This window comes from Magnolia sinica, chromosome 12 (assembly GCF_029962835.1).
Source record: "Magnolia sinica isolate HGM2019 chromosome 12, MsV1, whole genome shotgun sequence".
Lineage (NCBI taxonomy): Eukaryota > Viridiplantae > Streptophyta > Magnoliopsida > Magnoliales > Magnoliaceae > Magnolia > Magnolia sinica.
The window spans coordinates 71,177,125-71,465,482 of record NC_080584.1 but is presented as its reverse complement, the minus strand read 5'-3'; the positions used below and the strand labels follow the sequence as shown (position 1 = coordinate 71,465,482).

Below are 288,358 nucleotides of genomic sequence, written 5' to 3'. Positions count from 1 at the left end.
CCGAAACTTCTGTGACCCCTAAAAAGGTTTCAATGGTAGACATTCAATCCCCCACCTCTTTTTTACAGTGTGGTCTAATCGATCTTTAGATCTGTCTTATTTTTTGGCTCAAGCCTTTAGATGAGCTCGCCAAATGGATGGTCAGTTTGGATATAATACATACCTCATGTTGAGACTCACAGAACTTGCCGACATCAATACAGCAGCTATAGAGCTGGTGTGTGGAACACCAGCTAATCCGCTTCCTAAAAGGGGTTGTGTGGTACACTAGCTAATCCGTTTCCACATCAGTGAACCTTATCACTTCAACACTTCAATAAAATGTGCCATGACAGCGACTGATACGAAAGGTGCCCTGAGAACCGTTGATTGGATTGGCATCTCCTCGATAAAAAATCAACACATTCTAGTCAGTAGGTGGGAGCTTACGTAACCAATCTGATCCGTCCGTTAGGTCCGGTCCCATCTTATTCCTCTACTGAGAAAAATTCACAACGGACTATTCTAAACATTCATGACATGGTCTATCTTCTATTTACAATCTTCTACGTCCATTTTCAATATGCCACTAACTGGAAAGTTTGAATTCATTTGATCAAAGTTAAATTTTCAAGGCAGATCTTTTTTATATATTCTTTATTTATTTATTTATTTATTTTAAACACACAATTACACCCACACATATTAGATAGGTGCTTGAACCCGTGATCGTCTACCACTGAGCCATGCATGATGGACGGTCCAAATTGGATCATTTGATCAGCATGCTAGCCTATTGGATCCGGCAAGATAATAAATGGCCTGGATCTGAAATTGCACCAACTAAATTAGGTAATGGTTCGTCTCTAGAATCTCTCAAAAAGTTAGGAAATGATCAGTAGGTCATGACCTACCTTATTATGATTGATATCCAGGAGCAACACCACAGATCATGCCCAAGGAACTATCAAACAAAAATTAAAATTAATAAAAAATAATAATAATTTGTGAACACATGGCACAAATGCATCAATGTTCGTATTTGTTTCGGATGGGCCATTGTAAGAAGACTACAATGTAGCTCTAGCATACAAATAGTTGGAAAAAGATGAAGATTAAGGGGCCGTTTGGATACCACCAAATACGTAAATTTTCAACTCATGATATATATATATATGTGTGTGTGTGTGTGTGTGTGTGTGTGTGAGTCGTGTCTCCTTGTCAGCCGTCCGATAACATATTTGAAAATATACTGGGAAGATATTTGTGTTGTAACATAGGCAGGAAGTGGAAAAGCAGGGAAACCGGCTATAAGAAATTGAAATTTGTTAATTAAGTACCCCACTCAAAGCAGGGAAACCAGCTATAAGAAATTGAAATTTGTTAATTAAGTACCCCACTCATAGTAGGTGTTACCTTATCATGTGGGGGATCACTTTAATGAATTTTTTATATATCCATGATGATCATCCATTTTTTAAGCTCACTTTAGAAAGTTATACTAAAACTTAAGCACATCCAAATCTCTTATGTACCACACCACAGGAAAAGGTGACGAATGACTGTTAAACTTTTTTTAGGCCATTAAAGTATGGGATCAATCTGATATTTGTATTTTCCCTTCATCTAGGTCTGGTTGACCTTTATCAATAGGTGGATGGTAAATAAACATTATGGATATGCTTTCGGTGGGTCATGGTAAGCTTTTAAAGGTGAGTGTTCAATCGCCACTTTTCCTTTGGTGTGTTCTACCTAACATTTAGATCTATTTAAATTTTGGTACAACATTTTAAAATAGACTAAAAAAAAGATGGACAGTATGGATATACAACATATAATCAAGGTGAGCCCCATGGTAAGGGTAACATGTGTAATCCGGTAACACGTAATAGGTGCCTACTGCCCGTGAGGATTGCGTGGTGTGCACGAGACATTAGTGGTGCTTGGATGTTATCAAGTTTTGTAGACCCACACTACAAGAAAGTAGGCCTTTGGCCTCAATTTTTTAGCCTCGGTTGAAAAAATAGAGGCTAAATGTGTTTTTTTAGCTTTGGTTGCTAAGGAACTGAGGCTAAAAGTTCATTTTTCGCCTCAGTTGCTAGGGTACTGAGGCTAAAAGTCTACTTTTTAGCCTCAGTTGCATAGTAACCAAGGCGAAAAGTCTACTTTTTAGCCACAGTTATACAGGAACCGAGGCGAAAGGTCTACTTTTTAACCTTAGTTCCATAAGAACCAAGGCGAAAGGTCTACTTTTTAGCCTCAGTTGCATAGGAACCGAGGCCAAAAGTCTTCTTTTTAGCCTTAGTTGCATAGGAACCGAGGGGAAAGGTCTACTTTTTAGCCTCAGTTACATAAGAACCAAGGCGAAATGTCTACTTTTTAGCCTCAGTTGTATAAGAACTGAGGCCAAAAGTCTACTTTTTAGCCTCAGTTGTATAGGAACCGAGGCGAAAGGTTTACTCTCTAGCCTCTGTTGCATAGGAACCGAGGCCAAAAGTCTACCTTTTAGCCTCAGTTGCATAGGAATCGAGGCAAAAGGTCTACTTTCCAGCCTCAGTTGCATAAGAACTAAGACGAAAGATCTACTTTTTAGCCTCAGTTGCATAGGAACAGAGGCGAAAGGTCTATTTTTTAGCCTCAGTTGCTAAAGAGCCGAGGCAAAAAATTTACTTTTTAACCTCAGCTGCATAGGAACCGAGGCGAAAGGTCTACTTTCTAGCCTCAGTTGCATAGGAACCAAGGCGAAAGGTCTACTTTCTAGCCTCAATTGCATAAGAACCGAGGCCAAAAGTCTACTTTTTAGCCTCATTTGCATAAGAACCGAGGCGAAAGGTCTACTTTTTAGCCTAGGTTACATGGAAACTGAGGCAAAAAGTCTACTTTTTAGCTTCAGTTGAATAGGAACCGAGGCTAAAAGCCTGCATTTTAACCCCAATGGAAAAACCTCTAAAATCACATGCTCGGTCTAAAGAAGTTTTAATAGTGGGTCTACTTATGGTGTGGCCCACCCATTTTTTGTTCCGACTTGATTTTTAAGTTACAAAATGAGCCCACCTTATGAGTAGACGTAGTACTTACATCCCCATGGGCCCCCACAAACTTTAAACTTATTTTCCAGATGTTATAAATAGGATCCGGCCACGGAAGAGAGGCCATATGGAGTACAAGGGAAATGGACGGTAGGCGTCACTCTCCCCACTGTTTTCTGTGGTGGGGTCCACTCGAGGTTTGGATCTGACTCAATCTTTGGTTCATGCTCTAAAATGATCTCTCCAAATGGATGGACGGTGTGGATATAATACGTACATCATGGTGGGGCCCACAGAAGTTGGTGACATCGCTACTCGACCTGTCAGTAGCTAATCCGTGGCTACCCCACCCTGTATATTTGAAATCCCCAATTTCATTTCCCAGCTTTGATCGAATTCAACAGCTCTCTCTCTCACTTCGTGAAACTCCATCTCTGCTAGCTTTTCTCACTCGACCTCAATTCATCCCCACCGAATCGTCACTCTTCCTAAGATCTTTACCTTCCGTTCGGAACATCTCTCTCGATCGAGGTAAGTATCGTTAAAATCGGTGATCCGACGCTCCGAATCGAGGATATGGAGAAATCAGAGGCCGAATTGCGGATCTGTGTCGAGAAGCTGCGGCAGAACGTTGAGGAGCGGGATGAGATGATCCGGTTCATGTCGAGGAAGGCGGATGATGAGGAGGATGTGAAGGAAGCAGAGATCCGTGGGCACGGATCGAAGAGCAAGGCCACGTTTGGCAGGAATGTGGAAGAAGGCAGCGATTTAGGGGAGTATTGCATGGATTTTTCGAGGATTGGGAGAATTAGGGTTTCGCAGGGGTTGGATCCGGTCCCTGAGGCTTGTTTCATGTAGAGGATTATGGGAGGGATTTCTTACCATCAGCTTCTGTTACTTGGATGGAACGGTCGAGTGAATGGCAGCAGGTTTGTGCTTCTTTTTCTTTCTCTTTCTCAGTTTCAGGAGCGTGTATAACACACACGCGTGCGCGCGCACACACACACACACACACACACAGTGAAAAGATGAATTGGTAGGCTCCTATCTTCTATACATTCCACCACTTGAGCATGATCCTCCATGCGTGTGCTACTCATGCTCAGTGCTATATTCCTGGAAATTGCCCCTTCATCACCCAATGGGGATGGGTGTGAGATCTGTGCTCAAGAACCAGTAGAACATAACATGTTGAGGGGAGATAGAGAAAATATATATCAATTCAATATGTGAGATGGTTCCCTGACCTCAATAAAACATTTTACTGATGACCAGCTTATAGTTTGTTCTGGAAGCATTATTTGACATTTACATTTTGATATTCACTATTATGGAATTTTAATTTCTTATATTTGTTGCTGTTTCTAAAGCTTTTTGTTAAAAAAGTAATCTGATGGACCTGGTTCAGAACATTATTCTGATCTATGATACTTGGATCCTTCAAAAAACAGTAAGATTTAAAAGTAATTTCTTTATAGGTCACAACAAGAGGTTTGTTTTGGGCTTTGTACTGCTCGGACATTTTCTTTATAGGTCACAAACTATTCATAATAGTTTTTTTTTTTTTTTTTTTGGCATCACTCTGTTGTGAAATTAAGCTTTTATCTTCCCTACCTAGGAAATGGAAGGCCGCACTTCAATCTATAAGTCCATTAATCTTGCTAGGATTTGGTCGGCTCATTTTTACAGCAGGTTATATTATCAGGTAGGGAGCTTTTTCTTGGTCAGCTTGGTTCTTTTACATCTTTGTAGATATCATGGTGGTCACCTATTTAGATAGATAAGAAACCAAATATAAGTTCAATGTCTGTCTTGCGGATTGGCCAATGTACTATATCATGTGTAAGAGTGGACCTTGTAAGCATGTGATCAAGGATATCATTTTACATGAATGGAGATTTATCAAAGAGGAGATGCAAATGTTTCTTTAGGAAAGCAGCTCAATATTATGTCTTTCAGTTAAGTATAAGAAAATCTTCTACCTGAAGGATGATCTTTTTGTTAGGAGTTTTAAAACATAGTGGGATGGAAGTTTTTAAAAATTCATATTTAAATTTAATTAACCTAAGATCACTATTTAGTTTTAAAACATAGTGGGATGGAAGTTTTGGATGGTGGGTGTTCAATTAGCACTGATTTCATATGGTGTGGTCCACTTGAGCTTTTGATATGGTCCACCCTGTTTGATGACTTTTTTCTTTTTTCTTTTTTAAATTCTTCTTGTTGTGTTCTATTTTTGAAATTTTAGATCTTAACGGTTCTGCTACTGAGCATTGTCTGGAGACTTCATTTTTTGAAGATTGGTTGAGGAGATTCTTTGATCTTTTTATCTTTTGAAAAGTCTGCGAGTTTTTCATTCACTTGGCCTAGTCAAACTTGGAAAATTGAAAGACTGTTTCTGGTTGAGTGCAAGAGTTTGAGACTTTGCCTGGACATGGCCTCATACTGCCAGACACATCTGACTTGGGTTATGAATGGATTTAAAACATACTAAATGTCATCTTGAATTTTCTATAAAATTTCGTTAAACCAACAATGTTCTCAGTTGACTTGAATAGCTAGCTTAATCGGGCATTTGTCAAGTATTATAAGTAGTGAGACTGGGTGCGTCAGGGTGCTGTACATGTCCCATTGCACCAGGACCATATAACCCTTTTAATTTTAAAAGGAACACCATATTTGCACTTTACCTATTCTGTAAGCGTGATGGCTTAATGTACTTCAACACTCTTTAATCAGATCAACCCTACGTTTCTCGTAGAAGTTTGTCAGGTCATAAACCTGAATGATTTGGTTGACCGCTGCCTGTGAACTTGTTTCTACACACTCAATTCATCTTCACATTGGAAGGTTCTTATTATCTTAAAAATTGATGCTGAACCTCCTTTCTTCTCATTACATATAGGTTTGGCAAACTTTACCTGACTAGGCTTTTAAAAATCATCGAGTTATAGAACTAATACATCTAGCTGTTTATGAAGGATAACTCCAAGACTCCCCAAATTGCTTATTGCAAGGTTTTTTTTTCCCCCTAGTTGTCTGTGCTAAACTGATGGTTATTTACGAGAAACTTCATAAGTAGATCAAATTCATAAACCTAGATCACCCTGCATCTCCATGGTTTCTGTGCAATCTGAATTTATGTCCAGTTCTTTGAATGTTTGTACTGATACAAAATATGTTTCTGTGCATCTCCATGGCTTTTGAGAGATTATTAATTGTGGTATTTTCCTATGCACCCAATATGTGCTGTACACTATAGGGTTTATCTTAGTAAAAGTTAAAACAGTTTATAAGGTAGCCTGAAACTTTCACTCTTGAAAACAGAGTGAAATGCTTATGTCTAATAAGAACTCCTTGTAAGATAATGAAGTGTTCTTGTGCTTCAAGTTTTGCTTGATATGCAGGGCATTTTACGTGGATTTTGTATCACGAGCATGCATTAGTGGTTTCAGCTGCATAGTTTGTGGGCTCATATGTGTTGGAAAATTACAGAACACAAGCAAGTTTGAGTATTCTAGTAACAAAAAATAATATAATAAAACTATGAAGGTATAAAAAATGGTGTGTGCAGACAATAAGCTGTTTCAGCAATCTGAAATGTAAGTCTGTTGGGCTTGGTCTGTTACAGTTTTCAATTTCCCTTTGTTGGTATGGTTGGTAGGATTGAGTCCATGATATTTTGACCCTTGAATAGATGCCAATGCAAACCTTCGTGGGTATTGTAGCTTTGAACCCATGACCTCAATGTTGGTAGTCCAAACAGTAGGAGCACAATGCTTGACCCAATTACCTTCAATATATTACAGCAACTGCATTTGGATGCTTCCATTATTTTCTTATTGGGCTCATGTATCCGTGAAGTGAATTGGCAGGCTGCTCTTGAGGATGCCCATGTTCTGGTTGGTGATGACATCAACTGGGTTTTTAGGCCTTGCCATCAGCTTCACTTCAATGTGGTTTCTTCATCAGACGGGTGCTACTACATACAGGTAAACTAAAGGCCCCAAGTCATTTCATACTACTAGACACATAAAACCGATGTCATGGCTGTAAAGTTAGTCCATATAAAGCTAACTTAACTCTAAACTGAATCCAAACTAATGTTTATTTTCTTTTAGAAAAGGAAAATTACTGCTTCGAGCATCATAATAACTTAACATGACTGCTTAGGCTTCCAGCTTCCTACGCGACATCTCATCTTTACAATGCAGACCCTAAATCATGGGGTTATGATATGTATGGGCCACAATATGTATGGCAGTCACCTGAGCTGGAGGGTTATGAATTTACTTTCTTCATTTTATCTATGGCAAGTGTTACATGTATATATGTTCATCGCATTCGACACATGTAAAAAGGTTATCTAATGATCCTATACTATATATAACTCTAGTAGTTGGAACATTGGGAATTCCAGGTTGGTTCTGTCAGAATTTCTGCCAGTGATGAGTTGTGGGTGGCCTGCTACATCCTTGAGGTATCTGTTAAACTAGAATTTACTTTAATACTAATTACTTTCTTGGTGAATGGCTTGAATCACATGTTTTTGTTTTTATTTTTTATTGAATGGCAGGGAGGGTAGATCACTCTCGTAAGGTCTATATGCTTTCTTTGATCCTTTCTTTATTGGGTTACTGATTTCTGAGCTACTTCATTTACTTACTAGTTGAAATTTCTAGTTTGAATTTAGGCAGTTTGCCCCCACCTTCTCATTTTGCTTCATGGCCTCTCTTCATATATATTGTCATTGAGATATCTAGTTTGAATTTTTTTCAAGCTCCAAAAACCAACTCAACTCTGTCCGAATCCAGTTTCAAGCCGAGGCGAGTCGAGGGAGCTGACCGAGCTAACTCGACTCGTGTACAACTCATGTTCTACTTGCAAGGTAAGTGTGGGGCTAGGAAACCTCCAACCTATGGAGAAAATTTTTAGTTTTACTTTCAATGGTCTTTATTTGTTTGTCCTTTTTATATGATTATTTTCTATATGGACTATATATGTGTTCCTTTCTGAGGAAGTTACTGTTATTTTCATTGTTCACAGATAACTCATTGAAGCGCCAAGACGTTTGGATTTTGTGGTCAATCCATGGTTTCATGGCCATATAAAATGAGAATGGTACGTAATTATCCATCCAAGCTCAAAATTAATTAATTCGCGTTAGTATGATTTATTTCTGATTCTATGTGGAAGTTCCTGACGACAACTTTGTGCTTTTCGGCTTTTCCCTGGCTTTTGCTTTCTTTTTTATTTAACCATTTGTTTGTAGTTGTCAATCAAAAGATTAGGAACTTCCAGTGTATAAGCTTACTCAACCCACACTGAGATCCATCAAATTAATAGTCTGGATGACCACATACACTGCTTGTATGGAACTAACCCAAGACGGTTTTCACACCCCAATGCATCACGGCCCATTACTTTTGTTCTATTTCTGAGTTGTTTTAGCATATATGGTAGCACATCATTTTTGGATTTTAGTTTGTTTATATGTGTGTGTGTGTGTGCGCGCGCGTGTTCTTGGATTCATAGAATCCCCTCAAATGGAGTTCAAAATAGCAACATATTAAGGTATGTCCCTTTCTTAGTTTTTGTTATGTCATAGTTTAAGTATATGAACTGTAATTTGTAATGAATTCCTGCCTGTTGCGTTTTCTCTTTGATAAGAGTGAAGAAGAAGAGTGTGGATTTCACTTTCCGTTCTTTTCTTTATACTTTTAAGTTGTGTTTAATATTGCTCAAGTCAGTAGGGTATAACCCATGTATTGAGGATTTCATGTTTCCATGCTCGGGCTGCCAAGGCTGGTCATGATGTGAGCTTTTGTGTTATTTGGATGGCAAAGAACCATCAATTCCACAAAACAATTGTTAACATTTTTTGTACTTGTTGTTGTTCTTGTTGTTATTGGGGAATGTTGATGAATAGTTATGATTGCTTTTTCATTTTTGATGGTTAAATTCTCCATCACATACCATTAATATCATAATGTTAAGTCAGGAAAATGGCTAGAAATTCTTTTTTTTTTTTTTTTTTTTTTTTGTCTTTGCTGAAATTTTGTCTGACATGTTTTTAATTGTTGTGTTTCAAATGGTTGCAGGGGAAAGGAAGTGCGTTTTGTGCTGGTGGTGATGTTTTAAATATGGCCCATTTCGTAATCACCAGTAGATGTCTCTTTTCTAGCCTGCGACAAATCCTTTAATGATAAGATATAATACATTGCAATAGATTTTTTTTGGTGATATTAAGTCATTTACCGAACGTTTTATGAAACTCAGTTTTGGATCTTTGTTTGATGATTTTTACTCAATTGTCATGGACTACTTTCATTTTTTGGAGAATTGGACATTGTTAATGACAATTGTAATGCTTGGTTTTTTAATTAATCAAATCATGGGAGCTAATGATTCAGGATGTTTGTCAGGCAGGTACACAGTGAAAGAAACACGGCTAAATCTATCTTTAGTCTCAGTTTTGCCTCAATTACCTAAACTGAGACTACAACTCCCGTGGTTAAAGGCTTTAGCCTCGGTTGCTGAGAACGGAGGTTAAAATAGATTTAGCTTCAATTGGAGGCAACTAAGGCTAAAATTTGGATTTAGTCTCAATTGGAAATAATAGAGGCTAAAATTTTGATTTAGCCTCATTTTGAGAAAACTGAAGCTAAAAAGGTTCTTTTAGCCTCACTTGAAGAACCGAGGCTATAAAAGTCATTTTAGACTTGGTTGCTAAAACTAAGGTTAAAGCCTTTAGCCACAGGGGTTTCAACCTCTGTTTGGATAACTGAGGCAAAACGGAAGCTAAAGGCTTTAGCCTCAGTTTTTAACCGTTTTAGCCACTGTTTTGAACCAAGGCTAAAGCCCTCTTTTCTTGTAGTGCCACTATGATGCATGTGTTATATTCATACCATTCATCCATTTCACAAGATCATTTTATCGCATAAGTGAAAACTTTGAGGCAAATTGAAATTTAAGTGAACCAACACCAAAGAAAGGGTTGGAACAATGATGCCCACCTTTAAACCTTCAAAGAGACCAGCAAATAATGTTTATTTGCTATCTAACTTGTTCCTAAGGTCACAAAGACTTGGATGAAGGGACAAAACAAATATGAACTTGATCCAAAACTTATGTGGCTCTCAAGAAGTCCTCAATATTAAGCGTTCAATCCTTTGCTTTCTATGTTGTGGTTCGCTTGAGCCCTATTTCCCCCTCATTATTGGGCTTATGCCCTAAAATGATCTCGCAAAATGAATGTACCGTGTGGATATAACACTTATCATAGTGAGGCACACGTAACTTACATTAGGCAATTCGTTTTTTATGCCCACGATCTTGTCTTGTCGTCTATATTGCCTACGGATGAATTTCTAACTATAGTAAGTTAAGCTGGTCCACCGTGATATTTGTGAGAAATACACTCCATCCAACCTTTTTGTCAGGTCATGTTAAGCCATGGGCTCAAATATAATCTGATCTAAAACTCGTGGGATGTGTGACAAGAAAAGTAGGTAGGGAAATGCTTACCGTTGAAACTATTCTAGTGTCCACCGTGATTCTTATATGCCATCCATACCATTCACAAGTTCATTCCTAACGGGATGAATTGAAAATGCAAAAATATCAACCTCATCCAAAACTTCTGTAGCCCTGCGAAATGTCGAGCAATGGAGGTTCAATCCTCACTTATTCTGTCATGCGGTCAATTTGATTTCCATTAATTAGACAACTAAGAATATTGGGTCAGTGTTATTTTTGTATATGATAAATTAAAAATGAGACCCACAATTTGGTTGGTCTAGATAAATGTAAATCAGTGTAACATATGCAAAGAGGAAGACTGAACATTGAAAATCTACATGGTGGGGAACTAACATTGAAAGTTTACAGGAGTTTACAGTACATGTGCGAACGGCAACCTCACTGGAGTTCTTCAAGTGGGACCCACGTATTATTTATGTAAAATCCACCCCAACTATCAGGTGAATCACCTCAACTTAAGCCCCCCGCCTAAAAATCAACTTCATATGTGATTCAGATGGACTACACGGTTGGAAAGTGTATATGACCATGCTTACACTCTAAACTGTTTCAATGCCTGTAGCCCACCTGAATCGTAGATGGACATGAGTTTTGGAACCACGCATAAGATTTATGTGGAATCTAATGATTGGAGTAAATTTCATATAATTATTATGGTGGGCCCGTAAAAATCAAGCGTGGATGTTTATGCCAACATTTTTCTGTTTGTGTGACCCATTTGAATCAAAACACATCCTGATCATTTGGAAAAGGGCCTAACATGGGATTATGCATATAATGGTTAGATTAGATCTCATACACAACTTCAAGAAATTATAATAAAAAATTATACATCCCATAATTTTTGTAGCTTCTTCTTGGAAGCCGATTGCACAATGTGAGAGACACTTCACCAACTTCGGTTGTGTTTTGTTACCAAGTTCCATTAATCCACAATTGTACTATATACATTGTCCATCCATTTGGCAAGATTAATTTCCAGCATGAATCCAAAAATTAGACAGATCCAAAACTCAAGTGGACCACACCATGTAGAATAGTGGGAGAATCACTACGCCAAAATCACTGATTTGCGATGGACCAAATCCGTCGTAAAACCAAATAAACGATGAACTTCGTCTGTCGCTGGGTCGGTTTTTTTTCAATGGATAAAATCTGTTGTTTAATTTGCAACGGATAAGGTCCGTCGTCTAATAGCGACGGATAAAATCCGTCGTAAAAAATAAAAATTCTTCGGCAACATTCAAGAAATTAGTCATCACTAAAAACATTAGCGACGGATAAGGTCCGTCGCTGATATGAGTAATTGACGGACCTCGAATCCACGTAATGTTCAGAAATTAGCGACGGATTCAGTCCGTCGCTAAAATATCTGTAACTAAAAAAAAATATCGATAAATTATTATTATTATTATTTTAATCTTGCACCTAATAGTCATTCAAAAAATAATTTACACTATTGTTTGATAAGAATTCTATTCACAAATTTGATAACAACTCAATTCAATAAAAAAGGAAATGACCCAAGTGGCCCATTCCAAAAATTGACTTTTAACCCTCCTAACCAAACACTTCCCCGTCTAAACTAGGACCAATACAAAAGAAATTATCCAAAACTTCAACTATTGGCTATGCCTTGCCTTGAATTGGCTACTTAGTATCTTCTCTTGTTCAACCTTCTTTTAAGCCCTTCCTGCATATATTACTAACAACCAGATTCGATCCAAGAAAAGCCTAGTTTAGTCAACCTTTCATATATCACAAATAACCCGCTCAAATCCATGAAAAGTGAATAGTTTAATCAACTGAAACCAATTAACAAAATAAAATATTAGAATTTGGGTCCTTAGGTATTGCCCTTGCTTGTCCTAAGCGCGGCACAGGCCAGAGCTCTGAAGGGACCATCACCGTGTATAGGCTTATCCACACCATCCATCCATTTTTCCATATCATGTTAAGATATAAGCCCAAAAGGGGCAAGTTCAAGGCCCAAGCAGGTACATTGTTGAAACTTTCCTAATGCCCATCGATGTTTATTTGCCATCCAACCTCTTTATAAGGTTTTTGTAAATGAAAGAAAAACAAAAATATCACCATTGAAACTTTTATAAGGCCCATCGTAATGTTTATTTTCCATCCAACTTATTCATAAGGTCATGTGGACCTAAATGAAATAAAACAAAAATATCAATTTATTTCTAAACCTCTTTAACATCATGTTCTTACTCATGCCTTAGTGGTAGACTCACCGGAGTTTCAACACGAGTACCCATTATGGTGAAATCTCACACTCGTGTGAGTTCAGGGTACACACTACTGTGGTTTGAGTGTATGGGTACATGTGAGGTATGTGCAAGGAAAAGAAAAAGAAGAAAAAAAAAAAAAACCTATTTGACATCCAAGAGAATGGAATATGTAGACATGACATAGGTTTTGAATCCTTGGTTGATGTGCTTTGTAAATCTTAGTACTGCCCCAAAAAAGAAAAAGGAAATAAGAAACTACAATGCTATTGAACCTTCAAACCTCTAATTTAATGGACATAGGCAAATGTTCATCAGTATTTAGAGGTTTGAATTAATTCGAGTGGAAATCAGTTTGAAATCTAGTGAACCTCTAATTTGTGTTGGAATGCATTTGAATATCTGATTTTTAAATTATTATTATTTTTTTCAATGGCAAATTTTGTTAATAACATATTTGAATGAATTTGAAACAAGGTACTCAAGAGCTGTTTATCTTTTTCAATTACACTGCAAATACTTATAAATGGACCATCTTTGTTTCTTACCATTGTTTGCTTGATGTAAGAATTTTTGCCTCCAAAACTATGTGAATCCTTCCCCCTAAAATAGAGAATTCATGGATTTCTATACCGATAAAAATTGTAGAGCCCACAGTAATGAATATGTCATATCCATGCCATCCATTTTGTACCGCCAGCTCATTTCAGTGCATAAGAAGAGAGAGAGAGAGAGAGAGAGAGAGAGAGAGAGAGATCTAAAGCTCAAGTGGATCACACCAAATGAAATAATGGTTCTAACAGACTTCAACAGTTGAAAGCCAAAACCTAAGGCCCACATGATGTTTATTTGTCATATAATCTGTTCATAAGGTCATACTAACATGGATATAAAGAGAAAATAGGACCCAACCAAACAACTTTCATAACTCTCTTTCTAAGAGGTACTTTTTAGAGAGATTTTCTTAATCTATATAAAGAGAATGATTACAATCCTCACAACTATATACAATATCTTTTGCCATTTTAAAATTTAGATTACAATAATGCTAGATTACGTGAGATGGAGAGATTATCAGTTGAAGAATCTTGGCCATCTTACCATGTGAAGAGTCCTTATATATTGAAGACTCTTTACCACCAATTTTAGTACGTGAAGTGCTCTTATATTTGGAGGTTGTTATGGAAGAGTCCTCATGTGTTGGTATTCTTTACTTAGTTGAAGAGTCTTGGCATATGTGATCCTATCTCTATAGGATAAAGGTCAAACACAAATATTTGCTTGATTCAAAAGTTTTGTGGCCTCCAAAAGTCTATTTACTATGGTGTAGATTACTGAAGTTTTAAGTTTACCTCAGTTTTAGAGCTAATGTCCTAAGATGAGCTTGCAAACGAATGTAAGGTTAGACTATGACATATACATCATGGTGGGCCCATAGCGCCTTTGTTTTCAATGTTAGCTTTGGGATTTGTGTTGTATCATTAGGTATGAGAATTAATTACTAAAAAACTAATATCATAGCTAATGACTTTTCTGAAAATGGTGGCGACTTATCTTTTTTCTCGTGGCACATATCACACCTTAGATTAAGCTCTAAGTTTATAAAAGCTTTGTAATGAATCCATCTTAGGCCCTTAATTAGGTGTGGATTGTAAACTTCATTTGAAAATTTTTCGCCAGAAATCTCCTACTTCACGAGGAATGTTTATGTTTAAAAGCCTTGTAAGTAGGATCATTGCGTTGTTCTAGATCCAGGCACAACATGGAGTGACACACTGATGGACGGGGTAGATTTCATTCAGATGAAGTTGTCCAACATCAGTGGATAATCACAACCTTTAGTTTATATAAGCATGCAGGATGGGATAGCGTGAGCGGGATCGTCGTTTCAAATCTCCCTGGGTTACGGTGACTCAAAAAAACCCTAGGTCGCGCCCCTCTTTCTTCTCAGTTTTCGTCGCCAACCTCACTTTTGACACTACCACAGAGGATGTTTTCCGTATATTCAGCCGCTTTGGGAAACTGGTGGATGTTTTCATCCCCTGGAACAAATCCCTAAACCGATCCAGAGGTTTTGCCTTCATCAGATTTCGCTACGAACAGGAAGCGCATAATGCAATAAATTGCTTGCACAATCGACACATTGACGGTAGAGTGGTTACTGTCGCCTGGGTGAAGAGCACTGCAGGCAACCTGTCCCATGTGGAGTAGCAACTCGATTCCAGGGAAATAGAACAACTCCAACATCGCCCTCCCCCCCAATCAACCCATATAAACCCTTCAATCCGAACCGATCGGCCACCTCAAGAACGACATCCTCTACGATTCGAACTTTCAGGTCCTTCAGGCCCCACACAGGTAAGATCCTTCTCCCAAGCAGTCCAAAGCAACCATCCTCCGCCGAAATCATCACATTCTCGCTCCTCAGAACAGCAATCCCTACTGAGCTATAACATCAGAGCGGATGATCGGCTCGTGAGTCAGATCAAGCAATCGATGTCATATGCCCTTTCAGCAACAGTGGCAGACGGAAGAACCTCGATTCTTCACCTTATAGATGTATTTCGAAAATCGGCCATTGGCGACTTGCAAGTGGATTTCACAAGGCTCTCCTCTAAACAGTTCCTTTTAAAATTCCAATCACGTCACGATTTGAAAATGTTCGCCTTCGATCACGATCTGCACTTTCAGATGCAGACTCTAAAAGTCAGGCAGTGGGCTCCGGAAGTAGCTGGTCTTCTCCAAGGTACCTGGATCTAATTGATTGGAATCCCCCCGCATGCTTGGCACCCAACTATGATCTTTAACCTCGCCAAGACCTATGGTGAGCTCCTGGAAATTTACCCCATGACTATCCATGGCATTTTCCAAAGTTTTGCCAGAATTAGAATAAAACTCTCCAATCAACACAACATCCATCTCTCTAGGCAACTGATCGTGGAAGGGGCCAGTTACCCTATTTTTGGATTCCTGGAGGACCAAAGACTCTCAACCTACCATTTTCTTCCCTCTCCTAGTAAGCCTTCCCATCCCACTTCCACTAAAGACTGGGTTCTCCAAACCTTTCATCCCCAACATTAGCAAAAAAAAAAATCCCCTTCACCTGCTTGTCAAAATGCCCAGCCTACGTCATCCCCATTAGAGCCTCTAGCCGTTCGATCACTACAGCTATCTCCAATTGCCAACCCAGTTCGAGACCCCCTTTCCTCCCCAACTCATCCTACTGGTGCTCAATCCCATAGACCTCATCCAGTATCAACATCCCAGCCCGTCCAATTCATCTGCTCAGCCTGCAGAATCAGCACTTCTTCTCCCAGTCCGGACCTAGTCCCCCAGCAAAATCCACCCCTGGCTATAGTAGAAGCTTCTGCTACAACTTATCAGGAAGTTTATGACCATAATGGAATAAACCTTCCCCCACCCTCAGCCCCTGCTCCTACAGATATTCATACCATGCCTCATATCAAGCCACTGCCGCAGTTAGACTTGCTACAAGCTAGGAGCAATTCCACCCAGGACAGGATGGTTTCCCCCTCACCCAATCACCCTCTAAAGTCAGGTGCCACCACTCAATCATCCGTTGATAGTCCCCACCATCCTTCAGCTAGAACGGAAGGGGCTTCTCCCCTGTATCTTCATCAAAAAGCGTCAAGTGGACTGTTTGATTCTCCAACTAATGAATTGGGAACTACATTGCAAGAGCTCAGAAGATGGTGAAAGGAAATCAGTGTGAGGATGACTGATGATATGGGCGAAATCTCAGTCGATTTATTCCCTTATTTCTACCAATAGACTCCTATAGACCCCTCCCAGCCTACAGATTCAGGTGATGCTAATCAGACTCGACTGCAACAAGTTCCAAAACACTCTCACAAGAAGCTCCCTTTAACAGCACAGTATAAAATCAGTAAATCCTCAGCTAGGAAAACAACAAATAGGTGTTCCATCATAGTAAGGTACAACAGGCTCCGAAAGCTCAAGAGACGGGCAGTGAACACAGGTTGTGTAACTGATGGATAACGCCATAATTTGGAATGCAATGCGGGCGGGGTTGGGAATGCTCCCACGACTCGTGCGCTCAAGAAGCTAGTGAAAAGGTTCAATCCTCGACTAGTTGCAATTATCGAACTGATGCTCGAGGATGACAGGAGAGCGGCAACGGGTCTGAAGATTGGGTTCCATTCCTCTCTCTAACTCTGATTTAGGAGGAAAAATCTGGATTTTCTATGAGAACCAGCTGAATATTTCTGTCATTTCCGTCTCCAACCAAATGATTACTTTGGAAGCGACCATTCCACCACTTTCCCATCTGATTACTCTCTCAGTAGTATATGGCCAATGCTATAAAATTTAGTGTAGAAGCCTGTGGAATGACCTTTGCTCCCTCAGTTCTAGCATTCAAGGTCTGTGGGCCATTGCTGGAGATTTTAATGCAGTGATGCATAGAGAGGAAAGAAGGGGTATCCGGCCCCCTGATAGCTCGTCCATGTCCAAATTTTCTGATGCAATCAACTCTGCTGGCCTCCTGGACGCGGCTTATAATGGAAACCATTTCGCATGGTGCAATAATAGAGATGGAAATGCCCGGGTTTGGGCCAGACTTGACAGAGTCCTCTTGAATAGCGCGTGGGCCTCCTCATTTCCCAGTTTCCGGGTAGATCACCTGCCCAGAAACAGGTCAGATCACACTCCTTTGCGGCTGTATCTTTCTTCCCAATTGCAGTCCAAGCCAAAACCTTTCCGATTCCTTAGAATGTGGACTCTCCATGAATTGTTCCAGTCGGCGATTTCGAAGGCTTGGGCAAGCGACTGTGCTGCAGAACCCTTCACCAATATTTATCTCAAGCTGAAAAAGACGAAGCAACTGCTAAGATTCTGGAACAAAGAATAGTTTGGGAACATTTTCCAACAAAGTAAAAAGGCAGAAGAGGATTTGGATATCCTTGACAGTAGGATGCAGGATGTCATATCTGAAGATCTCACCAACCAAAGTCTGGATCTAAAACAAAAGCTCAAGAGATTGGAATTAATGGAAGAGATTTTTTGAAAGCAAAAAGCTAGGAACTCTTAGCTAGATTCCATGCGTCAACGATTGAAAAGATAAGAAGATCTACCATTCAAGCTATCACTTTGGAGGATGGATCTACAATATCCAACTTAGATGATATCAAATCGGTGGCGGTGGAATTTTTTCAAGGCCTTTTTCAAGAGGAGGAAGTATCCTTCTCGATTGACTTTGTCCAAAACCTCCCGCGGCGGCTTCAACAACAAGATAATGAATCCTTCCAAAGCCCTCCCACAAAGGAGGTCTTATTCGCTCTCAAGTTGATCCACATTGATGGAGCTGCAGGACCGGACGGTTTCTTTGCTGCGTTTTTCAATAGTTGATGGGGTATTATTGGCGACGATGTTCATAAGGCCGCGCTTGCAATGTTTTCTGGGGAGCCTATCCCTCGAGCCTTCAAATCCATAGTGATTTGCTTGATCCCTAAATCCTCCTTAGTATCAAAGTTCTCAGATTTCAGGCCAATTAGCCTCTGTAACGTAATGTATAAGATTCTTGCAAAAGTCCTGGCTAACCATCTTACCTGTATTTTAGCAAGACTGATTTCTCAGGAACAAGGTGCATTTGTCCAAGGGAGGTACATCGCCAAAAACATCACTTTTGCCCAAGAAGCTATGCGAGAATTAAACAGGAAAACCAGGGGAGGCAATCTTATCCTCAAGATCGACCTCGAAAAGGCGTATGACAGGGTGAATTGGTCTTACCTGAATTAGTCCTTGCGGAAATTTGGTTTCAACGAAAAGAGTGTGCAGCTCCTGGAAGCCAGTTGGGCGAATAATTGGTTTTCCATTCTCATCAACGGTGAGGCTTCTGGATTCTTCAAATCCTCTAGAGGTCTCCGGCAGGGAGATCCCCTCTCCCCGGTGCTTTTCATAATCGCCATGGAAGCATTCTCAGTCAATCTAAAGTCCATATTCGAAGAAGGCCGCTGCATCCCATTCAAATTCCCTCAAGGCAGCTCCTCCTTTTCTCATCTTCTGTATGCGGATGACATGTTGGTATTTCTTAATGCAAGTAAATCTTCGCTTTCCTTGATGAGGGACTACTTGCGTTTCTTCCAAGCTGCCATAGGGCAAAAAATCAATTCCAGCAAGAGTGTTTTTATTGGACCTACGAAATGGACCGTGACGAAAATCAGATCCACGGAGGCAGTGCTAGCTTTCGGCCAAGCGAGTGGTACTTTGAGATATTTGGGAGCTCCCCTGATTAGAGGAAGAATTAAATCCTCTGATTTCCAACCTCTTCAGGATAAGATCAGCAACAAAATCTCTGGTTGGGCAACCAGGCGCATCACTCTGGCGGGTCGAGCGACTCTGATCCGCCATGTTCTTGGTAGCTACCCAATCCATATCATGGCATCTATGCACGTTCCAACATAGGTGATTCAAAATATAAACAGAAAGTTTGCTGATTTTTTTTGGGGATGGGCCGAAGGCAAAAAGAAACTCCACTGGATAGCATGGAAGAAAGTGACCAAGCCTAAAGTGGAGGGAGGTCTAGGAATGCGAAATCTGAAAGAGGTGCTACATGCCCTACGTATGAAGCTTGCGTGGAATGTGAAGTATGGTACAAACAGAGGACCATGGGTGAATCTGATGTAGTCCAAACATTCCAGAGATATTCAAGATGTGTCCATATTGACCGTGCAACCCAATTCTTCCCCAATGTGGCGCAAAATCAGGTGTTTCCTTTGTTCAATTCATGATAATACTCATTGGACAGTGGGTCACGGAGAAGCAAACACCTGGACAGCTAATTGGACTGGTTTGGGGCTGCTGCAACATCACGTTTCAGGCCAAATTCCTCAAGAACTGCAACAGTTGTAGCTAAAAAATAAGCTTGGGAAGTCAGGTCCGCTTCTACCATCCAGGATTTTTGAGTTTCTGCCTCAAGAAATCATTGATGTAATCTTCTCCAAGGGATTCGCCATCACTGAAGATCCGGCGGAATGTGTTTGGCTGCATGACCCATCATGGAAATTCACTCTTAAATCTGCTTGGAAGTTTATTAGGGGAGCTCAACCACACGTATCATGGGGAGATTGGATTTGGTTAGACAATATTCCTCCCAAAGTATCCACATTCATCTGGCATTTGCTACATCTTGCCATCCCTATGGATAGTCGAATTCAAGCTAAAGGAATTGCCCTGCCCTCTAAATGTCGCTGCTGTCTTCAGGACAATGATTCCGTTCCAGACTCGGAATCAATCACTCACCTATTTCTTACGGGATAGCAAGCGGTCCAAATCTGGGCCCATTTCGAGCGTATTTGTGGCGTCTCTTCGATCCCTCATGTCTCTGTGCTCGGGAAAATCAGTCAGTGGCGAAACGCGTCAGTGACAGGTGCTGCCTCTCAGAAGATCAGATCTTCTCTCCCTCTGTAGATTCTCTGGGAACTGTGGAAAGCTAGAAATGAAGCTTCCTTTGGTCAAAAGGTAATGGATGCTCGAAGGTCCATGTATCGGATAAATTGGTGGGCCACCCAGATTATTCAAAACTTCCAGGAACAGGTTTCAGCTACATATTCTAATAGGGTCATCCCTTCCTTCCCTGCGTCCAGGCAAAATAGGTCTACTTTTGTTCTGGTTAAATGGAATCACCCCACTCCAGGATGGGTGAAACTAAACGTAGATGGGTCTGCACAGGGAAACCCGGGACTTTCGAGGAGGAGGAATTTGTACAAAAGACGATGGCTCCTTTGTCTTCGCTTTCTCCGCAAGTTACGGGTTTGGGATAAACAACACTGCAGAATTACGTGCAATCCATGATGGTCTAGAGTTATGCCTTCTTAAAGGAATCAACAGGATAATTGTAGAATCGGATTCAAAGCCAGTAATTGCCATTCTTGTAGGTGAATCAAGATGTCCGTGGAACTGGAAACCTTGGGTAGATAGGATCAACAACTTGCGGTTATCTGGCACTTTCACTTTCCTTCACATTCTCCGCAAAGGGAACGGTCCAGCAGACGGCTTGGCGAAAGTGGGGAGCGAGACTTAGGCGAAAATCTGTCATGATCACTTTGCCTCCCTCCCTAGACAAGCAAAGGGCCTGGTGTTTCTCGACAAGGTAGGCCTTGGTTCAATTCGCACCGCCGATTAGCTCTCCAGATCCCGTGTCCAATGGTTTCCGTTTAGGTACTTTGTTGTACAAAGGAGGTATAAGATAGGTGGCCCGCCCTCTTTTGGCTGTAGGGCCACTCGAAGATGTACATTGTTCCCTCACTTCCTTTTGGTTTAATGAAGTTCTCCTTTAAAAAATAAAAAAAATAAAAATAAAAATAAAAATAAAAGCCTTGTAAGGAACTAGAAACAATGACAATTTTAAACAATATAGAAATGCCAAAAAGATTACTAAGAAAGTAGCAAGTGATGCTAAACTTAAGGCTTATGACGATCTTTACAATAGATTGAGTACAAGAGAAGGTGAGAAAGATATTTTCAAACTTGCAAAAAAATGTGAGAGAGGAAGGTTGGGGACCTAAACCATACTTGATGCATTTAGAGTGATAACCAAGGATACTAGTAAAGGACAATGAGATCAATGAACGATGGAGAAGCTATTTTAAGAACCTTGTTAAATGGTAACCACTCTGATAGCATAAGTATCGATCCCTAGTGGGGGTGGCTAACAGTGAAGTGTGAACTGACGGTGGGGTGTACTAACAAGCTAACAAAAAAAAAAGTACAGATGGAATAATATACTCAAAGACATTAGAGACCAATGATACTTCTATAAGATAAGGACATCTAAAGTAAAAGAAGCTTTGCGAAAAAGAAAATGAACATAATTCAAAATACAACTCATTTCTAAATGTAGAATCAAAGCAAAAGAACTGATAACCTGAGTTGTTTTCCTGCAACCAGTCTCACTAGATAACAGCACCACCTATTCTCCATACATAAATAGATAAACAAAAATTAGAGCATGACATTGAATAACATTGAATCCTCCTTTCACCAGTAGTAACAAAAAGAAAATGCTCAATACAAGTGTAACAGGTTTATCCTCCTTTCTTTTTATTAAGCATGGTGATGGGGATATTCTTTTCTAACATATGGGTGTAATCTATTTAGTCCCATACATTTTTTTCATATAAATTTTTTATTTTTTCTAAAAACATAAATTTTAGAAAGAAAATATGAAAATGGTTCCCATAGACAATTGATGTGTGGGGTCCACTACAACGCTTTGTGAATTAAGCTTAACCTACAACACGATGTGCGGATCTACTCTAATGTGTGCATGTCATCCAATCCATCTAGGATGAATGGACATGCCAAGAGATCAGGCCATTCCAAAACTCAAATGAGCTTAACCAAGTGGTTTTAGGCATGTAAATCGATTGTTGCAATAGAATTTCAACCATTTTCTTAAATCTCTGAAAATAAGTAATCAGACTTGTGCAGTAATAGATCCAAGTAAAGCAAGAATAGTCGGTGGCCCACCTGAGTTATTGTACACATAAATATACTTATTAGATTAGAGAAGTTCATTAGATAATGTTCCAATAATATCATCATTTGGCATATTTCTTTCGATATCGTTGTGAGATTTTCAAAATCTCAACAATATCTCTCCTTGACTAAAAGTAACCAATTATAGCTTTAAACTAAAATTCAACCCTTAAAATAATTGAATTTTGGGATTGTTTGATTGTAAATACTATATAAAAGCTCATTATTAATTTTTAACCTTGTTTGAAATTTGATGAATGTTTTTGCCTTGAAAATTGGCATGAAAGGGATGACTTAAATTTGTAGGCCCCACTATGATATTTGTGACATATCCATTTCGTCCATCTGTTTTACAGAAGCATTTTAGGGCATGATCCCAAAATTAAGGCAAATCCAAAGCTCAAGTGGCCCGTACCATAGGAAATAGTAGCCTAAAATGTCTATAGTGGAAAGCTATTTCTTTTACCAGGCTCATATTAACGTTTGTTTGTCATTCAACTTATTCATAAGCTCATACATACATAGATAAAGGGAAAACACAAATATCAGCTTGATCCAAAACTTTTGAAGGCCTAAGAAGGTTTTAAAGACAAGCATTGGATTTCAACTATTTCTAACTGTGTAATCAACTTGAGCTTTGGATCTATCTCATGTTGGACTCATGCCATAGAATCATATGGCATAATGGATGGATACCGTTTGTACATTCCGGTGGGCTCTATATTTATTTTGCACCCCTCCATAGTCTTAACTTTCAAAAAGCTAGTTGTCAAAGGTATGCATGGGAATTGCCATGGTAATTACATAGGTAAATAATTATTACCTATTTTAAAAGTATTTACAAAGGAAATAAAAATCAAACATTTATTTGTAAAATCTTTCAAAATCAATGAAACATGGTTAACTACATAGATATAATAGAGCTTTTCGATAGTTTTCCAACAATATCTAACATACATGGTTTAATAAATAGCTGCAAGGTCATCATCATTGAAGCGACTTAAAGCAGGCATTAGGCAGTTTTTATCCCTAAGCCCATAATTATTTCTTTCGATCCGGGCCTTCCATAAGGTTGTCATTGCCCTATCCTACACTATCTTTGCTATAATAGCCGCTAGTGTTATGACCAGACCATGGCCAATTCTATTATAGTAATTCTTTTTTCTAGTAAGTACATCAATGGTAGAAGGATAATTTTTTTTTTCTTCTAAAAATCCTTTCACCTGTATGGACTATTTGTTAGGTCCACTATTTCTAGGATCCCTGAAAAAATCGCACCTGCAAGGTGATCCAAACCTTCCAGTCGGTTGCATACAAAATGGATGGTCGGATCACACATACAAGATAGGTTTGCTCACAGATGTTTAAGGCCATTCTTTTGCTGTAATGTTTCAACTGTTGTGAAAGAACAGTGAACTAACTTAATGGAAGGTACATATACATACAGGTGATGTAAATGGCAACAAAACCCAAGCTCAGAATTCCACAAATACTAAGATCTCTGACAAAACCAACAAAACCCATCACCCAAACACATGATCCAGAGGTACCCAAACATGAGTTTTTTTATTTGCACCCACTATTTTGATATACACATACACAAAGTGCATGCCTACATTGCAATGCCAATGAGTCCCCAAAGGGGGTGTATCTTCAAACCAAAAGGTGTAAATATCAATTCCCAAACAAAGAACAGAAAACCCACATCTGACAAAAAGTGAATGACAACATTGCCACATAGAGGGTGTATCTATCAAAACCAAGGGTGTGTAAATATCATTTCCAAAACCAAGTACACATAAACCCATATCTGACAAAACAAAGTGCATGGCAACATTACAATGACAATGAGTTCAAAAAGGGGGTGTATCTATCAAAACCAAGGGGCTGAAAATATCAATTCCCAAACAATTACACATAAACCCAACACCCTAAAAAACAGGGGGTTTCCAATCATGGGGGTTCTGAATCTAGGGGGTTTCCAATCATGGCGCTGGGAGAGAGAGATTGAGAGATGAATGAAGAGGAAAAAAAGAAAAAGAAGATGAATGAACGATCTAGCATTTTGATCGAAATGCATGCAAGAGATTTGGTAAGGATAGTAAGGAGAAGAAAAGGAAGAGATGGATTAGAGAAATCTGTTGTAATACAATTCGAGGGAGGGATGAAATAGGAAAGTAGAATATACCTCAGTGGAGGTGAAACGGAACGTAGGGCCTTCTGTTTAAAGGTGATGGTCGATGGACGATGACGCTCCAATGGCTCAGGGAGGATTTCTCGATGGAACATGAGGGAAAAGTGGAAGACATGGAAAAGAGGAGCGGGCGTAGGATGGTTTTCCTGTTGAAAATAAGATAAAATTTTCACATCCATATATTGTGAGTTTACCACAATTTATAACACAAGCTCTATTAATGGTCGTACATGCATGGGACTATTTTATACATGGTTAAGATTTTTTACATAATAAAATTATAAATATTTAATATTTTCATCTAGACTGATTATTTGGATGGTTTGGATAACTCTGTATCTCAGCCACTATTGTTATGGACGAGTCACCACAACTTTACATAAAATACAAGACTTACAATGCAAAACTTGGATTCAAAATGGTAAGTTGACGTTTGGACCTGGCATCGCTCTATGAGCCCCACCATGATAGAATTGTTTCATCCACGCCATCCATCCATTTCAAGACATCATTTTGTATAAGGTCCCGAAAAACTAGATTGAAATAAATCTTGGGTGGACCACACAATCAGAGAACATTATTGGTTGGACGTACATGGGTCCAATGGAGCTTTGGATTTAAATCTTGGGTGGACCACACAATCTTTGGATTTAACTCGTTCTTTGGATATTGCCTTAAAATGATCTTTCCAAATGGATGGAAAGTGTTGATACAAAACGTACATCATGGTGGGGCTTACGGAGTTTGCTGATGTCACTTCAGTAGCTAGGCTCCGGACGCGGATTTCCTGCAAAAGTCTTTCGCAGGAACTTCCTGCGTAAGAATGTTGGGTGGGGCCCACCGAGATATTTTGGAGAAATACAATCCGTTCATCCATTTTAGGAGATCATTTTAGGACACGTGACCAAAAAATTAGGTGGATCCAAAACTCAAGTGAGCCACAAGAGAGGAAACAATGGGGATTCGGTGAGCACCATTGAAACATTCTTATGGACATGAAAGTTTCGTATCAGGATATTTTTTCGGTTCGTTCACTTTATCCTATTGAGAGTGACCTTATAAACGGTTTGGATGGCCCATAGACATCATAATGGAGCCCAGGAAGGTTTCAACAGTACAAATTTATTTCCCCAATTTTTCCTCTTATGTGACTCAATTGAGTTGTGGATCCACTCATTCAGACGTCGTACAATGAGCTATAAAAACATATGGACGGGGTGGATTGATCAAAAATATCACGGTGGGCCCCACCCAGCATCCTTGCGCAGGAACTTGCTGCGAATACCTTTCGCAGGAAATCCGCGCCCCTAGTCTCCCTAGCACCAGCCCCTTGGCTGGTGGTCGGTGCTCTGTGGGCCCCACCATAATGTATGTATTTCATCCATTATGTTCATTCATTTTTAAATATCATTTTAGGAATTTATTCCAAAAATGAGAGGTATATAAATCTCAGGTGGACCACACCACATGAAAATAACAGTGATTGGATATTCATCATTAAAATCCTCCTAAGGCCCACTGTACTGTTTATTTGACATCCAATCTGTTTATTAGGTCATGTAGGCCTAAATGAAGGGGAAAAACAAAAATCACCTGGATCCAAAACTTTCATGGCCCCCGAAACGTTTTTAATGGTTGACGCTCATTAAACACTGTTTCCTGTAATATGGTCCATTTCAGATTGGTATATACCTCATTTTTGGTCTCATGTTGTAAGATGATCTTTAAAAATAGATGGACGGCATGGATGAAACACATACATCGTGGTGGGGCCCACAGAGCACCGACCACCAGCCATGGGCGGCTGCCAAGGGGAGTAGCTAATCAATTCCCCTTATTTGTAGCGTGGTCCATTTAATCTTTGGATATGATTCATTTTTTGGATAATTCTTTAAAATGATCTCGAAAAATGTATGAACGATATGGATTGATTCCAAATTTTCAGTAAATCCAAAACTCAAGTGGACCATGCCACATGGAACAGTGGGAATAATGATTTCCACGTTGATACCTTCTTTGGGCCCACAGTAATGTTTTTTTGCCATCCAACCTGTTCATAATATCAAAAATATATGAATGAAGATAAAACACAAACATCAGCTTGATCCAAAACTTTTATGGCCTCTAAGAATTTTTCAATGGTAGAGGTTCAATCACACTATTTCCTGTGGTTTGGTCCACTTGAGCTTTGGATATGCTTCCTTTTTGTTCTTTAGACCTCGGAGTGGATAAAATAAATAAATAACGACGGACCCCACAGAGTTTACTCTGGTAAGGGTAATCAGTAACTCACCTACATATAGTAGAGAGGGGTTTCCTTGAAACATTCATAATCATATATTGGGCCTGCCTAAATGTGATTCACATATCCAACCCACTCATTATGTGTGTCCCACTTGGATGAGGGGTCCGATCAAGTTTCAGTTGCATCCAAAACTCATGTGGGCCCCACCAAGTGCTTTTATATTTTTTAGGATGTCTTCACATGGTTTTAGATGGTATGGCCCACCTGAGTTTTGTATACGGATGATTTTTGAGATATCTCATAACCTAAAGGGGACACATCAAGTGCATGGTGTTGATGTTCGACACACATCATGATGGGGCCCACAAAACTTACTAACATCAATTTTTAGGTTCTCACGATGTTACTAAGTTGGGTCATAATTTTGACTAGAATATTTGGCTCAATTTACATGTTTGGTCCATTCACTCTATTGATCAATACCCACAATTTGACTAGTTACTCGCCTCGATCAAGCTACACATGAGGAAGATATTGGGCATACAAGATTGATCAACAATTTGAGTGAAATTTGATTTTAATGTTTAAAGGTTCAATTAGTGGATGTACCTAATAATTTATTAACAAATATTTTTTATTTCACAGATAAATTTCAATTTCTATATAAAAATAACATTTTTTTTCAAAATGTATATTTTTTTACTCTTAATTTTTCTTTGAAAACTTTTAACAAAATATCATTTTTATTATAAAATATTTCAAAAAAATTAAAATATAAATTCTGAATTTTTATTTTCAAAATCTCAAAAAATTTCCTAAATTTTATTTTTTATTTTCCCAAAAATTCTAAAATACCTATTTTTTTTCTTTAAAAGCATCATTTGTTTTCAACTTTTCAATTTTCTTTTTTAAAATTATATATATATATATATATATATATATATATATATATATATATATATATATATATATATATATATATATATATATATATTCAAAATCTCATTGTTTTTATAAAATATTATGGTGGGGCCCACATTGTGAAAATTTTCACATTTAAAATTTTTTTTATTTTCTTTTTCAAGATATTAATTTTTTCTCAAAATCAAATGCTTTTTTTTTCAAATTTATCAACTTTATTTAAAATTCTTTTTCCCACAAAATAGATTTTTATTAAATCACTATTTTTATTATTTCAAAATCTAATTTATTTTCTCAAACATTGTTAAATTTTTTAAACTTCTCAATATTCTTTTTCATGTGATATTACAAATCATTTAAATATTAATTTTAAATTAAAAAATAAAAATAAAAATTTCACTCATTTGATATAAAAACAAAATAAATTTTCTTTTTGCATTCAATCAATTGTTAAAAAATAATCTTAGTACAAATATGTACAATTAAACCACTGAAATTCTATTAAAAAACAATTATTAGACTAAAAAAAAACTTAATTTTCCACCATGTTCCTATAAAAATGAAAAAAATTAATGTTAAAAGGCAAAAGTACTTTACGACGGACATGATCCGTCGCAAAAGTCCTTTTACGACGGACCATGATCTGTCGCAAAAGCAACTGAAAAGCGCGTCATTTGGTGTTTTGGGCGAGAATTTACGACCGTCACAAAATCAAATTTTGCGACAGATTTTGTCTGTCGCCTACTAATGACGGACCAAAATCCGTCGTAAATCAGATTTTGGTCTGTTGCTAAATTTAGCGACGTTTAGACTACGGATTTTCGACAAACACGGGCTTAGCGATGGACCTTTTCCATTAGTGACAGATTAGATCCGTCGTTAAACTAAGAGATTTCGTCCGTCGCAAAAATACATTGCAAATTGCCGATCTTGGCATAGTGAATGACATGCCTAGATGAAACCTTCCTAAGGCATACCATGATTTTTGTTCACAATCCAACCTATTCATAAGGTCACACAAACCTGGATGAATGGAGAAAACAAATATCATCTTGATCCAAAACTTTTACGCCACTAAGAAGTTTTCAATGCTTGGCAATCAATTTCCATTGCTTTCTATTGTTGAGCTTTGGATCTGCTTCGTTTTTGGGCTCGTAACCTAGGAACTTAGATGCTAGCAAAAGTAAAGAGGATGGTAGAGTCGTACACAACTCTTTCCAATTGGTTACAGCCGGTTTTGCCGGTTTAGCAACTTGATTACAATGGGCATTTACATCGTATATTTTCAAAATGTTATGCGACAGCTGACGAGGAGACACGACTTAACCTCACAATAGCCTTGCATATGCTCGACTAGGGGTGCACATGGGTCGGTTTGGTCCGATTCTGGGGTGAAACTAGAACCGTACCGTTCCTGACGATTCTACAGTTTTTAGAACCGGAACCGGACCATTAGCACCCTAGAATCGAATCGGAACTGGACCGTGAAAAACGGTTCGGTTCCGGATCGGTTCCATGGTTCTAGGCCACCTTTTATCTAGGGTTTTGAAAAGGGGGCACTCAGAAGAATCAGAGATTGGAAAGAACGAGATCAGCTGATTTCTCATTTATTTTCTGGAAATTCAATAAGATAAAATCTCAAAGCCTAAGCAAGCTCTTACATTGTTGCGGCGTCTTCTATCCACAAAAAACCCCCCTACGAAGATAAATTGGGAGAAGCTCATGAAAATGGCCGGTGCCGTTTGCACTGGTGGAAAGGGAAGCAGTGAAGAAGAATAAGGTTGTTCACAAGACCACAACAATAGATGACAAAAGGCTTCAGAGCACCCTGGAGAGAATAGGGGTGAATGCAATCCCAGCCATTGAGGTAGTCAATATCTTCAAGGATGATGTTGTCATTCAATTTCAGAACCCAAAAGTGTAAGCCTCAATCGCTGCCAATACAAGGGTGGTTAACGGTTCTCCTCAGACGAAAAAGCTTCAAGATCTACCACCTGGGATCATCAATCAATTAGGGCCTGACAACTTGGATAATCTGAGGAAGCTTGCAGAGCAGTTCCAGAAGCAGGCACCAGGTGTCGTCCCCACAGAGCCAGATGACGATGATGATGTGCCAGAGCTTGTACTTGGAGAGACATTTGAAGCAGCCGCAGATGATGGCAAAGCTTCTTAAGAGTTTTCAAGGGAGTTTTTATTCTTCATTTTTACCTACCTTGTTAAGTTTTTATTACTGCTCTCGAAATACTGAAGACAAAAAGTAGGTATTTTGGTGTTGTTAGAAACCATGGTAGAGTTTCTACGGTTCGGTTCAACGGTTTGGATCGGTTCTACAGGGCCCTGAACTGGAACCGATCCGTAATCAACAATTTTAGGAATTTTGGAACCGGAACCGGACCATTAGCATCCTATAACCAAACCAAACCAGACCGATCCAACAATTTCGGTCTGGTTACACGGATCCAACGGTTCGATGTGCACCCCTACGCTCGACCGTATAGTACCATTTCCCATATATATATATAATGGTACTAGCCTTAATATAAGGTCGAGACGTGTCTTATAATCCATCGTTCCAGCTTTAGAAAAGGCAAAATGGATAATTCTGTTATTAGGTTCCGTGAGCTCCACCAAGATGCGTATGCTGTATCTGTACCATTTATTCGTTTGGAATAATCATTTTACAACACCAGCCCAAAACCTCAAGTAGATCCACAGCTTAAATGAACCACACCATAGAAAGTAGTGGGGACGCCGAGGCCCATCATGATGTGTTTTTTTTTTCCATCCAACCTGTTAATAATGTCACACATATCTATACAAAGGGGTATAATAAATATTTTCTGGGCCCCAAAAAAATCTCAATGATAAGCATTCAATCCCCACTGCTTTCTATGTTGTGGTTCACTTTAGATTTGAATCTATCTAAATTTAGGGTTAATGTCTAAAATTATCTTGCCAAATGAATGGTCGGTGTAGATTTAACATTTACATCATGGTATGGCCCACAAAACTTGGTAACGGTGACACACTACCAAGGTCGGTGATTGTGGCATACAACCATTCCACTTCCGACGTGGGCGAAGCGGATTACCTCCCCCAAAACAGTATGGTCGTTACAGTGAGGCTCAACTTGATCTTTTTATTCTATATCCATGCCGTCCATCCATTTTGGAAGATCATTTTAGGACATGAGCCCAAAAATGATGAAGATCTAAAGCTCAAGTGGGCCATACTATCGAAAACAATGGTGATCGAATGCTTTACTATTAAAAACTTCCTAGGCCCAAAATAATGTTTACATAATGCTTTTTTTTTTTTTTTCCATCCAACCCGTTGATAAGGTCATTTAAACTTGGATGAAGCGAGAAAAACAAATATCAGCTTGATCAAAACTTATGTGAGCCATTAATTATCAATCACTACAGTTTCCTATGCTATGGTATACCTGAGAATTGGATCTATTTTAGTTTCCGATTCATACCCTAAAATGATATATAAAAATAGATGGGTAGTGTGGATATATAATACATACACCAGGAGAATGTTCCAGGGGTGGTTGTTCAATCCCCAATGTTTTCTCTTGCGTAGCCCATTTGAGTCTTAAATCTGGCTCCTTTTTTTTTTTTTTTTTTTTGTTTTGTAGTATGTCCTAAAATGATCTCGTGAAATAGATGAATGGAATGAATTTATCATAAACATCACACTGAACCTCACCTGGGCTCCCAGTGCAAAATAATAATAATAATAAAATAAAAAATAAAAAAAATCCGGGATAGTACCATTTCTCTCTCTCTCTCTCTCTCTCTCTCTGTGTGTGTGTGCGCGCGCGCGCGTGTGTATAGAAAAGGATCTATGAGGTCGAGCTTGTGGGCCCCATCATGATGCATGTCGAACATCAACACCGTGCATTTGATGGGTACCCTTTAAATTATGGGATATCCCAAAAATCAACCGTATATGGAACTTAGGTGGGCCATACCATCTAAAACCATGTGAAGACATGCCTAAAACATATAAAGGCACTTGGTGGGGCCCACCTGAAATTTGGATGCATCTGAAACTTGGTCTGGCCCCTCATCCAAGTGGGACACACATAATGGATGGGCTGGATTTGTGAACCACATCTCGGTGGGCCCAACATATGATTATGAATGTTTTAATGGAGGGAAACCCCTCTCTACTTTTGTATGTGGTGTGGCCCACACAAGCAATGAATTGACTTGATTTTTAAGCCATAGGCGCACTGTGGAATGGTGCATCTGACTGATGGGGTAGATGTTCGACACGCATCATGATGGGCCCACACAACTCGACGAAGAAAATACCAAAAAACATAGGCCTTACCGGTAACGCTCAATCTGAGGCTGCACAACGTGGTGGTAGGGAATGAGGGAGAGAGAGGTGGAGGCAGTTGTGGCTGGGGGTACCGATTGAGGGAGAGAAGGAGAGAGAGAAAGACGTGGGGGCGAACATGTCTAGTGGTAGGGATTGAGGGAGAGAGAGAGGGTTGCATGGGGTGTGCCTGCTCGTAGGGATTGAGGGGGGGAGAGAAAGATGGTTGCACGGCTAGGGATTCAAAGGGATAAAAAAACCCTTATTCACATGGCCATGTACATGTTCGGCCTCAACATAACCGGAACGACCGATCTCTCCCCTTCAAATCTCGTCTAGAACATCTCTGTTGCTTTCAAATTTGCTGCATCCGAACTTCTGCTGTGGTGTAGGATCGAGGACCCAACTCTGTTATATAGTAGTTGACGTGAAGAGAGTTTGAAACCCATCACAACTCTCTTCACCTAGCTCCACACTTTCACAATCCCAGTACTACTCAAACTGCTGTCTGCGTAAAACAGCCATAGCATTCCAGCCCTAATACGCATACCTGCGTCGATAGATTGCGCAGTGGATCACACTGAAACAGGGCCCATTAGTTTACCCAATCACACAGTCCAACCGATAGGACAATCTAGACCGTTGATCAATAAGGCCCACCTTAGAGTGTTCTAACAATCACGACTTCCAATATTGTAATGAATGGATTAGGTCATGATTTTCCACCCACCAAGGAAGTGAAAATACACAAGTCACCCCACTTACAACTTCAACCTCATATCAAACATGATCTTAGTGATTTCTCTTTAAAAGTAGTAAAAGTGACTGAAATTAGAGTATGATTTTTCAATTTAATGGTGTCTTCCAAACCTATTTCACCTGTTATAAGATCACTACAACAATCCATGCATGGTTTTTGAATTTGACTTGTATGTCTAGCCAAGTCAGGTAAACTCAAAGACTCTCAACTCTCAACGATTCTGCCCCAAGTCTTCCCGAGTTGTATTGAGTCAACCGAGTTTTCAGGCTCACTAGATGAGTCTTGTTGAGTGGGAAGGATGTTTGCAGTCCCCCTCTCTCTAATCTAACCCTACCTCGCTCGCCCAGGCCAGCTCGCACAACAAGAGAATGAAGGAGCTAATCTACTTGTTTGTGCACGCGAGGACAGCTCGGCTAGGGGGTGCTAGAGGAGCAACGATATTCACTGACTTGACGAATTCTTCTTACAAAGTCAAGCTGCATGTTCGAGTTTTCGAAAGACTCGGCTCCAAAGTTCACCGAGTCCAGTTGAATCGGCTGGAGATATAACCAAGTCGATTTGACTCATTTGGGTTTTGAGTCGGGTTGAATCGGCCGAGTTTTGAGTTGACTCACCGAGTTTTAGAATAATGATGAGATGAGTAAGAAAGAATGCGAGGGTGGACGAACCTGGGTCTCTGACAGTGGCGTTGACGGCGTACCCTTTCTCTAACAAGCTTTTAACGAGCATGGACCCCACATATCCAGTGGCTCCAGTTACGCATGCCATCTTCCTTTCCATCCTAGCCGTTGCCATTTCTATCCTTCCTCTAACGAAGATGAGAGCCGTCACCATACACCGACGCTCCTGGTCTGCCCTTGGATTAAGTATATATCGTTATTGTAGATTATTATGCTAGTTCACCACCATTTAAAATTGATGGTGAATTTTCAGTCGTAGATAGAAATTTTTTTATTATTTATTTATTTATTTATTTTTAACAAAAATCCACACCGTTCAAATCGTTTCTGTCCTTGGAATTCTGGACTACTAACTAGCCATCCATCCATCCATTTATAGATGGTTGGTTTACATGATCAATGTTGATTTTAAAGTTGTGCTCCTTTTACAAAATGGCCCACAATTTGGATGGTCTGGATAACAGTAGATGAGAGTTGGATGTGCGGAAGAGGCGTCACCAGTATTTTCAAAATGGTGGGGAACCATTATAGCTGTCTTGCACCATTTTTAATTAGTGGTTTGCAGTGCGCACGTGTACCATTTCCACGTACACCGCAACTCTACCATAGGAGCGAATTAGATGCGGTCCCGGCCTCAGCAACACGGTGCGGCCCTGACCGCGGGGCCCACCTTGATGTATGTATTGTTTATCCATGCCGTCCATCTGTTTTTCCAAATCTCAAGTAGACTACGCAATTGGAAAAAGTGGTGATTGAACATTCACCCATTAAAAATTTCCTCGTGGCCATCGTAACGCCCGCCGTATTGTTTATTTGCCATCCTACCTGGTGAGAACTGAGAAGGTCAAAAAGATATATATATATATATATATATATATATATATATATATATATGGAAAAGGTTCTATGTGATTGAGCTCATGGGAACTTCCCATGAGTTCAAGCTGTGTGGGCCCCATCATGATGAGTGTCGAACATCTACCCCATCAGTCAAATGCACCATTCCATGGTGGGCCTAGGGCTTAAAAATCAAGTTAATCCGTGGCTTGTGTGGGCCACACCACATACAAAAGTTGAGCGGGGTTACCCTCCGTTAAAACATTATATTTATTTTTTGGGCCCACCGAGATGTGGTTCACAAATCCAGCCCATCCATTATGTATGTCCCACTTGAATGAGGGGTCAGACCAAGTTTCAGATGCATCCAAATTTCATGTGGGCCCCACCAAGTGCTTTTATATGCTTTAGGCATGTCTTCACATGATTTTAGATGGTATGGCCCACCGGAGTTCCAGCTAATTTTTGGGATATCCCATAATTTAAAGGAGACCCATCAAATGCACGGTGTTGATGTTCGATATACATCATGATGGGGCCCACACAACTCAACCTCGTGAGGAGTTCCCATGAGCTCGACCGTATAGAACCTTTTCCCCGCGCGCGCGCACACACACACGTATATATATATATATATATAAAAGGTCCTTTTGACCTTCTCACCAAGTAGGATGGCAAGTAAACAATACGGCCTGTATTACAATGGCCATTAGAAAGTTTTTAATGGTGACTTGCATGCACCTTTTCACACGTGTCATGGGAGTCTAATCCGAACGGGCCATGTTATGTGAAATCCAATGAAATTTTAGGGAAAAAATTTTCTGCCTTAATCTAAAATTCTATTTGGCCATAGAAAAGAGAAATGAAAAGCAAGGAAGGAAACTATTTTCATCTTCCATGACCCACCAGAGTTTTGGATCAAATAAAAATTTGGGCCCATAGTATTTCATGAGGTGCTTCTTCAAGTGAACCATTCAGATTTTAGAGTCAAATTAGGTATGATGGGTTATCCAAAACATTTGCACGAGTTCAATGTGGACCGGTGTGCAGGGGAGTGCGCGCGACGCGCACACACACGCACACATATATATATAGGGAAACGCTCACCTACACACCAGTTCGCACGGAACTGGTGCGAACTTTTTTGACAACCCATCATACGTGATGTGGATCCAAAATCTGAACCGTTCATGTGAAGCAGCACCTCGTGAAACCCCCCGGGCCCAAGTTTTACTTTGATCTAAAACTTTGATGGGCCATGAAAAATGAAAACAGTTTCCTCCCTTGATTTGCATTTCTCTTTACTATGGCCCACCAAAATTTTAGATTAGAGTGAAAATTTGTCACATGGGGTTTCATGGGATTCTGCATCACATGGACCATTCAAATTAGACACCCATGACACGTGTACAAAGGTGCGCACGTGTGTAGGTGTGCAGGTGAGCATGACTCTCTATGTGTGTGTGTGTGTGTAGTCCCAGTCTCCAGCGCACCGTGTCGCACGGAGCTTAAATTCGAGCTCTTATAAGAGCCATTAGATCCCCGTATACGGCTGGGATGCAGCATTCCTGCACAGGAGAGAGTCTCCGTATACGTGACTCACCCGCCAGTATTTTCGGACGCACGTGAGCTCCTCCTGAAGTGATGTCTCTAAGTTCTGTGGGCCAAACCGTGATGTGTGTTTTGTATCTACACCGTCCATCCATTGGAGAGACCATATTAGGGCATGATCCAAAAAATGAATCAGATCCAGAGCTCGAGAGGACCCCACCACAAAAAACAGAGGGGAGAGTGACGCCCACCGTTAAAAAGTTCTGAGGGCCACGACAGTTTTCGTTCAAGCAAATATTTAACATTTAAGTTTATCTTAGTATGAATGATATTATGAACGGTATGGATGGGATATAAATATTATGGTGGACCCAAGGAAGTTTCAATGGTAAGAATTTACCTACACACTTTTTACTAACGTACGGCATACTTAAGCTCTGGATTTATATCATTTTTTGTCCCATCGTCTAAAATGATCTTTCAAAACCGATGAACGTGGTGGATCTTCCTTAAACATCACGGTGGACCCCACCTAACTTACTATGTCAGGAAGTTCCTTTGAAATCCCTGTCGGTAAGGTTATCTGCTATTATTGGTAACATGGCTAGACTGTCACAACTTCCGAATTTAATTTTCTTGGATTTTTCTTTTTAGGTTTTCTTTAATTCACGCTTCTCTCTTTATGTTTGTTTGATATATGGAATTTCTAGTTTTATCAAGTTGGACTAATTCTGCCTCTCTCTCTCTCTCTCTCTCTCTCTCTCTCTCTCTCTCTCTCTCTCTGTTTAGAAAGTTGCAGGAGGTTCTTCCCCCAGTCCTGGTCTCTCCACTGTGGGACCACCTGTTAAACGGTCTGGATGATGGGTTATTGTGCTCTGTGTTGAACTGAAGTGCAACACACCGGTTAGAATGATCTTCTTCTTTTTTTTTCCATTTCCACAATTGACAATTTGTGTTTTCTCCTCAGTCTGTTTTGTGAAGTTTGTATGTATCTTATATATGCCCATATGCACAACGCACATGGATCGCTAAAAATTATAAGGATTTTTTTTCCCATCTTTATGTGATTTCCTGCTCTGTCGTTCTGAATGTCTTTGTAATTGTATCATTCATTTCTCAATAAGACTTATTTGCACTTCTTCTTCTTCTTCTTCTTCTTCTTCTTTAGTGAGTAGGGATTGCAGGATAAAATAAAATTGGTTGCCATTGATCTGTAAAATAGGCCTGATTGGTACAAAATGAAGGTATACCCTAGAAATAAGATCCTACTTTGTGAACACTTCATGCTTTCTGAATCTTCCTGATATATGTAGCTGTGAAAAAAGTTGAAGGGATTACTGGCTTTTTTATTTTGTTTATTCTGTAAGAATGGTTTGTACATTTCTGGGAATGCAATGGAGGATGTGGGTTTAAGGGTAATTTTTTTTATTTTTTTTTTCTGATGGGTATAGAAAATTTGAATAAATAGGAGAAATTGGGCGGTGAATGACAATCTCATTGGATGGGGAGCATTTTTAGGACAAGTGGTACAAGGGTGAAAGCTTGAAATTGCAAACAAATCAAGCCTATCAGTAACATGAATCCTGTTACTCTATCTCCATAATCATCTTGGTTGAAACCCTAAGAAGTATGAATTTAAACCATTGGATGATCCCAATCTTCCATCATGATTGTACCCTTGATGGTCAAGGGTTGAATGGTCTAAATATCAGTTATAGACATTTGGAACATGTAGCACTCTGTTTGTGACTCGTTGATGGGCTTGATATGCCAGCCAATGGCCCGATTTTTTTCAATGGATCAGCTTACAGGATCATTTGGGCAAATCTGATGATGCTGTGAAAACTGGATGCATCAATTCCCTGCAGCTCCCAACAAAACTTGCACTTCTTGAGTTGATTGTTAGTACCTACCCATTACTAGGATTTGCATGCCCTTCACCTTTTTAGGAACTATTGATGGAAGCCAACATGTGTTCCATGGATTTCCTTTACCTGTTAGATTGGTAGACCATTTCACTCCATTAAAAAAATAATAATAATAAATAAAATGACACTTCCTCATTTGCTTCTTCGTGATTCATATCTTCCCTTGCTTTCAATCGACTTCCTGATTATCTACTTCCTTCCTTTTGTTTCAAGCTTTTGATTTGCGTATGTGGTAGTCAAAAACTTATTAAATGGGCATCCCGAGTTCCTAACTGGGCATATTAATCTGGAAATTGATAATTTATAATTGTTTTGTTATTGTTGACTTTGGACCGTTTAATTTTTTCTTAAATCTGAAATAGAAATATTGATTTTTGTTATGAGTTGTGTTCATTTACTAACTTTTATACAATTTCACGATAAACTATATCAAAACTTTTTTTTTTTGTAAAATAAAAAATACGTTTGATTGTTTGCCTCCAAGTGCAGATGTTCGTAAGTAGTATCCCGTAAATACAGGGTTGATCGCACGGGAAGATGAATTGTGAGAATGAAAAAAAAATCAAATGCAAAACAAACTAAGTAATAAAAACTAAACTGATGATTTGATTTTGAAATTTTTTAATGGATGTAATTCAACTAAATAAAATAACACCTAAGCTTCAAAGTTCCACACATAGGTTAATGTTCCAAAATCATGATAACTTGGATAACACAACTGGGATCTGAGTACTATGGTTAGCCTAATCGGAAAATAAAACAGTTTAAATATTTTAATAAATGATATAAAAGATTAGAAAATAATGGATTTGCACCATTGACATATATTCTCAAGCGCTAGTGATTTTAAGTATTTAATATTTATAGGATAATGAATATCAAAGAAATATAACAGGTTGAGAACCTCTCCTATCTAGGAAATCTGATTGATTTAGGGTAAACCTATCCATCAATGTGGATCTCATATAATGGAAACATATGGATCTCACAAGAGGATAAAAAACAAAACCTAAATAATAGATAACATGCATACACCATTCTTCTCATCATTAAAACAATCAATTATCGTAATCTTAAGGAATTATTAAACCCATGTGCTTCCCTTCTAGCTTGAGCTAGAAGGAACTTAGAAAAACATAATTAAATTGCAGAAATAAAAAGCAACAAGAAAGAAAAAAATGTAAATAGAAAAGATATATAAAAAATAAAAAATAATAAAAAAAAACAACTTATAAAGCTTTAATAAAACTAAAAACTCTTTAAAAACCCTAAATTTTGCTTTGAGATGCCTTTAATGATGCTTAAGAATGCCCTAAGAAGCCCTATTTATAAGTAGAGAACTCCAATTTTCGTACAAAGTTGAAAAACCCTAAAAACCACCTCAAATATACGTATTTTTTGAAAATAGACTTCTCGCTGCATAGTTCATTTAAAACAGACTTCCTACTGCGCAGTTTTCAAAAATAAACTTCACAGCTTCAGAATACACTTTTTCAGGACGATTTCAGGATTCTTCACTTCAAATCTTCGATTCTTTTCATTCCTCACTTGGTTTTCTTCGATCTTTGGCATGTGAATTCTTCAATCTTAGTCTCCTAAGATCCATCCCTTGCCTTGGTGATTTTTGAGCATCAAATTCTTGCTTTTTAGTACCATTTTTCAATGCAAGCTCTTAAATTCACCTTACAACACATACATGAGTAAAATAGAATATTAAGATGATTTATGTTCATAAAACCAAGATATAAATGGAGAAAATTATGCAATATTTGAGTCTCAACAACGTTATAGCCAAAGAGGCCCGGATACTTATAGAAATGCACGAGAATTTAATGGCGCAAGTTGGCACAACTTCTATTCGTCGTTGGATTCCAGAAGTAGAAGAGAGGTTGAAACCAAAAATTGAAAAGACTACTTTCTCTTCAATTAATGTGGCGTTTAACTTCTACAACCATTATGCAAAGAAGGCAGGCTTCAATGTTCGTAGAGGATCAAATAAATACAATAAGAATCAAGAAGAGATCTGGAAGATGTTTGTATGTTCGAAGGAGGGGACAACAGATAACAAGGTACAAATGAGTGTAGTAAAGAGGCGACGGAGTATTATTCAAGAAAGTTGTAAAGCTCGCATGACAATTAAAAAAGAGGGTAGTGGACCAAACTATATAGTGAAAAAGTTTGTTGAGGAGCATAGTCATGAGTTAGCAACTCCTCGAAAGAAACATCTTCTTCGATCACATCGTGAGGTTTGTAATGCGCAGAAGAATTTGAAAAATACATTTACTCAATCAGTCATAGGCATTTCGCAAACTATGAATGTTTTAGCAATTGAATCAGGTAGTTACGAAAATATTGGATGCATTGAACAAGACGTGAGAAATTATGAAAGAGATCAAAAGAAAAGAAACCAATGACTATGATGCTTAACTATTGTATGAACATTTTTCTGAAATGAAGGAATTGGATTCATCGTTCGCATATAATGTGAAGGTTAATGTGGAGGGTAGATTAACACATTGTTTTTGGCTGACCCGATTTCACATAAGGCTTATCATCACTTTGGTGATGTTATAGTATTTGACACCAGGTACAATACAAACCAGTATGAGTTAATATTTACACCCTTTACAGGGGTTAATCACCATGGGAAATCAATTATATTGGGTTGTAGTTTTATCCATAATGAGACCACTGAATCTTTTATCTGGTTGTTTGAGAAATGGTGTGAAGCAATGCCAGGGGACCCACTGAAAGCGATCATAACAGATCAAGATCTAACAATGACAAAAGTCATTGCTATTGTATTTTCAAATGCTTTCCATTGTTATTGTATTTGGCATATTTTGCAGAAGATCCCTGAAAAGTTAGGTCACATAGCTTTCAAAGATGGATTTAAAGTACCTTTTTATAATAGTATATGGAATTCTGAGAAGCCCGAAGATTTCGAAGTAAAATGGAGCAAAGTTATTGAAGAAAATGAGTTGGATCATAATGATTGGCTTGCCTCTTTATTCAACATTCGTCACAAATAGGTACCAGCATATCTAAGACATTTTTTTTTGTGGGTATGTCTAGTAGCCAACGAAGTGAAAGCACGAATACATTTTTTCGTAAATATGTGTTGAACAAGAACTCGTTAATGGATTTCATAATTCATTTTGATTGTGGAGTACCATGATAGAGACACAATGAGTTACTCGCCGATCATGAAACAATTAGTAGTAAGCCGAAGTTGAAAACTTTATTCGCCATGGAGAGAGAGCTTAGAGAAACTTATACTCGGTCTATTTTTTATAAATTTCAAGAAGAGTTGTATGAAAGCACCATTTATACTGCAATTCTTTTACAAAAGATGGAAGGCTTTTCCATTTACAATGTTGGAGTATGTGAAGGAACATCTCTCGAACGGCTAGTTGAATTCAAGATAGAATCTAAACAAGCAAAATGTAGTTCCTTGAAATTTGAATTTGAAGGCATACCATGTAGGCACATATTATGTATACTACGACAATTTCAGATATCCTTATTTTATTCATTCTTTAAAATGATTTACTTGCAGAATAAGATCTCCCACGTGCCAAGAACCATCAATGAATGAAGTTGATATACGTGAAGAACCATCGGATGACGAGGTTGATATGCATGAAGAACCATTGGATGACAAGGTTGATATGCATGAAGAACCATCGGATGATGAGGTTGATATGCATGACGAAACATTAGATGATGAGGTGGAGACTTAGGTCATCACACACCACTATCTTAATAATGTAATCAATAACAATTTTTTAATTTACCCATTTACTTGGTAATTATGTAACTATGACTACAAAAAACCATGCATATGAAACACAAGAGTAGTTGATGATTATTTAAATGAAAGAATAATAGTTATTCATGATGTTGAAGGGTTTTGTCCCAAGCTTTTTAGTCTATTAGCCCCTATAGGTAGTACTTGTCGTAGTTGAAATCTTATTGCAGGAAGATCTATATATAAGCTCGCATTAAAGATCTCCGTGGATTACATATTTGCGTGGTCCTTTCATCAATGCTTTCGTGAGCTTATCATCAGGTTCGATAGCAAATGAATATTAGAGTGGCCCTCAAGAAACTTTTAATGATGGGTATTCAATTACCGCTATTTCTTTCAGTGGTGAGATACACCTAAGATTTGGATTGGCATTTTATTATTATTATTATTTATTTTTATTTTTTTCAAATATGCCTTAAAGCATCCAGTAACCCATCAGTGGGTGTTAACCTCAAAGTATGAGGGTCCCATGGATTAATATGGTGTATACATTGTGTATATCCTCACCTCTCATCCATTTAAAAGTTCATTTTAAGAGGTTTTTTTTTTGTTTTTTTGTTTACACACGCACGCACACCCCACACAGTCACGCTGGTATTTTAAGAGGTTATTTTTTAAACTTAGCATATCCAAATGTTTGGTGGACCACACCATTGGAAAATGTGGTGAATGATCATTACAAGTCTTTTTAAGCTACAAATGTTATTTTTTGAATCAATTGATATTTTTTCCCTTCATCCTACTCTTCTTGACCTGGTCAATGGGTTTGATGGTAAATAAACATTATAGATTTGCTTACTTCCTGTAGTGTGGTCCACCTGACACTTAGATATGCTTAATTTTTTAGATCACTAATTAAAATGGGCTGTAGAAACGAATGGAAGGCATCGATATATGTCTTTTATCTGCACCGTTAATGGGGCAAAATAAAATAAAATTGGATCATACGATCCCTTCGTCTGCACCCATGTGAACAAATCAACATGTGTTGGGTTGGGATTATAGCATCCTACGTTAGAAAAGAACAGGCATCAGATTAGGTGCGGCCACGACCATACTTAAACAAGGTGCAGGCCTGATTGTGGGGCCCACATTAATATGTGAATTGTATATCGACACTATCCAATATGTTTTTCAGCTCATTCTGGGGTTGATCTCAAAGTTGAATCAAATCCAAATATCAAGCTAACCATTCCATAGAAAACAATAGTGATTGAACTCTCACCATTAACAACTTCTAAGTCAACACTGTAATGTTTATTTGTCATCCAAGTCGTTGATACGTTAAAGTGGACCATAAAAAATAAATATTATGTTGATTCAAAGCTTTTTTCACCCACATGAAGTTTTTAATGGCCAATCACCACAAAAATTATCTGGAAAAAAAATGAATTGCGTAAATATATAATACATAATCAATGTGAGTCCTACGGTCAGGATTGCACTGTGTTGTGTGGGGCGGGGCCTCACCTAATCCACTCTGGAGAAGACAGCCTTTCGTGTCATAAAACGCCAGTTCCTCTGTTAGGTGACAGTCTGGTCAAGTTACCAATGAACGCGGATTGCGTCCTACCCCCGCCCAGACGGTAATCCGTCTGAGAAGGGCTCTCTGGGGCCCACTGTGATGTAAGTTTTTTATCCACGCCATTAATCTTTTCTCTCAGATCATTTTAAGGTATGAGATAAAAAATGAAGTAGGTTCACAGCTCCAGTGGACCACACCAAAGAAAGCTGCAATGATATGACACTCACCGTTGAAACATTTCTAAGGGCCACCGTGATGTTTTTTTTTTTACCATACAACCTATTCATAAGGTCACATAGATGTGGATGAAGCAAAAACATAAATATTTGCTTGATCCGAAACTTCTCCAAATCCTAAGAAGTTTTTAATGGTGAACATTTAATCCCCAATTTGTGGTCCATTTAAGCCTTTTGCGTGGCTATTTTTTTATGTCATAGCTTAAAATGATTTGAGAGAAAATCTCAATGGCATAGATAAAATTATTACATCACGGTGGGTCCCAGAGAGCCCTACCCAGATGGATTACCATCCGGGCGGGGGTAGGACGCAATCCGCATCCCGTTACCAATAATAGCAGATGACCTTGCCGACAGGGATTCCAAAGGAACTCCCTGACATGGTAAGTTAGGTGGGGTCCACCGTGATGTTTAGGAAAGATACACCACGTTCACTGGTTTTGAAAGATCATTTTAGACGATGGGCCAAAAAATGATATAAATCCAGAACTTAAGTATGCCGTACGTTAGTAAAAAGTGTGTAGGTAAATTCTTACCATTGAAACTTCCTTGGGTCCACCATAATGTTTATATCCCATCCATACCGTTCATAATGTCATTCCTACTAAGATAAACCTAAATGTTAAATATTTGCTTGAACGAAAACTGTCGTGGCCCTCAGAACTTTTTAACGGTGGGCGTCACTCTCCCCTCTGTTTTTTGTGGTGGGGTCCTCTTGAGCTTTGGATCTGATTCATTTTTTGGATCATGCCCTAATATGGTCTCTCTAAATGGATGGACGATGTAAATACAAAACACACATCATGGTGTGGCCCACAGAACTTGGAGACGTCACTTCAGGAGGAGCTCGCATGCATTCGAAAATACTGACGCGCGAGTCACGTATACGGAGACTCTTTCCTGTGCAGGAATGCTGCATCCCAGCCGTATACGGGGATTTAACGGCTCTTATAAGAGCTCGTATTTAAGCTCCATATTGGGTAGAGTAATATATATATATATATATATATATATATATATATATATATATATATATATATATATATATATATATATATATATATATATATATATATAGGGAAAAGGTACTATGCGCTTGACCTCACGATAAGCTCCCATGAGGTCGAGCTGTGTGGGCTCTACCATGATGCGTGTCGACCATCAACACCGTGCATTTAATGGGTCCCCTTTAAATTATGGGATATCCCAAAAATCAGTCATATACGGAACTCAGGTGGGCCATACCATCTAAAATCATGTAAAGACACCGTTAAAACATATAAAAGCACTTGGTAGGGCCCACCTGAAATTTGCATGCGTCTGAAACTTGGTCTGAACCCTCATCCAAGTGGGACACACATAATGGATGGGCTGGATTTGCAAACCACATCTTAGTGGGCCCAAAAAATGATTATGAATGTTTTAATGGTGCACGGCCCCTCTCCACTTCTGTATGCGGTGTGGCCCACACAAGTCACAAATTGACTTGATTTTTGAGACCTAGGCCCACGATGGAATGGTGCATCTGACTGATGGGGTAGATGTTCGAAACGCATCACGGTGAGGCCCACACAGCTCACAAGACTTCCATGCGAACTGCTACGCATCAAAGCATTCATATATATATATATATATATATATATATAGAGAGAGAGAGAGAGAGAGAGAGAGAGAGAGAGAGAGAGAGAGAAATGGTCCTATGAGGTCGACCTGATGGCAACTTCGCATGAAGTTGAGCTGTGTGGGCCCCACCATGATGTGTGTTGAACATCTACACCGACGCACTTGATGAGTCCCCTTTAGATGATAGGATATCCAAAAATCAGCCATACTAGGAACTTAGGCCATTCCATCTAAATCCACATGAAAATAAGCTAATAATATATATAAAAGCACAAACTGGTGCAAACTTTTTTGAGAACTCATCATAAGTTATGTAACTCTAAAATGCACGTGAAGAAACACCTCATGAAACCACTCGGATCCAATTTTTAATTTGATCCAAAACTTTGGTGGGTTATGAAAATAGTTTCCTCCCTTGATTTGTATTTCTCTTTGATATGGCTCACCAGAATTTTAGATCAGGGTAAAAATTTATCCCCTAAGGTTTCGTACAATTACGCATCAATAGACTGGTCCAGTTAGACACCCATGATACGTTTTCAAAGGTGCGTATATTAGGTCCAAAAGTTGTACGGCCGCAGGAAGTTTTTACTAGTCAATGGAAATGTTTTATTTGGTACGGTCCAACTGAGATTAGGATGTGCCCCATTTTTGGTACCGTACCTTAAAATGATCTGTAAAAACGGATGGACGGCATGGATATACAATATATACATCACTGTGGGCCCCACAGTGCTACACTGATCTGGAAAATGGATGGACGGAATGGATATACAATATATACATCACACTGACCTGGAAAACGGATGGACGGCATGGATATACAATATATACATCATTGTGGGCCCATAGGGCCGCACCAAATGCACTCCCCTTTACCATGCGGTGGTGCGTATCTGTAGGAACTACTCGTGGTCATCCAAACCGTTGATATGGTAGGCCCCATCGGATGATCCTAACCGTCCTAGAACATGGTCATTTCTACATTCTTGCATAGATATAAGTTATTGGTTTGCTAGCCCCATCGGCACACTATCCACACGCAACACATGGACTAACCAGTTATCAGCTGGCCCAGCCCTTCACAAAAATCTGGATCGTCCACTTATCAGCTGGCCCAGCTCTACATGAAATCAACGGATGGTTTTGAAAGAAAAATTTAAACGATCCACATTTGACGTAAAGCGTAGATAACCTTAAAGATGGACCGACCTGATACCGTGGGTAAGACTGCGTGTGGGGCGAGGCGGCTAGATACCACACGTGCCAACATGTCATGTGTGATATCAGGATGGTTCATATCTTGGGCAACACCGTCAAGGTTGCCTGGTGCGCAAGACCAATCAATCTCTCTTCTTATTTTGGGTCTACACGTATCGGTGTACCCCACTTTACATGGACGCGGATTTCCTATAGAGGCCTTTTACAGGAAGCTTTTGCGCAAAGATGCTGGTGGGGCCCACTGCAATGTATCTGAGATATCCATTCTGTCCGTCCATTTTGAGAGATCAATTTAGGAGGTGCGACCAAAAATAAAAAGGACACAAAACTCAAGCGAATCACACGAGGGGTCATATGGACCCCGATGATGGCAAAAAACAAATATCAGCTTGATCTGAAATTTTGGTAGCCCCAGGAAGTTTTTAATGGTGAGAGTCCAATTAACACTGTGCACCGTGTGGCCCACTCGAGATTTTGATCTACCTCAATTTTGAGTTCATACGGTAAATTTATTTTTAAAAATGTATGGACGATGTGAATTTAACACTAACATCTTGGTGGGACCCACCTACCATTCCAACAGAAAAACTTTATAAGAAAGGCTTCCACTACATCCTTTGAAGAATTAGAAAATAGGAAGAAGAGGCGTGCTAGAGACGGAAAGTCGCTCTTTCAAACTCACGCATAAGAGCACCTTCATCTGGACCGTCTACCTTATTCGACAGTTGATAGCAAGGTTCGCACGTAATTACATGTGAACCAGTGCGCAACTGAGCTATATATATATAGTTCTCTGTCGTCGAGCTCATGGGAACTTCCCATGAGATTGAGCTATGTGGGCCCCACTATGATGTGTGTAGAACATCTACCCCATTAGTAAGACGCATCATTCCATGGTGGGCCTCAGGCTTAAAAATCAAGTCAATCAATGACTTTTGTGGGCCACACCATGTACAAAAGCTGAAAGGGTTACCCTCCCATTAAAACATTCATAATCATTTGTTGAGCCGACCAAGGTGTGGTTCACAAACTTTAGATCCAAATTTTAGGTGGGACCCACCAGGCGCTTTTATATGTTTTAGGCATGTCTTCACATGATTTTAGATGGGTATGGCCCACCTGAGTTCCGTATATAGCTGATTTTTGGGATATCCCATCATTTAAAGGGGACCCATAAAATGCATAGTGTTGATGTTTGATATGCATCACGGTGGGGCCCACACAGCTCGACCTCATGGGAAGTTCCCATGAGCTCAACTGCATAAAACCATTCCCCATATATATATATATATATATATATAGAGAGAGAGAGAGAGAGAGAGAGAGAGAGAGAGAGAGAGAGAGAGAGAGAGAGAGAGAGAGAGAGTCATGCTCCCCTGCGCACCTACGCACGTGCGCACCTTTGCACACGTGCCATGGTGTCTAATCTGAACGGTCCATGTGATGCGGAATCCCATAAAACCCCATGTGACAAATTTTCACCCCGATCTAATATTCTGGTGGGCCATAGCAAAGAGAAATGCAAATCTAGGGCGGAAACTGTTTTCATTTTTCATGGCCCATCAAAGTTTTAGATCAAAGTAAAACTTAGGCCCAGGGGGTTTCAAGAGGTGCTGCTTCACATGAACGGTTCAGATTTTGGATCCACATCATGTATGATGGGTTCTCAAAAAAGTTCGTATGTAGTACGTATGAACTAGTTCGCAAATGAGCGTTTCCGTGTGTGTGTGTGTGTGTGTGTGTGTGTGTGTGTGTGTATGAGTCCTGCTCACCTGTGAACCTACCCATGTGCGCACCTTTGCACAGGTGTCATGGGCATCTAATCTGAACGGTCCATGTGATGCGGAATCCCATGAAACTCAAAGGGACAAATTTTCACCCTGATCTAAAATTCTGGTGGGCTATAGCAAAGAAAAATACAAATCGAGGGAGGAAACTATTTTCATTTTCATGGCTAGCAAAGTTTTATATCAAAGTAAAAATTGGCCCCAGGGACTTCGTAAGGTGCTACTTCACATGGACCGTTCAGATTTTGGAGTCACATCATGTATGATGAGTTCTTAAAAATGTTTGCACGAAGTACTATGCAGATATATATATATATATATATATATATATATATATATATATATATATATATATATATATATATATATATATATATATATATATATATATATATTCGAAAACTTGTACGGCCTGCGGGAACTTTTTAATAGTCAATGGAAATTGTTTTCTTTGCTATGGACCAATTGAGATTTGGATGTCCCCCATTTTTGGTATCGCGACTTAAAATGATGTGGAAAAACAGAAGGACGACATGATATACAATATATGCATCATTGTGGCCCCATAGAGCTGCATTGACCTGGAAGATGGATGGATGGAATGGATATAAGGTATATACATCACTGTGGGCCCTATAGGGCTGCACCGTGTTGGGTGAGGCTGGGTCACACCAAATGCACTCCCCTTTACCATGCGGTGCATATCTGTAGGAACAACTCTTGGTCATCAAAACCGTTGATATGGTAGGCCCCATCGGATGATCCTAACCGTCCTAGAACATGGTCATTTCTCCTTTGTTGCATAGATACAATAAGTTCTTGGTTTGCTAGCCCCATCGACACTAAAGGTGTACATGAGTCGAACCGAGTCGAGCTTGGCACGACTTGACTCGACTCAGCCACTAGCTGGCCCCAGCTTGAACTCAGCTCGGCTCGGTCCTCGAGCCTGACTGGTCAGCTTGGCTAGATTCGGTCAGCAGCTCGGGCCAGTTCGAGTCAAGATTAAGCCTGTGCCACAATTTCACAAACACGTAGAGTGCACTTTTAATTTCTTACTATATGTAAAATAGCAGCAACCACTTATAGGTATTTCATTAAACACCTTGTATGCAACATCAAAATCAAGGAAAAAGGGGTAATTGTTTCATATACATACCTTCCTTGCCAGTAGCCAATACTTCGTTGAGTCATTTTATCAAACACTTAGGTGAGCAACATCAATAACAAAGTAACTGAGTCAATAAACTGGTTCGATCTGAGTTGAGTCGTGTCTTCGAGCTCAAAAAATCAGCTCAACCCGGCTCGAACTTAGTTTCGAACCGAGTCGAATCGAGCTTTTTCGAATCAAGTCGAGCGAGCTAACCGAGTTAACTCGGTTTGTGTACAAGCCTAATCGGCACACTATCCACATGCAACACATGTGCCAAGCTGACGAGTATGGGGACATGGAGTAACTAGTTACTAGTTGGCCCAACCCTACACAAAAATCTGGATCGTCCACTTATCAGCTGGCCCAGCCGTAGACATGAAATCAATGGACCATTTTGAAAGAAAAATTTAAACGATCCACATTTAATGTAAAGCGTAGATAACCTTAAAGGTGGACCGACCTGATACTGTGGGTAAGACTGCGTGTGGGGCGAGGAGGCTAGATACCACGCTTGCCAACATGTCATGTGTGTGATATCTGGATGGTTCATATCTTGGGCAACACCGTCAAGGTTGCCTGGTGCGCAAGACCAATCAATCTCTCTTCTTATTTTGGGTGTACTTGTATCGGTGTACCTTTTTACAAGGGAGCGGATTAGGTGAGAGTCAAGACTAGGGAGCCACCGACGTTGGTGGGACTCTGACCGTGGGACTCACAATGATGTATGTGAGTTAAATCTACATCGTCCAACCATTTTGAAAGCAGCATGACCCTGGGAATGAAGCCGATTCAAATCTAGATGTGGGCAACGTGTTAAGTCGGACTGGGTCCAACTCAATTCGGTCAGAAATTTTAAATGCATTGACCTGAAATCGATCTGATTCGGGACCGAGTTCGGGTCCTCTGACTCGATCCGATCGTTGCACTGCTGGCTTGACCCGAACCAACTCCGACTCGGTTAGGAAAACCGAGTCGGATCGGGTTGGGTACGATTCCGATCCAATTTTTGTCTTAATATTTTTTTAATTAAAAAAAATGATATTCACCTTTAAAAATTTCATAGGGCCTACCATAACGTTTATTTTCCATCCAATCTATTAATAAGGTCACAATTACATGGATAAATAGGAAAAACAAATTTCATATTGATCCGAAACTTTTGTGACCCCTAAAAGAGTTTCAATTGTAGACGTTCAACCCCAACTGCTTTTTGCAATGTGGTCCACTTGATCTTTAGATCTGTCTTATTTTTTCGGCTCAAGCCTTAAGACGAGCCCGCCAAATGGATGGATGGTTTGGATATAACACATAACTCATGATGGGACCCACAGAACTTGCTGACATCAATACTCATGTATAGTACAACTGCTCATCTGCTTCACATCAACACCAGTGTGGTGTCAGACCGTCAATGTCAGACCTCAGGGGAAAGAAGTTTATGAGACCCTCCTCAAATACGAAAATCCATGTTCCAAAGCATTTGCTTCGGAATAATTTGAACTAATTGTGCCACAATTGATAATTTATGTTATAGTTAAAAACTTCATAGATTCCACCGAAAGGTACTCAGTTGTCGTCGAACATGCTATTAAGGTCACAAACACTTAGACGAAGAGACTGCAAATATCATCTTCATTCAAAGCCTCCGTGGCCCATGAAAGTTTTTAATCGTCCATCACCATTGTTTCTTATGGTCGATTTGAAATTTGGTACTGTTTCATGTTTTGGATTATGTTCTAAACTGAGCTTTCAATGTGAATGGATGGTCAACCAATGCTGTCTCCTGTACTATGATCAATCTAGATTTTGGAACTGCTTTATGTTTTGTACCATGGCTTCAACTGAACTTTCAATACGGATGGATGGTCAACCCACCGTTCTCCTGTACTATTGTATTTGGAGCTGCTTCATATTTTGTATCATGCCCTCAACTGGGCTTTAACAAGGATGTACTGTCTCCTGTACTATGGTCCATCTGGAATTTGGAACTGCTTTATGTTTTGTATCATGCCCTCAGCTGATACGGATGGATGGCGTGAATGCAGTCACATACATCAAGTGGGCCCCTGACTGTAGGGCCATCCCATCCCACCCATCTATATTGAAAGCTTATTTTACGACATCATCTAAAAAATTAATTAGTTTCAAATTTTAGATGGACCTTTGTATACGAAACAGTAGTGATTGACCATTTAAAAATTCTTTTGGGCTACAAAAGCTTTACGTCATGTTGATATTTGCGTCATCTTTTCATCTATTTGTTTGTGTCCTTTTCAACAGGTTGGATGACAAATAAACATTTCGGTGAAATTCATAAAGGTAGGGATTCAATCACAATTATTTCACACGGGTAAATTTGTCAAATTAATATATTTCAAATATTTCGGATGTTAGTTAATAAACAAGATATTATAGATTCACTATTAGTTTTCCGGCTTCGGATTTCAGATTTAACAAACAGGGCCTAACATACATATTTCATTTGCATGTATCTATAATGCCTAATTCATTTTTTAAGTATGTTATCTGTGGACCCTACTTGATGAATGGCCTAGATCTGGCTACCATGTTGCAACGGTGACGCAGGGATGAACGTGATGAGGATAACTACCCCGAATCCACGGAGCTTCTCTGGACTCCTCACAGAGACTTCTCGAATCCACGAGGAAAAGAAAGGAGAAAATAGAAATAAATTCTAATAAATTCGAAATTGATTAATTGATGAATAAAAACGAGTTTACAACCCTTTAAATAGGGCTACCAAGCAATGGGAAAGAAATTAGAATCAAACTACAACTCAAACTCTTAGAATCCGCGACTTACTATAAATAGTAAACTTACTATTTATAGACGGTCGTGATGTCTACTAGTGCGCAAGGTTTTCGGCCAAAAATAGTAAGTGTCCTATTTGGCTTCACCAAACCGTTCTCCTAATTATTCTAAGCTCTTTTCACGTTGGGGGCAACTCCTAAAGCCCGACGGATGAAGAGTTATAATCAAACTAAAACTTACTATTTATAGTAAAAACGAAATTAAAACAGGGAAACGACCGTCAATCCAGGAGTTTTTCACAATTCCGGGCTGCGTAACCCGGCGTAGCGGGGTTGGTTGGCTTCAATAGCTCGTTCTACCCCAAAATCATATATTTTACGTCAGATAACTCATTCCGGATTGCAAGATACGCCCGATTTAAGGTTCGATGGTCTGGATCACTTCTGTCGTCGACCGGGCCTTTTCTGATCCATCTTGGCCATGTAATTTTCCGCGACCCGCTCTACATCAGTCTCCTCCACTTCAAAAGAACTCGTCCTCGAGTTCTCGTCATGCTCTGGTTCATGATACTCGGTCAGGTCCGCGACATTGAAAGTCTGTGAGATTGTCATGTCATCTGGAAGATCAACAATATAAGTGTTATCATTAATCTTTCGGATGATTGGGACGGGTCCAATCTTCTTATTTTTCAACTTGTTGTACGTCCCGGTCGAAAATCTCTCTTTGCGCAGATGGACCATAACGCGGTCGCCCACCTCGAACACTTTTTGTCGCCAATGCTTGTCAGCTTGTTCCTTGTACTTCTCGTTCGAGGCATGTATCTTGGTCTGCACTTCTGCATGGATACCCATGATCTTGTCTGCCATATGTTCTGCTGCAATGCTCGTGCCTGGGTGCTTGGGCAGAGGGACCAAGTCAAGTGTGTGGCGAGGCACTCGTCCGTAGATAATCTGGAATGGTGATCTCCCTGTCGAGCGGTTCACCATGTTGTTGAATGCAAACTCTGCTTGAGACAAGGCCAAATCCCACTGCTTCGGTTTTTCTCCTGAAATACAGCGAAGGAGGTTTCCCAACGTGCGATTCACAACTTCGGTCTACCCATCAGTTTGTGGGTGGTAAGCACTGCTGAATTGAAGTCGTGTATCGAATCGATTCCATAAAGTCCGCCAAATATGGCTAATGAACTTCGTGTCACGATTGGAAGTAATGGTCTTGGGGACCCCGTGTAGCCGTACGACCTCCCTGAAAAATAAATTCGCCACGTGTGTTGCATCGAGGGTCTTCTTGCATGGGATAAAGTGCGCCATCTTGGAGAAACGATCTACCACCACGAACACCGAATCCATGCCACGTTGTGTTCGTGGGAGACCAAGCACGAAGTCCATTGATAAATCCTCCCAAGGACCGTCAGGAACAGGTAACGGGGTGTAGAGGCCCGTATTCTGAGATTGTCCCTTGGAGGTCTGACAAACATGACAACGTTGTACGGCTTTTCCCACATCGCGTACTAACTGCGGCCAGTGATACCGCTCTTCCACAAGAGCTCGCGTCTTGTCTCGCCCCAGGTGTCCACCAAGGCCACCTCCATGTAGCTCCTGAATAATCTGCTCCCTCAGAGAACTTTGGGGGATGCACAATCGATTCCCTTTGAAGAGAAAATCGTCTTGTATATGAAGGTCACTGGGGTGACCTTCTATCTTGTATATGAAGGGCATACAACTCCTTGAGACAGTCGAAGTCGACTACCTCGTTGCTCATTGTAACTAGTAGTGATGCACGACGGCTAAGTACATCAGCCACCTTGTTCTGTTGCCCTGACTTGTGCTTCAGAACGAACGTGAATTCCTGTAAAAACGCAACCCATCTAGCATGCACACGATTCATGTTAGTCTGACTATTAATAAACTTTAATGCTTGAGGGTCAGTGTACAAAACAAACTCTCTTTGAATCAGATAATGCCGCCAATGTCGCAACGCCTGAACAACTGCGTACAACTCAAGCTCATAAGTCGACCACTTCTTTCGGGCTTCGCTGAGCTTCTCGCTGTAGAAGGCTACCGGCCTGCCTTCCTGTGATAATACTCCTCCAATTCTGACGTATGAAGCGTCACACTCAACCTCAAACAATTTGTCGAAATTAGGAAGCACCAAGACCGGTGTTGTAGACAAACGATGCTTGATCTCATGAAAGCTCTTATCAGCTTTATCGGTCCACTGAAACGGTCCTTTTCTCATGCAATCTGTTATAGGCGCGACTATGGTGCTAAAATTTCTCACAAATCAATGATAGAAAGTCGCCAACCCATGAAAACTCCTCACCTCATGAATGTTTGTCGGGATCGGCCATTCCCTAATAGCTCGCACCTTTTCATCATCCACATGAATGCCTATGGACGTTACAACAAATCCTAAAAACAACAGGCTGTCAGTTAAAAAACTACACTTCTTCAAGTTGAGGTACAACTTGTTAATTTGTAGGACCTTTAGTACCTGCCTGAGATGTTTCCTGTGCTCCGCCTCATCCTAGCTATATATCAATATGTCATCAAAATATACTACCACAAATCGGCCAGTGAATGGTTTTAGAACTTGATTCATTAAACGCATAAAAGTACTTGGTGCGTTCGATAGGCCGAAGGGCATGACCAGCCACTCATATAACCCTTCCTTGGTCTTGAATGCCGTTTTCCACTCATCACCGGGTCAAATACGAATCTGATGGTACCCGCTTCTTAGATCTAGTTTAGAGAACACCTTGGCCCCTTCTAACATATCGAGCATGTCGTCCAACCGTGGTATTGGAAACTGATATTTGATGGTAATTTTGTTGATTGCTCGGCTGTCGACACACATGCGCCAGCTTCCATCTTTTTTTGGCGTTAATAATACTAGTACGGCACATGGGCTCATGCTCTCTCTCAAGAGACCCTTATGGATCAATTCCTCCACTTGCCCCTGAAGTATCTCGCACTCCTTCGGACTCATCCGATAATGAGGGTGATTGGGCAGGCTAGCCCCAGGGACGAGGTCTATGTGATGTTGGATGTCCCTCATGGGGGGCAATCCATCAGGTAAATCCTCAGGCCAGACTTCTTTGAATTCGTTTAGCAATAGTCTTAAACTTGGAGGGATGTTTGAGGGTTCCTCTTCCTCGCCCTTTATTACTACGGCGTATACCTCGCCAGTTTCCTTTGATTTCTCCATGAAATCCCGAATGGTCAAGAGGGAACTCCCCTCCACTTTAGAGGCTTCAGGGTGGTTCTCTGGTGTCATAGGGGCAATGATTATTTTTCGACTATCCTTGACGAATACGTAGACATTATCTCGTCCCCGATGGGTCGCATCACGGTCCGACTGCCAGGGTCGACCGAGTAACATATGACAAGCTTCCATATCGACCACGTCACAAAGTATTTGATCTTTATAATTTTTGCCAATTGAAAACGAGATAGCGCATTGTTCAGTTACCTTGGTCTCATTCACCTTTTTTATCCAGCCAATAGAGTATGAGGAAGGATGTTTCATCGTTGGTAGCCGCAACTTGTCCACCATTACTCTCGAGACGATATTTTCGCTACTACCACTGTCTATGATCACATCACAGACCTTTCCGTTGACGGTGCACCAAGTACGAAATATGTTGTGTCGCTGTGGATGTAATTCCTTTCGTGGGGCATATAATAATCGTCTCACAACTAGAAATTCGCCATGATCCTCGCCCGTCACTTCATCATCACCTGCTATTTCTTCAGTGGTTTGTTCATGTTCATCAAAGTGATGGTCTTCTTCTACGGCCTCATCTTCAGTGCCCCTTTCGTTTATAGTCAAGTGCGCTACGGGACGTTGAGGACAAGTGTTTGATAAGTGGCCTGGTTGGCCATAGCGATAACAATTGTTCGACCTTGGCCAAGTATAAGGACTTGGAATCCTACTCGGACCTGCTGTTGTGGGTGCTGCACGTTGAGGTCTGGATGAGCCACTCCCCATATCACGGTTTGCGGTTGTAGGAAATTGAGGTACTAGATCTTTTCCTCGTGGCAGCACTGGATCCTGCGTGGGACCCATCATGGGGGGTCGATTTGAAGGATATGGACGAGTAGGAGCTCTTGCAAGTTGTGTTTCTGCCCTACCCGCCAATTGAACTGCTTCATCCACGGTCCCAACTGGGTACATCTGAACTCGATCCTGAATTATCGGTCGCAACCCACCTATAAATCGTGCCACCTTCTGTGACTCAGATTCTGACAGATCGTTTCGTGTAGCCAACCGTTGAAACTCTTCAGTGTAATCTGTGACAGTTCGATTTCCTTGTCTGTAATTTTGATATTGGTGGAATAATATCTGCTCATAATCACTGGGGAGAAATCGTGATCGAAGAAGACTCTCATCCGTGGCCATGATGAGATGGGTGCCTTGTTCTGGCGGGCTCGTGAGAGTTGTAATTATTCCCACCATGCAGAAGCACTAGATTTTAATTTAAACGCTACCAATTTTACCCTTTTATGATCTGGCACGTCCATGTAATCAAAATATCTCTCTACTTCGGCTAGCCAATCGAGAAAATCTTCTATACGTAATAAACCGTTAAAACTAGGAAGTTCAGCCTTACCTCGATAGTCTCTTTCAGCACGATCTAGATGATCACCTCCATGGATTGGTCGTCGAGCAAAACCCTCATTAAGGTCCTCGTCACTAGAACTTGAATCATCTGGTGTAGCCCTACGGTTTGCCACTGGTAGTGCTCTACAAAAATCGGGGTTGTGTCGTACAGCAACCATGGGTGGTGGAGCACCGCCTAGGGCTCGGGGTGGAAGTAGCGCATCCGCAAGACGGTCGAGAATTGCCTGCAGCCCTTGCATGGTCAACTGACTCTCCCGGTGGAAAGCTTCCATTCTTTCCGAAAGATAACGAATCCCTGGATCACCGTCCACAGGATTTTGATTCATACCTTCGTTGTTTGCCATCGGCCCGAGGGGAATCCTTGCTCTGATACCAATTGACGCAGGGATGAACGTGATGAGGATAACTACCCCGAATCCACGGAGCTTCTCTGGACTCCTCACAGAGACTTCTCGAATCCACGAGGAAAAGAAAGCAGAAAATAGAAATAAATTCTAATAAATTCGAAATTGATTAATTGATGAATAAAAACGAGCTTACAACCCTTTAAATAGGGCTACCAAGTAATGGGAAAGAAATTAGAATCAAACTACAACTCAAACTCTTAGAATCCGCGACTTACTATAAATAGTAAACTTACTATTTATAGACGGTCGTGATGTCTACTAGTGCGCAAGGTTTTCGGCCAAAAATAGTAAGTGTCCTATTTGGCTTCACCAAACCGTTCTCCTAATTATTCTAAGCTCTTTTCACGTTGGGCGCAACTCCTAAAGCCCGACGGATGAAGAGTTATAATCAAGCTAAAACTTACTATTTATAGTAAAAACGAAATTAAAACAGGGAAACGACCGTCAATCCAGGGGTTTTTCGCAATTCCGGGCTGCGCAACCCGGCATAGCAGGGTTGGTTGGCTTCAGTAGCTCGTTCTACCCCAAAATCATATATTTTACGTCAGATAACTCATTCCGGATTGCAAGATACGCCCGATTTAAGGTTCGATGGTCTGGATCACTTCTGTCGTCGACCGGGCCTTTTCTGATCCATCTTGGCCATGTAATTTTCCGCGACCCGCTCTACATCAAACGGCAAGTGTGTTGTGAGAATTTCAGGGCCTTACGGGGGTGCACATTCATCTTACTAATACAAGTGATTACGGCAGATTATTATACATTCGTTGGTTGGAAGATAGATAACATCTTACTACTACAACTATAGATAATCAAGTGAGAGATATTATTTATACCAGTTTTCAAAGGGTAGATTGCAGGAGCATGGAAGAAGAGACAGCTCTCAATTGGCCAACAATCCAACGGCCCTCAAGTACTCCACCGATTCATCGTACATCTCTTCCATCCTATAGTTGTAGCTAAATCTAGCTTTAATCAGCTTCTCTGAGGAGAAGATCGACTTGAGATTCGCTGGACAATCACCAAAACTGGAATAGATCACACGATTAAAAATCATTTCAGTCGAGGATTCTAGCTCGATCCAAGGATAACGAAGAATCCAAAATGTGGAGAAATGATCACATAAAGGTACTTGCAGGCGATGCAAATTGCAATCCCGACCACCGAAGTTCCTGCGGTGGGAAGCAAGGTGGGGCCCACCTTGATGTTTGTGAAAAATCCAGCTAGTACATCCCTTTATCCACATCATTTTAGGATATTATACCAAAAAAAATGTCCGGTAGATGTTTCAACGGTGGGTATTCAATATCCACTGTTTCCTGCCTAGCGGCATACTTGAATTTTGGATCTGCCTCAGTTTCGGTCTCATGTGTTAAGATGAGGCGGCAAAACTGGTAGACTGCCACAAGCCAATGGCTGATGGTCAGTGCTCTGTGGGCCCCATCATGATGTATGTGTTTCATCCATGCCGTCCATCTATTTTTATAGATCATTTTAGGGTATGAGACCAAAAATGAGGTATATCCTAATATCAAGTGGACCACATTACAGGAAACAGTGTTGAATAAAGGTAGACCATTGAAAACTTTTTGGAGGTATAAATGTTTTGGATCAAGCTGATCTTTGTTTTGTTTTTTTTCCCTTCATCTAGGTCCATATGACCTAATCAAAAGATTGGATGTCAAATAAACAGTACAGTGGGCCTTAGAAGGATTTTAATTGTGGCTATCCACTCACTATCCAAAACTAAGATAGATCAAAATCTCAAGTGGGCCACACAGTATTGATTGAACTCTCACCATTAAAAACTTCCCAGGTCTACAAAAGTTTTGGATCAAGCTGATATTTGTTTTTTTGCTTTCATAAAATCTTCATGAGTCTGTATAACCTAGTCTACAGGTCCGATGTCAAATAAACATTACAATAAAGTTTTGGATCAAGCTGATATTTGTTTTTTTGCTTTCATAAAATCTTCATTTGAGTCTGTATAACCTAGTCTACAAGTTCGATGTCAAATAAACACTACAATGGACCCTAAGAAGTTTTTAATGGTAGATGTTCAATCACTACATTTTTCCCATGGTATGGTCCACCTGAGATTTTGATCTACTTCAGTTTTGGGTTCATACCTTAAAATTATCTGGAAAAATAGATGGACGGCATAGATGAGACACATACATTATATTGGGGTCCACGACCCTTTTCCGTGTGGATTGATGGATGTTTCTAAAAAATAGATTGGAAGAGAAAATGAAAGAAAATTAGAGGGCTTACTCAGTAAGGACATTGTACGATGGATATCGTTTTGAGAGGAATTTTGCAAGTTCCGGTACACACGTATTGGCAGCGCAGCATATGTAACGGCCAGAAGCCGATTCGTTCTCCGCTACAAAGATGTGGGCCCTACATACGTCCTCCACGTGTACAAGGGAGATCGATCCGGACATCAGCGGCAAGCTTTTCAAAAAGTTGATCGCTGATTCATTCCCTACAAAAGCCAGCCATTAACCATGAATGGACGGCTCAGATCTTGTACGTGCATTCGCTTGTGCATGTGGTGGGACATCTAACCGTCCATCAGGTAATCATCCAGGTTGTACGTGCCTTAGTAAAAGAAATGAGATCGGGCCAATCATCTGGTGGGCCAAAGGAGCAGGAAACAAATGGACTTCACACGTGTGCCATCTTCGCACTCGTGGAGACGTGTACAGGCCAGTGAGGCTGGCCTACGCCTATCTGCGTGCGTGGGATTGTCACACATGTGGAGGTTTGCTGATTCCACACGTATGCATAGCCAGCTTCAGCAGGGCACATGTGCAAGATCCAAGACGTTCGTCCAAATACCCACTATATTCGTAATGATCAAATACGTTCCATATGTTCGAAGCTGTGTGGGGGCCACCCTTGATGTGGACGTGGAATCCATACCGTACATCGGGTGCCTCTTCTCATGTTCACTGTACATGCCAGAGATAATTCCGATCTAAAACTCAGATGGGATACGCCAAAGGGACAATGTACAATCATGCTGATTATTTTGTGGTCCACCTTAGTGATATATATATAAAAAAAAATTTTAAAAATTACATGATAAAACTATCAGTGGATCTTGATTTTGATGCTGCCTATTAAGTGTTTGATGAAATACTTGAAGCTGCTGTTGTTGTTTTCCAAACTGTGAAAAATTGAAAGTGCGCTTCATGTGTTTTTGAAAATGCTGGACAGGCTAACATTGGCCTGAGCCGCTGACTGAACTAAGCCGAGCTGGCCAGTCAAGCTTAAATATTAAGCCAAGCCAAGTTTGAGCTACAGTCAGCTAGTGACCGAGCCAAATTGAGCCAAGTTTGACTCCCGTACAGCCCTATATGCATACAACACAATGGACCCCACATTCCATTTGGAAGTTTCTATGTTGGATGTACCCTTGCCAATGTGGCCAGCTGGAGTGGCCCACCTGGATTATGAATCAAGCTGGATTTTAGGATTTAAGCCTAACATGGACGGCTTGATGGCATTCATTTATCAATGTGGCCCCACATAGCTTGGATGCGTTTTAACTACAGTACATTTGAACGTACGTGATTATTTCTGTCCACACATAAGCCACAACCGCACAGCTTGTAATGTTTCTGCCGGTTTCAATGCATGTACGGACATATAACATATTTCATGTCGTAAATCTCACCTGTGAGCAAAGACAGAGCTAAGCTGACACTTCCTGGGACCTCCGGATTTAGGGATGAGCCAGTGATGACACCAGGAATAATGGTGATGAGATCGAGGCTGTTTTCTTTAGCGAATTTCCATGCGGCCTTTTCCGCTAGGGTTTTTGAGACTGCGTATCGCTGCATTGTTTTATTTTTACATGATTTTGTTAACTTATGGAATGTGAATATTTTCACTTTCAAGTATGGTTATTAAAAGACATGGAAAGCCAAAGAAAAGAGCAAGAGAAAGGCATGCTTGAGTATAAGGAAAATCATGTAAATAAGATAGAGAGATGTTTTATCATTGATGTGATTTTTTGTGTTGTTTGGATGAGAGAATGAGAGAGAGAGAGAGAGAGAGAGAGAGAGGAAATGATAGATTCCATCAAACAATCAACTACCTTTCTCATGTCATGGATTTCATAAAATACAAGTGACCATTGTGAAAAGAGTATTAAGATTTTTATTCTCTATCCTAATGAGACCCCTATAAATGGAACCCATGTTTGTATTGGGACTTGGAAAATAATCATTGCACCAAGGATTCCTCCCACCTAAACACTCTAGTAAGGCTACAACTTGGGTTCAAGTCAGCCCAAACCTGATTGAGTCTGGTTGGGCCAGATTACAAAGATCCTTGGGTTGGGTTTGGGTTAGAAAATGCCAATCCAGTTTGAATTTGGAAAGTGTTCAAGTTAAGAAAATATAGGTTGGAGGGGTGGTGTTACCAATAAAAAAGAGGAACTTTCCTTGTTTAAATCTAGCTACCATGGCGGCCACTCTCTGGTCAAAGTAATCATCGACCTGGATAGCTTCAGCGTTGAAACGGATGAGTTATTCTCTTAATAGCTCATCCTACCTTTGCTTGATCATGAGAAGATGAGCTGATGACTTTTTTCTATCTCTCTCACTGATGAACTGTGTAAGGAAGGCTTTACTGAGCTACAAGAAGGAACTAATGGACCTTAGCTTCAGTTGCCTGAACCACTACCGAGTAGCTCCTGATAAGGTCAGGGAGAATGTTCGGCATATTACGAGGCCCGAGGCGTCATGAAGCTCTATCCAAGCTTTGAAGGACTCGAGGTGCTCGGATGGATTGGCGATTCCAGAGTAGGGGGTCATTTATGGCATCCGGAACCTAGGTAGAAGCGGAGATGCCATAATGTCATTGGTGAATGGTGGTTTAGTTTCTCCAAATATGGCCTCTACTGAGGTTGGCACTCGAGCATGGTAGGATTGTCTGATGTTGCTGATCTGCACTCAAATTTTCCTGAGCTCTGCCTCCTAAGAGCCCTTGTTGTTAGCCACTACTTCGGGGGCTTTTCCATAGCTCTTCCTCTCTGGCGCGAGGTGCAAGTCGGAGTCTGCGAGCATGACTGCTCTGAAAGTATGGGAAAGAGCCCAGGCTGGTAGCTCAAGGGTTACTTGTTTCCCTACGAGTTAACCGGTGCTTGAGGTGGTGCAGTGGTAGCACCCTTCTCTGCTCGCGACCGAATAGTGGATTGTCTCTCCAAGAGTTACATGAGTCGATACATGTTTTTATTTATGGCTTCGACTCGGTTCTCCAAGGAGATTAATCGACTGCCCCGGGTGCGGGATCGAGGAGCGGGCGCTGCAGGAGTAGAGTCGGCCTGCTGCTGGTAGGGTTGGGCACCTTACTTGGCTAATAATTTAAGAAGAGCTAGAATGACAACACTAGATGATTCAGGAAGAGCTAGGATGGCTGCATGTAACACCCTGAAATTGGGGGTCGCGCATACGCTCAACTCCCGAGTTTCAGAGTATCACTTACAACCGATTTTCATTAATATGTGTTTAATCCGGTTTAAATGCACAGCTTGAAATTTCCTAGAACATGAAGCACAACCACACAAATCTACTGAAATGAAAGAGATCAAGTATATATAGGTCCAAAAGAATATAAATGAGTCGCACAAGGGGCCGCCCAACAAAATCACAAAAGAATGATATGTCCAAAAGAATAAAGCTGAATCCATAACTCAGCGATCCAAATCCCGCCTGTCAAGCTGATGGAGAGTCGTCCATCAACTGAAAGTAGGACAGCTCGTCCTCCTCGTCTAAGCTCGTGCCGCCAGGCTCCTCATACTCCTCATCACCTGCAACTACGGGAGAGTCTGGTCGGTGTTTTAAAACACCGTCTCAGAGTGGGAGTGAGTGATCAACTCAGTGGGTACTATTAGTCTTAAGTTGTAACAAGCATCAATTAATCTTATTAATGCATATGCATGATAGATGATATGATGCATGCCCTCGCCACAATACTCCCTCAAGCGACTCCATCTAACGATTGCGTATGAACGTCACTCTCTCACCGTGACCTCGACTGCCGAGTCATCAACTTAGGTAGTGCGATGCGATGAAAATGTTAGCTGACTATTTAATTAATTCCATTCATCTAGCAAGTTGGGGAAACTGATACACCTCATGTATCAATGCCCTCAACTAGTTGCGATGCCAAGGCCCCTCAACGTGCGAGGCCAGGGCACCGCGATCATTGATTCCGTTGGGTTCTCCATCTCTGAATTCAAGCACATGGGGAGTACTAAAGAAAGGAATCACTCGTAGTTACTATAAGGAGGCTCGTCATCCCAGCGTAGGCCGACAGCTCGGACACAGTATCCCATTCCACCATGTCCGGCTCATGAGTCGGTGGATCGGCTTTAAATGGTTAGCAATAGGCTACAATGGTTGAAAGGTGTTCAAGGTTCTATACATATGTGAGCAAACAGGGTTAACAGATAAGGTTGGCCAATAAGTAGACTAGACCACACGAGTTCAGGCAAGTACATGACAGACAACATCAGGTGCAAGCAACTCATGTAGTCTAACTACTGTCGCCCATGCACACTCGCCCGAATCCATAGGTTAACCTCAGGATAGTCCTACCAACGGACCCACCTTTGCTCTCCTCATATTCATAACCAACCCAAGGGTTTGGATGGTGATGCATAACATGCCAACTAACAGGGTTATCAACTAGCATAAACATCATCATGTTCTCATACTTCTCAGCATACAATTCAGATTCTCCTAGCAAGCGAAGCTAACAATATCATGAACAAGGTGCATGTGTGTTGTGTGGGTTAGTGAGGAAGTTAAACACTCCTTACATCTCATAGAACCAAAATACACAAGAATCAATAAATCGTACATACTATAAGACAACATCATATGAGAAATCAAGCAAGACATAAGCATGTAATCATCCGTTTGTACCAAACCATGTGAGAGGCAAGAACAACATCATGTGAGAAAATCAAACAAGTCATACAATTCCATGCAATTCCAAACAAACCAAACAATTCCTAGGTTTTCTCTAGATCCTCCAATTGCATCATACAAGCAATCAAAATTATTAGACTCATACTACAATTGGAGCTAGGCCACCTAAGGATAATAGTCTGCACCTTGTGACGTTTCGCCCAACTCATGGCGCTCTTTGGGTTAGAAAATTGAAAAAAATAATTCCTATATCAATTTGGGAGCAATTAAGTAAGATTCATGCAATTTATTTTAGAAAAAAAAACCTAGGTTGGGGAGTAGGTTTTATTTCTTGCCTTCCAATCGTGAATGAGGCGGATTCAGTGGAGGGAAATGATCGACGCTAGGGCTTGATTGGAGGAGACCGATGAAGGGGACCACTAAAGCCTCCCCCACCCTACTCTCTCTTCTTCTCTTCCTCTCTCTCTCTCTCTCTCTCTCTCTCTCTTCATCTTTTTCTCTTTCTCTCTTTCTTTTCTCTAGGAAAAAATCGTATGGGGAGAGGGGGTACCTAAATGAGGCCCTTTTATAATGCCAAATTTGGTATAAATAGCCCAAAGGGCTAGGTTTTTACTATACTAGACCTATGGGAGGGTCTTTCTAAACTCTAGGGCTCATTATGGGATGCACATATTGATATATGCCGTAGGATAGTTAGCCCTAATGATGATCTATGTATGTATATGATCAGCCCACCATTTACATGCGCCGATCGACATATATGATTAGAAGTTTGTTCAACAGTCACCGATAGTCGATCGGGGCCGTGGCTATACGGATATGAGCAGGAAAATATCCTTACTCCATGGGTAAAGTTTGGTCGTAAACTGACGGTCTGAAATCCTTAACTTTGCATAAGAGTGGACGACCCAATTCACTTAAGTTTCAGTTTATTCCTTTAGGGTATTTGCACTTCTCATGCACTCGTTCTTTAGCTCAAGTTGAGAGGTTCTGGATAGCACTTAAGTTCGACTCCCGCGATGGACGTTAAGCCCAGTCAGACGGACATTATTATATAGTTTTGGAACTAGTGGCCCACCAATGAGCGGTCTAGAGCTTGTGTGGGCGATCGAGGCATTTTTGGAATGAATTAGGTATTGATATTTCTCGTGGGTAATGATTAGGGTTTAGATTAACTATGTTTATAGTGTGACCTATTTATACCTAGTGAAAGTGGAGATTTGGTCATGATTACTCTAAACCATCGGTTTTAGGCTAAAAGAGTAAGAGGGTTGATTTGGTCTATTATTCAAGATCTGGGCCTTTCTGACTCAGCCCGGGTTAGATCTTTAATTTAATCATGATTGTCTTGATTAGTTAACGATGGGTCAGTTAGATTTGGGTCCTATGTGAGTAAATCATGGGGTTACACCTGATGTTCAAGTGATCGGACGGATTCGTTGGCTTCCTATGGTTGATTAATCAGGCTGGTGCGGTTCTTTACTGGTACCACCCCTGTATAAACTAATATTGAGTGCTAATGGTCATTTAGTGATATTATAAGTTAATTAATAAAAAAATTCAAGGATTTTTGAAAACCAGGACAGTGAAAATCTAGGATGTTACAATCTACCCCCCTTAAAAATAATTGTCCTCGAAATTACCTAAGGGTAATAAGTAAAGATATTATCATTTCATTTGCTTACGTTTTGTTGTTTTCAGGTTTATAATAAATACACTAGCCTAACTCATTGCGAACTACCCCCCTTAAAAGTTTTCACCTTTGAGGTTTGAAAATAAATGTCAAAATCATCATTATCGTGTTAAGTGTTTGATGATAAAGTTTACCTAAAGGCAGTATATTCTAGTATTTCTAATTGGGCTAATACGGAAAGACAGTTATGGTAGACTTTAATCCGATACGTCGATTGTCCGCCTAACCAGGGTAGACAACTCGTTGTATCCCTTCCTAATCCTGATGGATCCTAGTTTTTTACTCGGTCAAAACAGTGAGTCCTTTGGTAGTCACTCAGGATTGAGAATTGGGTCAAGCTACGAATGCTTCACAAGTGTATGGTATTGTAATTCCATAGTTCGATCTACCTAAATAGGGAATACCTCATATCATTGAAATACTAAAATCTCCTATTTTTGAGGTTGTCATTCGGGTCTTTGTTAAAGGGAGTTCTCGTTTAGTTCATATCCAAATTAGTTATTAATAAATTTTTATCTATGCCTACGATCCAACAATTATCCCAGAAAGGTTTTCAATGGTCTAAGATTGTATTTGTATATTGCGATTTTGATCCTATGGTTATCAGGAGTAGGGTTTGAGAATTGACTAACTGAGTGGACTGAAGTGGAGAAGAGCAGAAAATAAGAGGTTCACAAAAAAAAGGAAAAAAAATGCAGCAGAACTATGCTTAGTAATCTCGTAAATGAGGTCCTATTATATCTCAAATATGCAGCAGAACTCTGCAACAAACTCAGCTGCCCTATGCATCATCCCATTCTTAAAGCAAACATTCACCATCATTGTAAAAGTGAAAAGATCAAACATGATCCCAACTCGAATTATCTGATCATATACATGAATCGCTACACGGGCTTCACGGCACCTAACCAAATTAATGAAGAGACTGTTAGAAGATCTCAAAATAGGCCTCATCCAAACCTCCCCATATTATGGAATATGTAGAGAGCATTCTTTGACATGTCATTTTCCACATATATCTCAAAATGTTTTTAGTGGTGGGAGTTCAGTCCTCACTTGTGGTTCACTTCAACCATCTATTTGTCTGGCTCATACCCTAAAATAATTTGGTAAAAGTGAATGAATAGCATGGATACAATCCATACATGACATTGGCCCCACAGAGCCCTTAGATTTGAGAGAGGTGAGTGGAATAGGGAGGAAATGAGGTGAGATTTGGAAGCCTAAGGGCCTGTTTGGTTAGTGGAATTGAATGGTGTTGAATTATATTAGATGGGATTAACATTATTATTTCACAATGATTGCATGTTTGAAAATACCATGGTATTGCAGCCATCCAATCTTATATTTGGGATAATAAAAAAAATTTGCCACGAAAAACACTGGATTAAGCTAAATCATGTTTGGTGGACCATGGAATTTGTAATCAACAGACCAAATTCACAACGGATGCCGTTTATTTATACACGTATATAATCAGAATGTCACATGTAAATGGTGTATATGGATGGATGGCATGGTTTAATGCATGCCTCAATGTGGGGCCTACATGTTAGTAGATTTCAAAATCCATAGAATTCATGCATGGGATCAAATGCAATTTCATGGAACTAAATGCAATTCCATCCCACCTAATCTCACCATTTCCATCATCTTCAAATGTTGAATGTAATTACACAGACCAAATGCAATTTCATCCCACCTAATCCTATCAAATATCATGTGCTAAACACCCCCTAAGGGCCTATTTGGTCAGTGGAATTAGAACCCCCGATTCAGAACCCCTAGGATTCTCCCAATGTGTTTGGATAGTGGTATTAAGTGGTATCAAATGAGATTGCATTACTAATCCCACTTTGAAATTGGAAATGACATGTTTGGAAGGAGTTTGAGATGAGATTAAAATTAACTTTCTAGGCTTTGGAAAATGAGCCTTGTGTTGGAAAGTGTGAGATGGGATTACCAATCCCATGAATAATGGATTTTTGCTTCCTCTAGTTCAATTCAAGTGCTATTTGAAAGTAAATCCTTGCCACTTTTAGCTGCTAAATTATTATTTTTTTAAATTTTTATAGTGATTCATTACTAATTTAAATTTTATTCTACAAAATTTTATTTTATTTCAAGCTTCATAAAAATTATGAAAATTCCAGAAGTACTAATCATCCAATACCAATGATTTTCTATTTGTTTCTAAAATACCTCTATTTCTTGTAATGTCTTTCATAGTCACTAAATTAGTTTCTAAATTTTTATAGTAAGTTATCAGTAAGTTTACTCACATATTACAAAATTCATCTCATTTTGAGTTATAGAAAAATTATTAAAATTCTAGAAGTGACAGTTGTCTGAAACTAACGATTTTTTGGTATGATTGCAAAATGTCTGTATTTCTTCTTGTACTTTTGGTAACTGAATTATTTTTAAAAATTTTATAATATTTCATCACTAAGTATAAAGTCATCACACAAAATTTCATATCATTTAGAGTTGTAAGTGAATTATTAAAATTCTAGGAGCAACAGTTGTCTGAAATTAATAATTTTTGGATAGTTGGTAAAACATCCTAAGTTTAACTATATTATAATTTTTATTTTATTTTTTTCTTATTTATATATAAAACTAGACTCATCAAGCTTCAATTTAGCTTTTAAATCACCTAAATCGAAGTTGTAACGAAGGAGATGAATTTTTAAAATTGACCTAAATTTGTAGGAAGGGGTCAATGCCTGCTGGAAGGTCGAGCACTGGCGGCGCTCGCTGGGGGTGGTGGCGTCGGCCCTTTGGACGATCAGGCGCTGGTTGCGCCCACTGGGTGTTGTGGCACCAGACCTCTGAACTGTCGATCTTTCGATGCGCGTATCTCGCAAACCAGAATGAGTTATTCGACATGCCATATATGAATTTGGAGTAGGAGAAGCTGCTCTATCTAATTAACATGGTTATTTCATAAGCTTTCGTAAGGTTAATGGTCAAAAGTCCATTTTATGTATATTTTTACTATTTATAGTAAATTTTTATTTTCTTATAGTTCTTTATCCTTGAACTTTAGGATTTGTGTCTAAAATGAAGGTACATAGAAAAATTAGAAGAATAAAGGGGTGGAAGGTGAGGATTTAAAGGAGATAGGTTAAAAGGAGTTTAGACTTAGGGATTAGGTGGACTGGACTACCTAAATTTTCTAGTTGGTCGAATCGGGTCTTATCGTTAAGTTCCCAAGCTCTCGTTCGGAAATGGGCCGAGGCACTATAAGACTCTCGGATCCCCTACTCTAGCGTTACTATTCCCTCTTACTACCGGAACCTAACACCTTGGAAGTCTCACCATTTGTTTAAGACTGGAGGTTCAGGGACTGGGGTGGTTCCTAGCATTTTGTATTTTCTCTTGCATATCCTTTCAAGTCAGCAGACACGTTAGTGAGTTCATGACCCATCGCCCAATTAATTCCAAACTATTGCTCTGATACCAACTTGTAACACTCTAAAAATAAGGGGTCGTGCATACGCTCGACTCCCGAATTTCAGGGCATCACTTACAACCAATTTTCATTAATATGCATTTAATCCGGTTTAAATGCACAGCCTGAAATTTCTTGGAACATGAAGTACAACCACACAAGTCTACTGAAATGAAAGAGATTAAGTATATACAGGTCCAAAGAATATAAATGGGTCGCATAAGGCGCCGCCCAACAAAATTACAAAAGAATGATATGTCCAAAAGAATAAAGCTGAATCTACAACTCAACGATCCAAATCCCCCTGTCAAGCTGATGGAAAGTCGTCCATCAAATGAAAGTAGGACATCTCGTCCTCCTCGTCTAAGCTCGTGCCGCTAGGCTCCTCATACTCCTCGTCTAAGCTCGTGCCGCTAGGCTCCTCATACTCCTCGTCACTTACAACTACGGGAGAGTCTGGTTGGTGTTTTAAAATACTGTCCCAGAGTGGGAGTGAGTGATCAACTCAGTGGGTGCTATTAGTCATAAGTTGTAACAAGCATCAATTATATTATGAACTTAATTAAAGGCAATCATTCATAAGCACCTGACTAATCTTATTAATGCATATGCATGATAGATGATATGATTATGCCCTCGCCACAACACTCACTCAAGTGACTCCGTCTAACGATCGCGTATGAACGCCACTCCCTCATCGCGACCTCGACTGCTGAGTCGCCAACCTAGCTAGTGCGATGCGATGAAAATGTTAACCGAGTTTCTAGTTAAATCCATTCATCCAGCAGGTTGAGAAAACTGATACACCCCACGTATCAATGCCCTCAACTAGTTGCGATGCCAAGGCCCCTCAACGTGTGAGGCTAGGGCACCACGATTATTGATTCCGTCGGGCTGCCCATCTCCGAATTCAAGAACATGGGGAGTGCTAAGGAAAGGAATCGCTTGTGGTTACTACGGGAAGGCTTGTCACCCCAGTGTAGGCAGACAGCTCCTTGGTGGATCGGCTTCAAATGGTTAGCAATGGGCTACAATGGTTGAAGGGTATTCCAGGTTCTATAAATATGTGAGCAAATAGGGTTAACAGACAAGGTTGGTCAGTAAGTAGACTAGACCGAACGAGTTCAGGCAAGTACGTGACGGACGACATCGGATGTGAGCAACTCATGTAGTCTAACTACTGTCACCCATGCGCATTCCCCCAAATCCATGGGTTAGCCTTAAGATAGTCCTACTAACAGAACCATCTTCGCTCTCCTCATATTCTTGACCAACCCAAGGGTTTGGATGGTGATGCATAACATGCCAACTAACAAGGTTATCAACTAGTATGAACATCATCATGTTCTCATACTTCTCAACATACAATTCAGATTCTCCTATCAAACGAAGCTAGTAATATCATGAACAAGGAGCATGTGTGTTGTGTGGGTTAGTGAGGAAGTTAAACACTCCTTACATCTCATAGAACCAAAATACACAAGAATCAATAAATCGTACATGCTATAAGGCAACATCATATGAGAAATCAAGTAAGACATAAACATGTAATCATCCGTTTGTACCAAATCATGTGAGAGGCAAGAACAACATCATATGAGAAAATCAAACAAGACATACAATTCCATGCAATTCCAAACAAGCCAAAAAATTCCTAGGTTTTCTCTAGATCCTCCAAATGTATTATACAAGCAATCAAAATCATTAGACTCATACTACAATTGGTGCTAGGCCACCTGAGGATAATAGTCCGCACCTTGTGACGTTTCGCCCAACTCAAGGCGCTCCTTGGGTTAAAAAATTGGGGAAAATGATTCCTATATCAATTTGGGAGCAATTAGGTAAGATTCATGCAATTTATTTTAGAAAAAAACTACGTTGGGGAGTAGGTTTTGTTTCTTACCTTCCAATCGTGAATGAGGCGGATTTGGCGAAGGGAAATGATCGACACTAAGGCTTGATTGGAGGAGACCAATGAAGGGGAGCACTAAAGCCTCCCCCACCCTACTCTCTCTTTCTCTTTCTCTCTTTCTCTTTTTCTTTTCTCTAGGGCAAAATCGTATGGGGAGAGGGGGTGCCCAAATGAGGCCATTTTATAATGCCAGATTTGGTGTAAATAGCCCCAAAGGCTAGGTTTTTACTATACTAGACCTATGGGAGGGTCTTTCTATGCTCTAGGGCCCACTATGGGGTGTACATATTGATATACACCATGGGATAGTTAGCCTCAATGATGATCTACGTATGTATATGATCGGCCCGCCATTTAGATGCGCCGATCGACAGATATTATTAGAAGTTTGTTCAATGGTGACCGATAGTTGATCGGGGCTGTGGCTATACAGATATGAGAAGGAAAATATCCTTCCTCCACGGATAAAGTTTGGTCATAAACCGACGGTCCGAAATTCTCAAATTTGCATAAGAGTGGACAGCCCAATTCACTTAAGTTTAAGTTCATTCCTTTAGGGTATTTGCACTTCTTATGCACTCGTCCTTTAGTTTAAGTTGAGCGGTTCTGGACAGCACCCAGGTTTGACTCCCGCGATGGACGTCAATCCCAATAAGAAGGACATTATTCTATAGTTTTGGAACTAGTGGCCCACCAACGAGCGGTCTAGAGCTTGTTTGGAAAATCGGGGCATTTCTAGAATGAATTAGGTATTGAGATTTCTCATGGGCAATGATTAGGGTTTGGATTAACTATGTTCATAGTGTGGCCTATTTATAACTAGTGAAAGTGAAGATTTGGTCATGATTACTCTAAACCATAGTTTCATGCTAAAAGAGTAACGGGGTTGATTTAGTCTATTATTCAAGATCCTGGCCTTATCTGACTCGGCTCCAATTAGATCATTAATTTAATAATGATTGTCTTGATTAGTTAGCGATGGGTCGGTTAGATTTGGGTCCTATGTGAGTAAATCATGGGGCTACACCTGATGTTCAAGTGCTCGGGTGGATTTGTTGGCTTCATACGGTTGATTAATCAGACTAGTGCGGCTCTTTACTGGTACCACTCCTGTATAAACTAACATTGAGTGCTAATGGTCATTAAGTGATATTATAAGTTAATGAAAAAAATTTCAAGGATTTTTGGAAATCCATGACAGTGAAAATCCAGGACGTTATACTGCATTAGATGATTCAGGAAGAGCTGAGATGACTGCAACAGATGATTCAGGAAGAGCTAGGATGGCTGCACTAGATGATTCAGGAAGAGCTCAGATGACTACAATAGATGATTCAGGAAAAGCTGGGACGACTGCAGTAATGACAACTCGAGCTTTCTTCTTTCCTTTCACCATTGTGATTTTCTGGTAAAGCAGGAACAACTTTGATGTCGTTTCTCACAGATGGAGCCAAATTGTTGTTGCAAAAATCTGGTCCACCCTTTTTAGACCTTTGAGTACCTGCACAAGAAGAATACAAAGGAAACCCTGGCTAGATCATGAGACCCTCCGATGCCAAAGTCAAGCTAGGAATCTAGGTCTGATTGTATCAATGGGTTTTGGATGAGAGATTTTGTGTTCCTTTCACCATTAAAGATGCTCTTATTTATAATTTGGGATAGGTGGTGGCGTTAAGGAGATCTTCTTATTGTAGAGGGAATTGAGTCCCGAATATGTTGGGATGATCTCACAAGATCCTCGGTGAAGATTTGGAGAGATCTGTATTCCGAGCATGTCGTAATTGTCCCCGATATCTTTGGCGAAGATCTTGGGCTAGTCTTTCGGATAAGACATTATTAATAGGAACCGGGGGTGGCGTGTAGTAAGAGGTCGAGGTAGACCTGACTAGGGGGGTAGTATGCCGACCTCGATTCTTTGGAAAGCCCTGACTCTTCTCTTTGTGCTATGTAAATTATTGACCTATCGACTTGCCCTCATGCTAGGGCAGTGAGGCTGAGCTCATTTTCTTAGTAGAGTTTTGATGAAATATGTTGTAAGGGTCAAGCTCAAGAGTTTGAGGTGGTCTTGGCTAACCTGGATACCCAGATGAGCTTTGGGCCTCTCCTTATCATTGGGTATATGGCCGACCTGCCGACTTGCCTACCTGCCTCCATACGTAGTAGGTGATTGACCTCTCTTTGGCGGAGGAGATATTCCTTAGCCATTGAGGAGCTCATTGGTCATGACCAGCGCTAGCCGACCTCGTGTCCCATAGAGATGTTCGAGCTGACATCTTTTCTTTAGCCAGTCCATTTTTACCCATAACAATTAGCATAAACTAAATCGAATTAAATTGTGGAACCAACTATTGTTGACCCTAAATTCAAATTGGTTGAACAATCGTGACCTCTAATTCGTGGACACTTGTTTTGTTGATCTAGGACCATTGATATTTTTCATTCTTAACTGTAAGATAAATGTCCATCTGACAGTCAGTTAATCAGATAAACTTATCTTTTAGTTCATTATACATCCAAACAAAGACCTATAATTTGGACAGTTTAATTTGAATTACTTGTATGCCACCATGGGCAATTTTTTAAGTGCCTACATATCATCCATGATGCTAACAGAGTATGAAAGTTGTTCTCTTTTCAAAACAGGAATTTTAATTTAGTGAGGAACAGAACAAAAAAAAAAAGAAAAAAGACTTTGCTAAGCACTCACATGTGCAACTCGTCTATACATCACCTATGCCGCCATGGCATGATAGGCCTGAGGTGATTTAATCCATTCATCAGAAAGGAACCAATATATTAATGCGCTAGCCCAAGAATCAGATTGATCCACTGGTTAGGTGGGCCACAATTTGCAAAACATATGCACGCCTCTGAAAAAATGGTTGAAGTTTTCCAACCCATTCACATGTTTCCCATATTGGGCCCACATGCTAAGTGAACCAGCTTTATTTTTGGGAAACATGTAGAAGGTTGGATCAACCTGATGGATGGATTGGATCTCGCAACTATGTGTCGTGCTAGCACGTGTGGCATGTGTTCAAAAGCATATGATCCTTGAAAACCTGAATTTAGGTAATAGACCTAGATCATTTTATAATTTTTGAAAGGACATCAGTAGAGCTGTACATGAGTGGAGTTAGCTCGTTAGCTCGCTCAGATCAACTCAAAAAAGCTTAACTCGACTCCGATCAAAACTGTGTTCGAACCGAGTCGAGCCATTTTTTATGAGCTTGGAACATTTCGAGTCGAGTCCAAGTTGGACCTAGCTTCACTTGGCTCGACTCGGTATTGAACTCGACTCAACTTGACTCAGCTCGGATTGAGTTTTGAGTCATATATATAGCTTTAAAAAAAAATAAAAACCCTTACTTCGCCTGACCCTAACCCGTTCGCCCAACCCTAACCCAGCGGCCAGTGCCCAAATCGTCCGACCCTCCCCATTTCGCCCAAATCGGCCAACAACCCTAACCCATTTGCTGCCTCTCGACCATCCGTTTGCCCAAATCCAAGAATCCCACCCAAATCCATTGTCGTTCTCCACCGCCCGACGAATACTCTCCTTCTAGCATTTGTCCAGACGACCGACATCTAAAAGTGAGTCCTCTCTTCCCCTCTCTCTCCATTTTTCCGATGAGTAGTGTTCGTCCGAGTGGCGGAACCCATCCAACCAGGTGGCTTTGGTACAGTCGAACGTCACTAGCCCGATGGCTATGAGTTGTGGCCCACTGTTTGATTGGTTGTGAGTTTGGTAAATTGTTGTTGTTTGCCTTATCTCCCGGGTATGGTTTGGTGATGGAATTACTTCCAAATCTTCACCACTCTTATCTATTGATAATTAGATCCATGAGAAGTTCAGAGATCTGATAAATCTCTTCTTACTAATTGGATATGATAGGACTCTAATTCCAGTTGTGTCTTTGAATCATTGCAATGTACCTTCCTAATTACTACAAGTGGATCCTTGGCACCTTAGTTCCTACCTTTGAATTCTATAAGTTTTAGATTAATATTTCACCATTATTCCTTAAATTTATTTGATTTAGATTTTGTCTTAGCCTAGTTCTGGTTCTACTTAGTTTCAGATAACATACAAGTTTCAGTCCCTTGGGATTCGACCTCGGTTTCACCGAGTTTATTACTACATTACAACCGTATACTTGGGGTGTGAATAGAGACAAATCATAGAAAATAACATATCCCTCTTAAAATCTCCATTTTCACATTTGGCCCACGTGGTAATTGGATCAACATATATATGTGTGTGTGTGTGTGTGTGTGTGTGTGTGTGGAAAAAGGTACTATGCGGTCGAGCTCATGGGAATTTCCCATGAGGTCGAGCTATGTGGGCTTCACCGTGATGCTTGTCAAACATCTAGCCTATTAGTCAGATGCACCATTCCATGATGGGCCTAGATTTCAAAAATCAAGTCAATCTGTGACTTGTGTTGGCCACACCACATACAGAAGTTGAGAGGGGCTACCCTCCATTAAAAAATTCATAATCATTTGTTGGGCCCACTGAGATGTGGTTTACAAATCCAGCCCATCCATTATGTGTGTCCCACTTGGATGAGGGTTAAGACCAAGTTTCAGACGCATCCAAATTTCAGGTGGGCCCCACCAAGTGTTTTTATATTTTTTAGGCATGTCTTCACATGCTTTTAGATGGTATGGCCCACCTGAGTTCCGTATACGGCTGAATTTTGGGATATCCCATAATTTAAAGGGAACCCATCAAATGCACGGTGTTGATGGTCGCCATGCATCACGGTGGGGCCCACACAGCTCGACCTCATGGGAAGTTCCCATGAGTATGACCGCATAGTACCTTCTCTCTCTCTCTCTCTCTCTCTCTCTCTCTCTCTCTATATATATATATATATATATATATATATATATATATATATATATATATATATATATATATAGAGAGAGAGAGAGAGGCATGCTCAACTACGCACCTACGCACGTGCGCACCTTTGCACACATGTCATGGGTGTCGAATCCGAACGGTCCATAAGATGCGGAATCCCATGAAACCGTAGGGGGGGAATTTTCACCTTGATCTAAGATTCTGATGGGCCATAGCAAAGAGAAATTCAAATCAAGGGAAGAAAATGTTTGCATTTTTCATGGCCCACCGAAGTTTTGGATCAAAGTAAAAATTCGTACCAAGGGGTTTCATGAGGTTCTGATACATGTGGACCATTCAGATTTTCGAGACTCATCAGATATGATGAGTTCTCAAAAAAGTTTATATGTAGTAGGTACGAACTGGTTCGCAGGTGAGCGTTTCCGTCTCTGTGTGTGTGTGTGTGTGTGTGTATAAAGGCCAAGGGCATTTTGGTCATTTTACAATCCATCCAACAGTCACAGGATCCTTTCTAAAATTCAGAATTAGTCGTTGCCTTTCTTTTCCATAAGCTACCTATTGGATGAGACCTGAGCCGGGCTAGGTTCACCACAAAACACTCAGCCCATGTCAACTCAGTCAGCCAGGCCTGGTTTGATGTGCTTTTAATCATAGTGCAAGCCTTCAAATTTTTACTGTTAGACTTAAAACTTGGGCTTGTGGCCAAAAGCTAGTGGCCCAGATCATTTATGACTGTGATATGCACTGAGTCAAACTAAGTCGAGTCGAGCCAACCCAAAACAGAAACCAGCTTACCCAAGACAGCGGCTTCTCAGAAGCCAAATATTCAACATCAGACCAGCTCTCCTCATTGAAGACATGGCCTGTCCTGGTGAGCTTCTTCCGCGCCACAGCAGCCACAGATGATGTGTAGACCACATGCTTTACGGTCTTCGCTTTCACACATGATTTCAGAACGTCCAATGTCCCATTAATAGCTGGCTTGATCATGTCATTCTACAGTCATAAATAACGAGTAAATACAATGCGGACAGAAATGAAACAGTACCATAATGACAAAATTAGTGTTTTCATGAAATATATATATATATATATATATATATATATATATATATAAACAGACGAAGGATAAAAAAATCTCCACTAATGACACTCCTTTCTAAAAGTTAGGCCAGTCTGGTGATTGGGTGGGCTAAGGTTTATGAAATAAATGAAGGATAAAAAATCAATACTAAGTCTCAATAGGTTGTCCAATTGTTTCCAAAATTGTGGCCCATATATCTGATGCATGAACCAGCATGATTTTTTGGTACCAGGTATCCATACATGGGCCGACATGAGGGACGGATTGTGTTCCGCCTATCAAACATTTCATTGGACCTGTTGCCATTAATTCAATCAAATAGGGCACGTGTGTTAATGAGAGCTTGTATTTAAATTTTGTATAAAGTATTATGTCAAGGCATGCCAGAGTATACTTGACTCAAGGGCATGTCAGAGTCTTGCTGTTATTTCGAGTCCTACTCAAAGTTTGATTGAACTGTTGGTATCCCCCTTCTCCTAGTGTCAGATTAATTAGAAACTGGATGCATGATCCAATTATCCTCTCAATCAATAGTTGGGCTCATTTTTTGGCGATTTGTAAAAAGGTAGGGGTTAGCCATTCCCAATTTATTACTATTATTATTATTTTTGGCCTTGCGACAATAGACTTGCGTCTACAAACTTAAAGACTTGTTCTTTAGATAGTACTTTAGCTTAATAAATTTTAAATGAATAATGATAAATTGATAAATAAAAGATAGGCTAATATTGCCGATTTTATCCATACTTGAATGTATGACTCATTATAATCGACAATGTTTCAAATAACCAAAGAAATAAATAAAAAGATAAATACTCAATTCATATTAGAATTGACGATCAAGGCGAGTGTTCCGCATAAAGTGATTGAAAAAGTGTGATCACCTAAATCAAAACTTAAACGATCATGATCCAACAACTTAAGGTCAAGGATTTTAATATACTTCTATGGTACTATAGTAGAAGCTGCCAGGCAGTAGCGATCTATGTTAGAACTAGCTAGGTGACACAGGGATGAACGTGATGAGGTTGATCACCGTCTTCCTCAATGGGATAACTATTTTGAATCCACAGAGCTTCTTTGGACTCCTCACAGAGATTTCTTGAATCCATGAGGAAAAAATAGGAAAGAATAAAAATAAATTCTAATAAATTAAAATTTTCATTAATAGATAAAAAAAATACGAATTTACAACCCTTTAAATAGTGATACCAAACCTTGGAAGAAGTTTCAAAATCAAACTCTTATCAAAAATAATAAAATTCTAAAACTCCAAGAATAAGAAATATATATCAAAATAACTAAAAATAGTTTTTTTTTTTTTTTTTTTTTTTTTTTAGTTTTTGAGTTGAAAATGTATGTTTTTTGACGAAATAGACAGACATGACCCACTTTTGTAGATCAGTTCACCTCGGATGGCCCGTTTTAGTAGAGCTTGATAAGTTATGCGCCCTGTAATGATACCCGGATCAAAAGTTATGGTCAATTTATGATTCACCTTCTTTTGATAGAGGAAGAGGTAGAAGATCCAACGTTGTTCTCCTATTCTCCGAGGAGTTCCGAATCTCCGACCATAGTAGAATCAGGTATGAATCTTTCTAATCTTGTTTTAATGCATGAACATTGGATTACATAATGGTAAAAAATAAATGGCCAAAATTTAAATACATCAATGACCTAGAAAAAAAATCATCGAACATTGGATGTTGGGGACATTCCAATCTAGGAGAGTAGTGGGTTACTCCTCCATCTATAGTCATTACCATGTTATTAATAATTTGAATCATTATAGGCCCACTTGAAAGGCATAGTTCCGTAAACAAAATAATGAACTCATGAAATTCAATTTCAACACTAACATTTACTCCTCTACATGGTCCATCGATATCATTAAGTTGATATAATTCATTAGAAAACTCTTGGAAATGGAAAGGGTGAAGGCAAGGTATTCTAAAATGGTTACATAATGACCATAATGGTTGATACCTAATGATAATGGTGGCAACATATTTATTTTGGAAATTAATTTTCATCACTAATTTACAACCTTATGTTATAACTTTCATCATGAATCCTAATATTCAGGCATATGATTTCTTAAGTAACCATATATAATATGTTCATTTACTACTTTTCTAAAAGTAATATTTATTTAAGAAATTAATTTTCATCACTAATGATCAATTACCTCTGGGTCTTTAGATTCCAAGATCATTGGGGTTGCCACATGGAAGACAAAATCACAACCGTTGATGGCATAATCAAAGCTGCCTTCCTCCATGAGATCTGCCTTGAAAAGTTTTAGATCACCCAAGACTTGAAGATCTAAAAGGTGGGACACTTTTTTGCTATTTGCTGCACCAAAGAATAAAATGCATTCGGTTATTGGTGTAATTGGAAAAAGCCTGTAGAGAGTAGGTGAGAATCCCCACAAGCATTCTAAATGAGATTAGCCCAAATGTCCATGTTGACATGTGCACTGAGATTCCTGCCCGTTATAGTGAGGTATCCATGTGAAGATGCCACCGTCCCAAAAGCCATGTTAGTCAAGTGATACACATGCTACCTAAATTGCATGTTGTTGGTGAAGTCTTTCCTGATCATGCATTTTACCTCAATATTGGGGATGTGATGCCCATTATTTTGTATATGTATGAAGATTGACCTATGAAACAAATGTGCTATAGTACCATAATTTGGTACCATCCATCTAATTTTCCTAATTTAAGTGGAAAATGATTCAACACATGGATTGGACCATCCTAAATTGATCAGCCTCCAAAGTGGGTTTGAAAAAAAGAAAAAAGGCGAAGGTCCACATTCAGTACATAAAAGTAAAGAAAACCAATGGTTATGATTATTGGATAGGTGGTGTCTCTAAACATGGCCCATCCATGATAGGGCCCGCTATATGGATGACCCCGACATATACATCACTCTCTTTGTGTACTTGGGGAGAGATGCATCTACCACATCCCAGTTCTCATGGCTTTACTGCGCCATGGTTGTGAAATGGGAACATCTTGTTGAAAAAATTTGAAGGAAAATAAGAAAAAAGCAAAAAGCAAAACAAAACAAAATTTCCCTTATCTTGTGGCTTTATTGTTGGTTTAGTCTCACATTGGAAAGGACATGGGAAACTAAAGCCTTTCATATTGGACTCTTTGGCTTATTGTTTATATTGAGAACCAAGGGAGAAACCATGCAAGTCAGGTTGAGGTGAGGCAAGGTTTTTTTTGACTTGGTTGGCCATTTTTGTTTTTCTCTGCATGCATATATGGGTAGATAGTTTTCATGCACTATCAAATAATTAATGAGCTAGCATACGTCATCTTGTATCTCTTTATAAAGCCCTTTGTTTCTCATTTTTCATATATAAAATAGACTGATCTCTCTCTCTCTCTCTCTCTCTCTCTCTCTCTCTCTCTCTCATTTGTCTCTAAGTTTTTTTTATCTGTGTTCAAATCATAAAGATTAAGATTGGGTTTGTTAGTTGAGATCATGTGTGCACCTAATCGGAGTAGTTTATCATAGAGGAAAGATGTCATATCCTAGAAGAAGAGTTGTTGAGCCCCAGTTCATCGAGGATTTTCTTTGTAAGAGAATTTGTCTTTAAAACGGCAATTATAATTTTGCCTTGGCTCTTTGGATAACATTCTTATTATTTCTTGTTTGTAATATCTTGACTTTTTAGATAAGAACCAACACATCTAATGGGGCCCATTGGTGGGCTCCACTGCATATTGTAACATCAAAGACCATCCAATCAATTTGGACTAAAATGGCAAAGCAACTTGATATTATCCATCCACTAATTTGATAAAGGCTTAATGCAAAGACATTTTTACACCGGGCTCGAGTGGAATTGCCTATAGGATGCAGGGGCACACTTGGGGTGGGCGGCCCAGGTGAGACGGGTGGCTTGTGTGAGGCAGGCCCCACCTGTGTGAAGCGGGTAGCTCGTTTGAGGTGGTATCTATGTGATTTGGAGCCCACAAGGGGGGTACGGCTGAGATCATAACCCATGAGATGTAGGGCCTAGGATATGAGATAAAGGGATGATTCGTCATACTCTAACAGTTTAAGCTTTTGTAGCAAGTGGTTAATTGTCCTGCATCAGAGCTCCTCTTTTCCCTAGAGGTGTACACGAGTAAAACCGAGTAAAGCTGGGCACAGCTAGACTCGGCTCGACCACCTGTTGACCCCAACTGGAACTTGACTCGGTTCTCGAGCCTGACTGGCTAGCTTGGCTCGGTTCGGTCAGCAGCTCGGGCCAGTTCGAGTTAAGATCGAGCCGATTTCGCCTGTGCAGCATTTTTACAAACACATGGACTGCACTTTCAAAATCTTACCGAATGTAAAATAACAACAATGGTTTTACAGGTATTTCATCAAACAACTTCTAAGAAACATAAAAATCAAGAAAAAAGGGTATTTGTTTCATATACATACCTTACTTGCCAACAACCACATTTCGTTGATTCGTTTCATCAAACATTTGGTAAGCAACATCAATATCAAAGTAACCTAGTCACCGAACTGGTTTGATCGGAGTTTGATTCGAGTTGGGTTCAATTCGAGTTGAGTCGAGCTCGGGCAAGCTCGAACTTGGTTCGAAATTGTTTCAAGCTAAAAAATTCAGCTCGACTCGGCTCAAACTCAATTTCAAACTGAGTCGAATCAAGCTTTTTCAAGTCGAGCCGAGTGAGCTAACCGAGCTAACTCAGTTCATGTACTGCCCTACTTTTCCCTCATCATTTCTCCCTGTCTTTCATTATGTCTATATGTATGTACCAAAATGAGGGAGTGATAATATTATTCTCCCATAGTCCATTTGTTTCCACCATTAGCCGAATCAACTGAATTGCAATTACGGTTTTCAATGAATGGAATGTATTATCATTTACACCCATCAGGGAAGTGAAGATACAGGTCACCTTACTGTTTAGGGTCAGCTTTACTATTCTTCTCTTCGCATGCTTATAGTGACTGAAATGGGTGGAAGCGCATCGTGCGGAGAACCGTACTCCATGGACCTCCTAGGCGTATATGTAGCAGTGAAGAGGAGTGTTTCGGGTCCTCGAGAGCAGGAGTACGTAAATGTATGGAGGGTGGAGAGAAGATCAAAGTTCCATGAGCCCCGTAGTGATGTATTTACTATATCCACCCTATACATCTATTTGGTGTGATCATTTTAGAGCATGAGTTTTAAAAAATGAGTCATATTCAAAGCTTAAGTGGACCACACCAGAAATAATAGTGGGGATAGTGATTCTCACCGTTAAAATATTTGTAGGGCCCACCATTATGTTTATTTTCCATCCAAACTGTTCATAAGGTCACACAGACCTGGATGAAGGGAAGAAACAAATATAAGATAATACAAAACTTCTATAACCCTAGAAAGGTTTTGATGGTAGACGTTCAATCCCCCTGTTTTGTGTGGTTCACTTGATCTTTAGATCTCTCTTTTTTTGGTCAAGCCTTATAAGGATCTCACCAAATAGACGGATGGTTTGGATATAACACATACCTCATGGTGGGGCCCACAGACCTTGGTGACATCAACACACCACCAAGGACGGTGGTGTGTGGTACACCTGGCAATCTGCTTCCCAAATTGGTGTTTGATTTGGACACGGATTAGATATTGACAATACCAGTAGCCAAAATGCTACTGAAGTGACATCACCAAGCTAGGTGGACCCCACCATAGAAAACAGTTGGGACAGTGACATCCAACATTCAAAACTTCTTAGGGGCCACAAAAGTTTCTGATGAAGCTGAGATATATATATATATATATATATATATATATATATATATAGGGAAAAGGTACTATGCCTCGACCCCATGATTAACTCCCCTGAGGTCGAGCTGTGTGGGCCCCACCGTGATGCGTGTCGACCATCAACACCGTGCATTTGATGGATACCCTCTAAATTATGGGATATCCCAAAAATCAGCCGTATACAGAACTCAGGTGGGCTATACCATCTAAAATCATGTGAAACACCGTTAAAACATATAAAAGCACTTGGTGGGGCCCACCTGAGTTTTAAATTCTGCTGAAACTTGGTCTAAACCCTCATGCAAGTGGGACACACATAATGGATGGGCTGGATTTGCAAACCACATTTCTGTGGGCCCAAAAAACTGATTATGAATGTTTTAATGGTGCACGGCCCCTCCCCACTTCTGTATGTGGTGTGGCCCACAAAGTCACGGATTGAATTGATTTTTGAGACCTAGGCCCATGATGGAATGGTGCATTTGAATGATGGGTTAGATGTTCGAAACACATCACGGTGGGGCCCACACAGCTCGACATCATGGGAGAACTGGTGAGGTCAAGCGCATAGTACCTTTTCCCATATATATATATATATATATATATATATATATATATATATATATATATATATATATATATATATATATATATTTTCACTTTATATATCTCTATGTTAACTTATGATTAGATTGGATCTCAAAAATACATTATAGTGGACCTTATAAATGTTTCAACCGTGGGTGTGATTGCTCCCACAGTTTTATGTGGCGGGTCCAATTTAACTTTAGACCTATCTCATTCTGTTTTTTTTTTTGCCACAAAACCATCTCTACAAATGGTTAGATGGTATAGATACAACGCATGCATCATGGTGGGGTCCACATAGCTTAGTGATGCCACTTCACTAGCAATTTAGCTACTGACCATGTCATTATCTAATCCGCGTCCTCAATGATTTACCGCATGCTGGCGAATTAAATCATTGCAGCTAGATATTCACTGCCAAATGTTATGATAGGGGATAGGGTATGATCCAAACATGGCCCTCGAAAAATCAGACGAAATTGATAGCCTAGCCAATTAAATCTCGCTTCCCAATAATGTAATAACGCAATGAAATTTTTATTTTATTTTTACCGAACTGGGAAAGTAAACATACCAGCTACCCCAATTACAAATTCAACCTCATATCTCTTTCAAAATGATTGAAATTGGAATATGATTTTCATTCATAGAGTATGATTTTCCGCACATGGGCATTGAATTATCCCTCTTGAGGTATTCTAGCTATTTGGGTCGGTTTTATCAATTCTATTTAATTAATTATAATTTTTTTTTAATGATTTGAGGTGACACTATTTTTCATGATATACATGATCACCTGCAAACTACATGCATCGGTTAATTTTGAGGAGGGAAATCGAACTCACATTCGTTGAGATCACACCCATGATGCATATCGTTAGCCCAAACACTATGTGGGTTTCATTAATCATAATATCACTAATACTATAGTTGTCAATGCTCTGTTGAGCTCGTGATCCATCGTGCAAAAACCCAAAATTCAACTCAATTCAACTCGGCTTGTTGTCTGGCTCAATTGGGTAAACTCAAAGACTATCAACTCAATTCAATATTTTAATAATTAGATTTAAATTTATACAATTTGTTGAGAAAATTTTAAAATTATAAAAAAATGGTAAAATAAATAATATATAATTGTGGTATTTGATGTGGGTTCATTGCAGTTCTGCCCCAAGTCCTGTAGTGAGTCGACCACGTTTTCAGGCCGACTAGATGAGTCTTGTCGAGTCTCAATATAGTCAAGCTCATGTGCCAGTTTCCAAAAGGCTCTGTGAGATTTGTCAAGCTCATGTGCAAGTTTCCAAAAGACTCGCCTTGAAATCTCACCGAGTCGAGTTGAATCGGCTGGAGACCTTGCCAACTCGATTTGACTCGTCCAAGTTTCGAGTTGACCAACCAAGGTTATTGAGTCAACCGAGTTTCTGGGTGAATGCTCATCAGCGAGTTTGCAAAAGACAGCTCGAAATTACACTGAGTGGAGTTGACTCGTCCGAGTTTCGAGTCGACTCACCGAGTTTCAGAACTATAATGCAAAGAGAAGGAAAGAATGCGAAGGTGGACGAACCTGGGTCTCTGACGGTGGCGTTGACGGCGCACCCTCTCTCTAACAACCGTTTAACGAGCATGGACCCCACATATCCTGTGGCTCCAGTTACACATGTCCTCTTCCTTTCCATCCTAGCCGTTGCCATTTCTGTCCTTCCTCCTACGAAGATGAGAGCCGTCACCATATCTAGACGGCCCACCTTTATGTATTTATTATATACCCATGCTGTCCATCCATTTTTCCATATCATTCTAACCAATGAACCCAAAAATATAGTTATTCTAAATATCAGGTGGACCACATAATGGGAAAAAGTAGTTACTCAACGTTTACCGTTTAAAACTTCCTAATTCATATCTTTTCAAGGTATGTTATCTGTGGGCCCTACCTAATGAATGGCCCACATCTGGCTACCATGTTGAACCGCAAGTGTGTTGTGAGAATTGATGGTAAACCCACACGTTTGTACACATGCATATTACTAATACAAAGTGATAATCAGGTATATGACCTGGTATTATTATATCAACGTTAGCTCTTTTGGAATAGATATTACACCAATTTTAAAAGTGTAGTCTGCAGGAGCATGGAAGAAGAGATAGCTCTCAATTGGCCAACAATCCGACGGCCCTCAAGTACTCCACCGAGTCATCGTACATCTCTTCCATCCCATAGTTGTAGCTAAATCCAGCTTTAATCAGCTTCTCTGAGGAGAAGATCGATTTGCGATTCGCTGGAAAATCCGCAAAACTGGAGTAGATCACACGATTAAAAATCATTTCAGGCAACCAAGGTAACATGGATGATGAAGAATTCAAAATTGAGAGAAATGATCGCATAAAGGTACTTGTAGGCTACGTGTCACATTTGTACCGGATGCAAATTGTACCTCCGAATGATGAAGTTCCTGCACTTGGAAGCTAGGTGGGGCCCACCTTGTGTTTGTGAGAAATATATCCGGTTCATCCGTTTATCCACATCATTTTAGGACATTATAATAAAAATGAGTAGATATGCGAACTCAAATTTGGCCACCTGACAGAAAACAGCAGGGAGGGACATGTACTGTGTGGAAACCATATTTCGTAGGTCCACCGTGACGTTTATATGCCATCCAAACCATTCATAAGGTCATTCCGCTTGCATACACTGAGAAAAGAAAAATATTAGTTTGATCCAAAACTTCTGTGTCCCCATGGATGTTTCAACAGTGGGCGTTAAATCTCCAATCTCCACTGTTTCATGTCCTGTGGCCCACTTGAGTTTTGGATAGCATCATTTTCGGTCTCATGTACTAAGATGAACCAGCAAAACTGATGCACTACCGACTGGTAGGGGTGTACACGAACGGAGCTAGCTCGGTTAGCTCACTCCACTCGACTCAAAAAAGCTCAATTCGCCTTCGTTCAAGGCTGAGTTCGAGCCAAGACAAGTTGATTTTTTAAGCTTGAAAGTGAGTTCGAGCCAACTTCGAGCTAGCCCCAGCTCACCTTGACTCGAATCGAACCCAGCTCGAATCGAACTCGGATCAAACCAATTTGGTGACGCGATTACTTTGATATTGATGTGCTCACCAAGTGTTAAGATATGTATATGAAACAAATACTATTTTTTTTTCTTGATTTTTATGTTACTTAGAAAGCATGTAATAAAATATTTGTAAAATCACTACTACTGTTTTACATACAGTGAGATTTTGAAGGTGTTGTCTATGCATTTGTCAAAATGTTGCACAGGCGAACTCAGCTCGAACTTACTTAAGCTACTAACCAAACCGAGCCAAGCCGAGTTCAACCTAGGGTCAGCTAGCGGCTGAGCCGAGTCAAGCTGGGGTCAGCTCAACTCGGTTTGACTCAATGTACACCCCTACTGACTGGGTGGATTTTTCATGGACACGGATTCCTTGCGAGAGCATTTCATAGGAAGTTCCTGTGCTGGGATCCTATGTGTGGCTCACAAATATGATGTTTATGAAATCCACCCCGTTCATCCATTTTTTCAGATCATTTAAGGATATTAGACCAAAAATCAGGTGGATCCAAAACTCAAGTGGGCCACACAAGAGGAAACAATGGATATTAGTAACCACCGTATAAATATTTGTATGGCTAAAGGAATTTATTATAAGGCTACTAATTTTGTATTTTCACTTCATCCCAGTGGGATTGATCTTATAAACAGTTTGGATGGCATATAAACATCAAGATGGAGCACAGGAAGGTTTCAACGGTGGAGAACTCTTTCTCCAGTTTTCATAAACATCATAGTGGGCCCCACCTAAATTCCCACCATAGGAACTTCCTGCTGTTGTCGTCGCAGGCAATCAAAGTCCATTTGTAGCAAACCCAAATCTTACAAAAGATGGTCCACCTCATTGAAAAATGGTAGGTCTAGCCATGTCGTTGAAATCATTGGACGGCTGATGGCCCATTCGATAGGTGGGTCATATATTGCACGGTGTGGATTGATGGATGTTTCCCAAAACATAGATTGGAAGAGAAAATGAAAGAAAATCAGAGGGCTTACTCAGTGAGGACATTATACTGTGGATATCTTTTTGAGAGGAATTTCGCGAGTTCTCGGACGCACGTATTGACAGCGCAGCATATGTAACGGCCGGCAGCTGATTCGTTCTCCGCTACAAAGATGTGGGCCCTACATACGTCCTCCACGTGTACGAGGGAAATCGATCCCGAGATCAGCTGAAAGCTTTTCAAAGTGTTGACCATGAATTCGTTCCCTACAAATGCCAGCCGTAAACCATGAAAATGCTCCATTACGAACAACGGACGGTCCAGAACTTGTACATGTATTTGCATGTGCGTGTGGTGGGACATCTAACCGTCCATCAGGTGAGAACTAGCTTGTATATGACTGAGTACAAGAAATGAGGTTGGGCCAATCATCTGGTGGGCCAGAGGAGCAGGAAACAAATGGACGGCTGCGTCACTTTTTTAATCCGTTGATTTTTACATTAATGTGGCCCACCAAATGGACTGCATATCCCGGGGACTGATGGATGCCTCGAAGTCAGACGTGTCACTTGTGGAGGGAAACGGATTGGCTACTCCCCCTGCCACCAGCCCCCTGGCTTATGGTCGGTGTTCTGTGGGCCCCACCATGATGTATGTGTTTCATTCAATCCATTCATCCGTTTTTATAGATCATTTTAGGGCTTGATCCCAAAAATTAGAGGGATATAAATCTCAAGTGGACCACACCACAGGAACACAATATTAATTGGATATCCACCATTAAATTCCTCCTATGGCCCACTGTACTGTTTATTTGAAATCTAATACGTTTGATTAGGTCATACAGCCATAGATGATGGGCAAAAAACAAAAATAAGCTTGATCCAAAACTTTCGTGGCACCCAAAACTTTTGATTAGGTCATACAGGCCTAGATTGGGATATACCACATTTTTGGTCTCATACCATAAAATGATCCGGAAAAATAGATGGATAGCATGGACATTAAATCCCCACTTTGTGGTCCACTTAAGCCTTGTACCTTGTTCAGTGTTTATTTTGTACCTTAAAATTATCGGAGAAAGGCAATTAACGGCTTGGATAAAACACTTACATCACAGTGGGCCCCACAGAGCCCTGCCTGGATGGATTACTTTCCGGGCGAGGGTAGGATGCAATCCACATCCAACATGTACAGGCCAGTGGGGCCCACTGTAGAGTGCAGATGTATTGGGAAAGGATTAGCTAGTGGTCGGTGCAATGTGGGCCCCACCATGATGTATGTATTTCATCCATTCCGTCCACCCATTTTAGGGGGTGTTTGGTGCATGGTATTAGGAAGGATCAGGTGGGATGAGATTCAAAAAAATATAATTATTACACATGAGAGGGATTGTCCCCTATTACCATGGGATAAACTTAATTCCATGATAAGTTTATAATACGGTGGTACATTGAATGGATATACCTACCATCATTCGAAATTATTGAGAATAACACGTGTTATGTCTAAACTGCTAATCTGTTTTGTAACCTCATTTTATTGCATGGGCCTAAAAATGAGGCAAATCCAAAACTTATGTGGACCCAAAGAAGTTTTCAACATTAGGTATTCAATCCCTGCTGCTTTCTATGGTGGGTCCACTTGAGCTTTAGATCTACCTGGCTTTTGGCCCATGCTCTAAAATGATCTCGAAAAATGAGTGGACGATGTGGATATAGCCCACACATCATTTGGAACCCACACAACTTGCTAACATTAAATGGAATTGGCACGGAACCAAATGCAATTCCATCTAACTTAATTCCAAGCTTTTCCAAACTTCCCAAACATAGAGTGGAATTGGCACGAGACCAAATGCAATTCCATACCACCTAATCTGATCTGATACCATGCGGCAAACGCCTCCTTATGGTATGAGCCCAAAAATGAGGTTGATCCAAACATCAAGTGGACTGCACAGTGTTGATTGAATGCCCATCATTAAAAACTTCTTAGGGACCGCAAAAGTTTTGGATCAAACTGATATATATTTTTTCCCTTCATCCAAGTCTTTATGACCTAATCAACAGGTTAGATGTCAAATAACCATTACATTAGGTCCTAGGAGGTTTTTAATGGTGGACATTCAATCACTACTGTTTTCCCATAGTGTGGTCTACCTGAGATTTATACCTACCTACTTTTTGGGAAAAAGACTTTAAATTGCCTTTCAAATTGGATGGATGGTGCGGATAAAACACATACATCACGGTGGGTCCACATAGCACCGACGACTAGCCACCTGGCTGATGGCAGCGTCGCTAGCCAAACCGCGTCCAACATATTGGGAATGATCACATACGTGCCATATATTCAAGGCTGTGGGGGGCTACCCTTGATGTGGATGTGGAATCCATACCGTGACTCTGGTGCCTCTTCTCATTTTCACTGTACATTCCATGAATCATCTTGATCTAAAACTCAGATAGGATACACCAAAGGGACAATCTACAATCATGTTGAAAACTTTGTGGCCTACCTTAGTTCTTTAAATGCCTTGATTTCTTTTTATCCCTTCATCCTGTTGGTGCAAACATGATGAGTGGGTTGGATGATATAAATACGAAACGATGGACCCACATTCCATCTGCAGTTTCTATGTTGGGTGCACCCCTGCCTAATGTCTCCAGTTTTTTACTTTGGCGTGGCCCACCTGAGTTATGAATCAAGCTGGATTTTGGGATTTAGACCTAACATGGATGGTTTGATGGCATTCATTAAGCAATGTGGCCCCACAGAGCTTGAATGCGTTGTAACTACAATGCATTTGAACGCATGTGATTATTCATGTCCACAGATAAGCCACACGTGTACATCTTGTATTGTGTCTGTCCATTTAATGGCACGTACGGACACAACACATTTCATGGTGTAGATCATACCTGTGAGCAAAGACAGAGCTACGCTGACGCTTGCTGGGACCTCTGGAGCTAGAGATGGGCCGGTGACGTTACCAGGAAGAACGGTGATGAGATCGATGCTGTTTTCTTTGGAGAATTTCCATGCTGCCCTCTCCGCTAGGGTTTTTGACACTGCATATCCCTGAATTGTTTTATTTTATGCATATGTTGTAATTTTCCCGCATGTGAATAGTTTCATTTTCGAGTCTGGTTATTAAAATATATGAAAGGTCTATAAAAGAGTAAGAGAGAAAAGGCTGTTTTAGGTATTAAAAACTATAAAAATGAAAAAAAATAGAAATGTTTTGATCTCTTATGTTGTTTGGCTGATAAAGAAAAAAAAAAGTAGATTCCATGAAACAATCAACTACCTTTTTTCATGGCATGGATTTCATATATTAAAAAACAAAACCGATGTGACTAATGCCAAAGGAATATTGCCAATAAGGATATAACATGGGTTCAAGTCAACTCGATCGAGTGGGGTTGGGTTGGATTGTTAAAGTCCTTGGGTTGGAAGATGCCAACCTAATTTGAATTCAGGTCCGATTTATGTTGAGCAAACATGGATTAAGTTAGGTTGGGTTAGGAATAATCACATATATCCAAGTTGGGGTCGAGTAAAAAGGACTTAGGGTTGGGTTGTTGGGCACCTCAGGTTGTGGGTTGGATTGAAGATTAGGTTCTCTCGGCACGAGTTGGATTTGGGTTGTACCTCAACCTTCCCAAGTTGTAACCCCACATGTTAAGGGAATTTTGATAATTTGATGGGTAAGCTGAATTACCTTAGTTTAGGTTTGCTTCATTCATGTATGGCCAATATCCCTCATTCATGGGTAAATTGTGTTCAACCGGTCTGGTTTAAGCAATTCATGAAAATCTTAAGAAAAGCAATCGACAAACTCTTTAAGTTAATGAGTTCGGCTAGTGTTTGAGAATTTATCAATTCACTAATAAAAATGGTTTGGGATGGGCCGATGATGATACCAGGAATAATGGTGATGAGATCTATGTTGTTTTCTTTGAAGAATTTCCATGATGCCTTCTCCAATAGGGTTTTTGACACTCCATATCCCTGCATTGTTTTATTTTACATGTATTTTGTAATTTTCCCCAAGGGTTAGTTTCTTTTTCTACCGTGGTTATCAAGGTTATCAAAAGAGGGTTTGGATTGTAAGTTACTTTAAACAAGTTAATTATACATTGATTTCTACTTCTTAAGTTGATAAACAATATTATACTTGTCAACCAAAAAAAAATAATAATAATAAACATCACGTAAGTATTTATCTCTTAAGTTTGTTAATTTGGTCCACTCACATATTCTCTACCGATCATGTGGGGCCAACCTTTGATGTGGATTGTTCATTGTGTGGGCCCCATTTTTGATGCAGGCCACCATGCAGGGCCACCTTGGATGTGAGTCATTCATCATTAGGGGTTGGCCTTTAATGTGCATTGTCCACTATGTAGGGCCTACCTTTGAAGTTGGTAATCCCTCATGTAGGGCCCACCATCATTGTTATTGTCCATCATGTGGGGTTCACCTTTAATATCCATCACCCATCCTGTTGACTGTCCATCATGTGGGCCCAACATCTGATATGGGCCATCCATCATATGGGTCCCGACTTTGATCTGGGCCACTCATTGTTAGGGATGACCTTTGATGTGGTTTGTCCATCAAGTAGGGCCCATCTTGACGTGGATTATCCATTATGTGAAGTCCACCTTTGATGTGGACCGTCCATCATTTGGGCCCCACCTTCATTGTGGATTGTCCATCATGTGGGCCCCACCTTTAATGTGGGTTGTCCATCATGTAGGGCTTGTCTTGGATGTAGACCATTCATCATTAAGGGCCAACCTTAGATGTAGACCATTCATCATTTAGGGTCCACCTCGATGTGGGACATCCATCATGCGGGCCCCACTTCAATGTCCACTACAAAACATGTACAACCACCTTTGATATGAACCATCCATCATGTAGGCCCCACCATTGAAGTGAGTTGTCCAATATACCCTCCCACTTTGGATGTGAGCCAATTTATCATCAGAGGATGACCTTTAATGTGGACCATACATATGTGAGCCCACATTAATATGGGGTCATCCATCATGTGATATGAACTGTACATCGTGTGGGGTCCACCTTCAATGAGGATAATCCATCATATGGTCCTCCTTTAACAAGGATTGTAAGTGAGAGACTTGTTTAAAATGGATGGTAACTTAGAGAGAAAACTATAAAAGTAATAAGTCAAAAATTAGTTGTAAAAGAAATTATTGAAATAAGTAGCTTTTAGCATTAAGTTACTTTTTATGATTATGCTTATCAAACCAACTTAAGTGAAAAAAAAATGGTAATTTAATAACTTAAAATAAGTTAAAAAGTAACTTATTTGGTGGTATCCAAATAGGCCCTAAGAGACATGAAAGGTCTAATGAAGGAAGAGAAAGACTTGTTTGGCTATAAGGAAAATCATGAAAAATGAGGAAAATGTAAATGTTTTTTCATTAATGTGACTTTTTATGTTGTTTTGATTTATTAAAAAAGGAATGATGCCACATAGCGGATCAACTTTTTTTTTTTTTTTTAATAAAACATTTCATTGATCAAGAAAAATGTATAGCTATAATATTTAGGCCTACCCCACAAAAATCCGAGATAGGCCTATCCATTACTACTCCTAGCATTGCACAAAAAGGGGGGCAAAAAAAAAGCCACTAGAAACGACAACCCTATAATTTTTACTGTAAGTTCACCTTGTTTTGTCAAATTTTGGCGTGCCAAACCACTCTAGAATCACCGACTCCTTTTGATAAATGGAAAGTTCACCTTTATTCGAAGTCGTGTATCAAGCTATTGACATCAACATCTAGAGGGTAGTCAACTTCAAGACAGTGTGCATTCCTCAAGAACTCAAGCTCTAGTAATTTACTCAAGTTAAAGTTCATATACTCATACCTCAAGTTGGAACTCAAGTCACAAGGACTCAAGCTAAAGTCACAAGGACAGAAGTTCAAACTCATGTTCGAGTATACAAGGACAAGCTTCATGTACCTCAAGATAAACTATCAATCGAAGCGAACGATGTTTCAATGTTCTATATTCACCTATAAGATATGAATGACCCTATATTGACCATAGGTTAGGTCATATTGATTGCATATTTAATTTGGATCATTATATACTTTTATAGTCTTTTTCTCGACTAATTCTAGCTATTGTTCGACTAGTCGAGGCATTGGCTTGACAAGTCAAGGGATTTTCTCAACCAGTTCAAAAATTGTTGAGGATTTTCGAGAATTTCTAGTAAAGGTTCGACCAGTCGAGGAGGGCTTAACTTGAACTCCAGCAACGTGATTTTTATTCACTCGATCAGTCGAGTGCATTGCTCGACCAGTCGAGCAGGCCACTCGACTAGTCGAGCAAGTTACTCGACCAGTCGAGAAACTATTTTTTTCTAATCACGCCAGAAAATTTGAAAATTGGTTTTTCCACGACCAGTCGAGCCGAATCTTAGACCAGTCGAGAAACCCGTTTTTCAGCCTATAAATTGAGGACATTTCTCAGAGATTTTAATTTATTCCATTCCAAATCAAGCAATCAATCAGAAAGATAAGTCCCCACTATTGTGAAGTTATTGGTAAGTAATTTTATATTCTTTTATAGCTTTTTTATTTGGTTTTATTGATCTCTTTATTCAAATCTATTCTATTAAAAGGGAACTCTTCTTTACCCTTTGAGATCTAAAATCAAATTCAAGCTAGCCCTAGGTTGGTTTAATTTAAAATTCATCTAGACCTAGTACCCTTCCTCTTGTGAGATTGAACATTGAACATCTACATCTACAAAGAATCAGTTCTACTGGACTACATTGAAGAAGAATCTTTAGATAAGTATTATTTCAATTTTCTGTATTTTCGGTTTGTGAGATTCAGCTAAGAAAATCTCATCTTTTGGTTTTTGTTTGAGATCAGGCAGGAAAACCTCAGAGTAGGATTTTTTTAATTGTGTAAGCCCATTTGAAAAACACAATTGTGAAGGTTTTAAGGTGAACCTTGGAAAACCTTATTTTATAGTAAATGCCAGTATCCCATGGGTATGGATATTAGGAGTGGAGTAGTTGTGTAGCTATTTACGAATAGTTGGTGTACACACACAAACCACTATAATTCTTGGAGTTTGGATGATGATGATGGTACATGTGTTGTGGTGAATGTTATAATAACTTAGTTTATTTCCTTTGACTTTTTATTGTTTTGAGTTTTTGATACTTACCAACATTCTAGTAAGATTGTCCTACCATAAGCTTTTGGTTTTTAGTGTTAGGTTATCCTTAGAACCAAGTTTGTATCAACCTCTCAAGACTCGTGCATTTGAGGTTGCTATTTATTTGTGTTATCTTATTATTTATTTGTGCAATTTGCCTTTACTTTTCGCATTTATTTTTTATTTGACAGTCCTATTCAACCCCCCCCCCCCCCCCCCCCTTTCCAGGACTTAAAGCTCTCCCTTTTCAATTGTATTCTGATAATAGCATTCACACCAATTGGATCCAAAGAAATTAGGCCTCTAATGTGGCATGGGAGGTCTGCTTGACTGTACTATATCATGACTGGGTGCCGACCCCTGCCCATCCTTATTAAGGGGACCACAACCGCATTACTTCACAAAGGGTGTGGGATATCTTAAAAAGCATAGATGACCGTTTTTAATAACTATCCCTATTCGATACCAGATGTTCCACGACACAACCCATGTTGTATTCGAGGCAGCCTCTACTGTAACTTTAGAATATGTTTCGATAAGGAAGTTATTCAATCCCATTTCACGAAATATTTGTAAAGCATCCGCCAAACTTGGGCTTCCACAACAGTATTCCCCACCCAATCATAGGATTTGTGGAATGTGAAGATTACCTTTCCTCAATGATCTCTATACTCCTTCCCCTCTGCCATTATCTGCATTCTTTTTTTGTTGATACATCAACGTTAAGGTTAAGCCAATCATTTATTGGTTTCCCCACTCGATGATTTGAAAACATTAAATGGTAGCGCGTCTAGTTTGGAAAATAATTTCGCCCCCTCTAGCATGTCCAACATATCAACTAGTAATGGTATAGAAAATTTTCACTTTACGGTTTTTCATTTATAGCTCCATTGTCGATACACGTGTGCCAACTCCCATCCTTCTTAGGTGTCAATAGAGTTGGTATGACACTTGGATTGATACTTTCTTGCACTAGACCCTTAGAGAATAATTCCTCTAGTTATCCTTGCAAAATATCACACTCTTTTGGGCTCATTCGATAATGAGAGTGATTGGATAAGCTACCCCTGGAATAAGGTCGATATAGTGTTGTTTCTCTCACATGGGAGGCAACCCATCGGGAAGTTCATTGTAGCAGATTGTCTTAAATTCTTGCAACAATGGTTTCAGTTTTTCAAGAATAATTGTGAGCTCTACCCGTTCACCTTCACAACCAATGCATAGACTTTTAAGGTCTCCTTAGACTCCTCCACAAAGTCTCGTATGGCTAGGAGAGAACGCCCATTCACTTTCGAAGTTTCAAATTGCTCATCTGCTATAGGGGCGAGTATGCTTTTTCGACCATCCTTGATGAATATGTACACATTAGCTCGTCCTCTATGAGTGGTATCACGATCTGATTGCCATGGCCGGCGGAGTAATATATGACAAGCCTCCATATTAAATATGTCATATACTACTTAGTGTTGAGTGTCAAATATTGCATATTAAACCCCAGTTATTACTCGATTTTACGAGCATGATACCGTTTAAACGTCTTATTTTAATTGTGTTTGTGTTGAAAGGTGGATTTACGAGCGTGGACTGAAAAGAATGCTAAAGGCATGGATTTAATGCTCAAGAAGCACTAAAGGCGAGGGATGGACTCCAGGGGACCGAGATCGAAGAATCTACACGCTCAGGATTCGAGGAAATCCAATATTTCATGGTAAAGAGGCCTAAAATTCGTCCAGAATGCAAGATTAAAGGGTTCGTACCATCCGTTTGATTCAAAACTTCAGATATAGCCTGAGGGCCATAAATTAACTGTACAAGTCGAATTTCAACCCCCAAATCCCTGTGGAAGTGACCCAATGGACAAATCAATCCATTGATTGTCAAAATGGGGCCCACATGATACCTAGATATGTTTCAAATTAAGTCTCAACCCTTTAAATAAGCTGAAAAAAGAGATGGATGGATTAGATCTCTCATAACCATCACAGTGGACCCTCCTTTGCATGGTGTGTGCATGTGCATAAGTGCACCAGCCGTGCACTGCACTTCCAAAATGGTCAAACTGCTTTTGACCGACGAGTTTCTGTTTTCGTTTCTCCAGCATTCGCACAGGACCTGTGGTTAGGGTGATAAGCGGGCCATCACCTTTGATCACACAGTCAATCCAGACCGTCCATTCGTTCCGCAAGGTCAAAAAGACCATACACAGGAAGTTCTTCCAACCCCATGCTCGCGTACACAAGAAAATACTGTTTAAACGCAGGTTGGACGACAAAATAAAAAATCAAGTGGGCCACGTCAGCAGCAATCTAAAACCGACAATATAAGAATGAGTTTTTAAGACTAAGTGGATGGACGGTGTGGATTTCTCAAACATTAGGGAGTGTGGGTCCCACCAATCATCAGCGCAGCGTCTGTGCGAGCTCTGTTTCGCAGCAGAGCCTGCGGACGATCCTTATGGGCCACTCACAAGATCGTTCAAGACAATCCATTCCGTCCATCTTGATCAGAATGAAAAACTGACCGGACGATGGCCCTTTTTATCATCCATGTTAACAAGGATGAAAATCCATCCGCACTGTAAATCCCACGGATTCTGTTTGCGCGATTCGCATTACGATTGGATCTCAATGCTTGCGGATCGCTGTGGGCCCCTGTCTTCAAGATGATAGAAAATCTGCACCGTCCATCTTGTAGGGATGAAAAATCTGACCAAGACATGGATGATTGCTTGCTGATCAGCAAGGAAAGTGGGCGATTTTCTGCACGCCTTCTTGGTTGCGTAAACAGATTTGCGCAAGGAATCTCGTGGCTGCGTAAACAGACTCCCACTGACTCTGGCTATTCCACCGATAGAAATCTTCTATAAAAGGAAAAGAAAAGGAGAGGGGAAAGGGGGATCTGGAGTGTGGACATGGAGCAGAGAAAGAGAGTTTGTTTCAGAGTATTTTAGAATTTTTATTTATTTTTGTTTTAATTACTGGTTTAGTTATTATGATTTTTGAGAGTTTTAGTCCAATCATGTTAGGCTAAACCTCTTACTTAGGGCTAAGAGGTGAAGCTTCTGGCGTGATGGGTACTACTCTAGGGCTTAGATTCATGTTGAACTTGATATTGATGTTAGTTTAATTTTAAGGAATTGCCTGTAGTTTTTAATGGTTTGTTGTGACTTACATTACAATAGATCTGCAATGACTTTAAGTAATTCCTTTTCACTATTCTGATTATGCAATTAGGTAGCCCTGCTATTCACCATCGTCCCTTAGACATGGTTGAGTGATGAAATCATTCCTAACATCCATACATCTTCTGATTGGTTGTGGATTGGTTTAGTTCTGTTGTTTACTTTGTCTCATTTGCATGGTTTTGTGATGGAATCGACTCTAATTCTCATACCTTCATCTCTTTGAAAACTAGATCAAAGAAAGTTCAGATCGAGCTTTAGTGATACATCTTCCAACTGGATGAAGATGGGACTCGAAGTCCAGTTGAGTTCATGAATCAAGCATAGATCTCCCAGATCTCTACAAGTGGATCCTCTGAATCCCTAATTTCCCACATTTGAATTTTATGAGTTTTATATTACTATTTTACCATTATTCACTTATATTCAGTTAATTTAGGTTTCATTGTTATCTAGTTCTAGTTCTGGTTACTTTCAGATTACGTACAGGTTTCAGTCCTTATGGATTCGACCTCAGTCTTACCGAGTTTATTACTACATCACAACCCTATACTTGGGGTGTGAACACTTAGTCCTTATAATGGACACCAATTGGAAAAAAGATAGTGCATTGTTCAATTACCTTCATCTCACTGACCTTCTTAGTCTAGTCAATTGTCTATAGGGAGGGATGTTTTTCTGTTTTCAGCTGTAACTTCTCCAGCATGACTTTAGAGATGATATTCTCATAGCTCCTGTTGTCTATGATCACATCATAGACTTTTCAATTCACTACATACCTTGTTTGAAAGACGTTATGTCATTGTTGTAGCTCCTATTGTCTATGATCACATCATAGACTTTTTAATTCACTATACACATTGTCTACGATATTCTTGTAGCTCCTATTCACCCTTCACAACCAATGCATAGACTTTTCAGGTCTCTTTGGACTCCTCCACAAATTCTCGTATAGCTAGGAGAGAACACCCCTTCACTTCAGAAGTTTCAAATTGATCATTTGAGTCTATAGAGGCGAGTATGATTTTTTGGCCATCCTTGATGAAAATGTATCCATTAACTTGTCCTCTATGAGTGGTATCACAATCTAATTGCCACGGCCGACGGAATACCTCCATATTAACTATGTCATATACTACTTAGTTCTTATAATGAATACTAATTGGGAAAGAGATAGTGCATTGTTCAATTACCTTCATCTCCCTAACCTTTTTAATCCAGTTAATTGTGTATGTGGAGGGATGTTTTTCTGTTTTCAGCTGCAACTTCTCCAGTATGACTTTGGAGACGATATTATTATAGCTCCTATTGTCTATGATCACGTTATAGACTTTTCAATTCACTATACATCTTATTTGAAAGATGTTATATCATTGTGGGTGTACCTCCTTATTTGGCGTTTACAATAGCCTTATCACTACTAGACATTGTGATCTTGAGGAACCCAACTACTTCGTCCACTTCATCATTCATGGTGTGTTGTACTCCATCAAAATATGGGTCTTCCTCTGTATTTTCAGCGCTTCCATCATTAATAGCTAGGTTAGCCACTTTTCGCTGAGGACACACATTTGATATGTGGCCCAGTTGGCCACATTGGTAACAATGGTCTGGCCTTCGCCGACTGTAAGAGTTCGGAACCTGGTTGGACTGGTAACAGTTTGATGTTCTTAGGGATCTCACTTGCTCACTCCATGACTCTCAGTTTATGGGTGTGGGAGGTTGAAGACACCCCCAACAGGTTCTTTTCCCTTGGTCTATGGTGCTCCTTGTGAAGGACCTACAGTGAAAATCCTATTAGTAGGATAAGCTCATGTATTGGATTGTTTAAGTTGCATCTTTGCTTAGGTGGCTAGTTTGATCACTTCGTTCATCATTCAAATGGGCTACTTCTAAACTTGACCCTAGATCGTAACATGCAAACCACATTAAATCGAGTGACTTGCTGCGATGCAGTCTCAACCAAATCATTTCAAACCACTAAACGGTAGAATTCTTCTGTGAAATCTCTCACCGATTGGCTACTCTATCGACAATCATGGTATTATTGGAACAATACCTGATCATATTCGCTGGGGAGGAATTGCGCGTACATAAGCTATTTCATCTATTACCACGTGTGGATTGGCGCCTTCATCTTTCTCATCCATGTGAGCTGAAGCTGTTCCCACCTTGCCGAAGTTGCGCCCTTTAACTTGTAAGCCATGAGTTTAACTTTATTCTCTTCAGAGATGTCCATGTAGTCAAAGAAGCGCTCAATTTCAATTATCCAATTGAGAAAGTCTTTGATGTGGAGTTGTCCATTGAAGTTAGGAAGATTGACTTTCATCCTGAATTCTCCATCCGTCCAATCTACCCGATCGCTACCTCGTTCGAGGTGTTGAAGGATCATGTTATCGATCTCCTTGTTGTCAGGTCCTACATCCTCAAGTGAGACCCTATAATTCAACGCCGACATCACCCCACGATCAGCACGATTATGAATTCTAGCACTTACTAGAGGCAGATCATTGCCTTAAATAAGGAGTTGCCCTAAGGCCTTTGTTATGCAGTCAAGAGCAACTTGTAGCCCTTATATGACTTGTCGATTCTCCTACTATGTTGCCTCAAAAGCTGCTATTGTTAAAGTATAATTATCTGAAGTATCGTCCATGTGATTGTTGCCCGATCCATGGTTAGAAGCCATCGATCCGAAGGAAAACCTTGATCTGATACCAAACTGATGCAGTGAAGGGCATGATGAGGACGATCAACATTTTCCTCGAGTGCTAATACCTTGAATCCACAAGAAAAATAAAATAGTTTTTTATTTTTATTTTTATTTTTTTAAAAGAATTTTATTGATAGTGTCCTAAAATAAATCAGTTTTCATGCTTAAATAACCCTAAAAAACCATAAGATGTAATTAGAAGAGACCTAAACAAGTAAGGAAACAAAATCTAAATAACACACAAGTTTTTGCCGTCCGATAATGGGACCGTCGATCGGTCAATTGATTGATCGAAATGACCCACAAACATCCATTGACTAAAACTAAAAAATTACATGAGTTTCAATCTATCAACTCGATGGATCAAACTATGCTAACTTTTGTTAAGTTCCCTTTAAGCTATTTCTAGTACTCCATTTGTATTAGGAACGTGCTTGATCACATCCTCCATCAAATACTCTACTACATCACTTAAGCAAAAAGAAAAAGAAAGAAAAAAAAGAGCCAATGGGATTTTAGTCCTTTGCCATCCTTACATTAGGAGGATCCTTTTTGAAATTCAAAATTAATTGCCGTTTTTTATTCTTCTTCTTCTTCTTCTTCTTTATAATTTTAGGTTTTTCAAGAATCTTTTCAATAAAAATCCCTTACAAACATAAAATTGGATGTAAGAGAAAATTGGATGTAAGAGGGGTAAAAGTTTCAAATCAGCCAAGCTAAGGCATGACCAAATCAGAACCATAAGCTATTAGATTGGACTTGGGCTAGGCCAAGTTCACCACGGTCATACTCAGTCCATGTGAAATCAATCAGCCTAGGCATTTTTCTTTTTCTTTTCTTCTTTCTTTCTTTTTATTTTTCTTTTTATTATTTTTTTTAATTTTTAATTTTTAACACATAGCACTCACACCACAATGGGTACTCGAACTCATAACCTGGTGTTGAAACTCTTGTGAGTACCACTATGGCATGAGTAAGGACCCCAGTCCGCCTGGGTTGGCATGGCGTGCTTAATTTCTATCCAAGTGTAAGCTTTCAAATTTTTACCATTGGACCTAAAACTTAGTCCTAACCCCAACCCATAGACCTCAATGCCCAAAACCTAACCCAGCCCATTAACAACCCTGATTTGTAGCGAGTCAAACAGAGTCCGGCCGAGCCAACCCAAAACAAAAACCAGCTTACCCAAATAAATGACTTCTCAGAGGTCAAATACTCAACGTCGGACCAGCTCTCCTCATCAAGGACATGGTCGGTCCCATTGAGATTGTTCGGCAACACAGCAGCCACTGATGATGTGCAGACCACACGCTTCACAGTCTTCACTCTAACACATGATTTCAGAACGTTCAACATCCCATTGATTGCTGGCTTGATCATGTCCTTCTGCAATCATAGATAATGAATAAACACAATGTGGAAGGAAATGTAACAATACCATAATGATAATATTAGAACTTTTGTGATCCCACACGTGTTGATGTGTTACACGAGTTCAAGATCTACACCATCTAACAGGCGACCAACATCCCTTTTTGAAAGTTAGGCGTGTCTTGTCATTGTGTGGGCTAAGGTATATGAAACAAATGGGGGATCGAAAAGCTCGGCCAAGACTCTCTAAGCCGTCCATTTGTTTCCAAAATTGTGGCCCATGTGATGAATGAACCAGCGTGATTTTTTGGACAGGATATCCATACTTGCGGGCCACATCTTGGACAGACCCATCGAACCCCATGAAAATACATGTAAAGCAGAGAAATTATGGATTACTGAGAGGACTGGAGATCACGTTCTAAAAGGACTATCAGGAAAACCTTGTGTGTGCACTATGTGCATGGAGGATTGGTGCACCCATATCTCCCACCATTTAATAAAGAACTCTCACTTGTAGATACACGAATCAATAATATCATATGGTGGGCTCTACTGAAATGGGTGATTCCAAAAGTTATACATGATCAAATGGGCTAAACCCTCGGATTAATGACTAAAAAGTAAATGGCTAAGATTAAAATACAACAATGGCATAGAAAAAGCCAAACATAGGATGTTAAGGATATTCCAATCTGGGAGAGTTGTGGGTCATTCTCCATTGTAATTGTTACCATAATATATGAAGAATTTGAATCATTATGGACCTTTTAAAGAGCATAAGTTTTTATAAAAAAATAATGAACTTGCAAAATTGAATTTCAACAGTAAGATTTACACCTGTACATAGTCAATCAATATCTTGAAGTTGGTTTACATCTATATGCTAGAAAACTCTTGCACATTAAGAAGGTGAAGGCAAGGTATTCCAAAATGGTTACATAACGACATAATGGTTGGTACCTAACGGTAATAGTAATAACCGTTATGTATTACAGAGGCATAATGGCCATTATGGAAAAAATTGCGGCCTCTACGACAGCTTGTCATGCAGCCAAAACATTTTTTTTTTTCAAACCATGTGGTCTCCAACTCATATCATAACTGTAACAACAGTTTTTTTTTTTTCATTATGAAATACCTTGATCGCAGATAAGCAAGAAAGATGCCGCTTCAAATATTCATATACCCCTTCACTCACAACTATACTACAATAAATCATGTTAGTTATTTCCATCATTTTGCAATGACATGGAAAAAATACTCATACTGCTAAGGCATCATCATCATCTAAGACTTGTCACAATTATACCCCTTCCCTTCTACTCTATTAGTGGCCAGACTTTCTGATAGACCACATGCACAATATAATAGTCCAACACATTGCACTTGTGGGAGTTTTATGCTCCCATGGGCAGTCCCCAACTAGGATAAAAGGAGGTGGGTTGCATTGGGTTAATAGACAATATCAACCTTATGCCATAAATTTTATCATGAATCCACGGTTAATATGCAGGTGCATGATTTATTTATTTATTATTATTTTTTTGTAAGTAATCATATGTATAATATATTTATTTACTTTTCTAAAAGTAATATTTATTTACGAAATTAATTTCCATAGCTAATGATTAATTACCTCTTGGTCTTCAGACTCAAAATGCATTGGAGTTGCCACATGGAAGACGAAATCACAACCATTGATGGCATCATCAAAGCTACCTTCCTCCATGAGATCTGCCTTGAAAAGTTTTAGATCACGCAAGACTTGTAGATTTAAGAGGTGGGACACCTTTTTGCTATTTTCTGCACCAAAGAATAAAATGCATTTGGTTATTGGTTTAAAAATGTCAATGGAGAGCAGGTGGGAATCCACGCACACATTCCAATTGGGATATGCCAATAAGTCCATGTTGGCGTGTGTTGGTATTGCTCTTGAGATTTCTGCCGCTCTAGTGAAGATGCCCCCAAAAGCCATGTTAGTCTCCTCATTAGGTGGGACACACGCTAACGAAAATGCATGCCTTCGGTGATTTCTTTTTTGATCATGCATTTTACTTAAATGGGGGTGTGATGCTCTGGCATGTTGCATGTGTGGGGTGATTCACCTCTCAAGCATACATGCTACAATACCATCATTTGGGACTGTCCATCTAGTTACAATGCATGGATTGGTTGAGCGTCCACATTCAGTAAACAAAAGCGAAGAAAACCAAAAGCTATGATTGTAGGATTGGTGTAATCTCAGAACATGGGTCATCCACGATGGGTTCCGCTAGATAGATGACCTCCACATAAACATTTCCCTCCTTGTGCACCCAAGAAGAGATACCTCCACCACATTTTAGTTCTCATGGCTTCACCACGCCATGGTTGCAAAATGGGATATCTTAATGAAAAAAATAGATTTATAAATAGGATAAACTGTTTTTTCCCTGTCTCATTATTTTGGTGTTGGTTTACTCTCACATTGGAAAAGAGATGAGAACGTAAAGCCTTTTATATTGGACTCTGTGGCTTATTGCTAATATTGGGAACTAAGGGGGCATCCTCGCAAGTGTCATGGTGAAGCAAGGTGCGTTTTAATGTTGTTAGTCATTGACTCTGACATTACATGCAAGGGCAAAGTGTTGCCATGCACCATCAAATAATTAACAAGGCGATATGCGCTAACTTATCATTAATGCGCTGTCCGCATGCGCCTCAAGCCATAATGACTATTTCTTATTTCTTTATAGAGGCTTTCGTTTCTTATTTTTTCACATATAGAAAAGACTATCTCTTCTTTATCTCATTCTCATTTTTCTCTGAGTTTTCTTTCTGCATTTCTATTGGGAGAAGCAAAAAGAGTAAGCTTAGGTCAGTGTGGTTGAGATCATATATGTACATGATCCAAGTCGCTCATCATAGAGGAGAGTTGTTGTATTTCAAGGCTAGAGTTGCTTAGATCCAGTGCATCGAGAATCTTCCTTACGAGGGAAATTCTATTTTTAAGAAAGCGACTATAAAGTGCCATGACTCTCTACATAATATTTTTATTATTTTTTGTATGTAATATCTCAATTTTTTGCTTTATCTCTTCATTAGAACCAACACATTTGCATATTGTAACATCAAAGACCATCCAATTTCTCTGGACTAGAAATTAGGCAAACCCCCCTAATGTTACACATCCACTATTTTGATAAAAAGCAGCTCTTTTCCCTCATCATTTCTCACTTTCTCTTTTATTATGTCTAGGCAAGAGCAAATACCAAGAAGCCATTATGTGTATGTATCAAAATGAGGGGGTGATAACATCATTCTCCCATGGGTCATTTTTTTTTCACCGTTATCCGAAGTGAATTCAATTATAATTTTTTGGAGGAAAATTAAATAAAAAATATAGGATATATGTATCAAAATGAGGGGGGTGATAACATCATTCTCCCATGGGTCATTTGTTTTCACCGTTATCTGAAACCAATGAAGAGGATCATGATTTTACACCCCACCCACTACAGAAGTGAAAATACAAGTCACCCCACTTACAAATTCAACCTCATATCAATTTCACCATGTCTTCCAAACAAGCCCTTAGCTTGATAAAAATAATAAGAATACCCAATCCAATGACTACTTCTAATACTAGTGAATTCTCCTAAAGGAAACAAGCGGAGGATTAGTATGTTCACCAATAATTAGATTTAAAGTTATAAAGCTTGCGAAAAAATTTTAAAATTGTCAGAAATGGTAAAATAAATGATACGTAATTGTGTTATTTGATGTGGGTTTATTGCAGTTCTGCCCCAAGTTGTGCCGAGTTGTATTGAGTCGACCAGGTTTTCAGGCCGACTAGACGAGTCTCGTTGAGTCTGGACACAGTCAAGCTCATGTGCGAGTTTTCAAAAGACTTGGCTCGAAATCTCACTGAGTCGAGTTGAATCAGCGTGAGATCTCGCCAAGTCGAATAGACACGTCCGAGTTTCGAGTAGACCGACTAAGGTGTATCAAGTAAACCGAGTTTCCTGCCAGCTGGGAGAGTCTTATTGATTCTGACTTAATCAAAGCTCGGGAGAGAGATTCCAAAATACAGATCAAATTTTCACTGAGTCGAGTTGACTCGTCCGAGTTTCGAGTCGACCCATCGAGTTTTTGAACGATGATGCAAAGAGAGGAAAAAATACGAGGGTGAACGAACCTGGATCTCTGACGGTGGCGTTGACGGCGTACCCTTTCTCTAACAAGCTTTTAACGAGCATGGATCCCAAATATCCGGTCGCTCCAGTTACACATGCTCTCTTCCTCTCGATCGTAGCCGTTGCCATTTCTGTACTTCCTCCAACGAAGATGAGAGCCACAGCTTGGTTTCTTCGGCTTAAGTAGACATCTTTTGGTGGCGGACTCTTATGAGTTCACCACCATTTAAAAATGATGGAGAATCTTCAGCCGTAGATAGATTTTCCAAATGGCCGTAGCTGTGGATGGGGCGTGTACAAAGAGAATAGTAACATTTGCTTCCGCCCTTGGAATTTTGGATCATTAAATAAGCATCCATTTGATAGAGGGAGCGGATTGGATACTGAACACTTCAGTAGCCAAAACGCTACTGAAGTGACGTGGTGAAATACATTTGGTTGAACATTAATAGCACGTTCCCTCATAATTAATGCTCCTTTCCTCTTAGACGTCTCTCTCCGTTTGCTCGTGCACGTACTCGACCACGTAATGTTAAACTTTATTTTCAAGTCTTTTTTGTTCCTGTGCTCCTGCTGAAGTGACGTGTGAGAAAGATCCAAATTTCAAGTGCACCCCGCTGTAGAAAACAATGGAGATTTAACGCCCAGCATTAAAACCTCTCTAGGTTATAGAAGCTTTCGATCAAGTTAATATTTATGTTTTACCTTATTTCATGTCTTTTTCGACTTATAAAAAGGTTGGATCTCAAATAAGCATCATGGTTGGAAGGTTTCAACGGTGGCCGTCAGCTCTTACTGTTTTCTATGGTGGGGTCCACTTAAACTTTGGATCTGCCTAATTCTTTTACTTACTTCTTAAAATGATCTCTCCAAATGGATGGATAGTGTGGATACAACACATACATCATGGTGGGCCCAAAGAACTTGGTGACGTAACATCCGTCTGGTTCAGAAGCCAACCAGCTTCCTTTTCCAATCCGTTTCCAACTGCGGCCAAGGCCATCCGCATGAACTTCCTTCCACGGCAAAATAGGTGGGGCACACAATGATATTTGTGAGAAATCTACTCTGTCCATCATTTTTTTCATATCATCTGATAATGTAGGCTCAAAAATGAGGCAGATCCAAAACTCATGTGGGCCGTGTGGCTTGGAAACAGTAAGTGGGGGAATTCTGTGGTTGAAAATTTCCAGAGTCTACCATGATGTATATATGTCATCCATATGGTTCATGAGGTCATTGCTACCGGGATGAAATGAAATTAAAAAAATCATTAACATAATCCAAAGCTTTTGTGGCCACTTGAATATTCAATGGTGGAAGCTTCATCCTCACCTTTTCCTATCGTGTGGCCCACTAGAAGTTTGGATCAATATCATTGCTAGGTCTATATTGTAACATAATCTAGAAAAACTGATGGCCGGGATAGATTTATTAAAAACATTATGGTGTGTGCCACCTAGACATGTTACTACTTTTAATACTCATGTGACCGCATTTTTGTAATTTGCAGAGGATGGGACTTTTAATTCTTCAAATTAAATAGAGTTGGGGCGCCGGTTGGCTACTGAACCGGACGGTAACTATTCTTGCTACCGATGTTACGTCACCGCGTTCTTTGGGCCCACCATGATGTATGTGTTGTATCCACACCATCCATCTATTTGGAGAGATCATTTTAGGGAGTGAGCAAAAGAATTAGGCAGATCCAAAGTTCAAGTGAACCCCACCACAGAAAATAGTAAGAGGTGACTGCTACCGTTGAAACCTTCCTAGGGCCGACCATGATGTTTATTTGAGATCCAACCTTTTTATAAGCTAGAAAAGACGTGGAGTAAGGTAAAGCATAAACATTAGCTTGAGTAGAAGCTTTTGTGGCCCAAAAAGGTTTTAATGGTAAGCATTCAATTTCTATTGTTTTCTATGATGGGGTGCACTTGAAATTTGGATCTTTCTCACTCTTTGCATTATGCTTTAAAATGATATCACGAAATGGATGGATGGTGTGGAAACAATACATACCTCATGGTGGCACCCATGGAAACTGGTGATGTCATTTCATTAGGGGAGCGAAGAAAAGAAATGAGTTGAAATAACGTTTACTCCTCATTTGGTCGAGCGCGTGCACCGGCAAACGGAGAGAGCCGTCTAACGGAACTCCAAAGAAAAGAGCATTAATTGTGAGGGAACAAGCTCATGGCATTCAACCAACTGAGTTTCACCACGTCGCTTCAGTAGCGTTTTGGCTACTGAAGCGTTCAGTATCTAATCCGCTCCCTTTGATAGATTGGTTGGATTGCTTGATCAATGTTGATTTTGAAGGTGTCATCCTTTTAGAGTATGCCCCACATTTTTAATGTAATGTAAATGGGTAATTATTATTTACCCATGTATTTACATTCAACATCCAGCGGCCGCCTCTTGACGATGACTTGATGTTAACACGAAGCTTATTTGTAAAGCTATTGCACAAGATAAAAAAGGTAAAGATTTTTTCCATTAAAATACACAGGATCCAATGTTATGAATGATCTTAATCCACACTGTTCATTCGATTTTTCCTCTCATTTTAGGGTATGAACCCAAAATTGAGGCAGATCCAAAGTTCAACTGGACCACACCACAAATAATATAGAAAAATGAATGCTTACCGCTCAATTTTCTTTTGAGGCCATGGAAGTTTTAGATCAAGGTTATTGTTTTTGTTTTCCTTTTATCCATGTTTGTGTGATGTTATGAATAGGTTGGATGGAAGGTATACATCTTTGTAGGCCTTAAACCCATTTAAAATTTCAATGGCAAACGTCCAATTCCCCGTGTTTTCGTGGTGCTGACCACTTGAGCTTTGAAGGTGTCATCCTTTTAGGGCCCGTTTGGCCGGTCGGATTGGAAGGGATTGGATGGTATTGGAAGGGATTGGAAGTTAAATACTGGGATTGGCCTGGCGTGCCAAACAGAGTCCATGATCTAATCCCAATCCATGGATCTTAAGACAATCCACTTACAAAACCATCGTTACCTTTAAATCCCATCCAGTCCACCCTAATCCATTCAAATTTGCCTGGACTTGTTTGGTTTGATGGATTGGAAGGGATGGGAAGATTTAATCCGGGATTGGCCGGGCGTGCCAAACAGACTGGATATAACAATTCAGGGATAGCAATCCCATGGATCCCAAGACAAACCACTGACAATACCATCATTATTACCTAGGAAGTCATGCTATCCACCTTAATACCAGTGAATCCCTTCCAATCCACCTGGCCAAACGGGCCCTTAGAGTATGCCCCGCAATTTGGATAGTTTGGGTTACTGTGCACGAGAGCGTGATGTGAGGAAGACACGTCACCGCTATTTCAAAATGATGAAAAAATATCGTGTCTTATCCTATCATGAGAGACACGTCACCGCTATTTGAAAATTATGGAAAAATATCATAGGTGCCTTATCCTACCATGGGTGTCTTATCGGAAGTGGATTGACTTGGCCTGGTTGGTCTTTCAAATCTAATTGTAAATGGGTAATTATTATTTACGCATATACTCTCAACCAGTAGCCGTCTCTTGATGATGACGTGAAGCTTTTTTTAAAAGTTATTGCACTTAATAGATAGGGTGAAGAATTTTTGCATTAAGATATATGGTTGGTGCTCTGTGAGTCCCAGCATGATGTCTGTGTTTCATCCATTCCGTTCATCCATTTTTAAAGATCATTTTACAGCTTCATCCTAGAAATGAGAGGGATATAAAACTCAGGTAGACCACACCACAAGAAAGCAATAGTGATTGGATATCCATCATTAAAATCCTCCTAAGGCCCGCTGTACTGTTTATTTGACATCCAATATGTTGATTAGGTCATACAGGCCCAGATGAAGGGAAGAACAAAAATCAGCTTGATTCAAAACTTTTATGTCCCCCAAAAGGTTTTTAATGGTCAACACTCATTCAACACTGTTTCTGTAATGTGGTCCACTTGATATTGGCATATACCTAATTTTTAATTTCATAGGATAAAATGACCTGAAAAAATAGATGTACAGCATGGATGAAACACATACACTATGGTGGGCCCACAGAGCACCGGCCACCAGCCAATGTGGCAGGGGCAGTGGACAATCCGTTTCAGTTTCTTTGGCTTGCGTAGACACCTTTCTGTGATAGACTCTTCTGCTAGTTCACCACCATTTAAAAATGATGGTGAATCTCCATTTGTAGATAGAATAGATTTTCACGGATATCCAAACCGTCCAAATCCCTGTAGCTATTGATGGAACGTAGATAAAATTACAGTGAGAAGAATATACCAACATTTGCTTCTGCCATGAAAATTTGGACCGCTAACTAAACATCCATTTGATGTTTGGTTGGGTCACAGGATTTTGAAGTTACGGTCCTTTTACAGTATGCCGCACAATTTTGAATGGTCAGGATAACTGTAAATAAGAGTTGGATGTGAGGAAGATGCGTCACCACTATTTTCAAAATAATCAGCGTCCTGCTTGCTTTTTCATTTGTGGTCTGGCAGCGTCACATGCACCTGCCGCCCTTTACTAGAGGAGCGGATCAGGTGTGGTCCCGGCCTCATACAACATAGTACGTCCCTCACTGTGGGGCCCACCTTGAAGTATTTATTGTATATACATGCCGTCCATCCATTTTTCCAGATCATTCTAAGCAATGATCTGGAAAACGTAGTAAATCTAAATTTCAAATGGACCACATAATGGGAAAAAGTAGTGATTTAACGTTCACCGTTAAAAACTTCCCTGTGGTTATTGTAATGCCCGCTGTAATGTTTATTTTCCATCCATCCTGGTTATAAGGTCATACGGAGAGGGATGAAAGGGAAAAACAAATATAAGCTTGATCCAAAACTTGTTTGGTCCATAAGAAGTTTTTAACGGTCAATCATCACTATTTCGTGGGGTGTGGTCCAACTGAGAATTGGATCTGCTCCATATTTGGGATCGTGTCATAAAATTAAAAACTGATGGATGGGATGGATATACAATATATACATCAAGGTGGGCCCCATAGTCAGGTCCGCACCGTTTCGGGAGAGGCCATGCGCTCTCCTTTACCGTGCGGTCGTAACTGTAGGAACAACTCTTGGTCATCCAAACCGTTGATATGGTAGGACCCATCGGATGATCCTAACCGTCCTAGAACATGGTCATTTCTCCTTTCTTGCATAGATATGATAAGTTCTTGGTTTGCTAGCCCCATCGGCACACTATCCACACGCAACACATGTGCCAACAGGACGAGCATGGGGACCTTGGACTTAGCTTGGAGATGGCCATACACGAATCTGACTTGTCCACTTATCGGTCGGCCTAGCCCTACAGCAAATCAACGGACGGTTTTGACTAAAAAAATTTAAATGATCCATTCATCTTCAGCAGAAAGTGTAATTTTACATGGAAAAATCATTAAAGACAAAATATAAAATTACCGAACAAAACTATGAATAATGCACTATAAAAGAAGGTATTACATGACATAACATGGAGTCTTGATTGATTCCATCAAGTCTCGAATCTCCTTTCTCAAACCCTAGCTATGTTCTTGAACCCTTCGGAAGGGTTTATAAAGTCCTAATACACATCTCTCTCTCTTCCAAAACTCGATTACAATTGTTATATATTGTGTTACAATTAGAACAGGAAGCAACTTACACACATACGTAATTTTGCGCACATCTTCAATGAGACCTTCAATAACATCAACCCATAGAGTATTTGTTGTTTGATGGCATTAATAAACCCCATTTACTGGCATATTTAAGACATCAGCAAAACTTAATTAGTTTAAACTTTTAAAAAAAAAAAATTATTGATTTATTTATTTACACACACACACACCACCACACACTCACGACGTAGTGGAATTTCACCACCTATGGGTACTTGAACCCTCAACCAGGTGTTGAAACTCCTAGAGTCTACCACCGGAGTAAGAGTAAGGACCCTAGTTTAAACTTATCTAAATAGGATTTTCAAACATGACAACCGGTGTAATATCCTCACCCTTGGAGAATTCTTTTTGAGTCTAGGTCAACCTTAATACCATCCATTTATACTTTGGACCGACCCAACCCATTTAAAATTCATCTAGCCCAAACCTGATCCAACATTAGCCATTTAATCATAAATGAGTGAAAGTACTATGTTGATAAACCCTAAGTATTGTCAAATTTTGGTGAGCCAAACCAATTCAAGTTTATACCTTGATTTGTATCAAGCTTGTGCATTTGTTCACATTGAATCTTCGACGTTCGTTCTGTTCGTGCTGAATCTATCTTGCCGATATCTACGACAAACTCACCAAGATCTTCAAACTGAAAGAAAGTGAAGACTTTCATATATTGAGTGAAGTCTTAGTTTTCAAGAACATTGCGGTTTAAGATCGTGAACCAGAAAAGTTCAAGAACTCAAGACCTAGTTGAAGATTATGTTTGGTATGTCGAGTTCAAACTTTGAAGATCACAAGAATTAAAGTTACTGAAGTGATCGATATATTAAGTGTTCATATGTTCTATCTCACAAGGATGATTGACGTAGATTGACTTTAGATCATGATTAGATCATTTCATACTTTCGGTTGGTCACTTTGGTCATTTTATAAGTGTAAAATTTTGTTCTTTCGACTAGCCCTAGCACTGGTTTGACCAGTCCTAGAAATTCATCGACCAGTCTAGGATTTGTTATGAATTTTCAAAATTTTTATGTTGGTCTACAACCAGTCCTGGAAACTGCTCGACCAGTCGTGTGAATAATGCTCGACTCGTTTTCTAGCATGTAATCTGGACTCACACGACCAGTCGTGTGGTGTCCATGACCAATTGAGCAAGCCACTCGACCAGTCGTAGGACCTATAAGGCCAGTCGTGCAACTGAAAAATCTTATCATGCCTGAATTTTTAAAAATTTATTTGGATAAGGCCAGTCGTAGCTAACCAAAGGCCAATCGTGCGAACCGATTTTTCACCTATAAATAGTGCTCGAATTTCAAAATTTTCAATTATTATCATTCTTAAGCAATCACTCTGAGTTTATTTTGAGTACATTCTAAGCTATTTTGTGCATATTTAAGATTTTTTAAAGTAGCTCTTGTAATTTGATTTTGATTCTCTATTCCATTCTTATATTGAAAAGGGATATCCGATTTACCCTTTCTTGAGATCAAAATCAATATAAAGCCCTTGTTGATTTAATTAAAAATCATCTAGACTTAGAACCTTATACACTTGTGAGACTGAACGTTGAACATCTACGTCATCATCAAGTTGGTTCTATCGGGCTGTTTCAGAATCGTCATACAGATAACTTTTTACTTTTTCTGTAATTCAATTCTTTTTGTTTGGTTTGTGAGATTGTTCCAGAAAATCTTCATTTTTTGGTTTATCTGAGGTGATCCAGAAAACTCAGAGCGTAGGGTTTTTGAATTGTGTAAGCCCACTTGAAAGATACAATTGTGAAGGTTTTAGGTGAACCCTGAAAAACCTATTTTGGATTAGTAAACACTAATATCCCGAAGGAATGGATATTAGGAGTGAAGTAGTTGTGTGGCTGTTGTTTAACAGTTGGTGTACACACAAGCGAACCACTATAATTCTTTGTGTTTGGTGGATGTGTGGTTTATTTCTTTATCTTTTATGATTTAAGATTATGGGATGTATTTGTAGATGTGAATGTTGTAATCTTTACATTTCAGCATTGTGTGGTGAACGTTGTAATAAATTAGTTTCTATTTCTTTCATATCCTCTTCAGTTTGAGTTTTTGATACTCACCCACGTTCTAGTAAGGCTGTCCTGTCATAAACCATTAGTTTTTAGTGTCAGGTTGTCCTTAGAACCAAATTTGTATCAACCTCCCAATACTCGATTTTTGAGCTTATTATTTCCTTTGGTTATTTGCAATTCATTTGGTTATCTTATTGTTTATATTCTGCTTATTAATTTTTATTTGGCATAGTCCTATTCACCCCCCCCCCCCCCCCCCCCTCTAGGACATATAGCTTGGCCTTTTCAAGTGGTATTAGAGCCTAATAGCTTGTTGATTTGAATTTAATTCCTGAGCTAACCGATCTGAGCTTTTAAGATGTCAAATTTTGATAGCCTTTCTATCACTAGGCTTCCACCTTTTGATGGCTCTAATTATACTTATTGGAAAGCTAGAATGAGAATATTCTTGAGGTCTATTGATGAGAATGTATTGCAAACCACAGTAACTAAATGGACTCCTACTATTGACGTTTTAGGCCTTATAGAACTAAAACTCTAAAAGTTGCTCCTTATAGCACTTAAACCACTCTTCAGAGAACTGAGAGTAGTGCCAATGAAAAGGCTTTAAATACAATTACTTGAGCACTATCACCAAATGAATTCAAGAGAATTATATCTTGTGATACTGCGAAACAATCCTAGGATATCTTAGAAATGACACATGAGGGTACGACTACTGTCAAGAAATCTAAACTACAAATCCTCACTACTAAGTTTGAGGAAATACGTATGAAAGAAAGTGAAACATTCATGGACTTCTATACTAACTTGAATAATGTAGTTAACTCTATGTGGGGTCTTAGAGATAGCCTTCAAGAAAGCAAAATCTGTGCAAAGATACTACGCTCACTACTTGAAAGGTTCAATTTGAAAGTCATGGCCATTCAAGAACTTCGTGATACAGACCATATGTAGGTTGAAGAACTGGTTGGTTCTTTATAAACCTATGAGTTAAACTTTAAAGCTTCGAAAGGTAAATCTATCGCCCTTAAATCTTCTAAAAGTATTTCTCATGTAAATAACAATTCTGATTTAGAAACCTCTGAAGATGATATGACCCTTTTAACTGAAAAGTTTTACAAGATTTTCAAAAGTAAAAAGAGGGTTGATGTTCAAAAACCTGTTGAAAAGAAAAGATCAAGATCTAAAAGTTAGAAATCTTTAAAAGTCGGCCAATGCCACAACTGCCATGAATATGGGCATCTAGCAAACAAATGTCCTAAAAAGAAAGGTATGTTGGCTACATGGGATGAATCTTCCTGCTTTGAAGCCTTTTCTGAGTCAGAAGATTCTGAAACCGAGTCAGGTAATGATGTTAAAGCCCTAATGACTCTAGCCAAGTTCACTAATGAGAAAGGTAATGATGTTAAAAGACATGGAAAGCCAAATAGAAAAGTAAGAGAAAGGCATGCTTGAGTATAAGGAAAATCATGTAAATAAGATAGAGAGATGTTTTATCATTAATGTGATTTTTTTTTGTGTTGTTTGGATTAAATAAATAAATAAATAAAAATAAAATAGAGAGAGAGAGAGAGAGGAAATGATAGATTCCAGATCAACTACCTTTCTCATGTCATGTATTTCATAAAATACAAGTGACCATTGTGAAAAGAGTACTAAGATTTTTATTCTCTATCCTAATGAGACCCCTATATATGGAATCCATGTTTGTATTGGGACTTGGAAAATCATCGTTGCACCAAGGATTCCTCCCATCTAAACAAGCCAGTAAGGCTACAACTTGGGTTCAAGTCAGCCCAAACCTGGCTGAGTCTGGTTGGGTTAGATTACCAAGATCGTTGGGTTGGGTTCGGAAAGTGTTCAAGTTAAGAAAATATAGGGGGTTAGATTACCAAGATCCTTGGGTTGAGTTAATCTCTTAACAGCTCATCCTACCTCTGTTTGATCATGAGAAGATGAGCTGATGACTTTCTTCTGTCTCTCTCACTGATGAACTATGTGAGGAAAGCTTTACTGAGCTATGAGAAGGAACTGATGGACCTTGGCTTCAGTTGCCTGAACTTAAGGTTAGGGAGAATGTTCGGCATATTACAGGGCTCGAGGCATCATGAAGCTCCATCTAGGCTTTGAAGGACTCGAGGTGCTTGGCTGGATCGGCGGTTCCAGAGTAGGGGATCATCTATGGCATCCGGAACCAGGGCGGAAGTGGAGATGCCATAATGTCATCGGTGAATGGTGGTTTAGTTTCTCCTAATATATCCTTTACTGAGGTTGGCACTCGGGCATGGTAGGATTATTTGATGTTGCTAATCTACACTCGAATTTTCCTAAGCTCTCCCTCCCAAGGGGCCTTGTTCTCGACCACTACTTCGGGGGCTTTTCCATAGCTCTTCCTCTCTGGCGCGGGGCGTAAGTCGGAGTCTGCGAGCATGACTGCTCCCAAAGTATGGGAAAGAGCCTAGGCTAGCAGTTACTTGTTTCTCTGCGAGTTAACCGATGCTTAAGGTGGTGTAGTGGTAGCATCCTCCTCTGCATCGCGACCAAATGGTGGATTATCTCTCCAAGAGTTACATGAGTCGATACATGTTTTTATTTAGGGCTTTGACTCATTTCTCCAAGGATATTAATCGACCACGCTGGGTGCGAGATCGAGGAGCAGGCACTGCAGGAGTAGAGTTGGCCTGCTACTGGTAGGGTTGGGCACCCTGCTCGACTAATAATTCAGGAAGAGCTGGGATGGCTACACTAGATGACTCGGGAAGAGCTGAGATGATTGCAACAGATGATTCAGGAAGAGCTAGGATGGCTGCACTAGATGATTCAGGAAGAGCTGAGATGACTGCAACAGATGATTCAGGAAGAGCTGGGATGGCTGCAGTAATGGCAGCTAGAGCTTTCTTCTTTCCTTTCGCCATTGTGGTTTTTTGGTAAAGCAGGAACGACTTTGATGTCGTTTCCCATAGATGGCGCCAAACCGTTGATGTAAAAATTTGATCCACTCTTTTTAGACCTTTGAGTACTTGCACAAGAAGAAGACAGACCCTGGCTAGATCATGGGACCCTCCGATGCCAAAGTCAAGCTAGGAATCTGGGTCTGATTATATCAATGGGTTTTGGGTGAGAGATTTTGCGTTCCTTTCACCATTACAGATGCTCTTATTTATAGTTCAGGATAGGTGGTGGCGTAAAGGAGATCTTCTTATTGTAGAGGGAATTGAGTCCCGAATAGGTCGGGATGATCTCACAAGATCCTCGGCAAAGATTTGGGAGATCTGTATTTCGAGCGTGTCATAGTTGTCCCCGATATCTTCAACGAAGATCTTGGGCTGGTCTTTCGGATAAGACCTTATTAATAGGAACCAGGGGTGGCGTGCAGTAAGAGGCCGAGGCCGACCTGACCAGGGGGTAGTATGCCGACCTCGATTCTTTGGTAAGCCCTGACTCTTCTCTCTATGTTGTGTAAATTGCTGACCTGCCGACTTGCCCTCATGCTAGGGCAGTGAGGCCGAGCTCATTTCCTTAGTAGAATTTGGATGAAATATGTTGTAAGGGTCGAGCTTAAGAGTTCGAGGTGGTCTTGGCTGACTTGGATACCCGGATGAGCTTTGGGCCTCTCCTTATCATTGGGTAGATAGCCGACCTGCCGACTTGCCTACTTGCCTTCATACGTAGTAGGTGATTGACCTCTCTTTGGCGGATGAGATATTCCTTAGCCATTGAGGAGCTCATTGGTCATGACCAGCGCTGACCAACCTCGTGTCCCATAGAGATGTCTGAGCTGACCTCTTCTCTTTAGCCAGTCCATTTTTACCCATAACAATTAGCATAAACTAAATCAAATTAAATTGTGTAACTAACTATTGTTGATCCTAAATTCAAATTAGTTGAACAATTGTGACCTCTAATTCGTGGACACTTGTTTTGTTGATCTAGGACCATTGATATTTTTCATTCTTAACCGTAAGATAAATGTCCATCTGACAGTTAGATAATCAGATAAGCTTATCTTTCGGTTCATTATACATATAAACGGAGACTTATAATTTGGATAGTTTAATTTGAATTACTTGTATGCCACCATGAGCAATTTTTTAAGTGCCTACATATCATCCATGATGCTGACAGAGTATCAAAGTTGTTTTCTTTTCAAAACAGGATTTTTAATTTACTAAGGAACAGGGAAAAAAAAAAACTTTGCTAAGCACTCACGTGTATTGCTCGTCTATACATCACCTATGCCGCCATGGCATGATAGGCCTGAGGTGATCTAATCCATTCATCAGAAAGGAACCAATATATTAATGCGCTAGCCTAGAAATCAGATTGATCCACTGGTCAGGTAGGCTACAATTTACAAAACATACGCATGCCTCTAAAAAAAATGGTTGAAGTTTGCCAACCCATTCACATGTTTCCCATGTTGGGCCCACTTGCTAAGTGAACCAAATTTATTTTTTGGAAACATGTAGAAGGTTGGATCAACCTGATGGATGGATTGGATCTCGCAACTATGTGTCATGCTGGCATGTGTGGCCTGTGTTCAAAAGCATATGATCCTTGAAAACCTGAATTTAGGTAAAAGACCTGGACCATTTTATAATTTTCGAAAGGATATCAATGAAGCTGTACATGAGTGGAGTTAGCTCGTTAGCTCGCTCGGATCGACTCGGAAAAGCTCGACTCGACTCTGATCGAAACTGTGTTCGAACCAAGTCGAGTCATTTTTTATGAGCTCGGAACATTTCGAGTCGAGTCCAAGCTGGACCTACCTCGACTCGACTTGACTCGGCTCGGATTGAGTTTTGAGTCATATATATAGCTGTATAATAAAATTAAAAAAAAAATAATCAAAACCCTTACTTCGCTTAACCCTAACCCGTTCACCCAACCCTAACCCAGCGGCCAGCGCCCAAATCGTCCGACTCTCCCCCTTTCGCCCAAATCGGCTAGTAACCCTAACCCGTTTTCCACCTCTCGGCCATCCGTTCACCCAAATAGTATCGTCCGTTCGCCCAAATCCAAGAATCCTGCCTAAATCCATCGTTATTCTCCACCGCCTGGCGAATACTCTCCTTTTAGCATTTGTCCAGACGACCGACATCTGAAAGTGAGTCCTCTCCTCCCCTCTCTCCATTTTTCCAGCAAGTAGTGTTCATCCGAGTAGTGGAACTCATCCGACCAGTGACCACAGGCCAGGTGGCTTTGGTACAGTCGAACATCACTAGCTTGGTGGCTGTGGGCTGTGGCCCACTGTTTATATTATTATAAATATATATATATATATAATTAAATTGCTTATTTGATGAATGGATTATGGATCACTAAACTGTGGGATGGTTGGATTTATGGATGATGGATGTATGGGATGGATTTAGTGTTGCCGAAGATCATTGGGGGGCCCACTTGGCGCTCGAAGACTCGAACTCGACTCGAAAACTTAGCTCAAACTCGGTTCGAACTCAACCGAGCTATTGGCTGAGCTGAGCCGAGCTATTGTTTCAAGCTCGAAGGCCAAGCTGAGCCACATGGTAAGGATAACACCCAGTAAGGTATTACCGATCCGATCCACTGAGGTTGAGTTGGCAGTACCCAATCCGATTCCAGATAAAAGAAAACTGAATGCTTTGCCGTGTGGAACTTGGGTAAGCCCAACCATTTATATATATATATATATATATATATATATATATATATATATATATATATATATATATATATATATATATATATATATATATATATATAAAGGCCAAGGAAATTTTGGTCATTTTCACAATTTTAGGTCTTTAAACAATCTTTTCCATAAGCTAACTATTTATTGGATGGGACCTAAGCCGGGCCAGGTTGACCACAAAACACTCAACCCATGTCAACTCAGTCAGCCAGGCCTGGTTTGGTGTGCTTTTAATCCAAGTGCAAGCCTTCAAATTTTTACTATTAGGCTTAAAACTTGGGCTTGTGGCCAAAAGCTAGTGGCCCAGATCATTTATGACTGTGATATGCACTGAGTCAAGCTGAGTCGAGTCGAGCCAACCCAAAACAGAAACCAGCTTACCCAAGACAGCGGCTTCTCAGAAGTCAAATATTCAACATCAGACCAGCTCTCCTCATTGAGGACATGGCCTGTCCTGGTGAGCTTCTTCCGCGCCACAGCAGTCACAGATGATGTGTAGACCACACGCTTTACGGTCTTCGCTTTCACACATGATTTCAGAACGTCCAATGTCCCATTGATAGCTGGCTTGATCATGTCATTCTACAGTCATAAATAATGAGTAAATACAATGTAGAAGGAAATGAAACAGTACCATAATGACAAAATTAGTGTTTTCATGATTAAAAAAGAAACAAATGAAGGATAAAAAATCTCCACTAATGACACTCCTTTCTAAAAGTTAGGCCAGTCTAGTGATTGGGTGGGCTAAGGTTTATGAAATAAATGCAGGATAAAAAATCACTACTAAGTCTCAATAGGTTGTCTAGTTGTTTCCAAAATTGTGGCCCATCTGATGCATGAACCAGCATTAGTTTTTGGTATCAGGAATCCATACGTGAGCCTACATGAGGGACGGATTGTGTCCCGCCTGTTAGACATTTCATTGGACCTGTTGCCATTAATTCAATCAAATAAGGCACATGTGTTAATGAGGGCCTGTATTTAAAATTCATGTAAAGGTATTATGTCAGGGCATGCTAGAGTCTACTCGACTCAAGGGCATGTCAGAGTCTTCTTGTTATTTCGAGTCCTACTTAAGGTTTGATTGAACTGTTTGTATCCCCATTCTCCTAGGGTTAGATTAATTAGAAACTGGACGCATGATCCAATCATCCTCTCAGTCAATAGTTGGGCTCATCGTTTAAGCGATTTGTAAAAGGGTAGGGGTTAGCCATTCCAAATTTATTACTATTATTATTATTTTTGGTCTTGCGACAATAGACTTGCATCTACAAACTTAAAGACTTGTTCTTTTGATAGTACTCTAGCTTAATAATTTTTAAATGAATAATGATAAATTGATAAATAAAAGAAAGGCTAACATTGTCGATTTTATCCATACTTGAATGTATGACTCATCATAATTGACAATGTTTGAAATAACCAAAGAAATAAATAAAAAGATAAATACTCAATTGATTGAGGCGAGTGGTCCGCATAAAGTGATTGAATAAGTGTGATCCACCTAAATTGAAACTTAAATGATCATGATCCAACAACTTAATGTCATGGATTTTAATCTACTTCTATGGTACTATAGTAGAAGCTGCTCGACAGAAGCGATCTATGTTGGAACTGGCTAGGTGACGCAGGGATGAACGTGATGAGGTCGATCACCGTCTTCCTTAATGGGATAAATATTTTGAATCCACAGAGCTTCTTTGGGCTCCTCACAGACATACCTCAATTCCACCAGGAAAAAATAGGAAAGAATAAAAATAAATTCTAATAAATTAAAATTTTCATTAATAGATAATAAATACGAATTTACAACCCTTTAAATAGTGATACCAAACCTTGGAAGAAGTTTCAGAATCAAACTCCAACTCGGGCTGCTAGAAAACCTGGAAGGAGAAAAGATATGAAAATAAGAATATATATATATATATATATATATATATATATATATATATATATATATATATATATATATATATATATATATATATATATAATTTTGTTTTTAAGTTGAAAGTGTGTGTTTTTTGACGAAACAGACAGACACGACCCACTTTTGTAAATTAGTTCACCTCGGATGGCCCGTTTCAATAAAGATTGATAAGTTATGCACCCTGTAACGATACCCGGATCAAAAGTTATGGCCAATTTATGGTTTACCTTCTTTTGGTAGGGGAAGAGGTAGAAGATCCAATGTTGTTCTCCTATTCTCCGCGGAATTCCGAATCTCCGACCATGGTAGAATCAGGTATGAATCTTTCTTATCTTGATTTAATGCACGAACATTGGATTACATTATGGTAAAAAATAAATGGCCAAAATTTAAATACATCAATGGCATAGAAAAAAATCATCGAACATTGGATGTTGGGGATATTCCAATCTAGGAGAGTAGTGGGTTACTCCTCCATCTATAGTCGTTACCATATTATCAATAATTTGAATCATTATGGGCCCACTTGAAAGGCATAGTTCCTTAAACAAAATAATGAACTCATGAAATTCAATTTCAACACTAACATTTACTCCTCTACATGGTCCATCAATATCATTGAGTTGATATACACCAATTCATTAGAAAACTCTTGGAAATGGAAAGGGTGAAGGCAAGGTAATCTAAAATGGTTACATAATGACCATAATGGTTGTTACCTAATGATAACGGTGGCAACATAATTATTTACGAAATTAATTTTCATCACTAATTTACAACCTTATGTTTTAACTTTCATCATGAATCCTAATATTTAGGCATATGATTTCTTTTAAGTAACCATATATAATATGTTCATTTACTACTTTTCTAAAAGTAATATTTATTTAAGAAATTAATTTTCATCACTAATGATTAATTACCTCTCGGTCATTAGAGTCCAAGATCATTGGGGTTGCCACATTGAAGACGAAGTCAAAACCGTTGATGGCATCATCAAAGCTGCCTTCCTCCATGATATCTGCCTTGAAAAGTTTTAGATCACCCAAGACTTGAAGATCTAAGAGGTGGGACAACTTTTTGCTATTTGCTGCACCAAAGAATAAAATGCATTTGGTTATTGGTGTAATTGGAAAATGTCTACAGAGGGTAGGAGAGAATCCCCACAAGCATTCTACATGAGATTAGCCAGAATGTCCATGTTGACATGTGCAATGAGATTCCTGCCCGTTCTAGTGAGGTATCCATGTGAAGATGCCACCGTCCCAAAAGCCATGTTAGTCTACTCATCAAGTGATACACGCTACCTAATTAAATTGCATGTTGTTGGTGAAGTCTTTCCTGATCATGCATTTTACCTGAATATTGGGGATGTGATGCTCATTATTTTGGATTATGTATGAAACAAATGTGCTATAGTACCATAATTTGATTCCATCCATCTAATTTTCCTACTTTAAGTGGCAAATGCTTCAACACATGGATTGAACCATCCTAAATTGATCAGCCTTCAAAGTGGGTTTGAAAAAAAATGGCCCCTAAGGTCCACATTCAGTACATAAAAGTAAAGAAAACCAATGGTTATGATTATTGGATAGGTGGTGTCTCTAAACATGGCCCATCCATGATAGGGCCCGCTATATGGATGACCCCGACATATACATCACTCTCTGTGTACCTGGGGAGAGATGCCTCTACCACATCCCAGTTCTCATGGCTTTACCGCGCCATGGTTGTGAAATGGGAACTGTTGAAAAAAAAAAAAAAAGCAAAACAAAACAAAATTTTCCTAATCTCGTGGCTTTATTGTTGGTTTAGTCCCACATTGCGAAGGATATGGGAAACTAAAGCCTTTTATACAGGACTCTTTGGCTTACTGTTTATACGGAGAGCCAATGGAGAAACCTCGCAAGTCAGGTTAAGGTGAGGTTTCTCTGCATGTATGGTTTGATAGTTTTCATGCACTGTCAAATAATTAATGAGCAGCGGGCCTCAAATAATTGTCTCTTTATAAAGCCCTTTGTTTCTCATTTTTCATTAATATCTCTTTATGAAGCCCTTTGTTTCTCATTTTTCATATTAATGAGCTGGCATACCTCATTTTTCATATACAGAGTTTTTCATATTAATGAGCTGGCATACCTCATTTTTCATATACAGAATAGACTCGGTTTCTTCTTTGTCTCTCTCTCTCTAAGGCTCATATTTTTCTCTAAGTTTTTATATCTGCATTCAAATCATAAAGATCAAGCTTGGGTTTGTTGGCTGAGATTGTGTGTGCACCTGATTAGAGTCGTTCATCATAGAGGAAAAATGTTGTATCCTAGGGAAAGAGTTGTTGAGACCCAATTCATCGAAGATTTTCTTTGTAAGAGAATTTGTCTTTAAGACGGCCATTATAATTTTGCCTTGGCTCTCCAAATAATATTCTTATTATTTCTTGTTTGTAATGTCTTGACTTTTTGGATAATAACCAACACATCTGGTGGGGCCCATCAGTGGGCTCTACTGCATATTGTAACATCGAAGACCATCCAATCAATTTGGACTAAAATGACAAAGCAACTTGATATTATCCATCTACTATTTTGATAAAGGCTTAATGCAGAGGCATTTTCACACTGAGCTTGAGCGGGGTTGTCTATAGGATGCAGGGGCACACTTGGGGTGGGCGGCTTGTGTGAGACGGGTGGCTCGTTTGAGGCGGTACCCATGTGATTTGGGGCCAACGAGTGGTGTTCGGCTGAAGTCATAACCCATGAGATGTGCGGCCTAGGATATGAGATAAAATGATTGATTCGTCATGCTCTAACAGTTTAAGTTTTTAGAGCAAGTGGTTAATTGTCTTGCATCAGAGCTCCTCTTTTCCCTAGAGGTGTACACGAGTTGAATCGAGTCTAACTGGGCACAGCTCAACTCGGCTCGACCACTTGTTGACCCCAACTCGAACTCAACTCGGCTCGATCCTCGAGCCTGACTGGCCAGCTCCGCTCAGTTCGGTCAGCAGCTCGGGCCAGTTCGAGCGAACATCGAGCCGATTTCGCTTGTAGTATTTTCACAAACACATGAACTACACTTTCAAAATCTCACTGGATGTAAAATAGCAGCAGTGGTTTTACAAGTGTTTCATCAAACACCTTCTAAGTAACATAAAAATCAAGAAAAAAAGGGTATTTGTTTGATATACATACCTTACTTGCCAACAGCCACATTTCGTTGAGTCATTTCATCAAACACTTGGTGAGCAACATCAATATCAAAATAACCTAGTCACTGAACTGGTTCAATCCGAGTTCGATTCGAGTTGGGTTCGATCCGAGTCAAGTCGAGCTCGGGCAAGCTCGAAATTTTTTCAAGCTAAAAAAATCAGCTCGACTTGGCTCGAACTCAGTTTCAAACCGAGTCAAATTGAGCTTTTTTTCGAGTCGAGTCGAGTGAGCTAACCGAGCTAACTCAGTTCACGTACTGCCCTACTTTTCGCTCATCATTTCTCACTCTCTTTCATTATGTCTATATGTATGTACCGAAATGAGGGAGTGATAGTATCATTCTCCCATAGTCCATTTGTTTCCACCGTTAGCCGAATCAACTGAATTGCAATCACGGTTTTCAATGTATGGAATGTATTATCATTTACACCCATCAGGGAGGTGAAGATACAAGTAACCTTACTATTTAGGGTCAGCTTTACTATTCTTCTTTTCAAGTGGTTATAGTGACTGAAATGGGTGGAAGCGCATTGTGCGGAGAACCGTACTCCATGGACCTCCATAGTGTATATGGAGCAGTGAAGAGGAGAGTACATAAATGTATGGAGGGTGGATAGAAGATCAAAGTTCCATGAGCCCCATAGTGATGTATTTACTATATCCGCTCTATACATTTATTTGGTGAGATCATTTTAGAGTATGAGTTTAAAAAAAAGAAGTCATATTCAAAGCTTAAGTGGACGACACCAGAAATAATAGTGGGGATAGTGATTCTCACCGTTAAAATATTTGTAGGGTGCACTATTATGTTTATTTTCCATCCAAACTATTCATAAGGTCACACAGACCTGGATGAAGGGAAGAAACAAATATAAGAAAATCCAAAACTTCTGTTACCTTAGGAAGGTTTTGATGGTAGACGTTCAATCCTCCTTGATTTCTGCAGTGTGGTTCGCATAAGCTTTAGATCTCTCTTTTTTTGGTCAAGCCTTATTAGGATCTCACCAAATGGAGGAATGGTTTGGATATAACACATACCTCATGGTGGGGCCCACAGACCTTGGTGACATCAACACACCACCAAGGATGGTGGTGTGTGGTACACCTGGCAATCTGCTTCCCCAATTGGTGTTTGATTTGGACACAGATTAGATATTGACAAGGTCAGTAGCCAAAACGCTACTGAAGTTACGTCCCCAAGCTATGTGGACCCCACCATGATACATGCGTTGTATCCATACTGTCCATTAATTTGGATAGATCATTTTATGGCATGAGAAAAAGAATTAAATAGATCTAAAGTTCAAGTGGACCCCACCATAGAAAATAGTGGGGACAGTGACATCCACCGTTCAAAACTTCTTAGGGCCACAGAAGTTTCCGATCAAGTTGATTTTTATTTTTTTTTCACTTTATCTGTCTCTATGTTAACTTATGAGTAGGTTGGATCTCAAAAATACATCATAGTGGATCCTATAATTGTGTCAATGGTGGGTGTGATTGCTCCCACGATTTTCTGTAGTGGGTCCAGTTTAACTTTAGATCTATCTCATTTTTTTTTCTTTTTTCTTTTTTTTTATATTTTCATGCCATAAAATGATCTCTGCAAATGGTTGGGCGGTATGGATACAACACATGCATCAAGGTGGAGTCCACATAACTTGGTGACGTCACACTTCAGTAGCAATTTAGCTGCTGACCATGTCAGTATCTAATCTGCGTCCGTATGATTTTCCTCATGCTCGTGAATTAAATCATTCCAACTAGATATTCACTGCCAAATGTTATGATAGGAGATACGGTGTGATCCAAACACGGCCCTCGAAAAATCAAACCAAATTGATAGCCTAGCCAATTAAATCTCGCTTCCCATTATTGTAATAATGCAATGAATTTTTTATTTATTTTACACGACTGGGATAGTAAACATGCCAGTCACCCCAATGACAAATTCAACCTCATATATCTTTCAAAAAAATTGGAATATGATTTTCATTTAGAGTATGATTTTCATTTAGAGAGTATGATTTTCCACACGGCCTTGGCACATGGGTATTGAATTATCCCTCTTGAGATATTCAAGCTATTTGGGTTGGTTTTATCAATTCTATTTTATTAATTATAATTTTTTTAATGATTTGAGGTGTCATTATTTTTCATGATATACCTAATCACCTGCAAACTACATGCATCGGCTAACTTTGAGGAGGGAAATGGAACTCACATTCGTTGAGATCACACCCATGATGCATATCGTTCGCCCAAACACCGTGTGGGTTTCATTAATCATATAATATCGCTAATACTACAGTTGTCCATGCTCTGTTGAGCGCGTGATCCATGGTGCAAAAACTCAAAATTCAACTCAATTCAACTCGACTTGTTGTCTGGCTTGAAATTACACTGAGTGTGGTCCAACTGTTATTCCGTTATTGTTATTTCACCACTAACTAACCATCCATCTAATGTTTTGATTGGGTTATATGATCAATGTTGATTTTGAAGTCATGGTCCTTTTACAGTATGCCCCACACTTTAAATGGTCAGGATAACTATAAATAAGAGTTGGATGTGAGGAAGATGCGTCACCACTATTTTCAAAATGATGGAGAACTATTATCAGCGTCTTACTTGCCTTTTCATTAGTAGTCTGGCAGCGCCACATGCACCTGCCGCCCAATAACAGAGGAGCGGATCAGGTGTGATCCCGGCCTTATACAACATGGTACGTTCCTCACCGTGGGGCCCACCTTGATGTATTTATTATATATCCATGCCTTCCATCCAATTTTCCAGATCATTCTAATGAACGAACCCAAAAATATAGTAAATCTAAATATCAGGTGGACCACATAATGGGGAAAAGTAGTGATTGAAGATTCACCGTTAAAAACTTCTTGTTATGCCCGCTGTAATGTTTATTTTCCATACAACCTTGATCTAAAACTTGTATGGCCTATAAGAAGTTTTTAACGGTCAATCACCACTGTTTCGTGTGGTGTGGTCCAACTGAGATTTGGATCTACGCCATATTTGGGATCGTGTCTTAAAATTAAAAATGGATGGATGGGATGGATATACAATATATACATCACGTAGGGCCCCACAGTCAGGGCCGCACCGTTTCGAGTGAGACCATGCGCTCTCCTTTACCATGCGGTGCGTATCTGTAGGAACATCTCTTGGTCATCCAAACCGTTGATATGGTAGGCCCCATTGGATGATCCTAACCGTCCTAGAACGTCGTCGTTTCCCCTTGTGTAGATATGATTTCGTGGTTTGCTAGTCCCATTGACACACTATCCACACGAACCTTCACACGCAATACATGTGCCAACCGGACGAGTACAGGGACATGGACTTACATTGGAGATGACCATACACAAATCTGACTTGCCCACTTATCCGTTGGCCCAGCCCTACATGAAATCAAAGGACGGTTTTGGCTTAAAAATATTTAAATGATGTGATTCATCTTCAACACAAAGCGTAATTTTACATGGAAAAACCCTTAAAGAAAAAAATAATAATAAATCAGGGCACACAGCTGCGAGTAATGCAATGCACAGTAAAGGAAGAAATTACATGACATCACGTAGAGTCTTACACGTGTCTCTCTCTCTCTCTCTCTCTGCCAAAATTCAATTACACTTGTTATATATAGTGTTACAACTAGTATAGAAAATAACTCTCTCTCTCTTTCTCTCTCTGCGCGCCAAAACTCAATTACACTTGTTATATATAGTGTTACAACTAGTATAGAAAATAACTTATGCACATATAATTTTGTGATTTTATGCACATCTTCAATAGGACCTTCAATGGCTTCAACACTCCTATCGAGTATTTGTTAATGGCATCGAACTTCCCTCGATGCCATCAAGTAGCAATACTAAAATATTCCAGCAACCGACGTAAGTTTTTCAGATTTTCTTGATGGGGTCGAGCATCTATCAATGGTATCAATAGACCCCATCAACTGAAAGATTTAAGACATCAACAACACTTAATTAGTATAAACTTATCTAAATAGGATTTTCAAATATGACAACCATTGTAACATCCTCACCCTTAGGCCCTATTTGATTTTTCAACGCAAGTGTAAGTACCTGGTAAATAGTTCATTATGACACTTTTGCCTGTTTGGAAATTTTTGGAAATTCTTGCCTTGGAAACCGATTCAAAAGTGTTAATTAAAATTTTTGGACCTCATGGTGATATACATGGCATATCTATTCTGTCTATCCGTTTTCTCACAACATTTTGAAACATGAGCCAAAATTTGTGTAGATCCAACACTCAAGTAGCCCACACTAAAAGAAACAGTAGCCCTTATAAGTTTTTAACAATAAATGTTTGATTCACTTTTTTCTGTGGCGTGGTCCACTAGAGCTTTGGATATGCCTCATTTTTTGGCTCTTGCCATAAATTCAGCTAACGTAATGGATGAATGATGTGGATAAGCTACACGCATCATGGTGGGACCCACAATTATTTTGTGGTCTTTTCAATTTTTGCATCCAAGTAGTAAGCGGTCAAATCAAATCCTCAAATCAAGTCTAGGGAAGAGTGCGGTAAATGCATAAGGAAATAATCATTACACATTTACGCTGCATTGGCTAGTGGCAACCTTAATACCATCCAATTCTATTTTAGACGGACGCGGCCCTCTTAAAATTCATCTAGCCCAAACCCAATCCAACATTACCCATTTAATCATAAATGAGTTTGGCTTGAACTATCCAACCCATCACAGATGTGCTCAGGTTTAACAATGGAATATGGTGCTAAAGGTATATCTAATTAACTTATATGCACTAACATACATATTTCATTTATTTGTACCTACACTGCCTAATTCATATCTTTTCAGGGTATGTTATCTTTGGGCCCTACCTAATGAATGGCCACATCTGGCTACCATGTTGCAATGGCAAGTGTGTTGTGAGAATTGATGGTAGACCCACACGTTTGTACAGATTCATATTACTAATACAAAGTGATAATCAGGTAGATAATCTGGTATTATTATATCAACATTAGCTCTTTTGTAATAGATATTACACCAATTTTATAAGTGTAGTTTGCAGGAGCATGGAAGAAGAGATAGCTCTCAATTGGCCAACAATCCAACGGCCCTCAGGTACTCCACCGAGTCATCATACATCTCTTCCATCCCATAGTTGTAGCTAAATCCAGCTTTAATCAGCTTCTCTGAGGAGAAGATAGACTTGAGATTCGCTGGAAAATCCCCAAAACTGGAATAGATCACACGATTAAAAATCATTTCAGGCAATAAATCTGGATTGACCAAGGTAACATGGATGATGAAGAATTCAAACGGAGAGAAATGATCGCAAAAAGGTACTTGTAGGCTACGTGTCACATTTGTATCAGATGCAAATTGTACCTCAAAATGCCGAAGTTCCAGTGGGAAGCTAGGTGGGGCCCACCTTGGTGTTTGTGGAAAATATACACGGTTAATTTCATCCGTTTATCCACGTCATTTCAGGACATTACAATAAAAATGAGTAGATATATGAACTCAAATTTGGCCACCTGACAGAAAACAACAGGGAGGGAAATGTACAGTGTTGAAACCATATTTCCGAGGTCCACCGTGATGTTTATATGCCATCCAAGCCATTCATAAGGTCATGCTGCTTGGATAAACTGAGAAAAGAAAAATATTAGTGTGATCCAAAACTTCTGTCCCCATGGATGTTTCAACAGTGGGCGTTCAATCTCTGTTTCATGTCGTGTGGCCCACTTGTGTTTTGGATAGCATCATTTTTGGTCTCGTGTACTAAGATGAACTGGCAAAACTGATGCACTACTGACTGGTAGGGGTGTACACGAACCGAGCTAGCTCGGTTAGCTCGCTTGACTCGAGTCAAAAAAGCTCGATTCGACTTGGTTCAAAGCTGAGTTCGAGCCAAGTTGAGCTGATTTTTAAGCTTGATATTAAGTTCTCGAGCTGAGTTTGAGCTAGCCCCAGCGCGACTCGACTCAGATCGAACCCAGCTCGTATCAAATTCGGATTGAACCAGTTCGGTGACTCGGTTACTTTGATATTGATGTTGCTCACCGTGTGTTTGATGAAATGACTCAACGAAGTGTGGCTGGTGGCAAGGAAAGTATGTGTATGAAACAACTATCAATTTTTTCTTGATTTTTATGTTGCTTAGAAGGTGTTTGATAAAATACTTATAAAACCACTGTTACTGTTTTACATATAGTGAGATTTTGAAGGTGCAATCCATGTGTTCTTGAAAATGCTGCACAAGTGAACTCGGCTCGAACTTGCCCGAGCTACTGGCCAAATTGAGCCGAGCCGAGTTCAGGCTGGGGTCAACTAGTGGCTGAGCTGAGTTGAGCTAGGTCAGCTCAACTCGGTTTGACTCGATGTACACCCCTACGACTGGGTGGATTTTTCATGGACACGGATTCCTTGCGAGAGCGTTTCACAGGTAGTTCCTGTGATGGGATCCTACACGTGGCCCACAAATATGATGTTTATGAAAATCCACCCCGTTCATCCATTTTTTCAGATCATTTAAGGATATTAGACCAAAAATCAGTGAGCCACACAAGAGGAAACAATGGATATTCAGTAACCACCGTATAAATATTTGTATGGCTAAAAGAATTTATTATAAGGCTAATAATTTTGTATTTTCACTTCATCCCGGTGGGAATGAACTTATAAACAGTTTGGATGGCATATAAACATCAAGATGGAGCCCAGGAAGGTTTGAACGATGGGGAACTCTTTCTCCAGTTTTCCTTTCCGTATGGCCTTCTTGAGTTTTGGATCCACCTGATTTTTGGTCTCATCTCTGAAAATGATCTGAAAAACGGATGAACAGATTGGATTTTTCAGAAACATCATAGTGGGCCCAAGTAGCATACCAGCGTAGGAACTTCATGGTGGGGCCCAAGTAGCATCCCAGCTTAGGAACTTCCTGGGACAGGCTTTGGCAGGAAACCGGCGTCCATTTTTCATAAACATCATAGTGGGCCCCACCTAAATTGCCACCATAGGAACTTCCTGCTGTTGTCGTCGCAGGCAATCAGAGTCCATTTGTGGCAAACCCAAATCTTACAAAAGATGGTCCACCTCATTGAAAAATGGTAGGTCTAGCCATGTCGTTAAAATCATTGGACGGCTGATGGCCCATTCTTTAGGTGGGTCATATATTGCACGGTGTGGATTGATGGATGTTTCCCAAAACATAGATTGGAAGAGAAAATGAAAGAAAATCAGAGGGCTTACTCAGTGAGGACATTATACTGTGGATATCGTTTTGAGAGGAATTTCGCGAGTTCTCGGACGCACGTATTGACAGCGCAGCATATGTAACGGCCGGCAGCTGATTCGTTCTCCGCTACAAAGATGTGGGCCCTACATACGTCCTCCACGTGTACGAGGGAAATCGATCCCGAGATCAGCTGAAAGCTTTTCAAAGTGTTGACCATGAATTCGTTCCCTACAAATGCCAGCCGTAAACCATGAAAATGCTCCAATACGAACAACGGACGGTCCAGAACTTGTACATGTATTCGCATGTGCGTGTGGTGGGACATCTAACCGTCCATCAGGTGAGAACTAGCTTGTATATGACTGAGTACAAGAAATGAGGTTGGGCCAGAGGAGCAGGAAACAAATGGATGGCTGCGTCACTTTTATAATCCGTTGATTTTTACATTAATGTGGCCCACCAAATGGACTGTCCTATTCCGGGGACTGATAGATGCCTCGAAGTCGGACGTGTGTGACATATTGGCACTTGTGGAGGGAAACGGATTGGCTACTCCCCCTGCCATCAGCCCCGTGGCTGATGGTCGGTGCTCCGTGGGCCCCACCATAATGTATGTGTTTCATCCAATCCGTTCATCCATTTTTACAGATCATTTTAGCGCTTGATCCCAAAAATTAGAGGGATATAAATCTCAGGGGACCACACCACAGGAAAACAATATTGATTGGATATCCACCATTAAAATCCTCCTAAGGCCCACTGTACTGTTTATTTGAAATCTAATCCGTTGATTAGGTCATACAGGGCTAGATGATGGGCAAAAAACAAAAATCAGCTTGATCCAAAACTTTTGTGGCCCGCAAAAGGTTTTTAATGGTCGACGCTCATTCAACACCTTTACCTATAATGTAGTCCACTTGAGATTGGGATATATCTCATTTATAGTCTCTTACCATAAAATGATCCCTTAAAATAGATGAATGGCATGGATAAAACACATACATCATTAGTGGGGTCCACGAGCACCACCAGCCATTGGCTGGTGGCAGGGGAAGTAGCCAATCCGTTTTCCTTGTGGAAGACATGTACAGGCCAGTGGGGGCCACTGTAGAGTGCGGGTATATTGGTAAACGGATGGGCTAGTGGTCGGTGCTCTGTGGGCCCCACTATGATGTATGTATTTCATCCATTCCATCTACCCATTCTTCCATATCATTTTATGGTATGAGCCCAAAAATAAGGTTGATCCAAATACCAAGTGGACCGCATAGTGTTGATTGAACGCCCACCATTAAAAACTTCTTGGGGGCCACAAAAGTTTTGGATCAAGCTGATATATATATTTTCCCTTCATCCAAGTCTTTAGGCCCTAGGACGTTTTTAATGGTGGACATTCAATCACTGCTGTTTTCCCATCGTGTGGTCTACCTGAGATTTATATCTACCTATTTTTTTTTTTTTAGGAAAAGACCTAAAATTACCTTTCAAAATGGATGGACAGTGTGGATAAAATACATACATCATGGTGGGTCCACATAGCACGGACCACTAGGCACCTGGCTGATGGCAGCGTCACCAGCCAAACCGTGTCCAACATATTGGTAATGATCACATACGTGCCATATGTTCAAGGCTGTGGGGGGCCACCCTCGATGTGGATGTGGAATCCATACCGTGAATCTGGTACCTCTTCTCATTTTCACCGTACATTCCACGAATCATCTTTATCTAAAACTCGGATGGGATACACCAAAGGGACAACGTACAATCATGTTGAAAACTTTGTGGCCTACCTTAGTTTTTTGAATGCATTGATTTCTTTTTATCCCTTCATCCTGGTGGTGCAAAAATGATGAGTGGGTTGGATGACATAAATACGAAACGTTGGACCCGACATTCCATCTGCAGGTTTCTATGTTGGGTGCACCCCTGCCTAATGTCTCCAGTTTTTTATTTCGGCGACACCCACCTGCTGGATTTTGGGATTTAGACCTAACATGGATGGTTTGATGGCATTCATTCAGCAATGTGGCCCCACATAGCTTGAATGCGTTGTAACTACAATACATTTGAACGTATGTGATTATTCATGTCCACAAATAAGCCACACGTGTACAGCTTGTATTGTGTCTGTCCGTTTGATGGCACGTACGGACACAACATATTTCATGGTGTAGATCATACCTGTGAGCAAAGACAGAGCTGTGATGACGCTTCCTGGGACCTCTGGAGTTAGAGATGGGCCAGTGATGAGACCAGGAAGAATGGTGATGAGATCTATGCTGTTTTCTTTGGAGAATTTCCATGCTGCCTTCTCCGCTAGGGTTTTTGACACTCCATATCCCTGAATTGTTTTATTTTATGTATATGTTGTAATTTTCCCGCATGTGAATAGTTTCATTTTCAGAGTCTGGATATTAAAATACATGAAAGCTCTATAAAAGAGTAAGAAAAAAGGCATGTTTAGGTAGTGATAATGATAAAAATGAAAAAATAGAAATGTTTTAATCATTAGCATGACTTCTTATGTTGTTTGGCTGATAAAGAAAAAAAAAAATAATAGATTCCATGAAACAATCAACTACCTTTTTTCATGGCATGGATTTCATACAATAACGAGGTGACTAATGCCAAAGGAATATTGCCAATAAGGATATAACTTGGGTTCAAGTCAACTCAAGTATGATCGAGTCGAGTTGGGTTGGATTGTTAAAGTCCTTGGGTTGGAAGATGCCAACCTGATTTGAATTCAGGTTGGGCTTACGTTGAGCAAACATGGATTAGGTTAGGTTAGGTTAGGTTAGGAATAATCACATATATCCAAGTTGAGGTCGAGTAGAAAGGACTTAGGGTTGGGCTGTTCGGCACCTCATGTTGTGGGGTTGGATTGAAGATTAGGTTGTACCTCAACCTTCCCAAGTTGCAACCCCACATGTTGAGGGAATTTTGATAATTTGATGGGTAAGCTGAATTTCGTTAGTTTAGGTTTGCTTCATTAATTCATGGACAATATCCCTCATTCATGGGTAGCTTGTGTTCGACCGGTCTAGTTCAAGCAACTCGTGATAATCCTAAGAAAAGTAATTGACAAACTCTTTAAGTAAGTTAATGAGTTCAGTTAGTGTTTGAGAATCTATCCATTCACTAACAAAAATGGTTTGGGATGGGTCGGTGATGACACCAGGAATAATGGTGATGGGATCTATGCTGTTTTCTTTAGAGAATTTCCATGCTGCTTTCTCCGAAAGGGTTTTTGACACTCCATATCCCTGCATTGATTTATTTTACATGGATTTTGTAATTTTCTCCAAGTGTTTAGTTTCTTTTTCTACTGTGGTTATCAAGGTTATCAATGGAGGGTTTGGATTGTAAGTTACTTTAAATAAGTTAATTATACATTGATTTCTACTTCTTAAATTGATAAACAATATACTTGTCAGCCAAAAATAAAATAAAAATAAACACCATGTAAGTATTTATCTCTAAAGCTTGTTTGGTCCACTCACATATTCTCTACCGATCATGTGGGACCAATCTTTGATGTGGATTGTTCAATGTGTGGGCCCCACCTTTAATGCGGGCCACCATCATGCAAGGCCTACCTTGGATGTGAGCCATTCATCATTAGGGGTTGGCCTTTAATGTGCATCGTCCACTATGTAGGGCCTACCTTTGAAGTTGATAGTCCCTTATGTAGGGCCCACCATCATTGTTATTGTCTATCATGTGGGGTTTACCTTTAATATACATCGCCCATCCTGTTGACTGTCCATCATGTGGGCCCAACATCTGATATGGGCCATCCATCATACGGGGCCTGACTTTGATCTAGGCCACTCATCGTTAGGGATGACCTTTGATGTCGATTGTCCATCAAGTAGGGCCCATCTTGATGTGGATTATCCATTATGTGAAGTCCACCTTTGATGTGGACTGTCCATCATTTGGGCCCCACCTTCATTGTGGATTGTCCATCATGTGGGCCCCACCTTCAATGTGGGTTGTCCATCATGTAGGGCTTGTCTTGGATGTAGACCATTCATCATTAAGGGCTAACCTTTGATGTAGAGCATTCATCATTTAGGGTCCACCTCGATGTGGGACATCCATCATGTGGGCCCCACTTCAATGTCCACTGCAAAACATGTACAACCAACTTTGATATGAACCATCCATCATGTAGGCCCCAGCTTTGAAGTGAGTTGTCCAGTATACCCTCCCACTTTGGATGTGAGCCTATTTATCATCAGAGGATGACCTTTAATATAGACCATACATATGTGAGCCCACATTAATATGGGGTCATCCATCAGGTGATCTGAACTGTACACTTTGTGGGGTCCACCTTCAATGGGGATAGTCCATCATATGGGTCCTCCTTAGACAAGGACTGAGAGAGAGAGAGACTCGTTTAAAATGGATGGTAACTTAGAGAGAAAACTATAAAAGTAATAAGTCAAAAAGTTATAAAAGAAATTATTGAAATCAGTAGCTTTTAGCATTAAGTTACTTTTATGATTACGCTTATCGAACCAACTTAAGTGAAAGTAGGCCCTAAAAGACATGAAAGGTCTAATAAAGGAAGAGAAAGACTTGTTTGGCTATAAGGAAAATCATGAAAAATGAGGAAAATGGAAATGTTTTTTCATTGATTTGACTTTTTATGTTGTTTTGATTTTTTATTTTAATAGGAATGATGCCACATGGTGGATCAATTTTTTATTTTTTTTTATTTTTTTTAATAAAACATTTCATTCATCAAGAAAAATGTACAACTACAATCTTTAGGCCTACCCCACAAAAATCTGGGATAGGCCTATCCATTATTACTCCTAGCATTGCACAAAAAGGGAGAAAAAAAAAGCTACTAGAAACGACAACCCTATAATTATTGCTGTAAGTGCACCATGTTTTGTCAAATTTTGGTGTGCCAAACCACTCTAGAATCACTTACTCCTTTTGATAGATGGAAAGTTCACCTTCATTCGAAATTGTGTATCAAGCTGTCTACATCAACATCTAGAGGGTAGTCAACTTCAAGACAGTGTGCATTCCTCAAGAACTCAAGCTCAAGTAATTTACTCAAGTTGAAGTTCATATACTCATACCTCAAGTTGGAACTCAAGTCACAAGGACTAAGCTCAAGTCACAAGGACACAAGCTCAAGCTCATGTTCGAGTATACTAGGACAAGCTTCATATACTTTAAGATAAACTATCAACCGAAGCAGACGATGTTTCAATGTTCTATATTCACCTATAAGGTATGAATGACCTTAGACTGACCATAGGTTAGGTCATATTGATTGCATATTTAATTTAAGTCATTATATAAATTTATAGGCTTTTTCTCGACTAGCCCTAGCTATTGTTCGACTAGTCCAGGCATTGGCTCGACTAGTCTGGGGATTTTCTCGACCAGTCCAAGAATTATTGAGGATTTTCAGGAATTTCTAGTGAAGGTTCGATTAATCGAGTATCCTGCTCGACCGGTCGAGGAGACTGGTTCGACCAGTCGAGCAGGGCTTGACTCAAACTCCAGCAACGCGATTTTTATTCACTTGATCAGTCGAGTGCATTGTTGGACCGGTTGAGCAGGCCACTCGACCAGTCAAGAAACTGTTTGTTTTTTAATCGCATTAGAAAATTAGAAAATTGGTTTTGCCTCGACCAATTGAGCCGAATCTTAGACAAGTCGAGAAACTTGTTTTTCAGCCTATAAATTGAGGACATTTCTCAGAGATTTCAATTCATTCCATTCCAAATCAAGCCATCACTCTGAGAGATAAGTCCCCACTATTGTGAAGCTATTGGTTAGTAATTTTATATTCTTTTATAACTTTTCTATTTAATTTTATTGATCTCCTTATTCAAATCTATTCTACTAAAAGGGAACTCTGCTTTACCCTTTGTGATTTAAAATCAAATTCAAGCTAGCCCTAGGTCATTTTAATTTAAAATTCATCTAGACCTAGTACCCTTCCACTTGTGAGATTGAACATTGAACATCTACAACTACAAGGAATCGGTTCTACCGGGCTACATTCAAGAAGAATCTTCAAATAAGTATTATTTTAATTTTCTGTATTTTTGGTTTGTGAAATTCAGCCAGGAAAATCTCATCTTTTGGTTTTTATCTGAGATCAGTCAAGAAAATCTCAGAGTGGGGTTTTTGTAATTGTGTAAGCCCATTTGAAAAACTCAATTGTGAAGGTTTTAAGGTGAACCTTGGAAAATCTTATTTTATAGTGAATGCTAGTATCCTGTGGGTATGGATATTGGGAGTGGAGTAGTTGTGTGGCTATTTGCGAACAGTTGGTATACACACATGAACCATTATAATTCTTGGAGTTTGGACGATGATGATGGTACATGTGTTGTAGTGAATGTTGTAATTTACTTTATGCACTTGTGGTGAATGTTGTAATAACTTAGTTTATTTCATTTACCTCTTTATTGGTTTTAATTTTTTATACTTACCAACGTTCTAGTAAGGTTGTCCTGTTATAAGCCTTTGGTTTTTGGTGTTAGGTTGTCTTTAGAACCAAGTTTGTATCAACCTCTCAAGACTAGTGCATTTGAGGTTGCTATTTACTTATGCTATCTTATTATTTATTTGTGTTATCTACCTTTACTTTCCATATTTATTTTTTATTTGACAGTCCTATTCACCCCCCTCCCTTTAGGACTTAGAGCTCGCCCTTTTCAATTGCATCCTGATAATAGCATTCACACTGGTTGGATCCAAAGAAATTAGGCCTCTAATCTGGCATGGGCGATCTACTTGATTGTACTATATCATGACTGGATGCCGACCACTACCCATCCTTACTAAGGCGACCACAATTGCATTACCTTCACAAAGGGTGTGAGATATCTTAAAAAGCATAGATGACCATTTTTTAATAAGTATCCCCATTTGATACTGATGTAGAGCGGGTCGCGGACAGTTTCATGGCCAAGATGGATCAAAAAAGGCCCCTTCGACGACAGAAGTGATTCGGACCATCGGACCTTAGATTGGGCATATCTCGCAATCTGGAATGAGTTACCTGACGTAAAATATATGATTTTGGGGTAGAACGAGCTACTTTAGCCAACCAACCCAGGTTGCACAGCCTGGAATTGCGAAAAACCCTTGGATCGACGGTCGTTTCCCTGTTTTAATTTCATTTTTACTATAAATAGTAAGTTTTAATTTGATTATAACTCTTCATCCGTCGGGCTTTAGGAGTTGCGCCCAACGTGAAAAGAGCTTAGAATAATTAGGACACTTACTATTTTTGGCCGAAAACCTTGCGCACTAGCAGACATCACAACCGTCTATAAATAGTAAGTTTACTATTTATAGTAAGTCGCAGATTCTAGGAGTTTGAGTTGTAGTTTGATTCTGATTTCTTTCCCATTGCTTGGTACCCCTATTTAAAGGGTTGTGAACTCATTTTTATAGATGAATTAATCAATTTCGAATTTATTAGAATTTATTTCTATTTTCTGCTTTCTTTCCTCGTGGATTCGAGAAGTCTCTGTGAGGAGTCCAGAGAAGCTCCGTGGATTCAGAGTAGTTATCCTCATCACGTTCATCCCTGCGTCAGATACCAGATGTTCCATGACAAAACCCATGTTGTATTCGAGGCAGACTCTACTGTAACTTTAGAATATGTTTCGATAAGGAAGTTATTCAATCATATTTTATGACATATTTGTAAAGCATTCGCCAGGCTTGGGCTTCCATGACCATATTTACCGCCCAATCATAGGATTTATGGAATGTGAAGATTACCTTTTCCCATTGATCTCTATACTCCTTCCCCTTCGCCATTATCTGCGTTCCGTCTTATTGATACATCAACGTTAAGCTTAAGCCAATCATTTATTGGTTTCCCCACTTGATGATTTGGAAATATTAAGTGGTAGCGCGTGTAGTTTGGAAAATAGTTTCGCTCCCTCTAGCATGTCTAACATATCAACTAGTAATGGTATAGAAAATTTTCACTTTACGGTTATTTTATTTATTGCTCAATTGTCGATACACGTGTGCCAACTCTCATCCTTCTTAGGTGTCAATAGAGTTGGTATGACACTTAGATTGATACTTTCTCGCACTAGACCCTTACAGATTAATTCCTCTAGTTGTCCTTGCAAAATATCATACTCTTTTGGACTCATTCAATAATGAGAGTGATTGGATAAGCTAGTCCTTGGAATAAGGTCAATATAGTGTTGTTTATCTCACATGGGATGCAACCCATCGGGAAGTTCATTGGGTCAGATTGTCTTAAATTCTTGTAACAATGGTTTTAGTTTTTTGGGAATAATTGTGAGCTCTACCCCTTCACCCTTCATAACCAATGCATAGACTTTTAAGGTCTCCTTAGACTCCTCCACAAAGTCTCATATGGCTAGGAGAGAACGCCCAATTTACTTTAGAAGTTTCAAATTGCTTATTTGGGTCTATAGGGGCGAGTATGCTTTTTCGACAATCCTTGATGAATATGTATACATTAGCTCGTCCTCTATGAGTGGTATCATGATTTGATTGCCATGGCCGGCGAAGTAATATATCAAGCCTCCATATTAAATATGTCATATACTACTTGGTCCTTATAATGAATACCAATTGGGAAAAAGATAGTGCATTGTTCAATTACCTTCATCTTACTGACCTTCTTAATTTAGTCAATTGTCTATGGGGAGGGATGTTTTTCTGTTTTCAACTACAACTTCTTCAACATGACTTTGAAGATGATATTCTCGTAGCTCCTATTGTCTCTGATCACATCATAGACTTTTCAATTCACTACACACCTTGTTTGAAAGATGTTATGTCATTGTTGTAGCTCCTGTTGTCTATGATCACATCATAGACTTTTCAATTCACTATATACCTTGTCTACGATATTCTTATAGCTCCTGTTCACCCTTCACAACCATTGCATAGACTTTCCAGGTCTCCTTGGACTCCTTCACAAAGTCTTGTATAGCTAAGAGAGAACGCCCCTCCACTTAAGAAGCTTCGAATTGATCATCTGAGTTTATGATTTTTTGGTCATCCTTGATGAAAATATATCCATTAGCTTGTCCTCTATGAGTGGTATCACGATCTGATTGCTACGGCTGATGGAGTACCTCTATATTAACTATGTCATATACTACTTAGTTCTTATAATGAATACTAATTGGGAAAAAGATAGTGCATTGTTCAATTACTTTCATTTTCATGACCTTCTTAATCCAGTTAATTGTGTATGTGGATAGATGTTTTTCTATTTTCAGCTACAACTTCTCCAATAGGTTCGTGGGTGTGGGAGGTTGAGGACACCCCCAATAAGTTCTTTTCCCTTGGTCTATGGTGATCTTTGTGAAGGACGTACAGTGGAAATCCTATTAGTAGGATAGGCTCATGTATTGGATTGTTCAAGCTATATCTATGCTTAGGTGGCTAGTTTGATCACCTCATTCATCATTTAAATGAGCTACTTCTGAACCTGACCCTAGATCGCAACATGCAAACCACCATTAAATCGAGCAATTTGCTGCAATGCAGTCTCAACTAAATCATTTCAAACCGCCAAACGGTAGAATTCCTCCATGAAATCTCTAACCGATTGGCTACTCTGTCGATAATCATAGTATTATTGGAACAAGACCTGATCATAATCGCTGGGGAGGAATTGCGTGTACATAGGCTATTTCATCCATTACCACGTGTGGATTGGTGCCTTCATCTGTCTCGTTCACGCAAGCTGAAGCTCTTCCCACCTTGCCGAAGCTGCGCCCTTTAACTTGTAAGCCATGAGTTTAACTTTCTTCTCTTCAGAGATGTCCATGTAATCGAAAAAGTGCTCAATTTCAATTAGCCAATCAAGAAAGTCTTTGATATGGAGTTGTCCATTGAAGTTAGGAAGATTGATTTTCATCCTGAATTCTCAATCCGTCCAATCTACCCAATCGCTACCTCGTTCGGGGTGTTGAAGGATCATATTATTGATCTCCTTGTTGTCAGGTCCTACATCCTCAATCGGGACCCTGTAATTCAACGCCGACATCACCCCACGATCAGCACGATTGCGACTTCTATCACCTACTCGAGGCAGATCATTGCTATGAATAAGGAGTTGCCCTAAGGCCTCTGTTATGCAGTCAAGAGCAGCTTGTAGCCCTTATATGACTTGTCAATTCTCCTACTACATTGCCTCGAAAGCTGCTATTGTTAAAGTATATTATCTAGAGTATCGTCCATGGGATTGTTACCCGATCCATCGTTAGAAGCCATCGATCCGAAGGAAAACCTCGATCCGATACCAAATTGATGCAGTGAACGGCATGATGAGGACGATCAACATTTTCCTCGAGCGATAATACCTCGAATTCACAAGAAAAATAAAATAGTTTTTCTTAAAAATTTTTTTAAAGATCTTTATTGATAGCGTCCTAAAATAAATCAGTTTGCATGCTTAAATAACCCTAAAAAACCATAAGATGTAATTAGAAGAGACCTAAACAAGTAAGGAAACGAAATCTAAATAACACACAAGTTTTTGCTGTCCGATAATGGGACCGTTAAGCAGTCAATTGATCGATCGAAATGACCCAAAAACATCCAGAGACTAAAACAAAAAAATTACATGAGTTTCAATCTATCAACTCGATCGATCAAACTATGCTAACTTTTGTTAAGTTCCCTTTAAGCTATTTCTAGTCCATTTATATTAGGAACATGCTTGATCACATCTTCCATCAAATACTCTACTACATCACTTAAGCAAAAAGAAAAAGAAAGAAAAAAAGAGCCAATGGGATTTTAGTCATTTTGCCATCCATACATTAGGAGGATCCTTTTTGAAATTCAAATTTAATTGTGCACGTTTTTTTTTTTTTTTCTTCTTCTTTATAATTTTAGGTTTTTCAAGAATCTTTTTAATAAAAATCCCTTAGAAACATAAGATTGGATGTAAAAGGGGTAAAAGTTTCAAATCGGCCAAGCTAAGGCATGACCAAATCAGAACCATGAGCTATTAGATCGGACCTGGGCTAGGCCAGGTTCACCATGGTAATACTCAGTCCATGTGAAATCAATCAGCCTAGGCGTTTTTCTTTTTCTTCTTCTTCTTTCTTTCTTTTTATTTTTATTATTTTATTTTTAACACACAGCACTCACACCACAATAGGTTCTCGAACTCATAACCTTGTGTTGAAACTCTTGTGAGTCTACCACTAAGGCATGAGTAAGGACCCCAGTCTGCCTAGGTTGGCTTGGCGTGCTTTCTATCCAAGTATAAGCCTTCAAATTTTTACTATTGGACCTAAAACTTAGTCCTAGCCCCAACCCATAGACCTCAATGATCAGCCCAAAACCTAACCCAGTCCATTAACAACCCTGATTTGTAGCAAGTCAAACTGATCAGTCCGGCCGAGCCAACCCAAAACAAAAACCAGCTTACCCAAATAAATGACTTCTCAGAGGTCAAATACTCAACATCGGTCCAGCTCTCCTCATCAAGGACATGATCCGTCCCATTGAGATTGTTCGGCGACACAGCAGCCACTGATGATGTGCAGACCACACGCTTCACAGTCTTCACTCCAACGCATGATTTCAGAACGTTCAACATCCCATTGATTGCTGGCTTGATCATGTCATTCTACAATCATAAATAATGAATAAATACAATGTGGAAGGAAATGTAACAATACCATAATGATAATATTAGAACTTTCATGATCCCACACGTGTTGATGTGTTACACGAGTTCAAGATCTACACCATCTAACAGGTGACCAACATCCCTTTTTGAAAGTTAGGCGAGTCTTGTCATTGTGTGGGCTAAGGTATATGAAACAAATGGTGGATCGAAAAGCTCGGCCAAGACTCTCTAAGCCGTCCATTTGTTTCCAAAATTGTGGCCCATGTGATGAATGAACCAGCGTGATTTTTCGGACAGGATATCCATACTTGCGGGCCACATCTTGGACAGACCCATCGAACCCCATGATAATACATGTAAAGCAGAGAAATTATGGATTGCTGAGAGGACTGGAGATCACGTTCTAAAAGGACTATCAAGAAAACCTTGTGTGTGCACTGTGTGCATGGAGGATTGGTGCACCCATATCTCCCACCATCTAATAAAGAACTCTCACTTGTAGATACACGAATCAAAAATATCATATGGTGGGCTCTACTGAAATGGGTGATTCCAAAAATTATACATGATCAAATGGGCTAAACCCTCGGATTAATGACTAAAAAGTAAATGGCTAAGATTAAAATACAACAATGGCATAGAAAAAGCCAAACATAGGATGTTAAGGATATTCCCATCTGGGAGAGTTGTGGGTCATTCTCCATTGTAGTTGTTACCATAATATATGAAGAATTTGAATCATTATGGACCTTTTAAAGGGCATAAGTTTTTATAAAAAAATAATGAACTTGAGAAATTGAATTTCAACAGTAAGATTTACTCCTGTACATAGTCAATCAATATCTTGAAGTTGGTTTAGATCTATATGCTAGAAAACTCTTGCACATTAAGAAGGTGAAGGCAAGGTATTCCAAAATGGTTACACAACGGACATAATGGTTGGTACCTAATGGTAATAGTAACAACCGTTATGTATTACAGAGGCATAATGGCCATTATGGAAAAAATTGCGGCCTCTATGGCAGCTTGTCATGCAGTCAAAACATTTTTTTTTTTTCAAACCATGTGGTCTCCAACTTATATCATAACTGTAACAACAGTTTTTTTATCATTAAGAAATACCTTGATCACAGATAAGCAAGAAAGATGCCGCTTCAAATATTCATATACCCCTTCGCTCACAACTATACTACAATAAATCATGTTAGTTATTTCCATCGTTTAGCAATGACATGGAAAAAATACTCATACTACTAAGGCATCATCATCATCATCATCATCTAAGACTTGTCACAATTGTACCCCTTCCCTTCTACTCTATCAGTGGCCAGACTTTCTGATAGACCACATGCACAATATAATAGTCCAACACATTGCACTTGTGGGAGTTTTATGCTCTCATGGGCAATCCCCAACTAGGATAAAAGGAGGTGGGTTGCATTGGGTTAACAGACAATATCAACCTTATGCCATAACTTTTATCATGAATCCACGGTTAATATGCACGTGTATGATTGATTTATTTATTATTATTTTTTTGTAAGTAATCATATATATAATATATTTGTTTACGTTTCTAAAAGTAATATTTATTTACGAAATTAATTTCCACAGCTAATGATTAATTACCTCTTGGTCTTCAGACTCAAAGTGCATTGGAGTTGCCACATGGAAGACGAAATCACAACCATTGATGGCATCATCAAAGCTACCTTCCTCCATGAGATCTGCCTTGAAAAGTTTTAGATCACCCAAGATTTGTAGATTTAAGAGGTGGGACACCTTTTTGCTATTTTCTGCACCAAAGAATAAAATGCATTTGGTTATTGGTTTAAAAATGTCAATGGAGAGCAGGTGGGAATCCACGCACACATTCAAAATGGTATATGCCAATAAGTCCATGTTGGCGTGTGTTGGTATTGCTCTTGAGATTTCTACCACTCTAGTGAAGACGCCCCCAAAAGCCATGTTAGTCTACTGATTAGGTGGGACACATGCTAACGAAAATGCATGCCTTTGGTGATTTCTTTTTTGATCATGCATTTTACTTAAATGGGGGTGTGATGCTCTGGCATATTGCATGTGTGGGGTGATTCACCTCTCAAGCATACATGCTATAATACCATCATTTGGGACTGTCCATCTAGTTACAATGCATGGATTGGTTGAGGGTCCACATTCAGTAAACAAAAGCGAAGAAAACCAAAAGCTATGATTGTAGGATTGGTGTAATCTCAGAACATGGGTCATCCACGGTGGGTTCCGCTAGATAGATGACCTCCACATAAACATTTCCCTCCTTGTGCACCCAGGAAGAGATACCTCCACCACATTTTAGTTCTCATGGCTTCACCGCGCCATGGTTGCGAAATGGGATATCTTAATGAAAAAAATAGATTTATAAATAGGATAAACTGTTTTTTACTTGTCTCATTATTTTGATGTTGGTTTACTCTCACATTGGAAAAGAGGTGAGAAAGTAAAGCCTTTTATATTGGACTCTGTGGCTTCTTGCTTATATTGGGAACTAAGGGGGCATCCTCGCAAGTGTCATGGTGAAGCAAGGTGCGTTGTAATGTTGTTAGTCTTTGACTCTGACATTACATGCAAGGGCAAAGTGTTGCCATGCACCATCAAATAATTAATAAGTCGATATGCGCTAACTTATCATTAATGCGCTGTCTGCATGTGCCTCAAGCCATAATGACTATCTCTTATCTCTTTATAGAGGCTTTCGTTTCTTATTTTTTCATATATAGAAAAGACTATCTCTTCTTTGTCTCATTCTCAGTTTTCTCTGAGTTTTCTTTCTGCATTTCTATTGGGAGAAGCAAAAAGAGTAAGCTTAGGTCAGTGCGGTTGAGATCATATGTGTACATGATCCAAGTCACTCATCATAGAGGAGAGTTGTTGTATTTCGAGGGTAGAGTTGCTTAGATCCAGTGCATCGAGAATCTTCCTTAAGAGGGAAATTCTATTTTTAAGAAAGCGACTATAAAGTGCCACGACTCTCTACATAATATTTTTATTATTTTTTGTATGTAATATCTCAATTTTTTGCTTTATCTCTTTATTAGAACCAACACATTTGCATATTGTAACATCAAAGACCAGCCAATTACTCTGGACTAGAAATTAGGCAAAGCCCCCTAATGTTACACATCCACTATTTTGATAAAAAGCAGCTCTTTTCTCTCATCATTTCTCACTTTCTCTTTTATTATGTCTAGGCAAGAGCAAATACCAAGAAGCCATTATATGTATGTATCAAAATGAGGGGGGTGATAACATCATTCTCCCATGGGTCATTTGTTTTCACCGTTATCTGAAGTAAATTCAATTATAATTTTTTGGAGGAAAATTAAATAAAAAATATAGGCTACTCAATCGAATCATGGTTTCCAATATTGTAACCAATGAAGAGGATCATGATTTTACACCCCACCCACTACAGAAGTGAAAATACAAGTCACCCCACTTACAAATTCAACCTCATATCAATTTCACCATGCCTTCCAAAGAAGCCCTTAGCTTGATAAAAATGATAAGAATACCCAATCCAATGACTACTTCTAATACAAGTGAATTCTCCTAAAGGGAACAAGCGGAGGATTGGTATGTTCACCAATAATTAGATTTGAAGTTATAAAGCTTGTTGAGAAAATTTTAAAATTGTCAGAAATGGTAAAATAAATGATATGTAATTGTGGTATTTGATGTGGGTTTATTGCAGTTCTGCCCCAAGTTGTGCCGAGTTGTTTTGAGTCGACCGGGTTTTCAGGCCGACTAGACGAGTCTTGTTGAGTCTGGACACAGTCAAGCTCATGTGCGAGTTTTCAAAAGACTTTGTTCGAACTCTCACTGAGTCGAGTTGAATCAGCGTGAGATCTCGCCAAGTCGAATTGACACGTCCGAGTTTTGAGTAGACCGGCTAAGGTGTATCAAGTTAACCGAGTTTCCTGCCAGCTAGGAGAGTCTTATTGATTCTGACCTAATCAAAGCTCGGGAGAGAGATTCCAAAATACAGCTCAAATTTTCACTGAGTCGAGTTGACTCGTCCGAGTTTCGAGTCGACCCATCGAGTTTTAGAACGATGATGCAAAGAAAGGAAAGAATACGAGGGTGAACGAACCTGGATCTCTGACGGTGGCGTTGACGGCATACCCTTTCTCTAACAAGCTTTTAACGAGCATGGATCCCAAATATCCGGTCGCTCCAGTTACACATGCTCTCTTCCTCTCCATCGTAGCCGTTGCCATCTCTGTAATTCCTCCAACGAAGATGAGAGCCACAGCTTTGGTTTCTTTGGCTGAAGTAGACATCTTTTGGCGACGGACTCTTATGAGTTCACCACCATTTAAAAATGATGGAGAATCTTCAGCCGTAGATAGATTTTCCAATTGGCTGTAGCTGTGGATGGAGCGTGGACAAAGAGAATAGTAACATTTGCTTCCGCCCTTGGAATTTTGGATCATTAAATAACCATCCATTTGATAGATTGGTTGGATTGCTTGATCAATGTTGATTTTGAATGTGTCTTCCTTTTAGAGTATGCCCCACAATTTTAATGTAATGTAAATGAATAATTATTATTTATCCATATATTTACATGCAACAGCCAGCAGCTGCTTCTTGACAATGACTTGATGTTAGCTGGAAGGCTTTTTTGAAAAGCTATTGCCCTGGATAAAAAGAGCAAAGATGGTTTTCATTAAAATACACGGGGTCCAATGTTATGTATGATCTTAATTCATAGTGTTCATTTGTTTTTCCTTCTTATTTTAGGGCATGAACCTAAAATTGAGGCAGATCCAAAGCTCAAGTGGACCACACCACAAGAAACATAGAAAAATGAATGCTTACCACTTCATTTTTTTTTGAGGTCATAGAAGTTTTAAACCAAGGTTATTGTTTTTGTTTTCCCTTTATGCATGTTTGTGTGATGCTATAAATAAATAGGTATACATCTTTGTGCGCCCTAGGTTCATTTAAAATTTCAATGGCAAACATTCAACTCCTCATGTTTTCATGGTGCAGGCCACTTCGTCGGTGTCATCCTTTTAAAGTATGCCCCGCAATTTGGATGGTTTGGGTAGCTGTCCACGAGAGTGTGATGTGAGGAAGACACGTCACCCATATCTTAAAATGATGAAAAAATATCATAGGCGTCTTATCTTATCATGGGAAACACGTCACCACTATTTGAAAATGATGGAAAAATATTACAGGTGTCTTATACTATCACGGGTGTCTTATCAAACAGTGTTGGTCTTTCAAATCTAATGGCAAATGCATAATATGTAATGGGTAATTTTTATTTACCCATTTACTTACTTCCTGCAGTCGTCCCTTGATGATTACGTGAAGTATTTTTTTAAAAGTCATTGCACTTTATAGATAAGGCGAAGAATTTATCCATTAAGATATATAGTTGGTACTCTGTGAGCTCCAACATGATGTATATGTTTCATCCATTCCGTTCATCCATTTTTAAAGATCATTTTACAGCTTTATCCGAAAAATGAGAGGGATATAAATCTCAGGTGGGTCACTTAACAAGAAAACAATAGTGATTGGATATCCATCATTAAAAATCCTCCTAAGGCCCGTTGTACTGTTTATTTGACATCCAATATGTTGATTAGGTCATACAGGCCCAGATGAAGGGAAAAAACAAAAATCAGCTTGATTCAAAACTTTCATGTCCCCCAAAAGGTTTTTAATGGTCAACACTCATTCAACACTGTTTCCTGTAATGTGGTCCACTTGATATTAGGATAAGACTAATTTTTAGTCTCATACTATAAAATGACCTAAAAAAATAGATGTACAGCATGGATGAAACACATACACCATGGTGGGCCCACAGAGCACCGACCACCAGCCAATGTGGCAGGGGGAGTTTCAGTGTCTTTGGCTTGCGTAGACACCTTTCAATGGTAGACTCTTCTGCTAGTTCACCACCATTTAAAAATGATGGTCAATCTCCCTTTGTAGATAGAATAGATTTTCACAGATATCCAAACCGTCCAAATCCCTTTAGCTATTGATGGAACGTAGATAAAATTACAGCGAGAAGAATATACCAACATTTGCTTCTGCCATAAAAATTTTGGACTTGTAACTAAACATCCATCTGATGCTTGGTTGGGTTATATGATCAATGTTGATTTTGAAGTTATGGTCCTTTTACAGTATGCCCCACAATTTGAATGGTCAGGATAACTATAAATACGAGTTCGATGTGAGGAAGACGCGTCACCACTATTTTCAAAATGATGGAGAACTATCATCAGCGTTTTGCTTTTTCATCAGCCCTCTGCTTTTTCATCAGCGCTCTGGCAGCGCCACATGCACCTACCGCCTTTTACCAGAGGAGCGGATCAGGTGTGGTGCCGGCCTAATACAACATAGTACGTCCCTTACTGTGTGGGGCCCACCTTAAAGTATTTATTGTATATCCATGCTGTCCGTCCATTTTTCCAGATCATTCTAAGCAATGATCTGGAAAACGTAGTAAATCCAAATTTCAAATGGACCACATAATGGGAAAAAGTAGTGATTGAACGTTCACCGTTAAAAACTTCCCTGTGGTTATTGTAATGCCCGCTGTAATGTTTATTTTCCATCCATCCTAGTTATAAGGTCATACGGAGAGGGATGAAAGGGAAAAACAAATATAAGCTTGATCCAAAACTTGTTTGGTCCATAAGAAGTTTTTAACGGTCAATCACCACTATTTCGTGGGGTGTGGTCCAACTGAGATTTGGATCTGCTCCATATTTGGGATCGTGTCATAAAATTAAAAACTGATGGATAGGATGGATGTACAATATATACATCAAGGTGGGCCCCACAGTCAGGTCCGCACCGTTTCGGGAGAGGCCATGCGCTCTCCTTTACCGTGCGGTCCGTAACTGTAGGAACAACTCTTGGTCATCCAAAACGTTGATATGGTAGGACCCATCGGATGATCCTAACCGTCCAAGAACATGGTCATTTCTCCTTTCTTGCATAGATATAATAAGTTCTTGGTTTACTAGCCCCATCAGCACACTATCCACACGCAACACATGTGCCAACAGGACGAGCATGGTGACTTGGACTTACCTTGGAGCTGGCCATACACAAATCTGACTTGTCCACTTATGGGTTGGCCCAGCCGTACATGAAATTAACGGACGGTTTTGACTAAAAAAATTTAAATGATCCATTCGTCTTAAGCAGAAAGTGTAATTTTACATGGAAAAATCATTAAAGACAAAAAACAAAATTACGGCACAAAACTATGAATAATGCACTATAAAAGAAGGTATTACATGACATAACATAGAGTCTTGATAGATTCCATCAAGTCTCGAATCTCCTTTCTCAACCCTAACTATGCTCTTGAACCCTTAAAAACCGATTTATAAAGTCCTAACACATATCTCCATCTTCCAAAACATGATTACAATTGTTATATATAGTGTAACAACTAAAATAGAAAACAACTTACACACTTACGTAATTTTACACACATCTTTAATGAGACCTTCGATAGCATCAACCCATCAAGTATTTGTTGTCGATGACATCAATAAACCTCATTTACTGACATATTTAAGACATTAGCAAAACTTAATTAGTTTAAACCTTTTTTAATTAATTAATTAATTTATTTATGCACACACACCACCACACAGTCAGGCCGTAGTGGAATTTCACCACCTATGGTATTCAAACCCTCAACTAGGTGTTGAAACTCCTGAGAGTCTACCACCGGAGTAAGAGTAAGGACCCTAGTTTAAACTTATCTAAGTAGGATTTTCAAACATGACAACCGGTGTAATATCCTCACCCTTAGAGAATTCTTTTTGAGTCCAGGTCAACCTTAATACCATCCATTTATACTTTGGACCGACCCAGCCCTCTTAAAATTCGTCTAGCCCAAACCGGATCGAACATTACCCATTTAATCATAAATGAGTTTGGCTTGAACTATCCAACCCATCACAAATGTGCTCAGGTTTGAGAATGGAATATGGTGTTAAAGGTATAACTAATTAATTTATATGCACTAACATACATATTTCATTTGTGTGTATCTACACTGCCTAATTCATATCTTTTCAGGGTATGTTAAATGTGGGCCCTACCTAATGAATGGCCCACATCTGGCTACCATGTTGCAACGGCAAGTGTGTTGTGAGAATTGATGGTAAACCCACACGTTCGTACACATTCATGTTACTAATACAAAGTGATAATCAGGTAGACAATCTGGTATTATTATATCAACGTTAGGTCTTTTGTAATAGATATTACACCAATTTTAAAAGTGTAGTTTGCAGGAGAATGGAAGAAGAGATAGCTCTCAATTGGCCAACAATCCAACGGCCCTCAAGTACTCCACCGATTCATCGTACATCTCTTCCATCCCATAGTTGTAGCTAAATCCAGCTTTAATCAGCTTCTCAATAAATCGACTTGAGATTCGCTGGAAAATCCTCAAAACTGGAATAGATCACACGATTAAAAATCATTTCAGTCAATAAACCTGGATCGACCAAGGTAACATGGATGATGAAGAATTCAAAATCGAGAGAAATGATCACATAAAGTACTTTCAGGCTACGTGTCACATTTGTAAAGGATGCAAATTGCACCCTTGAATGCCGAAGCTCATCCAATGGGAAGCTAGGTGGGGCCCACCTTGATTTTTGTGAGAAATATACCTTGTCCATATTTCTGAGATCCACCATGATGTTTATATGCCATCCAAACCATTCATAAGGTCATTCTACTTCGAAAAACTTAAAAAAGAAAAAATATTAGTGTGACCCAAAACTTCTGTATCCCATGGATGTTTCAACGGAGGGCATTCAATCTTCATTGTTTCCCGTAGTGTATCTTGTACTAACATGAAGTAGAAAAACTGATGAACCGACCGGATGGTTTTTATACAAACATCACAGTAGGACCCACCTAGCTTCCAACCACAGGAACTTCGTGGAGCTGGGAGAGGGATTGGCTACTCCCACGCCACTAGTCAATGGTTAGTGGTCGGTGTCCTTCTGTGGGTCCCACCATGATGTATGTGTTTCATCCATGTCGTCCACCCATTCTTCCTCATCATTTTATGCTATGAGCCCAAAAATGAGTTTGATCCAAATCTCAAGTGGATCGCATTGTGTTGATTGAATTCCCACCATTAAGAACTTCCTGGGGGCCAAAAAAGTTTTGGATCAAGCTGATATATATTTTTTCCTTCATCCAAGTCTGTATGGCCTAATCAACAGGTTATATCTCAAATAACCATTACAATGGGGCCTAGGAATTTTTTAATGGTGGACATTCAATTAATACTGTTTTCCCATGGTGTGGTCCACCTGATATTTAGATATATCTAATTTTTGGGATCAAGACCTAAATTTATCTTTCAAAATGGATGAACGGCATGGATAAAACACATACATCATAGTGGGGATCCACATTGCACCGAACACTGGCCACCTGGCTATTGATATCATCATGCAGAGGATGCGCACAGCTCAGAGCCGGCAGAAGTGTTTTACTGATCGTCGGCGTCGTCCCTTGGAGTTTAATGTAGGGGACCATGTGTATCTCAAGGTCTCGCCCATGAAGGGCATAGTGCGATTTGGAGCGAAGGGTAAGCTTGCCCCGAGATTCATAGGACTTTTTGAGATCACTGGGCGCGTTGGTGCCGTGGCCTATCGGCTTGCCTTGCCATCTCAGTTGTCTGGCGTCCACAACGTTTTCCATGTCTCTATGTTGAGGAAGTGTGGGTCAGACATTGTTCCTGTTATAGATTGGTAGCCGTTAGAGGTTCGGGAGGACGCTTCTTACATCGAGCACCCAATCCGTATCCTTGATCGGAAGGAGCAGGTCCTCCGGACCAAGGTCATTCCGTTAGTGAAGGTTCAGTGGGGTCACCATTCTGTCAAGGAGGCTTCTTGAGAGCACGAGGCTGAGATTCGAAAGCGTTATCCCCATCTTTTTGATGATTGATTGTGTTGTATGTTATCTCTGATGTTATATGATGATGAGTATGTTTCTTCTTCCTTATGAGTTATGCTTAGTTGCGATGATTGTGTAAATTTTGAAGATGAAATTTTTATTAGGAGGGGAGAGCTGTAAGCCCCGTATCCTATATCGTACATTTTGTAGACTTCCGCGGTTTTCCCGGTCGAATTCCAGCAACCTTCGACCCTTAACCGGTATTTGCGCGCGACCCTGATTCACATGTCGTCAACCCGAGTCGACTCAACCCAAGACCTTTACCATAGCGACCGCGCCGTCACCGCGGTTCCGATGCCGCGACTCGCGCACCGAGGCGATACCCTGGTCGGGAGATGTGGGCCAGCGTTCAGTGCGAGGAAAACGCCTAGCGTTGTAAAATCTGAGAGAATCTCTACGACTTGTCACATCAATCAATCCCATCATATCAAGTACATGTCAAGTACACATCACTTTTCACCCTTTCCTAAGAAAGCTCCAAAAGTCAAAAACTTTTTACAAGCCTATACCTTTCTTACACCAAAAACCCCAAAAGTCAAAAATCTCTTACACACCCATCACTCACCACATCCATCACTCCATCACCCATCACTCTCTCTCCCTTTACAAGTCTCTCTCATTTTCAAACTCACCTCCCAAGCAACCCAAGAGCACCATCCGTCCTAAGCCTCTCCAACTCTTCCAAGCCACAAGTGTGGCCCATCTTTCCCACCCTCTCATCTCCCATCTCAACCATCAAAACCTCATCTCCTCCGTTGGAATCGAAGCTAAGGAGCTAAGAAAGCCAATGGAGCAAGAAGATCAAGCGGTGGGTGTGTCATAGGCTAGATTTTCATGTGTTTATGATGGGCCAAGTGAGGCCAACGGATGAATGGTTTGGATCTCACTTTGGACCCTAGGATGTGGCAGATAGCCCACTTGGATCATCATGATCATTCCATGATGGGGCCATTCTCCATGGGCCCCATCATGATGTTTATTTTCCTTGCATACTTAGGGTCATTTAGACTGTCTATTTTAGTGGAGAAGGGATCTCCACCGTTGGATTTTGATTTAATGGGCCCACATGAAATGAGACCTACTTGATTTATGTTGTAGATCATGGAAGGGAGGGCCCATAGTGCCGGGGTCCCTCCATCATGCGTGTCTCACTCTCTATCTCTCTCTCTCTCTCCCTCTCTATTTCATTTTTTTTCTATATTATCATAATATGGTTGTATGGCCCACTTGGATAGACTCCACCCTGAAACATGTATTTTATCCAAACCATCTTCAAGTGGAGCCCACCTTATATGCATTGTACCCACACTACTTAAGCATGTGGTGGCCCACCTGAGTAGGGCCCACCTTAGATATGTGTGTGCCTAGACTGTCCAGCGTCCTTGACACTAGACGCTGTAATAAAAAAAAATATATCACTTTGATTTAGAACTTGAAGTGGGCCGCTCACACAGGCCCCACCACTAATCCATTGATCCGATCCATGCCGTTCATCTCATTCCTTGGATCATTTTAGGCATTGAGCCGAAAAATGAAGTTGATCTGAGCATCTGGTGGGCCATAGCATAGGAAACCGTGGTGGTTACCGTTGAAAAATAGCTTATTGTTTCTATTCACCAAAGTATATTCAATATTGGCTCGTTTAGTTTGTATTAAGCCATGAGACCCGACGGTTGGGTCGGATTCATCTGATACGGGCCCCACTGAGGAAAAACCTCAGAAATCCCAAAAAAAATAAAAATAAAAATTCATAAGCAGCAGTTGCTGCTGTTGTTAGAAGGCAGCAGGCAATGCCTGCGCACGCCCGGGCGGACGGGCGGAAGGGCACCGCCCACGGCTCTTCATGTAGGCCCACCTTGATGTTTATTTGTCATCCAACCTGTTCACGAGGTGGGCCATTCCCAGCAGTGGGCGCCCTCCAAATTTCAGCTCCATCCACAACTCAGGTGGCCCACACTGCAGGAAACAGTAATATTAAATTTCTGCCGTTGAAACTGTTTTGTGGGCCACAGAAGTTTTGGATCAAGATGAAATTTGTGTTTTTCCTTTCACTCAGGTCCGTGTGACCTTGTCAACAGGTTGGATGGTGGGAAAGCATTATGGTGGGCCACACACGTGGAACCCACCATTGTTGTATGTGTTACCACACCATCCATGGCTGTGGATGGTGGAACCCACCATGATGTATCAGTTTTATTCACACCCTCCAGCGGACGGTGGAGCCGACGATGGTGCATGTGTTCTATCCACACTGTCCAATGACAGTGGGACCCACCATGATGCATGTGTTGCATCCCATCCACCCAACCATTTTAAATGCTCATTTTATATCAGGGGTTAGAGAATGAGCCAGATCCATAGTCCAAGTGGACCCCACCTTGGCATGTTGTAAGGCTCATTAAGATGTATTGGGGCCTATGGGTTGAGGCCCATTTGATGTACATATGGGGCCCAATTGGTGTGGCCCATTTGATACACCTAAGACCCATGAGATTAGGCCCATTTGATGCATTCTAAGGCCCACGGGTTATGGCCCATTGCAATGTACATAAGGCCCATTGGTGCGGCCCATTGATGTGGCCCACTTGATGAATATAAGGCCATGTGATTTGGCCCATTTAATGTATTTAAGGCCCAATGGGATATACCTAAGGTCCATTGCAATGTGTGATACCAATATGGTTTATGTAATGATGTTTTTGACAGTCATGCCTTGGGAGCAATGTTGGTTTGACGTCCACATTGCAAGTATAATGTTGGTTAAATGTCCACATTACGACCCTCTGTAGGGCCCATTGATAGGCCTATACTTGTTGTGTGTAGGCCGTCTATGCCATCTACGTTGTAAGGATAATGTATTACTTCATAACATGATTAGTATAGTTTCATGATTCATGATCATACGCATCATATGTATGCTTGATATGAGAAGTCACTAGTCATAGCATATGCCTTCGGGCAGATTGTTTAGGGGCTCCCAGATAGGCAGTGTTGCCCTATATGAGGGCACGATACGCGCAGGATTGCTCCATGACTGGATAGTGTGATTCATGCATTTGCATTGTGTGACATGGTTACCGTACGCCCTAGCGACATCAGGGCCGTAGCCTCCACAGGCGTATCGTGGTTGGCAGGATTGGATACCAAAAATCTTATTCTACATGGGGTGCTATAGATATCCTTGGGTGAAAGTTCCTAAACCCTTTTGGTACCAAGAGGTTGCTCCAACATCTAGACCGAGTGGGTGCATTAGTGCCGAGTGCCGATTACCAGACGGTCACGCTTTCCACTGTGCCGTGGTCGGTTGGAAGGGAGTGCGGCCTTATCCGCCCAAGAGGAGGGGTAAAGCTAGGCTGAGTCTGACCAGCTCAAGGAATGGGTCCGCTATTGATGAGCCGAGCCCGATATTGGTAGGTAGATAGTGAGGTCTTTTCCACTCACCTTATTGCGCGCGATGGGGCGGCAATCTGGCTTGGAGTGTACTAGACCCCGGTGATATTCTAAATTTAAGCTGTATTGATATGTGGACTTAGATGAGGATTTGTATGCTTGAGTTGCATTTCGCATTACATAGTCTTGGTATGGCCGACATCATTCATACTTTGCACCGCATGGCCTTGGTACGGCTAATGGCATTCTTGGCTTTCATCAGCATGTTCCACATTACTCTAATACTGCATAACGACATTACCACCTTGAGCACACACTTTCACCACCCTCTAAGTTTTTTATAAGTTTATGCACGACCGTTGCGTGCAGGCGACGTTGGAGCGCAGTAGCGCTAAGGAAGGAGTGCTTTGCAGATCATCTTGGAGCTTTTTGTTCATCGTCATTGTATTTCCCTTTATGCTCATTGTACTTGTAAAGTTTTTGATCATAGTGAAAATGTGATGGAGTTTTTGGTTGTTGTTTGTGGGTTATGCCTTTGGTTATGCTTATTACGAATCACACTAATGTTGAAAATCCTCCTCGTAACATCCCAAGATCGGAACTTAGCGAATGGGCGCTGGGAGTCGAGAATGGGGTTTTACGGAGGCTGTCGGCGCCGGATTCGGCAATCGGAAATTTTGTGAGCCCGGTTTTTGAGTTTGGGACGTGACAGAGAGAGAGAGAGAGTGTCACAACAGGCATGGTTGGCATACAACTATTTACCTGCTGGTTGACGGAAGCGTATTGGCTGGTGTACGAAGTGGATTTGCGGGTGTAACGTTAGCAAGCACTGTGGGTCTGATTACAAGGTATGTATTTTATCCAAACCGTCTATCCATTTGGCAATATCGTATTAATGCTTGAGACCAAAATTAAGACATATCTAACTATTAAGTGGACCACACTACGGAAAGTAGCGGAGGATTGAACATCTACCATTGAAACCCTTCTTGGGTTTACAAAAGTTTTGGATCAATATGAAATTTGTTTTTCCTCTTCACTGAGGTCTTTGTGACCTTACGAACAGATTGGATGAAAATAATCGCTATGGTGGGCCATACAAATTGTTCAATGGTGAAAATCATGATCTCCGCTTCTATTTATGGTGTGGTCCAGATGATCTTTGGATATGATTCATTTTTTTGGATAATGCTCTAAAATGAACTCTAAAAACAGATGAATGGTATAGATTTACTAAATACATCACTGTGGGGCCATGTAACTTTGATCTCCTTTGAACCGTTCGTACAACTCGGAGCTCGAGGAGCGTCAGGGCTCGTCTTCGCACAGCACGTACAGAGCAGTTGTACAGCTGGTAGGAGCTATAGCCTATACGGATTGGCTACTCCCCTAACACAAACCATTGGTTGATGGTCGGTGCTCTGTGGGGCCCACCATGATGTATGTGTATCATCCATGTCGTCCATCTATTTTTATATATCATTTTATGATATGATAAAAAAAATGAATTATATCTCAATCTCAAGTGGACCACATTACAGGAAACAATGTTGAATGAATTTTGACCGTTAAAAACGTGTTGGGGGCCATAAAAGTTTTGGATCAAGCTGATATTTATTTTTTCCCTTCATTTGAGTCTTTATGACCAAATCAACAGATTGGATTTCAAATAAACAGCATAGTGGGCCTTAGGAGGATTTTAATTGTGAATATCCATTCATTAGTTTTGTCCTGTGGTGTGGCCCACTTAAGATTTATATCCCTATCATTTTTTGTACCAAGCCCTAAAATGATCTGTAAAAATTGATGAACGGCATGGATGAAACACGTACATCATGGTGGGCCCCACAGATCACCGACCGGAGTAGCCAATCCGTTAGCACTCATACATAGAGCAACTGTATAGCTATAGGAGCTATAGCCTATAAGACAGCAAGAGCTATAGCCTATAAGACAGCAAGAGCAATAGCCTATATACAAGTACTTGTAGAATTAAAAGTAGATTTCGTACTGAGTTAGCTGAGTAAACTATGTGGGCCCATCTTGAATTTTTTTGGTTTATCCAAACTGTCTATCAGTTTTTTCAGATGATTTTAGGGATTGGTGCTAAATTTTAAATATATCTAATAATCAAGTAGATCACACCATAAGAAACAATGTGAATAATGATTTTTACACCATTGAAAAAAATGACGAACCCACCCTTTTCGAATCTGATCCGACTCGGTTGTCCTGACTGAGACGGACTCGGATCGGCTCAGGCTAGGAGGGATTAGGATCTGTTCGGGTCAGATGACCCGGACTCGGCTCCTGGTCGGATCAGGTTCGGGTTCGGCTCTCCAGATTTCGATCTTGAGTCGAGTAGGACCCAATCCGGTCTGACTCGGTCCGATGCCCAGCTCTGGATGGCGGCGTCACTGGCCAAACCGCGTCCAACATATTGGGAATGATCACATACGTGCCATATGTTCAAGGCTGTGGGTGCCTCTTTTCATTTTCACCGTACATTCCACGGATCATCTTGATCTAAAACTCAGATGGGATACACCAAAGGGACAATGTGCAATCATGTTGAAAACTTTGTGGCCTACCTTAGTTCTTTTAATGCCTTGATTTCTTTTTATCCCTTCATCCTGGTGGTGCAAACATGATGAGTGGGTATGACATAAATACGAAACGATGGACCCGACATTCCATCTGCAGGTTTCTATATTTGGTGCACCCCTGCCTAATGTCTCCAGTTTTTATCTTTGGCGTGGCCCACCTGAGTTATGAATCAAGCTGGATTTTGGGATTTAGACCTAACATGGATGGTTTGATGGCATTCATTCATCAATGTGGCCCCACATAGCTTGAATGCGTTGTACCTACACTACATTTGAACGTATGTGATTATTCATGTCCACACATAAGCCACACGTGTACAGCTTGTATTGTGTCTGTCCATTTGATGGCACGTACGGACACCACATTTCATGGTGTAGATCATACCTGCGAGCAAAGACAGCTATGCTGACGCTTCGTGGGACCTCTGGAGTTAGAGATGAGCCGGTGATGACACCAGGAACAATGGTGATGAGATCTATACTGTTTTCTTTGGAGAATTTCCATGCTGGCTTTTCCGTTAGGGTTTTCGACACTCCATATCCCTGAATTGTTTTATTTTACGTATATGTTGTGATTTTCCTGCTTGTGAATAGTTTCATTTTCGAGTCTGGTTATTAAAATACATGAAAGGTCTATAAAAGTGTAAGAGAAAAGGCATGTTTAGGTATTGAAAAACGATAAAAATGAAAAAAATAGAAATGTTTTGATCATTAGCGTGACCTCTTATGTTGTTTGGATGATAAAGAAAATACAATAGATTCCATGAAACAATCAACTACCTTTTTTCACGGCATGGATTTTGTAGGAAAAACGAGGTGATTAATGCCAAAGGAATATTGCCAATAAGGATATAACTTGGGTTCAAGTCAACTCAAGTATGATCGGGTCGGGTTGGGTCGGATTGTTAAAGTCCTTGGGTTGGATGATGCCAACCTGATTTGAATTTAGGTAGGGTTTATGTTGAGCAAACATGGATTATGTTAGGTTGGGTTAGGAATAATCACATATATCCAAGTTGGGGTCAAGTAGAAAGGACTTAGGGTTGGGTTGTTGGGCACCTCAGGTTGTGGGTTGGATTGAAGATTAGGTTCTCTTGGGACGAGTTGGGTTTGGGTTGTCCCTCAACCTTCCCAAGTTGCAACCCCACATGTTGAGGGAATTTTGATAATTTGACGATGGGTAAACTGAATTACCTTAGTTTAGGTTTGCTTCATTAATGTATGGCCAATATCCCTCATTCATTGGTAACTTGTGTTCGACATGTCTAGTTTAGGCAATCTGTGATAATCCTAAGAAAAGCAATCGACAAACTCTTTAAATAAGTTAATGAGTTCTGTTAGTGTTTGAGAATCTATCAATTCACTAATAAAAATGGTTTGGGATGGGCCAGTGATGACACCAAGAATAATGGTGATAAGATCTATGTTGTTTTCTTTGGAGAATTTCCATGCTGCCTTCTCCGATAGGGTTTTTGACACTCCATATCCCTGCATTGTTTTATTGTACATGTATTTTGTAATTTTCCCCAAGTGGTTAGTTTTTTTTTTTTCTACTGTGGTTATCAAGGTTATCAAAGGAGGGTTTGGATTGTAAGTTACTTTAGATAAGTTAATTATACATTGATTTCTATTTCTTAAGTTGATAAACAATATACTTGTCAGCAAAAAAAAATTAAACATCACATAAGTATTTATCTCTTAAGTTTATTTGGTCCACTCACATATTCTTTACTGATCATGTGGGGCCAACCTTTGATGTGGATTGTTCATTGTGTGGGCCCCACCTTTGATGCGGGCCACCATCATGCAGGGTCCACCTTGGATGTGAGTCATTCATCATTAGGGGTTGGCCTTTAATGTGCATCGTCCACTATGTAGGGCCTACCTTTAAAGTTGGCAATCCCTCATGTAGGGCCCACCATCTTTGTTATTGTCTATCATGTGGGGTTCACCTTTAATATCCATCGCCCATCCTATTGATTGTCCATCATGTGGGCCCAACATCTAATATGGGTCATCCATCATACGGGGCCCGACTTTGATATGGGCCACTCATTGTTAAGAATGACCTTTGATGTAGATTATCCATCATGTGGGGCCCATCTTGATGTGGATTATTCATTCTGTGAAGTCCACCTTTGATGTGGACCGTCCATCATTTGGGCCCCACTTTCATTGTGGATTGTCCATCATGTGGGCCCCACCTTCAATGTGGGTTGTCCATCATGTAGGGCTTGTCTTGGATGTAGACCATTCATCATTAAGGGCCAACCTTTGATGTAGACCATTCATCATTTAGGGTCCACCTCGATGTGGGACATCCATCATGTGGGCCCCACTTCAATGTCCACTACAAAACATGTACAACCAACTTTAATATGACCCATCCATCATATAGGCCCCACTTCAATGTCCACTACAAAACATGTACAACCAACTTTAATATGAACCATCCATCATATAAGCCCCACCTTTGAAGTGAGTTATCTAGTATACCCTCTTGCTTTGGATGTGAGTCTATTTATCATCAGAGGATGACCTTTAATGTGGACCATACATATGTGAGCCCACATTCATATGGGGTAATCCATCATGTGATCTGAGCTATACATCCTGTGGGGTCCACCTTCAATGTGGATAGTCCATCATATGGGTCTTCCTTTGACAAGGATTGTGAGAGAGTGACTCTTAGAGAGAAAGCTATAAAAGTCATAAGTCAAAAAGTTATAAAAGAAATTATTGAAATAAGTAGCTTTTAGCATTAAGTTACTTTTATAATTATGCTTATCGAATCAACTCAAGTGAAAAAAAAAAAAGAAGTGATTTAATTACTTAAAATATGTTTAAAAGGAACTTATTTGGTGGTATCCAAATAGGCCCTAAAAGACATGAAAGGTCCAAAAAAGGAAGAGAAAGACTTGTTTGGCTATTAGGAAAATCATGAAAAATGAGGAAAATGGAAATGTTTTTTCATTGATGTGACTTTTTATGTTGTTTTGATTTTTTATTTTTTTCAAAAGGAATGATGCCACATGGCGGATCAACTTTTTTTTTTTTTTTTTAATAAAAGATTTTATTGATTAAGAAAAATGTATATCAATAATCTTTAGGCCTACCCCCAAAAATCCAGGATAGGCCTATCCTGTACTACTCCTAGCATTGCACAAAAAGGGAAAAAAAAGCCACTAGAAATGACAACCCTATAATTATTGCGTCCTAATAATAGCATTCACACCAGTTGGATCCAAAGAAATTAGGCCTCTAACGTAGCGTGGGAGGTCTGCATGACTGTACTATATCATGTTTAGGTGTCAACCACTGCCCATCCTTGCTAAGGCTACCACAACCGCATTACCTTCACAAAGGGTGTTGGATATTTTAAAAAGCATAGAGTATCATTTTTTAATAACTATCCCCATTCGATACCAGATGTTCCATGACACAACCCATGTTGTATTCGAGGCAACCTCTACTGTAACTTTAGAACATGTTTTGATAAGGAAGTTATTCAATCCCATTTCACCACATATTTGTAAGGTATCCGCCAAGTTTGGGCTTCCACAACCGTATTCGCCACCCAATCATAGGATTTGTGGAATGCAAAGATTACCTTTCCCCAATGATCTCTATACTCCTTCCCCTCTATCATTACCTGCGTTCCGTCTTGTTGATACATCAACGTTAAGCTTAAGACAACAATTTATTGGTTTCCCCACTTGATGATTTGGAAACATTAAGTGGTAGCGCATCTAGTTTGGAAAATAGTTTCACCCCCTCTAGCATGTCCAACATATCGATTAGTTATGGTATATAAAATTTTTACTTTACGATTATTTTATTTATTGCTCGATTGTCGATACACGTGTGCCAACTCCTATCCTTCTTAGGTGTCAATAGAGTTGGTATGACACTTGGATTGATACTTTCTCGCAGTAGACCCTTACAGATTAATTCTTTTAGTTGTCCTTGCAAAATATCTCACTCTTTCGGGCTCATTCGATAATGAGAGTGATTGGATAAGTTAGTCCCTGGAATAAGGTCTATATGGTGTTGTTTCTCTCACATGGGAGGCAACCCATCGGGAAGTTCATTGGGCCAATGTAACACCCTGGAATTTTGCTATTTTAATTGTCAAAATCCTTAATTTTTTTTAAAAAACTAGCCCACATCATCACTTACTGACCCTAGACGCACGAATTGATCCTATACATGGTTGGTACTAATAAAGAACCGTACAAATAAGATTAATCAATCGTAAAAAACCAATGAATTCAACCGATCATTTAAATATCGAGTTTAGCCCCATAATTTGTTCAGATAGGGTCCAAATCTAACTGACCTACCACTGACTAATCAAAACAGCCGTAACTAAATTAAAGATCTACCCAAACCCGAGCTAGCTATGGGTCGGACCTTAATGAATAAACCAAATCAACTTAGTTACTCTTTTAGCCTAAAACCGACGGTTTAAAGTGATCATGACCGAATTATCATTTTTGCCAATTTTGAATAGGCCACACTGTAAACTTAATTAATCCAGACCTTAACAATTGCACCTAAGAAATATTCCTATCCAATTTATTCCAAAAATGTCTCGATTACCCAAAAAAGCTCTAAACTGCTCGTTAGTGGGCCACTAGTTCCGAAATTATAGAGTAGTGTCCATCTCACTGAGCTTGTAATCCATCGCAGACAATGGACTTAAGCGAAGCCTTGAAATGGATGGTTTGCACCATCAAGCCAGCACTTGTGAGACACGACTCTCCAAGTCAATTGCTTTAAAATCTAAAATTTAAAACAATTAGCCCCACCACTTAAGATAACAAATTATGACATTTCAACCATTAGATTTCATCCTAACTCGCACCATAGATCTGAGATATTTTCCTGCCCTTATCCACCGAATCAAACCCTTGATCGAAAAACAGTGACCGTTGATCGCAAATCGGACCCCTTTGATCAATTTCTGTATCTGTTTGCCACTAAATGTTGGACATCCCCTCATTAGATCATGGGACACCTATCCCATGGCACAGATGGGCCAAGGGGCCATTAGGATAGCCCCAAAATTTGTAACTGAGCCCCATAGGGTCACATGTAATGAGATTTGTCACCCCATGACCATTTGGGCAAAACCTAGGCTATATAAGCCTTGATCCCTCTAGAGAGAGAGAGAGAGAGAGAGAGAGAGAGAGAGAGAGAGAGAGAGAGTGGAAGGGGAGCTAGATTTTGAGAGATCTCCCTCTCCTACCACAATCACTCGCCGGAAATCACGGCTCCACCACCATAGAAGTGGATTGTCGCTGAGAGGAAGGTAATTACCCAAACTCTCCTCAGATTTTAGTATGCTAGGCTACTTACATGTGTCATAACATGCAAATTCAATTGGCACAGGGCCCTGACGCATCATTTCTTGGACCTGACACTGTTAAAGCAACTACGTAAGCCCTCAACCAACCCTAGGTGTGGACCATTACCTCTAGGTGGCCGTTTATCACACCTAGGACAAATTTTAGTGATTGTGTCTGTTAATTTGCTTTGCATGTTACTTGCATGGAGTGGTATTGTTGAATTGGAGTTTGTGCATGGGTAATTCCTAAACTAGGGAAGAAATATTGGTTCCTAACAACCCTAATGCTTGGATTGTTTGATTTATTTTGTCAAATATGGAATTCTAAGCATGACACCCCCAAATTTCCAAATTCAGCAAGAAGGATCTTGTTGCATGTCCCCATTATGTGCGAATTGGGTTAATTAACTGTCAATTTTACTCCATACATCTTTAATTCCTTCTGAAATCAGTTATTATACTCATTTTCTCCTATATTCTTATTGTAATTTAGGACTCATGTGCATGTTTATCTAGAAATACCCTGAATATTATAAATCCATAACCCTTGTGCTGATATTGGATGTGATTCATTGTTATGTAATTCTAAATTTCTCACAACTTTGAGTAGATCGACGTCTCCTTTATTATGTTACATCTATACACTGTTCCCTTTCACGATCGGCTAGCAAATTTAGAACCCACTTAGGCAGCCCTTCTAGTAGGCCCGCCCACGGGCAAATTTGGCCCAATTAGTAAAATTGCGGATTGTCGGTTGTAGTCAAACTACGTGAGACGTCACTCTCAAAGCTAAACAATTTGTAGTTCATTTAGTGGGGACAAATTGGCCCACAAGACAGCCGTCTATGTTCGTTAACCATGTATGTACATGCTTACTTGAACTCGAGACACCCTATGTCCATTTTTGCCCACTGATAAACCGCTGGTTGCGGCCCACAAGTCTTGGGAGCTAAGCATGGTGGTATGAGATACTATGCCCGAGCTCTCGGCCTATGCTGGGGTGACGAGCCTCCCCATAGTGACCGCGAGTAAGGACTCTTTATCAAAATTACCTTCATATGATTTTAATATTGGAAGTGATGAACCCAAAATGGGCCAAGGATCGCGAGAGCAATACTACCACGGTCGCTAGGGCCATGCGATCAGGATAGGGCATTGATCTGTCAAGGGGTCTCAGTTTTCCCAAACGGCTGGATGAATGGACGTAATTAATCAACTTGGCTAATATCTCTCATCACATTGCATTAGCTAGAATTGGCGATTCGGCAGTCGAGGTTGCGTTGAGGGAGAGTTGGGCATTGCGATTATTAAGACGTTGTTGCTCAAGGGAGTGTCAGAAGTAAGGGCATGCATCATATCACAAAAACATGCATTTGCATTAATAAAAGTGGTTAGGACTCTATGAATGATTTCTTTTTACTAAATTTGTCCTTGTGTATGATGATATGCTCAACTTATTGTTAATGGAACCATGAGTTAGCTACTCACTCCCACTCTGGGGTGATGCTTTAAAACACCAAATAGAATCTGTCTTAGATGCATGAATCACGGAGCTCGACGCACTTGATAGCGCGATGTGGATGATGAGGAGGAGCTGTCATACTTTCAGATCTTTGTCGGATCCTCATAGTCCGCTATAGGGTTGACTACGGGGCACAAGACAAGAGTCCAATCATTTTGGGGATGATGTATTTGCGAGACTAGTCCCTCCTGTTATTTATTTTATCTTACGTTGGACACACACACACACACACACATACACATATATATATAGCGAAACGCTCACCTGCGAACCAGTTCGCACGGACTACCTATGAACTTTTTGAGAACTCATCATATCTGATGATTCTAAAAAATCTGAATGTTCCACATGAAGCAAAACCTCATGAAACCCCCTGGTACCAATTTTTACTTTGAACCAAAACTTTGGTGGGCCATAAAAATGCAAACAATTTCTTCCTTTGATTTGAATTTCTCTTTACTATGGCCCACCAGAATCTTAGATCAGGGTGAAAATTCACCCCCTAAGGTTTCATGAGATTCCGCATCTTATGGATCATTTAGATTCGACACCCATGACACGTGTAGAAAGGTGCGCATGTGTGTAAGAGAGCATGCCTCTCTCTCTCTCTCTCTCTCTATATATATATATATATATATATATATATATATATATATATATATATATATATATGCACTTGGGATCCATGTTGTTCCTGATTTATGTTTCATGGCCTGCTATACTTCCCCACTGCTTATGAAATGAATAAAATACACCAAATTCTGAAGTCCAATAGGGTATACGTGGCACTCGGGAATTTGGGAGCCAAGTACATACTCGGCCCCCAAAATTTCGGGGCGCTACAGGTGGTATCAGAGCATGGTTCGGGGATTAGTTGGGCCATGGGTAGTGGGTCTATCACAACGCAATTTTTGACATAGGTGGGAGCGATCGAACCTAGTGACATTAAAAGGATCTTAGGAACAAGCTTTCTGCCGAAATCTTAGTTTAGGGTTTAGATTTAGAAGGGATTTAAGCCATAAGGAATGACCTGAATCACTTTTAGTTAGGAATGCGAAAAAATTGAAAGCGATATGGCCCCATATAGAAGAGTTAAGTAGCTAAAGTAGCTAGCCTTACCCCAAACATGAGTATTGCACATCTGATAGTCTCCGATGTAGGACGTACCCCCGTTTCGGTTTTGGCTAGCCAAGTTGTCTCTGTCTTGAGCCTAAGGGACTTTTGTCCTACCTAGACCACCAAATGAACAGCCCCTTGAATCCAAAAAGGGCCACTACCAACTTTAAGTCAGCCCTCTTGACACGTTTAGGACGTGTCTTGCGCTCCCGATCATTGGCAGGCTGAACCATCGTGACAAAGGGGTCACCCCCTACCCCATAACCCAAGAAATGCTCAAAGAAATTGTGGGCCACCACCGTTTGCGGTGGGCCACTGGAAAACATCACAGGGAGTGGTAGGGCCACCGTCGACCCCTTCAGAGGGTGGTGGGGCCACCACTGTCGATCCCTCCAGCGGGCGGTGGGGCCGCCGCTAACTCCAAACTCGAGTGGGCCTTCCCACATGTGGGGACCCCCTTTCTTGCCCTTCTAACCATTAAAAGCCCTAGGGGCCCCTTCTAAGCTCATTCTAGCCCTATTCCCTCTCTACACTCACCCCATTCCAACTCCAAACCCTTAAAAACAAATTCTCCTAAACCCCTCTTTCTCAAAACCCACAAACCCTCTCTTCCAAATCCAAATCCATTTTTTTCCATAAAAAGCCCCCTCTCCAAGCTAGTTTTTCAAATCTCATTCTCTCCCAGACCCATTAGTCTTTACGATCTCTCCTTCCAACCCATCTCTTTTAAAAATATCACATTCCACCACTTTATTCTTCTAATTTCTCTAAGTACTTTTCATATTAGACACAACTCCTAAAGCTCAAAGGATGAAGGGCTATAATTAAACTAAAACTTACTATAAATAATAAAATTGTAAATAAAATGGATTTTAGATCATTGAACTGATGTAATCTCATAAAATAACTAAGTTTTTTATGGCTAAAGTGGCTCCTCCTACCCCAAAATCATATATGGCATGTCGAGTAACTTATTCTGGATTGAGAGATACACCGGTTTCAAATATTAAGTGGCAAGGCCACCATCAAAATAGCCCACCACCGCTAGACACTACAACAGGTGGTGGGGCGACCGGCGGAATAGCGGGCCACCGCCGACCACCACAGGGGGTGGCGGAGCCATCGCCAGAATTTTTTGCTATTTTCTATCTTTTTAGACTAACTTCAAAAAGTTATATCTTCCTCAATATAATTCCGATTGAGGTGATTAAAAATTTAGATTGAAGCTTGCTAAATTTAGTTTCATATAAAAATAAATTAAAAATAAAATAAAATTTTAAAAATAGTTAATTTTAGGATGTATTGACAACTGTTTAAAAATTGATAGTTTCATACAATTGTTACTTCTAGAATTTTAATAATTTATCTGCAACTCCAAATGAGATGAAATTTTGTGGGATGGATTTAAACTTAATGGTAAAACATTATAAAATTTTTAAAAATAATGCATTTAACTAAACTATAAGAAACATTACAAGAAATAGAGACATTTTGCAATCATACAAAAATTGTTAGTTTCAGACAACTATCACTTCTAGAATTTAATAATTTTTCTACAACTCCAAATGAAATAAAATTTTGTAGGATGACTTTAAACTTGATAAGAAACTCTCATAAAAATTTTAAAAATAATTCAGTAACTAAAAATATAGAAAATGTTACAAGTAATAGAGACTTTTTAAAATCATATAGAAAATCATTGGTTTTGGACAACTGGTACTTGCGGAATTTTTATGATTTTTCTGGATCTTAAAATAAAATAAAATTTTGTGAAATAAAAGTAAACTTAATAATAAATAATAAAAAAAATTATAACTAAAAGTGACAAATACATTGTTAATGATAGACATGTTGAAACCAAAATTTTTATAACTACGAGTTGCCGATGGACTAGACTTATCTTTTAATATTAGGGTTTCAGTATTCAGTGTCTCTTAAGATTATTTTATTTTATTTTATTTTATTTATTTTTTTATTTTTTTATCATACTAGAAATCACCCTGTGTGAATAAATTATATATATATATATAGAGAGAGAGAGAGAGAGAGAGAGAGAGTTTCTATTTTAAGTATTTTTCGGTACAGCTGAATTAGGACACTTGAGTAGGAATGATTTTCATCGTTTAAGACTTTGTAAGCTCATATTAGAGGCAGACTATAGTAAAATAATTTGAGTTTTATTATTCTCTTGTGAATTTAAGGTTTATAGCACGTTGCGGAGACAATTCTTTCCTTTCTACGGTTTTTCTTGCGTCACCACCTATTCAAACCTCTAAAATATCTTAGAACTTCTGATTCTTCCCTCTCTCTCGAAATCAATAAAACCAAAGCTTGATTTGTTCATAACTCACTGGCCATAGGATCAAAATGATAACATCGAATGGAAACCCTAGTCCCTTGGAAACCTTTCTAAGATAGTCGTTTGATCATAAGTACCGTGGGAGACTCATCACCCACCAAGTTGAACATAAATTAAATAAGGACTCTCCTTAAAAAGACCCGATAAACGATCTTATAAATGTGAAACTTGAAATTCCTAATAAATTTTGATATCCCTCAAATGTCTAGAATAATTGGACTACGGAATTACGAAACTATATACCTACGAAGCATTCGCGGCTTGACCCAATTCTCAATCCTGGGTGACTACCAATGGACTCACTACTTTGACCGAGCAGAAAAGTAGGATCCACCAGGACTAAGAAGGGATACAATAAACCTTCTACCTTGGTCAGGTAGATGATCGACGTATCGGGTTCAAGCCCACTGCAATCGTCTCTCTGTATTGGCCGAACATTGAAAACATATATTTTTTCTCTAGATAGAGAGGAACTGTCGTCATGAATCCAAATATTTAAAAAATAAATATAAATACAAACATAAATATAAATATAAATTATAGTAAACCATCAGGGTGAAAAAGTTTTAAGGGGGGTAGGATAAAGTACATCAGACTAGCATAGTTAGTATGCACCCTACCATGCACATGAACGTGAAATCAATGAAACTTAGGCATACAAAATTAAAATACCTTTACCTATTTACATTCGACAATTTTAAGGACGAAATTATTTTTAAGGGGGGTAAATTGTAACACCACTACAAGAAAGAGGGTTTTTAGCGACGAAACTTTTTTCGTCGCTAAAAGTCACTTTTAGCGACGAAATTGTAAATTTGTAACTAAAAGTCACTTTTAGCGATGAAAAATTTCATCGGTAAAGGTTATTTTCAATTTTTCAAACAAATTCGAAAAGTTACTTTTAGCTACGAAACTTTTCGTAGCTAAAGAACATGGATGAGACTTTTTAGCTACGAAAATTTTCGTCGCTAAAGGCTATAAATAATTTTTCATAAAAATCGAAAGGTTTACTTTTAGCTAAGAAAATTTTCGTAGCTAAAAAACGTGGATGAGACTTTTAGCAACGAAAAGTTTCGTCGCTAAAGACTATAATCAATTTTTGAAAAAAATCGAAAGGTTTACTTTTAGCTATGAAAATTTTTATAACTAAAAAACGTGGATGAGACTTTTAGCTATGAAAAGTTTCGTCGCTAAAGGCTGTGAACATTTTTTGAAAAAAATTGAAAGATTACTTTTAACTATGAAAATTTTCGTAGCCAAAAAACGTGGATGAGACTTTTAGCTACGAAATGTTTCGTCGCTAAAAGCCGTAAACAATTTTTGAAAAAAATCGAAATGTTTACTTTTAGCTACGAAAATTTTCGTAACTAAAAAACATGGATGAGACTTTTAGCTACGAAAAGTTTCTTTGCTAAAGGCTGTAAACAATTTTTGAAAAAAAATTGAAAGGTTTACTTTTAGGTATGAAAATTTCGTAGCTAAAAAACATAAATGAGACTTTTAGCTACGAAAAGTTTCATCGCTAAAGGCTGTAAACACTTTTTGAAAAAAAATCAAAAGGTTTACTTTTAACTATGAAAATTTTCTTACCTAAAAAACGTGGATGAGACTTTTATCTACGAAAAGTTTCATTGCTAAAGGCTATAAACAATTTTTGAAAAAATCGAAAGGTTTACTTTTAGCTTGAAAATTTTTTAAGGTGGATGAGACTTTCAGCTACGAAAAGTTTCGTCGCTAAAGGCTGTAAACATTTTTTCAAAAAAATTGAAAGATTACTTTTAACTATGAAAATTTTGGTAGCTAAAAAACGTGGATGAGACTTTTAGCTATGAAAAGTTTTGTTGCTAAAAGTTGTAAACAATTTTTGAAAAATAATTGAAAGGTTTACTTTTTGCTACGAAAATTTTCGTAGCTAAAAAACATGGATGAGAGTTTTAGCTACGAAAAGTTCTGTCGCTAAAGGCTGTAAATAATTTTTGAAAAAATCAAAAGGTTTACTTTTAGCTACGACAATTTTCATAGCTAAAAAACATGGATGAGACTTTTAGCTACGAAAGGTTTCATCGCTAAAGGCTATAAACAATTTTTGAAAAAAATCGAAAGGTTTACTTTTAGCTATGAAAATTTTTGTAGCTAAAAAACGTGACTTTTAGCTGCGAAAAGTTTCATCGCTAAAGGCTGTAAACAATTTTTGAAAAAAATCGTTACTTTTAGCTACGAAAATTTTCGTAGCTAAAAATCGAAAGGTTAAGGTTAAGTTATAAGTTTAGGTTATAGGTTATAGGTTATAAGTTAATGTTTAGGTTATATGTTTTGGTTAAGGTTTAAGTTTAGCTTATAGGTTATAGGTTATAAGTTACAGCTTTAGGGAATTGAGAATAGGTTAAGGTTTAGGTTTAGGAAATCGAGTTCGGGTTCGAGATTGGGTTTAGGTTTGGGTTTTAGGTTTAGGTTTAGGTTTAGGTTAGACAGTTGAGATTAGGATTAAGTGTAAGTTTAGGTTTAGGGATTTGAGAATACATTTAGGTTTTAGGTTTAGGTTTAGGTTTTAGTTTATAGGTTTAGGTTTAGGTTTTAGGTTTAGGTTAAGGTTAGGTTATAGGTTATAAGTTTAGGTTATAGGTTATAGGTTTTGGTTTAGGTTTTGGTTATAGGTTTTGGTTTAGGTTTTAGGTTTAGGTTAAGGTTATAGGTTATAGGTTATAGGTTATAGATTTAGGGAATTGAGAATAGGTTAAGGTTTAGGTTTATGAAATCAGGTTCGGGTTCGGGATTGGGTTTAGGTTTAGGTTTAGGTTAAGTAGTTGAGATTAGGATTATGTGTAGGTTGAGATTAGGATTAGGATTAGGTGTATGGACCACACCACATACAAAAGTTGAGAGGGGTTACCCTCCATTAAAACATTCATAATTATTTTTTGGGCCCACCGAGATGTGGTTCACAAATCCAGCCCATCCACTATGTGTATTTCTTATTTACCCTATCCATCCATTTTGCCAACTTATTTTAGCCAATGAGGCCAAAAATAGGGCAGATCCAAAACTCTAGAAAATTATGGAAACTTTTTGGGGCCACAAAAATTATGGATCATGCTGATATATGTGTTTTCCTTTCATCCATGCCTGTGATGTTATCAACAGGTTGGATGAGAAATAAACATTACAGTAGGCCATGGAAAGTTTTTAAATGTTGACGTTCGATCATCATTGTTTTCATGCGGTTGGTCAACTTGAGATTTTAATCTAACTCATTTTTGAGCTTATTCCCTAACTTTATATAGAAAAATGGATGGACGATGTGGATAAAACACATACATCATCGTAGCCTATAGAGCTTTGACTCGTGGACTGCTGGTGTTGGGGTCACTTGCAAAACCACATGCAAATGCTACACCTCCACTCTGTCCATCTATTTTGACAGATTACTTTAGGTTATGATACTAAAAAGGAGGCAGATAAGAGACTTTGGTGGACCACACCACAGGAAACAGGGGTCACAGCTGTAGTCATTTAGGTGGGGCCTATATAGTTTCACAATAATGTCCACCACAAAAATTTATCTATTTTGATCATTTTAGGGCATGGGTCAAAGAATGACGTAGATCAAAATCTCAGGGCACAAAGAATGTGGGGATTGAACGCTTACTAATAAAAAATTTCAGAGTGCTACAAAAGTCTTGGATCAAGCTGATATTTGATTTTTCACTTCATCCATGTCTTTTTATAACTTATTAACAGGTTAAATCTCAAATAAACATCATAGTGGCCCTAGGAAAGTCTCAACGGTGGGTGTCACTGTCCCCACTATTTTCAGTGGTGGGGCCACTTGAGATTTGGATCTGACTCGTTCTTTTGATCATCCCATAAAATGATCTCTCCAAATGAATGGACAGTGTTGATATAATACATACATCATGGTGGGGCACACAGATCTGACTCCTTTTTTGGATCAACTGTTAAAATAATCTGTTAAAATGAATGGATGGAGTGGATAAATAACATACATCACGGTGGGCCCCACAAGACTTAAAAACTAGGAGACGGATTGGCTACTCCCCCTGACACTAGCCCGGTGGCTGGTGGTCGGTGCTCCGTGGGGCCCACCATGATGTATGTGTTTCATCCATTCCATTCATCCATTTTTACAGATCATTTTAGTAATTTACAATAAAAAAAATTATAGGGATAAAAATCTTAGGTGGACCACACCACAGGAACAAGATAATGATTGGATATCCACTATTAAAATCCTCCTAAGGCCTAATGTACTGTTTATTTGACATCCAATCTGTTGATTAGGTCATAAATACCCAGATGAAGGGAAAAAATAAATATCAGCTTGATTCAAAACTTTTATGGCCCCCAAAACGTTTTTAATGGTCCACTTGAGATTGAGATATATCTCATTTTTTCTTTCACACTATAAAATGATCTATAAAAACAGATGGACGGAATGGATGAAATACATACATCATAGTGGGGCCCACAGAGCACCGACCACCAGCCAATGGCTAATGGCAGGGGGAGTAGCCAATCCGTTTCCTAAAAACAAAGCCCCTCCCAAAACCCAAATCCTGCGCCCACCCGCATGCCCCTCAAACCTCTCTCGCGCGCCCACCCCTCTCCGAAACCCTCTCTCTCTCTCTCTCTCTCTCTCTCTCTCTCACGCCCGGCCCTCTTTTCTCCGATCAGAGATTCATGGAATACAAGTGGCACTGCCAAATCCCTCTTTTCTCCGATCAGAGAAATCCTCCGCCATCGATCTCTCTTTTTCCGATCGGACGGCTCACAACTCATCTCGCCATCTCGTCTTCGTCGTCAATCCCAAGGGTTTTCTTCTAACCACATTCTCCTTTCTTTTCTTTTCATTAAAAAAAAATTCTTTTAATTTTCTGATATTTGCGTATGTTTGTTACAGGCGCTAATGGCCGGACTGGCAAGGAATGGAAGAACCTGCTACCATATTTGAGGTCGCGTCTCGGTAGCGATTACAATGTGATTTTTTTTATTTTTATTTTTGGTTTGTTTATTGATTTTTGTTATCATTTTCTTTAGGAGAAATCTTATCTGAAATCAGGGTACCAATTTCATTATCGGATCTTAAATGTGTAAAGAATGTCTGTGATGACGACCGTTCATCGGGTCGTGGATGGACCGATCCTCAATGGGTTGGACGTTCTAGTTCTATCTATTCGTTTGGTCACCATTTCATGGTCAATGATGGATTTTCTGCCGTCTGATTGTTGTTCACCGATCAGACAGTTAGCGTTGTCTGATGAGTGGGATTTTTCTACTTTGGGTATCCATTTCTGAGGGCTACATTAGGAATGGTCAGGATCAGGGCTCGATATGCCATGAATATAGCAGATAAACTCTCCTTGTTAGGAGCTAGACTATTGAATTATTTTTCTAGGACTCACGAAATGGTGGCAATGATCTACATTGTCAAAATCATACCTCCACTGTAGATGGACCGTGGCCCAATAATCATATGGATCAGGTGATCCTAGTTCTTCAATTGGTGTTGTGGATCCAATGGGCAGTTAAGAAACTGTCTGTTGTCTAACTTACATGCACAATGTTGGACGGTTTGGATCAGCCAATCCATGTGATTTCTGGGCAACGCTCCATCCACAGCAGGACCCATGATGGCATGTACTTCAACCTGTTTGGTAGATAAGTTGCTGCAGTTTAGTAAGTTATGTTGCTGTAGCTTTTCTGAAGGTGTCAGCTTTACCTGAATACATATGGAGATGGGGTTTCAATAGTAACTACAGCAATGGTCTTATCAGTTATCATTGGAAGGAGCATTATGAGGTAAATTGATTGTGTCATAGAGCGCCCGTTGCATAACATGATGGTTTTTTATTTATTTATTTATTTATTTATTTATTTTTAATTTTATAAAATAAGAAAATAAGAGAACTTCTATAAAATAAGAGAATTTCATTCTACCGTAAAGAAAATAAGAGAATTTCTATAAATTAGAGAATTCCATTTAACTATCTTTTTCTATAGGTTTAGACCTTATTATAACCAGTCCTTGCAATACGTAATAAAAACTATACAATCTAAAAATAAAATCCCTACCTACGAAAGATATGAAAAATAGGAGACTACCTAAATAAGAAACCACTCAAATAAGAAAGTACTTAAATAAGAAGAATCTAAGAATACTTCTTGCCTAACATAAAGATATTAAAGGAAATTACCTGATATATAGATATTTAAAAGAAATGGAAAGTAAGGATATTTCCAAATGTAAAGATTTGCCTAAAAATGAAAAGTGGGCCCTTTTTTGTGCAAATGTTAGGAACGTGCATGTGTGGGATATGGGGCGATTGCATCACCAATGGCCCCGCCCCACCCACCAATTCAAAATTTGGGTCAAGACCAACACACACTTGGCCCATTGACAGCCCTAATTGGGGAGTGTGCAAGTCCTTATCCATGATATGGGTGCATGTTGGGTTCTTTACGAATGAGATTTGGATGGGTCAGTAGTGTAGTAGATATCCAATATCATAGTAACAGGGACCAATAATTGTCAAAATCTCTGAGATATTTGTGTTAGGATTGGCGAGAAAAATATTTGAAAGATCTTTCTAAAAAAGAAATAAGATCATGTATAAGACTTTCTACGAACTGGTAGAAGTCTAATGCCAAAGAAATCTATGTAAGTGTCATTTGGTTTTGATGTGCATTGGCTGTCTTCTTTGTCTTATACAAGATTATAAAGGAGCATGGGGCTCATGACCCCAAAAGAAGATTTGGCCATTCTAAGGCATTTTCTAAAATCAGGTCCTTAATCAAATTGGCCATCCATTGGCTTTTGTATGGTGGGATACTTGGAGACAACATGTCTTTTGTCTCAAGAAGTTTGTTCTGAAATTGCCATTTCTTTCTTTCATCTAATGTTCAGTCTTAAAATCACAATGTTTCTAGGAAAAAACTCCTTTGTTAGCTACATTGTACTTAGTGCTCTTTGCCTCCTGATATAAAGCAATCGTTGTAATTTCTCCATTTCTCTGTGTGCTGTCTTCATTGTAACTTAGCTGCACTGGTCCTTTGCAATACTATTGTTTAGTTTTTGGCTTTTTGCTAATCCTTTGCTTTTGAGATGACTCAACATTGGGGAGATAAATGGACCCTCCTTGAAACCATAATGATAATTTTGTTTAAAAATCTTAACCATTTATTCTTATAAGTTGGCTTATTGATATTTGGTCATGTTTCTATTCTTAATAACTTCTCTGAACTCTGATCAGGTACACGAATCCTTGACTTCAGGTCCTTCTCATGCTATTGACAAAACAAGGGAGGCACACATTTTCCTTGAAAGTATGATACATGAGCCTAATTCATTTTTGTCAAATTCCAAGTATGATAGTGATGTTAATTTTTTATTTTTGTGTTACCATTTTACATTTGAACCATGACCATATGCAATCTGAGGTGTGGGGAGGCTCATGAGGTTCCTTGGAGATCTTTCTCAGTTGTCTCTAGCATCCCTGGATTAAGCTGAGAAAATGACCTCATCTTGTGCACAATGTATGAGGACGGAGATGACATTTGTATACAAGGTTGGTCATCTTGTGCACAATGTGTATCAATCATTTACTTTGTGCTTCCACAAAAATTGGACACATGTCGATGCTTTCGGAGTCCGAACTCTTTCTTTTGAAAATGCTTACAATGAATGTTTATGAGTACTTGGTAATTTTGGAGTCTTTGGTTAGGGTTTGGGCTGAAAGTATAACTGTTGGAGCCAACGCTTTCGGAGTCTGAACTCATTCTTCTGAAAAATAGAAAAATGGGAATATTAGTAAATATGGATTTTCTTATTAAGAAGAAAATGGAAGATGGATTGAAAAAACATAAAAGAGAATTTTTTTTCTTCTTATTTTTTGCTTCAAGAGAGAGAGAGACGAAGAGGTGAGAGTGGGGAAATCGAGGGAGAGAGTGGGGGAATGAAGTGGATGCGTGAGATTTGAAAATAGCGAGTATAGTTTGGTTTGAAAATGACGTTTCACATGCGTGGCTATGAGAGGTGTTTACGGACGCAGATTTTTACTTTCCCATCTTTGTTCATGAAAACTTTAAGTTAATGTTGGAAAAGTAATTACTTTATTACTATTATTATTATCTAACTATATAAGGTTTTTACATTTTATTTAATTAGTATCCACATTGTAGATAGCATCTCCTTTATTCTCTCTGGTAATAACTGGTTTTGCTAATATTGTTTGTATGTTGGGTTATTTGTGCATTGGCTGAGGTGTCTTTTTTTTTTTTTGGTTTGCTATTAGGAATGGAATGTATGTGCAAGTTCATGGTCGAGATCATTATGTTACTCATTATCTTATGCTCAGTCTTTCAACTCAAAATCAACCTAGTACATAGAAGGAATATAGATACACTAGTAATTCCTCTCAATATCTTTATATGAATGTTTCTTGCTTTACTTACCTTTTATGTTGTTTTTAAATGTATTAGCTCCAAATTAATGGAGCAGACTCGGATATGCGTCGGAGATATCCGGATGTTGAGTGGCGGTCCCTGGAAGGTGGGAACCGCTGTTATGACCATGATGAAGCTGTTCATTTTCTATGGACAATGGCCAGGCCGTGTTTATGTATTTGCTCAAAATTAATGGAGCAGACCCGGATGTGCGTCGGAGCTATTAGGATGTTGAGCGGGGGTCCCTAGAAGGTGGGAACTACTGTTATGACCATGATGAAACTGTTCATTTCCTGTGAACAACATTAGAGTGGCCTAACCATTTGGACAGGCTGTGTTTATGTATTAGCTCCAAATTGTTGGAGCAGACCCTAGTATAACCTAAACCTGTAACCTTAACCTAAATGTAAAACCTAAACCTAAACCTAAAACCTAAATGTATTCTCAAATCCTTAAACTTAACATAACCTAAACCTATAACCTTAACCTAAACCTAAAACCTAAACCTAAACCTAAAACCTAAATGTATTTTCAAATCCCTAAACCTAAACCTACACCTAATCCTAATCTCAACTCCTTAACCTAAACTTAAACTTGAAAACCCAAACCTAAACCCTATCCCGAACCCGAACCCAAATTCTTAAACTTAAACCTTAACCTATTCTCAATTCCCTAAAGCTATAACCTATAACCTAAACATAAACCTAAAACCTAAATGTATTCTCAAATCCTTAAACCTAAACCTACACCTAATCCTAATCTCAACTCCTTAACCCAAACCTAAACTTGAAAACCCAAACCTAAACCCGAAACCGAACCCGAACCCGATTTCCTAAACCTAAACCTTAACCTTAACCTTAACCTTAACCTAAACCTTAACCTAAACCTAAACCTTAACTTATAACCTAACCTAAACCTAAACTCAATTCCCTAAACCTTAACCTATAACCTAACCTAAACCTAAACCTATAACTTACACTGATAACCTAAACCTGTAACCTTTACCTAAACGTAAAACCTAAAACTAAACCTAAAACGTAAATGTATTCTCAAATCCCTAAACCTAAACCTAAACCTATAACCTACAATATTAACATAAACTTATAACCTACAACATTAACCCAAACCTATACTTATAACCTAAACCTAAACCTAAACCTAAACCTAAGCCTATAACCTAAACCTTAACCTATAACGTATAACCTATAACCTATAACCTAAACTCAATTTCCTTAACCTTAACCTATAACCTAACCTAAACCTAAACCTATAACCTACACTTATAACCTAAACCTAAACCTATAACCCAAACCTAAACCTATAACCTAAATGTATTCTCAATTTCTTAAACCTAAACCTACACCTAACCTAATCTCAACTCCCTAACCTAAACCTAAACCTAAACTTGAAAACCCAAACCTAAACCCAATCCTGAACCCGAACTCGATTTCCTAAACCTAAACCTTAACCTATTCTCAATTATCATAAATGGAGGGGTACTTTCATCTGTGACTATCATGCATTCTTTTATTAGTTTTACAAGTTAACATAAATTTAACTCTAATCAATGCCTATACAACATGTTAGGTGCCATGCTCTGAAAATCATTTGATCTATAGTTTGGACTCTGAATGTGTCTGATATATACAATATGTTAGGTGCCATGCTCTGAAAATCGTTTGCATCTTTAGGATTCTCTCGTATTGTAATATTTTCATTTGCATTGCTTTTATGATTTATCCATTTCGTTTACATCTTTAGGATTCTCTCGTCTTTTCAATTGTTTCTCGGTGGGTATGTTGGCAATGGAATGAAATTTAGGCCTGCATCAAATCAACTCATGTTTGATTTGAATTACTTGTAATATATTAATGTTCAAATGTTTGCCAAGCCTATTAACGACTTCAATATTCCACTAAAATGACACATCAGCATGGCCTATTTTAGTATATTACTCTGTTTTAGAATGACTAATTTTAAATCCTTTAGATTCTAAAGCACCCCACCATAAACCAAAGCTTAACTATAAAATAAATTGCTTGCCAAGTATTGAAAATTGAGACTCTATGGTAGTGGTGAGCCAAATGATGGTTCAACCTGTGTTTAGAATGAACTTCAATCTCTATTTAAAATGCCATTGCTACATTTCAGGAGTACATATCTTTTCATCTTCTTACCCTTACTCCATTTTCTTCTTGATTTTTTCGCTAAAAAACCAAGTATATATCATTGGGTCTAAGTCTAGTCCAACTTTCAAGTTGTTTCAAGAAATATGTTTTCATTTTCTTGTTTTTCTTCTCTATATTCTTGTAGCCAGCAAGGTTTATTTTCTCTATAATATATTGTTTCTCATCTTATAACAGGTAATAAAAAGAGAAAAGATGGCAAGGCTTTGAGAGCAGATAGCTATGCAAAAGGCCAAGGAAACATAACTGAATAAAACAATTCACATAACAGGTATTGCAATTTCTGCTATTTGACTAAATCTAGATTGGAACTTTGGATGACTACAAGTTTCTGTCACAACCCAAACTCAGAAACCGGGCTCACAAAATTTCTGATCGCCGAATCCGGTGCCGACCGCCTCCGTAGTACCCCATTCTCAGCACCTAGCATCCATACGCCACATTCCGATCCTAGGATCCTAAAAGGAGGATATTCCAATATACCTTTAACTCGTATTAAGCATAACCACAAGTATACCTAAATCACAAAGGCAACATCATCATCACATATCCACTAATATAAACGTTTCAATATAATGCTGAAAGGGAAATACATATATCGAAGTCAAAACTCCAGAAGACCACTGCATGCTCCATGCTCGACACTGCTGCAACCTAACGCCACCTGCACGCATCTATCATGCATAAGCTTATAGAAAGCTTAGTGGGTAGTGAAAGTGTGTGTACAAGGTAAGTGCCAAGTAAGCAATATCAGATTAATCAGAGTAAGCAGAAATACTAACAAGCCCATAAATCATACAATATCAGAATAATGCGAAAACATACTAATAGGCCCATAAATACAATCAGCCTTATCCAAGCTATGTGATGTAAAAAAAATATAATAAACCAATATTATATACTGAGAAAGCAGTGTAGATCACCTGTACAATGTGGAGATAGTAAGCCAAATACTATGTGCTGAGGATGCAATGCAATATGTGATGCGAATGAAATGATCAAGATGGAGTGTGAAGTCGGGATGATAGTAAGTAGTATCGCAGGCTACGGGGTCCACCATAAAGGACTTATATCCAAACCAGTCCCATACCCAAATTTGGATAATTAGACTCAATGTGCTAAACCCTTGATCTCAGGTTAGTCGCGTGCCTAACTGAAATCCTAGCCATGTAAAGGTACACATAACAAATAGTTGCGCACCACCAGCTCGAGTGGATAGTGAATGAATGAGTATGCAATTCCTGCTCAATAAGTCTACATATCAGTACGGTTCCTCTCTGAAAAATCACCGGGGTCTATTACACTCTAAACCAGATTGCCGCCTCATCGCGCGCAACAAGGTGAGTGGAAGAGACCTCACTATCCGCCTGCCAATATCGGGCCTGGCTCGTCGATAGCGGACCCATTCCTCGAGCTGGTCAGACTTAGCCTAACATTACCCCCTCCTCTCAGGCAGGTAAGGCTACACCCCATTCCAACCGACCACGACACAGTGGGAGACGCGGCCTAACGGTATACGGCCCTGATGCCCGCATGCATCCACTCGGTCTAGACGTTGAAGCAACCTCTGGAACTAAGAGGGTTTAGGAATTTTCACCCAAGGATATTTATAGCACCCCATGTAGAACAGATTTCCAGTATCCCATCTGGTCATCCATGAAATACCTGTGGAGGCTACAACCCTGATATTGCTAGGGCGTACAGTAATCACAACACATAATGTAAGATGTAGGAGTCATACAATCCAGTCATGTATCAATCCTGCGCATACCGTGTACTCATGGGAGACAATCTCCGCCTATCAGGTAGTCTCATAACAACATGTCAATGACATATGCAATAGTTAACCACATCTCATAACAAGCATGCAGATGATGCGTATGGGCATGTATCGTGATGTTATGCTGTCACATACTCATAATTAGTATCAATAACTGGCACCGACAACCAGCCTCAACAATGTAGACATTTAACCAACATTGCCACCAAGGAGTGGCCCACATAGAGCCTATCATATAGTGGACCCTTGGCCTCACATAAGGGCTTAATACATATCACGATGGGCCTCAAATACGGGCTGCATATACATTATACTGGGTCTCAAACACGGGTCGCATATACATCATATAGGTCTCGATAATCGGCCTCGACAATTGAAATTGCCCTCAACAATAAGAATCGGCCTCGATATTCATCCTATACAATCGGCCTTGATGCTCGGAATCGACAATCGGCCACAATAATCGGCCTCGATTGCTAATCGATCAATCAGCCACGACAATCAGAATCAGCAATCAGCCACGACAATCGGAATCAATCGATAATCGACCTCAATAATCGGAATCGGCAATTGATCACGATAATCGGCCACGATGAGAATGGGCCGAACAAAGCCTAAGGGAAGGTCACAACGTGGACATTAAACCATCATTGCCCATCAATGTGGCCATTTAACCAACATTGCTCCCAAGGAGTGGCCCACATAGGGCTAAACGTACAGTGGGCCCATGGTCTCATACAAGGGCCTAATGTACATCATGATGGGCCGAATACACATGCCTAATATACATCACCAGGGGCCTTGAATACATCACATGGGCCACAACCATGAGCCGAAAATACGTCCCAATGGGCCTTATCACATGGGTCGAAAATATATTACAATAGGCCGCATTACATCAAGCGGGCTGCATCCACGGGCCGTACCAATAGGCCTCACCAAACGGGCCACAAATACTTAACAATGGGCCTCGGCACATGGGCCATAAATACAACAAGTGGGCCACATCAATAAAACACACACATCATGGTGGGCCCACTATCCCATGCTGGACGGTGCAACAGATACATCGCCAAGGTGGGCCCCACGTTTAGGATGATGTGGATACAATAAATACATTAAGGTGTGACCCATGTCAAAATGGATGGATGGAGTAGATACAACACGTACATTATGTGGGGACCACATGAATGGACGATGTGAATATACAACATATATATCATGGTGGGTCCCACTATGATGTGGGTGAGAGCTTGGATTACATCTAAAATCATTTCAATAGTGGCAGGTGCATCATGTATATTATTTTACACTATCATTCTATAGAGCACATGGCCCACTAATGATGATCAGTACTGTCCAAACATTGTCCAGGTAAATCAGTACCGTCCAAACATTATCCATGTAAATCAGCGCCATCCAAACATTGTCTATGTAAATCAGCACCATCCAAACATTGGACAGCACCGTCCAAACATTGTCCAGTACCATGGTGTGGATGAAATAAATACATCGTGGTGGTGTCCACGTGGTGCCCACTAGAGATTTGAATCTGCCTAGTTTTAGAGTCAAACCTTAAAACAAGCTTGTCAAATGGTTGGACAGTTCAGATATAACATTTACCTCGAGATGGGACCCCATGGACTTACTGACATCATCACAGTAGGTGGGTCCCACCGTATTGGATGGTATAGATGAAGCACATACATCGTGATAGAGCCACAGAACTTACTGGCATCACCACAACATCTTATAGCTGTGGGTTAACCAGTCAATCTGCTCCACTCATTAGGTGGGTCCCACCACATATATAATATATCATATATTATTATAATAATCTTATTATTTATAATTTTTTTTTGTTGAAGGACGTCTAGCGTCCAGACCTGGACGCTCGCGTGTATAAAACACATACATTGAATGGGGTTCACCGTCCTAAACGTATGGATGGAGTGGATATAGAATAAATGCATCATGGTGGGTCCCAACCACACATGTCACACGTGTGAGGTGGGCCCACACGTGCCAAATGGCTGGACAGGGTGAATATAATTCATACCTCGTGATGGGCCCACTGAACTGACGTCCTACAGAAGCTGCAGCTACTGATGGATGGTTGGATCTCACTCACTAACAAGTGGGGGTCCATGGCTGGACAGAGTGGGTATAGAATAAATGCTTCAAGGTGGATCTCCGCCGTCCATGCAGTGGACGGTGTGAATAATACATAATCAAGGTGGCTGCCACCATCCAGTACATCTGGACGGTGTAGATCAGATACATGAATCAGGTGGGGCCACGTCCAGATGCTGGAAGGTCTGAATACATCACATATATGGGCCCCACGTCCATGAAATGGACTACATGGATATACATCACCATGGGTCCAGCACCATCCACAAGCTGCTGGACGGTGTGGATACACCACACATATATAAACATATATATATTGAGGTGGGTCCACACGTGTGGAACCCACCAGCTTTGCATCTAGCTGATATTTGTACTTCAACTCCATCTAGACGTCCTGGACGTCCACAGGACGCACGGTCTGGATGGAAAGTGCCATCAAGGTGGGCCCACATCCAGCCAGAGACGAATGGCATGGATACAATACATGCATCAAGTGGGTCCCGCGTGATGGCCCACCGTGGGTTAGACCAAACTGATATTTATATATTTTTCCTTCACCCAGGATCTACCCAAATACTGGTAGCAATAAGGTGGGCCTCACGATCGGACGGCATGGATAAGGTGAGCCTCACGGTCGGATGGGTGAGAAGTGATGGGGTGATAGGTATACTTGACATGTATGGGTTGCTTTGACTTTGGGGTTACTTGGGGATGGGTGAAAGGTGATGTATACTTGACTTGAGATGTGATGTGGTACTTAATTGATGTGATGTGATTGATTTGAAAGATTGTCTTCAGTTTGCAAATGCGCGTCGTTTTCCTCGAATTGAATGCGGGCCCACATGTCCTGGCCTGGGTATCACCTCGGCACGTAATATGCAACGTCGGAACCCCGGTGACGGCGCGGTCGCTAGGGTACAAGTCTTAGGTCGAGCCAATTCTAGAATGCGGGATACGGCTCAGGATTGCGCGCAAACACCTGTAATAAATCGCAAGTCGTTGGAATTCAACCAGGAGGACCGTGGAAGCCTACGGAACGGTACGAGCTAGGATAAGGTCCTTACAGTTTCACTTATTATATTTCTTTTCTTTTTTCTTTATCCCTTTCATTAGAGGAAATGATGCGGGCAAAACAAATGTTAGCAACTGTCTCATGAAATCTCCCCTTACCGGGGTTAGTATGGCTGAGATCCTTGCCAACACAAATTTAGATTAAGAACAACGAAAGTTGTTGGATGTTTTTCCATCTTTTGGAGATTTGGTTTTGCAACTTGTTAATGACATTCTTGACCTCTCTAAGGTGGAGTCAGGTACAAGTTTCATTTATTTTCTAGTAAGGCATGTAGAGGTGAATTATAATTTCATATCTATGGACTTGAGAAATAAATCAATACAAGTGGTAATGTGTTTGAATTCAAGTACCTTACACACAATTCAAGTTAATTGTGGAGTTAGAAGTCTTGTTACAGTTCTTTCAGTTTCCTTCTCAAATTACAATCTCTTACTAGTGGTAATGTGTTTGAATTCAAGTACCTTATATCGTTGTGTTTCCATTTTAACATATTCTAGTATGTCTTGGGATATTTTGGCTTATCTTTGTTTACTAAAGACAATTCAATTTAGTATTGGCTGAAATTGTAGATGAATAAGGCACATTGAGTTATACGTCTTTCAAACTTATTGCAGATTGCTGATGCTCTTTTACTATAATGCAACAATGACACTTGGCATATTGCAAAAGCTTAGGTTTATGTTTGGATCATTTAGTTTATGTTTGGATGGATTTACGTAGTTTGGGTTTAGATGGATGTGAATGTGAATATGATGAAATATATTTTATAACAGGTGCATATCAGGAAGAATATCTGTGAAATTTATTGTAACAGGTGTATATCAAGAATTTGTGCTGGATTTTTATTTTTTATTTTTAAAAAGAGACTTTTACCTACGAAAATTTTCGTAGGTAAAAGTTTTGTAAATATTAAAAGTTTCTTATGTATTTTTTAGCGACGAAATTTTTTGTCGCTAAAAGTTTTGTAATTATTTTTAGCGACGGAAAAATTTCGTCGCTAAAAGTTTTGCATTTATTTTTTAGCAACCAAAATATTCGTCGCTAAAAGTTTTGTAATTATTTTTAGCGACGAAAACTATCATCGCTAAAAGTTTAACATTTATTTTTTAGTGACAAAAATATTCATCGCTAAAAGTTTAACACTTATTTTTTAGCGACGAAAACTATCGTCACTAGAAGTTTAACATTTATTTTTTAGCGACAAAAATATTCGTCGCTAAAAGTTTAACACTTATTTTTTAGCAATGAAAATATTCATCGCTAAAATTTTTGTAATTATTTTTAGCGACGAAAACTATCATTGCTAAAAGTTTAACACTTATTTTTTTGCGACGAAAATATTCATCGCTAAAAGTTTTGTAATTATTTTTAGCGACGAAAATTTTTGTCACTAAAAACCTTGCCTTTGTCGACGATTCATATTTTTTTTTATCAATAATAACCTTTTGTGTCGGTCTTTTAGTGATGAAAATTTTTTTCACTAAAAGTTTTTAGCTACGAAAATTTTTGTCGCTAAAAGTGGGATTTCTTGTAGTGCACCTTGGATTTTTTACTATTTTAGATTGTCAAAATCCCTATTTTATTTATTTATTTATTTATTTTTAACTAGCCTACCTTGTCACTTACTGACCCTTGACGCTCGAAGTGAGCCTATATGCGGTTGGTACCGATAAAGAACCATACAAATAAAATTGATTAATCGTAGAAAACCAATGAAACCAACCGATCACTTAAACATCGAGTTCAGCCTCATGATTTGTTCACATCGGGCCCAAATCTATCTGACCTACCACTGACTAATCAAAATAACCGTAACTAAATTAAAGATCTATATAAACCCGAACCAGCTATGGGTCGGACCTTAATTAATAAACCAAATCAACCCAGTTACTCTTTTAGCATAAAACTGACGGTTTAGAGTGATCATAACCGAATCACCATTTTTGCTAATTTCGAATATGTCACACTATGAACTTAGTTAATCCAGACCTTAACAACTGCGCCTAAGAAATCTCCTTACCCAATTTATTACAGAAATGCCTCGATTACCCGAACAAGCTTTAGACCGCTCGTTAGTGGTCCACTAGTTCTGAAATTATAGAGTAATGTCCATTTCACTGGGCTTGTGGTCTATGACAGACAATGGACTCAAATGACATCTTGAAATGGATAGTTTGCACCGTCAAGACGACACTTGTGAGACGTGACTCTCCAAGTCAATAGCCTAAAAATCTGAATTTTAAAACAATTAGCTTCGCCACTTAGGACAACAAATTATGACATTCCAACTGTTAGATTTCATCCAAACTTACAACATAGATCTGAGATATTTTCCTACCCTTGTCCACCGAATTAGACCTTTGATCAAAAAACTGTGACCGTTGATCACAAATTAGATCCCTACGATCAATTTCCGCATCCGTTTGCCACCAAATTTTGTACAACCCCTCACTAGATCATGGGACACCTATCTCATGGCACGGATGGGCCAGGAGGCCATTGGGGTAGACCAAGGACTGTAACTGAGCCCCATAGGGTCACATGTAACGAGAATTGTCACCCCAAGGCCATTTGGGCAAAAACCCAAGCTATATAAGCCTTGAGCCCTCTCTCTCCCTCACTCCCACTTCCAGAAAAGAGAGAAAGAGAGAGAGAGAGAGAGAGTGTGTGTGTGTGTGTGGAAAGGGAGCTAGATTTTGAGAGATCTCCCTCTCTTACTACAATCACTCGTCGGAAATCGTGGCTCCACCGCCATTAAAGTGGATTATCGCTGATAGGAATGTAACTACCCAAACTCTCCTCAGATTTTAGTGTGTTAAGCCATGTGCATGTATCCTAACATGCAAATTCAATTGACATAGGGCCCTGACACATCATTTCTCGGACCTGACACTGTTAGAGCAACTCCGCAAGCCCTCAACTGACCCTGGGTGTAGACCATTACCTCTAGGTGGTCGTTTATCACACCTAGGATGAATTTTAGGGATTGTGTTTGTTAATTTGCTTTGCATGTTACTTGCATGGAGTGGTATTGTTGAATTGGAGTTTGTCCGTGGGTAATTTCTAAATTGGGGAAGAAATATTGGTTCCTAACAACCCCAATCTTATATTATTTGATTTGTTTTGTCAAATATGGAATTCTAAGCATGAAACCTCCAAATTTTCAAATTCAACAAGAAGAATCCTGTTGCATGTCCCCATTATGTGCGAATTGGGTTAATCAACTATCAATTTTACTCCATGCATGTTTAATTCCTTCCGAAATCAGTTATTATACTCATTTTCTCCTATGTTTTTGTTGTAATTTAGGACTCATGTTCATGTTTATCTAGAAATACCCTAATTATTATAAATCCATAACCCTTGTGCCGATATTGGATGTGATTCATCATTATGCAAGTCTAAATTTCTCACAACTTCAAGTAGATCGATGTCTCCTTTATTATGTTGCATCTATACACTATTCCCTTTCTGGATCGACAAGTAAATTAAGAACCCACTTGGGCAGCCCTTCTAGTAAGCCCGCCCATGGGCAAATTTAGCCCAATTAGTCAAATTTTGGATTGTCGGCTGTAGTCGAACTACGCGAGACGTCGCTCTCAAAGCCATACAATTCGTAGTTCGTCTAATGGGGACAAATTGGCCCAGTGGCCAGCCATCCATGCTCGTTAACAATGCATGTACATGCTTGCTTGAACCCGAGACACCCTACATTCATTTGCGCCCACTAACAAATCGCTAGTTGCGGCCTACAAGTCTCGGGAGCTGGGCATGGTGGTATGAGACACTATGCTCGAGCTATCGACCTACGCTGGGGTGACGAGTCTCCCTATAGTGACCACGAGCAAGGACTCTTTATCAAAATTACCTTCGTATGATTTTAATATTGGGAGTGACGAACCCAAAAAGGGCCAAGGATCGCGAGAGCAATACTACCACGGTCGCTAGGGCCGCGCAATCGGGATAGGGCATTGATTTGTCAGGGTGTCCCAGTTTTCCCAAACTGTTGGATGAATGGACGTAATTAATCAATTCAGCTAACATCTCACATCACATTGCATTAGCTAGAATTGGCGATTTGGCAGTCGAGGTCGCATTGAGGGAGTGTTGGGCATTGCGATTGTTAGACATTATCGATTAAGGGAATATCAGAAGTAAGAGCATGCATCATATCATGAAAACATGCATTTGCATTAATAAGAGTGGTTAGGACTATGAATGATTGTTTTTCACTAAATTTGTCCTCGTGTATGATGATATGCTCAACTTATTGTTAATGGAACCACTGAGTTATCTACTCACTCCCACTCTAGGACGATGTTTTAAAACACCAAACAGAACTTGTCTTAGATGCATGAATCATGGAGCTCGACACACTTGATGGTGAGAGCATGGATAATGAGGAGCTGTTGTACTTTCAGATCTTCGGCGGATCCTCGTAGTCCGCTATACGGATGACTGCGGGGCATAGGACAAGGGTCCAATCATTTTGGGGATGATGTGTTTACGGGACTAGTCACTCCTGTTATTTACTTTATCTTATGTTGGACATGGATTTGGATTTTTTTATAGTTGCACTTGATTTCATTATGTTGTTCCTGATTTATTTTTCATGGCCTGCTACACTCCCCCACTGCTTATGAAATGAATAAAATATATCAAATTCCAAAGTCCAATAGGGCATACGTGGTACCCTGGAATTCGGGAGTCGAGTACCTACTCGGCCCTCAAAATTTTGGGGCATTACAGCCAGATTGTCTTAAATTCTTGTAACAATGGTTTCAGTTTTTCGGGAATAATTGTGGGCTCTACCCCTTCACCCTTCATAACCAATGCATAGACTTTTAAGGTCTCCTTAGACTCCTCCACAAAGTCTTGTATGGTTAGGAGAGAACACCCATTCACTTTAGAGGTTTCAAATTGCTTATCTGGGTCTATAGGGGCGAGTATGCTTTTTCGACTATCCTTGATGAAATTGTATCTATTAGCTCATCCTTTATGAGTGGTATCACGATCTGATTGCCATGGCCGACGGAGTAATATATGACAAGCCTCTATATTAAATGTCATATACTACTTAGTCCTTATAATGAATATCAATTGGGAAAAATATAGTGCATTGTTCAATTATTTCATCTCACTGACCTTCTTAATCTAGTCAATTGTGTATGGGGAGGGATGTTTTTCTGTTTTCAGCTGCAACTTCTTCAGCATGACTTTGGAGACGATATTCTCGTAGCTCCTGTTATCTATGATCACATCATAGACTTTTCAATTTACTATACACCTTGTTTGAAAGATGTTATGTCATTGTTGTAGCTCTTGTTGTCTATGATCACATCATAGACTTTTCAATTCACTATACACCTTGTCTACGATATTCTCGTAGCTCTTGTTCACCCTTCACAACCAATGCATAGACTTTTCAGGTCTCCTTAGACTCCTCCACAAAGTCTCGTATAGGTAGGAGAGAACATCCCTCCACTCTAGAAGCTTCGAATTGATCATCTGAGTTTATAGGGGGCGAGTATGATTTTTTGGCATCTTGATGAAAATGTATCCATTAGCTTGTCCTTTATGAGTGGTATCATGATCTGATTGCCACGGCTGACGGAGTACCTCCATATTAACTATGTCATATACTACTTAGTTCTTATAATAAATACTAATTGGGAAAGAGATAGTGCATTGTTCAATTACCTTCATCTCCCCAACCTTCTTAATCCAGTTAATTGTGTATGAGGAGGGATGTTTTTCTGTTTACAGCTGTAACTTCTCTACTATGACTTTGGAGACGATATTCTCGTAGCTCCTGTTGTCTATGATCACATCATAGACTTTTCAATTCACTATACACCTTATTTGAAAGATGTTATGTCATTGTGGGTGTACCTCCTTATTTAGTGTTTATAATAGCCTTATCACTACTAGAGATTCACTGAGATCTTGAGGTACCCAAACTGCTTCGTCCACTTCATCATTCATGGCATGTTGTACTTCATCAAGATATGGGTCTTCCTCTGTATTTTCAACGCTTCCATCATTAATAGCTAGGTTAGCCACTTTTCATTGAGGACACACACTTGATAGGTGGCCCGGTTGGCCACATCGGTAACAATGGTCTAACCCATCATTAATAGCTATGTTAGACACTTTTTGCTGAGGACACACACTTGATAGGTGGCCCGATTGGCCACATCAATAACAATGGTCTAGCCTTCACTGACCGTAAGGATTTGGAACCTGGTTGCACTGGCAACAGTTCGCTCCTCTTTGGAATCTCACTTGTTCACTCCATGACTCTAGGTTCGTGGGTGTGGGAGGTTGAGGACACCCCCAATAGGTTCTTTTCCCTTGGTCTATGGTGCTCCCTGCGAAGGACCTATAGTGGAAATCCTAATAGCAGGATAGGCTCATGTATTGGATTGTTCAAGCGGCATCTCCGCTTAGGTGGCTAGTTTGATCACTTCGTTCATTATTCAAACGGGCCACTTCTGAACTTGACCCTAGATCGCAGCATGCAAACCACCATTAAATTGAGCAACTTGCTTCGATACAGTCTCAACCAAATCATTTTGAACCGCCAAATGGTAGAATTCCTCTGTGAAATCTTTCACTGATTGACTACTCTATCGACAATCTTGGTATTATTGGAATAATACCTGATCATAATTATTGGAGAGGAATTGTGCATACATAAGCTATTTTATCCATTACCATGTGTGGATTAGTGCCTTCATCTGTCTCATCCGTGTAAGCTGAAGTTGTTCCCACCTTGCTGAAGTTGCGCCCTTCAACTTGTAAGCCATGAGTTTAACTTTCTTTTCTTCAAAGATGTCCATGTAGTTGAAAAAGAGCTCAACTTCAAGCTGCTAATTGAGAAAGTCTTTAATGTGGAGTTGTTCATTGAAGTTAGGAAGATTGACTTTCATCCTGAATTCTCAATCCGTCCAATCTACCCGATCGCTGCCTCGTTCGAGGTGTTGGAGGATCATGTTATCGATCTCCTTGTCGTCGGGTCCTACAACCTTAAGTAGGACCCTGTAATTCAATGCCGACATCACCCCACAATCAGCACAATTGCGAATTCCAGCACCTACTCGAGGCAAATCATTGCCATGAATAAGCAGTTACCCTAAGGCCTCTGTTATGCAGTCAAGAGCGACTTGCAGCCCTTGTATGACTTGTCGATTCTCCTACTACGTTACCTCGAAAGCTGCTGTTGTTAAAGTATAATTATCTGGAGCATCATCCACGGGATTGTTGCCCGATTCATCGTTAGAAGCCATCGATCCGAAGGAAAACCTCGCTCTAATACCAAACTAATGCAGTGAACGGCATGACGAGGACGATCAACGTTTTCCTCAAGCAATAATACCTTGAATCCACATGAGAAATAAAATAGTTTTTATTTATTATTTTTTAAAAAAAGAATTTTATTGATAGCGTCCTAAAATAAATCAATTTGCATGCTTAAATAACCCTAAAAAACCATAAGATGTAATTAGAAGAGACCTAAACAAATAAGGAAACAAAATCTAAATAACACGCAAGTTTCTGTCGTCTGATAATTGGACCGTTGATTGGTCAATTGATCGATCGAAATGACCCACAAACGTCCAGAGACTAAAACTAAAAAATTACATGAGTTTCGATATGTCAACTCGATCAAACTATGCTAAATTTTGTTAAGTTCCTTTTAAGCTATTTCTAGTCCATTTGTATTAGGAACGTGCTTGATCACATACTCCATCAAATACTTTACTACATCACTTAGGCAAAAGAAAGAAAAAAAGAGCCAATGGGATTTTAGTCATTTTTCCATCCCTACATTAGGAAGATCCTTTTTGAAATTCAAAATTAATTGTGGTCTTCTTCTTCCTTTTTTTTGTTCTTCTTCTTTATAATTTTAGGTTTTTCAAGAATCTTTTCAATAAAAATCCCTTAGAAACATAAGATTGGATGTAAATGGGGTAAAAGTTTCAAATCGGCCAAGCTAAGGCATGACCAAATTAGAACCATAAGCTATTAGATCGGACTTGGGCTAGGCCAGGTTCACCACGGTAATACTCAGTCCATGTGAAATCAATAAGCTTAGGCATTTTTCTTTTTCTTCTTCTTCTTTCTTTCTTTTTATTTTTTTATTTTTTATTTTTAAAACACAACACATACACCACAATGGGTACTCGAACTCATAACCATGTGTTGAAACTCTTGTGAGTCTACCACTAAGGCATGAGTAAGGACCCCAGTCTACCTAGCCTGGCTTGGCGTGCTTTCTATCCAAGTGTAAGCCTTCAAATTTTTTACTATTGGACCTAAAACTTAGTCCTAGCCCCAACCCATAGACCTCAATGATCAGCTTAAAGCCTAACCCAGCCCATTAATAACCCTGATTTGTAGCAAGTCAAACTGAGTCCGGCCCTAGGATGAAGTCCTGAGTGGTGGCTGGCATCCGAATGGACGGAGATTGACAACCAGTCTGGCGACCCCGACGATCCTCGGGGCGGCCATAGCCTCTTCGTCGGCAACCTCGCCTTCAATGTCACTGACGATGACCTAAAAACGAGATTTGGCCAATTTGGGGAAATTTCAGACATATACATCCTGAGATTCAAGACATTTGGCCGGAGCAGAGGATATGCATTCATCAAATTCTAACACACGGCCGATGCCAATACGACAGAACAAATGCTCATTGACCAATTCCTCGCCAAGCGTCACATGGCAGTGAAGGATGCAGAACACAGACCTCCGTCATCTCGACCACCTACCAATACCATGGCCCCTCTTCAAAAGGTAGCCTCTCAGCCCAAGGGATACGCTCCTGCTCGCCCCTAGATTCCTCAACCTCCAACTGAGAAACAACACCCTTAAATTTCTCAGCCCCGGAACGCTCAGCAACATCAGCCGCCAACCAACCATGCTTCCTTCAAAGATGCTCTGCGTTTGCCTAGCCCTCCCATGCCCAACCTCTCAGTCATCATCCCAAAATGTATCTCTGATCAGGGAAGGACTTCCTTCTCCAATGCCATTGTTGCCGAGACCCTCGGTACAGCAGACATCTTTCCTACCATCAAGGAACATTTGAGCTCCTCTGCCTTTCACCTTTGTCAGGTAGAAATCTTCCGTATCTCTGCGTCATCATATCTTATTAACTTCGGATCCAGGGAAGCAGTCATTTCCTTCTCTAGGAACAGGACACTGCATCAGAAGTTGGGATTCCACAACGTCAGACCTTGGAGCCCCACAATGCCCACTCCAGGAAGAGGCACCTGGATTCGTATTGAAGGCATTCCCATCCACGCCTGGAACGAGCACACTGTCGGCAGCATTGCAGAGCACATGGGCTCGGTCTTGGAGTTAGATCGTAAGCAGATGGAAGGACATAATCGTTGGATCGCCCATGCCAAAATCATCCCGCACCCCGACGTCCCTCTCTTCAAAACCATAAACCTGCTTATAGATGGAAAACCTTTCATAGTCTATGCCTATCTTGAAGTTGCCCATCTAGCTGGCGAGACACAAGCTCAGGGACTTGTCTCGACTACTACCACTAAGGAAACGATGAAACAATGGGTAGTCAGATCATTTGCGAATCAACACTGCTCCGGATTGAGGATTAAGTGAGAGGGGAGAGATACTCTGATCCCACACAAGCCGATCTCAACAGATGCTCCCCACCATTTCGATAGAATGCCCCTATGGCAGTGACGATGACCAATTCTCTTCACTATTCTGGGAATGGTGAGCCACCCCTCCGATGCTCATACTTGATTAGTCTCTGATACAAGTTCCTCTCCCTTCTCAGCTCCAGTCATCCAATGCAACTCTCCTGTTGGACGTCAACAACAGTCCAGGACACACTAAGCAAAATCCATCCTCGCAACTCCTGGAAATTGGCAGTTTCCATTTCCCAGATCCTCCGGCTCCCATGGTCAGCCGGGACAGCTGCAACCAGCAATCACCCATCAGATCTGAAGTACTAAAACCTACGGCTGGCTGTGAGCAGCAACAGCCCCTCCCGGCTAACAGGTTGGATCCTCAACTGAGCAATGAACAGGTCCCAAACAGGATTTCTAACCAACCATATCAGCACACTGGGTGCCCTTCTACTCCTTCACAATGGAAACAGCCATCGCCTGATATGATGGTAGCCTGGGAAGAATGGCTATCCGGCATGAAGGACATGTTCCTAGAAATTTCTGCTTCTCGTGAAACAACCAGAGCTAACTCCATCAGACACCAACTATCTACTCGGGCGTCTTCGATCCCAAAACCAACTACCATCTGCAATTCTCACACCTTCTACTCAGCAGGATCTCCTGCTCCAAGTCAAGTTGGCACAATTAAGGGAATTGAGCTGGTTATGGAACAAGGCAGCCACCAACAACAATCAGTGAATCTGGAAACAGCTGATCTTCAGCATCCTCCCATGGACCCTCCTTGGAAGAACCATGCCAAAGCGGCAATCAATCTATGGGTGGACCTACTGGGGAAGTCATTGTAGCTTGATATGGGCACACTTGTCTCTAGCGATAGCCTTCAACAGGATGATCCAGACTCCCCCAAGTCCAAGCCGAAGCGAAAGGCCATATCGAAAACAAAATGCTTCAAACACAAAAGTCAGCGGCTGAGAAGTTCGAAGACTCGGGCTGGGCGCAAAGGTTGGGCTACTGATGATTAGCCTCCTCTCATGGAATGCGAGAGGGGTGGCAACGCGCCAACCATTCATTTTTTAAAACGTCTAATTCGTAAACACAATATCGAGTTGATTCTTCTTCAAGAGCCTATGATCAGGGAATCTAAACGTGCGGTGGTTGCTAGCAAACTAGAATTTGACAATCAGATCAATAACGATGCTATGGAAAAAAAGATCTGGATCCTCGCCAAAAGCCATCTTCACATTCAAACCCTCACTGCGTCCAAGCAATGCATCACCATCTCTATCACTGGGAACTCCCTGCCATTTCCTTTCTTCATTTCGACTGTGTACGCTAGCTATAATAGAGATAGAGGAAGATCCTTTGGGACAAGCTGAGACACACTTCCAATGCAACAAGCGGTCCATGGATGGTTTGCAGCTACTTCAACACCACAATCTCCCCGGATGAAAGACTGGGAGGTCTTTTGCAGATGATGGCAGCCATGGCAGATTTCAGGGATGTAGTTAATGATGCAGGGCTGATTGATGCTGGATTCACAGGCTCCCCCTTCACTTGGTGTAATAACCGATCTGCAAAAGCCGTAGATGGGCAAGACTTGATCGGATCCTCATCAATTCAGAATGGATGCGCACACTCCTAGGATGCAAAGTCAACCATCTCTCTAGATCTATGTTGGACCACTCTCCTATTCTCTTATCATTCCAAACCGATGCAGTTAATTTTCCTCATCCTTTCAAATTCCAATACATGTGGACTGAGCATGCCGACTTCATGGATATGGTCAAGGCCTCTTGGAACAATGACATTCTCACCTAGTTTCACATCAAGATGAAAATCCTCAAGTCAGTTCTGAGATCGTGGAACAGAAATTCCTTTGGTAATGTCACCAGGAATGTCCAGATAGCAGAGAATGATGTAACCAAGGCTGAACTCCAGCTCCAAAATTCTAAATCCGAAGCTGACACCATCTCTCTCAACCAAGCTCAAGCAAAACTCAAAAAAGGCCTATCTCTAGGAGGAAATTTTTTGGAAGCAAAAGTCCAGGAATAGCTTGCTGACGGAAGGCGACATAAACTCTATATTCTTTCATGATTTGGTGATAGACAATCGTAGGAGATTGGAGATTCAAAAACTAAAAACGGCTACAGGCGAAATTTTAGAGAAAATTGATGACATCGCCAAAGAAGCTGAACAGTACTACAGGTCCCTTTTTTCTTCTGAAGTTTCCTCTTACAATGCTGAAATTCTGCAATACATCCCGCATCTTGTCACAGATCAGATGAACAGGAGGCTAATGCTTCCTCTAATGTTAGAGGAAGTTAAAGTGGCTACTTTCTCTATCCCTGTCGACAGTGCCCCAGACCCGGATGGTTTTGGAGGATCCTTCTATTCCTCATGTTGGGACATAATTGGCAACGACCTCTTCGAAGCAGCCAAAGATTTCATCAATGAAGGACCAATTCCACGAGCCTTCTAATGTACTCTAATCTCCCTCATTCCAAAGAAGAAGAACTCGGAATACATCATCGATTTTCAGCCCATAAGCCTATGTAACTGTATCATGAAGATATTTTCTAAGCTTCTGGCTAATAGGCCAGTTCCCTTACTCCCAGGCTTGATCTCCCCTAAACAAGCAGCCTTTGTTGAAGGGAGATCTATTGTAGAGAATATTGCTATCGCTAGGGATATGGTCCACGAAATCGATAGGCCTGTTTATGGAGGCAATCTAATCCTCAAAATTGATTTGGAAAGGGCCTATGGCTGACTTGAATGTGGCCTCATTGCCCTTGCTCTTCAGAAATTTGGCTTTGATGGGCGTTGGATCAATGCATTCAAAGGTGCTAGACGAACACATGGTTTTCGGTCATCATAAATGGTCGAAGCTTTGGTTTTTTCAAATCAAGCCGAGGTCTCAGGCAGGGAGATCCACTATCCCCATCCATATTTATCTTGACAACTGATGTTTTCAGTAGAGGCCTCTCCAACCTGTTCTCTTCTGGGAGATGCCAGCCCTATAAGCTCCCTCGGACCTGCCCCATGATCACCCACCTACTTTTTGCTGATGATGTTGTTCTTTTTCTTAATGGCAGGTTGACTAATGTGCGATCTCTCCTTACATTTATTGGGAACTACGAATCTATCTCCGGCCAGAAGGTGAATAGCTTCAAGACTTCGTTTATCTTACTAAAGAAATCAACCAGAAGCAAGTCCCAAAAGTTAAGCAACTTAATAGGTTTCAAGCAAGCCACTCTCCCAGCAATTTACCTTGGTGTCCTTCTCACAAAAGGCAGAGTCCGTAGCCTGCTCTTTCACCATCTCACCCAGAAGATCATCAGCAAGATTGAATGATGGAAACCTAAGCTCCTTAACCTAGCAGCTAAGATCATTCTTATCAAACATGTCCTGTCCAGCATTCCCATCCATATGCTATCGGCCATTCCCCTCCCTAAAACGGTCATTAAGGCGATGGACACAGCAATTGCAAATTTCTTCTGAGGCAGTTCAAGCTATGGGAATAAAAGACATTGGGTCAAATGGATCACTGTTTGCACTCCTCGCTCCGAGGGCGGTCTTGGCATTAGGTGTTTGAACAATGTCATGCGTGCATTCCGTATCAAGATGGGTTGGTAATTGCTCCAGGGCACGTCCCTATGGGCTGGTCTATTCTTAGCTAAGTACTTCCATAAGCTACTGCACAATGGAGGAGCGGATGGAAATGCCAGTTCTACAGTATGGAAGCCCATCTTCAGAAATCTCCAATTTACATTGCAGCATTCCAGGTGGCTAGTTGGAGAAGGCTCCATTAATTTCTGGACTTCGAATTGGACAGGAAGAGGTTTGCTCCTTGGCTCGTCTGTGAACCCTATTCCATCATCTCTGCTGAACCTCACAGAAAGAGAGTACTTCTCCTCTCTTGATGCCAATCTGTCGTCAGCGATTGCGCACATTATCTCCCTCTTCGCCATGAGCATTGTTCAATCAGCCCCACATTACCATCTCTAATAGGAAGGACAGACTGATCTGGGACCTATCTGCATCCTGTACATTCTCCCTCAAAATGGCCTAGAACACCATTAGATCTCAACGGTCCACCCTCCCTTGGTCCAGGTGGATCTGGAATGATGTGCTCTCCCCGAAATTGGGAATTTTCAGCTGGAAGATTCTCCATGGTGCAGTCCAAGTTGACGCGACTATCCAAAAAATTGGAATTACTCTGGCTTCCAAATGTGAATGCTGTAGGTCAGCCTTACCCTTCCAACAGTCACCCCCCTCCCCAGATGTAGACCGGCAGTCAGCAGCCTTCTTCTCTTTTCGGCCAAGACCACTGGATGGTGGAAGATTTGGACCACCTTTTCAGCTGTGGCAAAGTTGCAATTGATGTGTGGGGCCACTTCGAACGATTATTCGATGTTCCTTCGATGCCTAACCAATCATTCCTACAGTGTTTCCTCCTTTGGACTAATAGCGTCAGCCACAAGAGCAGAGTATCCTTTCTCTCAGGACTCGCTCCCTGCTTCATTTCCTGGGAAATCTGGAAAAACAGAAATTCTGCCCGCTTCGACGACCGTCGTATGTCAACTCCCCTGATCATTTTCAAAGTCTCTCGCTGGTTATGTGAGATAGGCCCCCTTGTTCAAGCTCCTGATAGGCACTCCTTGGCTGACTCGATTGTCCTTCACTCTCTTCGAATCCCAACCGCTGCTCCCAAGTCGCCAGGTATTCCATACTTAGTCAAGTGGTCGAAGCCTCCCCCTGGTTGGCTGAAGCTTAATGTAGATGGCTCTTCTAGGGGCAACCCGGGGGAGAGTGGTGGCGGTGGAATTTGCAGGGACCATCACGGGAAAACTGTCTTTGCTTTCACAGATCTTATGGCCGATCTACTAACATGGTAGCCGAGGCGCAGGCCATGCTTGATGGCCTAACTCTTTGCTGCAAACTGGGCCTGCCTAACATTATGGTTGAGTCTGACTCCAAAATTCTGGCGGATGCAATTGTTGATCCCAATGCTACCTACTCCTGGAATATCTGGTATATCCTAGGTGTTATTCAGCAACTGCGCGGGAGACTCAACACCAGATTCAACCACATTTTTAGGGAAGCGAATTCGGCGGCTGATTTCTTGGCAAGACGGGCTAGCAACGGTAGCCCAAACAGAATTTACGATTCTTGGTCAGCTCTGCCTAGGCTGGTGAGGGGCACCATCGTGTTAGATAACGCTGGCATTGGGTCCTTCAGATTTCCTTGATCGGGATCCCAGCTAGGCATTATATTCTATCCTTATTGTTTTACACGAGAAGTGAGGCCCGGATCCTTTTTGTCGGGGCCCACTTGACATACTGTACAATCTTTTGCTGAATCTATGAATTGTGGCTCAGTCCCACTTCCAAAAAAAAAAACTGAGTCCGGCCGAGCCAACCCAAAACAAAAACCAGCTTACCCAAATCAATGACTTCTCAGAGGTCAAATACTCAACGTCGGACCAGCTCTCCTCATCAAGGACATGGTCCATCCCATTGAGATTGTTTGGCGACACAGCAGCCACTGATGATGTGCAGACCACACGCTTCATAGTCTTCACTCTAACAAATGATTTCAGAACGTTCAACATCCCATTGATTGCTGGCTTGATCATGTCATTCTACAATCATAAATAATGAATAAATACAATGTGGAAGGAAATGTAACAATACCATAATGATAATATTAGAACTTTCATGATCCCACACTTGCATGAAAATACAAGATCTACACCATCTAACAGGCGACCAACATCCCTTTCTTAAAGTTAGGCCAGTCTTGTCATTGTGTGGGCTTTGGTATATGAAACAAATGATGGATCAAAAAGCTCGGCCAAGACTCTCTAAGCCGTCCATTTGTTTCCAAAATTGTGGCCCATGTGATGAATGAACCATCGAACCCATGAAAATACATGTGAAGCAGAGAAATTATGGATTACAGAGAGGACTGAAGATCACGTTCTAAAAGGACTATCAGGAAAACCTTGTGTGTGCACTGTGTGCATGGAGGATTGGTGCACCCATATCTCCCACCATCTAATAAAGAACTCTCACTTGTAGATACACGAATCAATTATATCATATGGTGGGTTCTACTGAAATGGGTGATTCCAAAAGTTATACGTGATCAAATGGGCTCAACCCTTGGATTAATGACTAAAAAGTAAATGGCTAAGATTAAAATACAACAATGGCATACAAAAAGCCACACATAGGATGTTAAGGATATTCAAATCTGGGAGAGTTGTGGGTAATTCTCCAGTGTAGTTGTTACCATAATATATGAAGAATTTGAATAATTGTAGGCCTATCTAAAGGGCATAAGTTTGTAGAAAAAATAACGAACTCGCCAAATTGAATTTCAATAGTAAGATTTACACCTGTACATAGTCAATCAATATCTTGAAGTTGGTTTAGTCCTATATGCTAGAAAACTCTCGCACACTAAGAGGGTGAAGGCAAGGTATTCCAAAATGGTTACATAACGGACATAATGGTTGGTACCTAATGGTAATAGTAATAGCCATTATGTATTACGAGGCAAAATGGTCGTTATGGAAAAAATTGCCCATAGCGGCCCCTATGACGGCTTGTCATGGGGCCAAAACAATTTTTTTTTCAAACCATGTGGTCAACTTATATCATAACTGTAACAACAGTTTGTTATCATTATGAAATACCTCGATCGCAGATAAGCAAGAAAGATGCTGCTTCAAATATTCGTATACCCCTTCACTCACAACTATACTCCAATAAATCATGTTAGTTATTTCCATCATTTTGTCATGACATGGAAAAAAAATACTCATACTACTAAGGCATCATCATCATCATCATTTAAGACTTGTCACAATTATACCCCTTCCCTTCAACTCTATTAGTGGCCAGACCTTCTGGTAGACCACATGCACAATATAATAGTCTAACACATTGCACTTGTGGGAGTTTTATGCTCTCATGGCCAGTCCCCAACAACTAAGATAAAAGGAGGTGGGTCGCATTGGGTTAATAGACAATATCAACCTTATGCCATAACTTTCATAACAAATCCATGGTTAATACACAGGTGTATGAAATTTATTTATTTTTATTTTTTTTATTGTTATAAATAATTGCATATAATATATTTATTTACTTTCTAAAAGTAATATTTATTTATGAAATTAATTTCCATCTCTAATGATTAATTACCCCTTGGTCTTCAGACCCAAAGTTCACTGGAGTTGCAACCTGGAAGACGAAATCACAACCATTGATGGCATCATCAAAGCTACCTTCCTCCGTGATATCTGCCTTGAAAAGTTTTACATCACCCAAGACTTGTAGATTTAAGAGGTGGGACACCTTTTTGCTATTTGCTGCACCAAAGAATAAAATGCATTAGGTTATTGGTTTAAAAATGTCAATGGAGAGCAGGTGGGAATCCACACATTCAAAATGGGATTTGCCAATAAGTCCATGTTGACGTGTGTTGATATTGCTCTTTAGATTTCTGCCCGCTCTAGTGAAGATGGTCCCAAAGGCCATGTTAGTCTACTCATTAGGTGGGACACATGCTACCTTAAATGCATGCATTTGGTGATTTCTTTTTTGATCATGCATTTTACTTAAGTGGGGTGTGATGCTCTGGTATGTTGCATGTCTGGGGTGATTCACCTCTCAAGCATACATGCTACACTACCATCATTTGGGACTGTCCATTTACTTACAATGCATGGATTGGACCACCATAAATTAATCAGCCTTCAAAGTGAAGGCTTGAAACAAAATTGGTTGAGGGTTCACATTTTGTACACAAAAGCCAAGAAAACCAAAAGCTATGATTGTAGGATTGGAGTAATCTCAGAACATGGTTCATCCATGATGGGGCCCGCTAGATAGATGACCTCCACATAAACATCACTCTCCTTGTGTACCTGTATCTCTACCACATTTTTTTCTCATGGCTTCACCAGGCCATGGTTGTGAAATGGGATATCTTAATGAAAAAATAAAGATTTAAAAATAGGATAAATTGATTTTTCCTTGTATTGTGGTTTTGGTGTTGGTTTAATCTTATATTGAAAAGGAGATGCGAAACTAAAGCATGATTCTTTGGCTTATTGCTTATATTGGGAACTAGGGGGCATCCCCGCAAGTCATGGTGAGGCGAAGCGTGCTGCGATATTGTTAGTCTTTGAATCTGCCACTACATACATGCATGGGCAGAGTGTTGCCATGCACCATCAAATAATTAATAAGACCAAATGTGCTGACTTATCATTAATGCACTGCCTGCATGTGTCTCAAGCTCCAATGACTATTTCGTATTTCTTTATAGAGGCTTTTGTTTCTTATTTTTCATATATAGAAAAGACTCTCTTATGTCTCTCTCTCTCATTATTCTTTGAGTTTTCTCTCCCCATTTTTTATTGGGCAAAGCAAAAAGAGTAAGCTTGGGTCTGTATGGTTGAGATCAAATGTGCACCTGATATAAGTCGTTCATCATGGAGAAGAGTTGTTGTATTCTGATGGCAAAGTTATTCAGATGTAGTGCATCGAGGATCTTTCTTATGAGAAAAAATCTATCTTTAAGAAAGCGACTATAAAGTGCCATGATTCTCTATATAATATTTCTATTATTTTTTGTATGTAATATCTTGATTTTCTGCTTTATATCTTTATTAGAACCAATACATCTGCATATTGCATATTGTAACATCAAAGAGCATCCAATCACTTTGGAATAGAAATGCAAAGCCCCCTAATGTTACACATCCACTATTTTGATAAAAGGAATTGCTCTTTTCCCTCATCATTTCTCACTTTCTCTTTTATCATGGATAGGCAAGAGCAAATAGCAAGAAGCCATTATATGTATGTATCAAAATGAGGGGGTGATAACATCATTCTCCCATGGGTCATTTGTTTCCACCGTTATCGGAAGTGAATTCAATTATAATTTTTGGGAGGAAAATTAAATAAAAATATAGGCTACTCAATCAAATCACAGTTTCCAATATTGTAACCAATGGAGAGGATGATGATTTTACACCCCACCCACCACAGAAGTGAAAATACAAGTCACCCCCCTTACAAATTCAACCTCATATCAATTTCACCATGTCTTCCAAACAAGCCCTTAGCTTGATAAAAATGATAGACTACCCAATCCAATCACGACTTCCAATACTGGTGAATTCTCCTAGAGGGAACAAGCTAAGGATTAGTATGTTTACCAATAATTAGATTTAAAGTAATAGAGTTTGTTGAGAAAATTTTAAAATTGTCAGAAATGGTAAAATAAATAATATGTAATTGTGGTATTTGATGTGGGTTCATTGCAGTTCTGCCCCAAGTCGTGCCGAGTTGTATTGAGTCGACCAGGTTTTCAGGCCGCCTAGACGAGTCTTGTTGAGTCTCGGCGTAGTCAAGCTCATGTGCGAGTTTTCAAAAGACTTGGCTCGAAATCTCACTGAGTCGAGTTGAATCAGCATGAGATCTTGCTAAGTCGAATTGACCCGTCCGAGTTAATTTCGAGTAGACCTACTAAGGTGTATCGAGTTAATCGAGTTTTCTGCCAGCTGGGCGAGTCTTATTGATCCTGACCTAATCAAAGCTCGGGAGCGAGATTCAAAAGACAGCTCAAATTTTTACTGAGTCGAGTTGACTCGTCCGAGTCCGAGTTTCAGAACTATGATGCGAAGAGAAGGAAAGATTGCGAGGGTGGACGAACCTGGGTCTCTGACGGTGGCGTTGACGGCATACCCTTTCTCTAACAAGCTTTTAACGAGCATGGACCCCACATATCCTGTGGCTCCAGTTACACATGCTCTCTTCCTCTCCATCGTAGCCGTTGCCATTTCTGTCCTTCCTCCAACGAAGATGAGAGCCGTCACCATACACAGACGCTCCTGGTCTGGCCTCAGCTTCTGGTTTCTTTAGCTTATGTAGACATCTTTTGGTGACAGACTCTTATGCTAGTTCACCACCATTTAAAAATGATGGAGAATCTTCAGCCGTAGATAGATTTTCCAAATCGCTGTAGCTGTGGATGGAGCGTAGACAGAGAATAGTAACATTTGCTTCCGCCCTTGGAATTTTGGATCATTAATAACCATCCATTTGATAGATTGGTTGGATTGCATGAACAATGTTGATTTTGAAGGTGTTATCCGTTTAGAGTATGCCCCACAATTTGGATGGTCCGGGTAACTGTACATAAGAGTGCGATGTGAGGAAGACACGTCACCACTATTTTAAAATGATGGAAAAATATCATAGGTGTCTTATGCTATCAGAAATGGATTGACTTCGGAAGCTATTGGCAGGAAGTTCCTCCTATGGGATGTTTGATTTTTCAAGAGAGTGTGTAAATACTCTTGAAATGAGTAATTATTACCATTTCACTTGTTTGAAAGTCATCCAACTTTCTATTTTGGAAATTGGTTCAAAAGGCTAGTTTAAATTTGTGGACCTCGAGGTGATGTATATGATATATCCATTCCGTACATCTATTTTATCACAATATTTTTAGGCATGAGGTGAAAAATGAGGTAAATACAACACTCAAATGGCCCACACCAAAAGAAGCAGTGGCCCCAGAAGGATTTTAATGGTAAGTGTTCATTTCCCTTTTTCCCATGGCGTGGTCTTGAGCTTTGGATATGCCTCATTTTCTAGATCATGCCATAAATTCATTAGGCATAATAGATGAACGGTGTGGATAGGCTATACGCATCACGGTGGGACCCACAAATATGTTGTAGCATTCTTGATTTTTGCATAAAAAAAGTATGTGGTCAAATCAAACATTAGAAAGAGTGAGGTAAATACACGAGAAATGATCATTACATATCTACACAGTATTTACCGGTGAATTGAAAAATCAAACAAGCCCTTAGGGCAAGCTAGCTAGGCCATTGATTTTTGTGAGAAATCATATGTTCATCCATTTTTTAGTCTCATTTTACCGATGGCATTGAATATACTTTCGATGTCATCGGGTCGTCTTCGATGGTGTAGAACAGACCTTCGATGGCCTCGACAAAGCACCAAAAGTATCCAACGACTAAACATATAAATTCTGAATTTTCTCGATGGCATCGATTAGGACTTTAATGGCATTAAAGTCTGCTCGATGACATTGAACTGTCATTGATAGACGTATTGATTTACAGATTTAAGATATCTATCAACAATCTTCACCGAATTTTCAATTGTCATTCTTCATACCTTTTTTTTTCTTCTTATTCTCTAATCATGCCTTGCATCATAGCTACATCATTTCTTTTCGTGCATCCTCTATCTTCCTTTACCCCTTTGCCAAGTCTGAGAAGTTGCCTAGAATTTAAACTTCGATGCAGAAACCACCTTTGTGAGTATCTCGATCTGCTGGATTCATGTTTGTGTGAATCTTTTCTAGAGTCACGCCTCCTTCCGCAAGCACCTCCATGTCCTGATCTCTCATGTGGCCTAGACATGTATGCCACATACGTGCAGACGTGGTATCTGCTGCAGCTCCACCTATTAAAGTGCTTCTGACCAACTTGTAAAGGTTCCCACTCCTCTATACTTTCATGAAAATGGGTGTCCCTTTTGAAACTTTAAGGACCCAATTGAAACCAATGAATTTGTACCCAAGTGCGTCAAGTGCTTCAAGAGATATCAAGCTCTTTCTTATGTCAGGAACATGTCTCACCTCAGTCAAGGTACGGTCCATGCCATCAAACATCTTGATGCACACCGATTCAACACCCACAACATTAGGCATTATTATTACCCATAAATACTTAGCCAACACCGCATTCTCTGTAACTGGTGGATCAACTTTGATGATGTGTCATGTGATATGATGCCCTTCTGTCCAAAATCTACTCGTCCCTATGATCATTGTCTAAGTGTCTGACTATGGATGCAAACAACACATCACCTCCACTCATGCCCTCATCTAACTCTGCGGTGTTGGCCTCCCTGGAGGAAGCGCCTAAGTTTTCTCCTTTTGCTTTAGGATTTAGACAATCCTTCTTCATATCTTCAGACAACCCACAATTCCAGTACTTCAATTTTTCCTTGCTCTTGCCCTTGGATTTGAATTTCGATCGAGAAGATCCTTTATCCCGCTTAGAATTCCACCCTTGTTAAACAATGCATTAGTAGAGGCGTCCATGTTACCATTTTTCTTTCTCATCGACTTTCCTTGAAGGGCTAAGATAACAGTATCAACACTATGGGAAGATTTACCAGTGCACAACGTGTCTTTGAAAGACTCATATGAAGTCAGAAGAGAATTCAACAAGATACATGCATGATCTTCATCCTTAACCACTTCTTCCACATCTAGTAATTTGCAAATCATCTTGTCAAAGTTGCTAATGTGGGCCTCAACATCACCTCTCTTTGTCACCTTTAGATTGAATAACTGCAACTTTAGTGTAGGCGACTTTCAAGGGATTACTTTACATAGATGTCCTCTAACTTCGCCCACAATCTTGCTGCAGTTTTCTCTCTCATGACATTGTAGAAGACCTCATCCATTAGGCATAATTGGATGGAGGTTTTCGCTTTCTTGTCTAACTTGTTCCATTCATCATCTTCTATAGATTCAGGTCACTTCTCAAGGACCTTATCCAAACCTTGGTGATCTAATAAGCCAATCATCTTGACCTTCTATAATTCAAAATTATTTTTTTCGGAGTACTTCTCAATATTGAACTTAGGATTTGCAGCCATTGATATTCTACTTTCATATTTAATTATGTTGCAATGTTTATCTTTAATACTACTTGTTAGGGATTAGAGGAAGCACGTAGAGATGAATTAAGTAGAGTATTCCAATTGCACCAACAAGCCCAATTACAAAGACTCTGAATTTGATTTGGAAAAGCCCTTTCGAGAAAAAAATCACAGCACAAAGTAACAGTAATCATTTTAAAAGCAAAAGTTATTAGAGAGAGAGAATACTAAATTTGAACAAGCCTCAAATCTCCCCTTACAAGCCCCTTGAAACCTTAGGAATGAATTAGAAAGCCTTAAATACCATTTTATCCCGATTACACCCTTATATGTTGCATCTAGGAGAGTCACAATCAAAATCGAAAATAAATCCCGCAGATATGCAACACTGCGTAAATCTGCGCATACATTTGATGGGACTTCGATGTCATCGATACACCGTTGATGATATCGAACTAATACCAAAATGTTCTAGCAACTAAACATGAAAATACTAAATTTTACCGATGGCATTGAACAGACCTTCGATGTCATCGAGTAATCTTTCATGACATCGAATAGACCTTCGATGTCATCGAGCATTCTTTAATAGCATCGAAGAGACTTTCGATGGCATTAACAAGACACCAAAAATGTCTAGCGACTAAACATATAAATTTCAAATTTTCTCAATGGCATCGAACTATCACCGGCAGCTGACATGATGACTTATAGATTTAAGACATCTATCAACAATTAGTGATAGAGATATTGGAATGCCTTGGTTACATTAGGGAATTGCTTCTATCATACCTGATTATTGAAAGTTCTAGCAATTGTTCATGAACAGTGATAAATAGTCAAGCCGAGTGGAAAATTGTGAACCCTGAAGAACAGTATCCAACAATTAATGATAAACCCATCCTAGGTTGGAAATTGAGAATATGCATTTTGGGTTACAGTCAAAATAGTTTTGAAAACTTTCATTTAGTGAGTATTAATTGCAGATAAAATCACTTTAAACACAAAAGCACCAATGAGTAAAATTGTATATTTGAAACCCTGTTACAACTATTATATTTGGAACACGCTCCTCCAACTTTGTACGTAACGGTTCAAAGGACATCAAAGTTACATGGCCCCACAATAATGTATTTATCATACCCACAAAATGAATCATGTCCAAAGCTCAAATGGAAAAAATTCATAAGGCCCACCATAACATTTATTTTCCATCCAATCTGTTAATAAGGTCACAATTACTTGGAGGAACAGGAAAAAGCAAATTTCATGTTGATCTGAAACTTATGTGACCCCTAAAAAGGTTTCGATGGTAGACATTCAATCCCGCAATTCTTTTTTACTGTATAGTCCAATTGATATTTAGATCTGTCTTATTTTTTGGCTCAAGCCTTTAAACCAGCTCGCCAAATGGATGGACGGTTTGGATATAGTACATACCTCATGATAGGACCCAATGAACTTGCTGACGTCAATACATCAGCTATATAGCTGATGTGTGCGGTACACCAGCCAATCCGCTTCCCAAAAGGGGTGTGTGGTACACCAGCAAATCCGCTTCCACATTAGCGAACCTTATCACTTTAACAGTTCAATAAAATGTGCCATGACTGCGACGGATACGAAAGGTGCCCTGAGAGCCGTTGATTGGACTGGCATCAGCTGGAGCAAAAATCAACACGTTCTAGTCAGTAGGTGGGCACTTACCTAACCGATCTGATCCGTCCATTAGGTTCGGTCCCATCTTATTCCTATACTGAGAAAAATCCACAACGAACGGACTATTCTAAACATTCATGACAAGGCCTATCTTCTATTTACAATCTTCTACGTCCATTTTCAATATGCCACTAACTGGACAGTTTGAATTCATTTGATCAAAGTTAAATTTTCAAGGCAGCTGTTTTTATTCTTTTATTCTTTTTTATATTTTTATATTTTTTTTAAACACACAAACACACCCACACATTCTATATAGGTACTCGAACCCATGATCGTTTACCACTGAGCCATGAGTAGGGACCCAAGGCAGCATATCAAGAGTGGAACGGAACCCATGATCGTCTACCACTGGGCCATGCATATATTTATATTTATATTTATATTTATATTTTTTAACACACAATATTGGATATGTACTCAAACCCATGATCGTCTACCACTGAGCCATGCATGATGGACGGTCCAATCTGGATCATTTGATCAGCATGCTGGCCTATTGGATCCGGCAAGATAATAAATGGCCTGGATCTGAAATTGCACCAACTAAATTAGGTAGTGGTTCGTCTCTAGAATCTCTTAGAAGTTTAAGAAATGTTCAGTGGGTCATGACCTACCTTATTATGACTGATATCCAAAGAACTATCAAACAAAAATTAAAATCAATAAAAAATAATAAAAAATTGAAACGTAAGTTACGGTGCTCATGTGTCATTGTGAACACATGGCACAGATGCATAAATGTTCGTCTTTGTTTCGGATGGGCCATGATCTAGCATACAAATAATTAGAAAAAGACGAAGATTAAGGGGCCGTTTGGATACCACCACATAAGTAAATTATATATATATATATATATATATATATATATATATATATATATATATATATATATATATATATATGGGAAAAGGTACTATGCGCTCAACCTCACAATAAGCTTCTATGAGGTCGAGTTGTGTGGCCCCACCATGATTTTATATGTTTTAACGGTGTCTTCAAATGATTTTAGATGGTCTGGCCCACCTGAGTTTTGTATACGGCTGATTTTTGAGATATTCCATAATTTAGATGGGAGTCATCAAATGCATAGTGTTAATGGTCAACACGCATTAAGGTGGTGCCCACACAACTCGACCTCACCAGAGCTTTTCATGAGGTCGAGCGCATAGTACCTTTTCCCATATATATATATATATGGGAAAAGGTACTATGCGTACGTGGTCGGGCGCATGAAACCTTAATATAAGGTTGTGACGTGTCTTATATTCCACCGTTCCAACTTTAGAAAATGGCAAAATGGATAATGCTGTTATTAGGTTCCGTGAGCTCCACCAAGATGCATACGTTGTATCTATACCACTTATCCGTTTTGAAAAATCCTTTTACAACACGAGCCCAAAGCCTTAAGTAGAATCATAGCTTAAATGAACCACATCATAGAAAGTAGTGGGGACGCTGATGCCCATCATGATTTTTTATTTTTTATTTCCATCCAACCTATTCATAATGTCACACATATCTACACAAAGGGGTAACAAATACTAGCCTGATCCAAAACTTTTCTGGGCCCCAAAAAACATCTCAATGGCATTCAATCCCCACTGCTTTCTATGTTGTGGTCCACTTTAGATTTGAATCTATATCTAATTTTAGGGCTAATGCCTAAAATTATCTTTCCAAATGAATGGTCGGTGTGGATTTAACACTTACATCATGGTATGGCCCCCAGAACTTGGTAACGGTAACACACTACCAAGGTAGGTGATTGCCGCGTACAACCATTCTGCTTCCGACGTGGACCCAAGCGGATTACCTCACCCAAAACAGTACGGTGGTTGTAGTGAGGCTCAACCTAATTTTTGTATTCTATATCCATGCTGTCCATCCATTTCAGAAGATCATTTTAGGACATGAGCCCAAAGATGATGAAGATTTAAAGCTCAAGTAGACTATACTATCGAAGCAATGGTGATTGAATGCTTTACCATTAAAAACTTCTTCGGCTTAAAACAATGTTTACATAATGCTTTTTTTTTTTTTTTCATCCAACCTATTGATAAGGTCATACAAACTTGGATGAAGTGAAAAAACCAAATATCAGCTTGATTAAAACTTATGTGACCCATTAATTATCAATCACTACAGTTTCCTACGATATGGTCCACTAGAGAATTGGATCTATTTTAGTTTTGGATTCATACCCTAAAATGAAATATAAAAATAGATGGGCAGTGTGGATATATAATACATACACCAGGGGAATGTTTCAGGGGTACTGGTTGTTCAATCCGGAATGTTTTCTCTTGCGTGGCCCATTTGAGTATTAAATCTAGCTTATTTTTTTATAGTATCTCCTAAAATGATCTTGTAAAACAGATGAATGGAATGAATTTATCATAAACATCACGCTGAACCCCACCTGGGCTACCGTGAAGAAAAAAAAAAAATCTCCTGCTAAAGACTCCCGAAGGAAATCCCGTCAATGTGCCCTGTGCCCCATTGTGTTGCCGTCACCAAGTATTGTGCGCCCCATCATGATGTTAGTGTTATATCCACACTGCCCACCCATTTGGAGAGATTATTCTGGGGTTTTGGCCCAAAAATGAGGTAGATCCAAAGTTCAAGTGGACCACAAAATAAAAGGTAGTGGAGATTGAAGGCCTATCATTGAGTGCTTCTTGGGGGCCACTAAAGTTTTGGATTAAGCTTATATTTGTTTTGACCTTTCATCCCAATGTGTATGACATTGCAAATAAGTTGGACAACAAATACACATCATGGTGAGCCTTAGGAAGGTTTCAACAGTGGGCATCATTTTATGTGATATGGTTCATTTTAGCTTGAATATACTTTTTTATTGGGTTTACGACCTAAAATGATCTCTCCAAAAGAATAGACGATGTTGATATAACATATATGGTGGGGTCCATAATACTTGATGAGGGCCACTTGGTCTATTCACAGCATGCAATCCGCTCGCATCCCAATCCGTACCAGCCTTAGCAGGCAAACTGAATACTTAAACTGAAAAATATCAATTATGTAGCACGGTTTTATCACTTTTACCTTTCCTAGAGCGCTAGCACCTCCACGGTATAGTTTTCAAATTTGTCATCGACCGGTGGAAGGCAAAACACATCTCGACCTTATATTAAGGTATAGTTTTCAAATTTGTCATCGACCGGTGGAAGGCAAAACACATCTCGACCTTATATTAAGGTTTCATGAGCTCGATTGCATAGTACCATTTCCTTGTGTGTGTGTGTGTGTGTGTGTGTGTGTGTGTGTGTGTGTTGAAAAGGTTCTATGAGGTCGATCTGCGTGGGCCCGACCATGATGTATGTCGAACATCAACATCGTGCATTTGATGGGTCCCCTTTAAATTATGAGATATCCCAAAAATCAGCCGTATATGGAACTGAGGTGATCCATACCATCTAAAATCATGTGTAGACATGCCTAAAACATATAAAGGCATTTGGTGGGGCCCACCTGAAATTTGGATGCATCTGAAACTTGGTCTGACCCTCATCCAAGTGGGACACACATAATGGATGGGCTAGATTTGTGAAACACATCTCGGTGGGCCCAACAAAATATTATGAATGTTTTAATGGAGGGAAACCCCTCTCAACTTTTGTATGTGGTGTGGCCCACACCAATAACGGATTGACTTGATTTTTAAGCCCTAGGCGCACCATGGAATGGTGCATCTGACTAATGGGGTAGATGTTCAACACGCATCACGATGGGCCCACACAACTTGACCTCATGGGAAGTTCCCCCCAACACACACACACACACAAATATATATATATATATATATATATATATATATATATATATATGTGTGTATATATATAATATAGTACATAATCTACATATAATATTACATGAACTATAATATTATATATATCTATATATATATATATACATATATATATATATATATATATATATACATATATATATATATATATATATATATATATAAAGGGAATGGTTCTATGCTCAACCTCATGGGAACTTCCCATGAGGTCGAGTTGCATGGGTCCCATCATGATGCGTGTCGAACATCAACACAGTGCATTTGATGGGTCCCCTTAAAATTATGGGATATCCCAAAAATCAGCTGTATACAAGACTAAGGTGGGCCATACCATCTAAAATCATGTGAAGATATGCCTAAAACATATATAAGCACTTGGTAGGGTCCACCTAAAATTTGGATTGGTCTAAAACTTGGTCTGACCCCTCATCCATGTGGGACACACATAATGGATGAGCTGGATTTGTGAAATACATCTTAGTGGGCCCAACAAATAATTATGAATGTTTTAATGGGAGGGTAACCCCTCTCAACTTTTGTATGTGGTGTCGTTGATACAAATCACAGATTGCTTGATTTTTAAGCCTACGGCGCAAAAAAATAAATAAATATAAAAATAATAAAAATAGACGAATAAAGCATGCATTATAAAAAAAGAAATAAAAAATAGCCAAAGACAATGAGTGGGAACACAATTCACCAGCCCATTTTCCCCTTAGGATTGTTTACCCCAATGTCAGCAGTTTCACGATCATGATTGAAGACAAAGTCAGGCAGTTCACCAGTCGGCTGGCAATGAATGGAATATAGCCTCTCGCTTCTGTTACTTGAAAAGAAAAATTAAAAGAAAAATAATATATCTAAGCGAAACGGGCAAGGTGAAAACCCGAAATGGCACCTTGAGTAAAAACAACGAGTATATAGTGAACTTAGTAAAAACCTGAAAAGGCACCAAGAGTAAAAAGAGCACAGCTACCAGGGGCAAGCAAGAGCAAAGACCCAAGATGTGGTGAAAATTCAAAAGGGCGCCGTGGGAAAAAATGACGAGAAAGCTAGTCGTGGTAAAAACCTGAAAAGGCGCTATGGGCAAAAATGACTAGAAAGAAAAAACAAAAAAAAAGTGCAGGTACATAAGAAGCCAAGGCGACGAGCAAAGTGAAGAAGCACAAGGAAGCGGTACGTCCTAGATCAGAATTCTATCGGACTCTACCCAAATCCAAGGGGCATGATCCTAGTATGCGCTACTCTTAGGGAACCGAGATCCCTGGTAAACATCTCAGAATACCAGATTCGACATGGGCTGAGTTCAACGTTCTGATTCTACCATCCAAGCACAAGTTCAGACATAAGCACACATAGACATATATGACACAAAAATTTTCATTTCATTTGCATATATAATCTCATCCCTTAGAAAAAAATTATAAAAAAAAAAAAAAAAAAAACACATCCCCAGTGAATCCAATCTCGATCGCAACCATTAAAGTGCGAAATGACGAATCAGATCCTTTTAAAAAAAATCATCTATGATACAGTTCCAATAAAAACCGGATCAGACGAAAATCCCACGAGACCACTAGTGGAGGCAACCGAACTATCTGGACTTAAAAAAAAAAAAAAAGGGGGCAAATAAATTAGGGCAAATGCATCCTCCCGCGAGTTCGGATGGATGTTTAAAAAAATTTCAAAAATATCTTCAATAATTACCGTTAGCCCCATTAACCCATTAGTGGAGGGAACGCGACTATTCGATGTTTATTTAAATTGCACAAATAAAAACCGAATGACGACTCCCACTTGCGAGATCGAACGGATATTTTCAAAAATCCAAAAATATTTACAATAAAATCCTTAAGGAAGTTAGTTTCAAAGAGGATAGTTTTCAAACAAAATAAAATTTTCAAAAATGTACCCGGCATGCAGTACATTGAGGAATCTTCCATATCCTCCAGCTGCGGCCAGTGCAAACAGTAAAATAAGATTCGATCCCTTCCGGTCTCTCCGGAGGACGATTGAATCCATATATGATATAAGTACGATTGGCCCGATCTCAATATCTGGACAGTTGTACGAATCGAATGCAAGTGATAATGATTTGATCAATCTCTGGTAAGAATAATCAAACTCAAAGTGAAGAAGATCCATTGTAACTAAAGTATCATAATCAGTAGATTGCATGACAAAAAGATTACCCACACATACCTAGTCCGGGACACTCGGAAAGTCTGATCGAGTCTAAGTTGGCATAAAGAGTTCCCCGTAAGGCCGTAGAACGCACAGGGCAGCTAACCACTTTGATGATCAAATGGAACAAATACTCCTAAGGTGATTATGTAGTAAAAGAAACAACAGATCCAAACAGTACGAGAATCCTCATAAAGTCACATCAACGCGTAGGGGCCCTACTTTTCAGACTTACCCTCCAATGTTATTAATAATCTGACATGAAATGGTCGTGATTCGTGGCCCGTAATGCCGCAGAATGCGCAGGGACAATCATAGCATTTTCCTCAACTCTCATGATATGTGCGAGTCATCTCTTTTCCAAATAGTCAACTGACAACGATACAATAGCAGGCAGTAGATTTGAACCATTACATTTTCTAACCAGAAGGGTGGGGTGTCCACTCACATTGGCACTCGATTGCTTGCAACCTTGGCCAACAAAAGGCATCTGTAGACACCCCACCTAGGCTACCATCTTAAGAAGACAAAGACAACTGGGAAACCTTGACAAAACCCTAACCTAAACCTAGCCTGAACCAAAAACCTAACCTTAGCCTAAACCCTAACCCTAGCTTAAACCTTGATCTAAACCCTGATCACCATCCAAGCCAGTGCCTACATGTAAATCGGTACAATTCCCTAAAATACACCCAACCATTTTGAGCCAAACTTTCGAAAACAGACTTTGGGTCGAGCCAAAATACCAAAGCAAGCCCACCAACCAAAGCGTAGAGGGAACCCAGCCCGGGCGATAGTTGGACTACCGCCGGCGGTAATCGGATTGCCGCTTCTTATCTGACAGGTGTCCCCTCTAAGCACATAGTTGTCCCTCGTCTTAAAGTCAACTTTCATATGAAATTACCCTTGATGTTCACCCTATTTACCCTTTTACCTAACCCCGATAACCTATAAGAGCATGACACATGGCATTTCTCTCTCCTCAACCAATCCCAAGCTGTCATGTCAGCTTTTACGCTTCATAAACCCAACAATTACTAAAATATCATCACAAAAGGCTATAAATAGCCTTCACCTCTCTTCATTTTAAACAACAACTATCTCATTCCAAAAATTTTCAAGTGAGAGAGTGAGGGAGAGAGGAAGAGAGTGAGGGTGAGAAGGAGCTTCAAGCCTCCAAGATCCAATCTATTAGCTACCCCTTAGCCTCCTCCAAGCCATCTCGATCCCACCGTCTAGCTCGGATTGGTCATGGTGTATTCCATGTTCTATCCATCTCAAGAGCAAGCCAAAGATCATCTCATTTTCTATTTTAACATCCATCATATCATTTTCTCTCTTCTTAACCCTTTTGCTACTCTAGATTGCTAGTAAATGTATACTTTGTGACTTGTGAATGTACGGGCAAAGAGGGCACATAACACCTTCCCTCTTTGTAACCGAAGTCTCTTACTCGGAATCTCAGATCATAGATCAAGAGTCAACTTAAAGCAAGAGAGTCCTTGAATTTTCTAACTTTATATATTTTGCATGTTCTAGCTGACTGCGGGATTTTAAGATTAAGTGGCTAGTAGTGACTTCAAACTTACATCGATCAAATCACTCCCACAAAACAATACATAATCACTCCAAGTGTGGGCGCCGATTTCCCAATGTTCACACAAAGGGATATTGGATTTTTAATCACTAGCCTAATAAGACTCCTATGAATGGAATCCATGTTTGGAAAATAACCATTGCATCAAAAATTCCTCCAATCAAACATGTCAATAAGGATATAACTTGGGTTCAAGTCAACTCAAGTCTGATGGAGTCGGGTTGGGTTGGGTTGGGTTGGATTGTTAAAGTCCTTGGGTTGGAAGATGCCAACCTAATTTAAATTCAGGTAAGGGTTACGTTGAGCAAACATGGATTTGGTTAGGCTAGGTTAGGAATTGGTGCAGTGATGATGAGATACAAGAGAACAGATGAATATAATTTCGTCTAAGAAAAGTACTGTAGTTTGACCACAAAGAAAGCAACTGGCATGTTCTTAGTTCCCATTATTAATTCAACGGGTAAAACACCGTGCATTTGCGTTATTCCTTCATCACAATTACTCATGGTGACCTATGTCGAGATGTGGTCATCTTGAGTCTTTTTTAGCTTAGCCATCATTGTGGCTGGTAGAATATTAATAGCAACTCCATTGTTGACGAGTACCCAAGTGGTCGAATATCATTCCAAGTGAACAAAACTATACAACAACTTTAAATGTTGGGTCATTATAAGAGTCGACTTTTTAATAACGTTTTTTTTTTCCAGAAGGGGAACTTGGTTCGATTATCATGATCAACACCTTTTTTGTTTTGTCATCGGAGTTAAAAGATCAATGTTGTATAATTATCAACGGGCTCAATTTTTCTACATCTCCTTCATTCATGCTTGGTTGAGATGGTTTAGCCTAGAAACTTAATGGCAGAGTCAGTACCATATTACAATCCAATATAATCAATGACAATAAGCCAAACTATGTGATCGAATTCAGAAACTTAATGACAGAGTTAGCACCATATTGCAATCCAATATAATCGATGATAATAAGGGAAATTATATGATTGAATTCGGAAACTACCCCCCAGGTGGTTCCGAATTTGGTTGAGTATCCACTTCATATGTAACTTCATCCATACACCCTTTGTTCAATTTAGAAGAAGATTCTAGCTCTCTTGCTTTAGTAAGCAACTTTGCAATTAGACGATTATCTAAGAATTCCTCATCGTTGAAGTATTTAGTCGACCCTTCCATGTTCATCCTTATCTTATCGTAACTAGGATCTTCAACCGAGTCATGATCCGCACAAAATTCGGTCGATTTTTTTATATTGGTCAACATATATTTTTCTGGTACTAGTCTTGATCAAGTTCGCTGATAATTTAGGGATTAATCTAAAAAAATAACTAATTGCCTTCTCTTTGCTACATGTTATCTTTGCCAACATCGCTTTTAAGTATGAATCGTCTCTTCGGGCATCACTAAAATTTTTGGATGACTCAGCCTTTTCCTAACACCTTTTTTGCTAAGCTGAGATTTAACCATCCTTGGCCCTTGAAAAGTCTGAGAGTAATTGCTAGCATGTTTGTCCTTCAGAGAGTAGAAGTCATTTCTATTCTCATAATTCTGATTGTTCGATTGTCTCACTGGATATTTCGATTGATAAGATCTCTATTTGATTGGATTAGCCTCATACATTTCTCATAAATGTGTTGATATTTGATATTATTGCGCTCGAATATGCTTCGGTTTGGTCGAGCGCTACTTTAGGTCTAACGTCCCTCATGCCATTTTACTCATTGTGCTGATTCATCTGAACTCCAAGATCAATCTTTTGTCATGGCCAAACCAGCCTTTGAGGATTGATGGTAGCCATATTAATCTCTATATTGGATGAGAACAAATCAGTATCCATCAACATTCCTTTTTTTTCTTTTTCAGGGAATTTCAGCAACCCTTTATTGATATTATCCTGAATAAAATTTCTAAAAGCGACACATTTGTTAGTGGAATGCGACCGAGTTTCATGCCATTAATAATAATTAATTTTCTTCAATTTTTCGGTTGTCGAAATCTTGCTATTCACTGAGATTTTGATAAATTTTCCAGCTAACATAATATCAAAAATTTCATCAACATGAGAAATATCAAAAGTGTAAGATTTTTGAACTTTCTGATTAAAAGTCATCACTGTCTCTGCTTAAACTAAAGTTGAACATATGAATGGTTGTTTAGCTACTATTTCAACCACTGAAATGTCATAATTATAGTTATAATAATATATCTCTACCGATGAATTTTTTTCCTCATTAACTCATGAAGCAAGGCCTCTTATCCATACACCTTTTTGATCAAATCATAAAGATCTGTGAATTCCGTTTTGATAAAAAAAAAATTGAATATTGAATTTTAGTCCACCTTGAGCTAACTAGACAAATTCTGTCTCAGTCGTAACTACCTTGTATCGGCTTTTTACTCTTTTAAATCGATCAATATAATTCCCGATCGATTTCCCTGGTATTTGCTGAAAACGAGCAAGATCAGCCATGCAAATTTCTTTGTCCATATATATATATATATATATATATATATATATATAAACTGAACATGAAAATTTTCTTCCATTTCTTTTCAATTGTGTATAGAATTCGATAGCAAGTTGGAATACCAAGTAAAGGCTACCTTAGTGAGTGAATGGCTGAATAACTATAATTTATAGTACTCATTATTGGCCAATTCTCCACATTATATGGTAAATCGACATGCGTATCACCTATAAATAATGTAAAGTCAGATGGTTGATAATTACTTGACAACGGATATTGCCAGTCGACTGGCTATATAGGTGCCTGATTTCCAATAGAACTTGCATCGACCTATTATTGAGGTGTAACACATGCTCTATTAGTGAACAAAGCCACTAACCGATTCATGCTCTCGGTGTTGCCGACCATCCACCTAATGCAACCTCGACTTGAACTCACGAGTGTTCCGCGTGAACTCACGATAGTTCTGTGATGTAATGAATCTCCTTTTGCTTATCAACAATTTCGACTAACATAATCTCAAAAGGTTCAAGTTGAAGATGTTGATGGTATGTTTGGATTTAGAGGAAGAGGACCAGACTAGGTGATGGATCTCCTTGCTAAGGCACTTGTTGGACTTACACCTCCTCCTCGTGAGTATGAGGCTCGTTAGCCACAACTATGTCTGTTGAAGTATTACAGTCACCCCTTTGGCTCATGATTTTGAATAATTACTGCATCAACAAATATACTTGAGTCAATCAAATGTTATAGAAACCAAGTAATTTGAAGTCCCACCAGGTGTGCTAAAAAATATTAGCGTTAGCTAAAATTGTTGCATGACTAATACACAATATATATTTTTGGCAACCAAGTAGTTTGGAGTCCCACCGGGCGTGCCAAAAAATGTTGGCTACTCAGTTTGTTTTCAATTATGCGGGCATGCCAGAATTGATACAACAACTCGATCCAAATCAATTAACTTTGACCCCAGGCGCCAAAATAAGCAGATACGCCTAATATGAATGTATATGACTTGATTATGAGACGCTTACTCAGTCACTTACAGAATTTGATAACGATCAAGCGATAGTCAAATGGTGGAGATCTTCATCCGAAGATGGGTTACTTTACGCCTTCCACAAGAAAGGACTTTTATAATACCAGTACAAATCCAACAAAAGGAAAAACTTACAATCGGTCCGTATGAGCAACTACAAGAATGCGTTTTTTAAAAGAACTGCTTAATATTGGAAAATAACAAATCCAGTGTATAAGCGTAGACATGGATTACTAAATATTATAACTAAGAATTACTGTTGTTTAATTGTTGCTACTTTTAGGATAAGCTGAGATAAAGTAAATTAATAAGATAAGTTTGTTTTTGAGATTGTTATGATTGGATTGGGATTTTTTTTAGCTGTTTTTTCTCTGTCACATTCCTTTGTTATTTATAGATTTCTGTTATAGTATATTCTTTTAAATCCTTCTATTACTGCAACGGTTACGACAGTTAAAAAGCCTTTTTTAGATTCTTCTCTTTTCTATATTGTCCTTTTAGCATGTTTCTCTTTACGATAATTCTACTTTTGAATGCCTCTTAGCTGCTTACTCTACTTTTGTCCGCTAAGGTTTTGTTTTAGTTGCCCTCGGTTACCTTTTATATCTTAAACAGGTTTACCATGCTCCTTGTCTATCGACTGCAACACTCTGTAGACCATCCACTACTGAAATGTAGAACTAACCTGACGCAGGGATGAACGTGATGGGGATAATTACTCCGAATCCACGGAGCTTCTCTGGACTCCTCACAGAGACTTCTCGAATCCACGAGGAAAGAAAGCAGAAAATAGAAATAAATTCTAATAAATTCGAAATTGATTAATTGATGAATAAAAACGAGTTCACAACCCTTTAAATAGGGGTACCAAGCAATGGGAAAGAAATCAGAATCAAACTACAACTCAAACTCTTAGAATCCGCGACTTACTATAAATAGTAAACTTACTATTTATAGACGGTCGTGATGTCTACTAGTGCGCAAGGTTTTCGGCCAAAAATAGTAAGTGTCCTATTTGGCTTCACCAAACCGTTCTCCTAATTATTCTAAGCTCTTTTCATGTTGGGCGCAACTCCTAAAGCCCGACGGATGAAGAGTTATAATCAAACTAAAACTTACTATTAATAGTAAAAGCGAAATTAAAACGGGGAAACGACCATCGATCCAGGGGTTTTTCGCAATTCTGGGCTGCGCAACCCGGCGTAGCAGGGTTGGTTGGCTTCAGTAGCTCATTCTACCCCAAAATCATATATTTTACGTCAGATAACTCATTCCGGATTGCAAGATACGCCCGATTTAAGGTTCGATGGTCCGGATCACTTCTGTCGTCGACCGGGCCTTTTCTGATCCATCTTGGCCATGTAACTGTCCGCGACCTGCTCTACATCATAACCTTAAGCTAGTTGTAAACCCACAAAAAGCTCTCCAAATCTTTAAAAATATTTTTATCAATTTTCTATTCCTCATATGTCCCACCTAATAATTGGATCGGACTAAGAATTTGATCATTACAATTGGATGCACCTTTCAGACAGGCTAGATGTAATATACACAAACCACTTCAACCCCATAAAAACTCTACTATACACTTATTAGAAAGATAGATAGAGAGAAATAAAAGGCCAAGGTATTTTAGTCATTTTATAAAATTTAAAATTAATCATGACAATTTTTTCATAATTTTAGGTTTTTTTTAAAAGAATCTTTCCCGTAAAAATCACTTCAAAAAATAGGATTGGCTGCTTGAACATACAAAGGAGAAACCGTATAAACGGACCCAGGTGAGGCATAACCAAATCAAAATCGATCGGACTTGGGCTGAGCCAGGTTCACCATAAAACACTCAGCCCATGTCAAACAGTCCAGCAAGGCTAGCTTGGTGTGCTTTCTATCCGTGCAAGCCTTCAAATTTTTACTATTGGGCTTACAACTTAGGCTTAGGGCTGACCTGTAATCTGCCCAAACCTAGCCAAAAGCCGGTAGCCCAGCCCATATACGACCATGATTTATTTGCACAGAATCAAACTGAGTCCGGCCGGCCGAACCCAAAACGGAAACCAGCTTACCCAAGATAGCGGCTTCTCAGAAGTCAAATACTCGACGTTGGACCAGCTCTCCTCTTCGAGGACATGGCCTGTCCTGGTGAGTTTCTTCCGCGCCACAGCAGCCACTGATGATGTGTAGACCACACGCTTCACGGTCTTCGCTTTCACACATGATTTCAGAATTTCCAACGTCCGGTTGATAGTTGGCTTGATCATGTCATTCTACACTCATAAACAATGAATAAATACAACATGGAAAGAAATGAAACAGTATTATAATGACAAAATTAGTGTTTTCATGATATCATACATGTGTAAGAACATCACATGTTGATGTGTCACATTAGCTCCAGATCAACACCACCCATGTTGATCCTTTTAGGAATGACCCTAGCTAGTAGGCAACATTAACCTTGTGCCATAACTTTCATCATGAATCCACAATTAATACTCAGGTGTATGATTTCTTTTATAAGTAACCATATATAATATGTTTATTTACCTTTCTAAAAGTAATATTTATTTACAAAATTAATTTTCATTACTAATGATTAATTACCTCTAGGTCTTTAGACTGGAAGTTCATTGGGGTTGCCACATGGAAGACAAAATCACAACCATTGACGGCGTCATCAAAGCTGCCTTCCTCCGTGAGATCTGCCTTGAAAATTTTTAGATCACCCATGACTTGTAAATCTAAGAGGTGGGCCACCTTTTTGCTATTTTCTGCACCAAAGAATAAAATGCAATTGGTTATTGGTTTAGTTAGAAAAAAAAAAAAAAAAATGTTAATAGAGAGCAGGCAAGAATCCCCACACGCATTTAAAATGGAATTCACCAAAGAGTCCACATTGACATGTCTACTCATCAATTGGGACACATGCTATCTAAAATGTATGCTATTGGTGATTTATTTTCTGATCATGCATTTTAACTGAATGGGGATGTGATGCCTTGATATCTTGCATGTGTTTAGCAATTCATCTATCAAGCATAGGTGCTACAATACCTTAATTTGGGACCATCCATCTAAATTAGATGTTGTAAGTGGCAAATGTTTCAACACATGGGTTGGACCATCCTAAATTGATGAGCCTCCAGAGCAGTTTTGAAACCAAATTGGTTGAGGGTCCACATTCAGTACACAAAAGTGAAGAAAACCAACGGCTATGATTGTTTGGATAGGTGTAATCTCTAAACATGAGACATCCATGATGGGGCCAGCTAGATGGATGACCCTGACATATACGTCACCCACCTCGTGTACATAGGGAGAGATGCCTCGACCACATTCCGGTTCTCATGGCTTCACTATGCCATGGTTGTGAAATGGGAGCATCTTGTTCAAAAGACAGATTTATAAATAAATAAATAAATAAAAAGAAAAACATATTTTTCCCTTGCCTTGTAGTTTTAATGTTGGTTTATTCCCAAATTGAAAAGGAGATGGGAAACTAAAGCTTTTTATATTAGACTCTTTGACTTATTATTTATATTGGGAACCAAGGGGGCTATCTCTTATCTCTTTATAAAGGCTTCCGTTTCTCATTTTTCATATACAGAAAACTCTCTCTCTCTCTCTCTCTCTCTCTCTCTCTCTCTCTCTCTCATTTTTCTCTAAGTTTTCTCTTTGCATTCTTTTATTCGGAAAATTAGAAAAAGCAAGCTTATGTTCATGATGAGTAAGATCGTGTGTGCACCTGATCAAATCATCGTAGAGGAGAGTAATTATATCTTGAAGGCAGAGTTGTTGAGATCCAGTGCATCAATGACATTTCTTGTAAGGAAAATAATGTTTTTAAGACCGTGACCATAATATGCCTTGGATCTCCAAATAATATTCTTAGTATTTCTTGTCAGTAACATCTCAATTTTCTGCTTTTATCTCTTTACCAGAACCAACATATCTAGTGCGGCAACTTGTGGGCTCTACTGCATATTGTAACATAAAAGAGCATCTAATCACTTTAGACTAGAAAGGCAAAGCAAGTTGATATTACACATCACTATCTTGATTACAGGCGCCTCTTTTCCCGCATCATTTCTCCCCTTCATTTTTTATTATGCCTAGGCAAAAGTATAGACACTCCCTTATCATTTCCCATAGTCTGCTTTTTTCCACCATGAGTTGAATCAGCCAAGGTGGACTCCATTGCAAATTTTGGAAGGAAAATAAAAATAAAAATAAAAATGATAAGCTACCCAATCTAATCACGGTTTCCAATATTGTAACAAATGGAACATATCATGATTTTCCACCCCACCCACTAGGGAAGTGAAAATAAAAGTCACCCCACTTACAAATTCAACCTCATATCAATTTAATTGTCTCCAAACAAGCCCTTAACTTGATGAAAATGATAACCTACCAAATCGAATCACGACTTCCAATATTGTAATGAATGGATCGGATCATGATTTTCCACCCACCAAGGAAGTGAAATACACAAGTTATCCCACTTACAACTTGAACCACATGTCAATTTAATGGTGTCTTCCAAAGATGCCCTTAGTGATTTCTCTTTTAAAGTAGTTAAAGTGACTGAAATTAGGGCCTGTTTGGGAGCATGGATTTGGAACCCGCTGGATTTGAAATCCTCCTATTTTGCACCTTGGAATCCCCCGCAATCTAAAAGTAGCTAAGTATAGCATATTTAATGGGGTTTGAATATAATTACTAAATCAACTTTAATATCTCTAATTAGTGTACCTATATAATGTTTGACACAATGGTTATAATAAGCCTGTTGAAACATATACTTTGCATAAAAATGATGAAATTCCAAGCCCTGGATGGGCCATAATCACAAGATCACGTTCAAGTGACTAACCAACAATTTTTAACCATTGATTTACGTGAACAATGTTTGGATGGCACAAAACATCGTATGAAACTAATTATACTGATGCAATTGATAATCAAATTGTTTTGGGATATCATCGATGGGCCATGTGCCAAATAGATTAATAACCTAGTGACACATATGTTACACTCTTGGAAGGATTTTATATATAATCCAAACTTTCACCTTGGATTTCAAAACTCCTTTTTTTTTTTTTTTGTTGAAAATTGAAACCTGTAGTTACTTTATGATTGACTTTAGGGACTGTTTAGGAGTGTGGATTTGGAAGCTCCATATTCAAAGCCTCCTGGATTTGAAATTCTTCTATTGTGTTTGGCACCTTGGATTGGGAATCAACTTTAATCCAAAAGTAGCCATGCATGGTATGTTCACTTACGGGGCTTGAATTTAATTACTAAATCAACTTTAATATCTCTAATTAGTCTTTGCTAGAAAATGATGAAATTACAAGTCTTGGATGGGCCACAACCACAAAATCATGTCTGAGTGACTAACCAATGATTATTAACTGTTGATTTACATTGACAATGTTTAGACGGTGCTGATCATCATATTAAAGTAATTATACTGATGCCATTCTAATTGTTTTTGGATTGGGATATACCTCATTTTAGGTCTCATATCATAAAATGATCTAGAAAAATAGATGGCTGGCATGGATGAAACACATACATCATGGTGGGGCCCACGGAGCACTGACCACCAGCCAATGGAGAGTACCCAATCCGATTCTGCTTGGGCCATGGATTTCAAACCTCCTTTTTTTTCTTTTTTTCTTTTTTACTTTTTTTTTAAAGAAATTTGAAACCCTTAGTTACTTTATCGTGCAAGGGAATTTGAAATCCCCTCAAACCCCCAAATCCATGGTGCCAAACGACTCGTTAGAGTATGATTTTCCACGCCACTTGGACAGGTGGTGAATTAAAAGTCTCCCTATCGAGATATTCAACAAAATATTCAATTTTATGAATGATTTTCCATACACGGTGAGGGTGTAATCCAAACACGCCCTCCCTGTCTGTAGCCTCGTTCAAGCTATTTCCGGTTAGCTTTATCAAACCTATTTCACCTATTATAAAATCACTACAGAAATCCGTGGTTTTTTTATTTGACTTATATGTCTAACCAAGTCACGTAAACTCAAAGACTCAACTCTCGACAATTCTACCCAACTATACACACACACATACTATGTGGGGCCCACCTCAATATGTGGCAAACATCAACACTGCATTTGATGGGTCACCTTTAGGCTATACGACATCCCAAAAATCAACTGTATACAGAACTCAGGTGGGCCATACCATGTAATATCATATGAAGACATGCCTAAAATTTATAAAAGCACTTGGTAGGGCCCACCTGAGTTTTGGATGCATCTGAAACTTGATCTAACTCTTCATCCAAGTGGGACACACACAATGGATGGTCTGGATTTGCGAATCACATCTTGATGGGTCCAATAAATGATTATGAATGTTTTAATGGGAGGATAACCCCTTTCAACTGTTATGTGTGGTGTGGCTTCCTCAAGTCATAAATTGATCTGATTTTTAAGACTTTCAACTGTTATATGTGGAATGGCGTACTCGAGTCATAGATTGATCTGATTTTTAAGACTGTGTCCCACCATGGAATGGTGCATCTGACTGATGGGGTAGATGTTTGCCAAAGATAACGGTGGGAGATGTGGCCTATTGGTATACGGCCCTCATGCGCTCATACATATATATATATATATATATATATATATATATATATATATATATATATATATATATATATATATATGGAAAAGTTTCTATGCATCGAGCTCATGGGAACTTCTCATGAGTTCGAGTTGTGTGGGGCCCACCATGATGTATGTCGAACATCAACACCATGCATTTGATGGGTCCCCTTTAAATTATGGGATACCTCGAAAACCAGCCATATACGGAACTTAGGTGGGCCATACCATCTAAAGACATGCCTAAAACATATAAAGGCACTTGGTAGTGCCCACCTGAAATTTGGATGCGTTTTAAACTTGGTTTGACCCCTCATCCAAGTGGGACACACATAATGGATGGGTTGGATTTGTGAACCACATATCGGTGGACCCAACAAGTGATTATAAATGTTTTAATGGAGGGTACCCCCTCTCAACTTTTGTATGTAGTGTGGTCCACCAAAGTCACGGATTGACTTGATTTTTAAGCGTTAGGCTCACCATGGAATGGTGCATCTGACTGATCGGGTGGATGTTCAACACGAATCATGGTGGGGCCCACACAGATCGATCTCATGGGAAGTTCGCATGAGCTCGACCACGTAGAACCTTTCCCTATAGAGAGAGAGAGAGAGAGAGAGAGAGAGAGAGAGTGTGTGTGTGTCATGCTCCCCTGCGCACCTATGCACGTGCGCACTTTTTCACACGTGCCATGCGTGTCTAATCTGAACGGTCCATGTGATGTGGAGTCCCATAAAACCCCATTTAACAAATTTTCTCCCCGATATAATATTCTGGTGGGCCATAGCAAAGAGAATTGCAAATCAAGGGAGGAAACTGTTTTCATTTTTCATGGCCCATCAAAGTTTTAGATCAAAGTAAAACTTGGGCCCAGGGAGTTTCAGGAGGTGCTTCTTCACATAAACGGTTCAGATTTTGGATCCACATCATCGTATGATGGATTCTCAAAAAAGTTCGTACGTACTATGTACGAACTGGTTCGCAGGTGAGCGTTTCCGTGTGTGTGTCATGCTCCCCTGCGCACCTACGCACGTGTGCACCTTTTCACATGTGCCATGGGTGTCTAATCTGAACGGTCCATGTGATGCGGAGTCCCATAAAACCTCATGTATCAAATTTTCACCCCAATATAATATTCTGGGGGGCCATAGCAAAGAGAAATGCAAATCAAGGGAGGAAACTGTTTTCATTTTTTATGGCCCATCAAAGTTTTAGATCAAAGTAAAACTTAGGCTCCGGAGGTTTCAGGAGGTGTTGCTTCACATGAACGGTTCAGATTTTGGATCCACATCACGTATGATGGATTCTCAAAAAAGTTCGTACGTAGTACGTACAAACTGGTTCGCAGGTGAGCGTTTCCGTATATATATATGGCCCGTAGGTAGTTTTTAATAGTCAGTGGAAATTGTTTTCTTTGGTATGGTCCAACTGAGATTTGGATGTACCCCATTTTTGGCATCCTGCCTTAAAATGACCTGGAAAAACGGATGGACGGGATGGATATACAATATATACATCACTGTGGCCCCATAGAGCTACACTGAGCTAGAAAACAGATGGACAGAATGGATATACAATATATACATCACTGTGGGCCCCATAGGGCCGCACTGATCTGGAAAACGGATGGACGGCATGGATATACAGTATATACATCACCGTGGGTACTATAGGGCCGCACCGTGTTGGGTCAGGCCAGGCCGCACCAAATGCACTCCCCTTTACCATGCGGTGCGTATCTGTAAGGAACAACTCTTGGTCATCCAAACCGTTGATATGGTAGGCCCCATCGGATTATCCTAACCGTCATAGAACATGGTCATGTTTCCTTTTTTGCATGGATATAATAAGTTTTTAGTTTGGTAGCCCCATCGGCACACTATCCACACGCAACACATGCCAAGCTGACGAGTATGAGACATGGACTAACTTGTTATCAATTGGCCCAGCCCTACACAAAAATCTGGATCGTCCACTTATCAGCTGGCCCAGCCCTACATGAAATCATAACTTTGAAAGAATATATATATATATATATATATATATATATATATATATATATATATATATATATATATATATATATATATATATATATTTAAGAAATTCCATTTCTAACATCAAATTTACAAGATTCGGGAAACCCAGACCAAAAGGACTCGAGAATCCTATCGTAAAGGACCGATGCCAAGATGGCCTACGACCACACTAGGGCCTGATGGACCCTAGACCGATCTTGTCCAGCAAGAGAAGATCTCTAACTAGAGGGGGAAGGTTGGTGTAGGATATGAGGAGTTGAGAGGATTGCTCTTGACTACCCACCTTCGCCATCGCATCCACAGGAGCGTTACCTTTCCTAAGGATGTGAGCGAACTTCACTTGCCTCGAAGCCACCAATTGGTTGATTCTAGAAATCCAACATCTCCATTTCCAGCCAAGAGAGGCCCTCCCCGTGAGAAAGTCAATGAGGAGCTGAGAGTCTGATTCAACAATGATGTTTTTCAGACCCTTGGAAAAACATAGAAGCAGCCCATCGTGAATTGCCCTGATTTCAGCGTGGACATTGGACCCCGAACCGTAACCTTCGTGGAAAGCAAAAGGGAATGCCCCATTTTCATCTCTACAAGTTCCACCGCCACCAGACGGGCCAGGGTTACCCAAGGCCGAGCCGTCTACGTTGATTTTTGTCCATCCAAGAGGAGGCCGCAACCATTTAACCACAACTGAAATAGTAGCTTGCTCGCAGCTAAGGCATGTCGAAGGGACACCATGGAGAGGAGTGGTGGCTGGGCTGAGAAAGACCCTGCTAGAGGGCTGACCGCTTTATCATAAAGCGTAGATAACCTTAAAGGTGGATTGACCCGATACCATGGGTAAGACTGCGTGTGGGGCGAGGCGGCTTGATACCACACGTGATGTATGTGACTTAAATCCACACCGTCCAATCATTTTGACAGCTAGTTTTATGGCATGACCCAGGAATGAAGCCGACTCAAATCCTAGGTGGACCATAACATAGGAAACAGTTGTGTTTGAATCAACCAGCAAGCAACGGCTTTGATGTTGTTGCTGTACTTCCGCATTAGTAGGCCCGAAGCAATGGACACGCATAGAAATATCCCTAACGAGGGTCAATATTTAAGCTTTGTGCAGCAACAAATGGATAATGGTCAAGGGTCTTTACTCTTGTTCCAATGGTACACTCAAAGGAGTTTCAACACCGGGTCAAGGGTTCAAGTACCCATAGGTGGTGAAATCCAACTACGGTGTGAGTGTGTGGGGGTATGTGTGCATGTGTAAAAAATAAAAATAAAAACATTTGGATAATGCATCACATGTTGGGAAAGAAGTTAACGAGACCCTCCTCTAATCCAAATTCGGTATTCCAAAGTATTCACTTATGAAAGAATTTGAGCTAATTGTGTCATTCCAAAGTATTCGCTTATGGAAAAATTTGAAGTGATTGTGTCACAGTCAAGCGTTCACTGTTGAAAATTCCACGGATTCCACGGAAATGTTTAGTTGCCATCGATCATGCTGATAAGGTCACAAACACCTAGATGAAGAAACAACACAAATATCATCTTCATTCAAAGCTTTCGTAGCCCACGAAAGTTTTTAATGGTCAATCACCCTTGTTTCTCATGGTCGATTTGAAATTTGGTACTGTTTCATGTTTTGGATCATGCTCTAAACTGAGCTTTCAATATGGATGGATGGTCAACCAATGTTGTCTCCTGTACTATGGTCAATCTGGAATTTGGAACTGCTTCATATTTTGTATCATGGCCTCAACTGAGCTTTCAATACTGATGGATGGTCAACCACCATTCTCCTTTACTATTGTATTTGGAACTGCTTCATATTTTATATCATGCCCTAAACTGAGCTTTAATAAGGATGGATGGTCAACTACCACCATCTCTTTTACTATGGTCCATCTGGAGTTTGGAATTGCTTTATATTTTGTATCATGCCCTCGGCTGATAATATAGATGGATGGTGTCATCGCAGTCACATACATCAAGTGGGCCCCACAATCAGGATCCCACCTATTAGGGGACCGGGGAAGCACACATAGATGAATCAAGTGATGTAATCCAATCACACCAAGTATGAAAAAAGTGCAATGATTTTAACGTGAAAAAACATTTATAGGAAAAAACCATGGTACAAAGCGACATATAGCACTATGAAAGCAGAAAATTACAATAGTAGAGAGATTACCCAATCCAAACAACCTCGAATCAACTCGAGTTACACCCTTAAAACCCCAGAATGAATTAGAAAGCCTTTTAATTCCTCTCAATCCTGATTGCACCCAAATATATAGCCTTCGGAAGAATCACAATCGAAATAGAAAACAAATCCTACAAAATTGCAACTCTAAAAAAATCTGCACGAATCCGTTTGATGACATCGAACACACTTCAATGTCATCGAAACTTAACCTTTGATGACATTGGCCACTTCAGTGGCATCGAACTAACACCAAAATTGTCCAGAGACAAGACATGAAAATTGAATTTTCTTTGATTGTATCAAGCCATTTTCGATGGCATCGAACATATCCTTCGACGTTATCGAACACTCTTCGATGACATTGAATAAGCACCCAATTATTCAAGTAGCCAACTGGAGAAAATCTGAAAATTCTCGATGGGATCGAGCACTATTTGATGACATCGAACGGTGCTCGATGACATCAAATGGTCTGTTAATGGCATCAACAAACCCTATTTTTGAATGATTTAAAACTTCAATAAACAATAATCTCCACCATGTCTTCAATCATCAAATGTAGCTTCTTATCCTCTTTTATTATGTCTTCCTTTCATCATAGCTTCATTATTGCTTCTCATGTACACTCCGTCCTCCTTTAACGCCTTCATCAAGCCTAGAGAAATTACACAGAACTTGAACTTGTTTATATGGATCACCTTGGTGAGCATGTCCTCCAGATTCACGCTGGTGTGAATCTTCTCCAGAGTCACGCCTCCTTCCTCGAACACTCGTCGGATAAAATGGTAACGAACATCAATGTGTTTATTGCGAGAATGATAAACATAGTTTTTAGTGCTCTTGCTATCACAATTAACCGATATAACCTTCTGCTGAAGTCATAACTGATTTATCATGCCTCTCAATCAAATAACTTTCTTAAATGACTCTGTCACTTCCATGTACTCAGCTTCAGTAGTGGAAAGAGCCACCACTGACTGAAACTTAGACATCCAACTAATTGCTACACCTGCTAATACAAACGAGTAATCTGAAGTCAACTTTATGGAATCCATACTGTCTGCGTAATTTGAATCCACATACCTAACCAACTTTGCCCATGTCTTTTCAAAAGTTAAGACGTAGTGTTTTGTACCTTAAATGTATTGAAATAGCCATTTCACCCATTTTCAGTGTTGCTTATTAGGGTTTGACATGTATCTGCTCATAATACCTACTGCCTATGAAATATCCAATCTCGTACAGACTGTAACAAACATTAAACTGCCAACAACATTTAAATAAGGCACACGAGACATATCTTATTTTTCTTCATTTGATTTTGGACATCGTTCTAAAGAAAGCTTGAAGTGAGTCACGTGGGGAATGTTAACCAACTTTGCCTTGTCCATCCCATACTTGATAAATACCTTAAAGTATTATGCCTGAAATAACCAAAGCATGCTCTTCTTCTTGTCTCTATGAATATATATACCGAGAACCCTCTTTGTAGCCCTCAGATTTTTCATCTCAAATGTCACTAATAACTGGGTCTTCAATACATTGATTCTAGACGAATTATAATTGGCGATTAATATATCATCAACATACAATACTAAGATAATGAACTTACTATCACTCAGTATATTGCAATAAACACAGTGTTCATATTCACTCCTAGTAAAATTTTGATTCAACACGAATGAATTAAAATTTTTATACCACTGCCTAGGCAACTGTTTTAAGTCGTACAACGACCTCCTTAACTTGAAAATCTTGTTCTTTGCCCCTTTAAACTTTGTAGTCTTCTGGTTGCTTCATGTATATCTACTCTTTCAATTCCCTGTGGAGGAATGTAGTCTTCACGTTCATCTGTTCCAGCTTGAGATCGTATTAGGTAACCAATGCCAATACGAATCTGATAAATACTTACTTTACAACTAGCATGAATATCTTTATAAAGTCAATTCCTTCTCTCTGAGCATAACTCTTTGCTACCAACCTTAATTTGTATATTTCTTATTTCTTCTTAAAGATCCACTTGCACCCGATCGCTTTTCAGCTCACGGGAAGGTCCATCAGTTTCTATGTTTTATTTTTATACAAAGACTTCATTTCATCATCTATAACTGTCTTCCACTTTTCTACATTAGGCTCATCAAGAACCTCTTGAATAATAGACGGATCCCCCTCATCTATAATGAGGGTTTATGTGATATTAGAGTCATCTCCGTATCTTGCCGGTAACCAGCGATCTATCGATGAATTTCTTCACACAGGTAGTTGCTCCACCTGCTTCTGTACTTCTGTCCACGCATTTATTTATGCTTGAGTATCATCTGTGTCAACCTGAACATTTACAACTAACTTTTTCGGTTCTTTTGCTCTTCTTAATCATTCTTGGTGAATAGGAAACTTTCGTTAAATCTAACATCACCACCATAGCCAACAAAAATATACTTTTTAGCTTTTTAGTTTAGCTTATTTCTCTCAACTAATAGTATATGAGAGTAAGCCTCATAATAAAAAAATACGTTAATCTAAGTAGTCAACCTTATGACAACTCCATACTTTTTCTAGAATCCTATATAATCAATCGTCGTATAAGGAGACTGATTCACCAAATAGCAGGTCGTGTTAACGGCCTCAGTATATAGGTCCTTGCCCAACCCAATATTGCTAATCATGCATCGGCTCTCTCCAAGAGAGTCCGATTCATCTGCTCAACCACACCATTTTTCTCAAACATTGTGCTGTACCTTATGATCCCTTCATCATTACAAAATTGATTAAACTTGGTAGAAGTAAATTCACTACCGTTATCAGTCTTTAAAACCTTCACCTTTCACATTGTCTGCTTCCACCATGGCCTTTCATTGTTTGAAATTGGTAAAAACCTTATATTTATATTTCATGAAATAAACCCAAACTTTTCAAGAGAAGTTGTCAATGAATGTAACAAACCATAACGACCATTTAGCAGAAACCACGACGACGACCGCCATACGTTAAAATGCACATAATCAAGCACTCATTTACATACATATTTTTCGTATTTAAAAGTTAACCCAGATTGTTTATCATATATACAATGCTCGCATATATTTAAATCAAGACTTTTAAAACTTGGAATCAAACATCGATCAGAAAGTACCTTCATGCTCCGCTCGCTCATGTGGCCTAGACATGCATGCCACATACATGCATATGTGGAATCCACTGCAGCTGTTGAACTCCACCTGTTGAAGTGCTCTTGATCAACCTGTAAAGATTATGGTGCCTCTGTAGTTTCATAACTACGAGCGCCCCTTTTGAAACTTTAAGGGCACTATTGAAATCGGTGAATTTGTGCGCAATTGCCTTGATTGCACCAAGAGATATCAAACTTTTTTCATATTAGGAACACGCCTTACCTCAGTCAAGGTACGCTCCATCCCATCAAACATCTTGATGCGAACCATACCAACAACCATAACATTACAAGCATTATCATTGCCCATAAATACTTGCCCACCATCGCACTCCCTGTAGATGGCGAACCAACTATGATGAGGAGTCATGTGATATGAAGCTCCCATGTCTAGAATCCACTCGTCTTTGCGATCATCGTGTAAGTGTCCGACCATAGACACCAACAACACGTCACTTTCACTCGTTTCTTCATCAGATGTAGCAATGTTAGCCTTTCTTGAAGAATCCTCTGAATTCTCTTTCTTAGCTTTAGGATTTGTACAATCCTTTTTTATGTGTCCTGACAACCCATAATTTCAACATTTTAACTTTCCCTTACCCTTGCCTTTGCCCTTAAATTTGGATCTCGATCGATAATATCTTGTGTCCCGCTCAAAATTTCGACCCCATGTAAATAATGCATTAATAGAAGTCCCCATGGTACCGTTTATCATTCTCATTGTTTTTTCTTAAAGGGTTGAGATAACAGTGTCGACACTAAGGGATAGGTTACCGGTGCACAATGTGTCTTTAAAAGACTCATCGAAGCTGGGAGTGAACTTAACAAGATATACCCTTGATTTTTATCTTTGACCATTTCCTACATATCCAGCAATTCACGAATCATCTTATTAAAATTGCTGACGTGAGCCTTGACATCTCCTCCCTCTACTATCTTGAAATTGAACAATTGTGACTTCAAGTGTAGGCGATTTTCAAGGGACTTCTTTGCATAGAGGTCCTCTAATTTCGCTCAAAAATTTGCTGAGGTTTTCTCTCTCATGACATTGTAGAGCACCTCATCTGTTAAACATAATTGGATTGAGGATATTTCTTTCTTATACAACTTCATTCATTCATCATCATTCATAGATTATGTTCGCTTCTCAAAGACCTCATCCAATCCTCTCTGCATCAATTTGCCAATCATCTTGACATACCATAACTCAATTATTTTTTCCGGAGTACTTCTCAATATCAAACTTATGATTAATAATCATTGTTACTCACTTTCAGGTTCAAGCCTACGCCCCAACGTCATCTCTGATACCACTTGTTGGGGGATCACAGAAGCACACAGAAATGAATAATCCAATCACACCAAGCAAACACAAAAAGAACACAGCGATTTTAACGTAGAAAAACCCTAGTGGGAAAAAACCATGGCACAAAGCGACAGATAACACTATGAAAGCAAAAAATTACAAGAGTAGAGACATACCCGATTCGAAAAACCTCGAATCAACCCAAGCTACACCCTTGAAGCCCTATAATAAATTAGAAAGCATTTTAATTCCTCACAATTCCGATTACACCCAAATATATAGCCTTTGGAAGAATCATAATCGAAATAGGAAATAAATCCCACAAAATCGTGACTCTGCGAAAATTTACGCGAATCCGTTCGATGACATCGAACACACTCTGATGTCATCAAAAATTAACCTTCGATGACATCGGAGCCATTTCGATGGCATTGAACTAACACCAAAATTGTCCAGAGATAAGACATGAAAATTAGATTTTCTTCGATTGCATCAAGCCATCTTCGATGGCATCAAACATACTTTCAATGTCATCGCTCTTCGATGGCATCGAAAAAGTACCAAATTAGTCCAACAACTAATTGGAAAAAATTCAAAAATTCTCGATGGGATTAAGCATTATTTGATGGGATCAAGCACTATTTAATGGCATCGAATGATTCTTAATGGCAAAGTATAGTCTGTTAATGGCATCAACAGACCATGTTTCTAAATGATTTAAGATTTCAAAAATAACACCACCCATGTCGGCGGATCCGGGATCTCACATAATCCGCTCCCCATTTCGTGTAGCCTTGACAAAAAGAAGATGCTTTTAAATATATAGGGTTGCATCAAATTGAAAAGCTATGGCAAAAACCCATTTATTTATAAATAGGTCAATAAACCAATTATAAAACACGGTTGGAGTCAGGGTCAGACCGACCAAGACCACTTAAAATTCATCTAGTCCGAACCCGATCCAACCTGACCCATTTAATCATAAATGGGTTTGGCTTGAACTATCCAGCCCATCACAAATGTACTCAGGTTTAAGGTGTTACTAATGGTATATCTAATTAGTTGATATACACTAACATGCATATTTCATTTGCATGTATCTATACTGCCTAATTCATTTTTTAAGTATGTTGTCTGTGGACCCTACTTGATGAATGGCCTAGAACTGGCTACCATGTTGCAACGGCAAGTGTGTTGTGAGAATTTCAGGGCCCTACTTGGGTACACATTCAACTTACTAATACAAGTGATTACAGCAGATTATTATATATTCGTTGGTTGGAAGATAGATAACATCTTACTACTACAACTATAGATAATCAAGTCAGAGATATTATTTATACCAATTTTCAAAGGGTTGATTGCAGGAGCATGGAAGAAGAGACAGCTCTCAATTGGCCAACAATCCAACGGCCCTCAAGTACTCCACCGATTCATCGTACATCTCTTCCATCCCATACTTGTATCTAAATCCAGCTTTAATCAGCTTCTCTGAGGAGAAGATCGACTTGACATTCGCTGGACAATCACCGAAACTGAAATAGATCACACGATTAAAAATCATTTCAGTCGATGATTCTAGCTCGATCCAAGAATAACGAAGAATCCAAAATGTGGAGAAATGAGCACATAAAGGTACTTGCAGGCGATGCGAATTGCAATCCCGACCGCGGAAGTTCCTGCTGTGGGAAGCTAGGTGGGGCCGACCTTGATGTTTGTGAAAAAAAATCCACCCAGTACATCCCTTTATCCACATCATTTTAGGATATTATACCAAAAAAAAAAATGTCCGGTGGATGTTTCAACGGTGGGTATTCAATCTCCACTGTTTCCTGCCTAGCGGCATACTTGAGTTTTGGATCTGCCTCATTTTCGGAAACGGAGTGGCTACTCCCCCTGTCACCAGCCAATGGCTGATGGTCGGTGCTCTGTGGGCCCCACCATGATGTATGTGTTTCATCCATGCCGTCCATCTATTTTTATACATCATTTTAGTATATGAGACCAAAAATGAGGTATATCCCAATCTCAAGTGGACCACATTACAGGAAACAGTGTTGAATAAACGTTGACCATTGAAAACTTTTTGGGGTATAAATGTTTTGGATCAAGCTGATCTTTGTTTTTTTTTTTTTCCCCTTGATCAAGGTCTGTATGACCTAATCAACAGATTGGATGTCAAATAAACAGTACAGTGGTCCTTAGAAGGATTTTAATGGTGGATATCCAATCACTATTGTTTTCCTGTGGTGTGATCAACCTGAGATGTATATCCCTCTCATTTTTGGGATCAAGCCATAAAATGATCTGTAAAAATGGATGAACAACATGGATGAGCACCTACAACCAGCCATGGGGCTGGTGACTACAGGATTCCGACTACAGGAACTTCTTAGACTGTATTCGCAGGCAGGCAATGATAGTTCATTTGTAGCAAACCCAAACCTTACAAAAGACGGGCCACCCTATGGAGATGGCATTGCAAAAAAGGTAGGGCGAGCCATGTCGTTGAAATCATTGGACGGCTGATGGCCCATTCGATAGGTGGGCCATGTATTGCATATTGTGGATTGGGAACGGATTGTCTACTCCCCTGCAACTAGGCAATGGCTAGTGGTCGGTGCTCCGTGGACCCAACATGATGTATGTGTCTCATCCATACCGTCCATCCATTTTTTTATATAATTTTGTAGTATGAACCTCAAACTAAGGTAGATCAAAATTTCAAGTGGGCCACATAGTATTGATTGAACTCTCACCATTAAAAACTTCCCTGATCTACAAAAGTTTTGGATCAAGCTGATATTTGTTTTTTGCTTTCATAAAATCTTCATCCAAGTCTGTATAACCTAATCTACAGGTTCGATGTCAAATAAACATTACAATGGACCCTAAGCAGTTTTTAATGGTAGACCTTCAATCACTACTGTTTTCCCATGGTATGGTCCACCTGAGATTTTGATCTACCTCAGTTTTGGGTTCATACCTTAAAATTATCTGGAAAAATGGATGGACGGCATAGATGAGACACATACATTATGGTGGGGTCCACAACCCTTTTCATTGTGGATTGATGGATGTTTCTAAAACATAGATTGGAAGAGAAAATGAAAGAAAATTAGAGGGCTTACTCAGCGAGGACATTGTACGATGGATATCGTTTTGAGAGGAATTTTGCAAGTTCCGGTACACACGTATTGGCAGGGCAGCATATGTAACGGCCAGAAGCCGATTCGTTCTCCGCTACGAAGATGTGGGCCCTACATACGTCCTCCACGTGTACAAGGGAGATCGATCCGGACATCAGCGGCAAGCTTTTCAAAAGTTGATCGCTGATTCATTCCCTACAAAAGCCAGCCGTTAACCATGAATGGACGGCTCAGATCTTGTACGTGCATTCGCATGTGCATGCGGTGGGACATCTAATCATCCAGGTTGTACGTGCCTTAGTAAAAGAAATGAGATCGGGCCAATCATCTGGTGGACTGATGGAAGCCTCGAATTCACACGTGTGCCTCTTCCCACTCGTAGAGACGTGTACAGGCCAGTGAGGCTGGCCTACGCCTATCCATGTGTGGGATTGTCACACATGTGGAGGTTGGCTGATTCCACACGTATGCATAGCCAGCCTCAGCAGGGCACATGTGCAAGATCCAAGCTGTTCATCAAAATACCCGCTATATTCGTAATGATCAAATACGTTCCATATGTTCGAAGCTATGTAGGGGCCACCCTTGATGTGGACGTACATCGGGTGCCTCTTCTCATATTCACTGTACATTCCAGAGATAATTCCGATCTAAAACTTAGATGGGATACACCAAAGCGACAATGTACAATCATGCTGATTATTTTGTGGCCCACCTTAGTTCTTCAAATGCTTGAGTTTCTCTATATCCCTTCATCCTGGTGGGGCAAACATGATGATTGGGTTGGATGACGTGCATATAGAGCTATACACGAACCGAGTTATCTTGGTTAACTCGCTCAATTCGACTCGAAACTGAGTTCGAGCTGATTTTTGGAGATTGAAAAAATTTCGAGCCAAGTTCAAGCTTGGCTGAGCTCAAATCGACTCGGATGGAACCTCAACTCGGATCGAACTTGGATTGAACTAGTTCGGTGACTCGGTTATTTTGATGTTGATGCTGCTAACCAAGTATTTGATGAAATGACTCAATGAAGTGTTGTTTTGGGTGAATACATTCTCTGTGGTATCGGTCGGTGGCGAGGAAGGTATAAATATGAAACAAATCACTATAAAACAAAGAAAGAAAGGAATAAAAAAACATTACGTGAGAAAACTATCTTTGGTTCTTGATTTTGATGTGGCATATAAAGTTGTTGATGAAATACTTGAAACTGCTGTTGTTGTTTTCCAAACTGTGAGAAATTGAAAGTGCACTTCATGTGTTTGAGAAAATGCCGCACAGGCTCGCATTGGCCTGAGCTGCTGACTGAACCAAGCTGAGCTGGCCAGTTAGGCTTGAGGAACGAGCCAAGCCGAGTTCGAGCTATGGTGAGCTAGTGACCGAGCCGAGTTGAGTTGTGCCAAGCTTGACTCCCGTACAGCTCTACATGCATACAACACAATGGACCCCACATTTCATTTGGAAGTTTCTATGTGGGACGTACCCCTGCCAATATTGTGGCGAGTTGGAGTGGCCCACCTGGATTATGAATCAAGCTGGATTTGGGGATTTAAGCCTAACATGGACGGCTTGATGGCATTCATTCATCAATGTGGCCCCACATAGCTGGAATGCGTTTTAACTACAATACATTTGAACGTACGTGATTATTTCTGTCCACACATAAGCCACAACCGCACAGCTTGTAATGTTTCTGCCGGTTTCAACGCATGTACGGACATATAACATATTTCATGTTGTAAATCTCACCTGTGAGCAAAGACAGAGCTAAGCCGACACTTCCTAGGACCTCCGGAGTTATGGATGAGCCAGTGATGACACCAGGAATAATGGTGATGAGATCAAGGCTGTTTTCTTTAGCGAATTTCCATGCGGCCTTCTCCGCTAGGGTTTTTGAGACTGCGTATCCCTGCATTGTTTTATTTTTACATGATTTTGTTAACTTATCGAATGTGAATATTTTCATTTTCAAGTATGGTTATTAAAAGACATGGAAAGCCAAATAAAAGAGCAAGAGAAAGGCATGTTTGAGTAAAAGGAAAATCATGTAAATAAGATAGATAGAGAGATGTTTTTATCATTGATGTGATTTTTTTGTGTTGTTAGGATTAAAAAAAAAAAAAAAAAAAAAAAAACAGAGAGAGAGAGAGAGAGAGAGAGAGGACGAAGAAGAAGACGAAGAAGAAATGATAGATTCCATCAAACGATCAACTACCTTTCTCATGTCATGGATTTCATAAAATACAAGTGACCATTGTGAAAAGAGTATTAAGATTTTTATTCTCTATCCTAATGAGGCCCCTATAAATGGAATCCATGTTTGTATTGGGACTTGGAAAATCATCGTTGCACCAAGGATTCCACCCATCTAAATAGGCCAGTAAGGCTACAACTTGGGTTCAAGTCAGCCCAAACCTGGCTGAGTCTGGTTGGGTTAGATTACCAAGATCCTTGGGTTGGATTTACCAATAAAGAAGAGGAACAGCTTCAGCGTTTCATGAGTTAGTCTCTTAACAGCTCATCCTACCTCTGTTTGATCATGAGAAGATGAGCTGATAACTTTCTTATGTCTCTCTTACTGATGAACTATGTGAGGAAGGCTTTACTGAGCTGCGAGAAGGAACTGATGGACCTTGGCTTTAGTTGCCTGAACCTAAGATCAGGGAGAATGTTCAGCATATTACGGGGCCCGAGGTATCATGAAGCTCTATCTAGGCTTTGAAGGACTCGTGGTACTTGGCTGGATCAGCGGTTCCAGAGTAGGGGATCATCTATGGCATTCAGAACCAGGGCGGAAGCGGAAATGCCATAATGTCATCAGTGAATGGTGGTTTAGTTTCTCCTAATATAGCCTCTACTGAGGTTGGCACTCAGGCATGGTAGGATTATCTGATGTTGCTGATCTACACTCAAATTTTCCTGAGCTCTGCCTCCCAAGGGGCCTTGTTCTCGACCACTACTTCGGGGGCTTTTCCATAGCTCTTCCTCTCTGACGTGGGGCGCAAGTCGGAGTCTACGAGCATGGCTACTCCCCAAGTATGGGAAAGAGCCTAGGCTGACAGCTCAAGAGGTTACTTGTTTCTCTGCGAGTTAACCGGTGCTTGAGGTGGTGCAGTGGTAGCACCCTCCTTTGCATCGCGACCGAATGGTGGATTATCTCTCCAAGAGTTACCTGAGTCGATACATGTTTTTATTTAGGGCTTCGACTCAGTTCTCCAAGGAGATTAATCGACCACTCCGGGTGCGGGATCGAGGAGCGGGCACTGTAGGAGTAGAGTTAGCCGTCTGCTGGTAGGGTTGGGCACCCTGCTCGACTAATAATTCAGGAAGAGCTGGGATGGCTATACTAGATGATTTAGGAAGAGCTGAGATGATTGCAATAGATGATTCAAGAAGAGCTGGGATGGTTGCACTACATGATTCAGGAAGAGCTAAGATGACTGCAACAAATGATTCAGGAAGAGCTGGGATGGCTACAGTAATGACAGCTAAAGTTTTCTTCTTTCCTCTCGCCATTGTGGTTTTTTGGTAAAGCAGGAACGACTTTGATGTCATTTTCCATAGATGACGCCAAACTGTTGATGCAAAAATCTGGTCGACCCTTTTTAGACCTTCGAGTACTTGCACAAGAAGAAGACAAAAGAGACCCTGGCTACATCATAGGACCCTCCGATGCCAAATTCAAGCTAAAAATCTGGGTCTGATTGTATCAATGGGTTTTGGGTGAGAGATTTTACGTTCCTTTCATCATTACAGATGCTCTTATTTATAGTTCAGGATAAGTGGTGGCGTAAAGGAGATCTTCTTATTGTAGAGGGAATTGAGTCCCGAATATGTCGAGATGATCTCACAAGATCCTTAGTGAAGATTTGGGAGATTTGTATTCCCAGCGTGTCCCCGATATCTTACGGCGAAGATCTTGAGTTGGTCTTTCGGATAAGACCTTATTAATAGGAACCAGGGGTGGCGTGAAGTAAGAGGCCGAGGCCGACCTGACCAGGGGGGTAGTATGCCGACCTCGATTCTTTGGCAAGCCCTGACTCTTCTCTCTGTGCTGTGTAAATTGCTAACCTGCCGACTTGCCCTCATGCTAGGGCAGTGAGGCCGAGCTTATTTTCTTAGTAGAATTTGGATGAAATATGTTGTAAGGGTCGAGCTCAAGAGTTCGAGGTGGTCTTGACTGACTTGGATACCCGGATGAGCTTTGGGCCTCTCCTTATCATTGGGTAGATGGCCGACCTGCCGACTTGCCTACTTGCCTTCATATGTAGTAGGTGACTGACCTTTCTTTGGCGGATGAGATATTCCTTAGCCATTGAGGAGCTCATTGGTCATGACCAGCGCTGACCAACCTCGTGTCCCATAGAAATGTCTGAGCTGACCTCTTCTCTTTAGCCAGTCCATTTTTACCCATAATAATTAGCATAAATTAAATCAAATTAATTGTGTAACTAACTATTGTTGATCCTAAATTCAAATTAGTTGAACAATCGTGACCTCTAATTCATGGACACTTGTTTTGTTGATCTAGGACCATTGATATTTTTCATTCAAAACTGTAGAATAAATGTCCATCTGACAGTTAGATAATCAGATAAGCTTATCTTTCGGTTCATTATACATATAAACGGAGACCTATAATTTGGATAGTTTAATTTGAATTACTTGTATGCCACCATGAGCAATTTTGTAAGTACCTACATATCATCTATGACGCAGACAGAGAATCAAAGTTGTTTTCTTTTCAAAACAGGATTTTTAATTTACTAAGGAACAAGAAAAAAGAACTTTGCTAAGCACTCACGTTTATAGCTCGTCTATACATCACCTATGCCACCATGGCATGATAGGCCTGAGGTGATCTAATCCATTCATCAGAAAGGAACTAATATATTAATGCGCTAGCCCAAGAATCAGATTGATCTACTGGTCAAGTAGGCCACAATTTGCAAAACATGCGCACACCTCTAAAAAAAATGGCTGAAGTTTTCCAACCCATTCACATGTTTCCCATATTGGGCCCACATGCTGAGTGAACCAGATTTATTTTTGGGAAACATGTAGAAGGTTGGATCAACCTGATGGATGGATTGGATTTCGCAACTATGTGCCATGCTGGCACGTGTGGCCTGTGTTCAAAAGCATATGATCCTTGAAAATCTAAATTTAGGTAAAAGACCTGGACCATTTTATAATTTTCGAAAGGATATCAAATAAGTTGTACATGAGTGGAGTTAGCTCGTTAGCTCGCTCGGATTGACTCGGAAAAGCTCGACTCGACTCCGATCAAAACTGTGTTCGAACCGAGTCAAGTCATTTTTTATGAGCTCGGAACATTTCGAGTCGAGTCCGAGCTGGACCTACCTCAACTCGACTTGACTCGTCTCGAATTGAGTTTTGAGTCACATATATAGCTTTATAATAAAAAAATAAAAATAAAAAAACAAAACCCTTACTTCGCCTGACCCTAACCCGTTCGCCCAACCCTAACCTAGCGGCCAGTGCCCAAATCATCTGATTCTCCCCCTTTCGCTCAAATCAGCCAGCAACCCTAACCCGTTTGCCGCCTCTCGGCCATCCGTTTCCGCCAAATCCAAGAATCCTGCCTAAATCCATCACCGTTCTCCACCGTCCGGCGAATACTCTCCTTTTAGCATTTGTCCATATGACTAACATCTGAAAGTGAGTCCTCTCCTCCCCTCTCTCCATTTTTCCAGCGAGTAGTGTTTGTCCGAGTAGCGAAACCCATCCGACCAACGACCACTGGCCAGGTGGCTTTGGTACAGTCAAACATCACTGGCCCGGTGGCGATGGGCTGTGGCCCACTGTTTATATATATATATATATATATATATATATATAATTAAATTGCTTATTTGATGAATGGATTATGGATCACTAAACTGTGGGATGGTTGGATTTATGGATGATGGATGTATGGGATGGATTTATGGGGGGGATTAGGTGGTGTTGCCGAAGATCATTGGGGGGCCCACTTGGGGCTCGAGGACTCGAACTCAAACTCGACTCGAAAACTCAGCTCAAACTCGGTTCGAACTCGACCGAGCTACTGGCCGAGCTGAGCCGAGTTGTTGTTTCAAGCTCGAAGGCCAAGCTGAGCCGAGCACAAGCAGAGGACTCAAGCTAGCCGAGTCGAGCCGAGCTGATCATCAAGTGAGACAAATCATAGAAAATAACATATCCCTCTCAAAATCTCCATTTTCACATTTGGCCCACGTAGTAATTGGATCAACCATTATATATATATATATATATATATATATATATATATATATAAGGGCCAAGGGTGTTTTGGTCATTTTACAATCCATCCGACAGTCACATGATCCTTTCTGAAATTCAGAATTAGTCGTTGCCTTTTTCTTTTCTTTCACAATTTTAGGTCTTTAAACGATCTTTTTCATAAGCTAACTATCTATTGGATGGGACCTAAGTCGGCCAGGTTGACCACAAAGCACTCAACCCATGTCAACTCAGTCAGCTAGGCCTAGTTTGGTGTGCTTTTAATCCAAGTGCAAGCCTTCAAATTTTTACTATTAGGCTTAAAACTTGGGCTTGTGGCCAAAAGCTAGTGGCCCAGATCATTTATGACTGTGATATGCACTGAGTCAAGCTGAGTGAGTCGAGCCAACCCAAATCAGAAACCAGCTTACCCAAGATAGCGGCTTCTCAGAAGTCAAATATTCAACATCAGACCAGCTCTCCTCATTGAGGACATGCCCTGTCCTGGTGAGCTTCTTCTGCGCCACAATAGCCACAGATGATATGTAGACCACACGCTTTACGGTCTTCGCTTTCACACATGATTTCAGAACGTCCAATGTCCCATTGATAGCTAGCTTGATCATGTCATTCTACAGTCATAAATAACAAGTAAATACAATGTAGAAGGAAATGAAACAGTACCATAATGACAAAAAATTAGTATTTTCATGATTAAAAAAGAAACAAATGAAGGATTAAAAATCTCCACTAATGACACTCCTTTCTAAAAGTTAGGCCAGTCTATGATTTGTTTTATGAAATAAATGAAGGATAAAAAATCACTACCAAGTCTCAATAGGTTGTCTAGTTGTTTCCAAAATTGTGGCCCATCTGATGCATGAACCAGCATTATTTTTTGGTGCTCGGTATCCATACGTGGGCCTACATGAGGGACTGATTGTGTCCCGCCTGTCAGACATTTCATTGGACCTGTTGCCATTAATTCAATCAAATAAGACACATGTGTTAATAAGGGCCTGTATTTAAATTTCGCATAAAGGTATTATGTCAGGGCATGCTAGAGTCTACTTGACTCAAGGGCATGTCAGAGTCTTCTTGTTATTTTGAGTCCTACTCAAGGTTTGATTGAACTGTTTGTATCCCCCTTCTCCTAGAGTTAGATTAATTAGAAACTGGACGCATGATCCAATTATCCTCTCAATCAATAGTTGGGCTCATCGTTTAGGCGATTTATAAAAGGGTAGGGGTTAGCCATTCAAATTTATTACTATTATTATTATTATTGGCCTTGTGACAATAGACTTGCATGTACAAACTTAAAGACTTGTTCTTTTGATAGTACTCTAGCTTAATAATTTTTAAATGAATAATGATAAATTGATAAATAAAAGAAAGGCTAACATTGCCGATTTTATCCATACTTGAATGTATGACTCATTATAATCGACAATGTTTGAAATAACCAAAGAAATAAATAAAAAGATAAATACTCGGTTGATCGAGGCGAGTGATCTGCATAAAGTGATTGAATAAGTGTGATCGCCTAAATCGAAACTTAAATGATCATGATCCAACAACTTAATGTCGTGGATTTTAATCTACTTCTATGGTACTATAGTAGAGGCTGCTTGACAGTAGCAATCTATGTTGGAACTAGCTAAGTGACACAGGGATGAATGTGATGAGGTCGATCACCGTCTTCCTCAATGGGATAAATATTTTAAATCCACGGAGCATCTTTGGACTCCTCACAGACATACCTCAAATCCACGAGGAAAAAATAGGAAAGAATAAAAATAAATTATAATAAATTAAAATTTTTCATTAATAGATAATAAATACGAATTCACAACCCTTTAAATAGTGATACCAAACCTTGGAAGAAGTTTCAGAATCAAACTCCAACTCAAACTTCGTAAAATTTCTGCTAGAAAACTTGGAAGGAGAAAAGATATGAAAATAAGAATATAAATATATATATATATATATATATATATATATATATATATATATATATATATATATATATATATATATATATATTATGTATATGTATATACATATATGATGGTGGGCCACGTCCACGTGGGACCCACCATGATAACAGTTCATCTCGGATGGCCCGTTTCAGTAAAGATTGATAAGTTACATGCCCTGTAACAATACCCGGATCAAAAGTTATAGCCAATTTATGGTTTACTTTCTTTTGGTAGGGGAAGAGGTAGAAGATCCAACGTTGTTGTTCTCCTATTCTCTGAGGAGTTCTAAATCTCCGACCATGGTAGAATCAGGTATGAATCTTTCTTATCTTGATTTAATGCATGAACATTGGATTACATAATGGTAAAAAATAAATGGCCAAAATTTAAATACATCAATGACCAAGAAAAAAATCACCGAACATTGGATGTTGGGGATATTCCAATCTAGGAGAGTAGTGGGTTACTCCTCCATCTATAGTTAGTTACCATATTATCAATAATTTGAATCATTGTGGGCCCACTTGAAAGGCATAGTTCCTTAAACAAAATAATGAACTCATGAAATTCAATTTCAACACTAACATTTACTCCTCTACATGGTTCATCAATATCATTGAGTTGATATACACCAATTCATTAGAAAACTCCTGGAAATGGAAAGAGTGAAGGCAAGGTATTCTAAAATGGTTACATAATGACCATAATGGTTGTTACCTAATGATAACGGTGGCAACATATTTATTTACGAAATTAATTTTCATCACTAATTTACAACCTTATGTTATAACTTTCATCATGAATCCTAATATTCAGGCATATGATTTCTTTTAAGTAACCATATATAATATGTTCATTTACTACTTTTCTAAAAGTAATATTTATTTAAGAAATTAATTTTCATCACTAATGATTAATTACCTCTGGGTCTAGGGTCCAAGATCATTGGGGTTGCCACATGAAAGATGAAATTACAACCGTTGATGGCATCATTAAAGCTGTCTTCCTCCATGAGATCTGCCTTGAAAAGTTTTAGATCACCCAAGACTTGAAGATCTAAGAGGTGGGACACCTTTTTGCTATTTGCTGCACCAAAGAATAAAATGCATTCGGTTATTGGTGTAATTGGAAAATGTCTACAGAGAGTAGGTGAGAATCCCCACAAGCATTCTAAATGAGATTAGCCAAAATGTCCATGTTGACATGTGCAATGAGATTCCTGCCCGTTCTAGTGAGGTATCCATGTGAAGATGCCACCGTCCCAAAAGCCATGTTAGTCTACTCATCAAGTGATACACATGCTACCTAAATTGCATGTTGTTGGTGAAGTCTTTCCTGATCATGCATTTTACCTGAATATTGGGGATGTGATGCCCATTATTTTGGATATGTATGAAGATTGACCTATGAAACAAATGTGCTATAGTACCATAATTTGATACCATCCATCTAATTTTCCTAGTTTAAGTGGCAAATGCTTCAACACATGGATTGGACCATCCTAAATTGATCAGCCTCCAAAGTGGGTTTGAAAAAATAAAATGGCCCATCCATTCAGTAAATAAAAGTAAAGAAAACCAATGGTTATGATTATTGGATAGGTGGTGTCTCGAAACATGGCCCATCCATGATAGGGCCCGCTATATGGATGACCCCGACATATACATCACTCTCTTTGTGTACCTGGGGAGAGATGCCTCTACCACATCCCAGTTCTCATGGCTTTACTGCGCCATGGTTGGGAAATGGGAACTGTTGAAAAAAAAGAAGAAGCAAAACAAAACAAAATTTTCCTATTCTTGTGACTTTATTGTTGGTTTAGTCCCACATTGGAAAGGATATGGGAAACTAAAGCCTTTTATACTGGACTCTTTGGCTTACTGCTTCTACGGAAAGCCAAAGGAGAAACCTCGCAAGTCATGTATGAGAAGATAATTAATATCTCTTCATAAAAACCCTTTGTTTCTCATTTTTTCATTTTTCATATTAATGAGCTGGCATATGTTTCTCATTTTTCATATTAATGAGCTGGCATACGTCATTTTTCATATACAGAATAGATTCGATCTCTTCTTTGTCTCTCTCTCATATTTTTCTCTAAGTTTTTATATTTGCATTCAAATCATAAAGTTCAAGCTTGGGTTTATTGGCTGAGATTCAAATCATAAAGTTCAAGCTTGGGTTTGTTGGCTGAGATTCAAATCATAAAGTTCAAGCTTGGGTTTATTGGCTGAGATTCAAATCATAAAGTTCAAGCTTGGGTTTGTTGGCTGAGATTCAAATCATAAAGTTCAAGCTTGGGTTTGTTGGCTGAGATTGTATGTGCACCTGATTAGAGTCTCATAAAGTTCAAGCTTGGGTTTGTTGGCTGAGATTCAAATCATAAAGTTCAAGCTTGGGTTTGTTGGCTGAGATTATATGTGCACCTGATTAGAGTCGTTTATTATAGACCTGATTAGAGTCGTTTATCATGGTAGAAAAATGTTGTATCCTGGGGGAAGAGTTGTTGAGACCCAATTAGCCGAATCAACTGAATTGCAATCCTGGTTTTCAATGAATGGAATGTATTATCATTTACACCCATCAGGGAAGTGAAGATACAAGTCACCTTACTATTTAGGGTCAGGTAGCTTTACCATTCTTCTTTTCAAGTGGTTGTAGTGACTGAAATGGGTGGAAGCGCATTGTGCGGAGAACCGTACTCCATGGACCTCCATAGCGTATATGGAGCAGTGAAGAGGAGTGTTTCAGGTCCTCGAGAGCAGGAGTACATAAATGTATGGAGGGTGGAGAGAAGATCAAAGTTCCATGAGCCCCATAGTGATGTATTTACTATATCCACTCTTTACATCTATTTGCTGAGATCATTTTAGAGTATGAGTTTTAAAAAAAAGTCATATTCAAAGCTTAAGTGGACCACACCAGAAATAATAGTGGGGATAGTGATTTTCACCTTTAAAATATTTGTAGGGCCCACCATTATATTTATTTTCCATCCAAACTGTTTATAAGGTCACACAGACCTGGATGAAGGAAAGAAACAAATATAAGATAATCCAAAACTTCTGTAACCTTAGGAAGGTTTTGATGGTAGATGTTCAATCCTCCCTGATTTTTGTGGTGTGGTTCACTTGAGCTCTAGATATCTCTTTGTATGGCTCAAGCCTTATAATGATCTCACCAAATGGATGGATGGTTTGGATATAACACAGACCTCATGGTGGGGCTAACAGACTTGGTGACATCAACACACCACCAAGGACGGTGGTGTGTGGTAAACCTGGCAATCTGCTTCCCAAATTGGTGTATGATTTGGACGCGGATTAGATACTGAGGAGGTTAGTAGCCAAAACCCCACCGAAGTGACATCACCAAGCTATGTGGACCCCACCATGATACATGTGTTGTATCCATACCGTCCATTAATTTGGAGAGATCATTTTATGGTATGAGAAAAAGAATTAAATAGATCTAACATTCAAGTGGACCCCACCATTGAAAACAGTGGGGACAGTGACATATTTTTTTTTTTCACTTTATCTATCTCTATGTTAACTTATGAGTAGGTTGGATCTCAAAAATACATCATAGTAGACCCTATAAATGTTTCAACGGTGGGTGTGATTGCACCCACGGTTTTCTGTGGTGGCTCCAGTTTAACTTTAGATCTATCTGATTCTTCTTTTTTCACGCCATAAAATGATCTCTACGAATGGTTGCACGGTATGAATACAACACACGCATCATGGTGGGGTCCCCGAGCTTGGTGACATCACTTCAGTAGCAATTTAGCTACTGACCATGTCAGTATCTAATCCGCTTCCTTATGATTTTCCTCATGCTTGCGAATTAAGTCATTCCAACTAGACATTCACTGCCAAATGTTATGATAGGGGATAGGGTGTGATCTAAACATGGCCCTCGAAAAATCAGACGAAATTGATAGCCTAGCCAATTAACTCTCGCTTCCCAATATTGTAATAATGCAATGAATTTTTTATTATTTTTACCCAACTGGGAAAGTAAACATACCAGTCACCCCAATTACAAACTCAACCTCCTGTATCTTTCAAAATGATTGAAATTGGAATATGATTTTCATTTAGAGTATGATTTTCATTCATAGAGTATAATCTTCCACGCGGCCTTGACACATGGGTATAGAATTATCCCTCTTGAGGTATTCAAGCTATTTGGATCGGTTTTATCAATTCTTTAATTATAATTTTTTTAATGATTTGAGGTGACATTATTTTTCATGATATACATAATCACCTACAAACTACATGCAGTGGGTAATTTTGAGGAGGGAAATCGAACTCACATTCGTTGAGATCACACCCATGATGCATATCGTTCGCCCAAACACCATGTCGGTTTCATTAATCATAATATCACTAATACTACAGTTGTCCATGCTCTGTTCAGCGCGTGATCCATGGTGTTGTCTGGCTCAATTGGGTAAACTCAAAGACTATCAACTCAATACAATATTTTAATAATTAGATTTAAATTTATACAGTTTGTTGAGAAAATTTTAAAATTCTTAAAAAGGTAAAATAAATAATACATCATTGTGGTATTTGATGTGGGTTCATTGCAGTTCTGCCCAAGTCCTGTAGTGAGTCGACCAGGTTTTCAGACCGACTAGATGAGTCTTGTCGCGTCTCAATATAGTCAAGCTCATGTGCAAGTTTCCAAAAGACTCTGTGAGATTTGTCAAGCTCATGAGCGAGTTTCCAAAAGACTCAGCCTCGAAATCTCGCCAACTCGAGTTGAATCGGCTAGAGACCTTGCCAACTCGATTTGACTGGTCCAAGTTTCGAGTTGACCAACCAAGGTTATTGAGTCAACCGAGTTTCTGGGTGAATGCTCATCAGCGAGTTTGCAAAAGACAGCTCGAAATTACACTGAGTGGAGTTGACTCGTCCGAGTTTCGAGTCGACTCACCGCGTTTCAGAACTCTAATGCAAAGAGAAGGAAAGAATGCGAAGGTGGACGAACCTGGGTCTCTGACGGTGGCGTTGACGGCGTACCCTCTCTCTAACAACCGTTAAACGAGCATGGACCCCACATATCCTGTGGCTCCAGTTACACATGCCCTCTTCCTTTCCATCCTAGCCGTTGCCATTTCTGTCCTTCTCCTACGAAGATGAGAGCCGTCACCATTTATTGACGGTCCGGGTTTGACCTCAATATATAGACGGTCCGGGTTTGACGTCAGCGTCTAGTTTCTTTGGCTTACGTAGACAGCTTTCAACTAGTCCGCCACCATTTAAAAATGATGGTGAATCTCCATCCGTAGATAGAAAAGATTTTCATAGAAATCCAAACCGTCCAAATTCATTTATCTATGTATAGACCGTAGATAAAATTACAGTGGGAAGAATTTCCCAACATTTGCTTCTGTCATGAAATTTTGGACTGCGAACCAACCATCCATCTAATGTTTGGTTGCGTTGCTTGCCTTTTGATTTGGAAGTTATGGTCCACAATTTAAATGGTCAGGATAACTATAAATAAGAGTTGGATGTGAGGAAGATGCGTCACCACTATTTTCAAAATGATGGAGAAATATCATCAGCGTCTTCCTTACCTTTTCATTAGTGGTCTGGCAGCGCCACATGCACCTGCTGCCCCTTTACCAGAGGAGCGGATCAAGTGTGGTCCCGGCCTCGTACAACATGGTACGTCGCTCACCGTGGGGCCCAAGTTGATGTATTTATTATATATCCATTCCGTCCATCCAATTTTCCAGATCATTCTAACCAATGAACCCAAAAATATAGTTAATCTAAATATCAGGTAGACCACATAATGGGAAAAAGTAGTTACTCAACGTTCACCGTTAAAAACTTCCTAATTCATATCTTTTCAAGGTATGTTATCTGTGGGGCCTACCTAATGAATGACCCACATCTGGTTACCATGTTGCAACGGCAAGTGTGTTGTGAGAATTGATGGTAAACCCACACGTTGTACACATTCATATTACTAATACAAAGTGATAATCAGGTAGTCAATCTGGTATTATTATATCAACGTTAGGACTTTTGGAGTAGATATTACACCAATTTTAAAAGTGTAGTTTGCAGGAGCATGGAAGAAGAGATAGCTCTCAATTGGCCAACAATCTGACGGCCCTCAAGTACTCCACCGAGTCATCGTACATCTCTTCCATCCCATAATTGTAGCTAAATCCAGCTTTAATCAGCTTCTCTGAGGAGAAGATCGACTTGAGATTCGCTGGAAAATCCCCAAAACTGGAATAGATCACACGATTAAAAGTCATTTCAGGCAATAAATCTGGATCGACTAAGGTTACATGGATGATGAAGAATTCAAAATGGAGAGAAATGATGGAATAAAGGTAGTTGTGTAAGCTACGTTTCACATTTGTACCGGATACCACGGAATGCCGAAGTTCCCGCACCGGGATGCTAGGTGGGGGCCACCTTGATGTTTGTGAGAAATATATCCGGTTCATCCGTTTATCCACGTCATTTTAGGACATTATAATAAAAATGAGCAGATATACGGACTCAAATTTAGCCACCTGACAGATGTACGAACTCAAATTTAGCCATCTGACTCAGCTCAGAATGAACCCAGCTCGAATCAAACTCGGATCTAGTTCGATGACTTGGTTATCTTGATATTGATATTGCTCACCAATTGTTTGATGAAATGACTTGACAAAGTGTGGTTGGTAGCAAGGAAGGTATGTATATGAAATAAATATCATTTTTTTTTTCTTAATTTTTATGTTGCTTAGAAGGTGTTTGATAAAATACCTATAAAATCACTACTGCTGTTTTACATATAGTGAGATTTTGAAAGTGCAGCCCATGCATTTATGAAAATATTGCAGGTGAACTCAGCTTGAACTTGCTTGAGCTATTGGCCAAATCGAGCCGGGTTCAGCTAGTGGCTTAGCCGAGTCCAGCTAGGGTCAGCTCAACTGGACTCGACTCGATGTACACCCGTCTGGGTGGATTTTTCATGGACACGGATTCCTTAGGAGAGTGTTTTGCACTAAGTTCCTGTGCTAGGATCCTACCTGTGACTCACAAATATGATGTTTATGAAATATCCACCCCGTTCATCCGTTTTTGCAGATCATTTAAGGATATTAGACCAAAAATCAGGTGGATCCAAAACTCAAGTGGGCCACACTAGAGGAAACAATGGATATTTAGTAACAATGGCCAAAGGAATTTTTTATAAGGCTATTAATTTTGTATTTTCACTTCATACCGGTGGGAATGAACTTATGAACAGTTTGCATGGCATATAAACATTAAGATGGAAGGTTTCAACGGTGAAGAACTCTTTCTCTAGTTTTCCTTTTCGTATGGCCTTCTTGAGTTTTGGATCCACCTGATTTTTGGTCTCGTCTTTGAAAATGATCTGAAAAACAGATGAACCGATTGGATTTTTCAGAAACATCATCGTGGGCCCAAGTAGCATCCCGGCCTAGGAACTTCATGGTAGGGCCCAAGTAGCACCCCAGCGTAGGAACTTCCTGGGACAGGCTTTGGCAGGAAATCGGCGTCCATTTTTCATAAACATCACAGTGGGCCCTACCTATATTCCCACCATAGGAACTTCCTGCTGTTGTCGTCGCAGGCAATCAAAGTCCATTTGTGGCAAACCCACAACTTACAAAAGACAGTCCACCTCATTGAAAAAAGGTAGGTCTAGCCATGTCGTTGAAAATAATCATTGGATGGTTGATGGCCCATCCCATAGGTGGGCCATATATTGCAAGGTGTGGATTGATGGATATTTTCGAAATCACAGCTTGGAAGAGAAAATGAATGAAAATTAGAGGGCTTACTCAGTGAGGACATTGTACGGTGGATATCGTTCTGAGAGGAATTTGGCAAGCTCCGGTACACACGTATTGACAGCGCAGCATATGTAACGGCCGGAAGCTGATTCGTTCTCCGCTACAAAGATGTGGGCCCTACATACGTCCTCCACGTGTACGAGGGAAATCGATCCCGAGATAAGCTGAAAGCTTTTCAAAGCGTTGACCATGAATTCGTTCCCTACAAATGCCAGCCGTAAACCATGAAAGTGCTCCAATACGAACAACGGACGGTCTAGATCTTGTACGTGTATTCGCATGTGCATGTGGTGGGACATCTAACCGTCCATCAAGTGAGAACTAGCTTGTATATGACTGAATACAAGAAATGAGGTTGGGCCAATCATCTGGTGGGCCAGAGGAGTAGGAAACAAATGGACGGCTGCGTCACCTTTTAATTCCGTTGATTTTTAATCTGTTGATTTTTTACATTAATGTGGCCCACCAGACGTGTGTTCCATCTTGGCACTTGTGGAGGGAAACGGATTGGCTGCTCCCCCTGCCACCAGCCCCGTGGCTGATGGTCGGTGCTCTGTGGGCCCCACCATGATGTATGTGTTTCATCCAATCCGTTCATCCATTTTTACATATCATTTTAGGGCATGATCTCAAAAATTAGAGGGATATAAATCTCAGTTGGACCACACCACAGGAAAACAATATTGATTGGATATCCACCATTAAAATCCTCCTAAGGCCCACTGTACTGTTTATTTGAAATCTAATCTGTTGATTAGGCCATACCGGCCTAGACGATGGGCAGAAAAATAAAAATCAGCTTGATCCAAAACTTTTGTGGCCCCCAAAAGTTTTTTAATGGTCGAGCTCATTTAACACTTTTACCTATAATGTAGTCCACTTGAGATTGGGATATACCTCATTTTTGGTCTCATACCATAAAATGAGCTGGAAAAATAAATGAATTGCATGGATGAAACACATACATCATTAGTGGGGTCCACGGAGTACCACCAGCCATTGGCTGGTGGAAGGGGAAGTAGCTAATCCGTTTTCCTTGTGGAGACATGTACAGGCCAGTGGGGCCCACTGTAGAGTACGGATATATTGGGAAACGGATTGGCTAGTGGTCGGTGGTCTGTGGGCCCCACCATGATGTATGTATTTCAGTATGAGCCCAAATATGAGGTTGATCCAAACATCAGGTGGACCGCACAGTGTTGATTGAATGCCCATCAGTAAAAACTTCTTGGGACCACAAAAGTTTTGGATCAAGCTGATATATATATTTTCCCTTCATCCAAGCCTTTATGACCTAATCAATAGGTTAGATGGCAAATAACCATTTATATCTACCTAATTTTTGGGAAAAAGACTTTAAATTACCTTTCAAAATGGATGGACAGTGGGGATAAAACACATAAATCATGTGGGTCCACATAGCACCGACCACTAGCCACCTGGCTGATGGCAGCGTCACTAGCCAAACCGCGTCCAACATATTGGGAATGATCACATACGTGCCATATATTCAAGGCTGTGGGGGGCCAACCTTGATGTGGATGTAGAATCCATACCGTGAATCTGGTGCCTCTTCTCATTTTCACCGTACATTCCACGAATCATCTTGATCTAAAACTCAGATGGAATACACCAAAGGGACAATGTACAATCATGTTGAAAACTTTGTGGCCTACCTTAGTTCTTTTAATGCCTTGATTTCTTCTTATCCCTTCATCCTGGTTGTGCAAACATGATGAGTGGGTTGGATGAGACATGAATATGAAACGATGGACCCCACATTCCATCTGCAGGTTTCTATGTTGGGTGCACCTGAGTTATGAATCAAGCTGGATTTTGGGATTTAGACCTAACATGGATGGTTTGATGGCATTCATTCAGCAATGTGGCCCCACATAGCTTGAACGCGTTGTAACTACAATACATTTGAACGTATGTGATTATTCATGTCCACAGATAAGCCACACGTATACAGCTTGTATTGTGTCTGTCCGTTTGATGGCACGTACGGACACAACATATTTCATGGTGTAGATCATACCTGTGAGCAAAGACAGAGCTATGCTGACGCTTCCTGGGACCTCTGGAGTTAGAGATGGGCCGGTGATGACACCAGGAGCAATGGTGATGAGATCTATGCTGTTTTCTTTGGAGAATTTCCATGCTGCCTTCTCCGCTAGGGTTTTTGACACTTCGTATCCCTGAATTGTTTTATTTTATGCATATGTTGTAATTTTCCAGCATGTGAATAGTTTCATTTTCGAGTCTGGTTATTAAAATGCATGAAAGGTCTATAAAAGAGTAAGAGAAAAGGCATGTTTAGGTATTGAAAACGATAAAATCGAAAAAAAAAATAGAAATGTTTTGATCATTAGCATGACCTCTTTTGTTGTTTGGATGATAAAGATAAAAAATAGTAGATTCCATGAAACAATCAACTACCTTTTTTCCTGGCATGGAATTCATAAAAAAAAAAAACGAGGTAACTAATGCCAAAGGAATATTGCCAATAAGGACATAACTTGGGTTCAAGTCAACTCAAGTCTTATGGAGTCGGGTTGGGTTGGATTGTTAAAGTCCTTGGGTTGGAAGATGCCAACCTGATTTGAATTCAGGTAGGGTTTACGTTGAGCAAACATGGATTAGGTTAGGTTGGGTTAGGAATAATCACATATATCCAAGTTGGGGTCGAGTAGAAAGGACTTAGGGTTGGGTTGTTGGGCACCTCAGGTTGTGGGTTGGATTGAAGATTAGGTTCTCTTGAGATGAGTTGGGTTTCAGTTGTCCCTCAACCTTCCCAAGTTGCAACCCCACATGTTGAGGGAATTTTGATAATTTGATGGGTAAGCTGAATTGCCTTAGTTTAGGTTTGCTTCATTAATGTATGGCCAATATCCCTCATTCATGGGTAATTTGTGTTCGACCGGTCTAGTTTCAGGCAATTCGTGATAATTCTAAGAAAAGCAATTGACAAACTCTTTAAGTAGGTTAATGAGTTTAACTAATGTTTGAGAATCTATCAATTCACTAATAAAAATGGTTTGGGATGGGCCGGTGATGACACTAGGAATAATGGTGATGAGATCTATGTTGTTTTGTTTGGAGAATTTCCATGCTACCTTCTCCAATAGGGTTTTTGACACTCCATATCCCTGCATTGTTTTATTTTACATGTATTTTGTAATTTTCCGTTAGTTTTTTTTTTTTTTTAATTTTTTAATTTTTATTTTTATTGTGGTTATCAAGGTTATTAACGGAGGGTTTGGATTGTAAGTTACTTTAGATAAGTTAATTATACATTGATTTATACTTCTTAAGTTGATAAACAATATACTTGTCAGCAAAAAAATAATAATAATAATTAAACATCACGTAAGTATTTATCTCTTAATTTTGTTTGGTCCACTCACATATTCTCTACTGATCATGTGGGGCCATCCTTTGATGTGGATTGTTCATTGTGTGGGCCCCACCTTTGATGCGGGCCACCATCATGTAGGGCCCACCTTGGATGTGAGCCATTCATCATTAGGGGTTGGCCTTTAATGTGCATCGTTCACTATGTAGGGCCTACCTTTGAAGTTGGTAATCCCTCGTGTAGGGCCCACCATCATTGTTATTGTCTATCATGTGAGGTTCACCTTTAATATCCATCGCCCATCCTGTTGATTGTCCGTCATGTTGGCCCAACATCTGATATGGGCCATCCATCATACGGGGCCCGACTTTGATCTGGGCCACTCATCATTAGGGATGACCTTTGATGTGGATTGTCCATCATGTGGGGCCCATCTTGATGTGGATTATCCATTTTGTGAAGTCCACCTTTGATGTGGACCGTCCATCATTTGGGCCCCACCTTTATTGTGGATTGTCCATCATGTGGGCCCCACCTTCAATGTGGGTTGTCCATCATGTAGGGCTTGTCTTGGATGTAGACCATTCATCATTAAGGGCTGACCTTTGATGTAGACCATTTATCATTTAGGGTCGACCTCGATGTGAGACATCCATCATGTGGGCCCCACTTCAATGTCCACTACAAAACATGTACAACCAACTTTGATATGAACCATCCATCATGTAGGCCCTACCTTTGAAGTGAGTTGTCTAGTATACCCTCCCACTTTGGATGTGAGGCTATTTATCATCGGAGAATGACCTTTAATGTGGACCATACATATGTGAGCCCACATTAATATGGGGTCATCCATCATGTGATCTGAATTGTACATCGCGTGGGGTCCACCTTCAATGGGGATAGTCCATCATATGGGTCCTCCTTTGACGAGGACCGTTAGAGAGGGACTCGTTTAGAATGGATGGTAACTTGGAGAGAAAACTACAAAAGTAATAAGTTAGAAAGTTATAAAAGAAATTATTGAAATAAGTAGCTTTTAGCATTAAGTTACTTTTATAATTATACTTATCGAACCAACTTAAGTGAAAAAAAGTAATTTAATAACTTAAAATAAGTTTAAAAGTAACTTATTTGGTGGTATCCAAATAGGCCCTAAAAGACCTGAAAGGTCCAATAAAGGAAGAGAAAGACTTATTTGGCTATAAGGAAAATCATGAAAAATGAGGAAAATGGAAATATTTTTTCATTGATGTGACTTTTTATGTTGTTTTGATTTTTTAAAAAAGGAATGACGCCACATGGCGGATCAACCTTTATTTTTATTTTTATTTTTACTTTTATAATAAAACATTTTCTTGATCAAGAAAAATGTATAGCTACAATCTTTAGGCCTACCCCACAAAAATCCAGGATAGGCCTATCCTGTACTACTCGTAGCATTGCACAAAAAGGGAAAAAAAAAAGCCACTAGAAACGACAACCCTATAATTATTACATCCTGATAATAGCATTCACACCAGTTGGATCCAAAGAAATTGGGCCTCTAATGTGGCGTGGGAGGTCTACTTGACTGTACTATATCATGATTGGGTGCCGACCACTGCCCATCCTTGCTAAGGCGACCACAACCGCATTACCTTCACAGAGGGTGTAGGATATCTTAAAAAGGATAGAGGACTGTGTTTTAATAACTATCCCCATTCGATACTAGATGTTCCACGACACAAACCCATGTTGTATTCGAGGCAGCCTCTGCTATAACTTTAGAATATGTTTTGATAAGGAAGTTTTTCAATCCCATTTCACCACATATTTGTAAAGCATCCGCCAAGCTTGGGCTTCCACAACCATATTCGCCACCCAATCATAGGATTTGTGGAATGCGAAGATTACCTTTCCCCAATGATCTCTATACTCCTTCCCCTCCGCCATTACATGCGTTCCGTCTTGTCGATGCATCAACGTTAAGCTTAAGCTGACTATTTATTGGTTTCCCCACTTGATGATTTGGAAACATTAAGTGGTAGTGTGTCTAGTTTGGAAAATAATTTCACCCCCTCTAGCATGTCCAAAATATCGACTAGTTATGGTATAGAAAATTTTCACTTTATGATTATTTTATTTATTGCTCAATTGTCGATACACGTGTGCCAACTCTCATCCTTCTTAAGTGTCGATATAGTTGGTATGACAATTGGATTGATACTTTCTTACACTAGACCCTTACAGATTAATTCCTCTAATTGTCCTTGTAAAATATCAAACTCTTTCGGGCTCATTCGATAATGAGAGTGATTGAATATGTTAGTCCCTGGAATAAGGTCGATATGATGTTGTTTCTCTCACATGGGAGGCAACTCATCGAGAAGTTCATTGGGCTAGTGTAACACCCTTAATTTTTGCTGTTTTGGATTATCAAAATCCTTAATTTTTTTATTTTTTATTTTTTATTTTTTATTTTTTTAAATTAGCCCACGTCGTCACTTACTAATCTTTGATGCTCGAAGTGAGCCTATACGCGCTTGGTATTAATAAAGGACAGTACAAATAAGATTGATCAATCGTAGAAAATCAATGAATCTAACCGATCACTTAAACATCGAGTTTAGCTCCATGATTTGTTCAGATAGGGCCCAAATCGAACAGACCTACCGCTGACTAATCAAAACAACTGTAACTAAATTAAAGATCTACACAAACCTAAGCCAGCTATGGGTTGGACCTTAATTAATAAACCAAATCAACCTAGTTATCCTTTTAGCCTAAAACCGACGGTTTAGTGTTATCATGACCGAATCACCATTTTTACTAATTTTGAATAGGCCACACTGTGAAACTGCTCCCAAGAAATCCCCCTACCCAATTTATTCCAGAAATGCCCCGATTACCCAAACAAGCTCTAAACTGCTCGTTAGTGGGCCACTAGTTCCGAAATTATAGAGTAATGTCCATCTCACTGGGCTTATGGTCCATCACGGACATTGGACTCAAACGGTGCGTTGAAATGGATGGTTTGCACCATTAAGCTGGCACTTGTGAGATGCGACTCTCCAAGTCAATAGCCTAAAATCTGAAATTTAAAACAATTAGCCTCGCCACTTGGGACAACAAATTATGACATTCCAACCGTTAGATTTCATCCAAACTCTCACCATAGATCTGAGATATTTCCCTACTTGTGTCCATTGAATTAGACCCTTGATCGAAAAATAGTGACCATTGATCGCAAATCGGACCCCTGCGATCAATTTCCGCATCCGTTTGCCACCAAATTTTGGATAGCCGCTCATCAGATCATGGGACACCTATCCCATGGCACGGATGGGCAAGGGGGCCATTGAGACATACCCAAGGACCGTAATTGAGACCCATAGGGTCACATGTAATGAGATTTGTCACCCCAGGGCCATTTGGGCAAAAACCTAGGCTATATAAGCCTTGAGCCCTCTCTCTCTCCCTCACTCCAACACAAAAATTCCATTAGAGAGAGAGAGAGAGTGTGTGTGTGTGTGTGTGTGTGTGTGTGGAAGGGGAGCTAGATTTTGAGAGATCTCCCTCTCCTACCACAATCACTCATCGAAAATCGTGGCTCCACCGCCATAGAAGTGGATTGTCGCTGATAGGAAGGTAATTTCTCAATCTCTCCTCAGATTTTAGTGTGTTAGGCCACTTGCATGTATCCTAACATGCAAATTCAATTGGCATAGGGCCCTGATGCATCATTTCTCGGACCCGGCATCGTTAGAGCAACTCCTCAAGCCCTCAATCGACCCTAGGTGCGGACCATTACCTCTAGGTGGCCGTTTATCACACCTAGGATGAATTTTAGTGATTGTGTTTGTTAATTTGTTTTGCGTGTTACTTGCATGGAGTGGTATTGTTGAATTGGAGTTTGTACGTGGGTAATTCCTAAACTAAGGAAGAAATATTGGTTCCTAACAACTCCAATGCTTGTATTGTTTGCTTTGTTTTATCAAATATGAAATTCTAAGCATGAAACCCCCAAATTTGTAAATTTAACAAGAAGAATCCTATTACATGTCCCCCTTTATGTGCGAATTGGGTTAATTAACTGTGAATTTTACTCTATGCATGTTTAATTCCTTTTGAAATCAGTTATTATACTCGTTTTCTCCTATGATCTTATTGTAATTTAGGACTCATGTGCACGTTTATCTAGAAATACCCTGAATATTATAAATTCATAACCCTTGTGCTGATATTGGATGTGATTAATCGTTATGCAAGTTTAAATTTCTCACAACTTTGAGTAGGTCGATGTCTCCTTTATTATGTTGCATCTACACACTGTTCCCTTTCTAGATCGGCCAGTAAATTCAGAACCCACTTGGGCAACCCTTCTGGTAGGCCTGCCCATGGGCAAATTTGGCCCAATTAGACAAATTGCGGATTGTCTACTGTAGTCGGACTATGCGAGATGTCGCTCTCAAAGCCGTACAATTTGTAGTTCTTTTAGTGGGGACAAATTAGCCTACCAACCGGCCATCCATGTTTGTTAACCATGTATGTACATGCTTGCTTGAATTCGAGACACCCTGCGTCCATTTACGCCCACTAACAAATCGCTGGTTGCGGCCCACAAGTCTAGGGACCCAAGCTTGGTGGTATGAGACACTATGCCCGAGCTGTCAGCCTACGCTGGGGTGATGAGCATCCCTATAGTGACAGTGAGTAAGGACTCTTTCTTAAAATTACCTTGGTATGATTTTAATATTAGGAGTGACGAACCTAAAATGGGCCAAGGATCACGAGAGCAATACTATCATGGCCACTAAGGTCGCACGATCAAGATAGGGTATTGATCTATCAAGGTATCCTAGTTTCTCCAAACCGTTAGATGAATGGACATAATTAATCAACTCGGCTAACATCTCACATCACATTGCATTAGTTAGAATTGACGATTTGGTAGTCGAGGTCACATTGAGGAAGTGTCAGGCATTACGATCATTAGACATTATCGCTCGAGGGAGTGTTGGAAGTAAGGACATGCATCATATCATGGAAACATGCATTTGCATTAATAAGAGTGGTTAGGACTCTATAAATGATTGCTTTTCACTAAATATATCCTTGTGTATGATGATATGCATAACTTATTGTTAATGGAACCACTAAGTTAGCTACTCACTCCCACTCTTGGACGGTGTTTTAAAACACCAACCAGAACCTGCTTTAGATGCAGGGATCACGGAGCTTAACGCCCTTGATGGAGTGAGCGTGGATGATGAGGAGGAGCTGTCATACTTTCAGATCTTCCGCGGATCCTTGTAGTCCACTATAAGGATGATTGCGGGGAACAGGACAGGGGTCCAGTCATTTTGAGGATGATGTATTTGCAGGACTAGTCCCTCCTATTATTTACTTTGTCTTACGTTGGACATGGATTATATATATATATATAGTTGTACTTGATTTCAATTTGTTGTTACTGATTTATGTTTCATGGCCTGCTACACTCCCCCACTGCTTATGAAATGAATAAAATACACAAAATTCTGAAGTCTAATAGGGCATACATGGCACCCGGGAATTCGGGAGCCGAGTACCTACTCGGCCCCCAAAATTTTGGGGCGTTACAGGTAGTATGAGAGCATGGTATAGGGATTAGTTGGGCCGTGGGTAGTGGGTCTATCGCAACGCAATTTTTGACATAGGTGGGAATGATCGAACGTAGTGACATCAAAACGATCCCAGGAACAAGCCCTCCGGCTAATTTGAACACCGAAATCTTAGTCTAGGTTTTAAATTTAGAAGTGATTTAAGCCATAAGAAATGACCCGAATCACTTTTAGTCAGGAATATAAAAAAATAAAATAAAATTGGAAGCGATACGGCCCCATATAGAAGAGTTAAGTAGCTAAAGTAGCTTACCTTATCCCCAAACGCGTGTATCGTACATCTGATAGCCCGTTCTCATGTAGGACGTAACCCCGTTTTAGTTTTGGTGGGCTAAGTCATCTCTGCCTTGAGCCTAAGGGACTTTTGTCCTACCTAGACCACCAAATGAACGGCCCCTTGAATCTAAAAAGGGCTGCCGCCAACTTCAAGTCAACCCTCTTGATGCATTTAGGACGTGTCTTATGTTCCCGATCATTGGTGGGCCGAACCATCGCGACAAAGGGGTCACCCCCTACCCCATAACCCAAGAAATGCTCAAAGAAATGGCAGGTCACCGCGGTTTGGGGCGGGCCATCGACAAACATCACAGGGAGTGGCGAGGCTACCGCTGACCCCTCCAGAGGGTTGTGGGGCTACCGCCAGATTGGCGGTCCGTTGCCGATCCCTCCACCGAGCGGTGGGGCTGCTGCCGACTGCAAACTCGGGTGGGCCTTCCCACACGCAGGGATCCCCTCTCTTGCCCTCCTAACCATTAAAAGCCCTAGGGGCTCCCTTATAAGCTCATTCTAACCCTATTCCCTCTCTACACTCACCCCATTCCAACTCCAAACCCTCAAAAATGAATTCTCCTAAGCCCCTCTTTCTAATAACCCACAAACCCTCTCTTCCAAATCCAAATCCATTTTTTTCCATAAGAAGCCCCCTCTCCAAGCTAGTTTTTCAAATCTCATTCTCTCCTAGACCCAATAACCTTTATGATCTCTCCTTCCAACCCATCTCCTTCAAAAATCTCACCTTCCACCACTTTATCTTCTAGTTTCTCTAAGTAATTTTCATATTAGACTCAACTCCTAAAGCTTAAAAGGATGAAGAACTATAATTAAATTAAAACTTACTATAAATAGTAAAATTGTATATAAAATAAATTTTAGACCACTGACCTGATGTAATCTCATAAAATGACCAAGTTTTTTGGCTAACGTGGCTCTTCCTACCCCAAAATCATATATGGCATGTCGAGTAACTCATTCTAAATTGAAAGATATACTAGTTTCAAATATCAAGTGGCGAGGCCACCGCTAAAACAGCGTGCCACCGCCAGACACCACAGCGGGTGGCGGGGCTTCTGCCGGAACGGCGGGCTACTACCGACCACCATAGGGGGTGGTGGATCCACCACCAAATCGGCGGTCCACCGCCGGAAGTTTTTGCTGTTTTTTATCTTTTTGGACTAACTTTAAAAAGTCATATCTCCCTCAATATAACTCTGATTGAGGTGATTTAAAAGCCAGATTGAAGTTTAATAATTCTAATTTCATATAAAAATAAATTAAAATATAATTAATCTTAGGATACATTGACAACTATCCAAAAATTGATAGTTTCAGACAGTTGTTAATTCTAGAATTTTAATAATTTATCTATAACTCCAAATGAGATGAAATTTTGTGGGATAGATTTAAACTTAATTATAAAACATTATAAATTTTTTTAAAATAATGTATTTACTAATAGTATAAGAAGTGTTACAAGAAATAAAGACATTTTGCAATCATACAAAAATTGTTAGTTTCAGACAACTATCACTTTTAGAATTTTAATAATTTTTGTACAACTCCAAATAAAATAAAAAAAATTTTAAGATGACTTTCAACTTGATAATAAACTCTCATAAAAATTTTAAAAATAATTCAGTAACTAAAAATATATAAAATGTTACAAGTAATAGAGACATTTTGAAATCATATGGAAAATCATTGGTTTTGTACAACCGGTACTTGCGGAATTTTTATAGATCTTAAAATGAAATGAAATTTTGTGAAATAAAAGTAAACTTAATAATAAATAAATAAATAAAATTTTTGTAACTAAAAGTGACAAATACATTGTTAATGATAGACATGTTGAAATCAAAATTTTTATAACTACGAGTTGCCGATGGACTAGACTTATCTTTCCATATTAGGGTTTCAGTATTCAGTGTCTCTTAAGAATTTAAAAAAAATATATTTTTATCATACTAGAAATCACCCTGTTTGAATAAATTATACACACACACACACACACACACACACACACACACACACACTTTCTATTTTAAGTATTTTTCGATACAGTTGAATTAAGACACTTGAGTAGGATTGAGTTTCATCGTTTAAGACTTCGTAAGCTTGTATTAGAGGCAGACTATAGTAAAATAATTTGAGTTTTATTATTCTCTTGTGGATTTAAGGTTCATAGCATGTTGAGGAGACACAATTCTTTCCTTTCTACGGTTTTTCTTATGTCACCACCCATTCAAACCTCCAAAATATCTTAGAACTTCTGATTCTTCCTTCTCTCTCAAAATCAATGAAACCGAAGCATGATTTGCTCATAACTCACTGGCCATAGGATCAAACCAATAACATCGACAGGAAGCCTTAGTCCCTTGGAAACCTTTCTCAGATAGTCGTTTGATCATAAGCACTGTGGGAGACTCATCACCCACCAAGTTGAACATAAATTAAATAAGGACTCTCTTTAAAAAGACCCGATGAACGATCTTATAAATGTGAAACTTGAAATTCCTAATAAATTTTAATATCTTTCAAATGTCTAGAATAATCGGACTACAAAATTACGGAACTATACACCTACGAAGCATTCGCGGCTTGACCCAATTCTCAATCCTGGGCGACTATCAATGGACTCGCTACTTTGATTGAGCAGAAGACTATGATTCACTAGGACTAAGAAGGGATACAATGAACCTTCTACCTTGGTCAGGTAGATAATCGACGTGTCGGGTTCAAGCCCACTACAACCGTCTCTCTATGTTGGCCGAACATTAAAAACATATATTTTTATTCTAGATAAAGGGAAACAGTCATCATGAATCCAAATCTTTAAAAAATAAAAAATAAAAAAAATTATAGTAAATCATCAGGTTGAAAAAGTTTTAAGGGGGTAAACTATAGTAAGCCAGACTAGCATATTTAGCATGAACCTTACCATGCACATGAATGTGAAATCAATGAAACTTAGGCGTACAAAATTACAATACCTTTACCTAATTACATTAGGCAATTTTGAGGATGAAATTGTTTTTAAGGGGGTAGATTGTAACACCCTGGATTTTTGCTATTTTGGATTGTCAAAATCCTTAAATTTTTTTTTAACTAGCCCACGTCGTCACTTACTGACCCTTGACAATCGAAATGAGCCTATACATGATTGGTACCGATAAAGAACCGTACAAATAAGATTGATCAATCGTAGAAAACCAATGAATCCAACCGATCACTTAAACATCGAGTTTAGCCCAATAATTTGTTCAAATAGGACCCAAATCTAACAGACCTACCACTGACTAATCAAAATAACTGTAACTAAATTAAAGATCTGCCTAAACCTGAGCTAGCTATGAGTCAGACCTTAATTAATGAACCAAATCAACCTAGTTACTCTTTTAGCTTAAAACCAACAATTTAGAGTAATCATGACCGAATCACCATTTTTACTAATTTCGAATAGGCCACACTGTGAACTTAGTTAATCCAAACCTTAACAAATGCTCCTAAAAAATCTCCCTACCCAATTTACTCCAAAAATGCCCCAATTACCCGAATAAGCTTTAGATCGCTCGTTAGTGGGTCACTAGCTCCAAAATTATAGAGTAATGTCCATCTCACTAGGCTTGTGGTCCATTGCGGACAATGGACTCAAAAGGTGCCTTGAAATGGATGGTTTACACCATTAAGCAGGCACTTATGAGACGCGACTCACTAAGTCAATAGCCTAAAAATCTGAAATTTAAAACAATTAGCCCCGCCACTTAGGACAACAAATTATGACATTCCAACTGTTAGATTTCATCCAAACTCTCACCATATATCTGAGATATTTCCTTGCCCGTGTCCACCGAATTAGACCCTTGATAAAAAAATAGTGACCATTGATCACAAATTAGACCCCTGCAATCAATTTCTGCATCCGTTTGCCACCAAATTTTGGACAGTTGCTCATTAGATCATGGGACACCTATCCCATGGCACTGATGGGCAAGGGGGCCATTGGGACATACCCAAGGACCGTAATTGAGCCCCATAGGGTCACATGTAATGAGATTCGTCACCCCAGGGCCATTTGGGCAAAAACCCAGGCTATATAAGCCTTGAGCCCTCTATCTCTCCCTCACTCCCACACAAAACTTCCAACAAAGAGAGAGAGAGAGAGAGAGAGAGAGAGAGAGAGAGAGAGAGTGTGTGTGTGTGTGTGTGTGTGTGTGTGTGTGTGGAAAGGGAGCTAGATTTTGAGAGATCTCCCTCTCCTACCTCAATCACTCGCTGGAAATCGCGGCTCCACCGCCATAGAAGCGGATTGTCGCTGATAGGAAGGTAATTATCCAAACTCTCCTCAGATTTTAGTGTGTTAGGCCACTTGCATGTATCCTAACATGCAAATTCAATTGGCACAGGGCCCTGATGCATCATTTCTCGGACTCCGCACCGTTAGAGCAACTCCGCAAGCTCTCAACCGACTCTAGGTGTGGACTGTTACCTCTAGGTGGCCGTTTATCACACTTAGGATGAATTTTAGTGATTATGTTTGTTAATTTATTTTCCATGTTATTCGCATTGAGTGGTTTTGTTGAATTGGAGTTTGTGCGTGGGTAATTCCTAAACTAGGGAAGAAATATTGGTTCCTTACAACCCTAATGCTTGTATTGTTTGATTTGTTTTGTTAAATATGGAATTCTAAGTATGACACCCCCAAAATTACAAATTCAACAAGAAGAATCCTATTGCATGTCCCCTTTATGTGTGAATTGGGTTAATTTATTGTGAATTTTACTCCATGCATGTTTAATTCCTTCCGAAATCAGTTGTTATACTCATTTTCTCCGATGTTCTTGTTGTAATTTGGGACTCAAGTGCATGTTTATCTAGAAATACCCTGAATATTATAAATCCATAACCCTTGTGCTGATATTAGATGTGATTCATCATTATGCAAGTCTAATATTCTCACAACTTTGAGTAGATTGATGTCTCCTTTATTATATTGCATTTATACACTGTTCCCTTTCTGGATCGGCCAACAAACTCAGAACCCACTTGGGCAGCCCTTCTAGTAGGCTCACATACGGGCAAATTTGGCCCAATTAGTCAAATTGCGGATTGTCGGCTGTAGTAGGACTACGCGAGACGTCGCTCTCAAAGTCGTACAATTCGTAGTTCGTCTAGTGGAGACAAATTGGCCCACCAGCCGGCCATTCATGATCATTAACTATGTATGTACATGCCTGCTTGAACCTAAGACACCCTGCGTCCATTTACGTCTACTGACAAATCACTAGTTACGGCCCACAAGTCTTGGGAGCTGGGCATGGTGATATGGGACACTATGCCCGAGTTGTCAACGTACCCTGGGTGACGAGCCTACCCGTAGTGACCGCAGCAAGGACTCTTTCTCAAAATTACATTCGTACGATTTTAATATTGGGAGTGACAAACCTAAAATGGGTCAAGGATCGTGAGAGCAATACTGCCACGACCGTCAGGGCCGCGCGATCAGGATAGGGCATTGATCTGTCAGGGTGTCCCAGTTTTTCCAAATTACTAGATGAATGGACATAATTAATCAACTCGGTTAACATCTTACATCACATTGCATTAGTTAGAATTGACAATTCGGCAGTCGAGGTCACATTGAGGGAGTGTTGGGCATTGCGATCGTTAGATGTTGTCGATCGAGGGAGTGTTAGAAGTAAGGGCATACATCATATCATGAAAACATGCATTTATATTAATAAGAGTGTTAGGACTCTATGAATGATTGCTTTTCATTAAATTTGTCCCTATGTATGATGATTTGCACAACTTATTGTTAATGGAACCACTAACTTAGCTACTCACTCATCTTTGGGACAGTGTTTTAAAACACTAAACAGAATTTGTCTTAGATGCAGGGATCATGGAGCTCGACGCCCTTGATGGAGCGAGTGTGGATGATGAGGAGGAGCTGTCATACTTTCAGATCTTTGGCGGATCCTCGTAGTCCGCTATAGGGATGACTGCGGGGCACAGGATAAGGGTCCAGTCATTTTGGTGATGATATATTTGCGAGACTAGTAGTACCACTTGTTATTTACTTTGTCTTACGTTGGACATGGATTTTATATATATATATATATATATATATATATAACTGCACTTGATTTCATTTTATTATTCCTGATTTATGTTTCACGGCCTGCTACACTCCCCCACTGCTTATAAAATGAATAAAATACACCAAATTTCAAAGTTCAATAGGGCATACGTGGCACCTAGGAATTTGGGATCTGAGTACCTACTCAGCTCCCAAAATTTCAGTGCGTTACAGCCAGATTGTCTTAAATTCTTGTAACAATGGTTTCAGTTTTTCGAAAATAATTGTGGGTTCTATTCCTTCCCCCTTCACAACCAATGCATAGACTTTTATGGTCTCCTTAGACTCCTCCACAAAGTCTTGTATGGTTAGGAGAGAACGCCCCTTCACTTTAGAAATTTCGAATTGTTCATCTGGGTCTATAAGGGCGAGAATGCTTTTTCGACCATCCATAATGAAAATGTATCCATTAGCTCATCCTCTATGAGTGGTATCACGATCTGATTGCCATGGCCGACGGAGTAATATATGAGAAGCCTCCATATTAAATATGTCATATACTACTTAGTCCTTATAATAAATATCAATTGGGAAAAAGATAGTTTATTGTTCAATTACATTCATCTCACTGACCTTCTTAATCTAGTCGATTGTGTATGGGGAGGGATTTTTTTTTCTTTTTTTTTGTTTTCAGATACAACTTCTCCAGCATTACTTTGGAGATGATATTCTCATAGCTTCTGTTGTCTATGATCACATCATAGACTTTTCAATTTACTATATACCTTGTTTGAAAGATGTTATGTCATTGTTGTAGCTCTGTTGTCTATGGTCACATCATAGACTTTTCAATTCACTATACACCTTATCTACGATATTAGTTCCTGTTCACCATTCACAACCAATGCAAAGACTTTTTAGGTCTCCTTAGACTCCTCCACAAAGTCTTGTATAGCTAGGAGAGAACGTCCCTCCACTTTAGAAGCTTCAAATTGATCATCTGAGTCTATAGGGTCGAGTATGATTTTTTAGCCATCCTTGATGAAAATGTATCCATTAGCTTGTCCTCTATGAGTGGTATCACAATGTAATTGCCATGGTCGACAGAGTACCTCCATATTAACTATGTCATATACTACTTAGTTCTTATAATGAATACTAATTGGGAAAGAGGTGGTGCTGTAAGGCCCGTATCCTAGTCCATACTGTTTCGTCAATTCTCGCGATCCTTCCTGTCGAATTCCGACAACCTGCGACCTATAATCAACGTTTGTGCACGACCTTAAGTCATATCCGATAAATTTGAGTCGGCTTAATTCGAAACTTGTACTATTGCGACCGCACCATCGCCGCGGTTCCAATGTCGCATCTTGCATACCGATCCGATACCCTGGCCAGGAGATGTGGGCCCATGCTCAATTCGAGGAAAACGACCCGAGTTGTAAAATCCAAGAGAATCTCTGCAACATGTCACCTCAATCAATCAATCAATCCCATCAAGGGTCAAGTACACCATCACCTCACACTCATCCCCAAGCAACCCCATAAGTCAAAAAGTTCTTACACACCCCATACCTTTCTTACACAACCTACTCTTAAAGTCAACAATCTCTTACACACCCATCACTCACCACATCCATCACCCATCCCCCTCTCTCCCTCTCTCTCTCTCCTTACAACCCTCTCTCTCTCTCATTTCTCAAGCTCCATTCCAAGCAACCAAAAACACCATGTGTCCAAGCTTCCCAAGATCTCATGGAGGAGCTTTAATGTGGCCCACTTTCCACCCTCTCATCTCCCATCTCAACCATTCAAACTCCATCTCCTCTGTTAGGATAGAAGCTAAGGAGTAAAGGAAGCCAAGGGAGTAAGAAGAAGACGGTGGTTGATCTCGGATCTTTATCTCTTTAATTTTTGTGATGTAAGGGCCCGCTTATGGTGGGACCCACCTTGATGTAGACTTTGTATCAAAGAGGGGCCCATAGTGGCGGGGCCTTTCCATCCTCTCCGTTCTCTCTCACTCTCTCTCTCTCTCCATTGTTTTTTTTTCGTGTATGATGGCTTGTGGCCCACTTAATGCATAACCTTATCCACGCCACCCATTGATGAGGACTCCACTGTTTTATGGGTGGTACGTGCCATGGGCAAAACACAAATATCAGGCTAATCCAAAATAGGTGGGCCATGTGGGACCCACCTTGATGAGGTGTACATCCACACCGTCCGTCCAGGCGGACGCACCAGTGGAGGGTGCAGCTAATAGTGAAGTGTTAACTATCAGTGGGTGCACTAACGTGGGGAGTGATAGCAATGAAGTGTGGACTGACGTGGGTGCACTAACAGTGAAGTGTGTGCAGACGGTGGGGTTCATGGGACCCACCCATGTCATCCATCCATTTTGGTGGGCCACACCACATGCATGTGGTGCATCCACCATCCAAGGACAGTGGGACCCAGATCTATGGCTCATGTGGTAGGTTGAGTGAAAGATACCTCATTTTAAAGCTGAGGTCTTGGCACGATTCCCTAGTGTAGGTGGCTACAGTGGAGAGTGGACTGACGGTGGGGTCCATGGGACCCATCCACGCCGTCCATCCATTTGGAGTGGGCCACACCATCACGTACATGTGGTGTCCACTGTCCTTGGACGGTGGAACCCACCTCACGTGTGGGGCCCTCCTTGATGCACATGACTGTTCAGGCCGTGGATGGCCTGGACGTTAATTTACTATATAATATAATATATATATATATATATATATATATATATATATATATATATATATATATATATATATATATATATATATAATACTATAGCTAGTAAGTTCCCATGTGGGGACCCACCTGCTATGATATTGTATATGTAATATATATATATATATATATATATATATATATATAATCCTATATATGTAGCTGTGATATTTATATAATATATAATATATATTTTATATGTAGATACATAAAAGCTGCACAGCAGCAGCTATATCCGTAATATATATAATATATATATTTTATTTACATACATAAGGGTGGGCCCTATGTGGGACCCACCTCTGCTGTTCTTTAAAGCAGCATTAGCTACATGTACCACAGATATATGGCTGCCCTGTGACTTGCTACTGTACACGACAGTAAGCTCCGTGGATCCCACCTCTTCCATCCACGCTGTCTATTTATGGGACCCACCATGATGCTTGTGTGGTATACAAATCGTCCAACAATTTGTGAGATCATTTTCGAGCATGATTAAAAGAATGGGTAAGATCTAAAGCTCAAGTGGAGCCCACCATTTAAATAGTGGACAGCGACGTCCACCGTTGGAAATTCTAAGGACCACAGTGGTTCCCACTCAACTGATATTTGGTCTTCACTTCATCTATCCCTATGTTAACTTATGAATAGGTTGGGTCTCAAAAAAATGTATAAGGGTGGGCCCGATTGACATACATAAAGCCCATTGGTAAGGCCTATTTGAATTGACCCTTTGATTCGGCCCATCTGAGTTGGCCCATTCAAATCGGCCCATTCGATCAGCCCGATGCGATGTATGTGAGGCCCATGGGCGAGGCCCAATGTGATGTATTCAAGGCCCATGGGCGTGGCCCATTGTGATACACTTGAGGCCCTCGTATGAAGCCCAATGTGACGTATGTGAGGCCCAATGTGATGCATGTGTAGCCACCGCGTTGCGTATAAATCCCTTACGTGGGCCACTCCTTGGGAGCAATGTTGGTTAGATGTCCACATTGAGGGGCAATGATAGTTAAACATCCTCATTGTGACCTTCCCTTAGTCCTTGTTAGGCCCATTCTCTTCGTGGGTTAACCCAAATAAGTGGGCCCCATTCACCATAGATGGATGACTCTATGCTATCGGATTTGATATAACCATGGTTGAGTGCCGATCTTTATACTATAGTTGATTGGATGATCATCTATGGACCCCGCTTTGTTTATCTGCTGATTATCAGTGCTGATTATCGAGGCCGACACCGATTATCGACCCTAATTATCAGTGCCAATTATCGACCCTGATTACCGGTGCATATTATCGGTGCTAATTATCGTAACTGATTTGTCGATTTCGATTATCAATCGATTCCGATTGTCATGGCTGATTGTCGATTAGCGATCAAGGCCATTTACTATGACCGATTGTCGATTCTGATTGACGTGACCGATTTATCGATTCTGATTATTGACCGATTTCGATTGTCGTGGCCGATTGCCAATTAGCGATCGAGGCCGATTGCCGATTCCGATTGACGTGACTGATTTTTTGATTCCGATTATTGACCGATTCTGATTGTCGTGGCTGATTGCCTATTAGCGATCGAGGCCGATTATCGTAACCGATTGCTAATTCCGATTGACCTGACCGATTTACCGATTCCGATTATTGACCGATTTTGATTGTCGTGGCCGATTACCTATTAGCGATCGAGGGCAATTATCGTGATCGATTGTTGATTTTCAATTGACGTTACCAATTTGCCGATTTTGATTACCGATTGATTCTGATTGTCATGACCGATTTACCGATTCTGATTGTCGTGGCCGATTGCCTATTAGTGATCAAGGCCGATTATCGTGACCGATTGTCAATTTCCGATTGACGTGACCGATTTGTCGATTTCGATTGTCGTGGCGATTGCCTATTAGCGATTGAGGCCGATTATCATGACTGATTTGCCGATTTCGATCATCGATTGATTCCGATTGTCGTGACTAATTTGTCGATTTCGATTGTCGAGGTCGAGTATCGAGGCTAATTTCGAGTGTGATTCCAATTGTTGAGGCCGATTCCGATTGTCGAGGCCCATTGTGATGTATTCGAGGCCCATGGGACGTGGCCCATTGTGATATATTTTCAGCCCATATGGTGAGGCCCGACTTGATGTATATTAAGCCCGTGGGAGCAGCCCATTGCGATGTATATTAGACCCGTGAGATGCGACCCACTTGATGTATATGTGGCCCATGAGTGAGCCCATGGTGTTGTATATTTGGCCCTAGTATGAGGCCATGAGTCCACTATATGTTAGGCTCTATATGGGCCATACCTTGGGGGCAATGTTGGTTAAATGTGTACATTGTCAAGGTTGATTGTCGATGCCGATTATTAATACTGATTATGATTATGTGACCGTATAGCATTATAATACATGCCCATACGCATCATCTGCATGTTTGTTATGAGATGTGGTTGACCATTGCATATGTCATTGGGTGGGTTGTTATGGGACTCTCTGATAGGTGGAGGTTATCGCATATGAGCGCACGATATATGCAAGATTGGTGCATGACTAGATTGTATGACTCATGCATCTTGCATTGTGTGTTGTGATTACTGTACTCCCTAACGACATCAGGGCCATAGCCTCCACAGGCATATCATGGATGGCCAGATGGGACACCGAAAATGTTTGGTTCGAGCATCGGGCTGTCATAGATGACCCTGGGTGAAAATTTTTAAAACCCTCTTAGTACCAGAGGACGCCCCAATGTCGAGACTGAGTGGATGTACATGAGCGCTCGAGTGCCGAATACCAGAAGGTCGGGTCTCCCACTATGTCGTGGTCGTTTGGGAGAGGGTGTAGCCTTACTCGCCCGAGGGAGTAGGCATAGATAGGCTGAGTTTGACCAGCTCTAGGAATGGGTCCGCTATCGACAAGCCGGGTAGGTATTAGCAGACTACTGGCCAGGCGGATAGTGAGGTCTCTTCTACTTACCCAGTTGTGCGCTTGGTGGGGTGGCAGGTGGCGTGGAGTGTACTATACCCCGGTGATGATCCCAGAAAGGAACCGTACTGATATGTGGACTTATTGAGTAGGAGTTGTATACTCATGCATTCATTTCATTAACTATCCACTCGGGCTGGTGGTGCACAACTAATTGTTGTGTACCTTCGCATGGCCAGGATATCAGTTGGGCACGCGACTAACCTGAGATCAGGAGTTCACCACATTAAGTCTGACTATCCAAATCTAGGTATGGGACTGGTTTGAATAGAAGTCCCTTGTGATGGACCCCATAGCCTATGATACTACGTACTATCATCCTGACTTCACTCCAGCTTGGTCATTTGATTCGCACCGCATATTACATTGCATCTACAATACTTATCATTTTGGGTTGCCATGTTTCTGCATTGATATGACAATTAGTACTCATGCCTTGCATCGCATAGACTTATCAATATATTTTCGCTTATTTTGATATTATATGATTTATGGTATTGTATCCTCGGCATATAATATTTGGCTCGCTTTGACTCATCATTTGCATAACTTATTTGCATTATGTACCTTGATATTATATGACCCATGGACTTGTCAGTACTTGCTTACTTGACACTTACCTTGTGCACACACTCTCACTACTCACTAAGCTTTCTAGAAGCTTATGCATGATAGATGCGTGCAAGTGGCGTCAAGTTGCAACAGCATTGAGCTTGGAGCGTGCAGTGGACTTATGGAGCTTTGATTTTTGACATATGTATTTCCCTTTCAGCACTATATTCAACTATTTATATTAGTGGATATGTGATGATGATGTTGCCCTTGTGACTTGGGTTAACTTGTGGTTATGCTTATTATGAGTTAAATGTAAATTAGAAAATCCTCCTTGTAAGATCCCAGGATTGGAATCTGACCTATGAACGTTGGGAGCCGAGAATGGGGTACTACGGAGGCTGTCGATACCAGATTCGACGATCGGGCTTTTTGTGAGCCCGGTTTCCGAGTTTGGGGCATGACAGGTGCATTGTTCAATTACCTTCATCTCCCTGACCTTCTTAATCTAATTAATTGTGTATGAGGAGAGATGTTTTTTTTTTTAAGCTGTAACTTCTCCAGTATAACTTTAGAGACAATATTCTCATAGCTCCTGTTATCTATGATCACATCATAGACTTTTCAATTCACTGTACACCTTATTTGAAAGATGTTATGTCATTGTGGGTGTACCTCCTTACTAGAGATTCACCGTGATCTTGAGGAACCCAAATTGCTTCATCCACTTCATCATTCATGGCGTGTTGTACTTCATCAAGAGATGGGTCTTCCTTTGTATTTTCAGCGCTTCCATCATTAATAGCTAGGTTAGCCACTTTTCGCTGAGGACACACATTTGATAGGTGGCCCGGTTGGCCACATCGGTAACAATGGTCTGGCCTTCGCCGACTATAAGGGTTCAGAACCTGGTTGGACCGGCAACAATTTGCTGCTCTTTGGGATCTCACTTGTTTACTCCATGACTCTCGGTTCATGGGTGTGGGAGGTTGAGGACACCCCCAATAGGTTCTTTTCCCTTGGTCTATGATGCTCCCTGCGAAGGACCTATAATGGAAATCCTATTAACATGATAGGCTCATGTATTGGATTTTTCAAGCTGCATCTCCACTTAGGTGGCTTGTTTGATCACTTTGTTCATTATTCAAACGAGCTACTTCTGAACCTGACCCTAGATTGTAACATGCAAACCACCATTAAATCGAGTGACTTGCTGCGATGCAGTCTCAACCAAATCATTTTGAACCACCAAATGGTAGAATTCCTCTATGAAATCTCTCACCGATTGGCTACTCTATCGACAATCTTGGTATTATTGGAACAATACCTGATCATAATTGCTGGGGAGAAATTACGCGTACATAAGCTATTTCATCCATTACCACGTGTGGATTGACGCCTTCATCTGTCTCATCCGCGCAAGTTGAAGCTGTTTCCACCTTGACGAAACTGCGCCCTTCAACTTGTAAGCCACGAGTTTCACTTTCTTCTCTTCAAAGATGTCCATGTAGTTGAAAAAGTGCTCAACTTCAAGTAGCTAATCGAGAAAGTCTTTGATGTGGAGTTGTCTATTGAATTTAGGAAGATTGACTTTCATCTTGAATTCTTGATCCGTCCAATCTACCCGATCGCTACCTCGTTTAGGGTGTTGGAGGATCATGTTATCGATCTCCTTGTCGTCGGGTCCTACATCCTCAAGTGGGACCCTGTAATTCAATGCCGACATCACCCCATGATTAGCACGATTGTGAATTCCATCACCTACTCGAGGCAAATCATTGCCATGAATAAGGAGTTGCCCTAAGGCTTCTGTTATGCAGTCAAGAGCAGCTTGCGGCCCTTGTATGACTTGTCGATTTTCTTACTACGTTGCCTTAAAAGCTGCTGTTGCTAAAGTATAATTATCTAGAGTATCGTCCATGGGATTGTTACTCGATTCATCGTTAGAAGCCATCGATCTGAAGGAAAACCTCGTTTTGATACCAAACTGATTTAGTGAACAGCATGATGAGGACAATCAACATTTTCCTCGAGCGATAATACCTTGAATCCACAAGAGAAATAAATATATATATATATATATATATAAGAATTTTATTGATAGCGTCCTAAAATAAATAAGTTTGCATGCTTAAATAACCCTAAAAAACAATAAGATGAAATTAGAAGAGACCTAAACAAATAAGGAAACAAAATCTAAATAATACGCAAGTTTCTGCCATTCGATAATTGGACCGTCGATCGGTCAATTGATTGATCGAAATGACCCACAAACGTCCAGAGACTAAAACTAAAAAATTACATGAGTTTCGATCTGTCAACTCGATCGATCAAACTATGTTAAATTTTGTTAAGTTCCCTTTAAGCTCTTTCAAGTCCATTTGTATTAGGAACGTGCTTGATCACATCCTCCATCAAATACTCTACTACCTCACTTAGGCAAAAAGAAAAAGAAAGAAAGCAAAAAAAAAAAAAAAAGAAAAAAAGAAAAAAAGAGTCAATTGGATTTTAGTCTTTTTGCCATCCGTACATTAGGAAGATCCTTTTTGAATTTCAAAATTAATTGTGGTCCTTTTTTTTTTTTCCTTCTTCTTCTTTATAATTTTATGTTTTTCAAGAATCTTTTCAATAAAAATCCCTTAGAAACATAAGATTGGATGTAAATGGGGTAAAAGTTTCAAATCGGCCAAGCTAAGGCATGACCAAATCAAAACCATAAGCTATTAGATCGGACTTGGGCTAGGCCAGGTTCACCACGGTAATACTCAGTCCATGTGAAATCAATCACCCTAGGCATTTTTCTTTTTCTTCTTCTTTCTTTCTTTTTATTTTTTATTTTTTATTTTTAACACACAACACTTACACCACAATGGGTACTCGAACTCATAACCTTGTGTTGAAACTCTTGTGAGTCTACCACTAAGGCACGAGTAAGGAGCCCAGTCTGCCTGGGCTGGCTTGGCATGCTTTCTATCCAAGTGTAAGCCTTCAAATTTTTACCATTGGACCTAAAACTTAGTCCTAACCCCAACCCATAGACCTCAGTGATCAGCCCATTAACAACCCTAATTTGTAGTGAATCAAACTGAGTCCCGCCGAGCCAACCCAAAACAAAAACCAGCTTACCCAAATCAACGACTTCTTAGAGGTCAAGTACTCAACGTCGGACCAGCTCTCCTCATCAAGGACACGGTCCGTCCCATTGAGATTGTTCGGCGACACAGCAGCCACTGATGATGTGCAGACTACACGCTTCACAGTCTTCACTCTAACACATGATTTCAGAACGTTCAACATCCCATTGATTGCTGGCTTGATCATGTCATTCTACAATCACAAATAATGAATAAATACAATGTGGAAGGAAATGTAACAATACCATAATGATAATATTAGAACTTTCATGATCCCACACGTGTTGATGTGTTACACGAGTTCAAGATCTACACCATCTAACAGGCGACCAACATCCCTTTCTGAAAGTTAAGGCCAGTCTTGTCATTGTGTGGGCTTTGGAATATGAAACAAATGGTGGATTGAAAAGCTCGGCCAAGACTCTCTAAGCCGTCCGTTTGTTTTCAAAATTGTGGCCCATGTGATGAATGAACCATCGAACCCCATGAAAATACATGTGAAGCTGAGAAATTATGGATTACAGAGAGGACTGAAGATCACGTTCTAAAAGAACTATCAGGAAAACCTTGTGTGTGCACTGTGTGCATGGAGGATTGGTGCACCCATATCTCCTACCATCTAATAAAGAACTCTCACTTATAGATACACGAATCAATAATATCATATGGTGGGCTCTACTGAAATGGGTGATTCCAAAAGTTATACATGATCAAATGGGCTAAACCCTTGGATTAATGACTAAAAAGTAAATGGCGAAGATTAAAATACAACAATGGCATAGAAAAAGCCAAACATAAGATGTTAAGGATATTCCATGTGGGAGAGTTGTGGGTCATTCTCCATTGTAGTTGTTACCATAATATATGAAGAATTTGAATCATTATGGACCGTTTAAAGGGCATAAGTTTTCATAAAAAATAATGAACTTGCGAAATTGAATTTCAACAGTAAGATTTACACCTGTACATAATCAATATCTTGAAGTTGGTTTAGATCTATATGCTAGAAAACTCTCGCACAATAAGAAGGTGAAGGCAAGGTATTCCAAAATGGTTACATAACGGACATAATGGTTGGTACCTAACGGTAATAGTAACAACCGTTATGTATTACGAGGCATAATGGCCATTATGGAAAAAAACTGCCCATAACGGCCTCTACGACGGCTTGTCATGCAGGTAAAACATTTTTTTTCAGACCATGTGGTCTCCAACTTATATCATAACTGTAACAACCAGTTTTTTATCATTATGAAATACCTTGATCGCATATGGGCAAGAAAGATGCCGCTTCAAATATTCATATACCCCTTCACTCACAACTATACTCCAATAAATCATGTTAGTTATTTCCATCATTTTGCCATGACATGGAAAAAATACTCATACTACTAAGGCATCATCATCATCATCATCATCTAAGACTTGTCACAATTATACCCCTTCCCTTCTACTCTATTAGTGGCCAGACCTTCTGGTAGACCATATGCACAATATAATAGTCTAACACATTGCACTTGTGGGAGTTTTATGCTCTCTTGGGCAGTCCCCAACTAGGATAAAAGGAGGTGGGTCGCATTGGGTTAACAGACAATATCAACCTTATGCCATAACTTTCATCATGAATCCACGGTTAATACGCAGGTGTATGATTTTTATTTTTTATTTTTTTTTTATGTAAGTAATCATATATAATATATTTATTTACTTTTCTAAAAGTATTATTTATATACAAAATTAATTTCTACCACAAATGATTAATTACCTCTTGGTCTTCAGACTCAAAGTTCATTGAAGTTGCCACATGGAAGACGAAATCACAACCATTGATGGCATCATCAAAGCTATCTTCCTCCATGAGATCTGCCTTGAAAAGTTTTAGATCACCCAAGACTTGTAGATTTAAGAGGTGGGACACCTTTTTGCTATTTTCTGCACCAAAGAATAAAATGCATTAGGTCATTGGTTTTAAAATGTCAATGGATAGCAGGTGGGAATCCACATTCAAAATGGGATTTGCCAATAAGTCCATGTTGACGTGTGTTGATATTGCTCTTGAGATTTCCGCCCGCTCTAGTGAAGATGCCCCCAAAAGCCATGTTAGTCTACTCATTAGGTGGGACACATGCTACCTAAAATGCATGCATTTGGTGATTACTTTTTTTATCATGCATTTTACTTAAATGGGGTGTGATGCTCAGGTATGTTGCATGTGTGGGGTGACTCACCTCTCAAGCATACATGCTACAATACCATCATTTGGGACTGTCCATCTAGTTACAATGCATGGATTGGACCATCATAAATTGATCAGCCTCCTAAGTGAAGGTTTGAAGCAAAATTGGTTGAGCGTCCACATTCAGTACACAAAAGCGAAGAAAACCAAAAGCTATGATTGTAGGATTGGTGTAATCTCAGAACATGGGTCATCCACGCTGGGTCCGCTAGATAGATGACCTCCACATAAGTATCTCCCTCCTTGTGCACCCGGGAAGAGATACCTCTACCACATTTTAGTTCTCATGGCTTCACCGCGCCATGGTTGCGAAATGGGATATCTTAATGAAAAAATAGATTTATAAATAAGATAAATTGTTTTTTCCTAACTGTCTCGTTGTTTTGGTGTTGGTTTACTCTCACATTGTTAAAGAGATAAGAAAGTAAAGCATTTTATATTAGACTCTTTGGCTTATTGCTTATATTGGGAACTAAGGGGGCATCCTTGCAAGTGTCATGGTGAGGCAAGGTGCGTTGCAATGTTGTTAGTCTTTGACTCTGCCATTACATTCATGAGCAAAGTGTTGCGATGCACTATCAAATAATTAATTAGTCAACATGCACTAACTTATCATTAATGCGCTGTCCGCATGCGCCTCAAGCCATAATGACTATCTCTTATTTCTTTATAGAGGCTTTCGTTTCTTATTTTTTCATATACAGAAAAGACTCTCTTCTTTGTCTCTTTCTCGTTTTTCTCTGAGTTTTCTTTCTGCATTTTTTATTGGGAGAAGCAAAAGGAGTAAGCTTAGGTTAGTGTTGTTGAGATCATGTGTACATGATCCAAGTCATTCATCATAGAGGAGAGTTGTTGTATTTCCAAGGTAGAGTTGCTCAGATCCAATGCATCAAGGATCTTCCTTACGAGGGAAAATCTGTTTTTAAGAAAGTGACTATAAAGTGCCATGGCTCTCTACATAATATATTTATTATTTTTTGTATGTAATATCTCAATTTTTTTGCTTTATCTCTTTATTAGAACCAACACATTTGCGTATTGTAACATCAAAGACCATCCAATTACTTTGGACTAGAAATTAGGCAAAGCCCCCTAACGTTACACATCCACTATTTTGATAAAAAGCAGCTCTTTTCCCTCATCATTTCTCACTTTCTCTTTTGTTATGTCTAGGCATGAGCAAATACTAAGAAGCCATTATATGTATGTATCAAAATGAGGGGGTGATAACATCATTCTCCCCTGGGTCATTTGTTTCCACCATTATCGAAGTAAATTCAATTATAATTTTTGGGAGGAAAAATAAATAAAAAATATAGGCTACTCAATCGAATCATGGTTTCCAATATTGTAACCAATGAAGAGGATCATGATTTTACACCCCACCCACCACAGAAGTGAAAATACAAGTCACCCCACTTACAAATTCAACCTCATATCAATTTCACCATGTCTTCCAAACAAGCCCTTAGCTTGATAAAAATGATAAGACTACCCAATCCAATCACTACTTCTAATACTAGTGAATTCTCCTAAAGGGAACAAGCAGAGGATTAGTATGTTCACCAATAATTAGATTTAAAGTTATAAAGCTTGTTGAGAAAATTTTAAAGTTGCCAGAAATGGTAAAATAAATAATATGTAATTGTGGTATTTGATGTGGGTTTATTGCAATTCTGCCCCAAGTCGTGCTGAGTTGTATTGAGTTGACTGGGTTTTCAGGCCGACTAGACGAGTCTTGTTGAGTCTGGACATAGTCAAGCTCATGTGCAAGTTTTCAAAATACTTGGCTCGTAATCTCATTGAGTTGAGTTGAATCAGCATGAGATCTCACCAAGTCGAATTGACTCGTCCGAGTTTCGAGTAGACCGACTAAGGTGTATCGGGTTAACCGAGTTTCCTGCCAGCTGGGCGAGTCTTATTGATTCTGACCTAATCAAAGCTCGGGAGAGAGATTCCAAAATACAGCTCAAAATTTCACTGAGTCGAGTTGACTCGTCCGAGTTTCGAGTCGACCCACTGAGTTTTAGAACGATGATGCAAAGAGAGGAAAGAATACGAGGGTGAACGAACCTGGATCTCTGACGGTGGCGTTGACGGCGTACCCTTTCTCTAGCAAGCTTTTAACGAGCATGGATCCCACATATCCGGTGGCACCAGTTACACATGCTCTCTTCCTCTCCATCGTAGCCGTTGCCATTTCTGTACTTCCTCCAACGAAGATGAGAGCCGCCACCATACACAGACGCTCCTGGTCTGGCCTCAGCTTCTGGTTTCTTTGGCTTAAGTAGACATCTTTTGGTGATGGACTCTTATGCTAGTTCGCCACCATTTAAAAATGACGGAGAATCTTCAGCGGTAGATAGATTTTCCAAATCGCTGTAGCTGTGGATGGAGCGTGGACAAAGAGAATAGTAACATTTGCTTCCGCCCTTAGAATTTTGGATCATTAAATAACCATCCATTTGATAGATTGGTTGGATTGCATGATCAATGTTGATTTTGAAGGTGTCATCCTTTTAGAGTATGGCCCACAATTTAGATGGTCTGGGTAACTGTACATAAGAGTGTGATGAGAGGAAGACACGTCACCACTATTTTAAAATGATGGAAAAATATAATAGGTGTCTTATGCTATCAGAAGTGGGTTGACTTCGAAAGCCTTTGGCACGGAGTTCCTATTAGGGCCTGTTCGTTCTTCAAATCCATGGGTAAATGCAATGTAAATGGATAATTATTATTTACCCATATATTTACATTCAACGTCCACTAGCCGCCTCTTAATAATGACCTGATGTTAACATGAAGCTTTTTTGAAAAGCTATTGCACTGAATAGAGAAGGCGAAATTTTTTTCCATTAAAATACATGGGTTCCAATGTTATGTATGATCTTAATTCACATCGTCCAATCGTTTTTCCCTCTCATTTTAGGGCATGAACCCAAAATTGATGCAGATCCAAAGCTCAGGTGGACCACACCACAAGAAACATGGGTAAATGAATGTTTAACACTCAATTTTTCTTTGGGGCCATAGAAGTTTTACATCAAGCTTATTGCTTTTGTTTTCCTTTCATCCATGTTTGTGTGACGTTATGAATAGGTTGGATGGAAGGTACACATCCTTGTGAGCCCTAGGCTCATTTAAAATTTTAATGGCAGACGTTCAATTCCTCATGTTTTCGTGGTGTGGACCAGTTGAGCTTTGTATCTATCTCATTTTTTGGCTCATGCCCTAAAATGAGCATGTAGAACATATGGTCAATGTGGATCAGACACATGTATAGTGATGAGCCTTACAAATTTCACCACCAAAATTTTATTAAGATGACACTGTTTTGTGCCAATGTTTTTGAGGTAAAATTATAACCTCATTTCCTCATTTCCAATCTGGTAGAAAAAGTAATAATTGCCCATTAACATTGCATATACCGTGGGATTTGAAAAACAAACAGGCCCTTAGGGTAAGCTAGCTAGGCTCATTTTTGTGAGAAACCCTCTATTCGTCCATTTTTCCTTCTCATTTTACCGATGGTATCGAGCAAACTTTCGATGCCATCGAGCATTATTGGATGGCATAGAATAGACCTTCGATGGCATCGATAGGACACCAAAAGTGTCTAGTGACTAAACATATAAATTTTGAATTTTCTCGATGGCATCAAAGTCTGCTCAATGGCATTGAACTGTCATCGATAGACATGTTGATTTATAGATTTAAGACATTTATCAACAATCTCCACCACGTCTTCAATAGCTATTATTCATATATTCTTTTTTCTCATTCTCTAATCATGCCTTGCATCGTAGCTCCATCATTGCTTTTTATGCATCATCTATCTTCCTTTACGTCTTCGCCAAGCCTAGAGAAGTTACACAAAATTTGAATTTCTTTGTAGAAACCACCTTAGTGAGCATATTCGCTGGATTTACATTCGTGTGAATCTCCTCTAGAGTCACGCCTCCTTCCTCAAGCACCTCCATGTCCTGCTCTCTCATGTGGCATATATAGCATGCTACATATGTGCAGATGTGTTATATGTTGCAGCTTCACTTGTTGAAGTGCTTCCGATCAACCTGTAAAGGTTCTCACTCTTCTGTGGTTTCATTACAACGAGTGTCTCTTTTGAAACTTTAAGGACCCAATTGAAACCAGTGAATTTACACCCCAAGCACGTTGAGTGCTCCAAGAGATATCAAGCTCTTTCTCATGTCAAGAATGTGTCTCACTTCGGTCAAGATATGATCCATGCCATCAAACATCTTGATGCACAGCGATCCAACACCCACAACATTAGGCATTATCATTGCCCATAAATACCTGGCCAACATCGTACTCTTTGTAACTGGTGAACCAACTCTGATGATGTGTCATGTGATATGATGCCCTTGTGTCCAAAATCCACCCATCCCTATGATCATCGTCTAAGTGTCCGACCATAAATGCAGACAACACATCACCTCCACTCATGCTCGTATCTGACTCTGCGGTGTTGGCCTCCCTGAAAGAAGTCTCTGAGTTCTCTCTTCTCGCTTTAGGATTTGTACAATCCTTCTTCATATGCCCAGACAACCCGCAATTCCAACACTTCAACTTTCCCTTACTCTTATCTTTTGATTTGGATCTCTAATGAGAAGATCCTATATCCTGCTTAGAATTCCGCCCTAGTAAACAATGCATCAGTAGAGGCATACATGTTACCGTTTTCTTTCTCATCGACTTTCCTTGAAGGGCTGAAATAACGGTATCAATACTAATGGACGATTTACCAATGCATAACGTGTCTTTGAAAGACTCATACGAAGCCAGGAGATAATTCAATAAGATACATGCATTATCTTCATCCTTAACCACTTCCTCCACATCCAGTAATTTGCGGATCATCTTGTAAAAGTTGCTAATGTGGGCCTCAACATCACCTCCCTCCGCTACCTTTAGATTGAATAACTGTAACTTTAAGTGTACGTGATTTTCAAGGGACTTCTTTGCATATATGTCCTTTAACTTCGCCTACAAACTTGCTACAGTTTTCTTTGTCATGATATTGTAGATGACCTCATCTGTTAGGCACAAGTGGATGGAGGTTCTCACTTTATCATCCAACTTGTTCCATTCATCATCTTCCATAGATTCAGGTCGCTTCTCAAGGACCTCATCCAATCCTTGTTGAACTAATAGGCCAATCATCTTGGCCTTCCATAATTCAAAATTATTTTTCTCAGAGTACTTCTCAACATTGAACTTAGGATTTACAGCCATTGATATTCTACGCTTAGATTAAACTGTGTTGCAACGTTTATCTTTGACACCACTTATTGGGGAACCATGGAAGCACGCAAAGATGAATCAAGTAGAGTATTCTAATCGCACTAACAAGCCCAATCACAAAGACTCCAAATTTAACGTGAAAAAACCCTTTCGGAAAAAAAAATTACAGCACAAAGCAACAATAATCATTATGAAAGCAGAAGTTACAAGAGATAGAGAGAATACCCGATTCAAACAAACCTCAAATCTCCTTTTACAAGCGCTTTGAAACCCTAAGAATGAATTAAAAAGCCTTAAATACCCCTTTATCTCGATTATGCCCTTATATGTAGCCACTAGGAGAATCACAATCTAAATCGGAAATAAATCCTGCAGATAAGCAACATTGCGTAAATCTGCGCATACATTCGATGACACCTTCGATGGGACTTTGATGTCATAGACAGACCGTCGATGGTATCAAACTCACTTTGATAGTATCGAACTAATACAAAAACGTTCTATTGACTAAACATGAAAATTCTAGATTTTACCGATGTCATCGAACAAACCTTCGATGTCATCGAGCAGTCTTCGCTGACATCAAACAGACCTTCGATGGCATCGACATGACATCAAAAATGTCTAGCGATTAAACATATAAATTTTGAATTTTCTCGATGATATCGAACTATCACCAACAAACATGTTGATTTACAGATTTAAGACATCTATCAACAATTAGTGACAGAGATATCCGAATGCCTCAGTTACATTAAGAAATTGCTTCTATCCTAGGTGATTATTGAAAGTTTTGGCACTTGCTTATGAACACTA

General features: G+C 39.7%; 6 protein-coding genes, 1 long non-coding RNA gene and 2 pseudogenes across 15 annotated transcripts; 3 read left to right on the top strand and 6 right to left on the bottom strand.

The window, feature by feature from the left end:
• Positions 1–6,068: 6,068 nt before the first annotated feature.
• On the top strand, positions 6,069–9,420 carry LOC131221654 (uncharacterized). 5 transcript variants are annotated; one of them, XR_009159509.1, is made up of 4 exons: positions 6,069–7,000; positions 8,055–8,129; positions 8,544–8,582; positions 9,110–9,420. XR_009159509.1 is itself a non-coding variant. In XM_058216951.1 (3 exons), exons 1-3 carry the CDS (start codon positions 6,785–6,787, stop codon positions 7,591–7,593), a joined length of 285 nt encoding a protein of 94 aa, XP_058072934.1. In that variant the 5' UTR covers positions 6,070–6,784; the 3' UTR covers positions 7,594–7,722. The 5 variants fall into 5 exon arrangements, 2 of the variants coding, with proteins under 2 accessions (XP_058072934.1, XP_058072933.1); XR_009159510.1 differs by lacking the exon at positions 6,069–7,000 and adding an exon at positions 7,770–7,896; XR_009159511.1 differs by lacking the exon at positions 8,544–8,582.
• A 14,316-nt stretch (positions 9,421–23,736) lies between these two features.
• LOC131220232 (nascent polypeptide-associated complex subunit beta-like) lies at positions 23,737–29,901 on the top strand (annotated as a pseudogene).
• A 27,774-nt stretch (positions 29,902–57,675) lies between these two features.
• On the bottom strand, positions 57,676–84,982 carry LOC131221643 (anthocyanidin reductase ((2S)-flavan-3-ol-forming)-like). The gene is made up of 6 exons (XM_058216938.1): positions 84,825–84,982; positions 79,070–79,236; positions 76,593–76,793; positions 60,598–60,757; positions 59,187–59,400; positions 57,676–57,940 (listed from the first exon to the last, which is right to left on the bottom strand). Exons 1-6 carry the CDS (start codon positions 84,949–84,951, stop codon positions 57,796–57,798), a joined length of 1,014 nt encoding a protein of 337 aa, XP_058072921.1. The 5' UTR covers positions 84,952–84,982; the 3' UTR covers positions 57,676–57,795.
• Positions 84,983–85,288: 306 nt separating this feature from the next.
• LOC131221642 (anthocyanidin reductase ((2S)-flavan-3-ol-forming)-like) lies at positions 85,289–106,099 on the bottom strand. Of its 2 annotated transcripts, XM_058216935.1 has the most exons (6): positions 105,944–106,099; positions 103,403–103,569; positions 101,578–101,778; positions 90,205–90,364; positions 87,333–87,546; positions 85,289–85,556 (listed from the first exon to the last, which is right to left on the bottom strand). In XM_058216935.1, the coding sequence occupies exons 1-6, from the start codon at positions 106,068–106,070 to the stop codon at positions 85,412–85,414; spliced, it is 1,014 nt and encodes a 337-aa protein (XP_058072918.1). In that variant the 5' UTR covers positions 106,071–106,099; the 3' UTR covers positions 85,289–85,411. The 2 variants fall into 2 exon arrangements, with proteins under 2 accessions (XP_058072918.1, XP_058072920.1); XM_058216937.1 differs by lacking the exon at positions 101,578–101,778.
• Positions 90,375–160,643, top strand: LOC131221646 (uncharacterized). The gene is made up of 3 exons (XR_009159508.1): positions 90,375–90,452; positions 134,202–134,666; positions 160,520–160,643. It is a non-coding gene; the product is annotated as an uncharacterized LOC131221646 (long non-coding RNA).
• On the bottom strand, positions 129,503–147,752 carry LOC131221640 (anthocyanidin reductase ((2S)-flavan-3-ol-forming)-like). Of its 2 annotated transcripts, XM_058216931.1 has the most exons (6): positions 147,548–147,752; positions 145,045–145,211; positions 143,212–143,412; positions 133,953–134,112; positions 131,783–131,996; positions 129,503–129,764 (listed from the first exon to the last, which is right to left on the bottom strand). In XM_058216931.1, the coding sequence occupies exons 1-6, from the start codon at positions 147,735–147,737 to the stop codon at positions 129,620–129,622; spliced, it is 1,077 nt and encodes a 358-aa protein (XP_058072914.1). In that variant the 5' UTR covers positions 147,738–147,752; the 3' UTR covers positions 129,503–129,619. The 2 variants fall into 2 exon arrangements, with proteins under 2 accessions (XP_058072914.1, XP_058072915.1); XM_058216932.1 differs by lacking the exon at positions 143,212–143,412.
• LOC131221645 (anthocyanidin reductase ((2S)-flavan-3-ol-forming)-like) lies at positions 159,317–205,293 on the bottom strand. 2 transcript variants are annotated; one of them, XM_058216939.1, is made up of 4 exons: positions 204,810–205,293; positions 202,286–202,452; positions 200,515–200,715; positions 159,317–159,974 (listed from the first exon to the last, which is right to left on the bottom strand). In XM_058216939.1, the coding sequence occupies exons 1-4, from the start codon at positions 204,973–204,975 to the stop codon at positions 159,693–159,695; spliced, it is 816 nt and encodes a 271-aa protein (XP_058072922.1). In that variant the 5' UTR covers positions 204,976–205,293; the 3' UTR covers positions 159,317–159,692. The 2 variants fall into 2 exon arrangements, with proteins under 2 accessions (XP_058072922.1, XP_058072923.1); XM_058216940.1 differs by lacking the exon at positions 159,317–159,974 and adding an exon at positions 160,576–160,919 and having other exon boundaries at positions 204,810–205,291.
• A 31,953-nt stretch (positions 205,294–237,246) lies between these two features.
• Positions 237,247–252,528, bottom strand: LOC131221644 (anthocyanidin reductase ((2S)-flavan-3-ol-forming)-like; annotated as a pseudogene).
• Positions 252,529–253,374: 846 nt separating this feature from the next.
• On the bottom strand, positions 253,375–284,706 carry LOC131221641 (anthocyanidin reductase ((2S)-flavan-3-ol-forming)-like). 2 transcript variants are annotated; one of them, XM_058216933.1, is made up of 6 exons: positions 284,348–284,706; positions 281,804–281,970; positions 280,031–280,231; positions 257,290–257,449; positions 255,237–255,450; positions 253,375–253,659 (listed from the first exon to the last, which is right to left on the bottom strand). In XM_058216933.1, the coding sequence occupies exons 1-6, from the start codon at positions 284,511–284,513 to the stop codon at positions 253,515–253,517; spliced, it is 1,053 nt and encodes a 350-aa protein (XP_058072916.1). In that variant the 5' UTR covers positions 284,514–284,706; the 3' UTR covers positions 253,375–253,514. The 2 variants fall into 2 exon arrangements, with proteins under 2 accessions (XP_058072916.1, XP_058072917.1); XM_058216934.1 differs by lacking the exon at positions 280,031–280,231 and having other exon boundaries at positions 284,348–284,701.
• Positions 284,707–288,358: the final 3,652 nt, after the last annotated feature.

Excerpts from the sequence above, each read along its gene's own strand:
- LOC131221642 (XM_058216935.1), bottom strand. The coding sequence starts at position 106,070 with ATGGCAACGGCTACGATCGAGAGGAAGAGAGCATGTGTAACTGGAGCG. Across the intron at positions 101,779-103,402 it reads TTGAGTCTGAAGACCAAGAG|AAGGACATGATCAAGCCAGC; the intron begins GTAATTAATCAT and ends CTATGATTGCAG. Across the intron at positions 85,557-87,332 it reads CAGTATAATGTCCTCACTGA|TTTTGCGGATTTTCCAGCGA; the intron begins GTAAGCCCTCTG and ends GATCTACTCCAG.
- LOC131221643 (XM_058216938.1), bottom strand. The coding sequence starts at position 84,951 with ATGGCAACGGCTAGGATGGAAAGGAAGAGGACATGTGTAACTGGAGCC. Across the intron at positions 60,758-76,592 it reads CTGAGAAGCCGCTGTCTTGG|CGATACGCAGTCTCAAAAAC; the intron begins GTAAGCTGGTTT and ends AAAACAATGCAG. Across the intron at positions 57,941-59,186 it reads TCGTACAATGTCCTTACTGA|TTTTGGTGATTGTCCAGCGA; the intron begins GTAAGCCCTCTA and ends GATCTATTCCAG.
- LOC131221654 (XM_058216950.1), top strand. The coding sequence starts at position 6,785 with ATGCTTGACCCAATTACCTTCAATATATTACAGCAACTGCATTTGGAT. Across the intron at positions 7,001-7,428 it reads ACGGGTGCTACTACATACAG|GTTGGTTCTGTCAGAATTTC; the intron begins GTAAACTAAAGG and ends TGGGAATTCCAG. Across the intron at positions 7,489-9,109 it reads TGGCCTGCTACATCCTTGAG|GGGAAAGGAAGTGCGTTTTG; the intron begins GTATCTGTTAAA and ends AAATGGTTGCAG.
- LOC131221645 (XM_058216939.1), bottom strand. The coding sequence starts at position 204,975 with ATGGTGACGGCTCTCATCTTCGTTGGAGGAAGGACAGAAATGGCAACG. Across the intron at positions 200,716-202,285 it reads TTGGGTCTGAAGACCAAGGG|AATGACATGATCAAGCCAGC; the intron begins GTAATTAATCAT and ends TTATGATTGTAG. Across the intron at positions 159,975-200,514 it reads CTGAGAAGTCATTGATTTGG|GGATATGGAGTGTCGAAAAC; the intron begins GTAAGCTGGTTT and ends AAAACAATTCAG.
- LOC131221640 (XM_058216931.1), bottom strand. The coding sequence starts at position 147,737 with ATGTCTACTTCAGCCAAAGAAACCAAAGCTGTGGCTCTCATCTTCGTT. Across the intron at positions 134,113-143,211 it reads CTGAGAAGTCATTTATTTGG|GGATATGGAGTGTCAAAAAC; the intron begins GTAAGCTGGTTT and ends AAAACAATTCAG. Across the intron at positions 131,997-133,952 it reads AGCTCTGTCTTTGCTCACAG|GGAACGAATTCATGGTCAAC; the intron begins GTATGATCTACA and ends TGGCATTTGTAG.
- LOC131221641 (XM_058216933.1), bottom strand. The coding sequence starts at position 284,513 with ATGGTGGCGGCTCTCATCTTCGTTGGAGGAAGTACAGAAATGGCAACG. Across the intron at positions 281,971-284,347 it reads CGCCACCGTCAGAGATCCAG|AAAATAGCAAAAAGGTGTCC; the intron begins GTTCGTTCACCC and ends TCTTTGGTGCAG. Across the intron at positions 255,451-257,289 it reads AGCTCTGTCTTTGCTCACAG|GGAACGAATTCATGGTCAAC; the intron begins GTATGATCTACA and ends TGGCATTTGTAG.